The sequence below is a fragment of the Patella vulgata genome, chromosome 3 (genome assembly GCF_932274485.2).
Source record: "Patella vulgata chromosome 3, xgPatVulg1.2, whole genome shotgun sequence".
NCBI classification, from domain to species: domain Eukaryota; kingdom Metazoa; phylum Mollusca; class Gastropoda; family Patellidae; genus Patella; species Patella vulgata.
In genome coordinates this window covers 46,476,091-46,764,448 of record NC_065881.2, presented here as the reverse complement: position 1 = coordinate 46,764,448, position 288,358 = coordinate 46,476,091, and the positions used below count along the sequence as shown (strand labels likewise).

Sequence of the window (288,358 nt, the reverse complement as noted above, 5' to 3'; positions counted from 1 at the left end):
GGTAGTCCGGTTTCCCCCTGCAGCGAATTTACTCCCCGCGCATTAGGCAAATCATCTCCGATAGCACATAGATTGGCGCAAATTGACCAGATTATTACGGTGTCGACGTGCCATAAAACACCATTCATTCATTTGAACAGTTTTGAGCCCTATAGAAACCCTTTTTGAAGTGCAAAAAAAATTAAATGTTCTAAAAATAGTCTTTATTGACGTCACGACATTCCCCCCCCACCCCACCTGGATATCTCGCCCGCCGGACATCTGCCCCCGGATACCCCCCCCCCCACACACACACACACTTTTAGGACTTTTACCCCCAGGACATTTCCTCCTGAAGACATCTTCCCTCCTAGGACATCTACCCCCGGACTTTTACTAAGCGGACATTTGCCCCCCTGGGACATCTACCCCCACCTTCCTAAGGACATCTACCCCAGAGTTCCCCCCTCCCCCTCCCCCCGGACATTATTTCTCTGGAACATTTGCCCCCTAGGACATCTCTGCCATCCCCCCCACCCTTTAGAACCCTGGACGTTACGAGGTACTTCAAGAAACAATGTAAAATAAATATAATTTTTTTACAGTGCATTATTTTACAGGTCAATAGTACAGAGTTAGATAGTAGAATGTGTCCATCGGATCGCCCCATTCCTCGCGTGTCCTAGAAGGCGACTCTTGGGGAGAGGGTCGGGTGGGCGATAGGCTACGCCTTGGTCTGCCATCAATGGTGTCGAGGGTTCGAGTCCCATACTCTGCTATCTTAGTGACAAGGTGTGGGGGCATCCTATCCGATCACTTAGGGGTACTCCCAAAACATAAGCAGATTATCGGCGATAACACGTAGATTGACATGATTTACGGTGTCGACGTGCTATAAACAACATTCACTCATTCATTTATTTAGGTCAATACTGCCAGTTTATGAACAGAAGACATTTTTTTTTTTTTTTATCAGAGCTGAGTATTAACGCAATACTCTTTCGCCCTCTATTAATTCTACGGAAGCGTAATATGGCCATTAATTTATTCTTTTCTAAATTTTAAAGCCTGTAAGTCAATAACTTGAAAATTCCGGGTAGTAAAAGGTCATACAAAAAAGATAATACGCCCACACAGCAGCCTTGAAACAAATATAGGCTACCAGAAAATTCAAGTTAGTATCTTGAAAATTCAAGTTAGTAACTTGAAAATTCAAGTTAGTATCTTGAAAATTCAAGTTAGTATCTTGAAAATTCAAGTTAGTAACTTGGAAATTCAAATTTGCTAACTTGAAAATTCAAGTTAGTAACTTGAAAATTCAATTTAGTAACTTGAAAATTCAATTTAGTAACTTGAAACTTGAAAATAGAATAATAAAAAAATATGTGGCCCTATTACGCTTCCGTATAATTCAGTAAATTTCCAAAATAATAAATCCTATGGCAAAATAATGTCAACTTTGATGCCATAGAATGGAAATAATTTTCAAATTGACGAATCTTTATTAATTTACTATTACTATCGGCAATCTGCGGACACAATATAAAAGAATGAATGAAATGCGAGTTTCTATGCCACTTTTTTGTTCCAACTGGGAAAAAAAAGGTGAGAGATACAACATGCGGTGTGCTATGAGCAAAATTTGGCCTGGACTGCAATTGAATTCCAACTGTCATGGGTTCTTTTTCGTCAACACCAAGGTATACACTGGACCTCGTTTTTTGTCCCATCCAAACTATTAGACATTGACCTTGTCAGGCCATCCGACACGCAACACTGACAACCGGAAATCACGCTGAAAAAAGACAAAACAGGGAACTTTCAGGACCAACACCAGAATCAAACCCTGGGCTCTCTGGTTAGTGAGCCAGTATACCAGTTATACACTGAGCCACCATGGCTTCCATAAAATCAGACCATACACAATCAAAGGTAGGCTTTTGATTCCACATGCAGGACTATATCGCTATCATCTTAGATAAATAGGCCTAAAGCTGGGAGGGATCCAGGATTTTCAGCAGTGACAATTTTCTGATTTCTAAATGAAATTTCATCATTACCGGTACATTAAAATACAATTATTATATGACTATATATATGAGAAATGTAGTGATTTGTAAAACCATGGACCTGTAAAACCATGGACATACAAACTTGGCTTTCCAAAATGATCTAGGGGTAAAATATGTGTTGTAGACCGGGCTCCCGGACTAAAATGTTAACTTTAGTATACAAATGCCGAAATACGACAACAAGTGAAGAAATAATAATTAAGCACGATGAATATAGGACACTGAATAAAGAGCTTGTTGGTTTTCCATAAATATTAATGTGTATTGCCAATTTTCGTTCCGTTTTATCATGTCAGATTCATATTTTGCAGTACCGGTAACCGCTTTGATGAGAGTTATTCCCCCTGATTTTGATTTGGATACAATTTTTTATTAATTTACGTTTTGGGCTTATTACTCTTTTAAACAAAATGACGGGTAATGTGAAACAGATATTAGAAGACAGCCAATTTCAACCAGAATTAACTTCTGCTGGTCCTAAACTAGTCGTTGTTGATTTCTTTGCCACATGGTAAGAAAATGCAAGACAAAAACAACCTACCCTATCATCAATATCACAGCATCAGAGCATGTCATTCGCCTTTTACATGTAGTTTTATGCTTCATCATCATGGAAATTCTTGTCTTAAGTCTTGTCTTATCTAGTCATAATCCTACAGAAGCATTCCTGACTTGGATAACCTCGCCATCTAGTTCCTTTAGGAATGGTCTCTGATCGGACGCTGTCTGCTGACAATTCCTATCCGTCCCTATAATTATAATATTATATAGCTGAAAATATCGCTCTCCTTGCCTTATATTTTTCACCGCGATTCTTTATTTTTCGCGAAAAAGAACCATTTTTCACACCATATCTGACACAAATTTATAATAATTCAGCACTATTTTCAATTTAGCGATTAAAAAAACATGCGCTATGCACATGTTTGAGTAGTCTTAATATTTTGTGTATGTTTTTTAATCGCAAAATTCTACTTGATAATAGTGTTGAATTATTATAAATTTATGTCAGATGATTCCTTTTGGTGAACAAGAAAGAATCACGGTGAAAAATAGTCAGTAAGGATTCCAAAATAGCTATGAATGCTGTAACGTTATCGTGGCTAATTTTCATTGATGACGTCAAAAATCAGGACACGCATTACAATACACTAATTTGTAAACAGATGTCTGTACTTAAAATTATAATGATTTATATGTTATGAATCAGCATTGAATTAGCCTTTCAATGGTGTTACCGGTATTTAGATTTTGGTACATTAATTATATGCCGAGAAATTATCAGTTGAACAGTGCATACAACATATCAATGGATTTTCTCACCTTAAAATTTCATGGCACACAGTTTTTTTTCCACTTTCTAGTTTTGTATGCTATATTTAGTCCTTCGGTAGCTAATGGTGACAGACGGGAGATCCAGAATTCTTGTCCAATCAAAAAGAGGGAATGCTAAATTTTAATATATCACTTGCACTGGATTTCTAACTCAATTAGAAACCAAGATATGCCAAATTGATGAAATAATTAGCTTTTTAATATTATTTATAAAATGAAATTTTCACACGCGCACATGGATTTGTGAAGAAGAATATGTTTTCAACAAACTGCAAAAAAAATTATTCTAAAATATTAATAAATAAATAGCCACGACTTTAATATGTGAGTGAGGGGTAGGGGTCAATTCCGTTTATATATATTAGAATTTCCGTTTATTACTTCTAGAGTTCTGGCCCTTGTTTCACTTTGTTGAACCTTGTGAACTCTATTACGCCAAAAGTTATCTTCCGATCTTTGTGAAATTTATATTCATGATCTAAATTAGTGAAACGAAGAAGCCTATTGAATTTCAGCAATTTCCGTCAATTATTTCTAGAGTTATGGCCCTTGTTTCACTTTGTTGCACCTTGGGAACGCTCTAACAGTAACATCAAAAGTTATCGACCGATTTGTATGAAATTTACATGCATCATTTAAATTAGTAAAGAGAAGAATGCTATTGAATTTCAGCAATTTCCGTTTATTACTTCTAAAGTTATGGCCCTTGTTTCTCTTTGTTGCACTTTGTGAACACTCTAACCTCAAACAAAGTTATCTGCCGGTCTGTATGAAATTTATATGTGCCATTTCAGTTAGTAAAAAGAACAATCCTATTGAACCTCTTGAATGACAAAATTGATCATCTGATCTGTATGAAATTTATATGCATTATTTAAATTAGTAAAACAAAAAAGCCTGTCCAATTTCAACAATTTCTGTAGATGACCTCCAGAGCTGAGACCCTTGTTTCAGTTTGTAGAACCTTGTGAATATAAATGACATTATTATTATTATTATTATTATCCCTCAAATGACAAAAATTATAATCTGATCTGTATGGAACTGTCTTGTAAAGGTCCCCTATTACCACAAAGGAATAAATATGCGACAACCCTTGTCGACCACTTGGACTATTTAGCTGCTGTGGGCGTATGTTTCGTTGCCTGGCAACCTATCTTCTTTTTAATTAAGGTGTGGACCTTGTCAAAGAATAGCTCCATTTTTTGAAGAATTGAGTACTAAATATCCCAGAGCTGTGTTTTTGAAAGTTGATGTTGACAAATGTCCTGTAAGTAGCCTACACAGGTAATTTTATTATATGACAGCTAATAGACAATGTAGGATAACTACCAGTAATCTTACACAACAAAACAGGGACAGAACAAAAGCTGTACAATTAGAACATACCCAAAGTAGGTTTTACCAGTTCAGAAACAAGATGCCATAGTTATTATTTCACTAAGCATAATAGTCTTATTTCAGAAATAGAAACTATGTTATGCAATAATACATGCAAATCTGTCTGATCTTAATTTAGAAATAATTAACTAATTTAGAAATAAGGCCTAATATAGGAGACTTTGCCCATACTCATAGCTTTTCAGCAGTAATTTTATAGTGGTAGCATATGTATGGTAAAATTTATAGAGTGCTGGTATGAAAATTTTATGGGGTAAATGTCAGTTTAACGATAATTTTCATCTCAGAGAAAGGTCAACACATATTATTGTCCCCCGCCTTTCGAAGAAAGCAGGGTACTATTAAAGTGGGTCCGTCCGTTAGTTTCATTACATCAATACCTTGCCTAAGTTCAATAATGAGCATTTTCTGCTCAGGGTAATCAGAGCATTAAGCAATTTGATTGGTCGAGACTTTGGAACACAATAACTCTCCTTGTGTAGACGTGCATTTTCTACTTAGGGTAACCAGAGATAATTAATTTGATTGGCTGATGCTTTGGGACACAATTGGTTCCGGGTTCTAATTTAGTTAGAGTGATGAAACTTGGTGTATAGTTTCATTACATCAATACCTTGACTAAGTTCGATAATGAGCATTTTCTGCTTAGGCTAAGTAGCAATAAGCAATTTGATGGGTTATGACTTTGAGACATAACATATCTGCTTTTAATTGAGGTAGAATCATTAAACTTGGTGTAGATGTTGATTAGATGAATGTCTTGACTGAGTTCAGTAATTTACATTTCCCGCTAAAGATAAGCAGAGTTAAGCAATTTCAGTGGTCAATGCTTTGGTACAAGATAACTTTGATTTTAACTGATGGAGAGTGATGAAACTTAGTGTATAGTTTCACTACCAGTTTGATTGTGAATATTATATGCTTAGACTAAATATAGATATTCAGGACAGTTTGATTGCTCAATACTTTTGGAAAAGATAAATGTGCAATTAATGTATAAGTGTCATCTATTTATTTTGGGATTTCGGTGGGGGACATCAGCCTCACTGTTGGCTTGTTGATTTTGCTTTAACACCAAGTAGATAAATGTTTCATCGTTTCATGCTCATTTCCATTTAATGAATCTTATGTTTTAGGGAAATGTCTTTCAGTTTCCTTCAGTTTAAGCTATTTTGATTGGTTACCTTTTAAAGCACAAAGGTAATCTAAATGGTTACAGAAATCACTTAGTAACAGGAAGACATTATTTCAGTGCTAGGAATATCTTGCTCAGACACTTTAAATCGTATAGCAAATAATGTTCATTTTAGGAAGCAGCATCATCACAGGGGGTGTCTGCAATGCCAACATTTGTTTTTTATCGAAATAAAGTGAAAATAGACACATCAAGAGGGTCAGATTCAGCCGCTCTAGAAGAAAAGGTGAAAGCATGGTATGGTGATGAAGATGGAGATGATGACGCTACACCAGTTAAGGGACATGTATGTAGACAATAACTAAGTCACAGTGTATGTAAATGTTCATAAAAAAGGAGAGATGATTTATATTTTCTACGGTAATTGAACATAATGTTAGGACAAATCTAATCATTTTCAAGTAGCTTTTTGCATTTGATACTGTTGAGTTGTTCAGATGGGACGACAAGCCATGGTCCGGTGGACACATTGATGTGCACGTAAAGGAGCCCTTGGCAGTGGGAATTCAAAAGAGTAAGCCGTAGCGCCACTGTCTGGGCAAAATTTCCCTCACAGCACACTGTATGGCGTATGCCCGTCTTCATTAGCCTAGTCAGAGCAGAACAGTAGGACGTTAAACCCCATTTCATTTTATTTTCATTACTACAGTTGCTTCATAATAAAGTCTCGATTATCCATTTTATGGTAACCACATCAACCACAAAACATATTTAAATCTAATTATATCGCAGCCATCCGATGGCATCGAGAGTTGATTATGGTCTTGGTAAGTTAATTAATGTCTAATTAATAATTTATTTAACATTTCAGGCCTAAAAAAAGACCTGCGATAGGCAGATTTAGCTCTTGCATAATGCCTGTTTGACTAGACTGTTCATAAAGCTATTCTAATACACAAAATTGTTATTTATTTTCAAATAATTACTTTTTCAGATGGATCTTTCATCCTTTCTTCTCAAATCAGAATGTGAATGCTTGAACGAATCTGATGACCACCCGTATACACATGCTTTGACTTCAAAAGGAGGCTATCTTGAATCAGATTGCGATGAGCAGGTTAGCCTAAATATAGACATAAATATATAATTATGCCATACTTTAGAAATAAGACACTAAATTAAATAAATTATAAGCAGTGGGTATATTTTTTTGCCTAAATTTTGAATTTTCTAATTATGCTCAAGGCAAATTGAAAATAATTATTTTATCAATGATTGTGAAAGTGTCACTTTAAATTTACTTTTAAATTTGTATTTTGTTGGGGTTTTTTTTTCATTTTATAGCTTATAATTCAACTATCATTTAATCAAGCTGTGAAGATTCATTCTATGAAAATAAATGGACCAGCTGGTAGGAATACACATTATTATTTTAGAAATATATTTATAAATTTTATTGATGACCACCACATTTATATCAATTTGAACCCAAATGTTTACAAAAAGATCAGAAAAAACAAGAAAACATCAGAAGCATAGTTAGTATTAATATATTTTGTGCTGCCATGAAAACGATAGTTCATACCCATATACAGGGGGTGTGGTTACAAAGGAAGGTATGGTATTACGAGAACTGTAAAGGTGGCTAAATAAATGAAGAAAGGGACTATTGCAAATTTGTACAGAATTGATATATAAATTGATGAGGGGCCACACCAATTTTATTTTCTGTTCTTCGGTAAACCTGTAAGTAAAGTGTTTCTTCTTATTTCTTCAGAAAAACATCTTATTTAAAATCCCAAAGTAATTGGTTGCGATGTATAAAAGCTTTTAGTTCGTGTGACTACTTATATATCAGGACCCCGACGGACAGAAAATCAAACTGGTGTGGTCTGAGGACATTATTTTCAAATTTGGTGTGAAGCATTAGGTCATAAGAGGATTTTTTTTTTTTAAACAATATTTATTCAGAAATTGAGGGGATTGGGGAACAGGCAAGGCCTATATTAACCCCTCTCCCGGTTACAAATAAATTACATAATATACAATATATTGAAAAAACAAATAAGAAAAAAAAAGGAATAGATAAAAAGGAAATTATATATAAGAGGATGATTCATATTGCTGTAAACGTTGGCATTGGGAGGATGATCACTGTAGATTTTCAGCATTGTAAAATATGTGGACCACAAACAGTTTTTAGCATTTTCCAAGCAATGCAATTTAATGTTTACACAGATTTGTTTATTTTACAGACTAACTATAATTCTTTGATTAAATTTCAGATAAAGGACCAAAAGGTATTAAACTTTTTATAAATCAGCCAAGGACATTAGATTTTGACCAGGCCGAGTCCATGGCACCAGTTCAAATTATTGAGTAAGTATACCATAAATAAAAGTGTTACATAGTTCGAAGACTAATTCTTGGATTGTTATCACAAGTTGGAAATACAATAAAATTGACTGATTGGGACTGGCTTCATCTTTCGTAATCCGTACTAGTAATTATAAGGAATATAGAAAAAAATTGGTTCTTTTAAAATATGGTCGTATACAAGAGTTGTTGTTAAGATTTTACTGTACTTGGAATATTAAAATAAATAAAATAAACAATATCTTTATTAACATCGCCCTTGATCATTTAAACTCCATGTACGTGGTTATTTTCAAGTGGTTATTTGTTATGAGTTTTATCTATGACGTTTGTTGAGAACTTTCTCAAAATGTTTGAATGAGCAATAGACAATTCTTATCTTCAAAATAAACATATATTTTAATGGTTTGTTTTATATCCAGGCTTACACCAACTGACTTAGCTGACGGAATTGTACCACTAAGATTTGTAAAATTTCAGAATGTACAAACATTAACAGTAAGTTTTATTTCATTTCTATTGTATCTTCTTTTTATATAGATGGGAGCTGCAGTGGCTCAGTGTGTAATGGCACTGTCTCGCTAACCTGATCCCAGTGCTGGCTGCGAAGTTCCTCATGATGTCGATGATGCAGGACGGAGGGCCTGGCAAGGATAGTGTCCAATCATTCAGATGGAACAAAAAACCAATTGCTTTCTGGGCAAAATTTCCCTCATAGCACAGGTTATAGCTTATGCCTGTCTCCATTAGCACGTGGGGGGTTGGATGGCCGAATGGTTAGCACGCGCGCGCTGTATCATACAGTCTGTCAGTGAGTCAACTGGCGGGGTTGCGATTCCCCGGTTGTACGTGACAAGGAGTAGGGTCGCCTGTCCAACCTTGTGGGTTTTCTTCGGGTCCTCCGGTTTCCTCCCACTGCTAAAGAACCCTACGCGCAAGCGAATTATTAAAATAAAATTGAACCATGTGTTAGTCCCGAAATGACCTAGTTTGTGTTGAGTGGAGGTTAAACCCTATTTCTCCCTCTCCCATTAGCCTGTTAGGTGCAGAAAAGTAGGATGTTAAACCCCATTTCATTCGTTAATTCGTGGATAGATAAAAGTAAAATGCAAACTTCTACAATTTTGTTACCATATTCTGTGTCCATATAAAGAAAGAGTCAACTGTTCGGATATATTGATGTTGGTTGAAATTCAGTTCTAGAAAATTGCTGAAAGAAATTTGAATTCAATTGATAACAGTGCCGCAAACTGATCATTAATTTGGCAATCATTCATGTTATACTCGGCTTCAACTAACTTGTCTAAGTATGGGTGGAAGTCAGAAAAATCATAAAATATAACTCAATTCCACATCACATCATCTTCTAACCTGAAAAATAGAGTAAAAACATTAATAACAATTTTCATGATATATTTTATCAATGGTGTTTTGTATTTTTCAGTTATTTATAAAAGATAACCAAGAAGGTGGAGTGGTAACACAAGTAGATTATATTGGTTTTATAGGTACTCCTGTTAGTTCTACAAATATGTCTGATTTTAAGAGGGTAAGTATATTTTAATTACTGAAAAGAATGACAGAAATGAACAAAAACTCATTGTGTATACAAAGGTGGACCAAAGCTTTAGATATCACCTGTTACAAGTGTCTTGCTTCATCTGATACACTGTACAAGAGCCATATTGTTTTTTTCATTTTGATTAAAGCCTGGATCCATTCACTTGATTTGATATTTGTTGTTTGTTTATTGCATTGTCTATGTAGTTTGTCTTGTCTGCAGGTTTGTCTTGTCAGTTTTGTTTTGCATGTAGTGTGGTTCTCCTGCACTGGGAGAGGCAGTGACTGTTCGGCATGTTGTTAGGGATATGGATATGGTACCTTTTAATGGGCTGAGTAGATCTGTCAGGATTTCAAAACTGTTCATTTGTCAGGAATGTGTGGCAAATTATTCAAATGCCACTGTGAGGAAATGAAAGTGAAGTACTGTTTCAATCAAATTCATCTCTCACATTATTGTAAAAAAAGACACCATAGGAAAAGAATATGACCCATTAAAATTCTTGGGGAAATAATCTTAAACACTTTTCCCTTTTGATTGGAAAATTCATGTATTATTAATCAATCGAAGAGTTCATTTCAGTTTTATTATCTCTAGAATTTAATAAAATAAAAAAAATTGTTTTTTTCTTTTATTTTCAGGTGGCAGGGAAAAAGGGAGAAAGTCATTAAGTTAAAAAAAAAACCCACAACATTAACTTATAATCCATGTACCATACTTTCAGTTTTGCAGAATCAAGAATAGCAGAAATAAATCCCATTTTTGTTTATGTTTATTATCACCTCTCAATGATTTGTCATCTTATTTTCAGAAAAACTATAAATACCAATATCATAACTTGAGATATTGATAGAATTATTTTATTTGTGAAATTATTCATGCCTATTGTACAAATTGGAAATAAATTGTTTAAATTCTTTAAAATTGATCATTTTGTGTTTAGGTAATTTGTATGGATTTTAGTTATATGCATTGTATATAGCTGTGCAATTGTCTGGGAAATGTTCCATAATTGATAACTTTATTCTTCATTAAAATGAAAGTATCCAAATAGAAGTAAATAACAAATATATATATATATATATATATCCTGTTTTAGATACCCTGCGTATTAAATCGGGGAAAGGGGGGTGGTTGAGTCAAGTAGCATGGTTTCTGCATAAAGCTTGTACATGAAACTGCTAAAGATCCCTGAAATAAAATAGTACCATCTGTTAGTCCCAGAATGACCTGGTTTGTGTCAAGTGGATGTTAAAACCCGATTTCTCTTTCTGTTTCTTGCTTATTACATCAATATTTTTTAAGAAAATAATATTTTTTCGTTTCAAAACACACCTTTATTCTTACATTCCCAAATTTTGTATTGACTTTCAAGAAACATATATAACATAAATAATAGATAGTTGTCAGCTGTATAAACCCAAACTTACAGACAGCAGGATATAAATATTGCTAAGTTAAGAAGTTTCTGTTAAATGCCTATTTACCTACACAATTTTATGTAATGATTATTTTCATTAGAATGAATTTTGAGTAAATTATCTGAGCATTAAGGAAAATATATACACTAAACAATAAAAAAAAACCAGTACGAATTCAAGATCAGAGAGGCACCTCAATCAAATCATTCTAGAAAACGACTTACTAAATGGATCAAAGCAGTTTTTTGTGAACAGTATGTTGACACATTAGTGATTAATTCATCACAATTCGAAGACATTACGAGAAGGTTTAGAGTCTGTACACAGTCTATACATCAGTATCCGGTGTGTCCACCGTGTGTGTCAATAACAACAGTGCAGCGTCTGTAGATGGAGTGGACCAGACGATTGATGAACACCATTGGCACCTGGAACCACACTCTCAGAAAAGCCTGGCGCAATCCATCGGTTGTGTTATTACATCGGTACGATGTTATTAAGTCTCCTCTGAATTTCATCCCAAAGATGTTCAATCGGGTTTAAGTCTGGACTAAGGGCTAGCCAGTGCGTAACGTTGACACCGTTCTGCTGAAGAAAGTCCCGAGTAACTCGGCGGTGTGGGCACGGCATTGTCATGCTGGAAAAGATTGTTTCGATGACGTGCGAAATGTGGTATGACATGGACCAAGATTTTGGAACACCACAGGACCCACTCTCTGGTTCAAGCCGATTCCACCCCAAACCATTGTGCTTGGACCTCCCCATAGCCTCGTTCCATGACACACTGGTCAGAATAACGCTGGCCATGTTCTGGTTCTGTAGTTGATATGCAATATCGACTCCCATCTGTGAACAGATCAGTTCTCCATTGCCTGTGTCACCAGTTCTGGTGTTTTTGGGCAAATTGTAGACGTTCACGTTGACGGCGAGGGTTGAGGATCGGTCTACAGCAATGGATGTTCTCTCTGGTGAGACGTCAGCGACCTGTATCAATACTGATGGGTCTTCCGTGTGTTCCCACTGTCTGACGTGCTGTCTCAGATGCCTGTGTGAAGGGATTCTGCACGTGCTGCGCACAACATGGTGATCTTAGTTTACCAAATCGGGGGCGATCATCAGTGGTGTAGTAATGTGTCCCGAAAGCGTTGCTGAAGCCTGTAGATGGTCCGAACATTGACTTGGAAGTGATTGGCAACAGCTTGGGAAATGTGGCCAGTGTCGAGTCTTCCAAGCCACTGGTTCCTCTGAGCTGTCATGATTCGTGGCATGCTATTGACGTTGTAGTGTGAATGATTCAACCAGGTATAGGATGCATTTTATAGGGCTGGTCCGGGTGAACAGCACGTGCAGCATAAGATACATGAAAATCATGGAGAACACAGTACCATCTCAAAAGTCAGGTTGCGTTTTTGAGAACATTTCCTGGGTTCAATTCTGTGTTTGGGAAGGAGCCTGATTGCTCAGGTAAAGTTGGAGATTTGGTCACAAATATACAATAAAAACATTTGGCAAGTTTTATGCAATGCTCTATTCAGAGTAACATACCAACCTGACCTTTCTTTTGCTGCTTAGTATATTATATGGCTACTCACACTTCACTTAAAGATACATTATGGGAGATTAGATAAAGAGCTGGCAGTTTTCACTATAATAGTTAAAAACTAGATAATGTAAAGGGAATTTGCTGAAAATTTCAGTCAAAGTGATCCACTCTGAACTAAGGTTTTAGCGATTGAATTTTGAGTCTAGCCTCGATCATCATTACTAAAATCTGTAAGATAAAAAACATAGTCTCGATTATCCATTTTTTGATTTAATTATCAATGAACGTTAATCAGCAGATAGGATTTCAATCCAGAAAATATCGCAGGCTAGTGATGACATAGAGTTGATTATGGTTTGGATAAGTTAATTAATGTCTAATTAATAATTTAGATAACATTTCAGGCCTAAAGAAAGACGTGCAATTGGCAGATTTAGCTCTTGCATCATGTATGTTTAAAATTAAGTATGTATTCATTATTAGATCTGAGGTCTTTAGGCATAAAATAGGTACCAATTACAGAACAAAGCAATTTTCATAGCCCACATTAACGACAATCAAATATATATTTCTAATCCTTTTAACTTTTTTTAAACATCCACGTATTTTATTTGGCTGTTATTCCTGTTTGTCCATCTTTCTATGGTCTGTCCTTCACACTTTTTGGGACACAATAACTCTCCTAATTGGGCTTGAATGTCAATTTCAATTTCGGGACAGTGTGACACCTGCATTACTGAAATACCTAAATGTAAATTTAACGAAGATCTGCAAAAACAATTTTTGCGAGACCTTCAAACTGGACGATTTGAAACAGAAACTGAATGTAAAATGTGCTTAAAATCTTCTGAAATAACGTAAGATCTACACATAAGCCTACATCTAGATTATCTCTTTCGTTAATTACATTAACAATTTCTAATATTCCCGATTCTCTTCTGTAATCACTCTTTGTCGATGTTCAAGTACGGTACTTCTGTAGTGCGGCGCTAAGTCACAAATTACAACACACCGGACCCATTCTCGATCCTTTCATTAGTCACTTATTTTATTTTTTAGATCATGCATTTCTGTTGCTTATGGTGAAAAGGCTGATTTAACTGATCATCTTAAATCAGCCAAGCGTAAACGGGCAGCATCTTATGTTAACACAACTGCATCTTTATTTACCTCCTTTGCTAGTTATGCCCCTGAAGCTAGACGAATATTAGCAGCAGAGGATACGATGGCGTTCCACATGTTCAAGCATTATCAAAGTTAAAATCAATGGACTGTACTTCCAATCTCATATCTAAATTATTTAAGGAGTCCGATACAGCAAAGAAATTTACGTCAGCAAGAATGAAAACTGGGGCCATGATAAATAATGTAATAGCACCCCACTCAGTTTCAGAAATATTAGACGCATTACATGACGGGCCCTCTTTTGCACATCAACAGACGCGCCCAATCATGGCTACACAAAGATATTGCTTTGATCGTTCAATATTTTTCTCGTACTAATGGATACCAATCCAAACTTCTAAATCTGGAGGACATCAGATACCGTTAGCCAATACATAATTTCTTCTTTAAAACATTACAACATAACTTCAAAATGTATAGCCTTCGGATGGGACAATACAAACATTAATTTTGGAGGGCTTCCTCGAAAATCAGGAAATATGTTCTCAAACTTAAACTGGAATTAGAAGTTGGTGAAAATTTAGTTGGAGTTGGTTGTCCTGCACACATTTTACACAATACTATACGCACAGCCTCGCATTCACTCATACCAGAATTTGCTTTCCCACAGTAAGACCAGGTGGCTATCTTTGTTCTCAGTCATAGAGCGTTTTTTGGGGGTTCACCTAAAATGCTAGTCTGTCTGTCTGACCGTCACACTTTTTTGGACACAATAACTCTCCCCCTGTACGTGTTTATTAGGTGGATCATGGTGGATGCCTTGACGGAGTTCGAAGATGAGCATTTCTGCTTCGGGTAAGTAGATATAAGCAATTTGATTTGTTGATGTTTTTGGACACGATAACTTTAGTTCTAATTATATGAGAGTGATGAAACTTGCTGTATAGTTTCATCACATCAATACCTTGACTAAGTTCGATAATGTACATTTTCTACTCAGGGTAAGCAGAGCGACAAGAGCAATTTGATTGGCCAAGACTTTAAACCAATAGGTTATTTTTCGGTTAGCAATGTTTTTTGTGTTTGTTTGTTTTTTTGTTTTTTTTCACAAAATACTACTTTAGAACTACATTCAAATCGTGTTTGAAAAGTTGACGTTGACATAAACTATACAGATTAGTTCTACATTACATAATAATCTGTGTTAGATAAATAATGACTATGTATTATTTATTATCGTAACAGGTCGTGTTTTCGGGTAAGATTTGAGTTAAAATGTATGTCTTGTTGGAGAAAATGATCATATCTATTTATGTTTGGGGAAATCTGTATTTCTGTTTTATAATAGCCTGGCGTGATGATATTGACAGTTTTATAAAAAGAGCGTGATCCCAAATTTGAATTTGTTCTTAAACGTTCTCGTATTCAAACTATCAATATCTCCTATTTTGAACATTTTCGTTCCAGCATCACGTTGAAGTTCTGAATCTGTTATCAGTTGATGATAAGTGTTACATTTTGTTAACGCATTGAATGGTATTGGTCCTGTTTTATCTTGGTTCAAGAGGATATATTTCATATCTGTGCCTGGTATAAATGCGTCGACTATTTGTAGAATTATAAAAGCTGTAATAAAACACTTTATATACATCTCGGATTATTATCTATTGTTCTGTATTATACGTTATTGAAACTGTTAATACAGTTAATACCCGTAGCATAAATGAGCACATAATTTGCAATAAGGCGCAATTTGTTCCCGAGATGTTGCAGTGACAAGTGTAGTTTGTGATTTATGACTATATATTCTTCTCTGTGTCTTCTATAAATAACAGGTCTGATCTCACGCCATATAGGATATATTCTTCTCCGTGTCTTGTCTAATAAAATAACAGATCTGATCCCACACAATACATACACGTATATGATATATTCTTCTCTGTGTCTTGTATAAACAACTGATATAAAAACGGTAATGTGTGATGTGTAACTATAGATACATGCTGATCAATTCGATCTTAGGTTTCGGCTATAAGTCAGCCCCCACTCCACCCCAACATTACTATGCTTGATACATTGGAACTGTAACCGAGGTAAAAGGAATGTCGGCAGAAAAATGATGGCCTTCGGTGAAAGCTCGTCACAAGCATTGTTTAAAAAAAAAAAAAGTTAATAATAACCTTGTTTGGTTCACCAATACACTCCCCCCCCCCCCTCTTCCAAGAAAAGTGTCAATGAGACATTGAACAGCTCCCCCCACCCCCACCCAACCCCCACCCCACCCAAACACACACACCTTACTCCACTTGATCCAACACAGACACGCCTTGTGGTTTTCAATGATTGTATTTTATACAGTCTGAGTTGATGAAGAAATTCCATCATGAAGAAATAACAACTTTAAACAGAAATTCAACATGATGCAAATTAGTAGGACTTTGAATTATTGTTATGTCCCAACAATAAAACATGTTTTGTTATGCCCCAAAAATACAATATATTTTGTTATGTCCCAGCAATACAATATATTTTGTTATCCCGACAATACAATATGTTTTCTTATGTCCCAACAATAAAGTATGTTTTTTTATGTCTCTACAAATAAATAAAAAATCCTTCATGAACTATTGGCTGGCTTGTACGAAAACTGACATCATAATTGTTATTACTTTAGGTACTTAGCTAAAAATAAAAATGGCGGCGCGAAATGAATAGAAACCAAATAAATTCATGCATATTACGTGGTCAAGATCCACTTTATTTCTAATGTATCCAGACAACTCAGACCAATTAATGGACCGCTCGGACCAAAACAGAAGACTACGCGGACAAAGACCAGCCGGACCAATTAATAGACCACTCGGACCAAAACAGAAAACCAAATCTGACCAATTAATAGACTATTCAGAGCAAAACAGAAGATTTTTCGGACCAAGACCATTCGGACCAATATTTTGCTTGACTTTTTGGTTTCATTATGTAAGATTTAGTTAAAGAGCTGGCTTTCCGTACTGTGATAGTTTAAAAATCGATAATGAGATTTGAATATATTGAAAATTACTTTATTCTATTTGAAATTATAAATTTCACCGAACATACTTGATTTGAAATTACAATATTCTTTTTTAAAAATTGAATATAAATCACTTTACATACATTCATATAACATTAATATCTGCTATTAGGCCCATTTAAGGTTTCAGAGAATAGAGTCTTACCACTTTAAAATGTTTTATGTACGACAGTTTACGAAGTTTTGAGTTTACTCTAATGTTTAAAATTGTTTATATGTAGGACAGTTTACATTGTTATAAATGGTTTATGTAGGGCAGTTTACGTAGTTTTAAGTGTTTAAAATGGCTTATGTAGGACAGTTTACGTTGTCATAAGTTTACCCTAATGTTTTTAAACATGGTTTATGTAGTAAGATAGTTTACGGTGTATTGCGTGTACTATGGTGTTTAAAATGGTATGTAGGAAATAAAAAATTGAAGTGAATTGAAATGGAATTTAACGTCCGATTGTTTTGATCCGACCGGGCTAGTCCCCTGCTTTCTTCGAAAGGCGGGGGCCGATTACCATGGGTGTTAATTTAAATACTGACCAAATTTTGATCTTCAAGAAGAGTCACAAATCAAACTACACTGTGATTAGTTCATTGCTTGTCAATCAATTAACTCAATATCATCTACAGTCTTCGACATTGCAAACATGACTACTCCCCCCCCCCCCCCGCCCCAGCAAATTCGCGACTTCGGCGCTCAATATTTTTTGGTTTTCGGGCGTTCTGTGCTCAATTTTGCGTTTGTCTTATCATAATAAAAATTGTCCCCGTTTCTTCAATGGAATCTCGTAACCCTGGACCCGTCTTCATTAGTCCAGTCGGAGCAGAACAATAGTTTTTGTTGTTGTTGTTCTTAGGGTTTAACGTCCACCGAAGGTGATATCGAAGACAAGTCTTATTTTTTTTTTTTATTATCTTAGCGCACGCGCAGGGGTCTTTCCTGTGGGAATTCAGAAACCGGAGTACCCGGAGGTTGAGAAGGCGCTCCCATCTCCAAGCCACATACGCTCACCAGACCCGTAGTTAGGAAAAAATGTTTTGCCCCCCCCCCCCCCCCCCGAAAAAAAATTTGCCGACCATAGCTGTACAGTGTAAAATACCTACTGTAGACTGTGCCGGGTGTGCCCCCCCCCCCCTAAACTTCACTGCCCCTCCGAAGCTAGCAAGCTGGCTAAAGGGCTGACGCTCACACCAGGGATCGAAAGCCAGCCGCAAGCCAGAGGTGACCGGCCACCTAGAGGTCGAAGCGCGGCACTCTAGACCACAAGGCCATCCCAGGGCGTTAAATTTCATTTATATTCCGGACAAGTGAAGAAATAAATTGTGGTCTGATCCCAGTAATTTTATTTGGAGTTGTGTCCCAGCAACCCTATTTATGAAATTAAACTAACCCGTTATTTATATGGATTTATTCACTATTGACAGTTAACTTAAACTAGTGTAGTTGATTGCATCACTTTATTACTTCTGATCCGGACATAACGTAACTTTCCTATATGATGTTAATCTGCTCATGTGGTTTTGATAGATAATTTGTTATCGACTAAAGGTCATGTCAACCGGAAGTGACCTATGCGCCATGGAATCCGTCAACAGGGAAAAGATTTGCAAAGTTCTTTCAAGTCAGACAAACTAAACGTAGGACATATTCAGTCACTATTTTGGTGAAGACCTAACAACTAAAATACAGCCACCAAGTCTCTGTTATTATGCGCCCATGCTAATTGCACAAGAACTCAACAGTAAACGAGAAGGTTCCAAATCCTTGGTGGAAACGCACCCACCTGGGCCGGGTTGAGTAAACTGTGAACTGTCACTTAATTCACACAGCTGTCCGTCATCAAATTGATCAAAGCAGGGCTATAGCCACTGTCAAAGAAAGTGGCTGGTCTTCCAGTGGCTGTCACTGAATTGTATGTCACAAATTATTATTACATATAAAATATAGAGTTAGATACCAGAATCTACCCACCAGTCTGAATGTGTTCGGCTAGGGGGCCTATCCTATAGGCTATTAATTACCATGCGGTCCATGGTCATGGCATGGGCATGGTCCCTATAATAATAGCCTATCCATCATGTGTTACATTCCACTGTCACTGGTAATGAATGGTTCTGAGCTAGTTCCTATCCCTTTCTATATAGCTATAATTATATTAATATGAAAAAAAAAACCCCACTCATCTTCACCTCCTGTTTAACTAGTCTAAGGCTATTTTGGAATCCTTATCAACTATTTTTCACCGTGATTCTTCTTTGTTTGCCAAAGGAATCATTTCTTGCCACAGCTGACACACATTTATGAGAAATCAACTCTATTTTCAAGTAGAATTTTGCGATTAAAAACATACACAAAATACGTTTGAACTGATCAGCGATTACAAGACTTGAACATGCGCATACCGCATGTTTATTTAATTGCTAAATTCTACTTGAAAATAGTATTGAATTTTTATAAATTTGTCTCAGTTATGTTGAGAAATGATTTCTTTTGTCAAAAATAAAAAATCATAGTGAAAAATAGAAGGTAAGTCTTCCAAAATAGCCTGAGAACAGAGGTGGGGAAGAGCGGTATTTTACCATATTTTCATATTGCAGGCTGCAGCTATATCGGAAGGAAAAGGAACTGTCAGCGAACATCGTCCAATCAGAGACAGTTCCTAAGGAAACTAGTTCTGAGCCATCTGTCAGGAGATTTCAATTCAATAAACAATTTTAAACCCTCACCACTAAACTTTGAGTTATCTTTAGTTTCTTAAAGTCAATTTCCATAATTTTCTTCACAAATTTAAGTATCACAGCATCAAAAATTCAGAATGCATCTCTTATTCACGGTAGATGGTGAAAGCTGAGTTTTGATGATCAAACATACAAAATTAAAGAAGCTCTCATGAGAGCAAGGAAATAAAGAAAACTTTGGATCCTTCAAACTCAATTTCTGGAGGGTCTGTGGAGCTTATCAGTGGTAGGTGGGTACCATGTGTTCCAAAAAGCATGGACCTGGAGGAGAGAAACAAAATAGATAAGCTTACACCTTTGCCAACTGCCTTTGATTAAGGCTGACATTCTGCCAAATCAAATTTATATAGATAGGCTAATACAAGTAAAAAAAACTTGAGAATTATAGAGTATCCCGATTATTTAGCCCTCAGTCATGGTTATACAGTAAATCCGTGGACATTCTACACTCATTCTTGCTGGATGATTCCAACTACGTAAGCAAATCTATCGGCAAAATCAATTGAAACATATTGTGATGAATGTAGAAACATATCTTCAGTGTCTATCCTCTACTGTTGTTCAGCCAGTCGTGCAGAATATGAAGCATATAAAATTATGTTGTACTTGACTTTGAAAATAGTTAATCAATGAACCATTTTCCTAATTGTTTCTATACTTTTTACCTTTTACTTTTTCAGGTTCTGTTGCAATGGCTTCAGAGGTAACTCTGGACGCTACTTTTGATGGTGTGGTTGGATCCCCATCAAGATCAAATAATGGTGGAAAAAAAACATGGGAAGAGCTGCGAAGATGTGTTAGAGAGTCTAGAAAAATTCTGACGACTCTTGTGAGCACCGTTCCGTCATCATTTACATTTCGGAACATAGAAACATCGACTGGACATAAAACTAGAATTTATTTCCTTGGTGTTCCTAGTAAAGGAAGGGAAAATACACTGTTGTATGTAGATGTACCAAGTGTGGAAGAAACTAATAATGCTAATTTTACTCCAACAGTTTTGGACTGGAATCATTTGTTAGACGCATTTCAGTCTTCTTCAGGGATTGGACAATTGTCTCGTGAAGAGCAGTTAATGAGAGAAAGAAAACGATTGGTGATTTATGGTATAACATCGTATGAAGTAGACGAGACTGTTGGAAAATTTCTTTTTCCAACCAATAATAATCTATACGTTTGTCATGATAGAGATCCAATGGTAGGTATCATGTTCATCAATATTGGTGATTAGGCCTTGGTAAAAATTTTGGTATAAATCAATTGGACAGCCCAAGAAAAGCACTATCGAGAACGGTGGGTGGCTGTCAATTATTGCTCCAATTTACGAAACATTTATTTTAACTAGACTATTCAAAAAAAGTAGGGGATATTTGATTTTGGGGGCATAATACTAAAATATGCAAATGACTACGAAAAAAGTCACTATAGAACCTAACAGAAGAAACATTTCCAGTTACATGTGACGCCCAAACGCACCAATAGCTACCGCATGGAATGCAGGTGATGCTTGGGATCATCATGGGGGTCCAACCCAAGATTTGCACGACTCTGACTTTGAATGTTACAGTCATTGTGGCATTGAATTCCAGGGTGGAAACATCAGTTTAATTGTTTTAGTGACCAGAAAACAAATTTTGATATGCGTCGGCTTACCCAAAATGAAAGGTTACGTGCCCTTGGCATGCTACAGATCGGCACAACACAGGCGGTTGTGGCGCGGACGATGAATGTTTCTCAGTCTGTCATAAGCAGGCTATGGTCCAGATACCGTGATACACAATCTGTACAGGACAGACCACGCTCAGGTCGACCAAGGGCGACAACTCAAGCCCAGGATCGATTTATCCGTACCTTGGCCTTGAGAAATCGTGTCATCACAGCAAATCAGATCAGCGCTCGTCTTCAAACAGACACTGGTGTGAGAGTGAGTGGCCAGACAATTCGGAATCGACTGCATAGGGGTCACCTTCGCGCCCAATGTCCTCACGTGATCCCTTGTTTGAGAGATCATCACATTCAGGCAAGATGTCGTTGGTGTAGGGATCGTCAACACTGGGATAATCGACGCTGGAGCAATGTGATGTTTTCAGATGAGTCATAGTTCACTGTTGATTTTTTGGACAGACGTAGGAGGGTGTGGCGTCGTCGAAACGAGCGCTTCCAAGACGTTAACGTCATCAGACATGATCGATTTGGGGGTGGTTCTGTTATGGTGTGGGGAGGCATCACTGTTGCTGGAAGAACGGCTTTACATGTTGTTGCAGGGCGTGTTACAGGCCAGTACTACCGGGACAACATCTTGGCAGTCCATGTTGTGCCGTTCGCACGACGTCATGGCCGCCGTTTCATCTTCCAGGATGACAACGCAAGATGTCACAGGGCCAGGATCGTTACAGGTTACCTCCAACAACAGAACATCACCACATTACCTTGGCCAGCACTGAGTCCCGACCTCTCCCCCATCGAGCATGTCTGGGACATGCTTGGACAGAGGTTACGTCAACGTCAACAACGTCCTGCCAATGTCCAAGAACTTGCTGCTGCGTTGCAACAGGAATGGGACAATCTGGACCAAAATGACCTTAGACGTCTCATTAGGAGTATGCCACGTCGGATCAATGCTTGTTTGGCAAACAGAGGAGGATTTACCCGTTACTGACTTGGTTGTGATGCTGTGGTAACTTTGCTGTTTGACCCCAGGTATCATTTTACCCTTATAATGGTCAGTCTGTGCCTTACTTAGTCTAACGATCATTTGGAATAAATCGATGAATGTGAACTTCATTTCATTTTGTCATTTGTTTCTTCGTCAGTTTCATTAGGTGACTTTAATAACACTTAAAAATCAAATATCCCCTACTGTTTTTGAATAGTATATTTTCATTATATGAACATTATGAATTTAGATATGGCTACTTTAAGATTTCAATGTTTAGTTTTTACAGAGCAATTACATGATTGAATTAATAATATAAAATCTATAGTAATTCTTATATTTTATTGTTAGTCATAAACATGTAGCTGTGTAATACTATATACACTGTAGAGGTTATTTCAGTACTCTAAATTTCAGTAATTTCAGTTTTCTGTAATAATTTGAAATGGTTAAATGATATCCTCTTACGTTAATGATGTCCCTGCCACCATTTATCTCGAGGTGTTAAATGTACATTACGATAAGACATCGGATCGGAGGTCTCTGAGTACAAATTAGCTCATCTTTTATAAACATAGGGTTAATGAAACACTTATCCAAATATGGAATCCCACGGTTTAGAAAAGTGGTCACCTGTCGTCCACTCTTCCTCCTTAGTGCCCATATTAGATCACTGTGTTCAAATCCAGGGTAGCTTCTGTGCAACTGTCCAATCAGACAAAGAAAGCACCTGGCCAATTTCCGGGGGGACATACATGACTCATGCACATATCCTCTTTATAAGGAACTTGGAGGGTTTAAGTTTTGAGATATCATTCAGAGTTCCTAGGGGAACATCATAGCTCCTCAGCTTAGAGTCCGAGATAGAGACAACATGTAGTGTTTCAGCCGTTAGGTCTGAGTTCTTAGTAGGCTTGCCAAACTGAGATGGTAGATATTATAACTTCTAATGTACTATCCTAGATGTTGTATTTTATATATAAACTTAGTTATAAAAAAACAGAATATTCCAGAGGTATTTGATCATTGATCGCAGCATAAAGTCCTACCCAGACCCAGTATATTGTAACAGCTGCACCATTATTTACTTCATCTCATTATTTCTACACTCGCATAACCAATTATTGAAGTTGATTTAATGTATCTTAGATGTTTTAAGAGACAATTTTTTTTATCCATGGTTGCAAAAACAATCTTCACCTCATACCTGTCTACAGTGTACACACAACAAAAATTGTTCAAATCGAGCACCTAATTTTGGTGATTTATGAAGTAAGACAGCGATGAATTTAATATGAAAAAGGTGTAGAGAAGCTAGTGTCCTTTCTTCTGTGAATGGTTTCCTTAGGTTTCCTCCCACTTCTAAAGACCCCTATGCGCAAGCAAATGAATTAAGTAAAATTGAACCATATGTTAGTCTCGAAATGACCTAGTTTGTATCAAGTGGACATTAAACCCATTTCTCTCTCTTTATCTTCGTTGGTGTTGTTTAAAATTCAAAATCTGGTCACAAGTAACTTGCTAATATGTTTCTCATGTTTTAATTTGGTAGACAAGTTGTGTGGTGCCTACATCGATCAACAGTTATTGTCGTGGTGCTAGATTAGATCCTAAATTATGTCCAGCTAATACAGACTTAGTGGCATTCATACATGACAATGATATATGGGTAACCCATCTCACCAGTGGCTCAGAAAAAAGATTGACATTTGCACACAAGGGTAAGAATGAGAATGTACAGTAAGGTCATATTCTACATGTCTGATGTTTTGTTTGTCAAAAAAAAAGAGAAAGTAAAACCCCTTTCTTTGTTTAACGCAAACAATCATGTTTAAACTATAGAAATTTAGCTTGCATGTTTATATTTCTGAAGTAATCTTTGATGACAATTTGTAGCGGATAGTGCTGTCATGCACAAAAGAGGAGGTATATAGAATATTGTAATGTACTATAAGTGAACAATTAGGAATGTATATGGCTAAAAGTAAGTACAAAAGCATGCTTAGCAATAAATTCTGATGAAAGGATGTTAATGTCAGTTCATTTAGAAAAGAAATGTTTGTTTTTTTGATCCAGATTAATGATATTATTTGATCAACGTAGTAATTTTGATTTAAAAATATCATTATATTTAATTTCTGCAATAAACATGTATGTATTTCAATAAAGAGTTCTATTCATTATTTATATCAATTAGGAACTGGACAGTTATCAACAGATCCTTTAAGTGCTGGTGTACCATCCTTTGTGATACAGGAAGAATTTGACAGACATACAGGTTACTGGTGGAGGCCATCCAAACTACCCTCTACTTCAGGTAATTAGTAGATTTGTATCCGATTTTGATGAAACTTAAAGTATATATCTATCACCCAAAGATCTTGATTCCTTTCGAAATTGGCATGTATCTGACAGTAACTTCATCGATTATGGCACCTGATTGTACAAAAAAATCAGGTTTTTAGCTGGTCACAATTTTCATGTGATTTAGATGAAACTAGAAATGTATGTTTATAACCCAAAGATCTTAGTTCCTTTCGATATTGTACGAAAAATCACATTTTTAGTTTATGGTACCTCTAGAGAGAGGTCACAATTGTTATCCAATTTAAAAAAGAAAACGTTTGAATATATCACCGTTACACCATAATGACAGTTGAGTTCGAATTTCATGAAAATCGGACCAAACTTGCCGGACAAAATGGCCACTCCTCGTTCCCAAATAGTGTTAAAGTATGTAATACCAAGGTTGTGGACCCTCTAGAAGTCACAATTTTTATTAGATTTTGATGAAACTTCCTATGAATATTCAGGCATATCGCACCTTAACTTCCCCTTTTATGGCCCCTGATTGTACAAAAAATCGTGTTTTTTAGCTTGTGGAACCTCTAGAAGTCACAATTTTTATCCGATTCAAAATTTCGTGAAAATTGGACCGAAACTGTCTGACAAAATGGTTGTTACTTGTATGCAAGTAGTGTAAAAATATGTAATACCAAGGTTGTGGACCCGGTAGAAGTCACAATTTTTATCCGATCTTGATGAAACTTAAAATATATGTTTATATCCAAAATATCTCTGTTCCTTTCGATATTCGTGCATATCGGAGCGTAACTTACTGGATTATGGCCCCTGATTGTACAAAAAATCACATTTTTTTTTTAGCTTGTTCTCTTTCCATCTCTTGCAAAATGTGGGCATATCTTCAATAGAATTTTCAATCATGAATTATGAATATATCACTTGTAACACTTAAAATATGCTTTTGTTGGGGAAATGCATTTGTGGGAATGATGCAGTGATTGAATTTCCTTATTTAATATTTCCAATTAATTCATTTAAATTAATTAAATGTTGCTTACAAGAGGTGCTTAAATTAATCGATCAGTGTACTGCTTACACAGAACATAAATTATGTGACCATTGTCACCATAGCATTGTTATTGTTCCCCGCCTTTCGAAGAAAGCAGGGGACTATTAAAATGGGTTTGTCTGTCCCTCCGTCTGTCTGTCCGTCACACATTTTGGGACACAATAACTCTCTAATTGAGCTATATAAAAATTATTATTCATTTTGGCGGAAAAAATTTGAAAGCCATTGTGAGCCCTGGTTGAGACTTTGGAACACAACTCTCCTTCTAATTGAGCTAGAATGTTCAAACTTGGTGTAGGTGTTTATTAGGTCAATGCCTTGATGGAGTTTGAAGATGAGCATTATGAGCATTTTCTGCTTAGGGTAAGCAGAGATAAGTAATTTGATTGGTTGATGCTTTGGGGCACGATAACTGAGGTTATAATGAAGTGAGAGCGATGAAACTCTGAATATAGATTCATTATATCATTACCTTGACTAAGTTCGATGGTCAGAATTTTCTGCTTAGGCTAAGGAGCGATAAGCAATTTGATTGGTCAAGACTTTGGAACATAACAACGTTGCTTTTAATTGAGGTAGAATATTTAAACTTGATGTAGATGTTCATTAGGTGAATGTCTTGACTGAGTTCAATGATTAACATTTCGAGCTGAAACTAAACAGAGCTAATCAATTTCATTGGTCGATACTTTGGGACAAGATAATCTTGATTCTATCTGATAGAGAGTGATGAAACTTAGTGTATAGTTTGATTGCTTGATACTTTTGAAAAAAATAAATGTGCGATTAATTAACATGTGTCATCTATTTATTTTGGGACATCAGCCTCACTGATGGCTTGTTTACAATAAGTACAGAAAAACAATTACTGAATTATTTGGGTGACATTTTCATATTTAGTAATTGTTCACCAGTAAGTATGTGTTATGGTGTATTGCTCTGTCCTGTTACTAAATGCCTCTAAAGTATCATTCTCCATCTTCTTTGATGGTGCAGAGGGAGCAGGACTGACATAGAAAACATTAAAAATAATAAAATTAGTTACTGTGAAAATTCCTGAAAACCTTGTTTGTGTCTTACATAAGTTCTAACTTAGGCCAAGATTTGTTTCCTGGACTCAAATCCTAAATTAGTGTAAGAGAGTCCCATTATTCATTGTATTGAAAAGATGTAAGAAATGTCATTATGTGGTTTAATCAAAAGGGTATTTGTTTTCCTCTATGTTATTTAGATGATATTAGTACATATCAGATATTATATGAAGAAGTTGATGAATCAGATGTGGATGTATTAAATCTATTTGCTCCATCAACAGATGATCACGGAATAGATGAATATAGATATCCTAGAGCAGGTAAAATTTATTTTTATAATCCAATATTTTATGTAGGAGTATTGTTGTCACCCATTCCAATCTATCTATTCACAGTTCACAGTTAGGAGGATCTCTATCAAAACATAATCATGCAGCAATTCTATACAAAGTTGTTGGCCTTGCCACCAAAACCTTCTATATGCTCTGCAGTGCAGAGTTTTTAAGATTCTTTTTACCGTAACAAAATTAAGACATGCATATCAATTTTATGCAGATTTATTGCCTTGCTGGGATTTTCAAACTAGTCGTATCAAAATTCAGAATTTTGCATCAGTATTATGCAGAGTTATTGCTCAAGTCATCAAAACATGCTGAACTGTTTTGCGCTTATTTTAACATGAGAACATACTGTGTTCTCAATATTTTATCAATAATATCACAATTAGATCTTTTGAGGTCAGTGGTATACAAAAATTGCACATTGTTTACAAATATTTTGAAATATTATACAAATTATTTTCTTCAGGAACCGCAAATGCTAAAAGTAGTCTGAAAATAGTAGAATTTGAGGTGGATAAAGATGGCATAGTGAGTTCAGATTTTATTTTGTCAGTCTCATTGTTCCAATTGTGATAATTCTTGTTACTATTAATCAATTTTAACATGGAAGTGATTCTGAAATATCATTGTCTGTTGTAATTTATCAGATAAAATAAAAGCAAATATGAAATGAGGCACTGTATTCTATGGTAAATTATATTATGAATAGAATTCAACAGAAGTTATAAATGATATCAAAAATAGATTAGTTCATTTCATCCCGAAATGATCCAATTCATGCATGATAATTTTAGTGACATTTTTTGTTTTAAAGAATAAGTATTACATGTGTGTTTTTGTTTTGTTCAGATACTTGATACTGTGATAGAGAATCAACTTATAGAACCATTAAGTATAGTTTTACCATGGTCCGAGTACTTAGTTAGAGCTGGCTGGACACCATCAAGTAATTTGTAAGTTAAACGAAAGCACACAGTGATTGTATGTTCAGATTCCTTGTACATGTACTTGTTTCATATTTGATATCAAGAAATCTGTTTCGAAACAATGAGAAGACTATATTTAATGAAATAAGTAAATCAATTGTTTACTTTTACTAAATTTCAGGCGCAATAGAGTCCCGCGTCATCATTTATGCGCATGTATACAATATATTTGTGCTGTATTCAGATTATTCAATAATTCATCATGATTTGAGAAATTTTGCAAACTTCAATATGGTGAAAGTTTAATCTCTAAAAGGAATATCAGTCGAAAAATGGTACACTCCAGTATTTGCACGTTATGATAAATTGAATCCATACCGGGAGATTATATATCGTTGATATTTTGGTTTTGTTCTTTTAATTAAATGATAAATAATCAATTGGACTACATTTTAGCCTGTATTAAAGCATGAAAAATTAGATATTGTCTGAAAAAGGCAAATGGCGATCAGTCTCACATAATAACTTTTGGTCTTCACTCGTCACTTCAGTCAGTTATATAGAAGGATAACTTGTGTTTTCCTTTCGTCTCTTCCGTTTCTTGAAACCTTCATTACGCATCTATGGTCACAAGGATCTCTGTGTTAAAATTGTAATTGGAACGTGTTTAACCAGTTCTATCACATATGTGATAATAACTGACACCAAGTTAAAAATATTTATGTATATATTTCAGTGTTCATGCACAGTTATTAGATAGGCAGCAACAAAGATTATCATTAATTTTAATACCTTTACAACATTTTACACCGGTTTTATCAGATGCTGAAATGTCTAATGGTACCTCCAACTTACCTCCAATACAAATACTATACAATGAAACTTCAGATATTTGGATTAATGTAAGGGCTTTTTATTTATTCTAGTTTTGATCAAGAAGAGTGCAATATAATATTGAATTTTTAATTTGTCCCCTGCCTTTCAAAAATGGTTGAGACTACTCTTTTGCTTTGAGTGAGGTTGGGGTATTTGATAATTTATAAACACATTTATGGTTAGAATAAACCACTGGCATCTGTTTCTTAGTTTGGAAGGTTCACCCATCGAATAATTTCTGTTGTAGTATATGTATAGATAAGAATGAAAATATAGTTGTTAGATTAATGACGACTTGTGGAATAATAGTAAGGATAAAGTATACATAATTCTTTTTCAGACACATGATATTCTTCATTTTCTTCCACAAACTGACAATAATTCAATAAGTTTTATATGGGCTAGTGAGAAAACTAGTTTTAGACATTTATATTTAATAACATCACAAGTATTACATAGATTACCATCTACACTATCAGATGTTATTATGGAATTGGAGGAAAACACAGGTATAGTAATTAGAGATATCATTTATAGGATTACACTTGGGGTTACCAAATTTTCTTTGCATCACCAAAAATGAACAGCTTTGGCACTACACTATTCTTTAATCTATGTCAACCATTAAACAGTCGTTTCCTGATACATTTGCTTTATTATTTCAAATTAAAAGTTACTTTTTCATAAACCCTTTTTTGTTCAGACTTGGTGTTTCATCACAATCTTATAACTGCTTGCTCAGCTTTGTGTAAGATACTGTGTATCGCGCAAATAAACCAATACATAATGTACACTACCAGGCCACGAAATTTCAAATTTTGGCGTAACCAGAAAAATGGTTGCGGGTTTATGCTCTGCGTAACCATTTTCTTTGGTTACGCCAGATGATCATTGCGTAACCAATTGGTTACATAAAATGGTTGCACTGTTTTCATGTTTTATCCAGATATAAATGGTGCTATTATTCATTTCCACTTGCAGTGAATGTATTTTTTAAAGAAATAACTTGACTAACTTTATTCTTTTATATTTAATATTATATTAGGTTAAGTGTTAATGACTTTAATCCCACGGTGTCCCCATCAAACAATATAACATTAGAAAAAAATGTTCCACTTCACTAAATCCCTACATTTTAATAATGAGGGGAATCGGTTCCAAAAATTACTAATGGATTTTCGTTTTTGTATTATATCTGACCTTCAAAAACCAGGAATGGTAGCTACCACATTGTTTTCGGTCACTGAAGACTACATGCGTACTTCATATTACACTTGTCACTTGCAATCATTCATCCAAGCACGTAGCATGCGATAGCCTCACTCATAGGTATAGCGACTGATTGACAAACAGTATTTATTATAAACCTTGGCACTCTATACACAAAGTCTCAAAAGGAAACAGAATAGTTTGATGTCATGAAATAATATTAAAATAGACAGGAGAGTAAAATCGTTTACATTATCACTCGAGCGATGCCGGGGAGGGGGTCAAAGTTGACGACATTCATACGGGTCATTAGTACTACAGCATGGCTATAGTAAAAACTGAAAGGAACATGTGTAGTAAATTCTTTGGAAATATAGCCGACATGTTAAATAGTCAAACTCATTTCTCATTTTGTGTTTGAAAATCCAAAGGTACGCTTTCAAAATTTATGGCATAACTAATCATTTAAAGAATTAGGAGTGAGGGGCATTTTTAAATCAACGTGCTTGCAACTGGTCAGTAGCCTACGTGGTGTCAAAATACGTGATCTGTCAAAGTACCGGTAAAATGGAGAAATGAAATGCCAAGAATGAATGAATGGAGTTTGTGCTATAATACTAATAATTTAGACCCGTGCAAAATTGATCAAATGTGAATAAATCTGTTAATGAAATTTGTTAACGTAACCGATATTTCAATTTGCGTAACCAGGAAATCGGTCGCGTGTTTTTGAGCTAGCGCGACCGCACGTAACCGATTGGTATCGGTCCCGTCAAATTTCGTGGCCTGACTACAGTCTATGCACCTACATAATGAGCGATATCACAGTGCTGTTTGGTAAATTCAACATTTTGTATTTACAGTTACAGTCTTTAATACTCAAGGTTTTATACCTGCAATCAAAATTTCAAAACATCCATCATTTGCACACCACCCACCCAAGAGTTGAAATTGCCTAATCGAGAAACTTTTTTTATTAAAATTTGCATTAATCATTTGAAGAAACGAACGCTTCATACATCTATATTGCTCACTACAAAGTGTTATAATATCTGTATTGGATTTTGAGGGAAATTATTACACTATGCTGGTATTCTTAAACCTGCCTATATGTAACAGTTATTTATCAAATCATCATAGTTCTATATTCAGATCTACATTTTCAGAATTAATTGAGGGACAATTAAATTCTTCATCAGATTACCAGAATAATATGCTTTCACAATATACTATGAGTTTCTGAGAATGTATACTATAAGAATTAGTTTTATTTTGAAGGAGAATCAGAGTTTTCTTAAATAAATCAGAATCTGTATTTAATATCTTATCATACTGTGCTAAAAATAATCTTTAATTTCTTTTCTTCTAAAATTAAAATAGTAACATATCACTGTCCATGAATGGATTTAACTGCATACTATACAAATTTATAGCTAATACAGTTATCAAATCATATGATAGGGTGCCCCGTGCAGCTAAAAACAAAAAGGATTTTTTGTACAATCAGAGGCCATAATCCAGAAAGTTATGGTCTGAAATGCGCAAATATCAAAAGGGACTGAGATTTTTGGAATATAAAGATATGTTTTAAGTTTCATCAAAATTGGATAGAAATTGTGACCTCTAGAGGGTCCATAACCTTTGTATTTACATACTTGTACACAATTTGCGTACAAAGAGTGGCCATTTTGTCAGGCAGTTTCATTTCGATTTTCCCGAAATTCCAATTCAACCTTCATTATGGTGGAATGGTGATATATCTAAACAGTTTTTAAAATCGGAAAAAAATTGTGACCTCTAGAGAATCCACAAGCTAAAAATGCAATTTTTCGACCAATCCGGGGCCATAATCCAGGAAGTTACGTTTGGATATGTGTGATTATCAAAAGGAACCAAGATCTTTATGATAAATGGCCATCGCACGTGAAATTCTCTACGCATCTATCAACTATTACAGCCTTAAAAAATCTATTATTGACGATTCTGAATAGCAGTAATATTTAACTATTTGGTTATTAGAGCAGCTTAAGAAATTACGTTCGTTTTATTTTTTAACATGCTTTATCATTAACCATACCGTTAGGAGCGGAATCTTTTGGTTTAGTACAAATAATATCTCTGAAACACTCAAGTTAGGCAAGAACTTAATACTAGCAGTAGTTTCATTTTACTTTTGCAAGGTTCTTAAAACAATTGTTGAGTTGCCGAACGTGCGTGTTTCAAAATTCAATTTCTTGTTCCAGCTTTCTGTTATGCCTGTCAATCAAACGGAGAATGGTCGGTAGACTGGTTAAGCGAGACTAATTTCAAAACAAGAGCACATAACCTATTTTTTACTCAAAAGTGCCCAGATGTTATGGCATGCTTCAGTGGCTTGTCTCGAAGTGACCATTTTTATACGCCACATTGAAATGTGGTCGTATATTATTGTCGCCCCCGTCCGCGCGTCCGTCCGTCCATCCATCCGTCGGTCCGGCGTCCACAATTGTTTGTGGACGCTCTATAGGTTAAAGTTAATATCTGATTGACTTAAAAATTTTCACAGTGTTTAAGGTCATGAGACGAAGAAGCCTATTGATTTTCAGCGATTTCCGATAATTTTTTCCAGAGTTATGGCCCTTGATCACTTTAAAAAACTTGTGGACGTTCTAGAGTCTAAAGTTAATATCCGATTGACTCTAAATTTATACACAGTGTTTAAGGTCATGAGACGAAGAAGCCTATTGATTTTCAGCGATTACCGATAATTACTGCCAGAGTTATGACCCTTGATCACTTTGAAAAAGCTTGTGGACGCTCTAGAGGCTAAAGTTAATATCCGATTGACTTTAAATTTATACACAATGTTTAAGGTCATGAGACAAAGAAGCCTATTGATTTTCAGCGATTTCCGATAATTACTGCCAGAGTTATGGCCCTTGATCACTTTGAAAAATCTTGTGGACTCTATAGAGGCTAAAGTTAATATCCGATTGACTTTAAATTGATACACAGTGTTTAAGGTCATGAGACGAAGAATCGTATTGATTTTCAGCGATTTCCGATAATTTTTGCCAGAGTTATGGCCCTTGATCACTTTGAAAAATCCTGTGATTTCCAATAACTACTGCCAAAGTGTGACACTCTAGAGGCTAAAGTTATCATCCGATTGTCTTCAGATTGATACATAGAGTTTAAGGTCTTGAGACGAACAAGTATATTGATTTTCAATGAATCTTTATGACTTGAACAGCTAAATCCATAATGTTAAAAGTTTCGTATAGTAAACGTTAGCTTGGAGCAGAACTTTATAAAAACCAAACAAATTCTTATGGTTTTCTGATAATTACTTAATTCTAAAGAATATCGCAATATTTTCATTTTTAATCACAATTCACGTTACATCCGTTCAAAATACTCCAAAAATGAAGAAGAATTCAAATTGTAACAAGTGCCGATTTTCCAAATTCCACAACAGACTTTGAGACAGACGTTTTTAACGCAAAGGACCAACTGACTGACATTAGTCTCATGTATCAAATACATTTCACTGAATGATATTAATCATTATCATACACGTGTTGGCTACTCGTTGATATAGTCTGGTCCCAAACCCCCACGAAGAAAGCATCCACTTTATTTATAATTATGATTGATATTATAAGGATATCGCGATATTTTTTTTCTGTATCGGTGCAACTAAATGTTCGAAACTGATTTAAGGCTTGGTATATATATAAATATTGTGGTGTAATTGTCAAGATATTTGGAGAAAATATTTAAATTCTAGAAACTAGCAGAATTGAAAGAGAGTTAATTATAGCAATTAATTAATTACATGTATCATTTTTGCTGGTTTTAGTTTCAGAATGTCCACAGTGCCAAATTTTAAAGGAGGTAACTCTTACCAGTGGGTCATGGGAAGTTTTATCATTACCTGTAAGTAGTCTTATGATAACACATGACACAATTATATGTAATACAAGTTACTTAGAAGTTTATTTCTGGCCACATTTCATCTTTTGTTCTCTTGTCTTTATCAGTTACTAAATGCCACTTATTTTGAAAAAAATTGAATAAAAATATAAAGATTTTTAGGCCGTCAGATATTTTAGGAATATTATAATTAATATATATTGAATTTTTCAGGTATGGGTAGATAGTTATAGAAAATTAGTATATTTTACTGGTCTTAAAGATACACCATTAGAAACACATCTGTAAGTCATATTTAAAGATTTGTCCATAATATTTGGACAAAAAAAACCCACAGTCCTGTGTATACATTGGTGTGCATGTAAAAGATCCCTTGGCAGTTGGAATTCGACATAAGAGTAGACCATTGTGCCGCTGCCCGGGCAAAATTTCCCTCATAGCACACTGTCTTCATTAGCCCAGTATAGGAGCAGAACAGTAGTACGTTAAACCTCATTTCATTTCATTTGTATCTAGACAGGAATTATTGTACAATTATCACATTGCTAAATTCTCCTATTGCACTGAATCTCACCCCACAAATAAAAAATTCCATTACACCATCATAAATATTAAATATGTATTTATTATTTGAATATTATCTATACATATATATATATATATATATATATATTTTGTATATATTTTCAGATATTGTGTGTCATATGAATCCCCGCGTGAACCTGTTAGAATAACACATTTAGGTTTTAGTCATTCTGTAGCTATGAACATAGTAAGTCTGATTAAATTACTTTTACAAGGAGAGAAAAATATTAAAATAATGTGCTATAGTGTTATTTACTGATAATATAATATTAGATTTGACATTAAACGACACCGTTAAATAGGTGTATAAAGTCTGTACAGTAATTTTGTATTTGTTATCTGTTTCTGTTTTTAACATGTAACATAGTTTGTGTCAGGATTCAAAACCTCGACCTTCAGTGTTGAAAACATACATGCACCATGAAGACATAGGCAATGCCTCAGTACAATGTATTCAGTATCACGATTAAAATATTTATGTATGTAAAGGATTTGATATATTTGTTTTTAAATCTATTTTCTGTGATATTTGTTTTTTATACGCTCACATGGAAATGTCGTATGTTGCTTTCTCCCCCGTCAGTCCGCCGTACACAATTTCTTGTGAAGACTCTACAGACTACATTTATCATCTGATTGTTTTGAAATTGCGATATGTTGTTTGCATTAGTCAGATGAATATTCCTATTTAATTTCAATAATTTCTGTTAATTTCTTCTGGAGTTATGGCCCTTATTTCACATTGTTGCACCTTGTGAACGCTCTAACAACAAAAGTTTTCATCCGATCTGTATGAAATTTATATGCATCAATTTATATGCATCATTTAAATTAGTAAAGCGAAGAAGCCTATTGAATTTCAGCAATTTCCGTTAATTAATCTAGAGTTATAGCTGAAGTTATTGTTGAACCTTGCGATCATTCAAACGACAAAAGTTATCATCCGATCTGTATGAAATTTATATGCATTATTTGAATTAGTAAAACAAAAAAGCCTGTCGAATTTCAACAATTCTTGTAGATTACTTCCAGAGTTAATGCCCTTGTTTTAGTTTTTAGAACCTTGTGAACCCTCAAACGACGAAAATTATAATTTCATCTGTATGGAATTGTCTATTAAATGCCCCGAATTACCTATAAAAGAATAAATATGCGACAACCCTTGGCTTGTCGATTGCTCGGACGATTTAACTGCTGTGGGCGTATGTTTCATAGCCTGGCAACCTATCTTATTTACATATATATATACATTTCTGTGATATTGTTTTATTTTGTCTCGTTACAATAACATGTTTGGCACAATATAGTCTGGTTGAAGCTGACCTGCCATGTAACTCCATTTCATTCATTCATTCATTAGGGTATAAGAAAGAATCCTATTGACCTTTAAATTTTCAAATGTTTAGGCTTTTAAAGCTTGGGATAGAGTCTGTGGTGTTTTGTTGTCAATTGTTTTGAAGCTAGTACAGTAACTTTCCCGGTGGTGGTTATATTGAGGGGCCTAGCAATCCCTTGTCAATGTTTTTTACAATTGTAAGGCTAAGTAATAGACTATATTATAATTTATATTATATTATTTACAGGATTGTACAATGTATATAAGTGTATATAGTAGTATACAACAAACACCAAGAGCTACTGTAAATAGAATACAACATACAAATAAAGATATTAATGCACGGTGTATAGGTATACTAATGGAACATACAGGTATATATTATTATACACAATTATTCTATATTAACTGACAAAGATTCTAAGACTATGGACAAGTTAGCTTATCAAACAGAATAAGTACACATTGAACATAAGTTATCAGTTAACATGACCTAACATGGATAGAACATAATGGCTATAACCTACATGCTACACAAATGTCACAGAATAACAGATTCCTTATTTACATTGCCATGAACTTTAATTTTATGTTTAACCAAAGACAAAATTCATACAAAGAAGAAAAGAGTTTATTTTGCTAGTAGTGAAACATCTAATATTTGCAAATTGTTAATAAGAATATTCTGAGGTATACATGTACATTGGCACTTGGCAGACTTGTTATCTTCACCGATAATCTTGATTATTATCATTTAATGTAAATATATATTTTAAATTAATTTCTGCCAATGTGAAAACAGTCAACTAAAATATTTTATGGCAAGATAGTGTAGGTCTATCTATTTTACCATTAATCGGCATTTGCCATGATCTGTGGTTGCGAGAATGGAAAATTGTCTTGGGATCTATAGCTTGCACAGACAGCCTATACAAAAACAGCTTATAAAGACCATCACAGAGCCAAGGTAGTCTAAGTAATAGTCTTGTTTCAGGTCACAGGAAAAATAAACTGATTTTGTTTAATCATTTTACTTTTGGAGTTCTGCTTCTATGTTCATGTGTAAAATTTCAATAGGCCAACTGAACATGTATATAAATATAATTTAAGCTCTGACACTGCATTACAATGTAATCAATCAAACTACTGTCAAATATTTATTTTAGTTTGTCCAGAGTTTAAAGCTCCCGAAATTTTTGATTTTGATGCTACTTCCGGTAATAAGGTGTATGGAATGTATTATAAACCACATAATTATGAAGTGGGTAAAAAATATCCTACAGTCTTATATGTTTATGGTGGACCACAGGTGCAGTTAGTTACTAATTCTTTTAAAGGTGTAAAGTAAGTGATTTTTAATGTTAATGGTAATTACAAATAACAGTTTAACTGAATATGTAAAATACCTTGATAAAATGAACATTAATGGCTTAAATAAACATTAACCTGTCCGGTTATAAAATTACCATATTAAAATAAAGATACTATTCGTTTCTGAAAAAATATTCAGAAGAACATTAATGATTTGTTATTTATGATTTTGTAGATTTTTACGTCTTCATACATTGGCTTCCGAAGGTTATGCTGTGATAGTGCTAGACTGTAGAGGTTCATCACACAGAGGAATTATGTTTGAAAGTATTTTAAAGCATAGTCTGGTAAGGTGCTACCTGCCATGAACTAGAATCTCCCATTTCAACTGTTGGCAATATGTGAATTCATTATTTAAAGGCACAACAAGTCAGACTGTACACATACATTTCTACAGTCAAAACTATGTACTAAATTAATGTAAAGACTTGTTATTATTATGTTATAAAGTACATTTAAGTATAAAACTTCATGAAGAAAGTGTTACTACTGTGAAGGATAAAATAGTTGGTACTGTTTGTGTGAAGCTTTACAGACAGTCAATTATAACAAATCAGATCATTATTATCATGAAATGGAATGTTCCTTTTAAATCCTCTCACTAGTAATATGTTTTATATTTTTATAGGGAACAGTTGAAATAGATGAACAAGTAGAAGGATTATTATGGATTAATTCAAATGTAGATTTTATAGATATAACAAGAGTAGCAATACATGGTTGGTCTTATGGTAAGAATTACTTTTCTTTATTATTAAAGACAGTAGTTTTCGTGGCATTGTCTGTATTGTTAAGCTTTTAGCTTTTAAGAAAAAAGGAGAAATATTCAATGCAGAAGAGAATTGAACACATCAATAAAAGTAATTTATTCTATAGAGAATTCATTTTGTTGAAGCAACCAATGCCTCAAAGGCCCATTCAGAAATTTATGTCATATGTGGCAAAATTTGGCTTTAAAACATAAATACAACCTATGTCATATCCCATTCATATAGATGTATTCTAATTACAGGTGGATATCTGTCTTTAATGGGTTTATCACAAAGACCAGAAATATTTAAGGTAAATGGTTTAGTAGTTCAGGAGAATTTGTATTTCATTACTAAATAAAATATAATTATTAAAGGAGCATTAGGTAAGATTAGATAAAGGGCTGACAGTTCTCGCTATAATAGTTAAAAAATAGGTATTGAAAAGAGAATATGCTGAAAATGCAGATAGATCAAGCATAAAATTAGAATCTCTCAATGTATTAAGAGTTTAATATAATATTTTTTAATTGATGTATAATTGTTATATTATAGTTAGCAATAGCAGGAGCACCAGTAGTTAGTTGGTCACTCTATGATACTGGTTATACAGAAAGATACATGGGTTTACCTTCTACAAATGTACAAGCTTATAAAACTGGCTGTGTTTTAGATTATATTGAGTCATTCCCTGATGAGTAAGTTATATTGTGTTTACACACACATGTATATAAGTTAATTAGAATTAAACAGGACAATACCTTGGTTTGAATTTTAGGTATTGATTATCGTTTGTTTGAGAGTATCATTATCGTGGAAACATTGCATGTTAATAAACTAGTAATTGTTATTCTATAAATTGTTGATTTATATTTGAGATAAAATTTATGCACATTGATAAAAATGGCTGATATTATCTGTTTTCTGTTCAATGGTAATATTTGTCTTCATTTGCAAGATTTGAACTCAAGAGAAAATAGTTAGATAAATAACATGTTTGTATTTTGGTGTGTTGCTATGATTTAGGCATGGTTGTGATTTGGAATAGGGGATGGGGGTGCTTGAGACATAAACTTAATCTTTCTTTTCCCAAATTTCCCCATAGATAATGTAGAAGTATAAATAAATTGTGTTTTTTTTAATAATCTCATTTTTTAATGTGGACGTATATTGCCGTCGCCCCTATCTTTGTGTGTGTATGTATGTATGTGTGTGAGTGTGGGTGTGTGTCTGTGTGTCGCCTACAGACCACAATTCTTAAGTGATCATCTTGAACCTTTTATTAGTTATTCCTTATAACCTAAGGATGATCCCTGTTGTTTGTGGTGCATGCCCGACCCCCAGGGACAGAGCCACGCCCATTTCTTGTATTTGTTTGTCGTCGACAGGCAGCATTTCTTAACGTATCATCTTGAAACTTTGCATACTTATTTCTTCTATCCTAAGGAACATCCCTATTGTTTTTGGTGAATGCCCAACCCCCAGGGGCAGAGCCAAGCCCATTTTCTTTTTGTGTGTCTGTGTGTCTCTTACAGCCCGCAATTCTTAATCGATCGTCTTGAAAACCTTTTAATACTTATTCCTTATACCATAAGGCTGACTTCTATTATTATTTTTTGTGAACGCCCAATGTTTGTGTCTTGTGTTTCGCCTACAGGCCTCAATTCTTATTAGATCCTATTGAAACTTTGCATACCTATTCCTTATACCCTAAGGATGACCCTTATTGTTTTTTGGTGATTGCCCAACCCCTAGGGACAGAGCCACACCCATTTTTTCTTGGTGTCTCTGTGTGTTGCCTACAGGTCACGATTCTTAATGAATCGTCTTTGAACTTGGGGATATGTATTCCTTATAGCCTAAGGACGACAACTGCATGTCCCGACCCCATGGGGCAGAGCCACACCCAATTTTTGTGTTTATCATTTACAGGCTGCAATTCTGAATTGATCAACTTGGTACTTGGCATATGTATTCCTTATAGCCTAAGGGTGTCAACTATTGATTTTGGTGAATGCCTGACCCCAAGGGGCAGAGCTATGCCCAATTTTTGCCTTTAGCGCCTGAAGGCTACAATCCTGAATGGATTATCTTGCAACTTGGTATACTTATTCCTTATACCCGAAGGACGGCAACTATTGATGTTGGTACACGACCCCCTCAAAAAGTGCCACACCCACTTTTTGCTGATATTTTGTCTATAAATGATATACAGGTTGCAATTATTAACAGATTTGGATCTAATTTGGAATGAACCAGCATAGGGTTGTACCTATATACATATACTGGTCCAACCCACAGAGTCCTGCCCAATTTTTGTGTTTTTTGTCTACAGACTGGAATTCTAAATGGATCATTTTGGAACTTGGCATATTTATACCATATACTGTAAGGATAGCAACTATTTATTTTGGTGCATGTCCCGACCCCGGGGGTTGTGGTACCACACCCACTTTTTGTTAATTTTTATAGGTAAATACTCTACACGTTGCAAAAATTAACAGATTTTGTTCAAATTCGGCATATCAATCATTTCAATAACACTAACAGGGTGGTACCTATTTATATTGTTCTATATCTAGCCCCCAGGGGCAGAGCCAAGCCCAATTTTTGTATTTATCATCTACAGGCTGCAATTCTGAATGGATCATCTTGGAAATTTGCATATTTATTTCTTATACCGTAAAGACAGCAACTATTTATTTTGGTGCATGCTGTGACCCCCTGCGGCAGTGACACACCCACTTTCTGGTTAATATTTTGTCTGTAAATTTGGCAAAACAAACGCCTAGCCTTATTTGCCTCTTGTCATATTACAGCCATTTCATATTTCAGTCTCTTCATTTTAAAAAGTACCATATCAATCAAAGCAGGAATGTGGACGTATAATGCAGCGTTAGCGATGCTCTCGGTTTTTTTTAGAGATCCTTACAACTTTGCTAAGCATTTGATACAATTTAGTTTTAACATATTTTCCAAATAGGAAAGTAAATGTAATGTTGTTTATTACTCCATTTAATACTAAATGGTCCAGTGAGAAATTTATTTTTTTGAATACTCAGCTGGAATCTACAATAAAGATAATTTAGCTTGAACAATATGAAGTAATTATTTATAGAAGTTATGGCCATAAAGTGTTGTTTTTTTTATTGTCTATTGTGTTGTTTCAGAGAGAATCGATTGTTAATAGTTCATGGTTTAATAGATGAAAATGTTCACTTCCACCACAGTAACTATTTAATTAATACATTAGTTAGATATTGTAAACCTTATAGACTACAGGTAGGTTATATTTCTAGTATCTGTTTTTTTTAGGGAGCTGGGGTATATATGTGGTTAGTACATTAGAGTAGGCTGCCCAATTTTCATTCCTTGAGAAGAATTTTTGGGATGTTATATAGGCCTGTAGGAAAAGTGCTTCTAGTTACTTCAATGAACCAGTTGCTGTGTACACTGTGCTCATAACAGAACTCAGGCCAGGCAAAATTTAAAATCCCTTTTGATACTCTTTACTACACTTCTTCTACTAGTTATGAAGAATCAACCACCTCTCATTTCTACTTAAAATCTGTTTGTACTACTGTTGAGCAGGGATTTTTATATATCTATTTATGTCTACTCTCTCTGCTGGAATCATCATTTAATCCAGCAGCTACACAGATCTACACCGGCCTGTCCAGCCCCTGCTACTGTAAGGGAGTGTTGCCGTACCCCCTTCCCTTTTCTTCTTATACTAATTATACCCTGGAAGAAAATTCCTCAGGATTTTCTAGTCTGGTTCCCCTTGTCAGTGGTGGAGGTCTTGTTATACTAATTATACTCCAGGAAAAAAAGTTCCTCAGGATTTTCTAGTCCGGTTCCCCTTGTCAGGGGTGGAGGGCATGGCAAGGAAAAGTGGCTAGCCTTTCAGATGGGATGAAAAACAAATCGCTTCATTGGCAGTATTTTGAAGATCCTTTGTATATGGACCACTCTATGTTACTGGTGGTTATACATCATGAAGAATCAGTCTTACTCAACCTGTGAAGCTTACCCTGTCTGTCATACTAACTAACATGTTATATATCAATGTTATCTAATACATATCGGGTTTATCTACTAAAACCAGAAATTGAATAAAACTTCATTTTTGTTGTCGTTTAAGGTATATCCAAATGAAAGACATGGTATTCGTAGTCATGAAGCAAGTGAACATTATAAAACTATGGTGCTAAGCTTTTTACAGAATAATCTGTGATAATCTACTATTAAAACTATAATAAGTGTAGCTCAATTAACTGGTGCTCTGCCTATATTAATAACATTTTACTTTTTATGTTTTACACATGTACTTGATTTCAATATTTGAGAAACTTTTAGATATTTTCTGTGATGAAGTATGAACAGGTTCTTAAATATATTTTAAAATTGTGATTGCCACTAGAATTCCACTTCTGAATTGAACATTTAAAAGAAATAATCTTGATTTTTGGTGCATATCTTGATCGAATATAGCATTCAATTTCATCAAGTACATCACCCCAAACAACAACAAGCTCAGATTTACATGTTTCTTAGAAACAGAATAATAAGTGAATTTTTGATACTGGATCGGCCACTGTTTTCAGTTTAGAACAAAGTTTTTAGTTTAGAACAAGATACTTCAGTGGGAACTCAACTTGTTCAACATTTCAGCAATAAAGCTGCTTTAATCTGCTGGGTTTGTTTACAATTATTACTATGATTAATATGCTTTACTGAGATGGAAGTGCATTAAAATAAAGCTTAACTTTGTTTTGTTTATGTTAAAATGTTGTGAGCCAGTATGTCTGTGTCATGCTTTATACATATGCATGTTAATATCCTGTTAGTGTTGTCTTATCCATCAACAACCAATAATAATTCCATCTTCTATATTTTTGCCTATTATATGTGTATATATCTCGTATTTTACTGTATAAAGCCTTGTTTTAAACTGATAATACAACACCTGTGATGATGGTATTCTTAACTTAATTAAAATCTGACAAAAATGGTTTCAGTTTTGTTTATGTGTTACTGAATCAAATTTAAAACTCTTTTGTTATGCATTGTGATGTTTAAATCTACTGCCCCAAGTGTTCTCTTATAATCTTATACTCTTGCAAGACAGACTTTTCCCTACTCAGCCCTGATAGGGTTGAATGGATCTGCTACTGGAATAAAGAATTCTCCAGATATTGTAGTTTTAAGTTAGATCAATACTTAACACTTATTTGTTTAAGAAGTCATTCAATTGGAGACTAAATAAAAATCATCTGTAAGAATTAAGTGTAACTTAATGTATTTGGATCAAAATGACTCTCAGTCATCCAACTCTACTTCTGTATACCTTTGTGCTTACTATCTTGGTTGTCAGCTTATCATTATCTGTAATAGAGGAAAGGATGAAACGAAGGGTGGTAGAAGCACTAAATGTCCGTCAAAGATATCAACAATTTTTTGACAGCTAGTCAGTCGACAGCTCTGCACTGATGAATAAGTATAATACTGATTTATATATAGAGTTGCCGATGAAGACGTATTTAGTGAATATCTGACGTTCATCTTTGTTCCGTCGTTGGTAAAAGTGTGTTTTTATCTGACACTAGAGTCACACCAGGCATGTTTAGATTATATTGTATCAAAGATCTAAGACAAACGCAATACAAGTTTTAAATTGGCATACAATTCTTTTTATGGGTACAAGAATTAAAAATGTAAGAAATGGCATTGTCTGTCTAGTTTGTAATAATGATCAAAATAGATGTTCAGCAGTATAAAAATGACGAATAAGTGTCGGGCTCGATTCAAAATAGCTTAGGTGTATAGAGTAAGCTTTTGTGTCAAATACCGCTGAAGTGGGATTTTTGGTTGAAAAATTTACCCTAGTGGATCAAATGAGAAACGATTTCTCGTGAGAAGAGAAACAAATCTGTTACACTTATGCCTGTATTTCAGCGTGGAATATTTGACGTCATTCAGCTTCCTGATTACTGCGTCTACCAGACGAATAGCTTGTAGTCTTTATATACCGCGGTGGCTCGGTGAGTAAGACGTTGGTTTGCTAACCTGGGGTTCCCATGTTCGATCCCGACGTTGACCGAGAAAGTTCATCAGGGTTTCATATCTAAACAGAAAAATATATTGGCCTACCTGTATCAGAGTTAATGGTTGTATAAAATGATTGAAAATATGAACATAAAAATTTGTAGAATAATTTATTCGATTATATTAGACTATTCTCAAGGTCATAAACCTGGCGGTGGAGAGCATTGGGTACGTGAGTTCAGACTGGGGTGTCAAACGACTGGAATCTTCAACCAGAGTAATTCGTGGGTGTCAAGGAATCGATAGTTGGTATCCACTGGAGTCAAGCGGCTGGAATTTTTAACTTAAGAGTACCGCGAACTGAGTCAAATGAGCGAAACCGTTAACTGCAGTAACCCAAGAGTTGTTAGGCGGCGGGAATCTGTTCCTGGATTACGGGGTGTCCAGTTGTCTAACAGTGTCAAGCTATCGGAATCTTGAACTAGAGTAGTCCATGCAGGGTATGTCAAGCGGTCGGAATCAGAGTTCTCCGTATGGTGTCGAGTCAGCACTAATTGTCATCTCCTGCCAGAATATATTTTGGTGTATCAAGTGGGCGCAATCTGTAACTAAGGATCTTTTGGCTCAGTAATATGTTCTAAATTATCCCAGATTACACACCATTTTAACGGACATTGTCTCAACCTTTCGATCCCCGTCGTCAGTTCGAGAAAATTGAAGAAGAAATGCCGAATTGGCAGAAGAGAACGTGGGCTGTTTAGCTGTAATAATATAGAATTCCCGTTAGGCTTCACATCAAGTCACAATTTATATAATATAAGGGATAACTGAAAGGTTTCGTTTACCACAAATTGGTATTCAAATGAGAAAAGTAAGGTAATTTTTCAGCTATGGTGTTAACGGAACTTTGCACCTTAGTTGCCAGACACTCTTCTACTTTAACTGCCCTTGGTTACTTACGTTTAGGGTTTACAGTTTTAATCGAATACGAGACACAAACTAGGTCATATTTCGGGACTAACATATATGGTACTATTATATTTCAGTAATTCGTTTGCGCGTAGAGGTAATCGAAACTACACCACTTGACTCAATTACAGACCTTATGGGCCAACGCGCAGGCGTTAACCCCCACCCCCAAATTGATTACGGAACCTGAATGTAATACATACAGGCCAGTAGCTTGTATATTATCCTTCTAAATACACATAGATCAGTAGCAAGGGCGGACCCACAGACCATAAATAATGTACGATTGGCATGTCACATCTGTATTTTAAATACTCGTAATAAACATCTATCAGTAGCTTGTAATAAACATAGACCAATGGATTGTACGGTGTATGGATAAGTATTGCAGGTGTAATACACACTAACCAATATTGCACGTTAAATTCACATAAATCAGAGCAGTGTACAGTCACATAAAAATGAAATGAAATGAAATGAAATGGGGTTTAACGTCCTACTGTTTTGCTCCGAACTAGGCTAATGAAGACGGGCATACGCCACACAGTGTGCTATGAGGGAAATTTTTCCCGGACAGCGGCACTACGGCCTTCTCTTATATCGACTTCCAACTGTCAAGGGATCTTTTACGTGCACGCCAATGTGTACACGGGACCTCGGTTTTTCGTTTCATCTGAATGACTAGACAGCTGTCCTTGTCAGGCCGTCCGGTCACATAAAAGACGCGGTTTTAGATATCCTATCTCGAAGGGGGGGGGGGGGCTAGCTGGCCGGTCACCTCTGGCTTGCAGTTGTGGTTTCGATCCCAGGTGTGAGCGAGGGAGTTAGCGCGAGCGCGCTGCATCATAAGGTCTATCATTGAGTCAACTGGCGTGGTTTCGATTCCCCGTTTGTACGTGACAAGGACTAAGGTCACCTGTTCAACCTCGTGGGTTTTTTCTGGGCATCCGATTTCCTCCCACTGCTAAAGGCCCCTACGCGCAAGAGAATTATTGAAATAAAATTGAACCATATGTTAGTTCGGAAATGACCTAGTTTGTGTCGAGTGGACGTTAAATCCCATCTCTCTCTCTGGTGTGAGCGTATGTGACTTGGAGATCGGGGCGCCTTCTCAACCTCGTGGGTTTACTTCAGGTATACTCTGGTTTCCTTCCTCCCATGGGAAAGACCCCTGCGCGTGCGCTAAGATAATAAAAATGAAAATCAGACAACTTGTCTGCGATATCACCTTCGGTGGAAGCGGACGTTAAAAACTAAGAACAGTATATCCTATCCTTCGTATCCAAACTTTATACCCATAGAAGGGGTATGCCACCGATGACATGTGGCCAGTTTAATAGAAAAGAATATCTGGCAACTATGACATTCTGATCCTTGTTTATTGGTGAAAAGAAGACGGTTTGTTGGAGCATGCATGGACTCTTACAACCCCATATATCTTCCTCTGTTTTCATTCAACTGAAGTTTTGATATTAGTTCTATGACAGATCTATCTATAACACATCTATTCTTGGGTTTTATAAAGCGTTTATATCTAACGTAAGCTATACTTCCTCCTTATCGGTATTTGTCGCTTTGTCAAAACTTCTTATCCATACTTGTGTTATTTATTTTTAAAAATCAGGATGATGTGTATAGGGTATGCATATCTACAACTTATATTTCACTGTTGGTCATTTTTTGCTATCCTTTGGACGCTATTGACAAAAAACGCTGTAGTCGGTTTTTAATATTTTTATCGGCGATTGCTAAGACCGCCGCTATATAGATATACTATTTACTTATGTTATATATACAGATTAAGATTAAAAGCTGTCATGAGTGGCCAAACCCTATAACTATCCAGAGTCACCCCACCTTTTCTGAAACCTTGTCAATGCAATAGTTATTGGTGCGAAGCACTAGGGCTGCGAAATGATTAACTCTGTTGACTTTAATTTTTAGGGGGAATGGGGTCATGAGAGGACGAACTCTGTCGATTTTCAGTATTCTGTGAGCTTCCATTCCGAAGTTACACCCAGGGCCGTATGTAGGATCTTAAAAGTGGGTTTTGCAGCAGAGTGGTGGGGCGCCATAGCCTCCACGTATGTGATATAAGAAAGTTTGGATCAGGGCAAACGAACCGATTGGGGTGTGGGCGCCCTTAAAACCGATCGACTGATCAGTGCCTTAAGAGCTTCACTGTGTGATCACAATCAAGTGTATTATTTTATAATTGAAAGATTGTCAAATAAGTTTTGTTTTTTTGGATGGAGTGGGGGCGCAATTTTACGGGGCGCCTTATTTTTCTGGGGGTGCAATGTATCCCCTTCACCCCCGCTAGATACGGCCCTGGTTACACCCCACCCCTTTTTCCAAACACCATGTTGCCTATTGTCGGCACTGCCAGTTTGTACCCAAAAACAACCCAAACATTGAACATTCTAGCATCATTCAAGTTTAATAACATCCATGAACGTGCCATGCTTTGATACATCTTATAATATGAATGCATTAAAATGTTATCACAGTGTTGCAGTTAAGCTTGGGACGGATTTGATTATCGTGTCACTATATAAAAATAATAAATACAAACAAACAAATAACACAGTCTATAATAATAATACGTGTGTAAAGTAAACGCAACGGACATAGAATGAAACCAATTAATTAATATTAAATACCCTTTTCTAACGGAATTCCATCCCCTGTAATGTATAGGGACACATTTTTTTACCGATAACTAAATGGACAAATACGATTTACTTAATCAAATGTCAGAACAATATTACAGAGTTCACTTTGATTTTATAACTATTTTGAAAAGAAGAAATGCAACAATATATTATTATTCGAAAGTCAACTATGAAAAAATTTAGTTTGATGAACCAAATAGACGTCAATGCAGTGATTATATTATATTGAAAGTATGGATAACCTAATTTTCTTCTGTTCGCTGTCTGCGATTTCTACGCTGTCGTAATTTTTCTTGCAGGCCCTGTTCCATTCTTGCTTTGTTTATTTCTTGAGCTTTCTCAAATTCTTTCAATTCTTGTTCGTGTTGTTTCTTCAACTGTTCAATGTTTCCTGGCATAACAATTAAAGTATTAAAACCATGGCTATAATGTTTCTTGTATTTATCTCCTCGTATTTTTAAAATATTTTTTTAAATTTTTTTAACAATAATATATGCCCGATAACAAACTACCATGGCAACAAAGACTTAACAAAGACTTACCAAAGAGTTCATCAGTAGATGGCGCTGGAGCCAGTTCATCCAGGGGAAGAGGTGTTGGTGCACCAGTTGAGCCACTCTCTTCGGTTGACAGACTAGGGGGCTGGAGAATACATGATTGTATATTTTACAGTCACATTATATAGTTATAGGATGCTGAATGTTCATAAATTTTTAGTTCATCATTTTGTAAACTCTTAACGGAACAGAACCATGTTGTTCTGAATTTCTTTTGGAGATTAAACTTCCACAATATTATATAGTTTGCAAGGGATTTTTTGTGTTCAAAAGACTTTTAAATTCGGTCCCATTTTTATTTTTAAAAAGCCACTACCTATAACAATATTTTTAAAAGGTCCCATTTTATTTACCTGTCCATCATCACCTTTAACCTCTTCTGGTTTTGCAAAAGCCGTTTCGTCAGCTTTAAAACCTGCTTGTTTTGTATCATCTCGTTGACCTTAAATTAAAAGCGATGGATTTTAGAACACGTTATTAGGCTTACAAAACACTATACATGTAAATATATCACTATTGTTAAATATATATCGTTAAAGAAGAAGTCTTGGTATTGGTGACTTTTGTTATTTTTTATTTATTTCTTATACATCTACTTTATTATATATTTATCATGTCAGTGTGCTTTTTTATTTTACTATAAAGAGGTGGAAAATGGCTACTAAAATGAGCACCTATGCTAGGAACTATGCAAGACCAACAACTGTGTATTGTGCAACTGTCAACAGATACAAACGAAGAGTGAACACAGGACGCCAAGGGGATTTTTATGGGCCCGCTTATTTACTACCTTGTGTAATGGTGCAAAAAACAATTAAGTGAACGAGGGTGCTTGAAACTCAAGATTACTTAGAGGGTTATATAATGGGGTCCTGTAACATTTTTGTGCAACTGATACATACCAAAAACTTTATCCAGATCTTAGTAAAGAAAATGAGAAAAAAGGCAACTTATAATAAGTAATCAAGTAATGCATCGCATTATCAATTTTATAAGCATTATGCACATACATATAATAATTATATTTACATACTACATGTATATTTAAATCTGATATAGATTGTTAAAGTAGATAATCTATTCCATATATGGAGAAATTCACAGTACACACAGTTCTACAGGACTAGACTGAGACGAGGGAGATGTCATTCTGCTTTATGTCAATAAGGGAGGTACATACCTAACCCATTTAAACCAATATGAAGTTTGAGGTAATGGGAAATAGTTTTATGGGAAGTCTCAGCAAGGTGAACAGTTTCGCTGGCCAGAAAGCCCCCTTATACACAGTCTTGTAATTCACAGTCACCCATTGTATTCGAAATTAATTCCGTCACACACATATACTTCTTCAAAAGAATAGGCCCAATAACTTCTGATTATCATAAGTAATCCAACTATATTAATGCAACTATTATATGAATACTCAATATTTCTAACTAAAAATATGGTTTTTAAAATATTGCTATTATGAACGTATTCACAATTATAGACGAAATGTCTAAAAATATAGAATAACAAAAGCGGCATCGCTTTAAAACATATATGAGATTTCTGAAATGTATACATATTTTGCAATTGAACTTGATAATGATTGATCTATATATTCAAGTAAAGAATCACCCTTATCTGTTGTTAGCATTTTAAATAAATTTTTAATAGAAATATTAACAGTATTTTGTCATTCAAAGTTAACATTTTGTAATCAAAATAATTTATCTTTCTTTGGTTTGCATAATTTCTAAACTCTATAATTCAATATTTACATATTTGCCATCTATATTCAAGAATGGTTTATTATTTTCAAAATAGAGTTCTGTGGCCTTCTCCCTATTACAACCAATAACCTATTGGCTATATAGAGCACATGGATCTACTACATAACCAGGGGGGTTGGGATGGCCTAGTGGTCTAGAGTGTCACGCTTCGACCTCTAGCTGGCCGGTCACCTCTGGCTTGCGGTTGTGGTTTCGATCCCTGGTGTGAGCGTATGTGGCTTGGAGATAGGGGCGCCTTCTCAACCTCGTGGGTTTACTCCGGGTACTCCGGTTTCCTCCCACAGAAAAGACCCCTGCGCGTGCGCTAAGATAATGAAAATAAAAAAAAAAGACAACTTGTCTGCGATATCACCTTCGGTGGGAGCGGACGTTAAACACTAACAACAACAACAACAACAACAACAACTACATAACCATCAGCTGTCTTATTCCGCGTACTTTTATCCGCATTATACGTCTAATTAGTAACACTATAATGGTCACACTTATCACGTACATGAAACAAACCCATTATATTCTATAATGCGACGATTTATAAAAGTACAAAAAACAAAATGACGAGTTAAACTCACCTCCGTCAGTTATACCCAAATCACTGACATTACCACCCATTTTTTCTTTTATTAATCTCAATCGTTCTTGTCGAAGCGCACTAGCTTTTGTACTATAAGATTCTTGTACTTGTTTTAGATCTTTATTTATCGTTCCTTCAATAACCTGTTAATATCATAAATAATCAACATATAATTTAATAAACCTAATTAAAGTTAGATTATTTTTATTTGGATACTGTGTTGGTCTACTCTACATAAGATCTAACTACTTCTTTACCAGTTAACTGCTAACTATTATTCCAAAAGAAAAGAAGCTTTTCATTGGCACTATGCTCTACTCTTATATCGAATTCCAACCGTCAAGGGATCTCTTACGTGCGTGCCTATGTATACACGGGAACTAGACAGCTGTTCTTGTCAGATCAATTATTGAACGCCATAAAGTGAACCGAGAGCAATGGCATGCACGTTGTTGAATTGTTGCGACCCTTCTCAATTGGAAAACATGGCGTGGTTTAATGCGGGTTTCAACGCTGTTGACACGTAATTGCCATACATTACTACAGATGATGTACTAAATTACTTCATATGCAATAGAGTAGGGTTAGAGTAGTCTATTAGGGTACATGGACTTTGTTAAAAATCAATTAAATTGTTTTCAAATCAGGATTTTTATTCCACAGCGTAAATAAAATGCCCGATAGATTCCATTCCGGTTATCGAACCATTAAATATATTAGACGCAGTTTTAAATTATTAGTTACATAGTCCATATTTGGGCAATTCCTTGCATTATTGGGAATTTTCAACCAATCAATTAATTACATGTTACACCTTTTTGCCGGCGATATAAAAGACCCAAACTCGTTCCGACAGGGCAGAACATCGATTAAATTCATAGAGCTAAATCTTATTCTCGAGAGCGGGGGATATTGTGATTATCAATGTTACCTTGTTTAAAAGAATTAAAGTTAATCATCGAATCTGAACTGTAGTAACTTAATTGGTCAAGGGGAAAATCACAACCAACGAAGTCCAAGCCGAAAACACATAATCATTGCTCAACCAATGAAATGAAATGGGGTTTAACGTTCTACTATTTTCAGCTGGCTAATGGTTAGTGAGTCAGCGCCTAAATCAGTGTCAAACATATACCGTGATCAAGATACGCTAACATCGACTCAGATATGCTAAATAGCACATCATGCATTCGTATAGGGATTGTGAGCTAAAGAATACAATTTACACAAATCTACAATATATATATATATACTTACATTATTAAACCATTGTAATAAAGCCGCGGCACGTTTATGTGTTACACTGTAACACTGAAATGCATGCTGGTGCCTATCTGTAGATTGCATGTCGATATAAATATTATTGCAAGCCTTGTTTAAAGTGTCTAATTCAGATTGTTCACAATAAGGAAACTTGATGTTTTGAAGGTATCTATGAGCACTACTGATATTCTGACTAGCAGCAATAACATTATTTCTGCATTCGGTAGCCATGTGGTATTTCGCCTGTACGTTGCTGTAATAGAAAACAATATATTTAGATTTATTATCATTTATACAAGTATAAAAGCAGATTGGATGTATCATAAATTGGTATACTAAACTTTGAAATAACGTTATTGCTGTAAGCATGGCCAAGAGTAAATCACCATACACTTGGAAATCGCGTATTACACTGTCGCAGTTCACCAACGAATATTTTAATTAATAGGTATGCATAGAAAAGTAAACGTCTAATATTATGATCTTAACGCTGATCTCTTTGTACGTGAACTGCGAAAGCCAATCAATGTATAGTAAAAAAAAACCCAACAACAATTACCATTGGCAAATCATATATATGCAAACATAGCCCGAACAAGTCCCCAAAGAAAATATCATAGCAATGCATTTCAAATAGTAGTACTAAAAAGTTAAAAAAAAAAAACCCAAAACCCCAAAATGCGGAAAATATAAACATTTGTAACGTGTACTGATGAACAAAATTAATCAAGCCGTAGTGCTCATACCAATAAACATCTTTAAGGTTAATGAAGTCAGAGTATTCTATCTGGGGTTATTCAATGACCATGGCAAATCATTATCCTCATGTTAACTACATATTTAGTGACAAATAATTTATAGAGTTATTACTTTGCTTGCACTTTTGGGATTTCCAGCCATCTTCGAACAGTGAAAGCTAACTGAGTACAGGCGTGTTGTAATAAGACTTTACTGTTGTCCCATTTATACTTGGCTACTGCAACGCGTTCCTTTCTGTTTCGAAGCTGATCCACCTCCACTTCGAGTTTATTCTCCAAGTCACTGCCGTATTCGCCACTAAATATTTTATCTGAATCAAAGAATTGGTTGTGCGTTAATGTCGTTAAAACACAGATGCAACAGATCTTAATACATCTTAAGATTTGTAAGTTATCTGTCGGATATAGCGTAAAATAATTCAATCATTGAGTCCACTAAAATAGAATGTAATTTGACCACCCCCACAGATTTCTAATACTCATTTAGTTCTAAAGCACATTTCTAATGCAGGTTCAATCAGTTGTCGTGGTTTAAAGTTATTATGCAAGAGCGCGGTTAAATTATTAATGATAGCGCAATATAACATATCAAATCACAATACCATGAGATGCATTCGTAAACATTCTCCAACATAATTGTTATGTCTTCCCACAATAATTGAACCATAATAAATGTACATGCATCTGTCAAGTGACATATTATTGTGTCTACTACGCCACATGCCAACATAACCAGATTTGATGTTTTTCAGGTACAATGAGAGTTTCAAATAATCTTCCCGGAGAAGTAATGGTGGCAGACTGGCAGGTGTCGTGCTGTGGACAGGAAACGATTACTCTAGAACACCTGATGTGACCCCTTATTTGAAAAGTACACATGCTAACAAGTTCGGGTGTATTTTTGTTATCAAATCGTGATAAATGAAATGAAATGGTGTTTAACGTCCTTATTTTTTATACTGTTCTGCTCCTACTGGACCAATGAAGACGGGCATACGTCATCCTGCAGTGTGTAATGAGGGAAATTTTGCCCGAAAAGCGGCGCTACGGCCTACTCTTATTTCGAGTTCCAACTGTCAAGTTTTCTTTTACGTACACGCCAATGTGTACATGGGACCTCGGTTTTTCTTCCCATCTGAACGACTATAAGCAGTGATCGAACACGGGACCTCCAGGTTAACGAGTCAACGTCCAATTCACTGAAAACCGTGATAAAATTCCAGGACTGCATGCTGTCAACATCTTATGGACGAGGCCCTTCAAGGTGGCAAGACGTGCGTGTGTCATTTGAAAGCAGGTAAATGTGATCAGAAATGGGTAACAAAACCAAACCTGTGACTCAAGCGAGGCATGCAAATTGTTGAACAGACGACTGCTTTCATACCCGAATAAGAGTAACAATTACAAACAGATTTGCTGACAAGTAGGCTACAGACTTAACGAATTTCCGGGAAACGTGATTCATGCTTTATCCACAGTGTGCATTATTTACAGTAAAATTTAATACCAGACATCAAAAGGATTTCTGTAGGAACGCAGAAAATTGTGAATACACATTATAAATATTATATTATATACGTCGAAGAATTGAATTACCATGCCATCAGACACTTATTGCTACCGGCAGGTCTATATACGGACACAAAAAAAAGAAAACGACTTTTCCAATATGTCTGCGCAGTTAAGTAAAATTAACAGATAACGTTTGTCGAACTGGGCAACTGCTCTTGGTTCCTGATGATGGTCATAGAATTTACACATAAAAGAAAATATCCAAAGTAACTGAATCAAATTGCTAGTCCGCATGTTGGGTGTAACATGCTATTATGGTGGTCTGGTTATTCCAAACAATTACATTATATGAAGAAAAACTAAAGAAAGAAATCCCCAATGACCGAATCATTAGAACCAACGCTGTGATAAGCACGACATGAATTCTATCGAAAGTATACACAGAAGACGGGTTTTGTCTAAACGATTGTATTGTCCATCAAATTTAAATTGTCATTTGCAAGAAGCATCTCTACACACCAATTAAAGATGCATTATGTAACATTTCAATAAAAAGTTCTCGCTATAATAATTTAAAAAATAGACAGTAAAAAAAGGATATTTGAGAATTTCAGTCAATTCATCTGAGCGAAGTTATGGCCGTTTTAAGAATAGTGTAGCCTCGAATGTCATTTTTACCGTTGTTATGTTAATAAACATTTTTTAAAATTAAAGTATCAACTGGCGATCGTGTTTAAGTCTGTTGAAAATTACAACCATCCGATGTTCTAGATAGTTAAATATGGGCTTGGCATGTAAATAGTGAAAAAATGTCTAATTAATGATTTATTTAACATTTGCGGCCAAACGAAAGATATTGCAATAGGCAGATTTAGCTCTTGCTAATGCATCTTTACCACATTTTTAAATGTTAACTTGGTTTTCATGAAATCAGAAAATAAATGCAATATATTAAATTTGTTTAAATGTAATTAATTTTGAATAATATCATATTTTAAATAGACTTACGTACATTTCTATCTCAGTGATGGCTAGGCAGATTCTGAAAATTTGCAGAGGGCTTATAGCCCTAAATGTTACATGTCCGGATAATAGCTATATTCCTCAAAGAAATTGTCTGGTGCTAATGATAAAACGCTGTTTAGTAAAACTCACCCAATAAATCGTCTTGTTCTTCGTAGTATTTATTCAGCTCATCCACTTCTTTAGACAAGCTGTCAATTTCCTTTTGAATTGCTGCCTTCTGAGATTTCATTGAATCAAGTTGATTCTTGACAACTTCTTGTTCATTGACAGCCTCTAGATATTCTTCCTGTTAGAAGAATAAAAAAAACCTGTCATTTCAAACAATTGTGTCTGGTGAAATGCCTATAACTAATTCCGAACATTCTTCATTTTTCAATGAAAGGCCATGATTATAGAAAAAAAACCCACTTTGCTATGTACTTTTATGTTCAAGATAACCTATACTGTATTTACCCTATTGCGGGGTGTCTAGACGAATTATTTATTAGTCCATATTTATGATTTGTCACCATATAGAATTGTCTTTGTTTCAGATTATGGTCCATAGTGTTTTCTGTGTAGGATAAAGCACGAGACTGAGGTTATGCTGGGAAAAGAGCGACTGAAAAAAATAACCCAAGAAAAAGAAAAACTGAGGCCGGTAGGACGAGGTTTTTCGATCGATGTTTTTTTCTGAAATCTTTCTTCCCCAGTATAACCGAAGTCGAGGACTTTATCTTGCTTATAAACCGTATATTATTATGTTTACATGTACGTAAAATGAGAATATCCCAGTATTCCAGTAAGAAAAACCTTATATTATCATGTTTTCTTATGGGGAAAAAAACCTACCCTGGAAGAATAACCAGATACAGGTTTAAGAAAAACTTCCAGAAGAATAACCTAAAATTACTCTCTATGTATTCAGACCGCAAGTTATTAAGTTATTCCGGGCATAGAATATACCCCAAAGATCAAAGAGATTTACCATTATAGGTTTATAAGTTAGGTTAATCGATAGATCATATGCAATTTATAATTTATTATCGATGATACCAAATGTTCTGGAAGAAAATAAGTTTTGGTAATTTCATTCTAAAATGCCAGTATTGGATATTGATTAAACATGCAGACAGCTGACATGTATGCTTGATTTCGTGCTGTTCATGTTATAATAACTTTAACTATACGTTCAGCTGTTCTTCTATTATGTGATATAACAATAGGTCATTTTGAATTCAGATGGATGTATACATCTTTACTAAGATATGCATCTACTTTTATTAGGAAGATCTTGGTTATCAATATCCTCGAATGGAAAATATTTTACCTGTTCTTTTGACAGTTTGGCATCAAAGGAGGTCTGGTCCTTGAAGAAAGCTTTAGTACTTGGTGCTTGCATATTATCCACATCAGCCTTTTCTTTGGCACTGTAGCAAAGATTATTAATTGGCGTGAGGAGAGTCACTGAGTTCATGAAAACTTACGGCATGCAATTTTATATTTCGCGGAGCAATCAGAATTCAATTACTGCCAATTAATATAAATAGCAGAGTGTAATGAGTAGATTATAAACATTAGATGAATAAAGATATGCTCAAACCATGAATTAGTTGTCGCCGACATTCCGATTTCTCGTCGGTGGCAATCTGGCGGGCCAAACACACAGTGCGCACCACACCGAGTATTTCATCAACCTCATGTTGGTGTTAATTTAAGCGTTCGACCATACCATGAGCTATTTAAACGAATCTACATAGCGGTAATTCAAAGACTAAAAAAGGAGTGCATTTGAAAATATATTTAGCTACAAAGGTTGCCTGCATTATCAGGTGAAATGAAATGGGGTTTAACGGCATACTTTTTTGGAACATTGGAGCTAATAAAGACGGACATTCGCCACACAGTGGGCTATGAGGGAAATTTTGACGGGACCACGGCGTTACGACCTACTCTTATTTCGAATTCCAACTGATGATAATTTTTTTTTTACGTGAATGTCAACATGTACACAGGGCCCCGACATTTGTCCATCCAAACGACGAAAAGGAAAATCACGATGAAATGTATCGGTCAATAACGGGATCGAACCCTGGACCTCAGGTTAGCTAGCCAGTACCTTACTCACTAAGTCAGGTCGGATCCTATATCAGGGGATAATAATAGACCAGTGGTTATTCGTTGGTGTACAAAATGTGTTAATATCTTCATTAAACTTACACTTTATCACAGGCAGCTTTATAATGTCCTTCAATTTGTGTTAATGATTTGTCAATATCAGACACACCTTCTTTCTTAATAGCAAACGTACCAATAACATTTTTACTTTCTAATGGTCGTATGGTGCCTTCTAATTCTATATATCTCTTCAACATATTTAACGTTGCTTCCGGTGAATGTTTCTGTAAGTTAAGGAATAAAAGACATAAAATATCCACTGAGTAGGTTAATTTAGGACATAACATTGGTCCCAATCTACATAGGACAAGGAAGGCATTAATGATTTCAAATCATCGGAAACCCCTCACATCGGAAAAAAAATCTGAAAAAGCACGACACCCCTAATTGCCAATGATAAGAAACAGTCTAATTAAAATCCTACTAATATTTCGTTTCGTTATATTTGTTGTTGGCTGTGTATGTGAAGATTATAATTGGTAGACTTCAATTTATCCCACCATTCAATACGGCACGTAATGCAGAATATACCACGTAAACATTTGAAAGGCTTGGATTATCCAGACATCTGACTGGTTGTCTTATACCATGGTCAAAGATATTATTTTGCTGCAGCCAGTAACAAACCCAAGGGTTGTACATCCGTTATATCAATCATCAGTGTTTCTAGAACATGAGAAAGTGGTATTTCATGCAGTGGAAACCATTACCTCATGTAGACTACTGTACTTACCTCCATATTTGGATCTTGTTGTGGTCGACTTTGTGCGTTTTGGCCTTCAGGTGGTGTTCTTTCTTCTAATGGCGGTGCTGTTGGCTGTGTTCTTTGGTTAACCTTCAAGATATTAACAGTATTTTATCATAATATGCCAGACATCTTGCATTTTAAAAAATAATACACCATGACTGTTGAAACAGCACAGCTTATTAAATAAAATGCAGTGCAACATAATTGGAAGCAAAGCAAAAATGATTTTTAAAAATAGCACACTCAACATCACACTGTTAGATTGGTTTAAGTATCCAAATCAAAACTTTAAAAAACGCATAAAAGATTTGCAGTTAGGATATTATTTTTTTTTTTTTTTAAAAAATGGACCGTACGATCACATATTCAAGAAAGGTGATCGAAAAGTAAGGTTATTAGTAAATATATTATTCAAAACCTGTGATTGATTATGAGTGGTATGCTGTTGGTGCTGTGGTTGCGGCTGTGGCTGTGGTTGTGGTGGGTGCTGTGGTTGTGTCTGCTGCTGTGGATAGGTTGCTTTGGGGTACGCCTGGCCATACTTTGGTGACGTAGCAGTGCTTTGTTGAGAAGCACAGACACCCATACCAATCTGCTATCTGTAAAGCACGTGTAAACCAGCAAAAAATTGAAAGATGGTTTGAAGTGACGAGACCTCTCTTTGATTGGGTCAAATTTTAAAATATGAGCTTCATGGAAATTAAATTGATTAGTTCTGTGGGACAAAAATCTCTTTATTCAAACTTTTGTGTCAATAATAGGTAAAGCTAGTGTTAATACATAATCGATTTTGTGTTCCACTGATATTAAGAAAGACAAAGAAGGTGGAACTTTTTGAAAACAGGACGACGTCTGCTTAATCTTTCAAAACAAAACATTATTGGGCTTGTCTCATCACAAACTGAAATAGCACATCAGATCGAAATCCAACACAATACTTTCTTTTCAACCTGAATCCAAGAGGTTTAGCTCCTGCATGGTGATGATAAAAAGCAAAGCGTGAAATAAATAAACATATCAATCTATAAAAGAGCCATGGCAAGTTGAATACTGTTATAGGGTATTTATATGTTACAGAAAAGAAAGAAAAGAAAGTGTTAGGCAATTACCATTAGACAAATTTTATATTTGACTTTTGACATTTCGTTTTGTCACTAGATGCATTTTTAATTTAACATCATTGATATTAATATGTTTAGTTTATTTCTTACATTTAGTCACAAGGAAAGATATTTTAACATAGCATTTAATTTTGACAGGCAAACCTGGAACCAAACCAAAAAATGGCACTTAGCGTTATACTTGAGTTACATTCCTGGTTGAATCCAAGACTAGTTATACTACAAAACCAAATGACGATAATACCACCATCAAACATTTCCTTTTTTCATGATAAAATAATCTCCATGACGAGACGTTAATATACTCGTACATCTAGTGAATTTAGATATATTTTTATAAACTGTGTTATGACAACAAATTGTTCCCGTGCTTATTCAAATGGTATTGCGAAATACTATGACAATTACATTTAACAAAGCTGAATTTTTACAACACTTTATCACAGAATATATTAACTTCTAGTGTTATTGCGAAATGCTGGATCAATAGACCTACATAATATATACATGTTGCCCTTGGCTTTTTTTGTTTGAAAACAAAACTTTATAAAATTGATTAGTACAAGTCACCGAACATCTGATTCCACTTATACTTATTCTTGTCGGTCGCACGTTAGGATATGTCTGCACGTGCAGTGAATAATGATTAAAGTTCATGACCTCGTTACACAAAGCACCCGTAAGACACATGTACTTAGACTATACAACTCTTGAAATTACGTGTAAGGTAAGACTTCAGGAAAGGTGCATACCTAAAATAGACCCATGGTTGATTGCTTATGAATACCGTTGTCCTGGAGTCACGCGGGTCGGATTAGTGAGGTTATAGGACACCAACAAATTTAAAAATAGTCTATATTATTGGCTAACATTGTAACATATAAATTATAGCCTACAAAGTGGAAATCAAGGCCAAGGGATTAAAAATTGTGCAGAAGGCCACTAACAAGCACGCCATTATAAAACAGGAAAATGACATAAAACTATAGATCTATATATACACAGATAAATAAAAAAAATCACTTAATTAATTATAATCAGACCTGGTAGAATCGATGAACGACTAGTAGAAGTAGATTATAAGCTATATTTGGATGGATCAAATTAGAAAACAATTAAAAAATAAACAAACCTCTCTTGAAACACACGGTCCGCACCGTTTATATTGTACAATTATTAGAATAGTTTTACTGTATCTATATGTATATATATATATATCTGTCAACGAATTACCACTATTAATTATGGTCTATCCATAAAATTATCTCGCATTTGCTGTTGTGTCTTCACTAATCCATTTGCTGACGTCATCACCATAGCGATTACCAAAACATTGTCAGCCATAACTATGAACGCTCATTAGCACAGGTAAATATATAGGCCACTGTATTATTATCATAGTAGAGTTAGATTAACGCGAAAATTGTTCATGGATTATGGTCACGGTCGTGTATCAGTAATAAATATACCGATATGAGATAACCCCTTACATAGTAGATGTGATTAGACTACCGGTATTACTATTTAGACTATTTGTTGTGGGTGAGGGTGTGGGCTGTGTTAAGCAGGCAACATTCGAAAAGGTGGCCATAAAAATATTGATTTGCGTAACCAAAACAATACAGGACAATAAAGACAGAACGCCTTTTAAAATGATCAGTGACAGTTGAAAAAGATATCCCACAATAATTGTGCCTATGTTTATAATTTTTAAAAACATATAATTAACTTTATATTACCACTTTCCTTACATTTTTATACGCACACTATTGTCACCTCTGGCCGTCTGGACGTCCACAATTTGTTTGTGGCCACCCTACAGGTCACAATTTTTATCCGATTTTGCCGAATCTTGAAATATAGGTCTATATCCCAAAGATCCCGGTTCCTGTCGATACAGGCGCATATCGGACAGTAACTCCTTTAGTGAATTACGCTAACTGTCCAAATTGAACGACAGTCGTTTGCGACTGCTTAGTGCAGTGGTTCTCAACCTTTTTTTGCCAACGGCATACCTTGTAACACATGAAAAAAATAGCGGCACACCTGGCTAACTATATGAAAAATATTTGAATTTTGCAAAATAAAAACATGGCATACAACCGTCAGACTTGTCATAGACACATAGAATGACTCAAACTAAATAATAAAAAACACAGCTATGAACTTAATTTATTGCAGTCATTCGAATTTCATCAGTTAAATAGCTTCTTTAGTGAGGAATTTTCTAAGTGTGTCATCCAAAATTTCGCGGCACACTTAGGAAGATATCGCGGCAGACTGGTTGAGAATCATTGGCTTAGTGGCTTAGTCCAGACGTTTTTTTTTAATATTATTATTTTGTCGTGTTTGAATCTGCCGTTTTTAATTGCTTCTGCATTCTCTTCTGGAATAGGGTTTTCTTTATTTATTACAGATGGCGCTCGAAACTATTATGTCCATAGAGTACACGAGTCGTGTACCGATTTTTAAATGGTCACTGTGTCTTAACTATTGTAGGATCACACATTTTCACGGTGTTATAACTACACTGATATTGATGAAAATGGACCAATATTGAATTCGTGTTTTTAATTTCGAATATTATATATAGTATTGAATAGAATGTTTAGCTGCTTTAACACCTTTCTCTTCTCCTCTAAAATCATTTATACTTTTAGAGGTTTTATTTATATCATAATTTGTAGTTGGACTACCGTTTGAGGTGGATTCAGTACAACTAGTGATACTGAAGTCACCAGGGGCGTACATAACGATTTTGTTTGGGGGGGGGGGGGTGTTTAGCCAAAATGCGACCGACTGATGCCCATACCCCTAGTACGAGTGACGCAGTCAGGGGCAGAGCACCACAGGTGCGAGTTTTGTATGGGCCATGTGCAGTAGCGGATCTAGATAGGGGTCGGGGGGGGGGGGGTCCAAATCTAGGGCGCCACCCCAGCCACAATCCCACCCCACAATGAATGTCAACATAATACTGGCTATAACATTAAGCGTTCCGGTAGAACATAGATGGTATTGTATAATTATATAGTTGATTGCCGATCGTTGTCTCGCTGGAAAGCAGTTTTTAAGTTAACATAAAGTTTATGTCATATATGATTGTGCCTATAACACTGAGCAACCTGAGAAAATTTTGAAATATTGAGTAAATATCTTGGCATTTGAGGTCATTGCTTGGAGAAATTCTTGTGGACGAGATGACCAGAAATGTGAGTCAATTAGACAAAATCTCGAGATCTGCCCCTATCAATTCCGCCTGTTTTGCAAGAATTGACAGAACTTTTGTATAGCCTGACGCCCAACGACCCACACACCAGTGCCAGTGGTACTACTAACATAACTAGGCAGATCAGTATAACCGTGAATATGATAGTGCTGAGACAGGATAAGAGAACAGAGAAGTGGACGAATGATGTTATAATGGAATCGAGCGCCGCAGGCGCGAAAAAAATTCAGATGTGTAACCGACTTTTTAATTTTTGGGACTGGGCCTGACAATTTTATTCAATGTCATGGCAAATGGATCCAAATTCTCGTTAACGAGAGGATAAGAAATGGGACAGAATCTTGAGGCCTATCTGTCAATGTCGCCTGTTTTGTGAGAGTAGAACTAACAATTCTGCAGTCTTTTGAACCACGACTCACTCACTAGTGGTACTACTAACTGTAACTGTGAATATGATAGTGATGAGATAGTATAAGACAGAGAAGAAGTTGAAGAATGGTGGCATAATGGAATTGAGCGCCGATATGTAACTGAGCTTTTAATTTTTGAGGACTGGGCCTGAGGGCACTTTACCTCAATGGGGCGCTTACTTGGTCTTTGAAATGCCCTGGACTTTGGGGAGAGATTTTGCAGAATTCTAATGGTCAGAAAACACCCCATTAATTCATTTAGTCTGAGACCGACTGCGGTGAGCATTTTTTTTTGAGACCGACTATTTTTTTGCCATGGGGTGAAAAACATTTTAGAATTTAATTTGTCGCAGGAAAAAAGTTAATATTTCTAGCTCATTAAGCCGCATCAATGTCATCCTTATCAGTGATTGTCGCGGCCAAGCAAATATTCACTGCGGATCAGTGTGCCTAAACTGGGCTAACGGAGACGGGCATGCACCATACAGTGTGCTATGAGGGAAATTTTGCCCCGGCAGTGGCACTACGGCCTACTCTTATATCGAATTCCAACTGCCAAGGGATCTTTTACATGCACGTCAATATGTACACGGGACCTCGTTTTTTTTTGTCCCATCCGAACGACTAGACAGATGTCCTTGTCAGGCCCGCCGTCCTGCATCACCGACAATGGGAAACAGCGCTGGAAAATCTGGATGAACTTTCTCGGCCAATGTAGGGATCGAACGCCCGACCTCCAGTATAGGGGCAGAACAGTAGGACGTTAAACCCCATTTCATTTCATTTCATTTTTGAACGCAATTGAGGCTATTATAGTGTTTAACGGATTCTTTTCAAATTTGGTGTGAAGCATTGTGGTCAAGACACGGGAGTTATTTCCTCTTTGCCAAACACCTTATGAACGCGATAGGGGCTACAATTGATAACATATTCTATTCAAATGTGATGTGAAGCATTGCCACCATGAAAGGACAGACACTATTGATATTCGGCATTATGTGGCTTTCACTCCAGAGTTATCCCAGCTTTTGATTTGATCAAAATCCAAGTTTTTCTTTCAGAAAAGCTGCTGTCAAGACATTGCTGATGTGTGGGCGTATATATCCAAGCTCCTTTAAACTTCATTATTTTATTCCATTTATTGTGTTATGTTTAATTTCAGAATTGGGGATAACATTATGTACGTGGTAATTATGAAACTGGACCAGGTAACTAGAATGGCATCGATCACCGGAACAGTTTAAAGAGATCTTTAAGTCAGTTTGACGGGACAGGCTAATCTACTACCCAACCAGAATTGAACAGAATTCAAGGGTACATCAAAATCTGCATTTTAAATACCAAAACTAACTAAAGTATTCAGTTGATGAACTCAGTTGCCTGTGTACCATGAGGGTTTAGTGTAAACTTTCAATGAATCAAATCCACTTTTATAAATAATAACAATTACACAACGTTGAGGTCAATAACGTGGGCATCTACAACTAGCGAAGTCCCGGCAAAGATATATTTTTTTTAAAATTCCAATCCACATGCCTCACTTGTAATAAACACGCATCGTTCAATTCTATAGTACTGATTACTGGTACGTAATTATGTTTAATAGTAATAATCACATAGTTATGGTCTTACTAGAGATGAACTAGAGTCTGTGAAACTATCCACATGTATCAGTTGTAATAAACATTACATCTTTCAATTCCTAAGTTGTTGAATGGTCAGCACACATGTAATAATCATGGAGTATTATTATTTTTCCAGACTTCTTTTCCTTCAGCCATGACGTCCTGTCAAAAGGTCACAGTGGCGTCCTGGGAAAAATATTTTTTTCACAGTCCACATGCATCAGTTGTAATAAACACGCATCGTTCAACTCTAGCATGCATTCATGTAATTATGTAATAATCACATAGGCGCATAGATTTGAATTTGTCAACAGTCTTGATACCCCGGAAGATATATTGCCTGTATGTCCTGTCTATACAAGGTTTATTTTTCGTTTCTTTTGTTTTTGAGGGGTTTTTTTGTTAAAAAAAAAATTATTATAATATCTAATTTTAATGTGCCAAATAAAAGAAACTATATCCATCTGCTTACACTCACATCGTTTAAGCATTATTATGAAGCAAAATGTAAACGTTGCTTTTCGCTTACGGGTTAGCAGGACTTTCAATACATTCTACATGCACCAGTAATAAATATTATATATACTCCTTTTTTAAAAAAAATGTAATATTATAAAATTAGTTTTATTAATTTTTTTCCTCGAACAAATGCGGTTTTTCATTCATTTCAGTTCACTTTATATTTGTCATTTCATTTCCGAGTGTTATGAAAAACATTGCAAGGTTCACCTGGACGCCAAGTTTCAGATCGTCCAGCATGATGCGAAATATTCTCTCCACATGTATCAGTTGTAGGGGGGTTGGATGGCCGAATGGTTAGCGCTGCGCGCTGTATAGTGAGGTCTGTCATTGAGTCAACCGGTGTGGTTTCGATTCCCCAGTTGTACGTGACAAGGAGTAGGGTCGCCTGTCCAACCCCGTGGGTTTTCTCCGGGTCATCCGGTTCCCTCCCACGCAAGCGAATTATTGGAATAAAATTGAACCATATGTTAGTCCCAAAATGACCTAGTTTGTATGGAGTGGACTCAACACCCCCTCTCTCTCTCTCGTATCAGTTGTAATATATCGTTCAGCTTGATAATGATGAAACTATCCACATGTATCAGTTGTAATAAACATTACAGCGTTTAACTTTATAATGATGAAACTATCCACTTGTATCAGTAATAATCATTACATCGTTCAACTTGATGATGATGAAACTATCCACACGCATCAGTTGTAATAAACATTACATCGTTTAACTTTATAATAATGAAACTATCCACGTGTATCAGTTGTAATAAACATTACATCGTTTAATTTGATAATGATGAAACTATCCACGTGCATCAGTTACAATTATCATAACAACGTTCAGCTTGATAATGATGAAACTATCTAATTGTAATAATCATTACATCGTTCAGCTTGATAATGATGGAACTATCCACATGCATCATATTGAAATAAACACCACATCGCACAGCATTCAACTTAATGAATTGTTGTAATCAGTTGTAATAAAACGCATCTTTCAACTCTAATAATAATCACATATATTTGGTATACATGTACTAAGAGACACACTTGAACCTGTGTTTTATAATTTATAAAAATTATAATTTGTCAAGATAACAATCTGTATAACACATGTCTTTCAACTTATAAGTAGAACAAAAAGCATGATATACTAAGCACCAAAAGAAACGTCAGGTTGGTATGTTACTCTGAATAGACGCATTGCTTAAAACTTGCCAAATGTTTTTATTGTATATTTGGTAATAAGGCTCCTTCCCAAACACAGAATTGAGATGGTAATGTGTTCTCCATGATTTTCATGTAACTCATGTTGCACGTGCTGTTCACCGGGGCCAGCCCTATAAAATGCACCGCCATACCTGGTTGAATCATTCACACTACAACGTCAGCAGCATGCCACGACTCACGACAGCTCAGAAGAACCAGGCGAGTGGAAGACTCGACGCAGGCCACAGTGCCCAGGCCATTGCTAATCACTTCCAAGTCAATGTTCGGACTATCTACAGGCTCCAGCAACGCTTTCGGGCCACCAACACCACGGATGATCGCCCCGAACTGGTAGACAAAGGGTTACCTCAAGGCGACAAGACCGCCATGTTGTGCGACAGCAGGTGCAGAATCCCTTCACACAGGCATCTGAGACAGCACGTCAGACAGTACCGATACAGTGCGCCGACCTCTCACGAAAACATCCATTGCAGTAGACCTTACCGTGGACCGATCCTCACCCCTCGCCATCGACATGAACGTCTACAGTTTGCCAAACAACACCAGAACTGGCGACACGGGCAATGGAGAACTGTTCTGTTCACAGATGAGAGTCGGTATTGCGTATCAACTGCAGATGGCAGGACCAGAATATGGCGTCGACGTGGCCAGTGTTATTCTGACCAATGTGTCATGGAAAGAGACTCATGGGGAGGTCCAAGTATAATGGTTTGGGTTGGAATCGGTCTGAACCTGCAGGGAGTGGGTCCTGTGGTGTTACAAAATCTTGGTCCGGGAGAGGAGGCGGCATCACAGCAGTGCGCTACATCGATCAAGCTTCGCACGTCATCGAAACAACGTTTTCCAGCATGACAACGCCCGTGTCCACACCGCCAGAGTTACTCGGGACTTTCTAAATTTCTACAGCAGAACCGTAGAACGGTTCAACGTTATGCACTGGCCAGCCCTTTGTCCGGTTAAACCCGATTGAAGATCTTTGGGATGAAATTCAGAGGAGACTTAATAACGTCGTACCGAGACAGCCGTTGGATTGTGCCAGTCTTTTCCGAGAGTGTGGTTCCAGGTGCCAATTGCATTCATCAATCGTCTGGTCCACACCATGTACAGACGCTGCGCTGCTGTTATTGACACTCGCCTCGCGGTGGACACACCAGATAGTGATGTATAGACTGTACAGACTCTTAACCTCTCGTAATGTCTAGGAATTGTGATGAATTAATCACTAATGTGTCAACATACTGTTCACAAAAAGTCATTTTCTAGAATGATTTAATTAAAGTGCCTGTCTTGAGTTTGAAATCGTACTGACGTTTTTTTTTGTTGTTTAGTATATAATGCAATATCCGACGGGGAAATATTTAAAAAATATATATATATATATGTCTTTCAACTTATATAAGTAAAACAACAATCATACTATAATGTAATATCCGACGGGGAAGTATTTAAAAATATATATATATATATATAACCTTAAGTACCACTGCCAATGATTACTTACCACCTGAAACAATGGATAGCGAACATTATCTACTAATAAATGGCCCGATAATGCTCGTAAACATTGCTTCACGCTTCTTGAATGATATTGGTCAAGATTCTAGTTGATTTTTTTTTTTTTTTTTTGTCTTTTTCAAACAATATAACGGCTGTGCCTGTCTGCTTCTGTTATATTATAACACGTTTATATATTAATTAACGTGACATTTTTTTAATTGAAAAAAAAAGGAAAGAATAATTTACTGGTTTACTGCAAAACTAAAATAGGTATATGTCACAAACGTCGGTCACAGCATTAAAGAAATCTGCATGATGGTTGTGAAAAAACAAACCTTGTACAGGATCTGCTTGTCTCTAATATTTTCTTTTACAAAATCACATCACGTATATCATGACGTATCCTCGGTATTGCCAGTAGTTCCGTTCTACTCCACTAACCCCTGGGGTCTTTCACGGGATTATCACGAATTCAAATTCTGCCCTTGATCGTAGGTAGATTCTACGAACGCATCAAAAAACAGGTTACATGCCAGTCTTAGCGTCATTGTTTACGTTCACCACAATAAAGCATCTGTACGCTAGATTATGAGAAGTGTTTTCGAGAAATTTAATGTCAGAGAAATGACATGCACATAAAACGATGACCTAAAATATTTTGACTATCTTAGCACACTGATCAGCAGTGAATATTCACTAGGTCGCTAATATCACTGAGAGGGAAGACATCGGTACGGGTTAATGAGCTCACAATATTAACTTTTTTTCTTATGAAAATTTAATTCTAGAACATTTTCTTGAAGTAACAGAAAAATAAATAAAGGTGTTTGAAGTATATCTGGATAGGAGATATGTCCTATTTAGTGTAACTGAGTATATAAAATGATTAAAAGGCACCCTTCTGCCCGAACCACTTCTCGTTGTATAAACAGTGCACTAGCTGTCAAGCCAATAAATCGACTCCATGTGATGTGACGTCACAAGAAGAATGCATATTATTATGCACTTTATAAAAGTCAATAAAAATAGCACAATAGTATCAAGGGCGGATAATTTGACTATGTGTCTTCCCCCATGAATGGACCCAGGCCTAAGTTGAGTAGAACGGAACAATACCACTGGGGATACAGATGATGATACAGTAGTCTTTAGAACACGACAACTTTTAATTAAATTGGTTGCCTGTGATGAAACTTTGCGCATAGTTTTATTCCATCAGTGCTTTGACTGTTTTAAAGTTCAATGATGACTCTTTTCTACTCTCAATTTGAAATAAGGAACATTTTCTGCACCTGTTATGCAGAGTGATAAGTAATTTGATTGTTCATGTTTTGTAAACAGATAAATGTTTAAGTTATTAATCAGTGTTATGTGTTGATTTTAGGGTTAAGTAAGGCGTTAGTTGTCCTACGTTTGACTTGTTATCATGTTGTATTATTTTGCAATGAAATGCCATGGTTGTTTATATAAAGCATAGTCTATGTGCACAAATTTGTTATTTTGTATAATATACACTTCGGTTATTAGGATAACGAAACATAAAGATTATTTGTTAAAGATACATTATAAAAGATTTAGATAAAGAGCTGACCGGTTTTGTTATAACAGTTCAAAGATAGATAAGAAAAATGTATATTAAAAAAAACTTCAAATTATTTTATGCTGTTCGAAGTTATGAGTGGTTGAAGTTTTGACAAAATGTAGCGTAGATTGTTTATTATCGTAGGAACGGCATCTGACAATCGAGACTTTTGAAGACCCCCCCCCCCCCCGCAAAAAAGGACCTGCAGATTTAGCTCTTACATAATGCATCTTTAATGATTACAATATTCATCCACATAGCCTTAAATTATCGCTGTGGTTCCGTATATCTGTGAGGCAGCATTTATTGTTTGTCTGATCAGATACAACCGGGTTATCTCGACTTCAGTATCGGTAGACTAATGCATTGTCCGAGAAAGTTCATCTGTATTTTCTGGCGAGGTTTCCCTTTGTCAGTGGTTCAGGACGGAGGGCCATAGTTCCGCTGCCTGGGCAAAATTTCCCTCATAGTACATTGTATGGCGTATGTCCGTCTTCATTAGCCCAGTCGGAGCAGGTTAAACCCCATTTCATTTAATTTCCGTATAACACCCAGGCGTTTAATGGATAACAAATAAATAATGCCAGGGTTTTAACTATTGACAATGAATGAATAGACCTGGTCATATTATATAGTAATAGTATTATGTTTGTTCTATGTACAAAACATTTGTAAAAATCCAGAAGATGTATAAGACCTCTTTTATCCTTTTCTTTTATGTCTGATCATAAAAAAAATATTTGTCCTACAAACCCCAAAGAACATGACATGTGTTGTACACAGATATATAAAAAAATTCTTATAAATATTATTACTTTGATTTAACAAAACCTTTTTTGTAAAAAAATATTAATTGTTCAATTCGACATTCATCATACATCAGTAATAACAGTATACATGCTTCAATTCTGGATCATTACAAGAGATCATAATTATGTATTGAGAGTTAAAAATATATAATTATTATGAATTATTGACGTATTCTATCTTTATGTGATGTTTAATTTTCCAAGTTGTTTGTAATTATAGGGCTTCTTTCAGCGTCATGCTGATAACATTACAAAAAAAATGACTTATAAATGATGCAGTATTGCCATGCATCCTTATTTTTTTGTCATGCAATATTGCCATGCTTCCTTATTTTTTGTCATACAATATTGCCATGCTTCCTTTTTTTGTGTCATGCAATATTGTCATGCTTCCTTATTTTTTGCCAGGCAATATTGTCATGCTTCCTACGTTTTTGACATGCAATATTATCATGATTCCTACGTTTTTGTGATGTTATATTGCCATCCACATCGTTGCAATCAACACGCATCCGTTGAAAGCAAACATCACGTCGATGCCTATATAAGGGAAGTAATCCGCGACTTCATGGTAATAAAACCATGAACAGGGTTGGAATAGAAAAAAATATTGACAAATGCGTTTACTCAAAGGCTGTTTGAGGTCGGGGGTTTGGACTGGGCTAATTCATTGTTAATTGCGTTTAATTTCGAGCGCATTTGCAAGATGTTGTCAAATTGAATCAAAATCGAACTCCCATGAAATCTTAGTTAACATGATTTTTATCTTTCTCCAAAATTATAATTACCATTTAATATAGTATGATGTAGCCTATTATTATTATTGTATGACTTTATATTGTTAATGAGATTTCTTTATAGTCTTTGATATTCCGAAGTACCATGTTATCTTTTTTTTACCTGGGTGTAATAATACCCCAATAATAATCATCAGATTCTGTGTTCTTCCTCTGTCCTTTCATATGAATAAAGAAAAGACTTTGTTTAATAATATACACAAATTGTTGATTGTTTTTACGAACGATAAATAAGGCCATAATTAGTTTTTTCACTTTAATTTTTAACGAACTACGGAATTTACACAGGGGCATGTTATTTTATTTTATTTTTTAACAATAATTTGAACTTGGCAACTTGGAATTTGAACTTAAAAACTTGAAATTTCAGCAAGTTACTAATACGAACGAATATAGTAAAAAAAAAAAAAAATCACAATGCCCTATTTAGATTCCGTATAGTTGGTATAAATCTGAAATCACACGCTATAGGAAGATTGGAAGCATATATTGTACCGTAAAGCACCTCGAGATATATATATATATAATTGCGATTTGCCGTGATATATCCATAGATATCCTATAAAGTCTTTATATAGGATATATGGATATATCATTCCGTCAGGCCATCATTCATTGCGCATTATGCCACATTTGAAACATTCTGTCATTGCATAGATGTTTGAAGGACGCATATATTTTCCAAAAAAGAATAAGACTGTATGCAAACAATTTCAGACAAATCGGTGAATCCATCAGTGACAAATGTGTCTTATATCAGTCTTTATATTATTATATCCCGGCTATGGATGAGGTTATTTTGTATCTAATATTATAATGTGTTCTTTGGCGTCATTGACGTTTCCGAGGGATGATATCTAAATATAGATCATGGTCACATGACCACCCTCATTCCCGTTTCACTTACAAATTTAGCAGACGATGCAGTGATGACAGCCAGCATCACCAGGTGGGACATATCCATTCATGTATTCTGCTCAAGCCTAGATGAATTATTGAGAGGTAACAGCAAGCCACAGTTACAATTCTAAAATCACAGATAATATACATGTAAATAATATATTAAGGTGAGTTGACATGACAGCAGAATGGGAGACATTACCAGTTCAGCTAGCTCCCTGACATCATGATGTCAAGTGAAAAGTCTACTATAGTACAAGTATGTAGGTCAGTAGGCCTAACTATCAGGGCCACCAGGAAATGACATGAAATGGAATAGGGTGTAACATTCTATTTTTCTGCACAAACCTGGCTAATGAAGATGGTCATACGCTATGCAGTCTACGTGCTATGATGAAGGGATCTTTTACAATAATTTAAATGCATGCGAACATGTACCAGGATTTTTTTGTCCCATCCGAAAGACTAGATCAACTTAGGCATTTAACCTGGTAGCCAACCTTTTAGTCTTCAAGTGCTAAAATTAATCATTATGTTTTGATTTAATTACTTTCATTTTAACATGATGAAATAGGTGAATGACATTGTGAGGTGGGCACAGCTAGAGATCATATTCCCAATTAGTATCAAGTCCAAACTAGCTATGCTAATTCATAAAAAAAAGCATTACCAATATTTTGTGGTTTAATGCTGTTGCTAAACTGGCAAATCAATGAGAAATATAATTGCTACCCACAGTCGTACACTGCCAGTCCATGACTGAAGTGTAAATAAATGAGAATTTTTTTTCGAAACTGTAGAAAATGTCTTGAACTTAACGTATGGTAAGAAAAATGAACATTTATAATTAATTATTATAGGCACTCATCTGAACCCAGAGGAAATGAATAGGGAGGGTACATGGGACATAACCAGGGCTCTTGTTCCAGTTATATTTGCCACTCTCGACTGACTGGCATTCTAATTAGTTGGCTGCAGAACTTACCTTTTTAGTCAATTTATATACCATATATATATATAGAAATTAAAACACAATACAATTAAATTTTAAACAGCTGTGGGTCATTTTTGATGAGTAGGACCTGTGTAGGCTATTGCTATACATTTTTTTCATCTTTTCTTCAAATTCCTCGTATCAAATCAAGCCTAGGTTCATTTATGAGCAGGCCATGTATAGCCTACACTGGTTGTAGACCTACACCCTGTTTGTCAGCCCTACAGATTCTACCCTTGAAACCAGACTAAGAAGTATGTCTCCTCCCTCAACACACAACTTTTGGATGAAAAATATGTTGTAAATGAATTAGTAATAATAAAAAAAAAGTTGTCGAATTTCAATGACTAGAATTCTTTACCTCAATGATATGGATAGAAAATAAAATTATTGATTTAATTCGATTTTATTTATTGATTTGTTTTGTGGGATGATCATTTATTTTCCTTGAAACATCATATCTATAGATAAAGCCAGTGTTGAGATAATTTTAACTGATATTGTTTTTCACTGATGCCATAAGAAAGCTAAAGATTAAACTAAAATCAGTCGAACAAGCCAACTTCCACTTTATCTTTTGAAACTACTATACCTCTCAATAATTCAAGAAAATATTTAATCAAATAAAGCTTGTCTCCTAAGAAGTGGGGATTACTGTTCAGTTGACACAAACTAAATCATTTCGGGCATAATGTGGTCAATTTTATTTCAATAATTTGCTTGCACAGGGGTCTTTGGCAGTGGAAAGAATCCAGAGGACCTGGAGAAAATTGACGAGGTTAGGCAGGCAACCCTACTCCTTGTCAGTACAAGTGTGGGATCAAGCTCCTTTAATACTATTCAGTTGACTAAATATGTTAGTAACATGAAATGTATAATTACCAGTCATTTCTGTATCCTGGCATTTATAATCTAGTCATTGTTGACAGATAAATAAATATGTATATGGACATCAGAATCATTATAAGACTAATTTACAGCTATTCACTAAGCATGACATGATGTCCTTATCAACATTAAGTAGCATGGTTATATCAAAAATCAATACATTGGATACATTAACACAAGTAAATTAATTATTTTAGGCCAAGAATTAATAGCTTTGGCATAGTTCCCAGCTGAAGAAAAACAATGCTTCCTGTAAAAGAAGAAACATTAACATTATTTGTTGACATTTATTTCGACCCCAGCCACATTACTTTATCTTTATGAGCTTTATGGAAAGTGAATGGTAACTAAATGTTCTCTCATCAGTTTCATTTAATGAAGCAATTTTATAACAATCAAGACCAGATTCTCTTCAAATTTTGTTCATCTAGTTCCTTATTTCCAGTTAGAATAATAAACATACATTTTTGGAGTCATAAAAATAAATTGAAGTACCTGAAAGGATTTGAATCATTATTAAGTTGTAGTTATTATTCTTTCATATGCTTTGCGTGATTTTGAATAAATTAATATTTCTAGAAGAGCAAAACCATAAAAGGTCCCTCCCTGAGTATTAGTTGTTGCTTACAGACCAAATTTCTGATCAATGATAATATGTCAAAGATTCATTGCACACCATACAATGATAGTTCATCATTGCCGTCTCATCACTAACATTTCATTTTAAACTGGGTGGCCTCCCATACAACAAAATATGTGCCTGAAAAAAACAAGCTCTGTTTTGTAAGTGTGAAGTCTGAAATAGTTTTATCTTTCCCAATGATTTGTTAGTGCTGGGTTGTCTGGTTACTTTAAATTTCACATAGAAATTTATGATAGAACCTGTAATTAATTTTCAATAAATTATCCATATTGCTGGCTATTAATTAGCAAAGCTTAGTTAGTAATAATAAAATATCATGTACAAAACAAGTTTTATAAGGTAATTCATTAGAGAAACAACCATTTAGTGTTAAAATCAATAAATCTAAAAGAAATATAAGCCTATAGATTGTATAGGGTAGCTGATTAAAGATCAGTCAGTATGGATTGTATCAAGCGTGTCTAGTTTAAATACATGTAGCAGCAAGCTATATGTAACAGTCTTGTCAGCTGATTCTTTCATCCTGTTTTAACATGTTGGCTACCGGCACTGCAACACACCAAATATATACAGTAAGATTACAGACTCTTTAGATGGTTGCTGTCCAGAGAAAAACTTTAAGATCAAGATAAATTACATTTAAAAGTCTGAACTACATTTGTTTCACAAGTTGAAGATTGATTTTATTGATTCATCTCAAGAGTTAGAATTCCAGTAAATCAAGGCAAGTCCTAATTATTTTATGTAATATACTCAGACTTCATAATTATAAAATGCTGATTTTGAGTTCCAATCCCAACCCCTATAGTAGACATTTAAAATAATGGCTTGGCTTTTACACATGATGATACCCACTACTTCTTACTCGTTTACTGTTGGTGGTGCAGACCAGAAGGCTGCCCTGGTAAGGTACAGTGTCTGGTCATTCGGATGGGATGAAAAATCAAGATCCCTAGTACATGCTGGCGTGCACTCAAAAGAACACTTGACAGTTGAGAATTCAATGTAGATTAGGCAGAAATGCCACTGCCTACACTGAAAGCACGCTGCATGGTGTATGCCTGTCTTTATAAGCCTGGTTGATACCCAACACTTGATATATGTTTACATGTTGGTAGGGTTGGTTTGGTATGCATATATTGATTCAAATAACTATACAAGTTGTATTCCACATCTAATTAGTATAAATCTAAGGACATCATGCAACTGTTTTTTCACAATTTATAACAAGTGTTACTGTACTTGTTCTATTCAATTTATAGGATCTATATACATTGTTATTTGCTGTACAGGCTATATTCTCTTCCAAAGCATAGCATATGTAGCCAAAGTAAATGATGTTAGTCTCAAAATGATCGAGGTTGTTTTTTTATTGATGGGACTTTAAACTCCATTTCTTGCAGCAGTGCACTCAATCTGTCGAAAACGGCAGTCTGCTGATAGTTGATTAGATGTGATATCTTCACTGGTTCTATTTAATTAGCCTATATAGTTATTCTGGAAGCATTCATGGTTATTGCATGTAAAATTTGAGACTTCTCTGTGAATAGATAGGAGTCATTAACATTATAGCCTTTTGTGGTTTTCAAAGAGCCCTGCAGGTAGCAGACCATGGACCCTATTACAGTTGTCCATGAACAGAGGCTTGTGCTAATAAGTCGATCAGTGTTAGCATTTTTGATAATAAGATGGGTCTAGGCTTATTATGAATAAGGTATTATTAATTATATAAAAAAAAAACATTTATTTTCTTGTTGAAAGTGATAATATCTTTCTACATACAAATACATATTTATACCTCTTCAGTATTTTATCAATGACTACAGGTAGCTAATATAAGCCTACAAGTAATATTCCGAATTCAGTTAAAGGATAATGTTAGTATCCACCAATTTTACATTTGACAGAACTGGTTAAACACATTTCAAATATAATTTTAAAATAGAGATATATCTTTGCTATGTTGATCTGTAACAAAGATTTGAAGACTCACAAATTGACACAAATGAGGGAAAGCTGTTTTTGTTTCTCACTGAAGTAGAGAGCAATAACAGGTAAGATTTCAATTTGCTGATAATTCCTGTGAAGACTAAGCATTGTTATATAAGATAATGACAAGATTCCAGTTCGAAACCAACTATTTATTAAACGTATTGACAAGATCAGAGAAAAACAAGAAAAATAGAAAAAAAAACAGTGCATTATGTTGATTAATTCTCTACTTACTTTTTATACGCCCACATTTTCATGTGAACGTATTATGCCGTCCGTCCGTCCACAATTGTTTATGGACTCTCTACAGGTCACAATTCTTATTCGATTTCGACGAAACTTGAAATATAGGTGTATCCCCAAAAGATCTCGGCTGCTTTCGATATTGGCATGTATCGGATCGAAACTTCATGGATTATGGCCCTGTTTGTACGAAAAATCACGTTTTTAGCTTGTGGACCCTATAGAGGTCACAATTTTGATCCGATTTTGTTGAAACTTGAAATGTAAGTTTATAACCCAAAGATCTCAGTTCCTTTCGATATTCGCGCATATCGGACAGTAACTTCCTGAATTATGGCCCCTGATTGTACGAAAAATCACGTTTTTAGCTTGTGGACCCTATAGAAGTCATAATTTTTATCCGATTTAAAAAAACGTTCTATTATATCACCGTTACACCCTAAGTATGACTGACTTCGAATTTCGTGAAAATCGGCCCAAAATTGACAGACAAAATGGCCGCCGTTCGTTCCCAAATGGCGTAATTTGAATATGGTATATCAAGGTTGTGGACCCTATAGGGTTGTTGAAACTTGAAATGTAAGTTTATAACCCAAAGATCTCGGTTCCTTTCGATATTCGTGCTGCATATCGGACCGTAACTTCCTGAATTATGGCCCCTGATTGTACGAAAAATCACGTTTTTAGCTTGTGGACCCTATAGAAGTCATAATTTTTATCCGATTTAAAAAAACGTTCTATTATGTCACCGTTACACCCTAAGGATTACTGAGCTTGAATTTCGTGAAAATCGGCCCAAAATTGACAGACAAATTGGCTGCCGTTCATTCAGTTCCTTTCGATATTTGCGCATATCGAATTGTAATTTCCTGAATTATGGCCCTTGATTGTAGGAAAAATCACTTTCTTGTTAGCTTGTTCTCTATCCATCTCTCGAAAATGTGGGCGTATCCTGCCTGGCAGCCGCTGGTAAATGATAGTTATAGTTTAATGACCTAAAGTCATATTATTATTATTTTTTGCAAGTTTCGTCAGTCTCAGCCACATGGATTACAAATCACAGTTAGGTTATTTTGTTATATCGGACCGTAACTTCCTGAATTATGGCCCCTGATTGTACGAAAAATCACGTTTTTAGCTTGTGGACCCTATAGAAGTCATAATTTTTATCCGATTTAAAAAAACGTTCTATTATGTCACCGTTACACCCTAAGGATTACTGAGCATGAATTTCGTGAAAATCGGCCCAAAATTGACAGACAAAATGGTCGCCGTTCGTTCACAAATAGCGTAAGAATATGGTATATCAAGGTTGTGGACCCTATAGAGGTCACAATTTTTATCCGATTTTGTTGGAACTTGAAATGTAAGTTTAAAACCCAAAGATCTCGGTTCCTTTCGATATTCACGCTTATCGGACCGTAATTTCCTGAATTATGGCCCATGAATGTACGAAAAATTGCGTTTTTAGCTTGTGGACCCTTTAGAGGTCATAATTTTTATCTGATTTAAAAAAACGTATTATTATATCACCGTTACACCCTAAGGACGACTGAGTTTGAATTTCGTGAAAATCGGCCCAAAATTGACAGACAAATTGGCTGCCGTTCATTCAGTTCCTTTCGATATTTGCGCATATCGAATTGTAATTTCCTGAATTATGGCCCTTGATTGTAGGAAAAATCACTTTCTTGTTAGCTTGTTCTCTATCCATCTCTCGAAAATGTGGGCGTATCCTGCCTGGCAGCCGCTGGTAAATGATAGTTATAGTTTAATGACCTAAAGTCATATTATTATTATTTTTTGCAAGTTTCGTCAGTCTCAGCCACATGGATTACAAATCACAGTTAGGTTATTTTGTTTTATCAAATACTGCATTCTTATTCATTTCCCATCCGACATATTAAAAGTTCTTGCAAATTGTGTACAATTTTCATTGAAAAATTGGTCTCTTTGGATTTTTATGTACTTCGGGTCAGATTTGCTCAAAATCAGAATTTTGCTTGTATTCAGGCCCGTAACTAGAGGGGTGCAGGGGGGGCTTTGCCCCCCCCTTGCAAAAAGTTTCGCCCCCCCCCCCCCCCTGTGAAAAAATTTTCAACCATAAAAAAAATAGATATACATTGTCCGTCAATATTACAGCACCCCCGAAGACACTTCCCGCCCCCCTCGTTGCTCTGAGCTAGTTAAGGCCCTGCTTGTATTTGACAACTGCAAACCAGTCTTTTTGTATATCAAAAAGTTAAACAAAAACTGGTTAGATATGTGAACTCCTGACATGGGAAATGGTATGAGGTATTTGAGAAAGAGTTCACAACAACGATCACTACTTAGAAGTCAAAGCTACTAAGTACATGGTGTACATTTGAATGTGATTGTGTATTGCCATCACACCCATCTGTCTATGCTCCTTAGTTATAAAGTGGATGTCAGTTGGTCTGTCATCTTGTCTGCGATATCACCTCGGTGGAAGCGGATGTAAAATACAACTAACTAACAACAACATGGTCTGTCATTCACATTTCTTATAACCAAAATAGAGGCCACAATAATCTATATACCTTTTTGAAATCAAAAAGAAGAATCCTATTAATTTTCGATGATATTCGATAATAACTTCCAGAATTATTCCACTTTGTTATGAAGTCTTTTTTTGCTATGCTGTTGAAAGGAAAAAATATATTGATTTCATACAATGTTCATACAATATTTGATCTGAAGTATTAACACCCTGTTGATTTTTAAATTTGATGTGAAGCATTAGAATCGGAAAGGATAAACCCAGTTGATTATCAGCCATCTAGGACTTTCTGTTGCAGAGATATATTACATGTCTGGAAAAGCTTGTGAGCACGACAGAGATTAGATTTCTTTGAAGGATCCCAAATTCCTATTAAATTTGGTCAAAATCCAAGTTTTCCTGTGTGGGCATATCTCCACGCTCTATACGGCTATCTTTTCAGTTGGAAGTGATAATGCCCCTCTAAAGTGTAACGACACTATAATAGTTTTAGTCAATAGTGATCGGTAATTTTTTTATCACCAAGTGTCTGACAGCATAGATTATAGTTAAACATACTGTCACACATTAAGCTAATGGCTGCTTTATAAATATAGCTTCAATAAGTTATAAGATCCGGTATTTACACGTATTTCTATACCAATAAAGACCTCCGTACAAGCTGTGCTTTACAAATTCTCTCAATGTTTTCCTAGGATTTAAATAGTCAGTTTACAGAAGCAATTGATTTCTTATTTCATTTCAAATAAATATTGACAGAATCTTAAAAACCAGGTAGCTCCTTATTCAGGAATGGATTAAACTTATTGGATTAATATAGTAAGTCTGGGTACATACTAGTGCATGATAACGATAAGTGAACAGTTGTCGAAACGTTGTGCTAATGTATACAAACCAGCGATTGTTTTCCTTATTTATTGTGATGTGTTTTATATTGTGCTGAAGCTCAATCGCTAAATGCCACTCAGGGATTAGTTGTCTTAAGCCCAACATACAGTATTGTATTTAAAATAATATAGACTGAATTCTTGGGGTTTCTATTTTAGATGGCTGAAAATTGTAACAAAGATAAAAGGAGTGGAAATGTTTGTAATCAACATCAGACCCGTTTAGAACATATTTGTGATCTGAATATCGACAAGAGTCCATCAGATATAAAGAAAACTGGTATTATCTGCACAATAGGTAAGACAATTGAAGATACCAGTCCTAAGTAACAATGTTGCATTTTAACTGTTTACTTTCAGGTGTAATTAGGAAACATGGCTCACTCTAACTTAAGTAACAAATCCTAAGATTACTGTATGAATTTGTAAGATTGTATCATACTGACACATGGAAGATGACACATTATCACAAATCTGTAGCCAGACATTTTAAGACCCTCCTGTATGGAATGCATATTTTCAAGTCTTGCACAAGCTTAATTTTTAAGCCTGGGTAATCATGACAAATTATATTTTTTTAATTTTAGGGCCGGCATGTGATTCTATAGAAATGATAGACAAGCTTATACAGAAAGGAATGAGAATATGTCGACTTAACATGGTTCATTCGTCTGAAGAGGTGATATTTCTATTGATTAAAACTGCTAGTAATAATTATTACTTTATATTAAACCATACAAAAATCATGACTGACATCTTATTGTAATCATGTGTTACTTGTACTTAGTAAACACACTACATTCAAATTAATTCTACATAAATATAGGTTAATTGGACAAGTTTTTACACATACAAACACTAATTATGTAGGATTTAGATAAAGAGCAGGACATTATTGCAAAAATAGTTCAAAAATAGATAATGAAAAATGAATATTGAAAATTTCAGTCAAATAACTTTATTCTGACTGAAGTTATGAGTGTTTGAACTTTTGACAAGATATTCTCAATTGTCAAGTACCATTGCTACGATAATTAACAAAGTCTCAGTGGTCCATTTTAACTTTAAATTATTAAATGCCGCAGGTGTTCTAATCCATTCAATATCACAGAGTTCAGTATAGGTTTGACCTGTGAATAAATACCTAATTAATTATTTTTATAACATTTGAAGCCTAAAAAGACCTGCTATAGGCAGATTTAGCTCTTACATAATGCATCTTAATGATGACTTTAAAATAATAGAATCTGAAAAGATTCCAGCTAATAACTTCGAAGAGATTTCTTTTTATTCATGATGATTTACATTAATACAGTATGATTTTTTTTCTTAATTTAGTATTATGTAAAAGTTATAGAGAACATTAGAAATGTGGTGGCAAAATCCTATGAGCAGAATCAAGTTGCTATAGCAATAGATATCACTGGACCAGGTGCCAGAATTGGTAAATTTAAATCAGTAAGTTACAGTTACCAACCATAGTTTATTCACCTATCTTAAATGTCATATCTATAAATGCCATGATATTCTTCTTGAAAATAACCTGAATAGCCAAAGATAAACATAAATGTAATAGGAAATGAAATGGGGTTTAATGTCTTACTGTTTTGTAACAACAAGATTAATGAAGACAGGATATGTAATGGATTAAAGCCACTATTAGAGCCACTGTCCCCATCCCCCTAATTATCACTTATTTTAAACTGTTTCAATATGAAGAATGCACTGTTTTTCACTGTTTTTTTCTTAGTGAACATTTTTGCAATTTATTGAATAAGTTAAGTGTTTTTGGACTAGGTAGTATTGTTATATTCATAAAGAGTTTATATCAATATGCATTGTTATTTATGCTATGGCATTTGGTGTTTTTTGCAATAGCATTTTACAATGTAATACCAGCTACTCCAATACTGATAACGGCTGATTAATAAAAAACAAAGATGGCGCCGGACGGACAGGGGTGACAATAAAATACGCCCACATTGGAATGTGGTAGTATAAAACATTACTGCTACAAAATTACAGTATTTTGAACTGGTCAAAATTGTCTGATATGGGAAGTCAGTTATAAAAAACTTGAGATTCTGCATTGTGTTTTATGAACCAGTTTTTATATATTTAAATGTTGAGTCACCATCATCATTAATTTCAGGATATAGGTAATTGTATAACATTGAAAACAGGAAATAAAATGTTATTCACATGTGATAAAAAGTATGAAGTTAACTGTGATCGTAAACGTGTTTATGTTGATCAACCAGAATTTTTCAACATAGCAGAAGTTGGAGATCTGATATTTATAGAAGATGGACCATTATCATTGAAAGTCTTAGAAAAACGTAAGTCATCAATATTATTATATGAATATAATTATATTGACTGTCTTGTCCAGCTGGCAGTCAAAATGTCCACTACTGTACAAAGATAGCCCGATCAATCAATGTCCACACCAGGCCAATTACAACATGAAATTGTATTTTGTTTCTCGAGAATAGATCTCAAAGTCTCAAACACAGACTGTATTACTTTATTGTTTTGGCGTGTCTGTATGGCCTTTACTACAAAGTTTACCCAAGAATTTTGTACCTAATTTATCGAAAGGTCAGACCATTTCCTTTCAAGAAGAAAATCAGGGTAATAATTTAAAGGATTATGGAATATGCAACTAGAATTTTGGAAATGATCAAATGGGCAAAATCTAAAGACCTCTAGAGTGTTAACAAGGTTTTGTGAAATTGTTATCAGGTTGTTAATTCTTAAAGTTATTGATGGAAATAAATAAAACCTGATAGTCCGTCTATCTATGAATTGGAAAAAAAGATTCACTTGAATAATTGTGACCACCAAAGTGTCCGGAGTTTTATATAAGAACTAAAACTACATGGACAAATATTAGTAATTATTCTCTGTATCTCAATCACCTTAAAACCTTTTTGATTCCCTTCAATTAATTTGTACAGATGATAGTACTACATTAATTTGCCAAGTAGATAATGGTGGAGACATGGCTAATTTTCATCAATGTCATATACCTAAAAAATTACCTGGTAAACCAGTCTTAACACAGAGAGATAAAGATGCTATTGCTTTTGCTCTAGATAATGAAGTAAGTCATCAATAAATCTCTTCACTCAACATTTATAAAATAAATGTAAATATAATGATCTATGTGTAAGTTTATATAGTTGGGTGTTACGCATGTATTCATTCAATGATCTTATTCAATTAAATTGATACATATAATACATTTGTTTATAGAGAAAATAAAACTTTCACCAAAAAACTAAATTTTAGACACACCCTTATTATCAACAAATCCAAGCACTGACCTACTAAACCATTAAAATATTTGTTTGATTTATAACTTAAATTGTGTATATCTGGCTTGACTGATTTGTTTCTAAATATACAAACAACTACCATAATTTGAACATACCTGATTTAACTGTATGGTATAATCATTATACTATAATCACTTCAATTATTTTTAAAATAAAACTGACAAAGACCTCCAAAGCACCAAAACACCAAACCATATATTTTAATTAATAACAATTAAAGAGAGAAATATATTCACATCTTCGATCAAATATGAAACAGTGCAAATGTTACCCACTCTCATTTACTGTACAAAACATTTTTATACGTCCATATTTTCATGTGGATGTATATTGTCCCTGTTTGTCATTCACATTTTGTTTGTGGACTCTTTACTGGTCACAATTTTTATTTGATTTTGATGAAACTTGAAATATAGGTATATATCCCAAAGATCTTGGTTCCTTTCAATATTAGCATGTATTGGACAATAACTTCATGGATTATGGCCCCTGATTGTATGCAAGATCATGTTTTTAGCTTGTGGACACACTAGGTCATAATTTTTGTCTGATTTTGATGAAACGTAAACTATATGTTTATAACCCAAAGATCTTGATTCCTTTTGATATTGGCGTATATTGGACCATAACTTCCTTGTTGTAAAGACTGTGCATGAACAATTGTCCTAACTGGGCTTGACCGCCTACACCTGCTTAGAGCCGTACAGTGCTTCAAAGATCTTCATCTGCTTTACATGCAACCTTCCAACCTACAATTGTTTGGTTTGGCACCCTACTGGTGCATCATTACAAAATATCCCGCCCCTTTTTGCTGAAACTGTCCTACCAAGCTACTTGGTCCTAACCATATCAATACATGAGAAAGAGAATAAAAAGATGTTGTCACTGCTGTGCAAAAATAATGTCGACCATGGCAATATTATGAGACTATACAAATATTCTTATTATTATCTGTGAAAAACTGGCTTTTTTCCCTGTAGGTAGATATGATATTAGCGTCATGGGTGTGGTGCTCCAGTATTATACAATCTATAAGACTAGAATTAGGAACAAAAGCTGATGCTGTTCATGTTATAGCCAAAATACAAAATCACGAAGGAGTACTTAAGTAAGTAGAGCTTTTGCAAGTTTGGAAAAAATCTCAAGGTTAAAAGGTTACAAAAAAGTGACAAACACTCATGTACACATATTTTCCAAACAAAAATCTCCAAAATCCTGCATTTTGATTACACGGGCAATATCTCATATGAAAAATTTAGGTTAGGTTCAAAAGTTGTCTAACAGTCTCATTAAGTTTTAAAAATGTCTCTAAATAACTGACAGAAGATCAATTTCAAGATCTATCAAGATAAACATTTAGCCCATTTTCCAGTAGTGCTAATTGAGTCTATTATAAGGGTGTCACAGCAACTATGAGACATATTCTTTACCCATTCTGATTTTGTCACTTGCTATTCTAAAATAAATCTGATACTGCTCCTTTAAGAACTGCTACCTGCAGGTACATTAGTGATTATTTATATGTTTTTCTAGGTGGGATAACAAGCTAACTGACCTATAACTGCTACATATGTACTTTAGACTTTCACTTTTCTCCATTAATTATGTCTAGTATAAAGTATATCCACTAAGAATATTATCTTATCTTGATGAAGATTAACAACTTCAAAATTTGTTATCTTATTTGCACAAAATTTAAAGATACAGATCCTTAAAATGAATAAAAAAATGATCCAAGCTTTGTAAGTTGTATAATACTCCATAATGTGGATTTGATGTGGAGGTATATTGTTATCATCACCTTCTATTGTCCTTCAGTTCACATTTCCTTGTACTGTTCGCACCCTATTATTCTTATTTCTCAACAGACTCTAAACAGAAATCTAAAGATATTGTTTATATGATCAACACACTATCAAGTCCATAATTTTTCTATTGCAACACATAAAACTTTATATGAGAATCAGCTGAGATTTAATAATATTAAAATTAATTAGAGTAAAAAGCATTGCACAGATGCTTGAAAAACAAAATTACATCTTTTGATCACTTCCCAATCAAGAAATTGTATGACTTAGAATTTATTTCAGTATTTTATCTTATATGTAGTTTTGATGAGATATTGAAAGTTAGTGATGGTATATTAGTAGGAAGGGGTGATCTTGGTATAGATATACCCGGTGAAAAAGTTTTTCTAGCACAGAAGATGATGATAGGTAAAGCTAATAGTGCAGGGAAACCAGTTATATGTGCAGCACAGGTAATTACTATATATACTCAGCCAAATTAAAAACTTGACACTGATGAATTTCAACAAATTTTTTTTTCTGGTAAGTCAAATAAATTTTAAAGTGTTTCTAACGATAGTAAGTAGTAAGAAGCCTTTAATTTCATAAAATTGTAAAGTCACGTGGATCACATGACTTTTGAGCATATAAAGATGAAAAACCTGAAAAACATGTGTGTTTCAATCGATGCAAGTTTGCTTAAACTGAACACACACACGTAACTTGAACTGGAAAAACAAATTAAAATTGTTATTTTCATCTTTGTTAGAAAATGCCGCACCTTTCAAATGTAGAACGTCTACGTGCTATAGGTAGGCTCTATGCTGGTCAGTCTGTGGTCACTGTTGCAAGAGCCTTTAATTGTTCACGCCAGACAATAATTAATCTTAGAATGAGAGTGCTTCAAACGTGTGACGTTACTCCAGGAAGATCAAGCAATACGATTACGTCATCTTAGAAACAGATTTGTCACGGCAACCTCCACAAGTAGAGAGATGTTTGGTGGAAGGGTAACTGCACAAACTGTTCGAAATCGCTTGCAGGCTGCTGGTCTTTGAGATTTGCCGATGGCAGGGCCGAGTGTACCGCAGACGAGGTGAACGTTACGCTCAAGTATGCGTCAGAGAAGTTGACCGATTTGGTGGCAGCAGCGTCATGGTTTTGGGTTCTTTTTGTACACATGGACGTTCTCCTCTTGTTGTTGTCCAAGGGAACTTAAATGCTGTCCAGTACAGGGATCAGATTTTGCAACCTGTTCTTCTTCCGTTTATGCAGAGACATGGGCCTGGACTAACGTTTCAACAAGACAATGCTCGACCCCATACAGCAATTGCTACCCAGAATTTTTAAAGAAATGCCAGTGTCCAAGTCCTGGATTGGCCGTCGCTTAGCCCCGACCTTAATCCTATTGAACACATCTGTGACGAACTGGGTCGACGTGTTCGTCAGCAAGTGAATCCCCCACTGACGTTGCAGGACCTTCAACATGCTCTTGCTGAGCAGTGGCGACGTCTTCCTCGGGTAGTGTTTACTAATGTTTTGAGATCCATGAGAAGACGTTGTGTGGCAGTACGAGACGCTAGAGGAGGCCACAACTGTTACTAAATACTTTATTCCGATTGTTCTCCAAGTCTGTGAATTTCATTTTGGGGGGTACTGTGACATCACGAACGTAATCAATGGCAAGGACTTTCGGCGAGACGTATTCTTGCTTTCTGTTGATGTCAAGGTCGTCTGTGCACAACATAACACTAAAATAGTTGCCTTAAACCAAATATTAAAAATCTAGTCCCAAAAATCCCGAGTGTCAAGTTTTTAATTTGGCTGAGTATATTTTACCTATACCTATTTAATCTAATTTTAAAAAAAGTCTTTATAATATTTTGACTGTTTTAATTCAAATTATATTCCTCACAGTATAATCAGGTCATCTAAATCTTATTTTTAATAAATATAAATGTCTTACAAACTAGAATAATAAAATAATAGTCAGAAAGTGATTAATTATAACAGAGGAATCCTATCTTGTCAATGACACATTAGTCAAGTAGGGATGTGGGACTACAGTGGTAGGTTAAGCGACACATTTGTTGTCAGTCATGTTAGGTGTAATGGGTTTATTTTTAAGATTTCAAATATAAAAAGTATCGCCAAAATTCTCATAAAGGTGTTTTATTTGGGCAACAAATATATGGTAACATAGATATATCCTTTCAATTGCATAATTGAAACCTTGGAAATCAAATATATTTTCTATGGTAATAAGAATTTATCCTGCAAGTAACAAAAGTTACTTTAAAATTTGGATGTCATACAAAGAAATATACTCAGAGGAAGTAAGACATAATATTTTCACAAATTTATCACTCTTGATATCTCCCTTGGCAGTTCATATTTAACGAAGAGTATTCAAAAACACTGCTGCCTGGCCAGAATATCCCTCAAAGCAAACTGCATGGCGTATGCCTGTCTTCAGTATAGCTTGTTTGGAAATGAAAAGTAGGACATTAAACCCGATATCTTCATTTCTCTTGAGATCTTACAAGTTGACAATATTATTGATTTATATTGATTGGAACATTTATGTCATGAAGTATGATGTATTATTATTTTCTATATAAGATGTTAGATAGTATGGTAAACAATCCCAGACCAACCAGAGCTGAAGCTAGTGATGTAGCTAATGCTGTATTAGATGGTATAGACTGTATTATGTTATCTAGAGAAACGGCCATAGGAACAAATCCTGTTAAAGTTGTAGAAACATTATCAGCTGTAAGTTCTATATCGATATAAACCTCTGACGTCAGTCTTCTTTCATCTTGCGAGTCAATTCTGTTTGTGGAATAAACTTTCATCTTGAGATTCCGTATTTTACACTTGGTTTATAGGAAGCTATTCTAAACTTCATAATCATGGTTTGTCTAAGATCTAAACTTTATAATGAATTGTAAATAAACAGTAATACTGGTTATACTGGGGAAAGAAGCACACCAGTTGAGAAACCCTTGACCTTTTTCCTAAAACTAGTGGCAGCGCATGCAGCATACATTTTATTAAAAAATGAAAATAGTGCAATAGAATAGAACAAAAAAAAAGCACCTTTGATGTATAGTAAAAGAGAAATACATGAAAACAATTTACCATTTCAAATACATCTATCTACATCATTTACATTATGTGCTTTATTAGGATGCAATAGACAAGAATAACATGGTAAATTATATATGCTTTTGTTTTATACACACTTCTATGGCTATTAAATTATAACATGAGGCAGATCAAGCATAGATAGGCCTACAAGGGAAAATGGAATGTCAGGGTGAGAAAGGAAACTGAATAGGCCTACAGATAATCTAACTGTTTCATTATTCACAAAGTGTAAAGAAAATATTCCCCAGTTTCAATTTCATTTCATGATTGAAGGGGACTTGACTTGTCTCCACCTCCTTTAAACATAGAATAATGATATGAAATGAATACTATATAATGCCATTTTCTAAGAAAACTTTGTTCATAATATCATATCTTTACCAAATTGTGACAGTCAGATTGTAAAATATATTTATCAATGTTGTTTTATATTTTACAGATATGTCGAGAAGCTGAATCAGTAGCATTTACTGATTCTGTATTTAGAGAATTACAATTACAAACACCTAAACCTGTAGGTAAAACACATACTACAGCTATAGCCGCTGTTGAGGCAGCTAGTAAATCTAAAGCATCAGCTATATTAGTAGTTACAACATCTGGCAGGTAATTACAATAACTTTTATATTACATGTCACTAGTTTCTGACTAAACAAAATAATTACTCTTACCAGCTTGAAGCCATTTAAAAGTAATTATTATAATATATAACCTTACACATATTTGGATAATATAAACTTAGGCACACAAAAAAATATTCTGGTTCTCAGACAATATCCTTGGTAAAAAATCTGATGAGTGAGGGAGGTTTTTATTTTTGTGTTTTATTTTGCCAAAGGATTACTACTGGGCTAAATGACTTCTCATAAACATCAAGGCACCACATTTATCTCATCATGTTGTTGAATGTATGATGATCCAGTATCACTTACGATTATCAATAACATTTATCAAAGTTGTTTACATTTCCGAATTCATTCCTGTGACCATGGGAAAAAATTTACATTCAGTAATTAATAAAACTGTTTTTATTTTTTGAAATAAAAACAGATCCAGCAGTTCTTTTTAAGTGATGCAGGAGTATTTGAGAGCCAAAATATTTTTTTATATGGCCTTAACTTAATTTTAACATGTTGGTTGATTTGATTTACACAACACATGGGACAATAATAGGTTGATTTATTATATTACCTATTTATTTAAACATAGGTTGCCAGGCAATAGAACATACACACACAAGCTATAAGTTGTCTGAGCTGTCCAAAAAGTTTGTCACATGTTTATTCTTTTGTAGATACAGGCGGCCAACCTATGAAGTATTTATCAGAAATAATTCAAATAACTTCTAATTCTTCCTAGTGCTAAGGTTTATTACCGGTGGCTGTTCGAGTTATCAAAAATTGCTAAAAATCGATAGCTTTCTTCGTCTCATGAACATACACACTGTTTAAATTTGAAGGCAATCAGCAGATAACTTTAGCATCTACAGAGCAATAACCCTGAAAGTATTTAATGGGAATATTGAAAATCAATAGCCTTCCATGTTTGATGATAGTTAAAACTGTCCGTGTTATCAGGAATTGTAGAAAATTGATAGACTTCACAAGTAACTCTGGATGACGAAATGACTACAGGGGTGACGACAATATATAACCACATTTCAATGTGGGACTATAAAAATGGGATATATCCGCTTCAATTTATTGTTATATGCATTTGATTTGTGAACACCATAGATAATGGAGCTACCTTTTTCTTGTACATGTACTTGTGTCTAACATATCTCTGGCATTAAGGCCAAACCAATTTGATATTAGTTGACCAAGAAATAAGAGGTAAAATGTTAATAGGACTTTCATGATGAGGAAAGTTATATTTGCAAAACATGTAAGTTATATCTGATGCTTTATGATAAACTGATATTCTGAATCATAATAGACAAGTTTAATTAAACTAAACTTGCATATTTATTATTTGTGTAGGTCAGCTGCTATGATAGCTAAATACCGTCCTTCCTGTATTATTATTGCTATTACACGTGTACCTGAAACAGCAAGATATTTACATTTATTTCGAGGAGTTTATCCAATGTTATATTCAGGTAAAATTTATTATTATTCTGCTTTTGTATCATATGCAGATTTTTATACGCCCACATTTTCATGTGGATGTATATTGTCTTCGCCCCTGTCCATCCGTCAGGACATCCACAATTTGTTTGTGGACACTCTACAGGTCACAATTTTTATCTGATTTTGATGAAACTTGAAATATAGGTTTTTCTTTCAAAGCTCTCGTTTTCTTTAAATATTGGCATGTATCGGACCATAACTTCATGGATTATGGCCCCTGATTGTACGAAAAATCATGTTTTTAGCTTGTAGACACTCTAAAAGTCACAATATTCGCGCATATCAAATTGTAACTTCCTTTATTATGGCCCCTGATTGTACGAAAAATCGTGTTTTTAGCTTGTGGTCCCTCTACAGGTCAAAATTTTTATCCGATTTAAAAAAACGTATTAGTATATTACCGTTTGAATTTCGTGAAAATTGGACCAAAACTGCCGGACAAAATGGCCACCCCTTGTTCTTGTATAGTGTAAAAATATGGTATATCAAGGTTTTGATGAAACTTGGAATGCATGTTTCAATATTCGCGCATATCGGATCGTAACTTTCTGAATTATAGCACCTGATTGTACGAAAAATCGTGATTTTAGCTTGTGATCCGATTTAAAAAATTCATTGTAGTATATCACCATTACATCCTAATGATGGTTGAGTTCGAATTTTGTGAAAATCAGACCAAAACTGCCGGACAAAATGGCCTCCCCTTGTACGATTTTGATGAAATTTGGAATGCATGTTTATGTCCCAAAGATCTCGGTTCCTTTCGATATTCACGCATATCCGAACGTAACTTCCTGAATTTTTATCCGATTTAAAAATCCTGTTTAAGTATATCACTGTTACACCCTATTGATGGTTGAGTTCGAATTTCGTGAAAATCAGACAAAAACTGACGGAAATAATGGCCGCCCCTTGTATGCAAATAGTGTAAAAATATGGTATATTAAGGCTGTTGACCCTCTAGATGCCACATTTTTTTTCCAATTTGGATGAAACTTTAAATATCTAAGTTTATATCATAAAGATCTTGGTTCATTTTGATAATCACACATATTATCCGAACGTAACTTCCTGGATTCTGGACCCTGATTGGTTGAAAAATCGTATTTTTAGCTTGTGGATTCTCTAGAGGTCACAATTTTTTTTTCTGATTTTAAAAACCGTTTAGATATATCACCATTCCACCATAATGAAGGTTGAATTTGACTTTTGGGAAAATCAAAATGAAACTGCCCGACAAAATGGCCGCTCTTTGTATGCAAATTGTATATATGTATTACAAAGGTTATGGACCCTCTAGAGGTCACAATTTTTATCTGATTTTGATGAAACTTAAAACATATCTTTATGTTCCAAATATCTCAGTCCCTTTTGTTGATATTTGCACATTTCAGACCATAACTTTCTGGATTATGGCCCCTGATTGTACAAAAAATCGTTTTTGTTTTAGCTTGTTCTCAATCCATTTCTTGCAAAATGTGGGCGTATCCTGCCTGGCAGCCGCTGGTTGGTTATTAAAGTGACATTCCATATTACATTAATTGGAATCTTGTACTGAATGAAAAGATGCTTTATTCACAATATGATGTGTTCAATATCATTCTTTTATTTTGCCCCGACAGTGGCACTTAGTCCTACTCTTATTTCGAATTCTCAGGCCCTTGTCATGCACCACTCACAATGGAAAACACACTGGAAAATCCTGAGGAACTTTCTTAGACAAAACTGGAGCAAACCTGAGAACTGGCCAGCATCTTACTCACTGAGCCACAGCGGCTCCCTAAAGTCAAGGGAGCTCACTGTAACAAATGTTTAGTCATTTGATCCCAACATTAGCTTTATTATGAAGCCTGAGTGGGTTACCAAAACTTGTCATGTTTGTATTTTACAGAACCATGTTGTGCTGAATGGATAGATGATATAGATAAACGGATACATACCGCTTTACTTATGGCACAAAGTAAAGGTTTTGTTGCTGTCAATGATTCGGTTGTCTTGGTTACGGGCTGGTCAGCAGGAAGTGGTCATACAAATACATTACGATTAATAACAGTACCAATATTAACTAATAACATGGAATCAAGACCTAGTCTTGTTAAACTGGTTGATGTCAAATCTAATCCAGATATCTGAATCTTGCGTCATGCCAGAACATACCATCAAAGGCTAGGGGTACCAATCATCTTTGATCAAAATCAACCAACAGTTGCAGAATTTCTTATTTTTGTTCAAGCTACATTTCACTATGCTGATTTCATAATTTTATGGTAAAAATAATCATAGAAACTAAGATAGTAAAATTTAAAATGGCATATTCAACAATAATTCTCTGTGGGTAATATAACCAAGATTAAAGATTTCCTTTTAGTTAAGGGAATTACTGATGGAGATGGTTGGGTCCCTTGATTTTAAATCTGAACAAAGTGCAATATATAGTTGTAAATATATTTCAGACTCCAAACTTATATATCGCTCTTTCTCAGTTTTTGCACTTCATGATTGTAAAGATCAATATTTTAGAAATTATTTCATAAGGCACGTCTTGAGTTCAATCTGTTTTTAAAGTTGATACCTTGAGCTGACTTTTAATACATCAATCAAGGATGACACTGAATATTGTGCATACATCCCATGGTTATTTCATCAAATCAGCTAGAAATAATTTAATGTTTTTGTCATGGTTACAATTAAACTGAAATATTCCTATGCACCTTTTATATCAAGATCAGTTTACGTAGCTGAATTCTTTATTATACCATATCTTAATTGTTAGGTCATATAAAAAAATATCTTCTGTTTCTCAGATACTCTCATGTCACTTGAAAAGGACTGCATAACCCATTTTTATTTCAAAAAATAAAAACTGTCTCATTAATTACAGGAAGTAATTTCAAAATAATAAACATTACCAGAGTTTCAATTATCCAGTAAATAACCTGATAAATATTATTGACAATGATAAATGATACTAGATAATCATACTTTCCTATAAAAAGCATGATGAGATAAATGTAGTGCCTTGAAATGTGATGATTATAGAAGTCAATTAGCCCAGTAGTGCGGCTTTGACAAAATCCAAACACAAATTTTTTGGCAAGGGTTGTCTGAGAACCAGAATACTTTTTTCTATGGGCTTACTTTGAAAAAGTTGCTTTTGATTTTAATCAAGCGAAAACAATTTAAATATTTATTGTGTTTTCTCGGAGTCTTGAGATGAAAATAATGGTCTAATGATAAAATAGTAATAATGTTTTGTTTTTTAAAAATATACATGTACTTGAACCACATTGTTAATCTAAGTCTGTGTGCCTTTTCACCAAAAATGTCATTTGTTTTTTATATTATTATTAGTGTTGTTGTGTTTGTTTATTTATTATAATATTTATAATTTTATCAAGGACCAGAAGAACTGTTATGAATGTTTTTATACACCCACATTTTCATGTGGAGGTATATTGTCGTCGCCTCTGTCCATCCCTCCACAATTTATTAGTGAACACTTGTTTGTGAACACTCTATGGGTCACAATTTTTATCCAATTTTGACGAAACTTGAAATATTGGTTTATCTCCAAAAGATTTTGGTTCCTTTTGATATTGGCATGTATTGGACTGTAACTTCATGGATTATGGCCTCTGATTGTACGAAAAATTACGTTTTTAGCTTGTGGACCCTCTAGAGGTCACAATTTTTATCCGATTTTAAAAATTGTTTACATATATCACCCTTACACCCTAATGATGGTTGAATTCCGTGAAAATCGAACCGAGACTGCCCGACAAAATGGTCGCTCCATGTACACAAATAGCATAAAACTATGTAATACCAAGGTTGTGGACCCTTTGGAGGTCACAATATTTATCAGATTTTGATGAAACTTAAAATATATGTTTATATCCCAAAGACTCATTTCCTTTCTATATTTGCGCATATCAGAGCGTAACTTCTTGGATTATGGCCCTTGATTGTATGAAAAATCGTGTTTTGTTTTTTTTAGCTTATTCGATCAGTGTCCATCTCTTGCAAATTGTGGGCGTATCTTGCGTGGCAATCACTTATTGTTATTATTAAGAATGTTGTTTTAAGAGAGAAATCTTGCCATATTAACCATTATAAACAGACGTATATATATATGTTATCAACATAATAAATGTTCACAGACTGAAAATGATCTGAATAAAAACAATGCTTTTAATTTAAAAATATCCTTTATTTTCAGTTGAGTATGGTGATGCTTTCTCACAAATTTAAACTCTTGTGAGTATCTACACTTGATTTGTCCTGACAAGTTGAAGGTAAAGGATACAATTGAGTGACAATTTCATATCCTATTTTAATTTGCATCTCAAATTGTACCTAAAACCTTAATTTAGAGGTCGTCTATAGGAGAATAATCCATTTAGGCCATACAAAGAAATATTCTGGTTCTCAGATAATCCTTGGTAAAAATCTGATGAGTGAAGGTTTTTATTTTTGTGTTTTATTTTACCAAAGGATTATTACTGACCACTGGGCTAAATGACTTCTCATAAATGAAATGAAATGGGGTTTAACGTCCTACTGTTCTGGACTTCTCATAAACATCAGGTTTCAAGTCACTAGATTTATCTCATCATGTTGTTAAATCTATGATTATCCAGTATGATTTATGAGTGTCAATAACACTTATAAGGGTTGCATAATTGATAATTGAGTCTAGGGTACATATCGTAGGTGAAGTGTTAATGGAGTGTATCTAAGAATTTCTAAATTTTTCAGGAGACACAAATAACTATCTCATAATTTTACTATTGTGTCCACAATAGTGTGTCTAAGATACTTACCCCCCTTGATGGTTATCTTTTGTTTGTCAACTATGTTTTCATTAAATATTTTTTGTATTTGAATTAATTCGAGATACAACCTTTTGACACAGTAAAACTGATATCTATATAGGCCATTATAACACTTTTTAAATTGTGTAAAAACTTTAATTAGAGAACAATAAAACAAAACAAGTAGCTGATCTATCTGACAGAAAAGAAAAACAAACTTATTGTTATTTTGAGGTCTTCTGGTTTGATCACTATACCATATCTCCTCCGCCAAAACAGAAGCTTTCAAAATGATTTTTTATGTCATGAATAAACACAAACAAATGTAATTCCTCCAAGAAGGCACTTAAAGGGGGTTTTAATGTAAAAAAAAAAGAGAGAAATAGAGTTTAATGTCCATGGGGAATCGAATTGACCCCAGTTGACTCAACAACGGACCTTATGAGTTTTAATGTAAAAGGTTATCATAAAATATATGATATGGTCTAGGGATAACTTGTTTGAGTTCTTGTAAATGGTGCCATTTAGATTGTTTGATTTTTAAGGAATTTTGATAAAGTCTTGGTACAGGTTCACCAGAAGGAGTATGGGTAAATGCGCGCCTTGGAAGTTGTTGCCAGATGTCATTAAAGTCTAATTTGTACTGGATTTTAGAATCTTTTCTTGGTGGGTATTTGTATGCTCTTACATCTGTTACCGTGGGATCTACAGTTTTAGTTCCTGGTCTGATTGAAGTATAATTGTTTAACTTGCTGTAATGTTTGAAAAACTCATGATTTACGTTATGAACTTCATAAGGCGGTGGAATGTTTCTGGCTATGGCTATTTACTCAACATACTAGTAAGGCCAATATATAGGTTTGTTTCGAAGCTTTCGCTCAATGATAGCATGGACACTATCGGCTTCCATTTGAATATTTATGGACTATAAGAAGGTCATCCTCAACGGTCAGTTTATACAAGGCATTTGACAGGACACTGTTTCTTTTGGTAGCAACGTCCAATGCTGTATATAATTAATGTTTTATATTTTTCCCAAATGTTTGACGTAGTTACTGAGAAATGATAAAAATGTGTTTGCAGAGAGATCACCCTCTCCCTCATGCCAGATGTAACATTTTACATCATTGGTTGAGAGGTTATAAATGGTGAAGTTATGCATGGCAAGTTTAGTTTTATAATACAAAGCACTAGTTTTTAGAATAGGACACAAAAGCACGGCCTGGACATCCAGTTATGACTGCCAATGTTTCATCTTTGAGTGCTTCTTCTTTATCTTTATTTTTTTCCTCTCTAGCAATGTTTTTCTGTTCAATGTGTTTAGCAAATTCATCATCAGTTATATTACCAACATCATGGGCACAGCAAATGTCGCACTGATCTTTTTTCGGCTTCAAAAGAGCTATATTTTTGTCATCAAATATCACCTTAAAAGAAGTTCTGTTCATGATCGGCTTGCTGGTAGTTCGACAGTAGTCTTGATAAACATTGTAGAGACTCATAAAGGTTGTAAATAAAATTTTTCAGTTGATTTCCTGCAATAATGAGATGGTATTTTGGGGAGACTGTCTAGAAATTCAACAACTTGTTTATAAATATCACTGGTTTCATCCACTCGACTTCTTCATTTAAGTCTAGTTTCTCTGTGAACAACATTAGCTTGATCCACCCATTTATAAACAGCTCTCTGGCCCAAATTTCATGTTGTCAGAACCATGTTTTTACATACAGAGACTCTAGACCCATCTTTATGTAGGTAATAACTGTAACCTTTTTCTTATCTACAAGTCCATTTACAAAAACTTTTTTCTCATCCCAGCTCATCGACCACAACATATCAAAGTTATGTTTCCTATCAGCTTCTGTAAGAACAGTACATTTCTTTGTTCTAACACTACAGAAATTGGTACACTTTGCTGGTTTCATGCAATAAATAATCAATTTCATACACAGGGTAAATGTTGGAAAAACTGAAACTGCCACAGCGTGTATCTCATGAAATATTGAGGTGATGGTACATTTAAGGGTGAAATTGTACAAAATTAGTGTAAAATAATTATCACTTGTACAAAATTAGTGTAAAATAATTATCACTATTTGTCCCAAGGGGCTATCCTGAATAAATTAAACTCCAAACCTTGTCAGATTACAAGAAACAACTTTGCGATTTGAGACCCAAAAACTTTATGAAAAAGCATTTAAGAACTAAAACTTACCAGATAAATTTAATATGTAAAGCAGATCAAAATTATGTAAAAATATTCATTAACTGTGTTTCCATGTGTTCTTTGGAAAAAAAAGAGTAAGAGATAGAACCTTTTGCATTTCAAAATTTCCACAAATCAAGATCCAACATTTGGACACATGATACCCAGAACAGTTCTAATTGACGTAGAAATACACAGCTTAGACAGAAATGTGCATATTAATTGGGAGATTTTAAAAATGCAAAAAAGTGTATTTGACTAATTTCCCGAGATATACTAAAGTTACTTCCTGTAACACAGGAAAACATTTATGTGTGTTAATTAATAAGATCATTTTTATTTTTGAAATAAAAAAGGGTCATACGGCTCTTTTTAAGTGACATGGGAGTATCTGAAAACCAAAATATTTTTTTTATTTGGAATTATATGGTTATATGGATCAACATACCCCATAATCAGCTTATGGAGTGTTTGTTTCTCAGATTATTCATATGCCAGAGCATATAATAACTTGTATGTCTTATATAGTTCTATCCAGTTACAAAACCCTCTGAAGGCTTACAAGTACCAGTACAAACCAGTGAAGATGCATCATTGTTACTTAACTGATTCTAACACTACGTGAATCAATACTTGCGACAAGGGATTTGGTTACAGATTTAGTGTGTGGTGAAGGGGAGATAATTCGCTCTTCAGATTTTATAAGAAAACTTTTTCTTTTTCATGAACGGTTTTCTTTATTCTAGATTTCATTGTTCGAAAAAATAAAATCACACAGTAAAGAAATAAATAAAACAATTTTTAATGTCAACGATACGTAACAAGATTGATGCATGATAAATAATTTGCACAAATGTGCCCTGAGAAAAAAATAAAATCATGACTACAACAGCTCAACTACAGGATGGGTTTGGTTGATAATCATCACAAGGGTCCTCAGCAAAAGATGTTATAAAAAGGTCTTCCATCCTTAGTAAATGTTATAAATTTGCATTTTGGTACCAAAAAAGTTCTATCATACCTAAGTCTCCCGGAGCATTTCCTTGTGCTACTGCATGGCTTATTCAATGCAATATATTTATTAAATAAAGAACCTTAAAACAATAAACAAACAAGAACTTTGAAGAACAAATCCATGACAGACTGGGAAATTATTTTGTATACTGGTTTGCCAATTTAAAGAATGTTCTGTCAAATCATCAATGAGACATTTTGACATTGTGAATTTCGTAATTTACTTGTGTTCATTGAAGAATTATCAATATTAAGCAATTAAATACTAACCCTATATATTTATCTATAAAATTAATTTCACATCAAGAGACGCTAACTTTTTCACTTTTAATAGCAATAACCTGATGGACCAGACATACAAGTTTTAGGCATTTAGACAACCAAAAATTTCCCAGTCTGCATTTATACAATATGACAAATAAGTTTCATACATGTCTATTAGATAAATGTGGCAAAAAATGTTTGATATGAATTTCAATAAAGATCATTATAAAAACGATGGTCCCATTATATACATAGTTTTGGCTAATGCTGATGTAACATTTCCCATAAACTGTACAGTAGAAAAGGACATAAAAACATTTTTTTTCTTTTTGACTAAGCTACATGTTAATCATAACCAAATTATATACTACAGAGCCAACAAATCATGCTGCTTTTCACTAATGGAAATAAATCTTTTCTGTATAAAACACAATCAATCTTACAATATTTAATTATACAACTGCAATTAAATCCATGTAATTATAAAATTACAACTAAATCCATGTATGATATTCAACCACTTGTGTACTCTAGAATTTTAGGAAAATGCTGCATTGAATGAAATAAGATCAAATTGTGTCACACATCAGGCTTTTTCCACTTGTAACAGCTATCTATGCGCATGTATGAGATACAACTGTCCACAGTAATATTGTGGGCTTTAAGAAAGAATTCAATAAGAATATTTACGATTCCTTTTATTATGATTTCTTATACATGAATCAAGCAATTAGAACATGATTAACAAAATAATAGAGGTATTTGAAACATATCACTGAAATTCTTTGTATAAACTACATTGTTAGACAAATAGTTTTGTAGGAAAATCATATGATCTGTAATATCTGCTAACATATTAGAAGACTTCTATGGGGTAAGGCTTATTATTAATATAGGCAATAGCTTGTGTACACTATGTAATGTTTATCAAGCTAATTCCTAAACATGAGACAGATAGACCAGTCATTTAAATTTCAAAACTGTATGAACATATTAAACCTGCTGACTGTCATTTGAGGATTTTGAATCCCGTACAAATAACAATCTCTAAAAGGAATATCAGGCCAACAATTAAACCTCTATAAGGAATACCAGTCCAATAATGGTTCAATTCTCATCAGTATTTTCAAAGATATGATGAATTGAAAATATTGCATTAGCCATTCTCTGCAGATGATATTAGCAAGCCAGCATAAAACCTTTTAATAGGCCTCTTAGATATTGTCTGAAAAATGAAAATGATCATCAGGGCCTTTAATTATACATCAAAAGTCTGCAGGAATAGTAATCCTCCATTTAATTCAAAGCAAATCTGAGCCATGAAACTTCTTAAATTGAAAAAGACTCAATAAATAATATTAACCAGCGGTTGCCAGGCAAGATACGCCCACATTTTGCAAGAGATGGATAGAAAGTCCACAACCTATAACAGTGATACATTTAAATGCTTTTTAAAATCGGATACAAATTGTGATCTCTAGAGGATCCACAGGCTAAAAATGTGATTTTTTTTGTACAATCAGGGGCCATAATTCAGGAAGTTACTGTCCGATATGCTCAAATATCCAAAGGAACCAAGCTCTTTGGATTATAATCATACATTTCAAGTTTCATCAAAATCAGATAAAAATTGTGTCCACAACATTGGTATTACATACTTTTACAGTATTTGCGTACAAGGAGTGGCCATTTTGTCCAGCACTTTGGGTCAGATTTTTACGAAATGTGAACTCAACCTTCATTGATGTGTTAACGGTGATATATTTAAACATTTTTTAAAATTGAATACAAATTGCAACTTCTAGCAGGTCCATGAGCTAAAAATGCAATTTCTCAAACAATTAGGGGCCATAATCCAGGACGTTACGTTCAGATATGCACGATTTTCGAAAGGAACCAAGATCTTTGTGATATAAACATTAATTTAAACTTTCATCAAAATCGGATCAAAATTGTGGCCTCTAGAGGGTACACAACCTTGATATACCATATATTTACACTATCTGCGTACGAGGGATGGCCATTTTGTCCGGCAGTTTTGGTCCAATTTTCACGAAAGTTAAAGAAGGTTATTCTTTATTGTGTAATGGTGATATCAAACATTTTTTTAAATCGGATAGTAATTGTGACCTCTAGAGGGACCACAAGCTAAAAACGCGATGTTCTGTACAATCAGGGGCCATAATTTGGAAGTTACAATCTAATATGTGCAAATATCAAAAGGAACCAAGATCTTTGGGTTATAAACATGCATTTCAAGTTTCATCAAAACCAGATGAAAATTGTGTCCTCTAGAGTGTCCACAAGCTAAAAACATGATTTTTCGTACAATCAGGGGCCATAATCCATGTGACCTCTAGAGGAACCACAAGCTAAAAACGCGATTTTCTGTACAATCAGGGGCCATAATTTCGGAAGTTACAATCTGATATATGCAAATATCGAAAGGAACCAAGATCTTTGGGTTATAAACATACATTTCAAGTTTCATCAAAACCAGATGAAAATTGTGTCCTCTAGAGTGTCCACAAGCTAAAAACATGATTTTTCGTACAATCAGGGGCCATAATCCATGAAGTTTCGATTCGATACATGCCAATGAACCAAGATCTTTTGAGATTAACCTATATTTGAAGTTTCGTCAAAATCAAATAAGAATTGTGACTTAAAGAGTGTCCACAACCAAATTGGGGAAGGACAGATAGGGGTGACAACAATATACGTCCATCATAGTTAATGGTTTTTTCTTATTTTAGAGTTTGATTAAATTAATTTACATGGCACATATAATCATGTTTTAGCACTTGTTAAATTGAAATATATTTATGCATTTTAAATATTCAAAGATGCATTATGTAAGATTTATGCCCATTGAAAAAGAGCTGGCAGTTCTCGCTATAATAGTTAACAAGTAGATAATGAAGAATAGTGTAGTCTCGATTGTCATTGCTACTGTTGTTATGATAATAAAGAAAGTCTCGATAATCCATTTTTAAAGTAAATTATTAACTAGCAATCGTGTTTAAACCCGTTGAAAATCAAAAGCATTCGATGGTTTAGAGCGTTTATTATGGACTTGGTAAGTGAATAAATGTCTAATTAAACATGCATTATGCAAGAGCTAAATCTGCCTATTGCAGGTCTTTCTTTAGGCCTGAAATGTTTTCTAAAGTATTAATTAGACATTAATTAACTGATCCAGGCCTTAATCAACTCTCGATGGCATCAGATTTCTCCGATATTAAATAGATTAGAATGGTTCAGCAAACTTTGATTTAATCAAATATGGAGGACCGAGACTTAGCTTCGATCAACCAGTACGGTGGTTGAAATTATTGCACACGTCTGTCAAACCTTCAAAGGTTAATATCTTCGCTTGCAATAGAGTAATTTGAATGAAATTTTCAAATTATACATTTTACATCATCTACTTTCGAACTATTATAGCAAGAATGGCTAGTTCTTTATCTAAATCTTACATAATGTATCTTTAATGATTTATATAATATTTCAGGTCAAACGCAAGATCTGTATTAAACAGATTTAGCTCCTACATAATGCATCTTTAAACAAAAATATTTTAAAAAAACTTACTACTTTCATGTTTATTGTTTAAATATACACTATACCTTTATTTATTACCTACATTAAAAAGTCTGAGCAGAGTGGTGGAATGGAAGTAAAATGTAATTCTATGTTATTTAAGACGTAGAAACGATAACAAACTATAGTATATAATTTACTAAAATAATAACTTATATTAGCATGATTACATTATTATTATCTGAACTTAAAAAACGTAAATCTAAGAAGTAGAAATAAACTATGGTATTTAATTTATTTATGACTACCAAAAAACAAACTATCCCATCATTCCTTTTAACTTGACTACATTATTATAATCTGAACTTAAAAATTAAATATACATACATACAAATAAGGTCCCAAAATAAAATAATCTGTTTCTGAGACTGCCTACTGCTCTTTGTATTTTTTTGTAAATAACATGTAGACTGAGGATTTAGTACGTTTTTTGTATCTAATTTATTCATAGAGAATCTCCTAATGGTCTTTTGATATCCAAAAAGACGAGTAGGAGATTTTATTTATCACCCAACCCTTTCTTGTGCGCACAAATAAGTTGATATAATTTTTTGGTATAGATCTAATTTTACTGAGCCTGATTACTTTATGGTGTAGTAATACATGTACATCATTTTTTGACAAGTCACATGATGCAAAGTCCTATATATTGGCGAGTATTGTAATTGTTTATGGTAATGAGAACTTTTCTCCAACAATATTACTGGATCCAAAACGTAGGTCCTTTTTTAATAAAAAAAAAGTAGTTCCTTTTTAATTAACCAATCAAATTCATGAAAAGCGATATCTCGCTCAGTAGATTATGAAAGTTATCACAGCGATATGTACTGTAGAATGTGTTATTGGGTGATAAATAACGGTAATATAGATCCAATTTCAAATTTTGTAGTCATATTTTCAAAACAGATGGTTTCATTTTTTGGGCCAAACAAATTTTTTAACGAAAATTGCTTTATAAACAATTATTTACAATTTTATACATTTCATAAAATTTACTATTAATAGATTATTCAACAAAGCATGTAAGACTGACCAGTTTAAAAATATATATTATATAAGCTATATAATACTACTGTCTTAAATCATTTAAATATTTCACCACTAAAGGCATGTACCGGTGTGACAGTTTGAATTGACTCTTGGTGTGTTTGCTCTTGGGTACTTGCACATGTCCGAAACTGTTAAGAATTATTTTTAAGTATTTGGTTAGAGTTTTGTCACTAATAAACATACTTGTTATCGTGATTAGCTAATCAGTAGTTACACGATCAACGGATCTAAGTTGATTGCCTTGAAATTGATACTTCTATGGTTTGTGGCTTGTTGCCTTGGTTTTTTTAGTGATGTAGTCATTACACTTTTTGATGTTTTAACTATGTTTTAATTATTAACTATTTTGCAGATTGCATATTGGCCTTTACATGATTGGGATTTCTCTATATCATTGTTATTTTAATTTTGTACTTCTTAGTAAAATTCACAATATAGCCTGTGTGTTTTATTACTCAAATGCCAATTCTTTGTCATGCAAACCATGGGATCTAAATCTGAAACTAAATCTAAAAACACCCATTTCTTGAACATGAATATATATTTATCACCCCATTCCATACAAAGAAAAGAAAGCGGTAATAAATACTTGTTGTAAATTTGGGTTCAAACATGCATGCAAATTGCACAAGGGACAATCATTTTGAATTAAATTTTTGCATTGTGGTCGGGAATATACTGAATAATAATACAGATTGTCAATTTGTATTTCTACTTTTTATCGAATTAAACAAAAAATAGAAACTCGACACCCTCTCCTGATAGTAATACTGTAAATATTGGTAGATAATAGTGTAGAAACCGACCCTAAAAAAATCTTAGGGGAAATCCTATCACGGGGAGTCAATGCATACCGTGTCCATAACGGTGTGAGTTCACTCCTACAACTGCGCATGTGCTGAACAGTAATCACACACCAGGAACCATCTGACACTGTCACACTGGTAAGCATCAAAATTTGTGAATTAATTAACAAAATATTTACTAAATATATCTTTGCCTCAGTTCAATAAGAAAGTTATTTTTAGAAAAAGTACTAGTATGTACATTAAATGAGCTTAAATAAACAATGAATCTGAAGTATATATGGTTTTGGAATAAGTGGAGATGATTTTATGGCTTTATAAGCTGTATAAATTACATTTTGTCATTCTGTAGTAAAATAATATATTCATTTCTCAATATTCTAGAAGAAAATGTAGTACAATTATAATGTATTAAGAGTTTTCTATATCTAATACACTGGCCTTTCATTCAAACCATTGACTATGTCAGGCTGCAGATGTTTGCTCTAAAGGTTTAGAGGAACACTTAAAGGAAACGAAAAAAAATGAAATGGGGTTTAACGTCCTACTGACCACTTAAAGGACCTTTTACTAACTAATTGATTTTGATTACTTCTGCATTGTGTTCAATAAATTTTTTACTAAGTAACACTTGTCTTCACAATCATTGATTGAACTACTTTTCATTGATTAACACCTTGAAATCGAGTCAACCTTTTCTGTACCTTTGCTCCTATAAACTTATTGATGAAAGAAAAATCCTCAGATAATGTGGAATTCAAGCTGAGAAATTTTCAAAGACAAAAGACAGTTTATGAAACCAGCGGCTGCCAGGCAGGATACGCCCACATTTTCGAGAGATGGATAGAGAACAAGCTAACAAGAAAGTGATTTTTCCTACAATCAAGGGCCATAATTCAGGAAATTACAATTCGATATGCGCATATATAGAAAGGAACCGAGATCTTTGGGTTATAAACTTATATTTCAAGTTTCAACAAAATCGGATAAAAATTGTGACCTCTATAGGGTCCACAACCTTGATATACCATATTTTTACGCTATTTGTGAAACAACGGCGGCCATTTTGTCTGTCAATTTTGGGCCGATTTTCATGAAATTCAAACTCAGTCGTCCTTAGGGTGTAACAGTGATATAATAATACGTTTTTTTAAATCGGATAAAAATTATGACCTCTATAGGGTCCACAAGCTAAAAACGCGATTTTTCGTACAATCAGGGGCCATAATTCAGGAAATTACGGTCCGATATGTGCGAATATCGAAAGGAACCAAGATCTTTGGGTTATAAACTTATATTTCAAGTTTCAACAAAATCGGATAAAAATTGTGACCTCTATAGGGTCCACAACCTTGATATAACATATTCTTATGCTATTCCAGAACGAACGGCGGCCATTTTGTCTGTCAATTTTGGGCCGATTTTCACGAAATTCCAACTCAGTCGTCCTTAGGGTGTAACGGTGATATAATAATACGTTTTTTTAAATCAGATAAAAATTATGACCTCTATAGGGTCCACAAGCTAAAAACGTGATTTTTCGTACAATCAGGGGCCATAATTCAGGAAGTTACTGTCTGATATGTGCCAATATCGAAAGCAGCCGAGATCTTTTGGGGATAAACCTATATTTCAAGTTTCGTCGAAATCGGATAAGAATTGTGACCTGTAGAGAGTCCACAAACAATTGTGGACGGATGGACATCCGGACGGACAGGGGCGACAGCATAATACGTTCACATGAAAATGTGGGCGTATAAAAATAAATCATACCTATATTATCTACCATTTATCAGATAATTTGTCCTACATTTAGCAACTAATTAATTTCAGTCAATTAATAAAATGGACCTTACTACATCAACATTATGTACATAACACCCATTATTACACTGACTGGAGTGAATGATGATTCTTTTTGACATGGCCCACAGTCAGAAAAATGGGAAATTAATCAATTTGACTTAAATCATAAACTTCTATCTGTAAGACACAGTAGCTGAACTGAGACTTAGATGACTTATCAGTAGTATAAATTATTATATGTAAGGCCATTTTTAAAGAAAACAAGCCAACAGTGAGGCTGATGTCCCCCATTGAAATCCCAAAATAAATAGATGACACATATTAATTAATCACATATTTATTTTTTTCAAAACTACACTCTAAGTTTCATCACTCTCTATCAGATAGAATCAAGATTATCTTGTCCCAAAGCATCGACCAATGAAATTGATTAGCTCTGCTTAGCTTTAGCTTGAAATGTTAATCATTGAAATCAGTCAAGACATTCACTTAGGGAACATCTACATCAGGTTTAAACATTCTACCTCAATTAAAAGCAGAGTTTTTATGTTCCAAAGGCTTGACCAATCAAATTGCTTATCGCTCCTTAGCCCAGGCAGAAAATTCGCACAATCGAACTTAGTTAAGGTAATGATATAATGAATCTATATTTAGAGTTTCATCGCTCTCACTTCATTATAACCGAAGTTATTGTGCCCCTAAAGCATCAACCAATCAGATTGCTTATCTCTGACTAACGTAATCAGACAATGTTCATCATAGAACTCCATCAAGGGATTCACCTAATGAATGCCAACAAAAGGTTTGAACATTCTACCTCAATTAGAAGGAGAGTTAATGTGTTCCAAAGTCTTGACCAAACAAATTGCTTATCGCTCTGCTTACCCTCAGCAGAAAATGTTCATTATCGAACTTAGTCAAGGTATTGATGTAATAAAGCTATACACCAAGTGTCCTCACTCTCACTTGATTAGAACTAAAGTTATCGTGTCCCAAAGCATCAACCAATCAAATTGCGTATCTATTTACCCTTAGCAGAAAATGCTCATCTTCGAACTTCATCATTAAGGCATTGACCCAATAAACACCTACACCAAGTTTGAACATTCTAGCTCAATTAGAAGGAGAGTTATTGTGTCCCAAAAAGTGTGAAAGACAGACAGACAGACGGACGGACAAACCCATTTCAATAGTCCCCTGCTTTCTTTGAAAGGCGGGGGACAAAAAAAAATATTCTGGTACTTAGATACTGCCACTCACTTAAAAAGGGAAGCTAGATCCATTTTTATTTTTTTAAAAATTAAAAACATTCCCATTGACTACCACCCATTTGTATTTCCACTCGAAAGCTTATGTACAAGATAGCAATTCATTACTGCTTGTAAACGATCTTGTATTTATTACTATTAGTAATTATGTGATGCTTGTTAAAAGTCATCGGACAAACTAAAAACAAAAAATAAAATAAAAACCTCCCTTTTTGGAAGTATTGTCTGAGTACCAGAATATTTTTTGTATGATCTAATTGTGGTATTGATTACTGTAAATATATACACTCAACCATACTTACACTTAAGTAACAAAATATATAAATTTACATCTTTACTATACCCATTCATACTTTAACAACCACTACCCAAAAATACTCGCTGATTGAAAATCACGGATTATTTCTAGTAGCTGAGTATGTCAGCTCCATGTTGGATCATAAGCTTTCCAGGTTTGTGGTGGTGCCAGATAAATTCTCCTACCACGAAAAACAAAACTAACTACTCCTCTGTATGCACTTCGTGGAACACCAGCCTGAAACATTACATCAATTATATGTATATCATCTATTTTACTAACAAAATCATCCATGGTTAAAGTCACAATTTCTATTTTATATACATTGCATACCATAGTTTAATTAACATTTCAATTTTGGAAATATCTTACCTTATAATCATCCATTATTCCTAATTTTTTTGCAGCTGCTTTAAAATCATTTTTATTATTGTACTGTACTCTAGCAGCAGGTAGTTCAGGTTTAGCTGCCAATACAACTTCTGTTACTGTCATTAAAGGCGCATCATACACTTTCTTTACAAAATTTTTATCATAAGTTTCCTGAAAATATAGATCCACATGTATTTAACTTGAAATAAGAAAGACATTTGAAGAGTTTAAATAAATACAACACACATTACAGTATATGTATTTCAGTCATTTTGAGTAGGAGGTATTTCAGAGTAATCTAAATATGGATTCTATTGGAACGAAACTAACAGCAGTAAATTCTTATATTGATCTAAGTTATCTTAATATGTATAAGAAATAAACTTTGACAAATTTGAAGAGTTATTGCCCTTAGCATCTTCATTGACGTGACTTCTATCCAGGCAATAATGGAATTGAGACCAGATGGCTGTTACTAAGTTTGACCATTTTAACAACCTTTAGGTAAGTTGTTTTAGGTTTTTATTTTTTTTATTTTATAGAATACTATTTACATGAATATAATATAAACTTACCTTCTTTAAATATGAAAGATCGATTTTTGTAAAAGGCACTGACTTCTCATTAAGTTTTATGTATTTGAGATGTTTTTCATAAAATAAACCACTAAAAAAAATAAAAAATTGTTAGACAAAGATTTGGTACAAAATATGCTGACTACCTGTGGCCAATAACATAACTTAAACACATTTAATGTCGAAAAACACTGGTCACAATTCTATGGAATGATTTCGAAAGTCAGAAATTTATAACTACGACATCCAACAAACATTGTTTAAACATATATTATGCAAGAGCTAAATCTGCCTATTGCAGACCTTTCTTTAGGCCTGAAATGGTATCTAAATTATTAATGTAATTAGATATTAATTAACTTATTCAGACCATAAACAACTCTCGATGTCATCACTAGCCTGTGATATTTACTGGATTAGGATCCGATTTGCTGCTAAACTTTCATTCAGGATTTAATCATGAAATGAATAATCGACACTATGTTTTTTATCGTACTGACTTTAGTAATGATGATCGAGACTAGGCCAAAAATTCAATCACTAAATTCTCTGTTCCGATTGGATCAATTTTCAGCAAACTCTCTTTACATTTTCTAGTTTTTAACTATTATAGTGAGAACTGCCAGCTCTTTATCTAATCTCCCATAATGTATCTTTAATTAAATGAAATCTGTATGAATTAGGTGCACTAACATACATTTAGTAATTATAAACTTACTTGCTTACTCCTTTTTTACCAAATGTACTTGTTCTACATATTTCAGGTCTTATACATTCTCTTCCCTGTCTTTGTCCAGGATGTCTCATCCAATCATCCCAAAACCTGATAAATATACATATAACAAATAGTGTGCTTGAAGGCATATTGCCCAACATTACAGCTGTGTTTCACAGTGTAATCTGCCATAAAGACAAAGGCTGATATTGGGAGCTGAAATGTCCAAATGGTAGCATATCAAAATATTGCAATTGTATCTTTCTCACCCTTATTCCAATCTTACAAAAACTTTCTAATCGAATATGATTGTTAGCCTTATATCATGTTTGAGTTTTTGTTTTTAAAGGCCACAATAAGAAATGAAATGAAATGAAATGGGGTTTAACGTCCTACTGTTCTGCTCCTATACTGGTAGGGATGTACGATATTTCAAAAAGGGACGATATCGATATTGGCATTTTTATCAACGATATAGTTCAATATCGAGATATTTAATAATAATGTCACTTTGCTATTAAATAAATTAAATATAAATGCATTAAAGCTGACTACACTGTGAGTAAGATTTAAGAATTGTGGGTAAGAATTGCTTTATTCATACACTTTAAACTTTGCTTTTTTTATAATATAAATTTATTAAAATGAACTAAACAACACCCTTTTTGGATGAATATTAAATACAACCGCTGATGTTTAAAAAGCGTATGCTTGTGACCATGTGTAAGAAAATTCTCAAATATCACGTGCAGCGGAAGTAAGTAGATGCGGTCTTCAAATCTTGTATCGTACATTTAAGTTCAAACAGTTTAACAAATACTAAATGATCCGGACTATCTTCCATTCAAGCATTCGATTGGCTGCGGTATTCCTGGCCTAACAGTGACAGTAATATATTTATAGATCGTTTTATTCTTGCTTTCAGAAATTAAGTTTTGTAGAGTTTTCTAAAAATATTCGTTTTTCAAAAATATGACAACCTATTTATAGCCTGGTAATTAGCTGCGGCAGTGGGAAATTTCAGGCGTTTGGTAGGCCTAAGCGTACATGTAGTAACAACTGACAATTTATTGTCGACTAAAAACAAAGTAAAAGTAACGATGCAGTAAAAAACGGCTGCGGACACTGCGCAAGTGTTTTCAACATTTAACGATTCTCAAAACATTAGTTTTACTATAGTTTATTGCCGTCAGCTAATTTCCACTGCTGTATAGTGTATTTATTATCTATTTTTACGAAATTTTTTTTCAATATTTGAAGTTTTGGGCGATATTCGATAAACCACTATATTATATCGACGATATTTGGCCACATGATATCGTAGTTGGGTCTGAAAATACCATATCGCAATAAATGACTATATCGAGAATATCATACAGCCCTATATACTGGGCTAATGAAGATGGGCATACGCCATACAGTGTGCTATGAGGGAAATTTTGCCTGGGCAGCCGCACTATCGCCTACTCTTATATCGAATTCCAACTGCCAGAGGGATCTTTTATGTGCATTCCAATATATACACGGGACCTCGGTTTTTCATATCATCTGAAGGACTAGACAGCTGTCCTTGTCAGGCCCTCCGTTCTCCACCACTGACAAGGGGAAACCACGTCAGAAAATCCGGATGAACTTGCCACAATAAGAAGAATTCTTACGTTTCTGGCCATTTTGGTCCCAATTCTAACCATAAAGATCTTTCTATCATCCAGCCTAAACCAGGAAAAAAGTCACTTCTATATAATAACTCTGAAATTATAATGATAATGAATATAATAAATATGTTCTATGATTAATTGGATAATATAAATATAATAGATATGCTGTACGATTAATCTGAAAATTTAAATATAATAAATATGTTATACGATTAATCTGATATATACATAATATGATAAAGTTTGATAAATACATAATATTTTATATGATTAATCTGATAATATAAATATAATCAATATGATAATATAAATATAATCAATATGATAATATAAAAATAATCACAGTGAGAGAAATGGGATTTAACGTCCACTCAACACAGACTGAATGGCCGAATGGTTAGCACATGCCCGCTGTATCATAAAGCCTGTCATTGAGTCAACTGGCGTGGTTTCGAATCCCTGGTTGTACATGACAAGGAGTAGGGTCGCCTGTCCAACCTCGTGGGTTTTCTCCAGGTCCTCCGGTTTCCTCCCACTGCTAAAGACCCCTACGCGCAAGCGAATTATTGAAATAAAATTAAACCATATGTTAGTCCCGAAATGACCTATTTTGTGTCGAGTGGATGTTAAACCCCATTTCTCTCTCTGTCTCTCTCATTTTGGGATTAACATATGGTTTAATTTTATGTCAATAATTCGCTTGCACGTTCAATAATTCGCTTGCACGTAGGTGTCTTTAGCAGTGGGAGGAAACCGGAGGACCCGGAGAAAACCCACGAGGCTGGATAAAAATAATCAATGATAATTTAAATATAATCAAAATGAATAGTACCTGGTTCATCGGACACTAGATTAGCTTTACCATTATCATTCCATGCTGACACACACCACAAATGGGGGTCTTCTTTTAATAAAGGATATGTTGCAGAAAAATATTCATAGAAATCTGGTGATATGTCTAAATCATCTGTAACAAATGAAAATATATTTTGTTTCATAAATCTTATACATCTGTGACATTTTATTTTGTTAATTTTTTATTCTCTTGTCATCGCATTTTATTTTTGTTGTAATAGTTTTTAATACTTTTCGGAACTAAATTACTTAATAGCAACTTTTGCGGGCGGTTATTTCTCACATTCCTAACCTTCAAGAGAACAACTAACATCATTCTTGATTCTTACCTTCAACAATAATAACAGCTGAATAATTATACACGAGAAAGACTTGGTTAAGAGCCCACTTATAATGGCGAGCTATTTTATAATATCCCACAAACTTTCTCTGTGGCCATGGTAAACTTATTTCTCTTAAATCTGGTTGCTGTAAAAGAATTTTTCAAAAACTTCAGTTAAGCAAATATGTGCCAATCTGCTCAAAATTATGCTCCTATTTCGAGAACTGTCAACAACATACTTATAAAGTGAGTCATTTTATATCAGAGATTTCAGCTGTGTAATCTTCAATCTTTTTTTTTATACCAAATGATTTTAAACTGACTCTGTGTCACAAGCTGCTCCTATTGAGATCAGGCCCCGAGTTCACAAAGCATTCTCAGACTTAAGTTAAGAATTAACTCAAAATTATTTGCCTTATTTTAACTAAAATATAGCCCTTTATAAAACTTTTGTTGTTTTAACGTATTAAATACATCAATAAGAAAGCATGTGCAAGGTTTTGTGTTTCTAGATCAAAGATATTTCTCATAAACAGTGATTGAAAGTTGAGTAAATTCTTAACTTAAATCTGAGAATGCTTTGTGAACTCGGGGCCTGATCATTTGTCAGAATTGAGAAATATATTAGACATCCAGAATATAAGGAACAAGTTTTCCAAAGCTGACTTAAAACAAATTGATTTTCTAGACCTAGAAAAACGGTTCGATTTTAAACATACAAGGCAGATGTTAGAGAACAATGTATATAACTGTAAATATAGCATGTTTACCTACCTGTATATGTTTAACACCATGTTTTTCTACATATTGTTTTATTACAGTTGCTGTAGGTTGATGACCACAATCTTGTGTGACTATGATTGGAAATTTTTCACCCGATGGACGATATCTAAAATAAGTCAATAAAGAAAGCATGTAATTCATTAGCAAGAGATAATACAGATATTCTTTTTTATGTTTCATATGCACAAACATTTATAATTTAATTTAAAAGGTACATAAGGTGAGCGAGAAAACTTTTCGGTACTATATCCACTTTACGGCAAGTTCACACCAATCTGGGGGGTTGGATAGTCGAATGGTTAGCATGCGCGCGCTGTATCATACGGTCTGTCATTGAGTCAACTGGAGGGGTTTCGATTCCCCGGTTGTACGTGACAAGGAGTAGGGTGGGTCGCCTGTCCAACCTCGTGGGTTTTCTCCGGGTCCTCTGGTTTTCTCCCACAGCTAAAGACCCTTACGCGCAAGCGAATGATTGAAATAAAATTGAACCATGTGTTAGTCCCGAAATGACCTAGTTTGTGTCGAGTGGACGTTAAACCCCATTTCTCTCTCTCTCACATTAATCTGATTAAAATTAATTCAGCTATTAATGTTTAAGTATCTGACACCCCAAAATGCATTTCAATTACAACCTTAATCCGGTTGATTGGCTGGTGATGTCACAGGGACTACACATAGTATATACATTATCTATACAATATATCACTGTCTGTACAATATGTCACTGTCTATACACACCATTTTGACGGTCCAATCAACTATGAGTGGCCTAATCATAATCACCGAATTATTGTCTGGCATTGTTATAGATTAGACACTCACTTGTGAGTGGAATATTTTAGAGTGAATTAAAAAAAAAAGTTTCATGCTGTTGATCCATTTAAGCTGACTCTGTTTAAATAGGCCATGTGGCAAATGAAGACGATCCAAGCAATTAGTGCATTTACCATTAATTTGGATAACCCCATAATACTTGATATCCCAAACAATTTTCTATAAGTACAGTAATACAAATGGTGCCAGTCACTTATCCATATGTTCATTATTTATTAGCGATATATAATAATAATAATCATTTCTATACACAAAGAAAAACTTTTATGATAACTCCATTTGAAACTCACAGTGAATAAGGAATTTTCCGTCCGATGACTATGCATAACAATAGAGCGCCCTCATTTCTCAGCCAATCAAGGCTGGGAATCTTATTACCATGTACGGTTCCATGCATACTATGGGCGTAGTAACTGACGTTAAATTTTGACGCCAAAATTGCATGGACATGAATATCAAATACACCTGATCACACATGGAGTTCCTGATGCCGTTTGGTGAGTGATGAAACTGTCAATGTAATTGTAAAATACCTTTTTTATAAGTAAGTTAAACGATGTTAGACATTATAACCTAATCTTATCCATCATGTGAAGTCAATTAAATATTGTCTAAACGCCAATCAACAAATTATACGAGGCTACTTTATTACAAAAACATCGGTGAACAAATCTAATTGATTATTGGGTAAATAATAATTATGAATAACTGATCAGTAAAACTTAATAATTCTTTACAATTAATGTGTGTAAGATTCAACGATTAGTTGTGGTGTTGAGAAATGTCTGTAGAAAAGTTCCCCCGTAACTTTTTTGGTTCGTTTGTGGGGTATTACGCACACATTCCACCTAGATTGATATCTTTGATCTGGCCACCGTAAAAGATAATTCCCTATTCAGCATTCTTAATCCCACATCGAGGTGTAAATTAATTTATGACCCCATGTCTGTGCAACTTTAGTCAGATTGATTAATGCCAGATATTAACAACACTACACTTGCCATATTATTAATACACAAAGATAGTTACGGTCTATTTCAGAGTAATGATGTCAAATCCACACGCAGAAAGAAAGTCGCCGTACGATGGCTACAGGAAAACGAGATACAGATGGCTACATTTACAAATAGCGTTTCAATCATGTTTGACTTTTATGATACATTTTGCATGACCACATCTTTTTTACTCCTGTACTCTTTTACTTGGGGAAATTAGAACTACAATCCTCTTCTGACGGAAATGTATCTCAAATCATTTGGACTGCACACGATGGTAGAGGGACTATCAAAAAGTCACTTTAAAGCTCAGTTTTAAAATCGCTGTCATGAGAAGAGAGAGAGCAGGGCATTATAAAACAAATTCTAAATTGGATCTTAAATTTAAAAAATAAATTACATAGTCAATTGTTTTATTTAATTAGGGGATTAAGGAATCAGTCAGGCGTTAATGAATGCACGCCGGCTGTATAGGTAATCAAGGAATAAAGATTCCAAATATGCATTCGATCACTGTCACGTCCCTGGCATCTGAGGGGATTAAGTATGTTTTCGATAATTGGCAAAGTTGTTTTTAAGGGAGGTTGCTTTTTGCGCCTTTGTGTGAAAATAGCTAAATTAATTTTAATCAGATTGGTGAGAAGTTGCTGTAAAGTGGATATAGTAACCATTGGCTATACGTACCAAAAAGTTTTCTCGCCCATCTTATATGCATATGTTACAATTGTTATCAATTTACAAAGATACTTCTTGCCAAGATGCGAAACATAGCTCACAGCCGCTAAGTGGTCTACAAAGGTTGTTGCATGGTTATTCTTTTGTAGGTAATAGGAGGATTTAAAGAAACCAAAAACTCTGACAGTAATCATCGGAAATCGTTGAAAAACAGGACTTCTTTGTCTCATAGACATAAACATGGTGTATTAATTTTAACACGATGAGATGAAAACTTTAGCCTCTTATTTCTCCTTTGAAGTGGCAATGAGTCAATTTAAGTGAGAATAAATTTGTCGTCATTAACTTGTTTTAAATTACACTAACCGTTGAATATACATATTAATTTGGAAATTCGATTACAGTAAGTGATGTTATAGACAAATAAAGATTGGACATTATTCAAGAATAATATTGCAAATACCGAAGCTTAAAGTCCAATCTTTATTTGTCTATAATTTCACTTACTGTAACAGAATTAGAGTTCTCAAAAGTTTTATTTGAAAAATGTGGACGTTTTAAAGATTCAATAAGCTTGTAGATGACATAATATAGTATGTTTTAAGTACATGCAAAGACTGGATGTGGTGAGTTTTTATACGCTAACATTGAAATGTTGTCTGTCCAGTCGTCTGTCTGCCAGACGCTATTCCTTGTGGATGCAGCTAGGCAAATTGAAAAATTAGTTAAGAGGATTAGTTGTTTCCATCACATTCCGTTCTTAAAAATAAACCAGAAAATCAGAAATTTGCGAAATAGCAGATTTGTTCTTATCCTCAATGTAGACTTAGGAAAAATGTCAAGATGAGTTCCGTATAGTACCAGTACATTTAATTTTTTAAACCACAGTCATAAGAATTGGAAGTCTATGCAAATAAGCTATATATATAAAGGCAAGCCTGAAGCTGGCTTTTCATTCAAACGTTCACAGAATGACGTCAGTCACGACTATATAAAGGAAATATCTGCACATTCTCACTTAAGCCTGTGAAGAGTTTGCAAAAGACTGACAAGAGTGTGAGAAGAATCTGTGACAGCTACTCTACTCGACACCATATAGATTTCAAATTCTGAAGTGCAGAGGCATATCTAAGTAACAAACAAGCCAACAGTGAGGCTAATGTCCCCCGCCGAAATCCCAAAATAAATAGATGACAAATATTAATTAATCGCACATTTATTTTTTTCGAAAGTATCAAGCAATCAAACTATACACTAAGTTTCATCACTCTCTATCAGATAGAATCAAGATTATCGCTCCTTAGCCTAAGCAGAAAATTCGCACCATCGAACTTAGACAAGGTAATGATATAATAAATCTATCTTCGGAGTTTCATTGCTCTCACTTCATTATAACCAAAGTTATCATGCCCCAAAGCATCAACCAATCAAACTGCTTATCTCTGCTTACCCTAAGCAGAAAATGCCCATCTGCAACTCCATCAAGGCACTGACCTAATAAACACCTACATCAGGTTTGAACATTCTAGCTCCATTAGAAGGAGAGTTATTGTGTTCCAAAGTCTCGGCCAATCAAATTGCTTATCACTCTGCTTACCCTGAGCAGATAATGCTCATTATAGAACTTAGTCAAGGTATTGATGTAATAAAACTATACACCAAGTTCCATCACTCTCACTTAATTAGAATTAAAGTTATCGTGTCCCAAAGCATCAACCAATCAAATTGCTTATCTCTGCTTACCCTAAGAAGAAAATGCTCATCTTCGAACTCCATCAAGGCATTGACCTAATAAACACCTACACTAAGTTTGAACATTCTAGCACAATTAGAAAGAGAGTTACTGTGTCCTAAAAAGTGTAACGGACGGACAGACAGACGGACGAACCCATTTTAATAGTCCCCTGCTTTCTTCGAAAGGCGGGGGACAATTATGTATATTAAAATGGATAAAAACTTTTATAGAACGTGTGCATTGAGAGAGATTCAAATTTTATAGCATCATTGAATAAATTTAAATACATGATATAAAAAGGAAATCAGCAGATGTCCTGAAATATTTCAGCAAACCTCTGATGCATGTAATAAACTAGCATGATAAGGTAATAACTCTAGTGCATTTATATGCATGTATTCAGATTCTCTTATAATCAATTTACACCTTATAATGGGAAATATTTTTACTTCATCTTGATATTTAACTTGTGTTTAGATATGCAACTGGCATGGTGTTTATTTATTGATTGCTATTAACAGCATTGATATAAATGATTCAATCCAACTAAATGTACACCACAATAAAAGAACTGATTATGATTTAACCATGATAATACATTCGATTCTGACATTTCTACACTTAGATCATGGTGAATGGATCTAGGTCCATAAAGGCTTCTTGTAACGAAATGCTGAGTAGAGATATTTAAATATCAAAGCAATCATATAATATTTTTCATGATAGGCTGTGAGAAGCAAAATCCTTTATGAGTTCCTGTTCTCACATTTATAAAATGATAGACTAAATGCTGATTATCTGAATTTTCTTAATACACTATAACACATGCTTTTAGAAAACAGCTACAAATATATTTTCCATAAGTATGTGTTAAATGTCAGTAATATTATTGCATTTTCTTACTTGAGTAATTGATCAAGACTTCTACTAACAGTTACTCTATTACAAGCAAACATCAATATAGGTAATACATCAGCTTTAGGTATATCTTCATGTAATTCTGGTGGAGGAGATGTGGCAGTTGATACTAAAATAAAGACAAGATAAAAATTCATAAAAATACAGAAATAATGAAAGCTAACAGTGACGCTGATATCCTCCACCCCAATCCCCAAATAATGCATGAAACAATCAAATTATTCATCCCTCTGCATAACCCAAGTAGAAAATGCTCCTTATCGAACTTAGTCAAAGTACTGATGTAATAAAACTAAAGCCATTTTAATAGACGATGCAAGTCCAGTAGCCCCAATCAATGTTCACATTTGGGGGGGGGGGGGTAATAATAATAAAAAAATTCACAATCTCACCGACACTGAAGCCTTGCAACAGTTGGCACAAATTAATTAATTGCACACTTTTATTTTTGTAAAGCACTGGGCAATCAAATTTCTCATCTAAATTAAGCCTGTGGAAACAGAAAATGCTTATGAATGAACTAAGTAAAGGTAGTTATGTAGTGAAACTACACACCAATTTTCATTACTTTCACTTAATTAGAATCAAAGCATCAGCCGATGAAATTGCTAACCTCTGCTTATCTCAGATTAAGCAGACAATGTTCATTCATCATTGAACTTGGTCAAGGCATTCACCTAATAAACACTTAGGTTAGACCATGTTTGAACATTCTAGTTCAATTAGTAGCAGAGTTATTTACAAATGGTTCCACTACTGATAGCTTTTGTCTTTGACTACAACCACAGTAGTGGATCGTTCTAAGGACTTCCTTTAAGCAGGTTTTGTAATCCTTTGATTACAAAAAAGTTACAAGCTTGTAACTCCCTTAATTTCCAATTTATGGGTCCAAAGAGGTACTACACATAGCTTAAGATATAATCCATGTTGAAATAAAAGTGAAACTTTACCGCATAATTCTTTGATTTTGAAAAAAAACAAAACAATGGCTACTCAAGATTTTGGGTGGGTCAAGTCACGGCCACTTGTGTACATATAAAAACATTGCTTTGAAAATGTAAGTAAAACACATTACGACAAAGAGAAACTGCTCGGTGTCTATATTAAACATACACTATGCAAGAGCTAAACCTGCTTATTGCAGGTTTTTCTTTAGGCCTGAAATGTTATCTAAATTATTAATTAGACATTAATTAACTTATCCAAACCATAATCAACTCTCGATGTCATCGCTAGATGTGATATTTACTGGATTGGATAGTCGAGACTGTTTTTTATCATACCGACTTTAGTAATGGTGATCGAGGCTAGGCCTAAATTTCAATCACTAAATTCTCGGTTCAGAGTGGATCAATTTGACTGAAATTTTCAGCAAATTCCCTTTACATTATCTAGTTTTTAACTATGAGAACTGTGAGAACTGCCAGCTCTTTATCTAATCTCCCATAATGTATGTTTAATGGTTTAATATTCATCACTGTTTGTGATAAAAGCATTCGTTTCAATACAAATTATGATGATATGTGTTGAAAATTGTTGATTTGTGGCTATTTTTACTTGCGCAAAGCATCAATGATGGCGGAAGTTAATTACCATTTGATGAAGAAATAATCAGCGGGGTAGTCAATGATTGTATGGGAAACTATATATCTCTGTTAAATGTTTTCTTGATATTTAGCTGATAATTTGACCTTATTTCATTAATTGGCACTAATGAGAACAATGAATAACTAATAATAACCCTGTTCTATTAGTTAACAAGTTGTCAAAACACTTATCTTTAATAGCTTCATCAAAGTCAAACATCTTTTTACCTTATTACCACTTCAGATAAATACATTAAAATTATTGGCTTTGGAATTATTCAAGATTATTGGACAGATGTATATCTGTGACTAAAAACTGGTGTGAATGTGGATAAATCGAGGTGTTCAATTGTCAGTCCAGGACATTCCGAATTGACGAAATTGCTATTGAGTTACAATGAACTGGAATTGAGTTCTGTATAACATTTCTACCAGTCTCCAAAAAAGGTGTGGTCAGTGTTCGAGACCGACTGATTTATCGGAGGACTATTGCTTGCCTATTTCACTCGGGTCCGCCAGGCCTTTGCCTTGTTATCTCGCATAGTTAGTGTCCACATACGACAATTCTGGAAAGGGTAGAAATGTCATAGAAACGCAACCTCCGAGTCTCCGATAGTTGACGGTTATTGTTTACTTGTCATCGACATGACAGAAGCTGCTGTTTTTCCAAACAGCCTGATTTGTAGCTGGTTTTTTGTCGGCTTTAGCCGCTTGAACTCCAATCAAGCTGATTGGTAAAACAACAAACCGGCCACTATGGTTTCGGCTAAATTTAACGGGTTAATTATTATTTGTTGATTAAGTAGTCAATCAACTTGCTTGTTGGCTACAATAACAGTGATACCTCGGCACAGATTGTGCATCTCGCTCGGGAATCGTGCGTCTTTGACGCTCCGTATGAATTTCAGGTACCGGTAGATACTAAAATAATAATTGGGTCATACATTTAATGGTTTCGTTGACCAGCTTTTAGTTAAATTTGAATCTCAGTTGAATATAATCCTCGGGTAAAACACCGAGAAACAGTCATTAATAATATATTTTTCCAACAAAATCTCCACTGCTGAATCCTATGATGACATGTGACATCGGTTCAAATTAGGTCGATAAAACGGGGATGCTAGTTTTAGTTTTAAGTAGCGTTTACCGTTATGATTTTTTATTTTATACATATGCTGACATAGGCTCAATTTTAAAATATTGTCGTTATTATTATTGAAAACTATATAGCATAGTCGTACTGAATTTTATTCTAAAGCAATTTCAATTATGGTTGTCACATGATCACTGTGCCGTGTGTCTATCATAGACGAATAAATAAAAATATATTTACAAGTTACGTGATAGACAAAAAACTACAAATTGTATTATGAAGAAATACCATGGTGCTGTATCAGTTTATATCCATCCCAAAAAACGAAGACAGTAATTTATTCAGGAAAATTACTGAAATGAATTTCAAGCCGGAACGTGAATTAAATATAGAAAATTTTCCTAAGGGTGTAGCTGTAGGCCTACCTATTTGTCGTTATTTTTGTGGTAATTACATACAATAGAATATGATATTCATCATAAATTACCAAGAATTATTTTTGTTATATTAAAGGTAATGGAAACTTATAATTTTAAAACCATTTCCTACGTGACCTCATTTGACCCAATTCTGGACTATTGTGCTAACAATCTAGTGCGGGACAAGCCAGTTTATGCCAACGCCATCGCGGCAATCGTCAACGTTATCGCCATACGTCAAGTTTTTTTGTTGTAACTGTTTGAAGTTTACGTAGTTTAATAAGAAAAACCCTAAATTATGTAGCCATGAATAGATTTGTTTCCATTAAATTGAATGACACACGAATTTGATTGTCTTTTTTTTTCTTTTTTCTTTCGCAAGTTACTAAACCCGTAGTCCTTCTGTGATGTACTGGCATGTCAATCGATGATGACAATTTAATACTTAGGCATGTGCAGCCGCTTTATATGTACTTCCTTTCCTCTGATCTTCTGCGCTTCGCTTGGAAACTATAAATATTATTATTGGTTGGGCCTGCGTGTCACCTGAAGGACCCACATGATCATGTGTCACACAGGTCCTGCAGGCCTGTGTTTGGAAAATGTTTGTTTCGGCCACTGGGTGTGATATGAGCGGAATGATGACATAATTAAACAGCTATAGTGACTGATCAATATAGTATCTGAGATTTCTGACATGAGAGAACCAGGTTCTTCAGGGCCCACTCTGGGATTCCATGTACATGAGAGGCATGCATACTCTGTTTTAATTTGTACTTACTATCTTTTTTTAGATGTAGTAAATCTTTTAATAAATCTTTATTATCCTTCAGTTGATTAGTAATTTCCCTTTCCAGTCGAGATAATTTTGTCTCAATTTGTTGTTGGTCTTTACCAGTTTGCTTTGAAAAAATAAATAATGAAATTTTTAATATATATATTATTTTTAAATAATCCATTTTTAAATTTTTAGTATTAAAGCCAGAACGGCCTGCTCTTTATCCCGATCTTACTAAATACATCTTTAATTTGCTACTGAATGTATGCTGATCAAGTAACTCTAAAACAACAGATTTTATTATAGAGAAATCATGAAAATAAGGTTGTCTCATTTATAACAAGACACAGAGATTCAGATTTGGCAAGAGGATGAAAAGAAAGGCGGTCAAAAATTAGTTCAAGGGCGTATAGTTCTTTTCTTCACAACATTAATATAAGACGAAAATATTTAATGTATCATATTTCATATAAAATGATCTACATTCAATTCTTTATTAAATTGTTATTGATACATGTATAAGCATTTCAAATTGAAGCTGTTTATTCTAGTTTAATTGTTTATCTTTTTGTCGATCAGCTATTTTTAATTACTTCCCCATTGACTTGCTTTGATCATTACAAATTTCTCTAGAGATCATAGCGAACCCGACATCAGGATCTGATTGCAAAGTGGTCATTGTGTAAATTAGGTAAAAATTAGATAACAACATCAATATTGATTGAAATATGAGCAATGTCAAATTTCAGTTTGTGTTTATATCACAAAGATTATGGATAATATTGAGTTAAGAGGTTTAGCGCCTTTAAATTTCCATCAAAATTGAAAGCAGAAATATAAAGAATTTGATATTTTGTGTACATTTCTGAACAAACTGATTTTCGACAGCATCCCACCCCTATTATAGCTATATAAGTAATGTTAACTGAACAACCAAGATTATGAGAATTAAAAGCTATTAGTCATCTTGTTGTCTATTATATTTTATACATTAACTTCCATCAAAGACGCTATATAAACAAGAGATTTATAAATTCTATGAAAGATGTATCAAGCTTGGCGCCTCACAGTGAACATTTGATATCAAGAACCATATATACAATATGATAATGACCTAAATTTTGTTATCTAATTTTAAACAAGCCAACAGTGAGGTTGATGTCCCCCTCCGAATTCCCAAAATAGATGACACATATTAATTAATAGCACATTAATTTTTTTCAAAAGTATCAAGCAATCAAACTGATTATCAACTATATACTAAGTTTCATCACTCTCTATTAGATAGAATCAAAGTTATCTTGTCCCAAAGCATCGACCAATGAAATTGCTTAGCTTTAGCTCGAAATGTTAAAGATACATTATGGGAAATTAGATAAAGAGCTGGTATTTCTCACTATAATATACTAAACAGCAAAAGAAACGTCAGTACGATTTCAAAATCAGAAAGGCAGTTTAATCAAATAATTCTAGAAAACGACTTACTAAATGGATCAAAGCAATTTTTTGTGAACAGTATGTTGACACATTAGTGATTAATTCATCAGAATTCCAAGACATTATGAGAAGGTTTAGAGTCTGTACACAGTCTATACATCAGTATCTGGTGTGTCCACCGCAAGTGTCAATAATAGATTTTGGAACACCACAGGACCCACTCTCTGTTCAGCAGCGGTGCACAATTCCCATCACCCGACGCCCGGGACAGGTTAATTTTTTGGTTGGACAGCTGAAATTTTGCATTCCGTCCGCCCGCGAACAGGACGATTTTCAATGACAGAAATTCTTTGAAATTGGACAATACTTTGTGATAGAACAAATAATTATTTAAAGCATTTTAGTTCCAGTCTGCGCAATAATAATAGCCGAATAGACTAACTTCAGTCAGAATAACTTACTAAGCGCACGATAGTTCTACCAGTAATAGGTTCCGGTACTAAAAATAACTTTACTAAAAATAACGAGTATTGTCGAATGACAACATTCCTTACCGAAGATACCGCAATTTTTTTTCTCTATGTATTTTGTGAAAATATGTCTTCCTTTTATTGTCATTCACGGCTGGTACTGTTAGAATTATCCCTGTTTCATGAATTATGAATACCCACACTTTGATTTTCCAAAGGAATCATTGATTTTCTGATTAAAATATACTTTATATAGGCAGAAATGTGAAAAATGCTAACCCGTTGAGAGGTACCGGTAGATTGAATGACATTGTGTCATAGTGGTTTGTAAATCGCATGATCCGAAAAACAGCTATTTATTTGACTTAGTTAATGGGCATATTTTGAGACAGCACTCATGTCTCATATTGTATAGTTTAATTTAGTATTCTTGTATTGTAATCAGTGGCGGCACGGGGGCGGGGGGGGGGGGGGATTTGCCCCCCTATTTATCTGGACTGCCCTGTTTGCCCCCCCCCAATAATTTTAGAAAATAAAAAAACGTATTTGTGATACGTTTCGGTAATCAATACCTTCTCTGGTGAATAAATCCCACATCCCCACGCATATCTGACAGTCTATTTTTCAAAATTTTCTTGGCGAGGTCCTAAATGGACTCGATACTTTGGCGTTCACAAGTGGAATTCGTTGAGGTTCGCAAGTCCGTTCGTTGACATTTTGTTCTCTAGTCGGATAAACTAGTGATCAGGCGACGGACGGTATATGGTCAGATCTATTTATCTCGACGATCGGTGCCTGACAGAATACTGTAAGACAGCATTTCCGGCAGTATGTTTTTCAAAATTTTCTGGGGGAGGACTCCCTACTTTGACGCTCTTGAGTGGGCTTCGTCGTGATTCGCAAGTCCGTTCGTTTGAGACTTTACCTCATCGATCAGTGCCTGAAATACTGCCAGGCTGCATTTCCGGCAACCTGTTGTTCAAAAATTTCTGGGGGAGGCCCCCTACCCCTAGTTAAAGCTCTTGCCTTTGCCCCCTTAACCTTGGACTTTGCCCCAGCTTTGCCCCTCCAATCACTGACGGCTGGCGTCGCCACTGATTGTAATACGGCATTTTCAATACGGCATACGCTTGAATGAGAAAAAACGAGTTTGCAAGGGTAAATTGAACCCGTAGCTATAAAAACAACCGATAGAACAACACAAACTTTTTCTGATATTTTTTTCCTTTTTATCTCTCCGTTTATGGTTGTTGCTGTCTATTACAATTATAACATCCAATACATTATTGATGATAATATGGATATCCGTGTCTACATATAAGCGAGTATCCAAAATAATTGTTTAAATCCCCCAATTTATAATTACTTCTTGTTTATCTAGTTTATATATATGTTCTATTTCTCTTTTGTTACTTGTACTTATAAGTTATAGAGATAATATACTTTACCAACGATTAAAACAACTGTCTTCTTGTCATTTAAGTTAATTAAGAAACCCCAATATCAATGAGTATGGTTTTGTAAAATGGCCCTTTTCCTATAAAACTCCCAAAGTCAATATTTTCACAAGCGCTGATAGATTTCAGTGTTTAGTATAACAGTGTTTTTATTAAGTGGATGATCAAACATTTTTCTACTTACCGGTTCTTTTATTTGTTGTTTAGTTGTGAGCATGTAATATGTAAGCAAATTCCATGACACAAAACAGCCCACAACCACAGTTATTAAATATCTGCGTTTAAGTCGCATTGTTAGTCTTTGTAACTCACAATATCATACTGCAGTCTTTGAAACACATCTAAAATATAGTCAATTAACATGATTTGTAAATTTTTGATGATATTATAAGTATTCAAAAATGATAAAATTAACAGCCGAACATATATCTCCCACTCACATGTATCAGCTTGCTGAAATAAAATATGTATAGCTAGAATTAAAATGATCACATACTACTATGTGTGGACACCTGTCAATAAAACAAATATCTTATTTCTGTGTGAATAAGTAGTAAAAATGTTTTCTATATATATGTACTATTTACACAAATAGTCCGGTGGCGGAAGGGGGGGAATCGCCACCCGAGCTGTGAATTTATGAGACCAAGCTTTTCTAGACCAGTTTTTTGAGTAGATTCCGAATCTGGGTGGTGATCAGGCGTTTGAGGAGGGTTTTTTCGAGATATGGGGGGTCCAATGTGATTATATTGACATAAATGATGATCATTTTATATACTTATTAATAAAACATAAATTTATAGGACTGCCCATCGTGGCAAGGTGGGGTGGGTGGTTGCACCTGTGCATATGTGGGTGGGGGGGTAAAATTGGCAGGAAATGAGTTCACTTCGATTTAAATGATGATCCCCCCTTCAGCCACCGGACAAAAATAATAAACATTTAGTGCTGTGGAAAATGTGATTTTAAAAGGAAAGAGAGAGATGGGGTTTAACGTCCACTCGACACCAACCAAGTCATTTTGGTTCTAACACATGGTTCAATTTTATTTCAATAATTCACTTCTGCATAGGGGTCTTTAGTAGTGGGAAGAAACCGTAGCACCCGGAGAAAACCCACAAGGTTGGACAGGCATCCCTATTCCTTGTCATGTACAACCGGCGATTTGAAACCATGCCAGTTGACTCAATGACAGACCTAATGATACTGCGCCCATGAGCTAACCATTCGGCCATCCAATCCCCCTTAAAAGTAGTAAAAAGATAGTTGTAGATTGCTGAAAATCAGCAGGGTTCATCTTTCAGATTCCAATGTTTCATGCCAAATTGGAAATACAATATTTAATGGGGTTAATCTTCTCAAAGTCCTAAAGTCAAGTCAAACCAAAATCTGTTAAAAACTGTAGCCTTTAGTTACCAAGATTTTCAGAAGGAGGGGAATCTACTTTGACGTAATATTTTCTACTGAGAAGAAAAAAATAAATACAAATCAGTTTTTTGTGCATTACAGAAATAAAATTTGGTTTATAAGACCTTACTTTTCTATACCATCTTGGCTAATGAAGACGGACATATCTCATGCAATGTGATAAGGGTGAAATTTCCACCTCTCTGTCGAATTCCAATTGCCAAGGGTTATTTTACCTGCATGTCAACATGTACACAGGACCTTGCTATTTTGTACAATCCGAACGACTAGAACTTAAAAGCTATTCCTTGCGAGGCACTCTTAGTTTTCCCTACACCATTGGAAAATCCTGGTTAGTGAGCCAGTTTCTTAATCACTGAGCCACAGTAGCTGGCAACAAATTTATGTCAGACAGAAAGAGTCTCTATTATTACTAATTGTAAATCCATGCAATATCATGTAAACTAAACAACAATAAAATCACAAAATTTCGATCTGGTTATCTATGTATTTATCATAACATCTGGTGTAAATACATGTAATGTACATGTACATGTTTAAAGATATGTTCCCTTTGAATACTTTGATATAAATATAATAAATAGTGTCTTCTGTATGACTATCTAAACTTATATTTCAATCTAAAAGTGTGACCCAAGAAAAATCAAATTTCCAGATAAGCCAGAAAAAAAGGGACCCGAGAAAAATCAAATTTCCAGATAAGCCAGAAAAAAGCGAATTGGCTGATAAGCCCAAAAACAACCATTACATAGTGACAACTCAAACCTTGCCATCATTGCATGGCATTTATCACATTTTACACGGTATTGTCACACATATATATAGAAAACATGTTACCTACACAGTTCTCTCGTCTTTATCAAACTAAGAATGACAACCATCATAAGTACACAGAAACCAATATATACATGTACCATGAGGGATAATTAGAAACCACCAATGTATAATTGCTAGTGCTCGCCCATTCATAATCTTGCAAGTGTAATTTACAATGGCAGCTTGTAGACTGGCAAAACAAGTTTCTCTTAAAGAATAGTTTTGCTAACAAATCTATAATAGTGATAGTAATTGGATTGAGTTACAATCAATAGTTAATTCTAACTAAAGGCACAAAAAGCCAGATTGTTTTAAAAATTTCAAAAATAAGTACTATTACTATGTAATTAAAATAAAAGCACATTTGAGTATAAATAGACCTTCATGAAGAATTGGCTGCTTATGACAAAGATAACATAATTACTATTACAATGCAGTGTGTTGTCAGGTTATAAATAGTCAATCTATACTATTCCAAAAAAGTAGGGGATATTTGATTTTTGGGGCATAATACTAAAATATGCAAATGACTATGAAAAAAGTCACTATAGAACCTAACAGAAGAAACATTTCCAGTTACATGTGACGCCCAAACGCACCAATAGCTACCGCATGGAATGCAGGTGATGCTTGGGATCATCATGGGGGTCCAACCCAAGATTTGCACGACTCTGACTTTGAATGTTAGTCATTGTGGCATTGAATTCCAGGGTGGAAACATCAGTTTAATTGTTTTAGTGACCAGAAAACAAATTTTGATATGCGTCGGCTTACCCAAAATGAAAGGTTACGTGCCCTTGGCATGCTACAGATCGGCACAACACAGGCGGTTGTGGCGCGGACGATAAATGTTTCTCAGTCTGTCATAAGCAGGCTATGGTCCAGATACCGTGATACACAATCTGTACAGGACAGACCACGCTCAGGTCGACCAAGGGCGACAACTCAAGCCCAGGATCGATTTATCCGTGCCTTGGCCTTGAGAAATCGTGTCATCACAGCAAATCAGATCAGCGCTCGTCTTCAAACAGACACTGGTGTGAGAGTGAGTGGCCAGACGATTCGGAATCGACTGCATAGGGGTCACCTTCGCGCCCGACGTCCTCGCGTGATCCCTTGTTTGAGAGATCATCACATTCAGGCAAGACGTCGTTGGTGTAGGGATCGTCAACACTGGGATAATCGACGCTGGAGCAATGTGATGTTTTCAGATGAGTCAAGGTTCACTGTTGATTTTTTGGACAGACGTAGGAGGGTGTGGCGTCGTCGAAACGAGCGCTTCCAAGACGTTAACGTCATCAGACATGATCGATTTGGGGGTGGTTCTGTTATGGTGTGGGGAGGCATCACTGTTGCTGGAAGAACGGCTTTACATGTTGTTGCAGGGCGTGTTACAGGCCAGTACTACCGAGACAACATCTTGGCAGTCCATGTTGTGCCGTTCGCACGACGTCATGGCCGCCGTTTCATCTTCCAGGATGACAACGCAAGATGTCACAGGGCCAGGATCGTTACAGGTTACCTCCAACAACAGAACATTACCTTGGCCAGCACTGAGTCCCGACCTCTCCCCCATCGAGCATGTCTGGGACATGCTTGGACAGAGGTTACGTCAACGTCAACAACGTCCTGCCAATGTCCAAGAACTTGCTGCTGCGTTGCAACAGGAATGGGACAATCTGGACCAAAATGACCTTAGACGTCTCATTAGGAGTATGCCACGTCGGATCAATGCTTGTTTGGCAAACAGAGGAGGATTTACCCGTTACTGACTTGGTTGTGATGCTGTGGTAACTTTGCTGTTTGACCCCGGGTATCATTTTACCCTTATAATGGTCAGTCTGTGCCTTACTTAGTCTAACGATCATTTGGAATAAATCGATGAATGTGAACTTCATTTCATTTTGTCATTTGTTTCTTCGTCAGTTTCATTAGGTGACTTTAATAACACTTAAAAATCAAATATCCCCTACTTTTTTTGAATAGTATACATTGAACTTCGAATGAAGGACATTTGATGACATTTTCATGTACTTTAAATTAAAACTTTTACATGGCTAAAATTGCTTATTGTCTTTTCAATGCCATCTCGGTCTCCCACTTCAAAGAAACAATTAGGTCATCTGTTTGATTAACAAAACTTTTATATCTTATTTTTAATGAACAACAGCCTACAATTTCAGACACTAAATGCATATACTAAATAAGCTCTCACAATCACAATGAACAGAACAACTTAAATGTTATTCCATTACTTCCCAAATTGGCAGAAACCGTCTTTCATTCAAATACAAAAATTTCACAGCTTTGAAATATGAATACTCAAACCATTTCTCAAATTTCATATTAGCCATATGAAGCCACATACCAATAAGCTTCCTCAAAATCAAATGAAAACTGTCCACAGCGGTACAATCAGAAAGCTATTTCATCAAATTTAAACAGAAATAACTTGTGGGAGAAGACTGAAGATTTCCAGCTACCAAACAAATTAGTAGCCATTCATATTGATTTACCGTCATATTACTGATTGTCATCATATAGAAATACAAATACAATTTCCATTTAAAGCTTTATATACTTACACCCCATCATTATAGTCTGAGGTACAGAGTGAGAATTCTAATAAAATATGAATGATTTCATCTACATGTATTATGTTGCTACATGACATATAAACTTAAATTTCAAATATTATAACTGTTGTTTATTTTTTCTAACCATTTAAAATGACTACAACAATACTGATTTAAATTTAATTATATTTGAGGATTTGATTGGCTGTTGTTGATCTAATATGTTCTTTTGTTATGTAATGGGACACAATCTAAACAATTCACGCATTCATCTCAACTAAATTAGACTACCACAATGGTTTACTACAGTACATGGCTTAATAGAATATCAAATTAACAAATTACAACATCTTCAAAATTCCTCACTAAAACCAGAGAACATTAACACATTTCCCATGTATTACAATCATGTATTGCAATCCCTACATAGGGTCCCAATTCACCAAAGAATTAAGTTCAAGTTACTCCTCTTTGTCCTCGAAGCGTTAAATGGCCAAGCTCAATCTTATATAAAAATCTTGTAGATTGTAGAACCTTATACTACCAGCAGAAATCTCCATTCTCAGAAAAAACATCTTCTAAAATCTCCAACTATTAACTCACAAATTGAAAAATGTGCCTGTTCCTATGCTGGACCTTTTCTATGGAATAAACTACCAAAGTCAATAAAACAATTAATGCCTGTGGGCTGTTTTAAATCTCAACTCAAAACATTCTTGTTTCAAAACCCTGATCTGTAAATAATCAATGAATATAACAATCAACAGCGCCTTAGAAACTGTATTAACGCACTTTATATATGACAATATTAAATATTATATTATTATTAACAGATTTTAGTTTAAGCTGTCTAAAGTGGAGCACAAAATCACTTAAGCAGTATATCTTAAGTGGTATATCTGTGGATCTAAAATACTCACTTGACAAACCCAATTCAACACATTTTAAATGAATAAATAATAAGTAAGTAGTTAATAGGTAGGTAAAATATCACAACTTTCGTTCTACTTCACCTCAAGTCTTCAACATTTCATGAAGTCGTAAAAATATATTCTGTCTGACTTGGTAATATTGATTACTGTGAAGAACCCAATTGATTTCCGACATTCAAGATAAATAAAAGTTGGGACTCGCCAACTGTACAATTTTAAATAGCTATCTCATCACTTTCAAATGTTACTCTTTTGTAAGAGGTCCAGGGACCGTGTCATGCACTGTTTAAATACACATTAAAATCTCTGATCCTCATTTGAGGGGATTTTTAATCCCTTGCAAACTACAAGTTTGTGAAAGTTGAAAAGGAACAGACAAAAAATGGATCAATTCCTGTCAGTATTACAAAGATATGATAAACTGAAAATTAGTCAACATTGGTATCCTCTGAGGCCAATATAAACAGTTCAGGATCTGACCAAAAGAAGCCAGCACCACCTATATTCGTTGCTAAAATATTAGGATTATAATTAACATTACAGTACTACAAGAAATCCAAGAACCATTAATCGCCCATTGGTTTAAAGGACTACTTCTATTAGTGTTTAATGTCCGCTTCCACCAAAGGTAATATCACAGACAAGTTGTCTTATTTTATTATGCTTTGCGCAAGCGCAGGGGTCTTTCCTCTTTCCTGTGGGAGGAAACTGTGTTGAGAAGGCACCCAAATCTCCAAAGCACATATGCTCACATGAGTGCTGGCATGATATATCGTTGAATCGCGATTCACATGTTACCATTCGTGTATTGAATCGCAAGATGCTGAATTGATTTTTTTTTCATGTTTTTCTTATGCTTCAGTAAGTAACCTGTCACTCTTAATTATCCAAATCACAAATTATCCATAGGTACACAAACACTCTTATTTTGATCCACATCAATATTGAGATATAAAACAGTTTTGTTTCTTCTACATCGGCTGGACTAAAAATATCAATTATTCATTTGTCCTGTTGTTTTCTTGGTAAATACTGACCTGATTATGAATCGTGATACGAATCGTATCACCCAAAATGCAATACATATCGTATCGTGACTGCAGTGACAATACCCAGCACTAGCTCACACTAGGGATAGAAACCACGACCGTTAGCCAGAGGTGTCTGGCCAGCTAGAGTTTGAAGCGCGGCACTCTAGACCACTACCCCATCCTAACCCCCTTAGGAAGAATGCCTACAATAATGAAATCAATACTACATCCATTAAATAGGGGGGTTGGTAAGTACCCTTATCTCAAAGACATGTACATACCTTAACATTAAATGAATATGATCTATACTGCTCAAGTGGTTTAATAAAGACATTGATAATAATCATGTGAACAACGTTAAGGTGGACAATCAACATGGATGATGGAAAATGTCCTTTAGCCTGAGGGTCTAATAAAACAAAAAACACCAACCAGACACTATAAATATGACATAGAGTGTTATTTTGGTATTCACTAAGATCAAAAATCTCTGATCTCTTTCTGTATAATCGTGACTGCTGTTATTTCAATATCCATTTCAAGTTTAGTTTGAACTTTGACAGAAATTAAACAAAATTAATGGTATTATTTGAATATGAACAATGAATTGAGTATTGTTTAAAACATGGATCGATTTGATGTTTATTAAATAATGAATAATTAAGATAGAATATTTAGCCCATGTTAATTTCCAGTGGAAGTAAATAACAAGGGGATTTATAAACAATACAGGGTTCACTTATCTACCGGTCATACACACTATTATTCATACACTTGTTTTAATCCATTTATGAAAAGAAAAAAGATGTTCAAATACAATATTTACGCCACTGTCTATTTGCATGCATCGTATTGTAAACAATAATCAACCATATCAACAACCTTCTGTCATAATGGGAGATTAAAATGCACATCATATAAAGCCGTATACAGAAATACCACCAGCTCTCCAATGACATGGATATGGTATTCATGACTATGATCAATTGTTCAAATGAGGTGTATTCAGTAATGTAATTCAGAATGCAAGGTTCAGCACCAGGAACCACCGCGCAAGCAAATTATGGAAATAAAATTGAACCATATGTTAGTCCCCAAATGACCTAGTTTGTGTCGAGTGGACGTTAAACCCCATTTCTCTCTCTCTCTCTCCAGGGACCACACACAAGTGTCTCCCATAAATTTTCTGTTTTTTGTGTACATCTACTTCTTATGATGTACGTTTTTATTCAGTTAGCTTTAATATCATTGTTATCACCGTGTAGCCTTGAGTACCTCAGGCAGGTGAACTGACAGGAGCAGAACATGAAATAGTTTCCTGATATTTTCGGCATTTAAAAACCCAACTCCATTCTCAAATGGGTAATGAGTAGTTATGAATGTGGTTCCAAAACAATACCGTGTACATCCAGCAACTATTTTGCTGCCTTAAAATCAGTGCTTTAGACTTTCGGGATTTAAAGCTTTAACCTCAACCAGAAATGCACTGATCAAAATTAAACAATGGGTGTAGAAGGAAGTTCTCCTGACTCCTTTCTATAATAAATTATGACCTATCTAATGATCTGGACCCTAAGAATGACAATTACAGTTGAGTATTTGTTTTATCCTAAAAAATTTAATAGAAAATATTTGTGCTCTTTAATCTCCCAGTAAACTCTCTTACATTTTGTAATGGTAATAAATGGCTAACAACATAGTGAGGTCAACAGTTTGAAGCTCCAATCAACCAGACAGAAAACAGTGTAAATTGATCAGAATCTTGCTCCCTTGACAATGAACATGATATTGTACATTAATCAATGTGATTTGTAACTTTAACTTCCTTTATGTCAACACTTGATGAGCTGTTTAATTAAATGCCTGATACAACCATCAATAAAATAAGTCAGCCATGATGATTTTACACTACCACAAACCACAAACTAATTCATTCAATTTGTAATACATAAATCAGTTGGTGGAGAATACCCTAAAACTGCTCTCAAGGTCATAGCCAGGAGACTAGACTTATAATCCTGGTCTATCCTTAACTTGAATGCTGTTTTACTTTTAGTCAACTCTAGTATTCCCTATAGACACATATTCACCAGAGGGAAACAGCATTCATTACAAGTGTGAAGTCGTATTTCCTGCTCAAGATCTTAGGTATCGTTTAAGCATCATGTCACAAGTAAAGAAAGATGGCAGTGAATTATGAAATATTAATTTTAAACCTATTGTCAAATGAGAAAAGAGAGCAACCTGTGGTTAAAATATTTAACAGATTAACTCTAAAATGTCTCTATTCAAAAAAGCAAAAACTAAGGTTTCTGAATATAGTTTTAACCATGGGCACTGAAACATTCCAATGTTGCAAAAACAATTTCTTCAGGTAACAAATACAGCATATTGGTAATCCCAAAGTTTGTCAGACTCGGAGGACACTGAGAGGTAGAGATATTTCAAACCAACCCTGCACATATGGCTGTATTCAAACATAATTAGCAGTTCCGTGATGAGCAAAATGAAAACCAGCGGCTGCCAGGCGGGATACGCCCACATTTTCGAGAGATGGATAGAGAACAAGCTTACAAGAAAGTGATTTTTCCTACTATCAAGGGCCATAATTCAGGAAATTACAATTCGATATGCGCATATATCGAAAGGAACTGAACGAACGGCAGCCATTTTGTCTGTCAATTTTGGGCCGATTTTCACGAAATTCAAACTCAGTCGTCCTCAGGGTGTAACGGTGATATAATAATACGTTTTTTTAATCGGATAAAAATTATGACCTCTATAGGATCCACAAGCTAAAAACGCAATTTTTCGTACAATCAGGGGCCATAATTCAGGAAGTTACGGTCCAATATGTGCGAATATCGAAAGGAACCGAGATCTTTGGGTTATAAACTTACATTTCAAGTTTCAACAAAATCGGATAAAAATTGTGACCTCTATAGGGTCCACAACCTTGATATAACATATTCTTATGCTATTCCAGAACGAACGGCGGCCATTTTGTCTGTCAATTTTGGGTTGATTGTCACGAAATTCAACCTCAGTCGTCCCTAGGGTGTAACGGTGATATAATAATACGGTTTTTTAAATCGGATAAAAATTATGACCTCTATAGGGTCCACAAGCTAAAAACGCGATTTTTCGTACAATCAGGGGCCATAATTCAGGAAATTACGGTCCGATATGCGCGAATATAGAAAGGAACCGAGATCTTTGGGTTATAGACTTACATTTCAAGTTTCAACAAAATCGGATAAAAATTGTGACCTCTATAGGGTCCACAACCTTGATATACCATTTTCTTACGCTATTTGAGAACGAACGACGGCCATTTTGTCTGTCAATTTTGGGCCGATTTTCACGAAATTCGAATTCAGTCGTCCCTAGGGTGTAACGATGATATAATAATACGTTTTTTTAAATCGGGTAAAAATTATGACTTCTATAGGGTCCACAAGCTAAAAACGTGATTTTTCGTACAATCAGGGGTCATAATTCAGGAAGTTACGGTCCGATATGCACGAATATCGAAAGGAACCGAGATCTTTGGGTTATAAACTTACATTTCAAGTCTCAAGAAAATCGGATAAAAATTGTGACCCCTATGGGGTCCACAACCTTGATATACCATATTCTTACGCTATTTGGGAACGAACGGCGGCCATTTTGTCTGTCAATTTTGGGCTGATTTTCACGAAATTCGAACTCAGTCATACTTAGGGTGTAACGCTGATATAATAGAACGGTTTTTTAAATCGGATAAAAATTATGACTTCTATAGGGTCCACAAGCTAAAATTGTGATTTCGTACAATCAGGGGCCATAATTCAGGAAGTTACGCTCCGATATGCACGAATATCGAAAGGAACCGAGATCTTTGGGTTATAAACTTACATTTCAAGTTTCAAGAAAATCGGATAAAAATTGTGACCCCTATAGGATCCACAACCTTGATATACCATATTCTTACGCTATTTGGGAACGAACGGCGGCCATTTTGTCTGTCAATTTTGGGCTGATTTTCACGAAATTCGAACTCAGTCATACTTAGGGTGTAACGCTGATATAATAGAACGTTTTTTTAAATCGGATAAAAATTATGACTTTTATAGGGTCCACAAGCTAAAAACGTGATTTTTCGTACAATCAGGGGCCATAATTCAGGAAGTTACTGTCCGATATGCGCAAATATCGAAAGGAACTGAGATCTTTGGGTTATAAACTTACATTTCAAGTTTCAACAAAATTGGATAAAAATTGTGACCTCTAAAGGGTCCACAAGCTAAAAACGTGATTTTTCGTACAAACAGGGGCCATAATCCATGAAGTTTCGATCCGATACATGCCAATATCGAAAGCAGCCGAGATCTTTTGGGGATAAACCTATATTTCGGATAAGAATTGTGACCTGTAGCGAGTCCACAAACAATTGTGGACGGATGGACGTCCGGACGGACAGGGGCGACGGCATAATACGTCCACATGAAAATGTGGGCGTATAAAAATAACTAATGTTATTTTCATATTGGTGGGTTTTTTTTACCATTCATTTAAAATTTAAGTTATGTATTGGTACAGTGAAGCAAATAATCGATCCTGGTCTTTATATTCCACTATAATAACACACAATAACAAAGTGTTCAATGATTCAAAGGATAAAATACCTTTTTCTCAGTATTGCCATGAATATTTCATATATAAAGTGTTCAAGCCAATTCTAGAAAAGTTTGAAGACTTGTTTCAGATTTTCTTATAGAAACATTTAGTCAAGCGATAAGAAGTCATAAAACCATTGATTTTTTTCCCCAAACTCCTCTTGCTTCTTCTCTTCTGCCTAATTTTGACATGTAATTTTTACTCCGAAATCCCACTGAGGATATGATTTCACATCAGAGATTATTTGAATTTATCAAATTACATCCTAAACCATAGGTCAACAGACTGATAGGTCATTATGTCTGTTGTGTAGTCATCTTAAATTATCATCAATATTTTCATAGTGGAATAAAACTTGGAAATAGGAATCATGTTCAAGTATTTGAAAGTAGGTTGTTAGCCAAGACACATTACTCTTTCAGATGGTACCCCTAACAAGTGGAAACCAAGCTTGAAATATACTGAAAGGTTTTCTCCACCTCTAAAGGGATTTGAACTAGAATGAAGTAGACAATATTGAAAATATTTTGACTGCAATAATTCAATATTTTGTGATATATGGAAATAACAGAATACTTCAGCAGTGAAAATTTTTTACTTTAAAATGAAATGAAATGGGGTTTAACGTCCTACTGTTCTGCTCCTAACCTGGGTTAATTAAGACGGGCATACGTCATACAGTGTGCTATGAGGGGAATTTTGCCCGGGGCAGCGGCGCTACGGCCTACTCTTATATCGAATTCCAACTGCCAAGGGATCTTTTACATGCACACCAATGTGTACACAGGACCTCGCTTTTTCGTCCCATCCGAACGACTAGACAGCTGTCCTTGTCAGGCCCTCTGTTCTGTATCACTGACAAGGGGAAACCACGCCGGAAAATCTGGATGAACTTTAAAAGAATTTAGAAATGAACAAAAGGCATGTCAAGTAACATTTGGTTATCAAATATTACACAAATGAAGTGAGTGGGTTACTGTTCATAAAGATCTATTGAGCAATAACAATTTTATCAAATTATGCCTGTTCTGTCATATGCAAAGTTTCATCAAAATCAGAGGAAAATTTTGACCTCTAGAGGGTCCACAACCCTGATACACAATATTGCGAAAGAGGGGCGTCCATTTTGTCCATCAGTTTCGGTACGATGTTTACGAAATTCGAACTCAACCATCCTTAGGGTGTAACGGTGATATATTTAATTGTTTTTTTAAATCGGATAAACATTGTGACCTCTATGGGGTCCACACGCCAAAACGCGATTTTTCGTACTATCAGGGGCCATAATTCAGGAAGTTATGGTCCGATAAGCGCGAATATCAAAAGAAACCAAGATCTGTGGGTTATAAACACACATTTCATGTTTAAACCAAATTGGATAAAAATTGTGACCTCTACAGTGTTCACAAACTAAAAACGTGATTAATCAGGGGCCATAATCCATGAAGTTACAGTCTGATACATGCCAATATCGAAAGGAACCGAGATCTTAGGGTGATAAACCTATATTTCAAGTTTCATTTAAATCGGATAAAAATTGTGACCTGTAGAGTGTTCACAAACAATTGTGGACAAACGGATGGATGGACAGGGGTGACGACAATATACGTCCACATGAAAATGTGGGCATAAAATAAATTTTTTTTCACAGTAAATGAAAAGAATCATTGATTAAAACATTGTGTCAATGCTATTCACAAGGCGAAAAATATCATATTATATTACTACTGGTATACCATTACAGGATATCTATTTAACAATAACAGAATAGACTGAATCCAAATAATCAAATTATTTAGGAATATATACCGGTATTGATGTGTATTAGTCATTACTGAATGTTGACACCATCAAAATAATAACAGATTTCAATGAAATAAAGTCAATATTTCAGATATTAAAATAAATGTACATTCAACGGAATCAATATATGCATGCAGTGTACCTTATGTTACTTGAATATATAGCCATTTTATAATGAATAAAGATTTGAATAAAATAGAACTATTAAAATATAAAGCATTATCAATATAATGGATGAAATAAAGACTAGAGTTATGGAGTATGTTGAGATGTTGTTAGTCAGATGAACAGTACCTTGATTTCAAAAACTCTGGATTTAGAGCTAAAGTATTTATAGTATAGAGATCAAATGACAGTGGCACAAACTCTAAATAATCCACCAGTCACAGACACCTTGTGTGATAATTGTGTCTGATAATGTTAATCAAATAATTTTACATTTATCAATCAACACATTGTCTAATTTCAACATTATAACAACAATCAAATCAGGTATTTTGTTTCTGTTATATTTGCCTATCTTAAACATACATTATGTAAGAGCTAAATCTGCCTATTGCAGATCTTTCTTTAGGCCTGAAATGTTATCTAAATTATTAATTAGACATTAATTAACTTATCAAAACTCTTGATGTCATCACTAGCCTGAGATATTTACTGGATTAGGGTCCGATTTGCTGCTCAACTTTCATTCATGATTTAATCATGAAATGGATAATCGAGAACATGTTTTTTTTTTTATCGTACCGACTTTAGTAAGTATAGTCAAGCCTAGGTCGAAAATTCAATCGCTAAATTCTTGGTTCAGAGGGGATCAATTTGACTGAAATTTTCAGCAAATTGCCTTTACATTATCTAGTTTTTAACTATTATAGTGAGAACTGCCAGCGCTTTATCTAATCTCCCATAATGTATCTTTAACTGCCTGGAAGTGAAATTGACCTGCTGGAGAACTTACTTGTCAGTTAAATACATGCCATGCCATTAAATTAGTATTTCCAAGAATTTAACCATAAAACACAATAAATCAGTTTAATTTATACTTTTTATGTGTAAAACCTAATAACAATATATAAAATTAAAGATAATTATGCAAAATATTGTCACATTGCCTGAAAATTGAATGGTTGGCAACGTTTTGAAGTGAAATCACTAGATTAATAATAATCATTGAGTTATTTTTTCTAGCCCCTATTAGAATTAACACCATTTAGTCTCATAATTATCTCAAGTGGACCACAAAATTTGATTAAACTGATGACATTATAATAGAATGAAAGTAGTATTATCAGAGTGTCAATCTAGCTCACTTCATTCAGTAATAATCAGACATCACTCCAATCCAATTAATATCATTTAATCTAAATTAGATCTTCAGTAATCTTGCATTGAATAATAAATTATTGACAAAATCTGGTCTTAACTCTTTAAAAGTTGAAAGGTGAGCACCATAAGATATTACATAGCAATGTCAGCAAATTAAATGATTCTCAAGAAATAACTCAAAATTTCTAGGTCGTAAAAATATTTAATGACAAGAAATTAATCATTTTATCACATAAAACATTTTAAGAAGTAAAGTAAGTATTTAAAACTATAAACACACAGTGAAAGGTTACTAACATACTGATTCAAACAGTAAAATGTAATTTTAGCAGATGGCTTACCAGGGCGATATATCCAATGCTTTATCAGTCTAAGCTATTATCCAAAAGTAATGTAAAGCCTGACTTTCTACTTCCTATTATTGCACGCCAACTCTGTTCAATATTCTAGTGTGTTCAATCTCTACTTCCTATTCTCACATAATACAGTCAACCCCAATTACCTAGTAGCACGCACCAAGATTTCAGATTTCATTGACTAAATGGTATTTTCTGATTCCATTTTTCATTTCTAGTACTATATATGTTTGTTTTTGTTTTTGCATCAAAGCCGAAAACATGTTATCCATATTCATAAGGCTATTTTGTAAGCAATATAAAACCGTTAATAACATGATTTTGGTAAAAGCTAGGACTACAAATTCATTTTCCAAATTATCTGGGTTCATATTTCAATATCATTTAGATAAAATCTATTAATACATGTATATTGTATAACAAAATATGTGCTGTCCACTTTCCTAATAGAGCCAACACTGGAGGTAATCAGAGTAAACATTTTTATTGGAAAAGGCACAAAATGTATACTGATCTTGATACAAAAACATTTCGGGTTATTAAATTTCATCCAAATATGGGTACATCTGCTTGTTAGTCTAAAAATATTTGTGATATTCTATTGATCAAAATTAATAATAAAAAAAAATAATACTAAAAAAATAAATCTGGGATCAGTTCAGTAATACAGTAATCCAGTTGAAATTCATAACCAATGTTATGGTAGTCTAAGTGCAGGAGGACCACACGACATGCAAACAAAACAGAAAAAGACAAATCTGTGGACAAGACACAAACCACACAGACAAGCTCCATAACAACAAATAAAACTATCCAATCAAGAGACTTTACTCATAATGTAAAACAAAACAATGATCGACAAGAAAGACACAATAACAAGACCAGTCCTGACGGCGACAGTCTCCCAAACGGCCTCCCCCAACGACGCCAAGAGCCAAAATGCCAAAAAATCGACAACAAGGGCAACAATCCGGATAGAAACTAAAAATAGCAAAAATTAATAAACAAAGTGTAGTGAACAAACAGGAGCAAAGTTATTAATATTATTCAAATGGTAAATTTTGGGGCTATATATTTGGTGCTTTATGCAGTACGCTTACTTAAGACTTTCTGACAAAAGGTTTGTTTCGTCCTTTATTATAGCTATTATTCTATTATGAATGTAAAGTAATGTTGTGTGCAGCTATCTGGATCTCTTTTGAATTTTAATATGTAAAATAAAAAGTGCCCAGTAAGGTAAAAAACATTGTTAGCTTATGCATTACTATCTAATTACATTTTGAACATCCAATTATAGACAGGATAACTGTTTTAAAGACAAATCAATCCAGCCCTCAAAACATATGTTTGATCCTTTACAGCCCAGACCCAGAATCTAATATTATTATAATTTATAAGAAATGTTACAATGAGTGAGGACTTTGCAGAAAAATGTCAGATTATCAGATTAACTTATACTTGATGTGAAGTAAATGGTGTGCCAAGCGTAGTGAGATAAACAATTTTTATGTATGCTAAAATACCCAATTTGATCAACCAAACAGTTTCATTTGTGATGTACTGCTTGATTAATGTCCAGCATTTGTACAGATGATTAGATGTTTTCAATCCTGACTACGCTTTACAAATAAAATTTTAATCTTGCTGAAATGTAATAATTACATGGGTAAAATGATATTTCTCACACACTCTCATTTTAATGAAGTTTGTCCAGTATTGAGAATGTGTACAATTCAGTGGCTTCCCTCAGACTTTACAAACACAATTCATTTCCACCTTATTTCTTATGGATTCTTTCAGACAGAAAATAGAATTCTCTTCCTATGATTTATAGAATTAGTTTACCCATATAAATCATAAAAGCAAAATGAATATCACCAGATTTTTCTGTCTCCATTGATGATAAATATGCAGTGGCAGCATACCCACTAGGCCAAGTAATGTTTTTTAATAATAATAAGTTTAATAAAGTTAAATCAAATTTTAATTTATCCTTTAAGTGCCTCACTTTGGTCAAATATTCAAACTTAAAAACTACTTATTAGTTATATACTATTCAAAAAAAGTAGGGGATATTTGATTTTAGGGGCATAATACTAAAATATGCAAATGACTACGAAAAAAGTCACTATAGAACCTAACAGAAGAAACATTTCCAGTTACATGTGACGCCCAAACGCACCAATAGCTACCGCATGGAATGCAGGTGATGCTTGGGATCATCATGGGGGTCCAACCCAAGATTTGCACGACTCTGACTTTGAATGTTACAGTCATTGTGGCATTGAATTCCAGGGTGGAAACATCAGTTTAATTGTTTTAGTGACCAGAAAACAAATTTTGATATGCGTTGGCTTACCCAAAATGAAAGGTTACGTGCCCTTGGCATGCTACAGATCGGCACAACACAGGCGGTTGTGGCGCAGACGATGAATGTTTCTCAGTCTGTCATAAGCAGGCTATGGTCCAGATACCGTGATACACAATCTGTACAGGACAGACCACGCTCAGGTCGACCAAGGGCGACAACTCAAGTCCAGGATCGATTTATCCGTACCTTGGCCTTGAGAAATCGTGTCATCACAGCAAATCAGATCAGCGCTCGTCTTCAAACAGACACTGGTGTGAGAGTGAGTGGCCAGACAATTCGGAATCGACTGCATAGGGGTCACCTTCGCGCTCGACGTCCTCGCGTGATCCCTTGTTTGAGAGATCATCACATTCAGGCAAGACGTCGTTGGTGTAGGGATCGTCAACACTGGGATAATCGACGCTGGAGCAATGTGATGTTTTCAGATGAGTCAAGGTTCACTGTTGATTTTTTGGACAGACGTAGGAGGGTGTGGCGTCGTCGAAACGAGCGCTTCCAAGACGTTAACGTCATCAGACATGATCAATTTGGGGGTGGTTCTGTTATGGTGTGGGGAGGCATCACTGTTGCTGGAAGAACGGCTTTACATGTTGTTGCAGGGCGTGTTACAGGCCAGTACTACCGGGACAACATCTTGGCAGTCCATGTTGTGCCGTTCGCACGACGTCATGGCCGCCGTTTCATCTTCCAGGATGACAACGCAAGATGTCACAGGGCCAGGATCGTTACAGGTTACCTCCAACAACAGAACATCACCACATTACCTTGGCCAGCACTGAGTCCTGACCTCTCCCCCATCGAGCATGTCTGGGACATGCTTGGACAGAGGTTACGTCAACAACATCCTGCCAATGTCCAAGAACTTGCTGCTGCGTTGCAACAGGAATGGGACAATCTGGACCAAAATGACCTTAGACATCTCATTAGGAGTATGCCACGTCGGATCAATGCTTGTTTGGCAAACAGAGGAGGATTTACCCGTTACTGACTTGGTTGTGATGCTGTGGTAACTTTGCTGTTTGACCCCGGGTATCATTTTACCCTTATAATGGTCAGTCTGTGCCTTACTTAGTCTAACGATCATTTGGAATAAATCGATGAATGTGAACTTCATTTCATTTTGTCATTTGTTTCTTCGTCAGTTTCATTAGGTGACTTTAATAACACTTAAAAATCAAATATCCCCTACTTTTTTTGAATAGTATATATTAAAGATACATTATGGGAGATAATGTAAAGAGAATTTGCTGAAAATTTCAGTCAAATTGATCTATCCTGAACCAGGTATTTAGCGATTGAATTTTGGGCTTAGCCTCGATCATTACTAAAGTCGATACGATAAAAAACAGGCTTGATTATCCATTTTTTTTATTTAATCAGAAGCAGCTGACCAGGTTTTAATCTAGTAAATATAGCAGGCTAGCGATGCCATCAAGAGTTGATGAAATGAAATGAAATGGGGTTCATTCGGTTTAACGTCCTACTGTTCTGCTCCTATGCTGGGCTAATGAAGATGGGCATACGCCATACAGTGTGCTATGAGGGAAATTTTGCCCAGGCAGCGGCACTATCGCCTACTCTTATATCGAATTCCAACTGCCAAGGGATCTTTTACGTGCATTCCAATGTATACACGGGACCTCGGTTTTTCGTGTCATCCGAAGGACTAGACAGCTGTCCTTGTCAGGCCCTCCATCCTGCATCACTGACAAGGGGGAACCATGCCGGAAAATCTGGATGAACTTTCTCGGCCAATGCAGGGATCGAACACCCGACCTCCAGGCTAGCGAGCCAGTGTCTCACCCACTTAGCCATGTGATCCCCTCAAGAGTTGAGTATGGTCTTGATAAGTTAAACATACATTATGCAAGAGCTAAATCTGATTATTGCAAGTCTTTATTTAGGCTTCAGATGTCATAGAAATTATAAATTAGATCTTTATTTACATAACAAGCATAAAATCAACTCTGTAGTCACTGTAGACCCCAGGATGGCTTGGATTCGGCTTGGATTTAAACAGGATTTCATTGATTGATTAAATTTTTAAATGGAGTTGTAAGCGGAGATTAACCGTTACATTGACGACATACTCCCGGAAATTTTAGATCGATGGCTAAATGATGTTAAAATAAGAGTTTGGATGTCGGTATTCTACGCTCTTTTGTCACTTAAGTTTACAGAAAAATTATGGAAATTGATAAACATCGCAGCTAACATCACCCCAGTTGAATTGCAGCCCCACTGGATCACTGTTTCCTATTTGTCTGCTTCAGAAGTTACGTAGGCCTACCCAAGTTACTACGGTACAAAAGTACACGCAGGCTAACAAGAAGTCGGCTATAATTATTATGCCTCACTGATTTGGTTCATTCCTTTCAAACTTTCGCTTCTTATCTATATATTAAAAGTCTTATTTTTAATTTGTAGTAAAAATAAATGTGATACGAATTGCAACCCCGTCTCAAACCGAATAGGCTAACGGTACCACAGCCATTGAAAACGTTACTTGAAAATCTAGATTATGTAGATGGAGTTAACGCCTGTCAATCAAACGATCGGCCATTCTCGGAGACGGTGAAGAGAAAGTTGACTCCTATTTCTAGTCAAAAATTACAGTGGTGATAACTATGTTCAGAATAAAGTAATTTGACTGAAATTTTCAATATATTCTAATTTCATCATCTGTTTTTGAACTGTTGTAGCAAGAATGGACAACTCTCTATTAAAATCTCCCATAATGTATCTTTAATTAATGTCTAATTAATAATTTAGATAACATTTCAGGCCTAAAGAAAGACCTGCAAATGGCAGATTTAGCTCTTGCATAGTATGTTTAAATCGTTATCAATCATGTTTTTAGGTCTGACTTTCCTCAACAATATACATGTACATGTATATCCCATGTCAACTCTCTTTAGTTTCCTCAATAACTCATTTTTGAGGTTCATTTCTGAGTAAATTTACTGGTAACTGGCCATCTTAATTCACTCCTATATAAATGCACCCACATCTACCTTTATTTTTCAACATTATGTAATAGCAACAAGCCGTTCCTATATCAGAAAATCAGAATCACCCATTTAAGTTACAGAAATAACAGAATAGCTACACCTGTGAAAGGAACCGTTTGAGTAACAAAAATTGGTAAAATCAACAGTCTTTCTTTTCAACAAGAAATTAGGATACCAAATCAATATCACATGATAACAAGAAGTGTTTTTACTGGTAATTATATCATAACACAAATGTTAAATGAATTTACAAACACAATATTTATTCAATTTGAGTGTCTAGTTGGTTACACAAAAATACATCACAATCCCAGTTCTGGTCTTAATACATTCACTGTAGTGTCATGACCCCAAAATACAATTATCGAAGTCTACTTTCAGGTACCATACTTTGTTTATCATCTTTATTCATTCTTTTACTGAATGGTCAAGAGCTGGTCTATTTTACACTGCAGTTGTTGTTGTTTGTATTTTAGAGGAGAGCCAAAAAAAGCTCCCCTTAATCAACAAATTGAAAAAATTGCTCCCCTAAAAGAAGCTCTTCCAGTTTCAATAAGAAGAGTGATTTAGAAACTGAGCAGAGTAATCTAATATCAAGGAGAGTGATTAGTTGTGTGTATGGGAAATGGTTCTGAAGATCAATAACTGCATGTTAGAGGGTCATTCCTGGATTCATAAATGATAACAAACCCCCACTGTTTTTGTAAAGGAGAGCGATTTTCAATTTTAAGGAGAGGGAGAAAAAGCTCCCCTCAGTCGACATTGATTCGTACTGGTTGGAGACTAGATAACAAACCTTAATCTCTCAACCCTCCGTTTTCGAGATAAGACATGAGCCCATTACCTATAACGTTGCAGCTGCGGGAGCGATTCACACCCGGATTTTTAAACAAAATTGACAATAGTTTTAATCAAAACAACGATTGATTATTGTTATTTATAATATTTCTACAACACCCAACTACAATTAAGCATATAATCCTACCTGAAAGGGGTACAAATCGTCGTTTTTAAAATCGAGGCGTTAAGCCGTTACTAAGACCGCCATCTTTTTAAACGATACGCTGTCATCATGAAGGCGGGGCTAAATATAAGGCTTTTATAACAGCCAATCAAAAGGACAATCGAAAGCACAGTAACTATGAATGGATTTTGATGGGGGTGAAATGTCAGACAAAAACAACGCTTCATTAATTTAAACGCGAATATTTGGAGTTAGACGACAGTTGTGCCACTACATTGGCCTCTGTAATAAAGAAATTGAATTTGCCACTTGGAACTAAAGGCATCCAATCGTAGCTAAAAACAAACACATCAGTATATCTCAACGTGTTTAGCTACGTTCTCGTAGCTAGTTGGAGACAGACACGTACCTACACACAGAGTGTTACTAAACACAACACCCTCCTGTATATTGTAATAATGACATGTAAACAACACTCTGTCAATTTACAATTGCATTATCGTAATTTAGATATCTACAAGCACCAGACAAGATAATCTATCTGCACACTGGCTACCCACATATCATCTCGTGAAAAAACAATACAAAATTGATTGAACAGTCAAACCACCCATACCCTATCGCTCAAGTTTCTTTCTCAAAACTTCACCACATAGATATTATAGAAAATTCTTACCTTGTTAAATCGAATCTGAATACTTTAATCAAAACACACGCTCGTGTTAATCTATTCCTGTAAACAAATTCGGCCTCATGAACTGGTGTTGTGAACACGATCGTCATCACTTGCAGAAGGCAGCCATCATAGAAATGTGGCAAAAGGTCAAAGATCATTTCCGGTCGTATCTTAACCCTTTAACTACAGACAAGGGTGTGTAGCAAATTCTTATTATATTTTGAACATACAGTTGGGCCTACATTTCGCTAGAGTTTATTTTGACCAAATCTAAAATCCTTATTTCTTTACAATGCAAACAGCAAAAATTATCTACGCTGCAAATGTTTAGGCAATCCAAAATTAACAAATTAAACAAAAAAAAACAAAAAACAAATCAAATGAATAGACCATAGATCTCAAGTGAAAAAGGGTTGTTTTAATGCTGGACATCTTTTTTTTTTGGTCCCATATCCTGCATCACTAAAAATGGGGTTTAACATTCACTCGACCCAAACGCCAGGTCATTTTGCGACTAACATATGGTTCAAGTTTATTTCAATAATTCGCTTGCGCGTAGGGGTCTTAAGCAGTGGGAGAAAACCGAAGGACCCGGAGAAAACCCACATTGTTGGACAGGCGACCCCAAATAGCCTAGGCCTACTCCTGTACAATCGAACCCACGCTAATTAGACTCAGTATTGACAGACCTTATGATACAAAGCGCACATGGTAACCATTCGACCATCCAACCCCCCCACTAACAAGAGAAAACCACTCTAGAAAATCCCAGGAAACTTTCTCAACCCTCATCAGAATCAAACCCCTGGACGTGTACGTTAATTAGCCAGCACCTTACTCTGCACTAAAGCCACCGCAAATCCGAATCTGGAACTATAAATATACAAAAATATTACACTTTTAAAAATTGGATTACTAGTTTGAAACAAATGGCAATTTTTAAATTAATAAAAAAATCGAAATAGCTTTAATCTATAATTTGAATTTCCACAAACTTCCCGATAAAATCAAAGAGTTCAGAACAAAGTGGATAACGGGGGAAAAATAGTGTGAAAACCAAGTATATGCATGTAATTGTCTACAAACAGAATTTGATACCCAACAAAATGCTTTTCCTGGAAGGTACTAATCGCTGATTTAGCCATGTTCACATGTATAATCTTGACAAAAGTCATATTTTGTAGAATTGAGAGACAGTAGTAGTAGCTGCTGGTCCAACTTCTGCTTCTACAGTAGTAATTACAGCCAATGAATTGTAAAGAATCTATATTCCTCATTCTCTAAGCACTTTTTATACGCCCACATTTTCATGTGATCGTATTTTGTTTGTCATTGCCCCATGCGTCCGTTCACATTTTGTTTGTGGACGGACACTGTACGGGTCACAATTTTTATCTGACTTTGACGAAACTTGAAATATAGGTTTATCTCTCAAAGAAAAATTGCGTTTTTAGCTTGTAGTCTCTATCTAGAGGCCACAATTTTTATTCGATTTAAAATAAATATATAGTTCGGCAGAACTATGGCTGAACCTGGAAATTGTAAACGAAATGTTTTTATGATTGATTTTAGTAGCCTAGGGTGTCCTCTTTCAGAATCTACTGGGTGAACCTTGGTCACCCATGAGCGTTTTGAGAAATTCAAGAAGGCGTCTAAGACGACCGCCATTTCAAATATCGGTAATCCCCTATAAATCCCATAGTATTTAGTCTAGAATGACAACCGTATGTTTTTGGGACCAAGGAATACACTGAAATCATTCATTATGTTTTGGGGTGATTAGATGATAGTAAATCAAACATGCCAGACAATATGGCCCTTTAACCCGTTAGCGGCGATTGGGGCCGATTATTTCACAAACAAACTATATCTAGAGACAAACTATATATTTCTGGACATAGGAGCTTGGAAGTGATAACACCACATATATACCTATCAGGGGTTCCAGTGCCACATTTAAGAAACCAAATTCTACCTGCAAAAGAGGAACATAACCTCCACAAAACTAGGTAATATCCAGTTTAATCCTTTAGTCGTGTCTCTGGCTTCAACCTGTGACAGCACAAGCACACAATACTGTGTATTCTAAACCATCCCTAGTGCAGTTACAAGCACACATACTACATGAGCTGTCACTCTTGCATCCACATTTGATGAGCCACATGGCAGACTCCGGAGCAACTTGCCTGGTTGTAAGGTTTTCAATTTAGTGTCCTTCTCCCAGCAATACAGTTTCGGATCAAGTTCCGACTATTACCTAGTTTTGTGGAGATTATGTTCCTGTTTTGCGGGTAGGATTTTTTTTTTAAATGTTCAACAAACTGCTTGTGCCTCCCTTTTCATGTGGCTCTGGAGCCCCTGATAGGCATATATGTTGTGTTATAGTATCGCTCTCAAGCTCCTATGTCCAGAAATATACTAAGCAGTAAAAGAAACGTCAGGTTGGTATGTTACTCTGAATAGACGCATTGCATAAAACTTGCCAAATGGTTTTATTGTATATTTGTGACCACATCCCCAACTCTACCTGAGCAATTAAGGCTCCTTCCCAAACACAGGATTGAACCCAGGAAATGTTCTCAAAAACGCAACCTGACTTCTGAGATGGTAATGTGTTCTCCATGATTTTCATGTAACTCATGCTGCACGCGATGTTCACCGGTACCAGCCCTATAAAATTCACCCCCATACCTGGTTGAATCATTCACACTACAACGTCAGCAGCATGCCACGACTCACGACAGCTCAGAGGAACCGGGCGCTTGGAAGACTCGGCGCTGGCCACACTGCCCAAGTCGTTGCCAATCACTTTCAGGTCAATGTTCGGACCATCTACAGACTTCAGCAACGCTTTCGGGCCACCAACACTATGAACTGGCAGACCAAGGATTACCACAAGGCGACAAGACCGCCATGTTGTGTGACAGCACATGCAGAATCCCTTCACACAGGCATCTGAGACAGCACGTCAGACAGTGGGAACACACGGAAGACCCATCAGTACCGATACAGTGCGCCGATGTCTCACCAGAGAGAACATCCATTGCCGTAGACCTTACCGTGGACCAATCCGCAGCCCTCGCCATCGACGTTAACGTCTACAGTTTGCCCAACAACACCAGAACTGGCCACACAGGCAATGGAGAATTGTTCTGTTCACAGAATGGTGAGAGTCGGTATTATGGATCAACTGCAGATGGAAGGACCAGAATATGGCGTCGACGTGGCCAGCGTTATTCTGACCAATGTGTCATGGAACGAGACTCATGGGGAGGTCCAAGCATAATGGTTAAGGGTGGAATCGGCCTGAACTTGCAGGGAGTGGGTCCTGTCCTGTGGTGTTCCAAAATCTTGGTCCAGGGAGAGGAGGCAGAATCGCAGCAGTGCTCTCAGACCCCACGTCATACCACATTTTGCACGCATCGAAACAACGTTTTCCAGCATGACAACGCCCGTGCCCACACCGCCAGAGTTACTCGAGACTTTCTACAGCAGAACGATGTCAACGTTATGCACTGGCCAGACCTTAATCAGGAGTTAAACCTGATTGAACATCTTTGGGGTGAAATTCAGAGGAGACTTAATAACGTTGTGCCGAAACCAAACACAACCGATTGATTGCGCCAGGCTTTTCTGAGAGTGTGGTTCCAGGTGCCAATGGCGTTCATCAATCGTCTAATCCACTCCATGTACAGAAGCTTCCCTGCTGTTATTGACACTCGCGGTGGACACACCAGATACTGATGTATAGACTGTTTAATCACTAATGTGTCTACATACTGTTTACAAAATATTGCTTTGATCCATTTATAAATAAGTCGTTTTCTAGAATGATTTGATTAAAGTGCCTCTTTGATTTTGAAATCGTACTGATTTATTTTTTGCTGTTTAGTATATATAGTTTGTCTCTAGTCTCTTAGATATAATTTGTTCGGTGAAATAATCGCCCCAAACCCCCGCTTACAAGGGCCATATTTTCTAGTGTGTTTGATTTTACTATCATCTAATCACCCCACAACATAATGAACGATTTCAGTGTATTTCTTGACCCCAAAAACATACTGTTGGACACCAAAATTATCATTCTAGACTGTCTAGTATATATAGTGTGTCTCTAGTCTCTAGATATAATTTGTTCGGTGAAATAATCGCCCCCAAACCTCCGCTAACAAGGGCCATATTTTCTAGTGTGTTTGATTTTACTATCATCTAATCACCCCACAACATAATGAACGATTTCAGTGTATTCCTTGACCCCAAAAACATACGGTTAGACACCCAAATTATCATTCTAGACTAAATACTATGGGAGTTATGGGGGATTATTTGATGTGGCGGCCGCTTGGACGCCATCTTGAATTTCTCAAAACGCTCAAGGGTGACCTAGGTTCACCCGGCAGATTATGAAAGAGGACACCCTAGACTACTAAAATCAATCATGAAAATAAACTTTGTATACAATTTCCAGGTTCACTCGAAATATTGGGTTTGGCGACCGGACTATAACAGTTACACCACTATGGCTGGGTTCGAATTTCGTGAAAACCGAACTGAAACTGCCAGACAAAATGGCCGCTCCTTGAACGCAAATAGTGTAAAAGTATGTCATATCAAGGTTGTGGATCCTCTAGGAGGTCACAATTTTGATGAAACTTTATATGTATGTTTATATCACAATTTTAAAGGTCTTGGTTCCTCTCGATAATCACGCATATTGGAATGTAACTTTAGCTTGTGGATGGTCTAGCTGAAGTCACAATTCAGTTTTAAAAAAACATTTTAATATATCACCGTTACTCCTCAGTGTTCAAATTTCGTAAAAATCTGACCGAAACTGCCGGACAAAATGGTCGCTCATTCCATGCAAATAGTCTAAACTCTAAAAGTATGCAATGCAAAGGTGGTGGACACTCTAGAATCACAATCTTTATTTGATTTTGATGTAAGTGAACTAAACTGTGTGTTTATAACCCAAAGATATCAGTTCTTTTTGATATTCGTGCATATTGGACCGTGACTGCCTCGATTACATGGCCCGATTGTACAAAAAATTGCGTTTTTTGCTTGTTGTGCCTCTAGAGGTCAATTTTTATCCGATTTAAAAACATTTAAATTCATCACCGTTACATCTAATGATAGTTGAGTTCAAATCTCGTGAAAATCGGACCGGAACTGCTTGACAAAATGGCTGCTACTGTAAATAGTTTAAAAGTATGTAATACCAAGATTGTGGACCCTCTAGAAGTTTACAGTTTTTATCTGATCTTGGTGAAACTTAAAACTTATCAATTCCTCTCGATATTCATGCATATCGGACCGTAACTTGATTATGGCTCCTGATTGTACAAACATCTTATTTTTGTTTAGCGTGTTCTCCAGGCGCGGATCCAGGATTCTTTGCAGGGGGGGGGGGGGGTCTAGGTTGGATAATTGCTTAAAGCGAGAATTTCAAATTTTCTAAGGAAGTCAAAACATAATTATTTCTGTCTTTTGCTCAATAGGTTATCACATCACTATTATACGATCATGGGCATTATTTCCCACCCTTAAAAATCTATGACACAGGAAATAACACAATTACCTCCCATGTTTTGCTATTGACAAAATGGGGCAGCCATTTTCCAACGTTGGAATTTGAAGTTAAGAAAGATATTTTTGCCAATTTCTCACATTTTAAAAATATAACTTGAAAATTTGCAATTGCAACTTTAACTAATTGCGGTGGGCAACGTTGTAACGGGGGGTCTGGAGGCCCTCCCCCTGAAAAATTTGGTAAATTAGATTCAATTTGGTGCATTCTGACGTATTTCCGGAAGGTAAATTCCAAAATTACAGGTCTAAAAATCGCCAATAAAATCGCATTAAATGTCCATAAAATGTTGATGGGGGATGCTCCCTTCACAGGTGAGGAACAAAATATCTTCAGATACCATATTATGGTTGTTCTTAACAAGCTTTATTAGCAGTATCAATTTACTATTAGAGTAACCAGTCCATTTAAGTATAGGACAGTTGGTCGGGGTTTTCCAGAGCATAAACTTTCACAGACGAAAAGTCTATAGACTTGGTTTACTGTTTTTACTTTCAGCGCATAAAAATAAATAATATAGCTTGCAATAGTTGCACAGGCTTAATCATAAATGTAGAGGTTTACAGGAAATTTTCACACATAAATGACCAGGGGTTTTTTCTTATCAACGCTGCCGATAAAATTAAAAAGCAAACAGAACAATATTCAACGTTAACAGGCGATCAGCGTTAATAAAACTCTTTAAATTTCAATAAACTTATATTTTCATACAGTACGGTTTTAAAAAATTGCCGTCGTCAATAGGCGATTTGCCGTGGGGTCAATAATTGGTCCCGACGGCAATTTATGCTGTCGACGTTTTTGGCTAATTGTCAGAGCTGTATGTGACTATTGTTTTTGCCCACAATGGAATGAAAGTCATGACTCAACTCACTGGGTCAATTCAAGTCCTGGGTTAAGGTGGTGTAGTGTTTAACACCAGTTAAATCAGTGTAGCACTAGTGTAACGCTGTGCTAACTCAACCTCAGACCCCCTCTATATTTGAAATCAATCCGAGTTAAGGTCTGTGGTGTTGAGGTTGTGTTAAACATGGATATATTTACACAACAGGAACTTCAGTGTCGTATCTGTGTTGCCCAAACACTAAATATTTTCAAAATCAGTTTCCCGATTTAAGAAACAAATTTACATGAAAAAAAAAATATAAAGACAAGGAGCTTTGTGCAATATTATTTCTAATTACACAAAGAAATGTTAAATAATAATAACTTGATAAAAGTTATTATCTTGTTAAAAATAACTCTAACACTAACCTCTAGGGGTTAAAAATATCTCAGTTCAAGTCATTTATTACAACACTGGTGCGAAACAACAGACGACAAGAAGAGAATTTCTTTTAAGACTTTTAGATTTAGTTTTAAGGCTTAAAATGATATTTTTACCCACATATACCCAAAACTTAAGACAAAGAAATGTTGATCGCAAGCCTGTTGATTTACGAGAAATTTCAGTTAGGAAATTTCGACTGAATAATGATCAAATGGGACTACAAAAATTCTACATAGATCCTAGTTACTTAATTTCATGGAAGCGGTTATTTTTCCTCAATTGCCTTTCTTTTGCTGTTTTTTTTATAATCCCACATTTTCATGTGGATGTATTATGCCATTGCCCCTGGACGTCCGTTCGTCCACAATTTGTTTGTTGAAACTCAACAGGTCACATTTTTTATCCGATTTTAATTTTGACGAAACTTGGGATATAGGTCTGTCTCCCTAAGCTCTCGGTTCCTTTCGATATTGGCATATCGGACCATAACTTCCTGGATCATGGCTCCTGATTGTACGCAAAATCGCGTTTTTAGCTTGTGGACTCTCTAGAGGTCACAAGTTTTGTCCAATATTTTAAAAAACGTATAAATTGATCACCGTTACACCGTTTCGTGTAAATCGGACCAAAACTGTCGGATAAAATCGACGCCCCTCGTATGCAAATAATGTAAGAAATATAGCATATCAAGGTTGTGGACCTTCTACGGGCCACAATGTTTATGCGATTTTGATGAAACTTTAAATTTATGTTTTTATCACAAAGATCTTTGTTCCTGTTGATAATCGCGCATATCCGAATATAACTTTCTAGAATATGGCCACTGATTGTTCGTAAAATCGCACGTTTAGCTTGTGGACCCCCTCGAAGTCACAATTTGTATTCAATTTTAAAAACCGTTTACATGTATCCCCGTTACAAATCAATGAGGTTGAGTTCGAATTTTGTAAAGATCTGACCGAAACTGACAGACATATTGGCCGCTCCTTGTACACAGGGTTGTGGACACTCTAGAAGTTACAATTTTTATCCGATTTTGATGAAATTTGAAATGTATGTTTTTAATCTAAAGATCGTGGTCCTTTATGATATTTTCGCATATCGGACGGTAACTGGATTATGGCTCCTGTTTGTATGAAAAAACACTTTTTTTTAGCTTGTGGACTCTCTAGAGGTCACAATTTTTTTTATCCAATTTTAAAAAAAACCTTATAAATTGATCACCGTTACACTCTCATGACGGTTGAGTTCCAATTTCGTGAAAATCGGATCAAAACTGCCTGACAAAATGGCCGCTCTTTGTACGCAAATTGTGTAAAAGTATGTAATATGAAGGTTGTGGACACTCTAGCGGTCACAATTTTTATCCAGTTTTGATGAAACTTAAAATAAATGTTTATGTTCTCAGTCCCTGTCGATATTTGCGCATTTCAGACCATAACTCTCTGGATTATGACCCCTGATTGAACGAAAAGTGACTTGTTTTTAGCTTGTTCTCTATCCATCTCGTGCAAAAGTTGGGTGGGCGTATCTTGCCTGGCAACCGCTGTTTTATTTTAGTTGGGCAGCTCATCCAAATAACGGAAGACAAAAACACAGTGCAACATTTAAAGATAACACTAGTGTTATAGGTCCTTTTTATTTTCCACCAGTGTTAACACTGGTAATAACCTAGTTTAGACACTGGTGTAAACACTAGTGCTAAATCGAGGGGCTCAGGTTAAGGCACTAAAAAGAACACCAGTTATACACCACTACAACACAACCTTAACACGAGTGTAACTCGGGACCTGAATTGACCCAATGTATACAAACTCGAAATTGGGTCAGATTCAGGCTTTTAGATTTAAGTTTCTCGGACCCTTCAAATTTTCAAGCCTGAGCGGGGGTCCGGACCCCCTGCCCCCCCCCCCCCCACTGGATCCGCGCCTGTAATCTGTCCATCTCTTGCAAAATGTGGGCGTATCTTGCCTGGTAACCGCTGGTTATTGATTAAGTCAAAAGTTACATCTATCTGATATTACACTACATGTTATAATCTATGAGGAATGTAGGAATTATGGCCTTGTAATTATCCCAGACATCAACTTTACGTACACGTGTCAATACACCCTATGACATGTCGAGGTACATGTAAAATTGTCTCATTGTTTAGTATCTTTTTGTAGAGATTGGAAATTAATTTTCATATTCAAAATCATATTTTATACGCCACACGAGGATTAAGGGGATAATATTTTGATTTAATTTTGTTATAATCAATAACCGGTACTAATGAATTTTAAAATTCAGTTGCACAAGATGCAGAGCTCTTTATCTGGCCCCAGCCTATAATATCCCTTGCTTTCAGATTAAGGAACAGATGCCTCAGACAGCCAATCTGAGGACTAGAACAAGAAGGGAGGATATCTGGGCCCTTCACCAATAAAACTTTGATAATTACATGGTGTCGATGAGATTTAGAGTGATTTCAACTCCATATATAAGAAAGAAAAGAAAAGAAATTGGTACTTTGATCACAACTTTTGCCTTTATGGCACTGATGATTTATGGGATGGCACAAGAATCATACAGTCTTAGTCTTTTTCCCCATGATAATAATTTTTTATTTCAGAGAAATATTTGAGTTTGACTTCAGTGCATTAATAAGCTACATGTATTATTTTTAATATATATTAACATACTAGATATAGCATATATATCAAGTTTTATCAAAATTGGATACAAAATTCTGCATTTATTGTATTACCAAGCTGTTTTTGAGTACAGTAATTCTACAAATTACTGGTACAAAAAAACTGTGTTCAAATTCAAACTCCTCCAGGACCTATAATGCATATTGCATACTCTAGTAGTGAATCGGAGATATACAAGTAGGGGATTAGAAAACCTATAAAGGTAAGCTTATAATTTATTTTTAAGGAAGAAAATATTCATATAATTTTTAATTTATGTATTACATTTATTTCAAATACATTTGTGTACTTTTCTTGTTACGTAAAAATGGAATGACATTGTAATTTATCACATTCTAACAATTAAGTGTTTTCTTAAATGCTATAGCCTCCATAAAAATACATTATTTAACAATATACATCTACATACACATATATTACAATTAAAAGTAATTATGTTTAAATTAAATAAATAAATTATATCACAGAAAAACATTTGTTTAAATCTCACCAATTTAATCAGACATGAGTTGCCAGGCAACAACTCTCTTGTCCAGATCTAATAAAAACTTTGTTACAATTTCAATGTTATGCAATGCCTTTATTTAGCTCACATTCAGGTATTTTAAAGGTATTATGACACAATAAAGAACCAATACATATTCTCAGGCAAAATTAACAGGCATTAATTAGATATGTTTCAGACAAAAGTTCTATTGTTGTACATTTTTCATCAATAAATTTGGTCAGCAATTGTACAGCAATCCTTATCTTAAAGGTTCCTACATGTCTATGATGAAAGGCATATAACCATACCTTTTTGATAGATGTTAATAATCTAATTAAATTTGGTACGTTAAATTTTGTTTTGTTTATTTATATGATTCAAGTCTGATCTACTTTCCACCACAAATGAGTTCAGTAAGTAAGTATTGTTTGTATCGCTAAACCGACCACCATATATAGACACATCTTACCATAATTTCTCACAAAATTTGATTAGTCGAGTCAGTTCACGTGATCTTCTGAATTCCCGCTTCAAAGAAAATATGTCAGATTATCAAACGTTACCCGAGTACCACATTAAATGAAATTAAACAAATTGCAATTGACATCTGATATTTACAATGTCAATGTACTTACGTTTTAGCTTTATCTATATGTACACTACTGGACAATTTGTAATAATTTAAATTTGTTTCAAAATATAAAAAACAACATTTGATTCACTGTGGTTTAAAACCTATAGGTTGATTTGTGTTAACTACACTGTTAAATCTAGGTCTTTTCTGTAATTCATCAGCTTTGTCTAATACAAATTTTGATGACATACCAGGACTCCTAAAATAAGCAAAATATTCTATTTGAGTTTATTACATTATAAGCAATAAAATGTAAATCATTTGTAGTACAAATAAATATAAGCCCACTTTCATTTATTTTTCTTGTTATTATAATAGTACTGATAGTGTTATATCAGGTCTGGAAAGATAGCCACGCAAAGCATGGATATTGAGCAAATTTGGTAAGGATTCAGAATCCTTGAAGAAATCTAATATGTTAAAAACCTGACCTCTATGGTGATCACACTTTTTTGGCAAAAAGGGATAGCACAGGAATAAAAGGCAGCGGATTATGAATATCAATTTGGATCGATGACCCCAATACTTAAATCAAATTTTTTGAAAGAGGACATAACTCCAGAACAGAAAGGCACGGAAAGCTGAATATAGATAGGGTACATCCTCTCACGTTCAAAAGAATCCGTCGAAAACTATAGCTTTTATCGCGTTTACAAGGTTTTCAGAAAAGGAGGTATAACTCTGAAACGAAAAGTTACGCAACACTGAAAGTCAAAAAGGTTTATTCTCTCATGACCTCAATGCTTCTCGCCAAATTTGAAAACAATCTGTTAAAAACTATAGCCCCTATTGCATTCACAAGGTTTTCAGCAAAGGAGGATAACTCCAGAACAGAAAGTCACAGATGGCTGAAAATTGATACGGTTCATTCTCTCATGACCTCAATACTTCCCACCACATTTGAAAACAATCTGTTAAAAACTATAGAATCTATTGTGTTAACAAGGTTTTTGGCAATAGGGGAATAACTCTGGAACGGAAAGTTTCACAACACTGAAAATCATCTAGCATGTTTTACTTTAGTGAAAGAAGAAATACGGTGTTATCACAGTTATAATTATCGATGTACACAAATATACGTATACAGAATATTTAGTATAATTTTCAGAAAATAATATGAGTTTCTTGGCAATTTGAAATACTTACGACATCAGTATTTCCATTGTTTTTAGAGATTCTTTCGTCTTTTTATGATTTTTTCCTAACACCAAAGTTTCAATACCATAACACTGTAATCAAATAGGAAAGTTATTCAACTCAATAAAGAAATTTGAAATATAGACGGGGCACTTGTCCACCAGCAACAAAGTCGTCTGTCAATCTAAAATCATTGTCAACAAATACCACAGAGCAAGTTTTAAAAACTCTATAATCAACTAGCTGTTCTAAAATATATAAGTCAAAATATGAACTGTAAATAACTTGGCCATTATACATTTGAAAATTTACAATATAAAATTTGTTTAATTCAATAGGATTCTTCCTTATACTCTAGAGAGAGAGAGAGAGAAAGAGAGAGAGAGAGAGAGGGATGGGGTTTATTGTCCACTCGACACAAACGAGGCTATTTCAGGACTAACATATGGTTCAATTTTATTTCAATAATTCACTAATGCTTATGGGTCTTAAGCAGTGGGAGGAAACCAGACATAGTTGACAGTATAATATGTCCACAGTGGATGTGGATGTATAATGATAAACTAATGTCATCATAGGTCTCAAGATTATCAGGGACAAATTATGTGTAAATCAAATTTCTAGTATAGAAGACACAAGGTATTTTCAAGGGTTTTCAAAGTTATTGATTTCTTAATGTTTATCCCAAAATAGAGACCCATTTGTGTAATTTTAATTCTCACATAATGACTATATAAATCTTAATCTCAACCAGACTTGAGAAAAACTTATAAATCGAATTTACACAGTTGGCCAGTGAGGTCTCTAATGTTGCTTTGTGTACTGTATTAAATGGATAGGACTTTATCTACTGTGACAGATATCTTTGTTTGCCCTATTCTTAGAATAAGTAATTGGTAACATATTGACATTAATACATTCATCTCAGGCTCTTCTCACCCAAGGGAATTTACTCAGACGAAATACATTTGTACATTGCTTTTGAAATCTCTGGAGAAAGTAAATGATTAGAATTAAATTAGTCCACAATAAATACATACAATGGTTCTTTAATAGATATCAGCTCCTAAATGTACATTAAATATAAACTGACCTTTTTGTAAGCCTTAAGAGCTTTCTCTAAATTGCCCTGAGATAAGTGGACTGATGCCATTAGTTTATATGTGTCAGACACAGACTCCGAGTAATCTCCAAACACTTCACTTTTGGGATTTATACTGGATTTCAGTATACTCATTGCCTCCTGAAAAAGATTATTTAAGAAATAAAAACAAATTCCAATTATCCTAATAAAATCTAAAATATCAACAGAATGTATTAAAATGGTCAATTTCAACAAATGATTCATTGTACTGAATCCAATTATTAAATTAGATTTATATCTGAGTTACCTCTTGATTGTCTGTCCTAATCAGTAGACGGGCAAGCTCATCTTGAACTTCTAATGTTTTTGCATGATGTGGTCCATACACTATAGTACAGTTGGCAACACATTCATTTAGATAACTTTTAGCAGAATCTATAAGAAATAAACAAATTTTATATGTAATTGACCAAATACAGCCATATTAATCAACTTATTAAGAGGGATGTTTGTTATATATATGCATCGCTGTTCATCCATCCATCTGTTCATGATTCTTGTCAACACTCTCTATAGATTTGATTTTGGGAAAATTGAAACAAAACTGCCTGGCAAAATGGCCACTCTTTGTACGCAAATTGTGTGAAAGTATGTAATACGAAGGTTGAAGACTCTCTAGAGGTCAAATTTTTTATCTGATTTAGATAAAACTTAAAATATATCTTTATATCCCAATGATCTCAGTCCCTTTCGAATATTTGTGCATGTAAGACCATAACTTTCTGGATTATGGCCCCGCATTGTACGAAAAATCGCTTTTGTTTGAAGCTTGTTCTCTATCCATCTCTTGCAAAATGTTGGCGTATCTTGATGGTTGGTAATTGTCAAAGTCTACGGCTATTTTTAGTATATTATATGAAATTAATTACATTTATTTTCTTGTTATCATTCCAGGAATCATAATAAACTGTACTAACTAGATGCAAAAAAAAAAAGAAGTGAATTGCAAGTAGTAGTTTTACCTTCTGCCTCATCTTGGCCAGTATTAGCATAAGCTTGAGCTAGAGATAAAGCAGTATCAACAGACTGCATACTTCCATCTTTATAACTAGAATTAACAAAATATTACTTAAATATAACAGAAATATGTTTTCACATAAATACAGTTTAAGCTAAAGAACAGTGGCGTTCATCAGATTGTATTGTGTTATGAATGAGAAATGGTCAAATATGAACAGAACAAATAATATAACATTCCCATTGCTTCAAGAACATACCCTAAATGGTTTTATTTGTTTGGAATCTGGTAAACTTAAAACCGATCAGGTGTTATTTTCTGTGATTACAATAATAATATAAGTTAAAACATAGATATGACATCACCCTTTGATGTTTTTAACCATTATATAGGAGAATGTACGCTTTTCTTAAACAATCGTCTATTATTTATAAAACTGTCCATTATTTTCAATAAATAATGGACAGTTTTATAAATAATAGATAATAGACGATTGTTTAAGAAAATACCAATAGTAGACACGTATCTGAAAAATGAACATGTATTTTGGGATAATTTATTCTCTGAACAAATTAAATTACAAAAAATCAAATTACTTTAAAACCTCATAGTTACTGAAATGTCACATGGCCGAATGTTGATTTCACGTGTTTGTCTACATAAAGAATTCCACTTAAATCCGTCCGTTATATGTCACTTCTCCGTTTAATAGTACGTTTGGCACTAGATCGATGATACGTTTCTATACGCCCACATTTTCACACCTTCTTTGTGGACACTCTACAGGTCATAACTTGAAATATAGGTTTATATCCCAAACATCTCGTTTTCTTTCAATATTGGCTTGTATGAGATCGTAACTTCATGGATTATAACCCCTGAATGTACACTCTAGAGGTCACAATTATTAGCCCATTTTGATGAAACTGAACCCAAAGATCTCGATTCCTTGCAATATTGGCGCATATCGGACCGTAACTTCCTGGATTATGGCCCCGGATTGAACACAAAAACGTGTTTTGAGCCTGTGGAACTATGCAGGTCACAATTTCTATCCGATTATAAAAAAAACGTTCAAATATATCACCGTTACACCATAATGACAGTTGAGTTTGAATTTCGTGAATTGGTTTGTCCCTTTGATACTGTGTCACTGTCACTTATATCAGAGTATATATTAAATTTTAAATCAAAATTGGGACGGCCAGTACCCTCCATATTAACCACAGTATTAAGAAAATTATCAATATCTAAATCATTCTCGTGAGCAGCCTTTCCATCACAACTTTTGACGGCTATTATCCCCCATATCAAGAACATCACAATTTTTACGGCTATTCTCTTCCATATCGAGTACATTACCAATGTAACAAGCCAACAGTGAGGCTGATGTCCCCCGCCGAAATAGGAAAATAATTAGAGGACACATATAAATTTATCACAAATTATCTTTTACAAAGTATTGAACAATCAAACAGTATATCTTTACTTATAGTCTAACAATCAAAGTAGGAGAGTTATTGTTTTCCAAAGTCTCGACCAATCAAATTGCGTATCGCTCTGCTTACCCTGAGCAGAAAATGCTCATTATCAAACTTAGTCAAGGTATTACTGTAATGAAACTATACACCAAGTTTCATCAATCTCACTTAATTAGAACTAAAGTTATCGTGTCCCAAAGCATCAACCAATCAAATTGCTTATCTCTGCTTACCCTAAGCGGAAAATGCTCATCTTCGAACTCCATCAAGGCATTGACCTAATCAACACATACACCAAGTTTGAACATTCTAGCTCAATTAGGAAGAGAGTTATCGTGCCCCAAAGTATCAACCAATCAAATTGCTTATCTCTGCTTACCCTAAGCGGAAAATGCTCATCTTCGAACTCCATCAAGGCATTGACCTAATAAACACATACACCAAGTTTGAACATTCTAGCTCAATTAAAAGTTATCGTGTCCCAAAGCATCAACCAATCAAATTGCTTATCTCTGCTTACCCTAAGCGGAAAATGCTCATCTTCGAACTCCATCAAGGCATTGACCTAATCAACACATACACCAAGTTTGAACATTCTAGCCCAATTAGGAAGAGAGTTATCATGTCCCAAAGCATCAACCAATCAAATTGCTTATCTCTGCTTACCCTAAGCGGAAAATGCTCATCTTCGAACTCCATCAAGGCATTGACCTAATAAACACATACACCAAGTTTGAACATTCTAGCTCAATTAGGAAGAGAGTTATTGTGTCCCAAAAAGTGTGACGGACAGACAGACGGACGGACAGACGGACAGACAGACGGACAGACAGACGGACAGACAGACGGACGAACCCATTTTAATAGTCCCCTGCTTTCTTCGAAAGGCGGGGGACAATCAGTAGCCAAATGCTTATCACATATATTCTCATTATTAATATTTGTTTTCGACTGTGTTGTAAACATGTCGTCTTCATGTAGAATATTTTGGACTGTCTGTGTATGCTTGCATTGTATGACTAGAGTGTTTTGTCACATGCATTCATGAGCATGTGCATGTTGTTTTAAGAATATATCCATTATTTTATGGCTTGTTGTTTTAGAAAAATATCCATTATTTGTATCTCTATGGTGCTATGTTTTAAGTTTGATAATAGCCTCAGACTGTCCATTATGTAAATACAAAGAAAAACTTCGGGGCTAATGCCCCTCAGTTGTTCTTTCAATTTACATAATGGACAGTCTTCAGCCATTATCCATCACGGATAATAGTAGTTTTAAAATTTTTTGAAGACTAGTAGTTTTAAATGTTAACTTTCTCAAGATATTAGAAATATTTTTTTATCATTATTCACTCTTACATTTAATTGATACTTACTGACTTGATGCTATAGAATGTGCTTGTAGAAACTGTTCTATAGCCTTATCATGATTGGCATGTCGACCTTTACTTTGTTCTAAGTCCTGGGTGGTCAAGGAAATTAAAAGCAACAGCAATAAGTTGACCTTCCATAAACAAGTAAAATATATGCATTTTCTGACAAAAATGGACACATTAAACTAGTGGAACATGTCTAAACAGACAAAAAGTACAACTTAACCCTCTCCAACCATATGAATCTCTAAAAGTATATTTTGGAGTAACTTTTGGTATTTCTATCGAAAGGATGGGGTAAATTTGACTTTTCAAATCAGATAAATTTGGTACCTTTCCAAATCTACCCTTAATTGTGGTACTGTTAACAAGACAATAGGACGACATTTAATAAACATACAAATATAGTTTCACAGTTTACAAATTTTCAAAATAAAGGATATTCTTCCATATTCCTGATAAACAGGTATTAACTGTAAGGCATCTTCACCATATCTTATTTTCATAAGTTCTAATGTTTTATCATAATCAGCACTAGCTAGAGCATACTTCTTCTGTTTACCATGTAACCTGTCCAAAATGAAACAAAAAATCAAAATCAATTTCCTTCCAAAAATAGGGCCACAGTGGTTGTGTGGTTAAGACCCTGGTCACATAAATAGAACGTTCCAGAATCGAATCCCATCATGAACTGCAAGAACCTTCAATTTTGAAGCCTGGTCTTCATTTGTCAGAAGAGGCTCTAGCTTGCCAAGCTGACAAGGAAAGTGTGTCTAGTTATTTGATTGTGAAAAAAATCTGAAGTCTTCTAGACAAATAAAAGAACACTTAAAAGATGCCATGGCATGTGTGAATTGGGAAAAGTAACTAGTGATGGTCCAATAATCAGTTTCAACATCGGTAATTGACAGATAAGTGGCCCATCGGGAGAAATCGGTATCAGTCGATACACGGCCATTTTGCTGATACTGTTCAAAACGACTTGGTATACCTTTAAAATATTATCCGAGTTGAGAACAAATCATTATTTTGCTTGACACACGGTACATCTAAATAGCCACCCGCACGGCAACCGAAATAAATTTTTTATATATCGGTTGCCGTGTGCATTGCTATTTAGACGTACCGGTAATATAAGACTCTCATAGGGGCCGTAAAAAGGAGGGAATAAACAGTACAAAATCCTTACCGGCCTCCATTATTTTTCAAATCCTTATTCACACACTGTTTGAATGTGATTTTTTTAGAATACCATTAACGTACAACAGTCCACCCGATAAAACTTTTGATTGGAATAGGTAATAAGCCAATTGCATGATGATCAAAATCATAGAATTGGAGAACACAGTCAGTACGTCGCGGATCTGATCTGTTTTCAATGCATGCTGATATTACAAGATCACAAACTAGAACAATACCTAATAAGGCTATTGAATTTTTTATTTAAATTGTTTCTGATAAGTAATAACAAATTTATTAACCATGAAATAAACAAAAGTCCTCACAATAGTTATTTGTCTATCATGATTCACGATAATAAAACTAAAGCTGTCAACAATGGCTTATCATTGCATAATGTACTGGTATATGAAGTGTTGCAAGTCTTACATTCAGCCTTACTTTTGCTTGACACACGGTACATCTAAATAGCCACCCGCACGGCAACCGAAATAAATTTTTTATATATCGGTTGCCGTGTGCATTGCTATTTAGACGTACCGGTAATATAAGACTCTCATAGGGGCCGTAAAAAGGAGGGAATAAACAGTACAAAATCCTTACCGGCCTCCATTATTTTTCAAATCCTTATTCACACACTGTTTGAATGTGATTTTTTTAGAATACCATTAACGTACAACAGTCCACCCGATAAAACTTTTGATTGGAATAGGTAATAAGCCAATTGCATGATGATCAAAATCATAGAATTGGAGAACACAGTCAGTACGTCGCGGATCTGATCTGTTTTCAATGCATGCTGATATTACAAGATCACAAACTAGAACAATACCTAATAAGGCTATTGAATTTTTTATTTAAATTGTTTCTGATAAGTAATAACAAATTTATTAACCATGAAATAAACAAAAGTCCTCACAATAGTTATTTGTCTATCATGATTCACGATAATAAAACTAAAGCTGTCAACAATGGTTTATCATTGCATAACGTACTGGTATATGAAGTGTTGCAAGTCTTACATTCAGCCTTACTTTGATCCCTGCACTTATCGGGAAATTGTTCCAAATCTTACTACTTCGTGACATTTTTTCCTTCGTTTTACCTAGTTCACTGCTGTTATTGTCTGCACACTATCATAATGAGTATAACTTTTGGATAAGGTGGGAAAATATCACATGGTTTACGCCTGATTGGAATGAAGGATGAAAGGGGGGGGGGGGATATTCTTTTGATGACACGTGATAATTGTCAGACATTCCGACTTTTAGATGCCGATAAAAATTAAAAATTAATTTAGTGATTTGTATTGTTATGCTAGGTTACTTTAAATTTTTTTACATAATTTGTATCAACAAATAATAAATCATAATATTGATCATACTTTATTAATTAATAAAATTACCTACAAATTAATTCCCATTAGATGTTTTATTTTTAATTATAGTTCTAGAAATGGCAGGAGAATGTCACTTGATTGCCCCTGTTGACAGACAGGTCAGGAAGCTATCACTTTGATGTATCATTCATTACAGCATGAACCATTCTGACATCTATTATAGACATACAGGTGCTGATCACTTTTGGGAATTAAATCGTAATCAACACTTAAAATATGATAATCGCGACTTTATTAATTAATGATACAGAAAATAATTAAGTTCATAAAAGATGGGGTGTATTTTGGATTGTGTAAGAAGCCTGACACAGCGTTCGTGTTTGAATCCACGGTAAAATAGTACCATACGTTTCCCGACTAACAATCACATAGATTATCATGCCATTCGAGATATTTTAATGGGTAATAGTTTTATATCCACCACTGTCGGTAATTGTATCTGTATCACCCGATATATTTCGCTGTCAATATCTGATATTGGTAAAACCGATAGGTGCCATATCAGACCATCACTACATGTAACCAAAACAAATTACCGTGTGAATAGTGTGATAGTCTCAAAAAAAGTTAAAGTGTAAACAAGTCATTAAACTCCACTTCTTATATTTAATTCCAAAAGTCATCAATATTAATACAGAGACATGGTCATCTTGGAACTAACATGGTAATATCATTCGTTTATTAAACTGCATGCTCTTTAACAATAGAGGTAACAGGGGAGAAAACCCAAGAAGTTGGACAAGTGTTTCTACTCCTTCTCACATTCGGCCAACCAACCCTTCAGATATTATTTACACGGGCATAGTTCAAAAGTAAGTTTACCTTGCACTGGCTAGTGATAAATTTTGATTAATTTCATCCATTTGATCAACAGTTACACAACTTAATATACTTCTTTCTTCAGCTATTCTGTTAGACTTAGTTAATGCCTGTTCAGCTTCATTATATGTAAATACCGTTATGGATGCATAATTAGATACATAGATAGACTATAAATTTTTATATAAACAAGTCTTCTTGACACATAAATTCATCAGAGAGCTTCTAGCTGACAGAATATGTAAATTCCCTCCTCCACCCCCCCCCCCCCCACACAAAAAAACAACCCCAAAACAACATAATACAACAACTACACTGATAGTATGTATGTACATAGACATCAAAACAAACTCTTTACCGGTCTATTGAATTTCTTGTGTGTTTTATAAAGGATATTTTTTCATACTTGTATAGGTTTTTCCAAGTGTATAGTAAATTCTTGTCAGAACATGATAAATGTCTGCTTTTTCCTCCTGGGTACTAGTTGTGTGAATTCCATGTAACATCACATTCTTAGCATTTTCAGAATGATATTCTGCTTGAGCTGTGTAATCTGAAATTACATTAAACAAATGAATAGTGTGGCCTCAGCATTAATCCCAAAATAAATAGATGATCATCATAAATCGCTGGTCTAGAAGTAGTACATTTATGATTTTTGTAAAGCATCAAGCAATCAAATTACTTATCACTATGTTTAACCTGAGCAGAAAATGCCCTTTAGTCAAGGTATGGATCTAATGAAACTACACGTATACACCAAGTTTCACCACTCTCACTCAATTAGATTCAAAATTATTGTGTTTCCAAAAAGAACCCCCAAAACATAGTCTAATTTTAATTACCGATGAAATGTAATTAATGAACTTACCCTTCAATTCAAGATAGGCTTCTGCTAAATTAACATGACTCTCAGCATATTTCCAGTGATTATTACCATAAACTATTCTTGATAAAGCCAAACATTTTGTATACTCATGTATTGCTTTATCAGCCTGTAAGACATCAAGATTAAAGATAAATAAACTACAAATATTAACCACAAAAGAGAGATTAGTTGCCAAGAAACTAAACATACACCTACAGCAGCTAAGACGTCCGAGAGGTCCACAAAAGATGTTACATATTTATTTTTTTGTAGGTAATTTGAGCATTTATATAATACTAAAAACTGATCACTAGTAAAAACCTAATTGATTGTATCTTAAACTGTTTGAGTTATTGGAATTCATGTTATAATTTCAAATCAATCAGATAACTTTAGGCTCTAGAATGTCCACAAGTTCAAATTGATAAAGAGCCAGTATACTGAAAATCATCTCATGAACATGAACACTTTGTATAAAGTTAAAGTTAATCTGTGGATAAATTGAGCAATGAAGTAATTATGAATGAGTGACAGATTGACTAACAAAAGGATTGATGGATGGAGGCAACGACAAATTTCAATGTAGGCATATAAGAAAACTGAAGAATTTCATCTATTTAATGGGTCAAAATAACAATTTGACAGAAGAAGGTCAATTCTATTTGGCTTAAGAGCACACTGTGTTCAGATGTTGCTACTTTATTTGAACAGTTCAGATCTGAAGAAGGCTTTTTAATATTACTTAAAGATACATTATGGGAGATTTTTATAGAGAGTTGGCCATTCTTGCTATAACAGTTCAAAAGTAGATGATGAAAAAAGAATATATTGAAAATTTCAGTCAAATTACTTTATTCTGAACATAGTTATCATCGTTGTAATATTTGACTAGAAATGGTAGTGAAATGTGCCTTAACCTTGGCCGATCGTTTGATTGACAGGCGTTAACTCCACCTACATATCTCGATTATCAAGTAAAGTTTTCAATGGCATGCGGAAACGCTCTACAGCGGCCTCGCTAAGTACACTCTATCATTTAGCCTCGATCTAACTGACGTATTCTCATCAGGGTGCGCCATATTTGATTTAATCAATAAGTGAAATCCTATTTAAATCCGAGCTATAGCCGAGCCATCCGTGGGTCTACAGAGTTGATTTTGGGCTTGTTGTTTAACCCCTTAACTGCGTAGTTTTTAAAACATTAACTACCCCCTATTGCGTAATTAATTTGACGAAAAACGTCCTACACACGGTGAGTGGCAGTTGTCCAGGACGTTATATAACGCCCTACGCATTTAACGGGTTAAATAAAGATCTAATTTATTATTTCTATAACATCTGAAGCCTAAATTAAGACTTGCAACAATCAGATTTAGCTCTTGCATAATGTATGTTTAAATTTGCCCCTGCTCATTTGAGCCAATGTGAAAAAACACCACCTTGACAACATACCTACCAAATTTTGTCAAAATCCATTGAGCTGTTTTGTAGAAGTCAAAAATGTTAATTGTCTAAGTCAGACCGAGGAATGCTTGACCGAAGAGATAGCTGATTGCCCAATAATGTGGTAGAAATAGGAGACAACATCTTAATAATAAAATACTAACCAGGATAATGATATTTAGAATGTATTGTTGAAGGAGATGGCATTGTATTATTGTGGTCCTTTAAACATACATTATGCAAGAGCAAAATCTGATTATTGCAAGTCTTAATTTAGGCTTCAGATGTTATAGAAATTATACATTAGATCTTTATTTAAACAACAAGCCCAAAATCAATTCTGTAGACCCACGGATGGCTCGGCTACAGCTCGGATTTAAATAGGATTTCACTTATTGATTAATCCAAATATGGCGCACCCTGATGAGAATACGTCAGTTAGATCGAGGCTAAATGATAGAGTGTACTTAGCGAGGCCGCTGTAGAGCGTTTCCGCATGCCATTGAAAACTTTACTTGATAATCGAGATATGTAGGTGGAGTTAACGCCTGTCAATCAAACGATCGGCCAAGGTGAAGGCACATTTCACTACCATTTCTAGTCAAATATTACAACGATGATAACTATGTTCAGAATAAAGTAATTTGACTGAAATTTTCAATATATTCTTCTTTCATCATCTACTTTTGAACTGTTATAGCAAGAATGGCCAACTCTCTATAAAAATCTCCCATAATGTATCTTTAATGTAATTGGAAACTATTCTTTCAATAGTTTTATTATAGTGTTTAGTATTCTACAAAACAAAATAATTAGCTATTATTTGTCACTATGATATTTACATATGGAAACAAACCTTTTTATTAGCTGCTAGTTTTTTAGCTTTCAATATACAATTATGTAATTTTTGATCTGGTGGGGTCATATCAATGCTGATCTTTTTACCATTGACTGTCTTAACTTTTCGTCGGGGAGTATTTGTTCTATTTCTAGTTGGAGATGTAGGACTAGATCTATTTCTATTATCTTCATCAATATCTTCTTCATCTAATTCTGAACTGAAATTTAACGGGTTAATAATAATGAATCAATTGTTGTTGACCACTTTCATAAGAAATAAACTAAATATCTAGTAATAAGCTATCTTTTCATGATGGATATGATCTACACTTTATCAAGTAACAGTTTTAACCTGATGGAAATTTGAAAGATATTAAATGACCATGTGAAAAGCAACTAACATGAATAAAGTTTAGCATGTTAATATGCCCTACTTGTTTTTGGTTATCAGTAGCAGTAGCAGCCATATATAATTCATATTGAGGCATGTCAGTACAGTATTTGAGAAAGGGTAGAGCAGGATTATATGCCCTGTGAAGAATAATGGCACAGATGTAATACTATTTGGTAATGTAGATAAAGATGGGCGATTTGGTCAGTTATCCCTTTTAGCAGTGACTATAGTTTCGTTCTAATCGAACTCTTCAGACTGATTTATCTCACTTGGTGGGGTTCTATATATACTGTATGGAAAGCCCGGTGAGATTTCCCCGGGGTTTGAGTTTAGGCGGGGTTTAACGGGGTTTAACAGGGTTTGGGATTATACCGGGTAGTGAAGGTAGGAGTAGGGCCTAAGAAGTCCGGGTGGAGTTTAAGGCAGGGTAATATAGTTGACCAAAACTAGAAGGGGTGTGTATAGGAGAGTTAGCAGAAGGGAAGGGTCTAAGTGAGACCAAGGATAAAGGATTGAAAAGAGAAAAGGCATAGCGATAAAAAATAAGTTTATGAGGGTTTATTAATCATAACCCAAGCCCGAAATGATAGATGAATTAAACAGATCAGTGTCCGATAACTGGGATCTGAGAAAGGGGTCCTATCTATTAAGGTTGTTTCCAGCGGGACTTGGAAGAGTTGATCCAAGTGCGGATCTTTGTTTTTCCAAATGTCGCTCCTGCAATGAGGTTCGGGGAAGTTTCAAAATCCCAATTATTGAGGGAAGGAAATGGCTGCGACTGTGGCAGTCGAGCAGGTGGTGGTTGGGGTATCTTGTTCTAATTCTCCAATGGTGTTGTCTATGGCTATTTGGAGGGGGTCAGCTACCATGGCTGAGTTCTCGGCTTCTTCCAAAGGTCTGTTGCCTTTGCACCGGTGCTTCTGCAGATATTCTTTTCGTCTAAACTGGTTACCGCAGTCTCCACACCCGTAGAATGTTGGATGATGCCTTTCCCTGGCATGTCTCAGAAGGTGACTGAATCTTTTGGAATAAACTTTTCCACATTCGTGGCAGGCTTCTATCTTGTTTTGAAATGCGGTTGCTATGACGTCAAGTAGGCCATTGTGATGTAATGTTCGGGTAACATATACGTACAGGAGTAGGCCCTATATTAGAAATAGGGGATTAGTGCAGCCCCTGTGAGAGGGTTAGTAGGCTAAAAAATCCAAAGTTGGAGCACCCAGTGGAGGGTAAACAAAGGAAAAATGAGGGGGGTGCCCAAGTTCAGATTTTGTCATTGATACCGTATGGTTGAAAAGATTTCAATCTAATGATCCAATGAAGTTCTATGGTGCGTCTATTGGTTGTAGATTTCTGGAGGTCTGGATTGGTACCCAATTGTTTAATTATTTGGTATTCAAAGTTTCGACTAGAGTGGCTCGGTAGGTGGAAGTGGGAGGCAACTGGGGTGTCTCTTTTGTGGGTAATATCAGCATAATGTTCCTTCAGTCTAATTCGAACCAGTCTTTTTGTTTCACCAACGTATTGTTTTTGGCATAGGTTGCAAGTTAGTAAGTAGATAACATTTTGATGTGGCAAGTGTAATTGCTGTGGCAAGTGTAATTGCTATGGCAATTATAGGATTTGCCTGTTTTGCTAGAATAAAATGTTTTCTTTCCTTTTAACGTATTGCAATAATTGCATTGGTGATAGTTACAGGTGGATTCTAAATAATTGTAACTTTTCCTACTTACTTGAGGTAAGGGTGTGGGGTCTTTAATAGTTGCTGAAGTTAAAAGATCTTTTAGAGACGGGTTGCGTCTATAAGCTGTAAGGCAGAGTTGTGGAAAAACAGTCCGGCAATCTTTCGAACTATGGGGGATGTGCCAGTTACTCCTGATGATCTTGCTGATGTGGACCGAAGTTGGATTATAGTCCGTTATGAAAACTGGACGTTTGTTATCCTTCGGTGTGGTTTTTGTGTTTAGGAGGGTTTTCCTCTGAATATTATCGCATTTGTTTCGGTTTGATTGGATAGTATCTCTTGGGTAGCCCCGTTTGAGATAATACCAGGATGTCTGCATGTTTTTGGTAATCCGCTGGTTTAGAGCAGATATGTTTAAGTCTAAGAAATTGACTATACGGTCCCTTGTGTTTTATATGTGGTGGGTGACACGAAGTGTAGGATAAGTAAGAGTGTGTGTCTGTCGGTTTGCAGAATAGGTCAAATGTGAGTTTTTTTGTGTGGTGATCAAAGCTTACCATGGCGTCTCAACAGGACACATTATTCGTAGAGTGTTTGGCTGTGAATTTAATTGTTTTATGAAAACTGTTCATCAGCTGTAGGAAATCTTGTAGTTAAGAATATCCATGTGTCCAGATAAGGAAGATGTCATCTATAAACTGGACGAAGACTAGAGGTTTAAAACAAGCGAAGCTTGGGGCAACTTTAGTCCCCATGCTGGTGCCTCCTATATGGAGGTAATGTTTGTTGTTAAAAACAAAGTTGTTTTTGGTAAGTACTAGTTTGAGTAGTGCGATTAAGTATGTGAGTTGGATTCTTCAGTCTGGTTTGTTAGTAATGATACTTTTGGCTATGGCTCTAAGGCCTTCGTTGGTGGGGATGTTAGTATGCGAAATCGCATTAGGCAAATATTAAGTCCACCAGAGGACATGATTTATAATCTGATAAATACATGTTTTATTTTTCTCCATTGTCAAAATATTAGCTATGGTGTAAGTTTTTTTAAAAGTCAAATTAAATTGTTTATGAAATATTGTGAAATAACAGGACATGGGGTCTAAGGCCAAGGATAAATTCTATTGTCTAGAACACTTGTGTGATTGTGAGGACTATTCCATTGTCTATTTAAGGATAGTACCCACGTAATTAAGCCAATCATTATAATTAATTACGTCATATTTGGCCAATTAAATAACAGATAGTCGAAACCCAAGCATATACAACGCTAGATCTGTGCAACATAATTTCAGACATCAGGCAGATTCTTAGAAGAGAAGATGTAGCAAGTTCTCTCAGCAGACTCGCTATAGTGAGATTTCAGCGTGAAATTTAAAGAAAAGTTTTAATGGCTGAGATAAAATATATATATACACAACGTCAGTTCTAAGGAGAAAATAAGAAATGATCACAAGGCTAATAAAAATGGAGCAGAGGAGAGAGTGTATGTGTCACACGTTGGATGTGTGGGGAGTTTTGGGGTAAATTGTCTTTCCACATCTATCCAGCGACTCATAGAACTGCATCATATCATTTGATTTAGTTGCTGTACTGCATAGTGATACACAGATAGTGACAGTCTGTACTTACTTCGATTCAAATTCAGAATCATAATCTTCATCATCGTTATCACGGATCCCATTTCTAGAATTATTACGATTATTACTGATATCAACAACAGGTAATATTGGGTCTATTTCTCCATCAGACATATTGAAAACTAATCTGAAAAGTGAAATGGAAACTATTAAATCTGTATATTATATTAGTAAATCTTTGGCATACCACTTTATTTGATCTGCATATTAAACATACATTATGCAAGAGCTAAATCTGCCTATTAGTTAGACATTTATTAACAAAACAAGACCATAATCGACTCTCGATGGCATCGGATACTCAAGATTTTAACTAGATTAAACGGTTCGCCATTTAAAAATTTAATTTAAAAATGGGAAAGGGAGGCTAAGTCCTGATTATACCAGTGCCCTGGTTACCACTGTGCACACATTTTGTCAAAACTACAAACAATGATAACTTAGCTCAGAATGAAGTAATTTGAATGAAATTTGTCCTTTTCATGTTACCATATCTAGTTTGTCTAATTAGCCTAAATATGATAATTCTTTTATCGGACAACAATTCAAGGTATTATTATTAATCAAGCAGGAGCCTAAATGTATCAGTTATTATGTATAGGGCACATCAGTTCAGGAAATAAGGCACAGTAAAAGTAATGTCTCCTGAAAAAAAGTAATTTGATTTGTGAGACTTGATAACTTGATTGGAATTTTTTCCACAGAAAGGAGCAGATTATTCTGTTAAAAACAGTCAACAGTGTATTTGGATAGGCAAGTCGAAAGATAATTTAATTTAAAGGATGTGCTCTAGCTTAACAATCCGACCGAGTCGAATAGTAGTGTGAATGAATCTGAATATCATTATTATCTCATTTCTTCTAGAAAGTCAAGGCTTGAATTGAAAAGGAAAATCTCAAAATCCAATAAATTATTCTGATTCATGAGATTGACTTCATGAATCCATCAGCTGATTTTCAATCAGCGAATGAATTACTTATTTCATCATCCGTATTATAGTCAGTGATATTTTGGATAAGGTGTCAAGTCCTTACATATTGTAAGATTATTGTGATCCAAAAATACCCAGCAATTTTGTCAGAATCTTTGTTTACATCGGCAACCACCATAACACAACAGCGCCACCTGAGTTCGGAGTTTCGTATTTTATCTATATATTGTTCTTTACATATCTTTTATTATGGAAGAAAGTGGTTAAAGTACATAGGAAACATGTTTTATTAACGCAAAACTAAATATCTACGGGGTATTAACACAAAATAAAACAATATTTATAGAAATCTATTTAAAAAATAGTTTAGAGTGACCTCCCCTGATCTAGGTGACGCGTTTCGTTTTCCAAAACAGAAACAAGCACATGCCGGTGAAAGATGAGCGTTGTAAGTAATGCCTTTTGCAATGTATAATTTCATGTTGTCAAATATATTGTGGGCAGCTCATCCGTGAAGCTCATGTACTATCGATTTTTAACCATGTTTATTAATTCCCCTGAGAGGATTTTACAATACCAGAAATAGATTGTTGTGTATTTTTATCTCTACTTTCACTTTCACCCACATCGAGCTAGTCCAGCAAATAATATATTATGCAACCAAAACCACTGATAACTTTTTACATAATTCACTAGATTTCTTTTGAAGTAGTGATATCGAAGAGTTCCTGATATGGTACTGTATGGTTTTAGTGCTAAACAGTGAAATCATCTATTCTGTCTGTCACGGAGTCAGAAGCATGGGGCATAGTATTAGTACCAGTAGTAGTAGGCCTAGTTCAGCGCTGAACGTAGGTCTCATTACACTCGCCCCATAGGTTCAGAAACCGCCGTATTGAATCCTTGTTGAAAAAGGTTCGAACCCCAGTCAATTTTACTGGGCATCTTTTTACAGCTAAACGGTTGTGTGTCAATCCCTGTGAACGCCTGCACAATGTAAAGGAATATTTTAGTGAGAAAATAAGACCTTGCTTACCTCGCTAGACTTAGTGTGTGCGACACAACATGCTGTTAAAAATAGGTCCCCTTCTGCTAAACGGCTTGGCAGAAGTCATTGAAATCTAAATATAGGGTAACATACAAATTTACATGCACAAAATTATATAAAACCAAACAATATTTAGATATTTGATAAATGGTTATTGTACCATTTAATATATCGTCACTGTCATTCCAAAACCTCGTAGGTCAGCATTTGTTTCGAAAATCACTTTTTTTGCATAACTTAATTTATTAACATAAAATACATAAAAAAATCAGAGTTCTGCGATAAATAGTTTTCATTTTATTAGCGTGTGACCAAACCTTGTATCATATCCCTTAAGTAAATTACCCCTTAAACATAAATGTATTTACCTAGCTGTATACAATATCCCTCAATTAACTTAGCCTCCTGAACATCTAGACCTTTAATATTCCTCAAGATATTGTGCTTCTACTCTAGATCTACATGTACGTTGCATCTACACCTATCTGTTGCTGAAATTCGCACGTAACTTGCCGTTCCTACATACAACACTATATGTAGGAACGGCAAGTTAATGGTATAATACAATACTTATGATTTCCCTTCATTTTTATACTCAATTTATTTCTAGCAATGCGAATACAAAATCTCGTAAATCACACAGTTCTAATACAAAAATGTTCAGAAACCTCGTATCTCATAAGAAAAACACAGATTTGGGGGTGAAAACCTTGAAAATACTATTTGGTATAGCTTACTGTACTACCATTCACACATTTCTTTGTTTAATATTTCAGCATTCCCTTATATTCAAGCAAGAACAAGGCAAGTTTTGACATTTTTAAACGGGCAATTATTACACTCATAACTTCTAAATACAGGTACCACAACTAACTATAGATCTGATTAATTATTAAATCTATTTATCTAGTCAAGTCACCCAATTGTCACTAGTTGAAACCTCAGTCTTACTACAAGTACACGTGACAAGGAGTAGGGTCGCCTGTCCAACCTCGTGGGTTTTCTCCGGGTCCTCTGGTTTCCCCCCACTGCTAAAGACCCCTATGCGCAAGCGAATTATTGAAATGAAATTAAACCGTATGTTAGTCCCGAAATGACCTAGTTTGTGTTGAGTGGACGTTAAACCCCATTTCTCTCTCTCTCTCTCTCTCTCTCTACTACAAGTACACAGTTTGTATCGTTTTGAACGTTGTTAATGATTGGTTGATAAATTTTAATCTTTTTATTTCAGCCCACAAAGACAGCATATGGACATGTGCTTGGGGTAAAAATGAAAAGGATGGGATAGAAAATATAGTAACTGGTTCTATAGATGATACAGTCAAAGTGTGGAAATGGTAAATGATCATTTAATTTTATTGGTACACATTTTACATCTACAAAAGAGATTGAAATATATATTAATATGTGAATGGAACTGGGTTTATTGTCTCAAAGACATTTTACCTAGGTTAATTAAGACTAAGTAACAATTATTTTTATGCAATGTATGCCTTTAATACTACTCTACTTTTATAGGCACAATATAAAAGAAACTTTTTGTTTGAATTTTAGGGGAGATGAGAGGTTAGATTTGAGGTTCATTTTAGAAGGACATCAGTTAGGAGTTATATCAGTGGATATCAACCCAACAGGAACCTGTATCCTTTTATGAATTACATTCATTTAATTCGAGTTACTTTGACATTGATAATTTCTAAAGATTGATGTTCATAAAATATTGTTTAATCCTTAATACCTGATTTAGTGGCAGCAACAAGTAGTTTAGACAGTCATGTCAAAGTTTGGGATTTGGAGACAGGAAAGTTGGCTAAAAGTATTGATGCTGGTCCAGGTGATTATGTTCATTGCAAATTATTCAAAAGTTAAAGAAACTACACCTTTTTGACTTTGTCCAAAATGATGTTGGGATGATCTTAGTAATGTAGCAAGCTCTATGTGATTAAATTTTTGTTTGGAAATGTTAAGTTGTAATCAGCTTGTGTACTAATTTTAGTCTTAATCATGCTTACTGTGTGGATAGTGGAACACAAATTCAGTTACATTTCAACAACGGCTTTATCTGTAAAGGCAGATTGTTGTTTCACGAAACATATAAAATGATATAAACATTTTATTTTTGACTCACATCAAATTTTACGGTAAAAGAGAAACTATGTATATTACCTATGTACAAAAGATTGAAATTTACTTTGTAACATCTTATTTAGTTATATTTCCATTATTTTTAGTGGATGCCTGGACAGTTGCCTTCTCTCCAGATTCAAGATTTTTAGCATCAGGTAGTCATACAGGAAAAGTCAACCTGTTTGGTGTTGATAGTGGAAGGAAAGAAACTTCCATGGATACAAGGGGAAAATTTACAATGAGTATAGCATATGTATGTTACATCTTTCATGTCTACAAAATGATTAAATGAAACTTCTACCAATATTATGTATAAAAATCTTCTGTGATAATGTAGATTTGTAGAAGGAATTGTTGGTTAACAATATAATAGAGAAATGTGTTTATGTGCAGTCAAATTTTAAGTTTTCTTGTACTGAAGGTTCTTTTAGCCCAGTTTGGACTGACAAATCTACTCATGATTATTTATAAGGTCTAATTTGCATCATATTTTCCCCATAGAGATCAGCTAATACCAGGTAAAGGGATGATTTGGAATTACATAGAACAAGAAGTATTGCATTTATTTTAATTTTTCACTATCATTGGTATTGGTGTTTTTTCTACAGAGTCCAAATGGAAAATTTATTGCTTCTGGTGCCTTAGATGGAATTGTAAATGTTTTCGACATGACTACTGGAAAATTAATACATACGCTAGAAGGTGAGAGAAATTTCTCTGTGTAACAATTAGATTATCACACATGTACATTTCTATGTGACTGCCATCTTCTAAATATAATGTACGCTTGACAAAGTGCATGTACCTCCTTATTTGGAATAATGATACACCCACGTCAACAGTATGGCAGAGATAACATTAAACATCTCCATGTCAATTAATCAACCTGATATAAAATCTACATCCCTCTCTAACAGGAGGTGAGCCTAGTGGTAAGTGGCATCAGGATTAAGCTTGTATGGGGCCCCCCCCCTCGCTGAAAATGTCACTGGGGCCCCTGCATTGACAGTGAAAAGGGGGCATATTCTGATCATTGAACTTCACACTCGCATGGTAGATAGATTTATTTGGCACAAACATATACAACATAATAAATGTTTATAGCGAAAATTTCAGGGTCCCTATACTACTAGACCCCCTGGCTGTAGCCCAGTCAGCACCCTGTCCCACCTTTAAACTGACATTGATGGCTTTGAGGCAAAAGACAAAGAAATTTAGACGGCATTGTTACATGAAGTTGTTAACAAGTTGTAGAAAGTGTGTAAATACTGTTATGTTTATTTTTCAGGTCATGCTATGCCTATAAGATCTATCTGTTTTTCACCCGATTCTCAATTATTAGTGACTGGTTCTGACGATGGCCAGATAAAAATATATGATGTGTAAGTCAATAACTTTATGTTTTTATCATTAGTTAAACAAATTATGAAGAGATTGGATCGTAATTCTTCCATTATAATTAGTATGTAATAAATTCTTTTTATGTGTATACTGCATGGTCCGTTTCTGTAAGCAGTCTGTATCAAAAGCCATCCACACATTGTTATGTTGTATACTGCATCTTCAAATAAATTCCTCTCTAAAAATTATTAGAAATTCATTTCAGTACCAAGCAAAAAGTAAAATGTGTTAGTTTTTAGAACATTTAGATTCATCTACTATTTTTGGTGTATTTTTCTTTTTACAGACAACATGCCAACTTAGCTGGAACAGTATCAGGTCATGGATCATGGGTTTTAAGTACAGCATTTAGTCCAGATAATACACATTTTATCTCAGGGTAATTATCCATAATGTATAGTTCAGAAACATTGTGTTTTTTGTCCCCCGCCTTTCGATGAAAGCCGGGGACAATAAAATGGGTTCGATGAAAGCCGGGGACTATTAAAATGGGTTCGTCCATCTGTCTGTCAAACTGATCATTTTCTGCTCAGGGTAAGCAGAGCGATAAGCAAATTGATTGATTAAGACTTTGGAACACAATAACTCTCACTCTAATTGAGTTAGAATGTTCACACTTGGCGTAGGTGTCTATTGGGTGAATGAATTGATGGAGTTCGAAGATGAGAATTTTCTGCTTATGTTGGTCATTCTTGCTATAATAATTCAAAAATAGATGATGAAAAAAGAAAATATTGAAAATTTCATTAAATTACTTCATTCTCAGCCAAGTTATCATTGTTTGTAGTTTTGACAAGATGCGTGCACAGTGGTAACCAGTGCACTGGTATAATCAGGACTTAGCCTCAATTTCCCATTTTTAAATTAAATTTTTAAATGGCAAACCGTTTTAATCTCGAGTATCCGATGCCATCAAGAGTCGATTATGGTCTTGTTTTGTTAATAAATGTCTAATTAATAGTTTATATAACATTTCAGGCCTAAAGAAAGACCTGCAATAGGCTGATTTAGCTCTTGCATAGTGTATGTTTAATATGTGATCTTATGTATAAAACTATGTTTACACAAGGTTGTTACAAATGTAACATTCTTGGAACTGATCCAGGCCCCAAAAGAGATTTGCCTGATTTACACTACTGTGCATTAACTGAATTTTTCCTGATACACCATGAAAACAATATGGCAGGCAATTTGATTGACTGGTTTTTTTTAATTTTTATTAATGCTATTGAAAATAGGAAAAATGTTTGACGCTAAGGTAGGAAGCGGTTATCAGAATGAAATGCTGTACACTAATTTCTGTTCTGAGATCACATGACTTTAGCGGTCCATATTGGAATGTTCTCAGAACAGACCACTAAGTACTTACATTTTACTTAGTTCCTGTGGTAAACGGGTTAATAAATGATATAAGAATTATTTGAAACTGTATGTATATATTTCAGGTCATCAGATAAAACAGTTAAAGTATGGAATGCTGGTACAAGACAATGTGTACATACATTTTATGAACATACAGATCAGGTAAACTTTGTTCAAATTATTGTTTTTATAGAGAATATAGATAGCACTTTGTATTTTTCTAATTTAATACATTATGAAGAATAAATTTCTAAAGAGAGTTGAAATCATGAGTAATAGCCACAACTTTATCAAATAGAACATATAGTTTTAATGTTTGAGAGATGATAAAATTTTGGTAATATGAAAGTGTCGGATTGTTTAATTTATGGCAGACTAATTTAATAACACAATAACAATAATTTGTAAATATTTACACAGCAATTGATGAAAAGAATCTATTTTATTGTATGTTGGATTGTAATATTTTGTTTGGTATTTTGTTAACAGGTGTGGTGTGCCAAATATAATGGATCAGGTACAAGAGTAGTATCAGTATCAGATGACAAAGCTGTACATGTATATGATTGTCCTACACCAGTATCTGCTTAGCTATAAATTTTATATATATGTATATATGTATGTCATTGTAGATATTCTCATTCTTCACTTGTTGAACAAATCAATTGTATATTATTACATATAATAAATGCCATAAAATGTGAGATTGCTAATCAATTCCTGTTTATAATGTACTCTTGGCTCTCAGAATGTATGAAGGTGGAAGGGTTATTCCAGGAAGTTCAACAATGCTGTTCATATTTACTAAAACTTCCATCTTCATTAGCCCAGTCAGGAGCAGAATAGTAGAACGTTAAACCCATTTCATTTCATTTACTAAAACTTAAATAGTAGCTGAGGGATGGACTTTCATAGCAAATTTGGGACCAGAGTATGATCAAAGTAGTGCCTTCATGATTTTACAACTCCGGAACCCACTTTTCAGGAGTTCAGCCTCTATGGCGGAAAGGGTGCCCACCCTACTGTTCGAATGTATGAAAAATGGGATGCCAAGCAATGAAAATTTGCCACACAGCAGGTAAGTCATCCAGTGATCTTTACATAAATAAATAGAACAATCTTTATACTTTATTATATGACATAAAGCTTGAGCAACAAGTCTATAAATGATGATCAGAAATTGTTACAAGGGCCATAACTTCTAAAGAGTGTTAATAATATTCAACAAAGTGAAACAAGAACCTTAAAAGGAAATTGTTGAAATTCATCAGTATTATTAGTGTATATAACTGTCATACATGTAAGATGATTACTTTTGTTGTTAGAGCATCACAAGATTCTACAGAGGGAAACAAGGGCCATAACTTGAGAAGTAATTAACATAATTTGCCAAAATTCAAAGGGCTTCCTTGTTCCATTAATTTGAACTAGGATTATAAATTTCAAACTTCTTGTTAGGATTTTACAAAGGACCATATCTCTAGCTGCAATTGACGTACATTATTGAAATTCAGTACGATTTTTTGTTTCAATAATTTAAACAATGCAGGTAAGTTTCTGATGGATGATATCTTATGGAGTTAGAGAATTCACAAGATTTTACAAAAAAGTAAAATAAAGGTCATAACCTTAGAAGTAATTAATGGAAAATGTTGACATTCGGTAGGCTCCTTTGTCTCACTAATTTCTACCAACATAAGATTGGATGATAAATGCAGTCTATTCACAAAAAATTAACTGTGGGCGGACAGGGCAAAGACAATGTACAACCATGTGGGCGTATCAAAATGACATCAATCTGTGTACTCAGTGAAAATATAAGTTTTCTTGCTTCTCGATGAAATAAAATATGTTATTCACTCTAAAACGACAAATATCCTCTATATAATTTTTGACAAATCAATTACAACTCCTAATAAGTTCTTATTGGTAGTGATTTTAACCTTAAAATGTTAAAAACCACTGACAAGTTGTAAATAACATTCAATAGCACTAAAACACAACTTGTATGTATTATATTTATATTTGTGTCCGAGTGTTAGCTGATAATAATGAATACCATACCGGTATTACTATTACCTTGATATAAGGAAATAACACACACACTATCGATAATAAAATAGACACTTTATTTAACACATTTATTACTTGCCATATAAAATATAAACCTTGAGTATAAATACCCATTCACTTTTCATGATTTAAATAATATGCTTTTCTTAGCAAATTTTACATTTCATTAATTTTCATGTACCAGTGTTTATCACAGATTAATTATGTATTAAAATGGAGTTACAGTTGTTATGACTTGGTCTTCAAACAACTGCAAGATAGGTTGCCAGGCAATGAAACATACACCCTCAGCAGCAAAGTCTTCTGGGCAGTCAACAAGGGTTATCACATATTTTTACTTTGTCAGTGATGAAAACATTAACAACACACTAAAATCTGATTACAAGTAACAACCCATTAAGTATCATCAAAAACCATTAGACATTGTTTTGATTGTTTGTCTCAAAACCTTAAACACTGTGTATAAATCTATGTTAACGTTAACCTCTAGCGCGTAACAAGATTTCTCAAGTGATCAAGGACCATATCTCTGGCAGTAATAATCGGAAATCGTTGAAAGCAATAGGTTTCGTCTCATAACCTTAAACACTGTATAAATTTAAAGTCAAGCAGATATTCACTTTAACCTTTAGTGCATGCACAAGATTTTCCCAATAGACGGACGTGGGCGGCAGCAATATACGACCATATTTCAATGCAGGAGTATAAAAATGATTTTTTGGACAACATATAGCAGCCTACTCTCTAACATCTGCAATTGTTATACTTTCAAACAGCTACGAGAAAAGGATTTCAATCAAATGTAACCGCTTAATAAATGAAGCACATAATATTGAAATGCTTTGATAAAATAGAAAATTTATCTTGTAGTCAATTATAGCTCAATTACATTACATTTAATCAAAAAGCAAAAGAAACTAAAATATATTGGCACCCCACTTGGTATGTGTTAAGATTTATGTTTTAAACTTTTAGATTTTTTTATAAACATTTGCACATCTGTGTCCAAATTGAAATAAATTAACATGCATACAAACATAATTTTTTATAATATCTTATTTTAATTAAATTATACTTTGTTTAGACTTTAAAAATAATATCAGACTGACTCGATATTCTTCGACTAGTTCTTACTATAATTTTATATGTTTCAGATTAGACTTGATAGGTATTAATATTTATCTAAATTTGTTTAATCCACGGAGTCATGGTAGCTCAGTGAGAAGAACCTTGGCTCGCTAACGTGGAGGTCCTGTGTTCGATGCCTGCATTGGCCGAGAAAGTTCATCAGGATTTTCCGACGTGGTTCCCCCTTTTTAGTGTGAAGGATGGAAGGCCTGGCAAGGGACAATGTATAGTTCGGATGGGACGAAAAAACCAACGTCCTGTGTACACATTGGCGTGCACGTAAAAGAACCCTTGACAGTTTTAATTTGAAATAAGAGTATACCATGTAGTGCCACTGTCCGGGCAATATTTTTCTCATAGTACACTACATGGCATATGCCTGTCTGCATTAGCCCAGTAGTAGCAGAACAGTAGAGTGTTAAACCTCATTTCATTTCATTTTTGTTTAATCCACTATTATAGATCTTTATGTACACATACAATATTCATTACAAAAACAACATAAAGTTCTTTTTTTTTTTACTTTTTTACACAACTTAGAGAAGGCTTTTTTTAATGATCATTCAAAAAATTGCAAACATAATGAAAAAAAAAAGTTAGGGTATCTGACTTGCACAAATTAACATGATAAGCATAGCTGCTAACTCTTTACTATAGCCCACATTCAGCTTTATGAACTACAACTTTCAACATCTTGAATTGGCAAATTTTTCTATTAATAGCATGGCTGCTTAATCTTTACTATAGCCAACATTCAGCTTTATGAACTATCAGTTTCTACATATTATTATTACAATCATGGAGATTATATCACAGTACATTGCAAATGAGGATGGATGATTTAAGTATATAAAATTTGTTACATGTAACAAAATACTGTGATGATTTATTAGGATTTAAGTATATAAAAATTTGTTAAATAGTGATGATTTATGAATAATAAATTATTGGTGGAAGACAACATAACAATGATAATGTGCCCACTGAATAAACAATAAAAATACCCTGTTTTATTTCAGAATAAAAACACAATGTCCAGGACATTGACCAACCAATGCAATTTCTTGCCACTTTTATAGCCCATTGTTAGATTTGTTTTGCATATTTATGCATTTTAATAGGATGTACCCAGCAATCTATATAATGCTAGGTTCCCAATGTCGTGTGATGTGTTACAATAGGTTTCTCCCTATTGAGTCCACGATCTGGTGACAAGACAAGGATGTTTAGAACGGGCACACTGGGAGATACAGAATATTTTGTTAAGCAAAAAGTTAGTTTAAAAGCGACCATTATGTTCTATTTATTCAGAACTTTTATTTGATGCTCAATTAAACTTAGATTCCTATTTTGCCTTTTCAGCATATGAAAGAATAAAGATACAGTTCTATACAACTATTGTAATCATTATTTCTCCCCAAAAAATGTATTTTAATGGTTTCGATTTCAGGGCACATATATATTCCAGATACTGGGAGTGGGAAGCTGGTGTGCATAACAAAACTGATAAATGAAAAATTTCATATTTTCTTCAATTTTTCAATTAATTTTTGTGAAAATGTCAGATTTTCATGATTATGACCACCATGTTCATCGACCATATGAAAACTATCTTCAACTGTCTTCTTACAATAAGTAAAAAATAATCTTTCTGATAAACACAAGATGTTGTCTAAATCCATTTTTAAACTGAAAAAAAAACCCAACCAAAAGAGGTAAATAAAAAGACAGACAGACAAAACTTGTTTTATAGTAAAACAGCAAATGTTAATTTAAGAAAAATTTACTAGCTTTATAAATACATAATACATAAAATAAGTTGTATTTTGTCAAGTTGTTCAATATATCATCTAATCCACAGGTAACTTTATTCAAAGAGAAGTGTCAAAGAAAGACTGTAATATTAGTCAAAATATACTTCTCAGTAATCTACAGAAAGGATCTCAATTATATGGACTGGTCATTGAATAAGAGCTAAATCTGCTTATTGCGGGACTTTATTTTGGTTTCAAATGTTATATAAACTATTATCTAGACATTAATTCACATGACAAGCCTAAAATCAACCCTTTAGATCATTGGATATCATTGGATAGCCGAGATATAATTGATTAGAACACCTATGAGATTAAAAAATTTATCGATAAAATGGATAATTGAGTACTGTTGCTACTATAATAAACAATCTACGCTACATCTTGCCAAAACTTCAATTCAAACACAGTTCCATCGCTCAGAATCAAGAAGCATTATAGAGTTTCATTTACCATGCCAAATATTACTGAATCAATATAATAAAAAAGCTAAAGAACTAACTTACTTATTGATACAAGTAAACACCATACCAATGTCATTACATTTAAATAATTCTTCTCTACATTCTATTAATAATGCCACGCACATAAATACTTCAAATGTATATTCTTTGGGTTGTAAAGGAATAGTCCTTGTATCTCCTCCTGGAAAGATATAAGTAATAAAAAGGGAATAGCAACCAGTACTTTTATTGTCCAATAACTATAGGAAATATTTCAATTTTTTTATTTTTGGAATGAAAGACAGACAGACCTTACATATAATGATGCAACAAAAAGAAGAAATGAACTCTTTAAAATTTACCTGAGCTGGCAAATTCCTTCATTTCTTCCCTTCTAACAGCTGTTTCAGCTTCTATAGATGACAGTTCTAGATGATGACTACTTAAAATTTCAAAACATCTCAGAGAATCTTGAAAACTAAATTCTCTTTTAAATCCCAATAAGAGCCACCTAAAATAAAAGAAAAAATTAAATGAAAAAAAACAAACAATCCAAAACAACTAATTCCATTAAGTTAAATGCGTGATTTGCATTTTTCGGAAAATATCAAATTTCTCAGCACTTATTCCACACTAATATGTACTTAGATTGATTATCAAAATACCAATGCTTAGAGTCGATAGGATTTAAAACTGGCCCCATCAATTTGGTTCACAGCAAATAAAGATGGCAGCCATCTTGTTACATAGGGAGCAGCATAAATCAATGGAATTTTCAATTCGTCATAGTTTTATAATTACTGAACAGAATCAAGACATTTTTGGACTGATATTCCTATTAGAAATTCAACTTTCACAATATTATAGTTTGCAAGGGATTCGATGGCGCTAACATTAGAGTCTTTAATAAACCACAGCATGCCTTACAGGACCTTACTTTCTACATTTTACTAGCCAAATAAAATAATTAAATTAATACCTATGACAGAAAAATAAATTTCCTAATTCATGGACCTCAAAATGTTTTAACAAATAAGGGTCTATCTCACCAAGTAACATTTTAACTAAATCTGAAAAACAAAATTATGAAAAAGGAATTTTTAGTGATTTTCAAAATTAAAACATGCTTGTCCAGACGCCAGTTTTACAAAGCATTTTCAGACTTAAGTTAAGAATTTACTCAACTTTCAATCACTGTTTATGAGAATATCTTTGATCCAGAAACACAAAAATTTGCACATAGTTTCTTATTGATGTATTTGATACATCATAGCAACAAAAGTTTTATAAAGGGCTATATTTTAGTTAAAATAAGGCAAACAGTGTTGAGTGAATCCTTAACTTAAGTCTGAGAATGTTTTTGAAAACCGGGCCTGGTAGTGGTAAGTATAACTAGTGGCTGCTAGGCAGGATACGCCCACATTTTGCAAGAGATAGAGAACAAGCAAAACAAAAAGCGATTTTTCGGAAAATCAAGGGCCATAATTTATGAAGTTACGATCCGATATGCACGAATACCGACAGCAACCAAGATCATTGCGTTATAAAGCTATTATTTCAAGTTTCATCAAAATCGGATCAACGTTGTGACTTCTAGAGGGTCCAAAACCTTGATATACCATATATTTACACTATTTGCGTACGAGGGGCCGCCATCATTAGGGTGTAACGGTGATATATTCAAATGCTTTTTTAAATCGGATAAAAATTGTTACCTCTAGAGTGACCACAAGCTAAATACATGATTTTACGTAAAATCAAGGGCCATAATTCAAGAAGTTACGATTCGATATGCACAAATTTTTAAAGGAACCAAGATCCTTGGGTTATAAACATGTATTTCAAGTTTCATCAAAATCGGATCAAAATTATGACCTCTAGAGGATCCACAATCTTGATATACCATTTTTTTTACACTATTTGCGTACGAAGGGCGGCCATTTTGTCCGCATCATTATAGTGTAACAGTGATATATTCAAATGTTTTTTTTAAATCGGATAATAATTGTGACCTCTAGAGGGACGACAAGCTAGAAACGCGATTTTTAGTACAATCAGGGGCCATAAAACAGGAAGTTACGATCCGATATGCGCAAATATCGCAAGGAACCAAGATCTTTCGGTTATAAACATGCATTTCAAGTTTCATCGAAATCAGATGAAAATTGTGACCTCTAGCGTTTCCACAAGCTAAAAACATGTTTTTCATTCAATCAGGGGCCATAATCCATGAAGTTATCATCCTATATATGCCAATATCGAAAGGAACCAGTATTTTGGGGAGATAGACCTATATTTTAAGTTTCGTCGAAATCAGATAAAAATTGTGACCTGTAGAGTGTCCACAAACAAATTGTGGACGGACAGACAAACAGGGGCGACGGCATAATACGTTCACATGAAAATGTGGGTGTATAAAAAAAATTAATATGAAATTATTTAGTTATAGTTTTCTCACCAAATAGGAACAATGCTTCAATAATCATGGTACGAATACCTTGTACCAGTACTTACCAATTTTTTTAACCATGCCCTCCTCCATAAAATCATCTTTGATTTTCTCCATATATGATTTAAAACACCAGAATGATTCTACCTAGAAGTATACATTACATGCATTAAAAATTCAGAATCTTAAAGCTATACACAAATCTCTTTCCCAGGCTTTAACGAAGTATGAACACATAGGCGTACGAGCTGGAGGGGGGGGGGGGGCTGGGGGGGTGGCTGCCCCCCCATTTTGGGCACCAAATGCTGGGAAAATTGTAAAAGTTGTATAAAAAAATATTGTGTTCTTGAATGCGTCCAATTTAACAGCGAATTTAAATTCAGAGTGTCTATATTTAGGCAATTAAATAGAAATCTTAAGACTTGAACCCTCTATTGTTTGGAGTACAGTAAGCCACGGATTACAGTTACATAAACAACTGTTTTTAGTTGTGTATATTACAAGTAAATAAAATTTAGTTCTCTTTTATTGATGATTTAGAAATTAAGAACTTATTCATCGCAAAAGAGATATTATGATTATTATGTAACATACTAAGAACCTAACTACATTTTTGGGGCACCAACCACCACCGCCCCCCCCCAGTAAAAAATTTCCCTGTACGCCTATGTATGAACATAAAGGTTACTCAGCAAAATACGTTGAAAGTTTTATAAAATTCCATTGAGATCTTTGTCCAGACTTTAAAAGACAAAATATAACCGGAAAGGTAACTCTGTAGATTGCTTAAAAATTTACTATCGAAAAAATTGACAAGGTTTATCCTTGTACCTTATTGAACAATCGTATTGAGTTTCAAAAATTCTATCAAATCTCTGACCTGTATTGTATGCATAAAATTTCACATATTCCTAATTCTTACTTACTTCTGATCCCATAATGTATAAAAACCTGGATAGAATATCATTCATGCCCTGAGCATAACCCAATTCTGTATTATAGGCACAAAATGTAATAAGTACTTCTCTTAATTCTGTTAAACGGGGATTGCCTGAACCTCTGAAATCAATGAAAAAGGAGTTTAACTCAGTGTGACAGATTGCAAATTTCCTAATCATTTTACAGACAAATAATATTCATTTGAATTCCCCAATTGCTGTTCATCAATTTAAACAAATTATCCATTAATTGTGCTTACTTACTTGAAATATATCTCATCTCTATCTGTTCTAGGTACATCTTTATCTATAACTCTGATATGAGATCGCAATTCCTGCACATCTATCTTCTGTCTTTGCACAAATACCTTTAAATATGTAAAGATTCAGTAAAGTTTACCACTGATTATACAGAAGCCTATTTCTTGGGTGTGGGGTGGGGGTCACTTTGTGGTCAAAGGGGGATAACATTGCATTTGGAGGCAGACCACCATTGACTTCCCAACTGACTTTAAATGTTAATTCTTAACTGTTTACCTGGCTAAAACCTTTTCCCAAATTTTCGTTGGGCTCAAAGCTCTCTACTGCAGACAGAGAAACATTTGGCTGTATCTTGTTACAAGGCTTGTATGATATTTTGAGCATTAGTAAGTGTGTGTGAAATAGGTTAGCCTGTTCGATCCCTGCATTGGTCGTGAAAGTTCATCCAGATTTTCCAGTGTGGTTCCATCTTGTCAGTGATGCAAGACGGAGGGCCTGACAAGGACAGCTGTCTAGTCGTTCGCATGGAACGAAATACCGAGGTCCGGTGTACACATTGGTGTGCACGTAAAAGATCCCTTGACAGTTGGAATTCAATTTAAGAGTAAGCCATAGTGCCGGTGTCCGGGCAAAATTTCCCTCATAGCACACTGTATGGCGTATGCCGTCTTCATTAGCCCAGTTCGGAACAGAACAGTAGGACGTTAAACCCCATTTCATTTCATTTTACTGTGAAATAGCTTTATTTAACGTCCGCTTCCACCGAAGTGATATCGCGGACAACATTAATATGTGAGTCCTGCAGTAACTTATACAATCTGTGTATGATATGAAGTGTCTAGGTCATCATATTATAATCATACATGATTTGAGCAGCATCAGATACAACAATACACACCAATCTCAATCTGTGTACCGGTATTATAGATGATTACACCTCACATTTTAAAAAACACAAGTTTATATGGAATACAATCACTGGATTATACACATATAGCACAATGTTTCGACAAGTATTCTGTTATTGTTATCAAGTACTTGATATCATTTGTACTTGATAACGATAAGAGATTGTATTTCATATAAATTTGTGTTGTGTTTTTTAATGCCACTCAAGGATTATATACCTCATATTTTACTGATTATATAATGTACTGGATTTCACCAATATACACCAATTTCAATATGTATATTACAGATGAATAAACTTTTCACTTTACTGATTACTGTGTATTGGAGTTCACACTTAATTGATCTAGTATCTGTTATGTATATCAACAATATACATACACCAATCTTGATATGTATATTACAAATGAATAAACTTATCACTTTACTGATTACTGTGTATTGGAGTTCACACTTAACTGATCTAGTATCTCTTATGTATATCACCAATATACACCAATCTCATTATGTATATTACAAATGAATAAACTTATCACTGTACTGATTACTGTGTATTGGAGTTCACTGATCTAGTATCTCCTGTATCATGTATGTTTGAAGAGTATACATATATGTATACTCTTCAAAAAAAGTTGGGGATATTCAGAAACAATACAAAACTGCGGAAATGCACTGCTGTTTTTATTAGAGGTAACCAGTGTATGTTAATAACAGGCCAATTGCCTACACATAAACATAAACAGTTCATATGGGCGACTTATCTGACGGCCCCATTTCACTCGCAAAGAGATACACTGTCAAAAGTGAAAATGGATGCTTTTGATTTTTGTTTTAATAATGAGTAATTGGTCCACCAATCCTCAGACATTCAGCAATTCGTCATGGCATGCTCCTGATCAACCGTCCATTCACGATTTAGGGCAATCTGACCCACTCCTCAGTGTTGTCGGTTGATGTTGACATCGACGAACACGTCTCCCTATCAAATTAAACGTAACACACTAAAGCAAAGATACACTAAACAGTAAATCTTATGCAAGAACCGATAGGAAAGCAAACATGTATAGGATAAACCAGCAAGCCGCAGTTTTCATTAACCCTTCCTTGAAGTGTCAAATTTGACAATGAACCCCTCCCAAGTGTATGGCGCTATTGCATGTCGCACATGCAGATCAGTGGTTCTGTTGGTGCGATAAGTTATTCACCTGTGAACATACTCTCAAAGCATATCAAGTGTCCATGAATATTTATCATATTACAACCTCCATAGGTATTTGCATTTCAATATCCCCCACTTTTTTGGAAGAGTATATATTACATATCAGTACACATTACTAATTATTAATTACTATGTATTGGAGTCAAGATTCAAGAACCCACTTATACATTATTTAATGGTGTTTTTGGAATTACCGTAGAGCAACCAATATATGAGGATCTATTTAAGAGTAGATGTAAAATTAATAGATAAATCAAACCTGTGCTTGTAATTTCATAAATTCTACTTTTTGTTCCATATCTGGAGTATGAATCTTTTCTACTACATCAATTTGATCTAAGAGAGATAGATCTAATGGTCTAGGAGCAAACTTTGATGATGTCTCCTCAATATCAGCGGCTGACGGATTATGTTTCATATTATCTTCTGTATCCTTATCTGGATTAACTTGTGATTTCTCAACTATCTGATATCTAGCAAATAATCCCTGATCTAATAATGTAGCTGTAAAGATGAGAAGAAAACAGAATAAAATTAGGAGATATACACTGTATGATGTTTGATTTTTTTTCCATATCAATATGAAATAATCTTCAAGATCTGATCTGATTTATATCCCCAGTAATTTACCAGTGGCTGTCAGGCAGGATATGCCAACATTTTACAAGAGATGGATAGAGATCAAGCTAAAAACAAACACGATTTTTTGTACAATCAGGGGCAATAATCCAGAAAGTTATGGCCTGAAATGTGCAAATATCAAAAGGAACTGAGATCTTTGGGATATAAAGATATGTTTTAAGTTTCATCAAAATCAGATAAAAATTGTGACCTCTAGAGGGTCCACAACCTTCGTATTTACACACTTCTACATAATTTGCATACAAAGAGCGGCCATTTTGTCGGGCAGTTTCATTTCGATTTTCCCAAAATTTGAATTCAACATTCATTATGGTGGAAAGGTGATGTATTTAAACGGTTTTTAGAATCGGAAAAAAATTGTGACCTCTAGAGAATCTGCAAGCTAAAACTGCGATTTTTTTAACAATCAGGGGCCATAATCCAGGAAGTTAAGTTTGGGTATCTGCGATTATCAAAAGGAACCAAGATCTTAGTGTGTAACGGTGATATATTCACACGTTTTTTTTTAAATCTGATAAAAATTGTGATCTCTACACGGACCACAAGTTAAAAACGTGATTTTTTGTTCAATCAAGTGCCATAATTCAGGAAGTTATGATGTGACATGTGCGAATATCGACAGGAACTAATATCTTTAGGTTATAAACATGTATTTCAAGTTTCATCGAAATCGGATCAAAATTGTGACCCCTAGAGGTTCCATAACATTGATTTACCAGATGTTTACACTATTTGCATACGAGGGACGGCCATTTTGTCCGGCAGTTTTGGCCCGATTTTCACGAAATTCGAACTCAACAAACAATACGGTGTAACGTTGATATATTCAAACGTTTTTTTTTTAAATCGGATAATAATTGTGACCTCTAGAGGGACCACAAACTAAAAACATGATTTTTCGTACAATCAGAGGCCATAATTCAGGAAGTTACGATCCGATATGCGCGAATATTGTAAGGAAACGAGATCTGTGGGTTATAAACATACATTTCAAGTTTAAACCAAATCGGATAAACATTGTGACCTCTACAGTGTTCACAAGCTAAAAACGTGATTTTTCGTACAATCAGGGGTCATAATCCATGAAGTTCCAGTCCATGAAGATACATGCCAATATCGAAAGGAACCGAGATCTTAGGGTGATAAATCTATATTTCAAGTTTAAACCAAATCGGATAAACATTGTGACCTCTACAGTGTTCACAAGCTAAAAACGTGGTTTTTCGTACAATCAGGGGTATTAATCCATGAAGTTCCAGTCCATGAAGTTACATGCCAATATCGAAAGGAACCGAGATCTTAGGGTGATAAATCTATATTTCAAGTTTCATTGAAATCAGATAAAAAATGTGACCTGTAGAGTGTTCACAAACAATTGTGGACAGACGGACGGACAGGGGCAACGACAATATACGTCCACATGAAAATGTGGGCGTATAAAAAGAATGTTATTGTAGGATTTATATTATTTCAATGAATGTCACTGTCAAAGTACAGGACTTAGTCAGTCAATTGTCAGGCTTTGTCACTTGGTCTTTGCGGTTCTGTATCTTTGTTAGTCAGTAAGTGTTGCAACGTCTACTTTATATTTGGTTTGTCAGTTTGGTTATTTTGTTGGAAATTGCCATGTCTATTATCCCACAGTTAGATAGTGTTTACATGTATCCAGTAAAATACTACTACCTTGAAAATAGGTAAAGTAACAACAAAACTGTACATGACAAAACAACATTACATATTGCTCTGTCTGTCTTGATCAACCATGCAAAACCCTGCAAAAGTGATAAGGTGGGGGTTGGCCAAATTCATTCTTACTCAGGTCATAAAGTCACCCCATCCCAACATGCAAAAAGCCAAAATGGCCGACCCCAAATATTAACCCCCTCTTAGATATGGCCCTATGTCGATTTTTAGCCATTTTTGGCGAATTTTCAGTGAAAATTTGTCATATTTCAGCTATCAAATTCTACTAAAAGCATCAGGTTAGTGATTATGTCCGATTGTGGATGGATAGTGGGGGTCGGCCCCTAAAAACACAACATGAAAGACCGACCCAATATCACAGTCTTAAGCCGCTGGGGGGCATTTTCTGGTTACCACTTTTCGCATAGTGAAATGTACCCAATCGTTCAGGGGCTATATCTCGTCTGCTGCAGGGGGTGGGTCGAAATTGGGGTTATGTATTTTGAGGCGAGTATATGTCCTAACAATATCAACAATAAAATCCACCGGCGCTAGTCTACAACATAGCGAATCTTTGATGAGAAGCTTGCCGATTTCTGGATTTCTGACAATAAACTGATATTCACTGAAAGGATTCTAGGAGGCCTCAACACTTATAAAGTGCTCTAAATGCCCTATATATCACGGCATTTCGGATGAAAAATATTTCGAATGTACCGCCACCCGCTCTAGCAAAACAGACACGGTTGATTTTAGCTTGGTGTCCAACCTCAAATCCAAGATGGCTGCCATGGAGGAGAAAGGATATTGAATTTTTATTTCCGTTTACGGTAAATTTTGTCGCAATTTTGCCTCACGTTTCCTCACTATTAATCTGCTCTCTAGTTATGTGCTCTGTGGATTAAAGGAAGCCGTCGCTCAGATGATGCTGGAGACAATCGGCTTTTTTTGATCTGGGTCATATCAGGTGGCGGCGATAACGGTTCTGACAAGAAGTGTTCATCATTCATATAATATACTGTGGATATGATGACTGATGGGATACTCGCTTTCGTGTCTTATTATTGTATTTGTTACTTTTGTATTGAATTCTATTCTAAATCTCTCACGATTAGATGAACATACTAATTTGAACGATAAATTATAGCATAATAGTATCGAGTGAGGGGATTGTTCTCGGGCATAGGAATCAAATCCTCAAAATACGGTATTTCGCTATACTACTCATGTTAGTAAATTCATACTCTATACTTACTAAATCCTATTTCTAGATCTAAAAACTTTTTAAAAATATTTTGTTATTAGTGATTGTCGTGTAAAAAATAAAATCCCTTTCTTTGTTTGCAAATAAAAGTTCTGAATTGGAGCTTACCAGATGAGTCGCATCATTTCATTATTCATAAATACCTATCAAAATCCTTTATATCAAAATTGACAAAAATGTCGGGAATCCTAGCCTCACAGGATACTATTATTGATGACCAATCAATCCTGCGCCCCATGTAAAGGTGAAGGGGTGATGAATTGCCTCGATTAGGACTCTTAACCTCATCTCTCGGTTCCAATTCATCTATTTAAATGACTCAATATACTGATTTTTCTCATTTTTTGCTCACCACGAGACTGAGTGACTGATTTTTGTCAAAGTTTTTCTCAATGTTGTAGCCTAGCGGCCGTGGATTTTATTGTTGATATTGTTAGGACATATAGTCGACTCAATATACTTACCCCCGATTTCGACCCACCCCCTGCTGCAGACGAGATATAGCACCTCAAAGATTGGGTACATTTCACTATGCGAAAAGTGGTATACAGAAAACGCCCCCCAGCGGCTAAAGACTGTAACTTTGGGACGGTCTTTCATGTTGGGATTTAAGGGGCCGACCCCCACTATCCACCCACAATCGGACATAATCACTAACCTGATGCTTTTAGTAGAATTTCATAGCTGAAATATGACAAATTTTCACCGAAAATTCGCCCAAAATGTTTCAGAGCCCAACCGGCTTTTACTTTTCTATTTGATATATGCTCGCCAGATAATCTTTGATATCTTTCCTACAGTCTTTTACCCGCTTGTGATCTTTCTCTGCAGGATACGCATCATAAATGCCACATTTTGACTCAAAATATTGAGAAAAATCGCATTTCTCCTCCATGGCAGCCATCTTGGATTTGAGGTTTGGACACCAAGCTAAAATCAACCGTGTCTGTTTTGCTAGAGCGGGTGGCGGTACGTTCGAAATATTTTTCATCCGAAATGCCGTGATATATAGGGCATTTAGAGCACTTTATAAGTGTTGAGGCCTCCTAGAATCCTTTCAGTGAATATCAGTTTATTGTCAGAAATCCAGAAATCGGCAATCTTCTCATCAAAGATTCGCTATGTTGTAGACTAGCGCCGGTGGATTTTATTGTTGATATTGTTAGGACATATGCTCGCCTCAAAATACATACCCCCGATTTCGACCCACCCCCTGCTGCAGACGAGATATAGCCCCTGAACGATTGGGTACATTTCACTATGCGAAAAGTGGTATCCAGAAAACGCCCCCCAGCGGCTAAAGACTGTGATATTGGGTTGGTCTTTCATGTTGGGTTTTTAGGGGCCGACCCCCACTATCCATCCACAATCGGACATAATCACTAACCTGATGCTTTTAGTAGAATTTGATAGCTGAAAAATGACAAATTTTCACCGAAAATTCGCCAAAAATGGCTAAAAATCGACATAAGGCCATATCTAAGAGGGGGTTAATATTTGGGGTCGGCCATTTTGGCTTTTTGCATGTTGGGATGGGGTGATTTTATGACCTGAGTGAGAATGAATTTGGCCGACCCCCACCTTATCACTTTCTGCATGGTTTTCTCGCGGACCGACACTTAACTAAATCTCTTTTGTATATCAGCAATGGGTTTCGGCTTGCTCAACATGAAATATACTTTGTGTCACCTACCTCCAGGTCTAGAATCTAATACAAGTATTGTTTTCCATCTATTTTTTAATTCATGATATTTAATCATATAGTCTATAAGTAATTCTTCTCTTTCTCTGTAATATACATAATGTCAGAGTATAATTTACATAGACATTTTTAACAAATGGTTGTATTTATTTAAAAAACAAATCTCTATTAGATTATAGTATATTTGCAGTGTCATAAATATCTGAAGTATAAAACACATAATTGTTACAAATATTTCATAGCGACAAGGTACTGGGCTAAGATCTCGCAACTGGGCGAAAGATCCCCAACCTTTGTCAGTCTACAAAATACAAGATATACTATTCAAAAAAAGTAGGGGATATTTGATTTTTAAGTGTTATTAAAGTCACCTAATGAAACTGACGAAGAAACAAATGACAAAATGAAATGAAGTTCACATTCATCGATTTATTCCAAATGATCGTTAGACTAAGTAAGGCACAGACTGACCATTATAAGGGTAAAATGATACCCGGGGTCAAACAGCAAAGTTACCACAGCATCACAACCAAGTCAGTAACGGGTAAATCCTCCTCTGTTTGCCAAACAAGCATTGATCCGACGTGGCATACTCCTAATGAGACGTCTAAGGTCATTTTGGTCCAGATTGTCCCATTCCTGTTGCAACGCAGCAGCAAGTTCTTGGACATTGGCAGGACGTTGTTGACGTTGACGTAACCTCTGTCCAAGCATGTCCCAGACATGCTCGATAGGGGAGAGGTCGGGACTCAGTGCTGGCCAAGGTAATGTGGAGATGTTCTGTTGTTGGATGTAACCTGTAACGATCCTGGCCCTGTGACATCTTGCGTTGTCATCCTGGAAGATGAAACGGCGGCCATGACGTCGTGCCAACGGCACAACATGGACTGCCAAGATGTTGTCCCGGTAGTACTGGCCTGTAACACGCCCTGCAACAACATGTAAAGCCGTTCTTCCAGCAACAGTGATGCCTCCCCACACCATAACAGAACCACCCCCAAATCGATCATGTCTGATGACGTTAACGTCTTGGAAGCGCTCGTTTCGACGCCGCCGCACCCTCCTACGTCTGTCCAAAAAATCAACAGTGAACCTTGACTCATCTGAAAACATCACATTGCTCCAGCGTCGATTATCCCAGTGTTGACGATCCCTACACCAACGACGTCTTGCCTGAATGTGATGATCTCTCAAACAAGGGATCACGCGAGGACGTCGGGCGCGAAGGTGACCCCTATGCAGTCGATTCCGAATCGTCTGACCACTCACTCTCACACCAGTGTCTGTTTGAAGACGAGCGCTGATCTGATTTGCTGTGATGACACGATTTCTCAAGGCCAAGGTACGGATAAATCGATCCTGGGCTTGAGTTGTCGCCCTTGGTCGACCTGAGCGTGGTCTGTCCTGTACAGATTGTGTATCACGGTATCTGGACCATAGCCTGCTTATGACAGACTGAGAAACATTCATCGTCCGCGCCACAACCGCCTGTGTTGTGCCGATCTGTATCATGCCAAGGGCACGTAACCTTTCATTTTGGGTAAGCCGACGCATATCAAAATTTGTTTTCTGGTCACTAAAACAATTAAACTAATGTTTCCACCCTGGAATTCAATGCCACAATGACTGTAACATTCAAAGTCAGAGTCGTGCAAATCTTGGGTTGGACCCCCATGATTATCCCAAGCATCACCTGCATTCCATGCGGTAGCTATTGGTGCGTTTGGGCGTCACATGTAACTGGAAATGTTTCTTCTGTTAGGTTCTATAGTGACTTTTTTCGTAGTCATTTGCATATTTTAGTATTATGCCCCCAAAATCAAATATCCCCTACTTTTTTTGAATAGTATATGTGAGAGATCCTAGAAAGAAAATCTTCGGTCAGGGTATCAGGGAAACAATCAAGGAACTGCGACTGGGGGAGCTCGTGATAAATGAACACGACCCCCCAGCGATCGCCCCTTGGACGCTCCATATACCGCCGGTTAATCTAGATCTACTACAGAAAACCGACAAGAAAAACAACCCCACTGCTGCACGTGCTTTCTCTCTAGAACACCTGGAAGACAACTGACCGTCTGATGACTGGGACCATGTGTACACGGATGGCTTACGCAATCCTGAAAGGGGCACCAGCTCGTTTGGAATACACCTGCCAAATGGGGAACAGGGAATAAGCAGGAAACTGCCCAATAACTGTTCGGTGTACACTGCAGAGCTTGTGGCTATTCGTGACGCTATATCATGGATTTCCCATCAAAAGACTAATAAGTTCGTCATTCCAAGTGACTCTCTGAGCAGTCTAATTTCAATCCAAAATGACAACTCAGACTCAAGACCAGAAGTCATTCTGGAAATCAGGCAGCTGTACCAGAGGGTTTTAGAGAAGGGAAGCAAAGTAGAACTTGTGTGGATTCCATCACATGTCAATATTAGAGGAAACGAGGAGGCAGATCGACTCGCCAATGAAGGTCTCAAGGACACAGCACCACTCCGCACCATAGACTACAGCACCACGGAAATCTACAGTATGGTCAAATGACAGGTCAATTCAATCTGGGAATTAAATCTCGTTGAACTTGACACATACAGATTCCGGCTGGATGACAAGATCTACACAAAGACAACACTCAATCACCCTAGAAGAGATATTTGTAGACTTATATCGAAGCTAAGGGTAAAAGAGCGGTTGCGAGACGACAAACACCAAGTCATCATCTGTGAGTGCGGAGAAGAATGTACCACCAACCATGTCCTGGTAGACTGCGAGGTATACGAGGAGGAGAGAAGGGAACTAGTGAGAACAATGGAGACCAACAACATACCATTCAACACTAAGAACCTACTCTTCCCGAGACCAGATCTGAAACTGCAAATCTTCGAACAAATCGACGCCCTAATGGACACAGTTGGACTAAGTAGAATAGTGAAGTAAGAGGGGGTCACATAGGGGATATATACCAAACTGGCTGGATAGTGGAGTAAGGGGGAGCCACGATCAGACGGACTCGGCATCTAAACACTATTCCACCAAAAACAGACACCAAACCTACAGAGTGGGATAGTGGAGTAAGGGGGGGTCACGATAAGACGGGCCTGGCACCTAAACACAAACCCCACAAAGATGACATCTACCAAACTAGCAGGTTAGTGGAGTAAGGGGGAGTTACGGTCAGACGAACTCGGCACCTAAACACTATTCCGCAAATAAAACTGATACCAAACCCAGAGAGTTGGATAGTGGAGTAAGGGGAGGCCAAGATAAGACGGGCCTGGCACCTAAACACTAACCCCAAACGATCACATCTACCAATCCAGAAGCAGACGAGATCATCTACCAAACGATATGTTTTATATTAAATAAAGGGAAGAACTTCCCACTAAACCAAATCCATGGCCTAAGGCCAAATGGAAAGATTGCAAAATCATATTCTAAAAAACAGGAAAGCTTTGAGAGAAATTTTGCCCGGACAGCGGCACTACGGCCTACTCTTATATCAAATTCCAACTGCCAAGGGATCTTTTACGTGCATGCCAATGTGTACACGGGACCTCGGTTTTTCGTCCCATCCGAACAACTAGACAGCTTTCCTTGTCAGCCCCTCCAATGTCTAGACAGTTTACCTTTTAGTTGATGTATATGGATAAAGTCCAAACAGAAATTGCCATACTTCTTTTCTAATACTTGGATCTACGCCACCTGATAAGATGTTTAGAAAACATATTCAAAAACATTTAATGATATACAGTAACAGTCTGTAACCTTTTTCATAAATCATTATTGCTTAAAATTTATGATAAAACATACCAAGAGATTACCGATAATGTAATCTAAAGATTCAATATGGCTGTCCAATAAGCATTTTCCTTTTTTAATTTAAATCTGATAAAAATAAGGGATAAAATGTGTCCTTTAGATAGCAATTCATTAACTGGAATAGACACCATCTTTGCCTTGATGGTCATGAACAGAAAAAAATGATAGCAGTGTGATATCCATTGAAAAAAGCAAATCTTAAATTTTAATCAATTTTGGACCAATATGATTTTTAGTCATTGGTAAGGCTACTTTTTGTTGTGATTTAGAAAAGTGTTAACATATTTGTGCTGCAATAAAATTGTGAAACTCACTTTATCCAATATATATAGTACACACATTGAAAATGTAAACAGATTTATAATAATTCTACAAACAAAATACCCAGAAAAATAGCTTTGCGTAAACCATTTTCATTTACTAATCTCCCATCTTCATCTAAAAAACTTTTAAATTGTTCATGTGTCAGCTGACTTGTTCTATTACTAACAGGTGTTGATTGAGTGGTGTCCAATTTAGGTGGTGTTGGTTCTACAGGAATAATATCAATAGTTTCATATGATGCATCCTCACTGCATGGTCTGAAATTTTGTTAAATATCTTATAATTTATAATCAATCATTAAAGATAAAATTATGGGAGATTAGATTAAGAGCTGGAAGTTCTCACTATAATAGTTATAAACTAGATACTGTAAAGGGAATTTGCTGAAAATTTCAGTCAAATTGATCCACTATGAACCGAGATTTTAGCGATTGAATTTTCCGCCTAGCCTCGATCATCATTACTAAAGTCGGTGGGATATAAAACATAATCTTGATTATCCATTTAATAATTAAATTATGAATGAAAGTCGAACAGCAAATCGGCACCTAATCCAATAAACATCGTAGGCTAGCGATGTCATCGATAGTTAATTATTTTGTCTGGATAAGTTATTTAATGTCTAATTAATAATTGAAATAACATTTCAGGCCTAAAGAAAGACCTGCATAATGTTAAATAGATCATCACTCGGATAGATAAAAAAAATGTGATATGGGTAGGGGGAGTGGGAAAGGCTTTATTGTAGAGGGAAGGTGTAAGAGAGAGAGAGAAATGAGGTTTAACGTCCAACTGACACAAACTAGGTCATTTCGGGACTAACACATGTTCAATTTTATTTCAAATAATTTGCTTGCATGTAGGGGCTTTTAGCAGTGGAAGGACCTGGAGAAAACCCACGAGGTTGGACAGGCAACCCTACTCCTTGTCACCTACAACCGGGGAATCGAAGCCATGCGACAGTTGACTCAATGACAGACCTTATGATACAGGGGCACATCCTAACCATTTGGTCATCCATCCCCCCTTAGAGGGATGGTATTAAAGAGAACAGAACCGCCTAAGTTTCGAAAATCACAGTTGGTGACTCGTTCTATTACATTTTAGGTCCATTTTTATAATATAAATATTAATATACCCCCTCATTTTAATGTAAGAAACTTTCCATCAATAAAAACAGGAAACACAAACTAATTACAAAAGGTTTGATGTGACAAAGTCAAAATGATGCATTTTTATTTTATTTGGGACACAATAATAGACAAAGTCTAAGGGGATAAAAATATGTTGTTTTTTTTATATCATAACAGGTATACATTGACATCACCCTGTCTGCCTGTTGGTCTGTCATTCCCATTAAGTCAATAGCTAATTCCCTATTGTTAAGAAATTGTGTCAGCAACTTCAAGGCTTTAACTACAATCTGATTTTTTTAAAATTTTAATGAGTTGTGTAGCTCACTACTGTTTGAACGACGTAGACGTAGCTGGTGGTACGCATACTCCTTGCAGTGTTTCGTTTGATTATACCTACCAGGCGCGGATCCAGAGGGGGGAGGGGCCAGGGGGTCACGCGCCCCCCCCCCCCCCGCTCAGGCTTGAAAATTTGAAGGGTCCGAGAAACTTAAATCTAAAAGCCTGAATCTGACCCAAAAATTGCGAGTTTGTATACATTGAGTTGAGTCATGACTTTCATTCCACTGTGGGCAAAAACAAATAGTCACATACAGCTCTGGCAATCAGCCAAAAACGTTGACAGCATAAATTGCCGTCGGGACTAATTGACCCCATGGCAAATCGCCTATTGACGACAGCAATTTTTTAATACCGTACTGTATGAAAATATAAGTTTATTGAAATTTAAAGAGTTTTATTAACGCTGTTCGCCTGTTGACGTTGAATATTGTTGTGTTTGCTTTTTAATTTTATCGGCAGCGTTGATAAGAAAAAAAACCCTGGTCATTTATTTTATCAAATTTTTAAAAAAAATATAACCAGCGGCTGCCAGGCAGGATACGCCCACATTTTCGAGAGATGGATAGAGAACAAGCTAACAAGAAAGTGATTTTTCCTACAATCAAGGGCCATAATTCAGGAAATTACAATTCGATATGCGGATATATCGAAAGGAACTGAGATCTTTGTGTTATAAACTTACATTTCAAGTTTCAACAAAATCGAATAAAAATTGTGACCTCTATAGGGTCCACAACCTTGATATACCATATTTTTACGCTATTTGAGAACGAACGGCGGCCATTTTGTCTGTCAATTTTGGGGCGATTTTCACAAAATTCAAACTCAACTGTCCTTAGGGTGGAACGGTAATATAATAATACGTTTTTTTAAATCGGATAAAAATTATGACCTCTAATGGGTCCACAAGCTAAAAACATGATTTTTCGTACAATCAGGGGCCATAATTCAGGAAGTTACGGTCCGATATGGGCAAATATTGAAAGGAACCGAGATCTTTGGGTTATAAACTTATATTTCAAGTTTCAACAAAATCGGATAAAAATTGTGACCTATAGGGCCCACAACCTTGATATACCATATTTTTACGCTATTTGAGAATGAACGGCGGCCCTTTTGTCTGTCAATTTTGGGCCGATTTTCATAAAATTCAAACTCAGTCGTCCTTAGGGTTATAAACTTATATTTCAAGTTTCAACAAAATCAGATAAAAATTGTGACCTATAGGGCCCACAACCTTGATATACCATATTTTTACGCTATTTGAGAATGAACGACGGCCATTTTGTCTGTCAATTTTGGGCCGATTTTCATAAAATTCAAACTCAGTCGTCCTTAGGGTGTAACGGTGATATAATAATACGTTTTTTTTAATCGGATAAAAATTATGACTTCTATAGGGTCCACAAGCTAAAAACGCGATTTTTCGTACAATCAGGGGCCATAATTCAGGAAATTACGGTCCGATATGCGCGAATATCGAAAGGAACCGAGATCTTTGGGTTATAGACTTACATTTCAAGTTTCAACAAAATCGGATAAAAATTGTGACCTCTATAGGGTCCACAACCTTTATATACCATTTTCTTACGCTATTTGAGAACGAACGGCTGCCATTTTGTCTGTCAATTTTAGGCTGATTTTCACGAAATTCGAATTCAGTCGTCCCTAGGGTGTAACGGTGATATAATAATACGTTTTTTTAAATCGGGTAAAAATTATGACTTCTATAGGGTCCAGAAGCTAAAAACGTGATTTTTCGTACAATCAGGGGTCATAAGTCATGAAGTTACGGTCCGATATGCGCGAATATCGAAAGGAACCGAGATCTTTGGGTTATAGACTTACATTTCAAGTTTCAACAAAATCGGATAAAAATTGTGACCTCTATAGGGTCCACAACCTTTATATACCATTTTCTTACGCTATTTGAGAACGAACGGCTGCCATTTTGTCTGTCAATTTTAGGCTGATTTTCACGAAATTCGAATTCAGTCGTCCCTAGGGTGTAACGGTGATATAATAGAACGTTTTTTTAAATCGGATAAAAATTATGACTTCTATAGGGTCCACAAGCTAAAAACGTGATTTTTCGTACAATCAGGGGCCATAATTCAGGAAGTTACGGTCTGATATGCACGAATATCGAAAAGAACCGAGATCTTTGGGTTATAAACTTTCATTTCAAGTTTCAACAAAATCGGATAAAAATTGTGACCCCTATAGGGTCCACAACCTTGATATACCATATTCTTACGCTATTTGGGAACGAACGGCGGCCATTTTGTCTGTCAATTTTGGGCCGATTTTCACGAAATTCGAACTCAGTCATCCTTAGGGTGTAACGGTGATATAATAGAACGGTTTTTTAAATCGGATAAAAATTATGACTTCTATAGGGTCCACAAGCTAAAAACGTGATTTTTCGTACAATCAGGGGCCATAATTCAGGAAGATACGGTCCGATATGCACGAATATCGAAAAGAACCGAGATCTTTGGGTTATAAACTTTCATTTCAAGTTTCAACAAAATCGGATAAAAATTGTGACCCCTATAGGGTCAACAACCTTGATATACCATATTCTTACGCTATTTGGGAACGAACGGCGGCCATTTTGTCTGTCAATTTTGGGCCGATTTTCACGAAATTCGGACTCAGTCATCCTTAGGGTGTAACGGTGATATAATAGAACGGTTTTTTAAATCGGATAAAAATTATGACTTCTATAGGGTCCACAAGCTAAAAACGTGATTTTTCGTACAATCAGGGGCCATAATTCAGGAAGTTTCTGTCCGGTATGCGCAAATATCGAAAGGAACTGAGATCTTTGGGTTATAAACTTACATTTCAAGTTTCAACAAAATCGGATAAAAATTGTGACCTCTATAGGGTCCACAAGCTACAAATGTGATTTTTCGTACAAACAGGGGCCATAATCCATGAAGTTTCGATCCGTTACATGCCAATATCGAAAGCAGCCGAGATCTTTTGGGGATAAACCTATATTTCAAGTTTCGTCGAAATCGGATAAGAATTGTGACCTGTAGAGAATCCACAAACAATTGTGGACGGATGGACGGACGGACGTCCGGACGGACAGGGGCGACGGCATAATACGTCCACCTGAAAATGTGGGCGAATAAAAATATGCTAGCGGAATTTATAAGATTTTTTAAAAAATTTGATACATAACATATTCACCGCTTATGTTTTATTATTATTATTATTATAATTATTATACTTGAAGAGAATGTCTTATTAGGTGAACTTGGAACATGCCCTTACCGCGAAACAGTGGAAGGTAGGCCTACTACAGCGATCGAGAGTGCAGGTAAAATACTTCCGACAGGTCGTCATTCGTAAGACTTTTTTATACACGCATTTAAAACAATTGCTGCGTGAGACGTAACCCCACGTGTGTTTAAAATCGAGTAATTAGAGATTAACAATAAACTAAATTCATCATCAATCGATTTATTTAATTAGCCTAATTGTCAAGGAGCCTAACCGTCGAATTCCCTTTCTTTCGTTTCTCCTTTCGTTTTCTCCTTTTTCTCGTACACCAAGCAACTATTGCAAGCTATATTATTTATTTTTATGCGCTGAAAGTAAAAACAGTAAACCAAGTCTATAGACTTTTCATCTGTGAAAGTTTGTGCTCTGGAAAACCCCGACCAACTTTCCTATACTTAAATGGACTGGTTACTCTAATACTAATAGTAAATTGATACTGCTAATAAAGCTTGTTAAGAACAACCATAATATGGTATCTGAAGATATTTTGTTCGTCACCTGTGAAGAGAGCATTCCCCATCAACATTTTAAGGACATTTTATGCGATTTTATTGGCGATTTTTAGACCTGTAATTTTGGAATTTACGTTCCGGAAATACGTCAGAATGCACCAAATTGAATCTAATTTACCAAATTTATCTGGGGGAGGGCCCCCCCCCCCCCGACACAACGTTTAGCGCCTTCGGCGCTACCGCAATTAGTTAAGCAATTCTCCAACCTAGACCCCCCCCTGCAAAAAATCCTGGATCTGCGCCTTCCTAATCCCACAAAACACTGCTTTAACGAAGGCACATTTCTGTTTCAAATTATGACTGGTCAATGGTCCGATTAACAACCAATAGCTAACTTCGTTACAAAAGCATTACGCTTAAAACAGAGCTCCAAATTGGACCAAATATGTTTACATTATAACGTTACGTCATCACTCACGATTTTATTATGCCCAATCAACCAGTGCATAGCAGAATATTGCAGACAAAAACTAATTGTGTGACAAACGAGGCTATCAAATCAAAAACAATGTAAACAATGCTGTTTGGAGACGAACATACTTTCACCGTTTTCAATACCTTAAATTTCTGTCCAAAGTTTTAGGGATTAAACGAAGGGCTTTCATGTTGCTGTACTTGGGATAGATTTGATTGAACAGGAAGAATAGACAAACTCCCTCAAAAGCTTAAGTATCAGAAGCCAATCCAGCAATGGCCAGAGAGGGATTTCTCGGGCTATTGCTTCAGGAATATGGTGGTATGTGGCAACCCGAGTTTAATGAAAAGTGGCTGTTAGCACTGCATATGTATGACAGTGTTCTGTTTGGCAACACATGTAGGTTAAGGCATCCCCCTGTGAAATTTGAAACTTTCATTGTTTCACATTTTGACTTCATGAGTTTTTTAAGTTGTTCTGGTTTCTTATAATATATATAGACTCGATGTTAACTTTCACTAGAAGTAGAAGACCTATATGCTATCATGAGAAAGTTATATTTTTGCAATCTTATGCTAACTGTGATGTGAAGAGATAAGATAGTTGTTGCAGTGCTGTTGTCATCCACCACCATGCCTTTTTAATATATTTTTTCACCCAGCAAAGCGGAATTTATTTGCTACCATAGCTCTAAAGACACTAAATAAAGTGAATTTATTCAAACTCAGAGTCAGAGTATATCAAAATACTCTTATTTTATTTACTTCTCTGTAATTTTACAACTACAAAATATATAGGCCTGCTACATCATACAAGAAACATAAAATACTATGGGTAGGTCTATATAAAACTGATCATCAGAACAATGTTATGATGATGATGTCATGTAATTGTAATCCAATAAGCTTTTAAAATGTTTAACTGAGTTTGAGATAGATTGAGTAATATGTAGGTCTAAATAAATAGTAACAACATGATCATAACATGGATAGCAAAAGCAAATTCATCCTTGAAATGGTCACTTTATAGTCTTCCAACAACAAAATGTCCAGAGATGTCAAACTACTATAGGTTATAAATATTATAAAATAAAATATACCTCTGAACAATAAACGACATAGCTCGCTGTCTGCTTCCGTATTGGAGTTACCGTTCCCTGCTGTGAACCGAATGCAGAAATAGGATATCAGCATCAGTGATTACGACCACTCATCCACCACTGATGTTACAACCGCGATGCGATAGCTTTCCTTCAACCATAGAAATAGTATTCTATGCTTCGATTATAGAACTAGAAATACTATTAGTTTTCTAGTTCTATGCTTCAACACTGTAAAAGGTTGGCATGACATAACTTTGAGGTCACGTCTAATTTTGTTTTATATATTGAAACATCACTGTGAAACAATCGATAAAATGCAACTAGACTATACATTAAAGCAAGTTTCATTAGCACTCGGTGTTGATTAAGATACAAGTAAAAACAAAGCCAATCCATAACAATCCAAATGGGTTATTTACATAGTCGTATCAATAACTTTCAGCAGGAAAAAAGTTAATTTCGAGGGTTAATTAACTCATCCCTAGGAGTGAAGTGGGCGGCCAAGCGGATATTTACTGCTGATTAGTTTGACAAATCGAGCGGAATCTCTCATTCCAGCCATCCGTATTCGAAATGAAGTTAGCACACATATTCCTAGCGCCAATAAAAACCTGAAATGAAATGAGAGAGAGAGAGAGAGAGAAATGGGGTTTAACGTCCAATCGACACAAACTAGGTCATTTCGGGACTAACATATGGTTTAATTTTATTTCAATAATTCGCTTGCGCGTAGGGGTCTTTAGCAGTGGGAGGAAACCGGAGAAATGAAATGAAATGGGGTTTAACGAACGTCCTACTGTTCTGCTCCTAACCTGGGCTAATGAAGACGGGCATACGCCATAAAGTGTGCTATGAGGGAATTTTGCCCTGGCAGCGGCGCTACGGCCTACTCTTATATCGAATTCCAACTGCCAAGGGATCTTTTACGTGCACGCCAATGTGTACAATTAAGGGACCTCGGGTTTCCGTCCCATCCGAACGACTAGACAGCTGTCCTTGTCAGGCCCTCCGTCCTGTATCATTGACCAATAAAAACTTAGATATAATTATCACGAAAATAATTGTTACCTTTATATTAGAAAATAACATTTAAGACATATTAATGCAAAGTTTTTATGTAGGCCTAATAGACAAAAAAAACAAAAAAAAAACACACCCAAAATATTACCGTAAACATACTAAAATATCGCACACTAGGCTAACTGAGCACGCAGAAAAGGGGTACGCCCACGCTGCATCAAAACGCACCGAACCCAGCTTTGGTGTCAAAATGTTTTATTTTATTTCACAGAATCAAGGGATTAATAAACTATAACTAGACTGCAAAATTCGAGAAGCCTCCTTACGGTAAACATACTAAAATATTGGGGAATCGGGTTAGGCTAGGCTCACTGCGCACTGCGCACAAAATAACTTCCAGACTAAGCTTTGGTGGCTCCAAGATCTTTATTTCACCAAATATACACAACAAAATACTTGTTTTGTTTTTTTTTAACTTCGTTGGTTTGGAAACCAACTGCAAAGCTAGGGTCTAAAATCTATTTATCGATTGTAAAGGTAGATAACTGGGTAGGTACACATTTCAATTTTCTGCAAAATATCGAATAATCGTTGTAGTAATAACACTAATGTGCTGTTATTTGACAATATTAAGTTGTTATTGGACCATATTTGGTAGTATTTGATGAGAATTTAGTAGAATTGGGTTATTATTTGCTTGTTTTGGGTGATATAGGGAGGCAAATGGAACAGCCAGACATCGGTATCACATTTGAAGTACATTTCCCGCAATATAACACTCTATTTTTGAAAAAAAAATCAACTGATATGTCCATTATGCATCATTATGTTGTAATATTGGGTAATATGTGGTGATATAGAGGTGGTATTGGGTAGTACTGGGTAAATCGTCCCGCCGAAATTAAACAGCAGTGAAGTGAAGTTTTAATTCGTTGGTAGGGAGTCAAAAGGTCGTATCTCGCATATTTTGCGAAATTCACTTTTCTGCTTCTTCAGAATGAGAATTTTCGTGCGCATCTTTTCATCTGGTAGTCGTATTTCTAAGCCAATAAAAAGAGATTTTATAGACATTGTTTCAAAATGTCGTATATGGGGTGTTCCAAAAAAAAAAAAAAAAAAAAAATTATTAAGAGTGAAAACGTCGTATTTTCTTGAAAAAATCAACTTTGTGTCTAATATAACCAAAGCATTACAATCAAACGAAATATAGCCAGTATTGTTTTATGGTTAAATACGTATTACTGAAATTATAGTTGAGCCTCTACAGTGTGAAATCTATGAAATTGAAGTAGGTAAAGGTGAATATTTTCCTGAGATACGTCTTTGCTGTATAAAATTACAAATAACCAGCTTTCACTCCTTATTTCTGCACTTTGAGCTTGATATGTTCGGATCGTTACATACTGTTTAAATGGCTACACATACATTTTATAAATAAATATTTTTGAGAAAAGCTTCAGAAATACGACATTTTACATACGACATTTTGACGTGACGGTTTTATAAGACATTTTGATTCTTAACCTCTTGGCTAGTTTTGGCTCTCCTGGAAAATTTGGCAAAATCCAGATACGACCTTTTGACTCCCCACCGACGAATTCCTTTTTAAATTCCTTACCATGAAAGCACTGCAGTCGATGGTACTTTTCTGTGATGCTGAACTGGACAAATACATGTATATGCATAATAATACCAAGGTTGTAGATACTCTAGATGTCACAATTTTGATCCGATTTTAATGAAACTTCCTTTCGATAGTGGCGCATATCGGACCGTAACTTCTGGGATTGTGGCCCCTGATTGTACGAAAAATCATATTTTTTAGCTTGGGGCCCTCTAGTGGTCACAATTTTTAATGATTGTAAAAACCGTCCAAAGATATAAGCGTTACACCATAATTGTGGTTGAGTCAGAATTTCGTGAAAATCGGACCGAAACTTGTCGTCAAATGGCCTCTACCCTTTACGCGTAAAGGTATGATACAAAGGTTGTGGACCTTCTAGATTTTTAGATTTTTAAATATCACTATAGTTCATGCATGAGCTCGTTTGGTGTGCACCCGTTCTTGAATTATGCCCATGCCTTTCACACAAAATGTGAAATATGAATGAAGTTTGCGAATCTTCCAGAGGCGACAATCTTTGTCCGATTCATTAGATGAAAATTAAACAATGTGTTAAGGATCAAAAGTTCTTGGATGAGTTTCCCTTTGGTACGCATCAGACCTTCCATTTTAGAGCAATAGCCCCTGCTATAGAATGTGAAAAAAAAACTCTACCCCGTCGTGTTTTAATTACCTAATCTGTCATAGTTATAATGGAAGTCAGATGTCCCAGAATGAAATATTTAAGATCGACACTCGTAACCGAGGGACTCTTAACCCACGGATTAGTATAGTGCATAGCAGGGGTTTTCTTCTGAAAGCCTACGTTCTACTTTTAGAAGTCTCACTTCTATGTTAAAATCAACGTATCTAAATAATTTGAATAAAGGAGTACTTGCAATCAAGTTATTGGTGGGGGGGGGGGGGGCTACCTCCCTACTCCGCCGGGCCTGTTACCAGGTTTTAAGGACGGTGGATTGTAGATGATCCAGTGACATTGAGCCATAATCATATGATCAGTAAGATGACAACACAAGCCAAAATTGGTTACCATTATATCTTTCAAATTAACAATGGATAGAATGTTAGAATGTACACTATATAGAGATGTTAAGCATGGCATTGTTCGACGGGTGGGTCTATTCACTGTCGACTATCTTTAAATGACCGCGGATTATCACCCTTTTCTTCCTTGGTTGGTTACTTGAACATTCCTCGTGGCAAATTGGTTATTTTAGTCAAAAATATTTTAGGAATCAGGCCGCGCTTATTCCCACCTGTATTTAGGAGCCGATCAATGTATGTAAACATTTGGAAGTTGTAATGGAAGATTACATATATTGTAGGCCAAAAATGGGGTCCCAAAACTAAGAACATATAGGAAGACAGCAAGTGAACATTTCTGCTCGAACGTATATAGGCATATGTCGGTGGTTGGCATGTGCAGTCAGAATTATCCTGGATTGTCTGGAGTGCCATAATCCTGTTGTAATCTATGCCATCTTCCCCTTCAGGGATTTCATTATGGAAAGCATGACGGTCCCCTGAACAAGGACACCGCCAGACATTAAAGTCTTCTCCATAAAACTTCTAAATATTTCTTCTTGTGGTTCTTTTACATGATAATAATATGGATAATAGATATACCAAGTTTATGGTAATCATGGTAGCCCACAAATCTATACGATGATCTGCTCCTAAATACAGATCTTAATAACCGTGGTCTGATAACTGCAAAATTATAGGCCTACACGACTTATGACCCTTCCCTTCGGCTATGCGGCGAGGGTGAAAATCCGATTTTGTCACAAAAACATTATGAATTTTGACCAAAAATACCCCTTTTGACAGGTATGTTCAAATAATGAAACATATAGTAGTAATGGTGATGATCAGTGATCATTTGAAAATAATCGTTAATCATTGGTGAAAAAATGCTGCTTTGGTTAGACTGATATAATAGCTTGCCATGCCAGCCCATACATTTATACACTTCTCGGCTACTAACTCCTGAAGTCAAAATAATTGTTGTCAGATTCTGTAAAATTATGCATAAGTTTTCGCCTCTTCCCTACGATTTTGTCACAAAAACGTTATGATTTTAACCATGTGACACGAAGAACGCTCAAATAAAAAAATATAGTACTAATGTTGATAGTCGATGGTGATTAAAACTCTTGAATATAGTCGTTGGTCATCAGTAAAAGAAGAAATGAAATGAAATGAAATGAAATGTTGTTTTATGGCACGTCAGCTCCAACCGGGCTATATTGCGCCAAACATATGGTGTAATGACTGACAACGGTAAAAATTCGATCTAATATTCTTGAAATGCTTGCACTCAATCAAAATGTGCTTAACTGTCAAAGGAACATGACAGTGTTCACATTCTGGTTGAGGCTCTCGCTTTAAAATGAAAATATGAGTTAAAAAAGTATGACCAATGCGAGAGCGACACAATACAACTTCATCCCTCCTGTTGGTTCTGAAGGAGCTTGGCCACACTCCTAAGAGAGGCTTAATGTGATGAAGTTTATTTGTGTCTGCAAGATCCCAAGACCATTGCCAGCGGTCATATATAAACAAGTTAATGGACGATCTGAAATCGGTGAAAGGTAAAAGAAATTGTGACATGGGAAGATCTAAAGCAGACTTAGCAGCTAAGTCTGCTTGATCATTCCCTTTAATATCAACATGACTGGGGAGCCAGCAAAGGACGGTGTCCTTGCCGTTAAACTCGTGTGATAGTAGCAGACGATAAATGTCTGCTACTAAAGGGTGTACAAGCTGCTTATTATTTATTGCCTGTAAAGAGGACAAAGAATCAGTAAATATAATGTGTTTTAAAGATGAAGAGGATTTAATGAACTCCAAAGCCTGAAAGATGGCCTGGAGTTCCGCAGTAAATATGGAAGCAGCAGGAGGAAGACGAACAGAAATGGTCTCAGATGGCGTGACAGTAGCCGAAGCTACTCGATCGCCATCTTTGGAACCATCTGTATAAATTGGAGCATAATCACCATATTTAGACCTTAACTCTCTGAAGAGAGACTGAAACACTCTGGAACTAGTATCTTTCTTTTTGTTTTTTGTAAGATCGAGATCGATCTTGGGAGGAGATAAAGACCATGGTGGTGTCTCAAAGAAAGGGGTATTCGCAATACTGTCTTGACTGATACCAGCCCGAGACAATAGGGGTTGAATGCAAATACCGAATGGTGAGTAAAAGAAGAACCGCATGGAAAATACTGATTCTTACATATTTTCAGAATATTGTAGCACACTAATGGGTTTAGTGCCGGTTTGATTTTTTTCTTCTGACAAATATACTTGAACGAATGCCCTTAACCACACCAAGCAATTCAATACCAGTCCCGCCAAGAAGCAGCTACACACGTTTTATAAGAATGACATAGTTTTCAACATATGTAAAATCACCACTTTAAGATAACTCACAGAGAATTTCACACGATTCATTCATTCCCAAACGACGGCAGGATTTTAAGTGGACCACCTGGCCAATCATACCTGATCAATATCAAAATTTTAGGGTCACAACATTTCGAGTAGGAGCATTTTGAAATCGGGGTAAAAAATTGGTCGAAATATGGCAAATTTTGACCAAAAACAACAATTTCCAGTTATACCGGAAGCTGTCATTTCAATTTTTTTTTCACTGCATCATGTGACTTCAATCACCCAGGAGTCCCCATAGACCAAGTAAGATTGAAAATTGCTGACCCCAAGGGTTATGTTTTTTTTTTTCAATTATTGCATGGTCCAATTTTGACTTACAAAGTTATAACGGAAGTTGTTATTTCCAGATTTTTTCACTGCATCGTGTGACTTCAATCACTTAGGAGCCCCGATTATAGACCAGTGGTTCTCAATCTTTTGCCAACGGCACACCTTGGAACACATGAAAAAAATATATATGAAAAATATTTGAATTTTGCAAAATAAAAACATGGCAAGTCAGACGGCATACACCCATTGAAAGAGACTTATCATAGACACATAGAATGACTCAAAATAAATAAAGAAAAATACAGCTATGAACTTATAAGTTGACACGGTCAAGTGAATACTCGGTTGGGATCATGTGGTTTTTCGCATTTTCTTAGTGTACCGTTCAAAATTCCGCGGCACACTTATAGGAAGATCTCGCAGCACACCTGTGTCCCGCGGCACACGGTTGAGAATCACTGCCATAGACCGAGTAAGACTGAAAATTGCAGATCCCAAGGGTTATCGTTTTTTTTTTCAATTTTTGCATGTTCCTCTCGTGGACTTGGGGGGGGGGGGGGCGAATGATTAGCATGTGCGCTGTATCATAAGGTCTGTCATTAGGTCAACTGGCGTGGATTTAAAAATATTTTCGAACCCTCTGGACAAGTAAAATAGGATGTAATGGATAAATATTCTAAGTATTATATGTTTAAAAACATATAATACTTAGAATAAGGCTATTATTTAAAAACATATAATACTTAGAATAAGGCTATTATTTAAAAACATATAATACTTAGAATAAGGCTATTATTTAAAAACATATAATACTTAGAATAAGGCTATTATTTAAAAACATATAATACTTAGAATAAGGCTATTATTTATTTTCTGGAGCCGTCAAGCCAGCAAGAGTGTTATTGTCCCTTTAACGTTACTAAAACTAGAATAAAATAACAAAGTTTGATTGGTTAATTTAACTGAAAACTAAAGTAGAAATCTTGCGAGACGTGTAAAATTACGAGAGATAGAAACGTGAAAATTTTGACTATGTAGAGTAATTTCAAAGAAAAGATTCTATTTTGATGGCATATTTTCGGGTTTATGATTATATTTTGAATGGGGGTTCCCGTCGTACATACGAGCAAAGAAAATTTGACAAATTTCTTTGACGGTCTCTTCGAATTTTCTTTGACCGTGTACGAAGCCAGAAATTTATTTGACGGCCTATCGTACACGAGCATAAGTTCCAAATCTTTGACACATTTATTTGACGAAAAGCTATGCATGCCAGCTTTTGTCAAATCCCATATGGCAAATTTCCTCTAAATTTGCCCGTGTACGACGGGCTTATGTTTTCAAATAAAGAAGTAAACAAGCTAAAAAATAACAAGCTAAGAAATGTCGACAGATATTTCGATTGGAATAGTGTAAGTAGTTTTGTTTTAGACGATAGGGTGTGCGTGTCGATTTCTATTTATTTAGCAGACGATGTCACTCGGCATCGTGAGGCGACGGTTATTTACCTTCACCCGTATATAAGTCGAAGCGAAGTAGAAGACGAAAGTCGGACTTCAGCGGAAAAAATGAAATGAAATGAAATGAAATGGGGTTTAACGTCCTACTGTTCTGCTCCTAAACTGAGCTAACGAAGACGGTCATACGCCATACAGTGTGCTATCGAATTCCAACTGCCAAGGGATCTTTTACGCACACGCCAATATGTACACGGGACCTCGGTTTTTCGTCCCATCCGAACGACTAGACAGCTGTCCTTGTCAGGCCCCCCGTCCTGCATCACTGACAAGGGGAAACCACGCCGGAAAATCTGTATGAACTTTCTCGGCCAATGCAGGGATCGAACACCCGACCTCCAGGCTAGCGAGCCAGCGTCTTATCCGCGGAAAATAGTATCGATCCGCATATAAGTCGAAGAGTCGAAGCGGAGTAGAAGACGAAGTATCGACTTAAACCCCTAAAATACAATAACCTTAGCTTTTGTCATCAGAATTTTGGCGTAAAATAATTTGGGCGCCCATACGTTTTCCTCAACCAAATTGGCCCTAGACCCCCCACCCCACACACCTCAGTGACATAATTATGCTACATTAATCTCATTTTTATACGCCCACATGTCGTCACCCTGTTCGTCGGTCCTTCGGCCAGTCAACAATTAGCACGTTATCGCGATACAGGGGGGCAGTCTATAGTTTTTAACAGGATTTTTACAAATTTTGTGTGGAAGTTTAGGGTCATAACAGAGTGAACCATAACGATTTTCAGCGCAGACCTGTAGTTCCTGAGTTATCGGCCTTTTCAGAAATCCATGTAAAGGTGATAGAGGCTACAGTTTTTAACATATTGTTTTCAAATTTGGTGTGAAGCACTGGGGTCATGATAGGACAAATGCTATCTATATTCAGCGTTCCACGACATTCTGTTTCAAATTTGGTGTGAAGCATTTGAATCTGACTGGATGAACCCTGTTGATTTTCCACAATCTAGGACGTTCTGTTCCACAGGTATATTATGTGACCGGGTATTTTTTGAAGGACTCTAGATCCTTATTAAATTTGACCAACATCCAAGTACTCCTTCCGGATAAGCTGTACTGTTGAATTCTGTGATGATGTAGTTTATGCTGTGGGTTGTTGCTGTGTCCCTTTAATGTCCAGGGGCCGGTTGCTCAAAGCTCTGTTATCTTTTAACGATCCGTTAACATGGAGTTAACGGATCATTAACTTTAACGGAGAGAAAGGTTGTTGCTGGAAGCCCCGTTAACTTTAACGTGTAGTTAACTTGGCGTTATATTTAACGGAGGTGTTGGTCTCCGTTATCTGTTTAATGATGGCATTAGTTGGCTGTAGCAAAAAGTCATAGATTACCTATGTAATTTTCTATAGAACATTCTAGAGGGTTGGGCGATGCAGGCCTATTCCATTTTCTATAGGATGAAATTCTATACTATTTTACAGAATTTTGGTGGCCTGTAGGAAATAATGGCCCCATAATTCTGTAGTGCAAATCCCATAATTTTTCCTACAGATTTATGCTAAAATTTCTAAAGGAAAAAATAAAGTATTCTATGGTGTTTTCTGTAGTAAATTCTAGTTATCTTTTTGTCTTTAATCAAGTTTTGTGAACAGACTGCACAGTTAGTTGTCTCACTGTCTTCAGTTTCTTGTTAATACTAACTTCTATGAAGTTGTTATACATGTACATTGAATTCAAAAATTTAAAATTCAGCCAATGAACAAACAGTATTCTCTTGGATTAACTTTAATGAATCCGTTAGCTAACGGATAATGAAATTGACTTTCCAGCAACAGAAATTTAACGGACCGTTAACAAACGACAAGTTACCAAGATAACGATCCGTTAGAGTTTAACGGATCGTTAAAATAACTTAGTTTTGAGCAACCGGCCCCAGGTGTAATGGCTGGCACTGTATAGGTAGGGACTAGGGTCCATGGAGCGATCTTGGGTGTTCCGTGTTTATAATCATGAGATCACCCAGTTTCAGTTGATGGACCGTTTCCTTGATGTCACTGTCGAAACTTATCTTTGGGTCATTAGCGAATCTACTTTCCTGTATGCTTATAAAGGTAGGGGGTCTGTGGTCTATAGTTATGAAATCTTGGCCCGCTACCTGGTTGCAAATTCTTTCCTTCATAGTGACAGTCTGAACTCTCCAGTCTCCTGTAAAAGTGCTTCTCGCTTGATTCCCAAACCGATACAGTCGCAATACGAAGATCTTTATTATAACAATATTGGAGGGCGTCGAGTTTGCTTTGTCGCGCTACAGATTGTATTAGAGCACGACACACCACCATTATTGTCACATTGTCTCCTTACGAATCAAACTAAATCAACGGCCTTGATCAGGTCTACCAAGCCCGGCACATAAAAAGATCCTGTTATAATGCGGCGTGTCTGCAGTGACATGCGCGGCAGTCTGACCAAGTTGTCCACTGTCGACCGTCCTTTCCTGAGCCCGCTTTGATTTTCGTCGACTATAGTCGGTTGCTTTCCAGATGGAGTCATAGTCTGTTTCGTCGATTGGTCGGTTGTTTTCTGTATAAGCTTGTGCACAGTGTGGATAAAAAAAAAACTCCTGCAGAAACGCTGGCGATTGTTTTTTCATTCCTGCTTGCGTCTGCAGATGATCAATACTAGCTAGCATGTTTGTATCTGTGTATTCGTCTCAGTTGTTGTAATTTCTACACTTTCCGTTCAAAGCACTGAACTTCTTGCGTACGCCACCTTGGCGCGTTACAGAATGTCGCCCAGTATCTAGTTCATGCTGTTCGGTGGTATTCCTTGCAACATATACTTCATTTTCAGGTATTGTTTGTGGTTCTCTTCGATTTGGTGACGCTTGCACAGTCCGGTTTATTTCTTTTTGTCACGCACCGCCTTTTGACACGTTGGCGACCTCAATCATAATTATAGTTTTGGGTTCCTTGGTTTTCTTCGTGGTGTCTTTGATATATACTAATACCCATCGTGGCTGCCATATAATTGCGTTGGTGATATCGCTCATTCTGGCATCGATGCTTTCGTCTTCCCCCCACCGAGACATGGAAAATAAGCATAACATAGGTCCACATATTTATATTTACATTCTCTCCCTGTACATTGAAACCAGTAGGGTACCAATGTTAAATCTAACTGCGGCAGCTTAACAGTATGACAGAAAAACCACTATAAGTTAACGTCAATTGATATTCTCGGTAGCAAATAAATTTAATAATTGGGTAGTTTGAAATTTTAAAACTGGAAAATTATTATTTGCCGTGTAAATGAACCATTCGGCCATCCAACCCCCCGGGGCGCACATAATGCATAATACCGATTGAGATTGGTTGGGCGCACACGACCGCAAAAAAACCGACTCCGAAGAAATCTATCATAAGAAAGCCAACTGGAGATTGTAGGAAATTTTCAAGGTCAAATTCACGATGGGGATGAGATTGATTTAAGCCCGCACCAGGCGTGATAATTTTCAAAATTCATACAAGTCGCACTCTAACCCTATTCCGAACTTTCGTTTTTCTCATAAATTATTGTAGGTACGCTAAAGTCGTATTCCTTCCTTCAAATTTTTATATCAAAATATCATAATTCGCCAATATCAAAAATTCAGCCTCAAAATTGAAATTTTCCGTCATTTTCACAGTTCCTCTCCTCGGGTGCAAACCTTATTTTCCAAAATGTTTGGGGGGAGGGGCACCCTAAACCCTTCTCCGAAGGAAGGCGCGCTCCACGGTGCCGTTCGCCCCCACCCCGTTTATTTTTGGGCTATATCCACGGGGCTGCTAATACGAGTGATTGGGGCCGGTAACCGGCCCGGGCTCCCGTGTCGGAGCGGCCCCTTTTACTGACCGCGGAGCCCGGCTCTCCCCCGGAAAAATTTTGAAAAATGAACCCCAAATATGCGATTTGGTGGCATAGCTGATTATAATCTCTGTCAAAAAATATATATCATAAATCGATTAATTTAGGCCAAAACCCCTAATTAATTTACAAAAATCAACCTGTGAAATTATCATATCGTCATATTATTAATTAACGTATTATCAATGTATCGTCAAGAGTCAAGAGAATTTAACTGGTTAAAAAATGGGACTAGTTGAGAAAATTTTGACCATTTGATTAACCAGTTGATGGAGTGGGAGCGGACATGCATAGGCGTACGGGACACAATTCATTTTTGAATTTTTGCAAATGGGAGGCCATTTCCCGCAATTTGAGACCATTCCCGACATCCCAATTCTGTAATTTCATCTCTGAAAATAACGAATTAAAAGACAATATTGGTGTCAGTCATTATAAAATATGTGATAGAGCTCGTTAAATACATCCCAAATATAATTTTAACACAGAGATCATTGCTACGGGAGATGTGTAACAAGCACGTGAAGAAACGGGAAGTTACGTCAAACATGACAAACATGAGTTGTACATAACTGACTGAAGTAACGGGCGGTAACAGATAAACGATCGAATTTCATTTCACTGATAATTACGTTGAAGATGAAAAGTTGTTATATGAGACGATGAGAGGATATCTGACAATTCAAAAAAAAAAGAATTGGCTGTCAGTAGATAAAAGATAACGAACAAATTAGAAAAAATCCGTGCATTACCATGTTTTTATTAAGAACAGAATGAATAAAAACGGGGGAATGCACGGGATTTTTCTACTTTTTCTCGTGTCCCTTATCTGGTGACAGCCAATTCTATTTTTGAATTGTGAGATACCCTCTCACCGTCCCATATAATAACTTTTCAACTTCAACGGAATTATCAGTGAAATGAAATTCGATCGTTTGTCTGTTACCGCTCGTTACTTCAGTCTGTTATATAGAAGGACAACTCGTGTTTGTCATGTTTGGCGTCACTTCCCGTTTCTTCGCGTGCTTGTTACAAGTCTCCCGTAGCAATGATCTCTGTGTTAAAATTATATTTGGAATGTATTTAACCAGTTCTATCACATATGTAATAATGACTGACACCAATATTGTCCTTTAATAAAAATGTCAAGGAATCGTACCGTCTTAAACCTGCACATATTGAAACTACGTGAACCTATGGCACGTACGTAAAGACCCCTACGCGCAAGCGAATTATTGAAATAAAATTAAACCACATGTTAGTCCCGAAATGACCTAGTTTGTGTCGAGTGGACGTTAAACCCCATCTCTCTCTCTCTCTCTCTGGCGCGTATTGTGATAATCAAAGCAATCATATTCATACATATATTAAAGATACATTATGGGAGATCAGATAAAGAGCTGGTATTTCTCTCACTATTATAGTTAAAAACTAGATAATGTAAAGGGAATTTGCTGAAAATTTAAGTCAAATTGACCACCCTGAACCGAGTATTTAGCGATTGAATTTTGGGCCAAGCCTCGATCATCATTACTAAAGTCGGTATGATAAAAAACATAATCTCGATTATCCAGTTTTTGGTTTAATCAGAAGCAGCAGACCGGGTTCTAATCCAGTAAATATCGCAGGCTATCAATGCCATCGAGGGATGTTTATGGTCTGGATAAGTTAATTAATGTCTAATTAATAATTTAGATAAAATTTCAGGCCTAAAGAAAGACCCGCAATTGGCAGATTTAGCTCTTGCATAATGTAGGCCTATGTTTAAGTATTCGGGATATTTCCTTTGGCATGTAATATTTCAATATTTGTTTGTTTACCTCATCATAGATTATCTATGACCTCATTAATTCATTTAATGATTTAGTCGCCGATACATAATTTTGAGACCGACTGCAGTGACTGTACTTATTTTGAGAAGGACTATTTTCTTTTCCTTAGTGGGACCCCCACATTCCTCACATTTAGGCGTCTGTTAGTTCCACCATTCCAGTATCATGACAGATCTGGCCATAATCGTATCGCTATTGTTTTTTTACCTGTAAATTAAAGTTGTCTCCCTTGAAGAAATATCGCGAGACGGGTGGGCGGAAATAGTACACTTGTCGAAAAATGGCCGCGTTGAGTTTAAGAAAGTGAGTGACAGAGGATACTAAGGAATATTAATGTCACTATGAATTTTTGAAGCAATAACCGAACAGAAATACCCAAACGAGCTAATATATTTGTTCCCAAAATTGTGTAAAAGGTGTCGCCATGTCTACCAAGGAGTTATACACAAAGGTAAGCTTTCACGAAGTGGGTTTGTTTTGTTTTACTTTACGGACACTGCCACTACTGGCTTAAGCTTGCTTGAGTTTGTTCCTGACTCACTTCAATAATTAAATATGATTAACCAGTATGATTCTCTTTAGTTATTATTGGAAATAGATAAATTAAATCCCTTCACTGATATGATTATAGTTATCATGTATGTTAGTTTATTGTGTTATTTTAATTTAATAACTGAGTGAGAGCCCAGTTGAGTGAGTGAGTCTGAGTGTGACACTAAATTGAATTGGCTATGATTGGTTTGCTGAGTTTTGGCAAATGTTTTTTTCTCTGTTTTTTTATTTACAATTAATGACTTAGATAGGCCAAGATTGATATACAGACTATTATTATCTAGGAAGGACCACTTTCATTCATGACAATATTATAATATATATATAAATGGATCCCTATATAAATAAGTGTGTTAACAAAAATAGTGTTGATAATTTGTGTTTCAGTTACTCTTCTTTAAATATTTAAATATCAAACCATGCGTACATACTAAATTCATGCATATTCAGATGTTTCGAGTACTGGTAACATTAGTTATTGAATAAAGTTTAGTCACTATATTGTATCATCGAATTTAGCAAGAAAAATCAAAGGCAGCTAGTAAAATTGAACTTAAGATTATATAAGTATGGCACATCGGTGGCATACATTACTTATTGAGTTCTGCAATTAGATATTTGGATAAAAATTTCTTTGAATAATTATGAAATCACAAAACAATCAGGTTGAGGTTTTAAAAACTTTCAATATAACTATGGGTGTTCTTTGAATATTTGACATTTCTAATACAGATATTTTGCCATCTTGTAAGTTTACCATCATGTATGATAGATGAAGATGTGTCAGGTATTCTCTACTTCTAGCTGTTGATCAGCCTATTTGATGTGTAAAGATACTCAAGGTAACAGAATAAATATCAAACAAAACATACTGTGTGATTCGTTTCAATACATGATCATGCTGCTTCATTTTATATCAGATACGATCTGGCAATTTTAAGACAGTTCTAATAATTTGGTCGTGCTATTTTTTGCTTTTAAAATTATGTGTACCAGGTATGTGTATAGTATAAGCTTGAAACACATTTACATACATGTGTGCTAATTTCATAATCCACTTATATTTGTCTCGTAATCATTTAATTTTGTCTTGAGATATCCCCCTAGGAGGAAGCGCATGTATATCCCTAGTAGTAGTACAGGTAGTGGCAATCATTTGTTTTTAGATTGTCATAGAATTGATACAATATGTCTTACTGTTCATCATCCTTACCCAATACAACATATAATATACTTAGTATTAGTCATTCATATTATTTGCTTAATTTGTGTCGTTATATTACACATTCAATTTTAGAAATGTAAAACTACAGTCAAATACAGGCTTAATTTTCAATTTTATTAATAAATTTAAGTTTGATTCTAGCATGATTAATCATTTTATTTAAATACTGAAAGAAGCAGGTCACTTAGACATGTTTATGAATTTGTGTTTCAATTTACCAATACTATAAATGAATTGGCTGTGAATTTAAGTTGATATCTTGATAGACAATTGGTCCCATTTCTTTTAGAAAATTCTAGGTAAAAGAGTAAACCATATAATTTGTTGTAAATAGCCCCATTTAGGCCAAGTGTAATAGGATTAAATGAGTACAGTACTATGTTATTATACAATTTAATTATATATAAACTTATAAGTCACTGACATTGTGTCAATAAAGTTCATATAAACTCTTTGAATAACTTATAAGTCACTGACATTGTGTCAATAAAGTTCATATAAACTCTTTAAATAACAGTTTAACACACAATATCTGACTAGTGTACCTTACACTATATAATATGATACTGATTAGTGATACATGTATATTAGTACTGGTATAACATAAGATACAATAATATTTAAATAATAGTGATAAGAGTGAAAAAGATAACATAGTAAATATATTAATTAAAACATTGACCATACAACACATATTGATAAATTCAGTTTTGTATTATGAATTTTAAAAATTGGCCATTGTAACACAAGGAAATATAATATTAAAAATGAGTATTTGTATATTGGTTTGAAAGACACTTGAAGTATTTTATTACAACAAATACCTAAGTATTACCAGTACTACTCTTTTATGATCAATTAATGAATTATTAATTATAATGGAAAGGGTTAATCAGCTAAATTTACCTGTAAGATAAGGAAGTACATGTACTTAATGATTTGTTTGTCATTAATGCTCCCACTAGTTATTACTCATTCAGATTATAATTAGTTGTAACCTGTAAGTTACTAAGTTAATTACACTTAATAATTTTTCGTCAATCAAATTATTTTCCACAACATTCTCAGTCCATGTGCAATATGGGTAACTAGCATGCTTGTTTTGGATATTGTGTATTCATAAGGTATCATTTGTACCTTTAATACATTACACTACTGATAATCAAATATTGTTTCAAATGTTGAGAAATAATGATACTTGCTAAGGGGGTGTGGTTGGCCTTGATACAAATGTTATGGTTTTGATTGTCACAATATATGTGGCTATTGCCTAACCTTGTTTTTTTTTTCTGGTTCCTCCAGATCAATTCTCAGTTTATGATTACAATTTTCCATAGAGTGTAATGAACAAATTGGGACTAAGTACAGTAGTCTACCTAGAGTCAATCTATATGGACAAGTCTGTATGAAGTAAAAAATCAATAGGGTCCATGTAGTTTACTATATCTCACGTTTTTCTATTATCACCTTAAATTGTTCTCATGTCAGTCAAACCTATTGGTCTTTGATGTAAAGTAATTTACGTTTTGTCAGTACTGAGGTAAAAACTAAGGTGTGATTCTTTCCCATTTCTTGTCACACCTGTTTATACATAGACTGTCATAGGCTTTTGACTCGTGCATACATGTAAGTATAAGTGTATGCTAGGCTTTGTGGATGAAATACCCGAATGAAATATTTTTTAAAAAAAAAACAAGTAGTTGTGTTTTAATATTCATGGCTAAATTAAGTCTTACTCTTAGACATGCAGAAACATTCACCTCATCATGCAGAACCAAACTTTGAGAGAATTAGGTTTTGAATTATTAAGAGAATCTGATCAGTTTTCAACTTCGCCCTTATTTATATCTCAGGTCTTGATTTGGCGTGGAAACTTGCTGTCGGCCATCAGCATATATATTGAAAACAAGTTTTTTAGGCAAGCCTTTTCTGTGCTTGACGCCCAGTTTGCGTATGTACACATTGCTCACAACAATTAAAGGAGAAAGATAAATATATACAATCTTTTTACAAATGTTTCTACACTGGTGTAACTTGGTTGATTTAAGAGTTGTATGAATAGTGTTGAATAGAGAGTAAAGTGCATAGAGTAGAAAGGTTAAACGTTGAATTCACAAATTCAGTATAACTCAGTAAGCTGATTCTATTTTACCATATGAAATGGTCCTGGCAGGATATCGAAATTTGTTATCTTTTATTATAAATCCATAGAATTTTATGTATTAAATTTGGAAGTACTAAATTCAAAACCCTTTTTCAACTATATTCTAATTATACAACAGAAATTACATAATCTATTAAATTATCATTCATGCATGCGATTTAAAATTTTGTAAACTAACATACCTTATTAATGTTATATCAATTAATATTATATCTAATTCTTAAAAGCATGAAGTTGTAAACTTACCTCAGAATTAGATAGTGAATTAGAAATGAAGTCTGAATATCACTTGTCTGCCCTGCCATATATAACTGTTACGAACCTAAGCGATTGTGTTTTATTAAATAGATTCACGGTGAAGCTGGCATGTTGAGCTGAAGTTATGTAAATTCATATAATTTCTACCGTTTGTCTATGCAGTGTAAGGAGCAATTAACTAGAGAAATGGTCTATATATATTCTAAATTAATGAGATAATAATAACACCAAATTGGTGCAATTTAGTCATAAAACAAACCCAGAAATTTATTCTGTTAAATATCACGTCTAACATTAAGAATAATTGGAGGAATATGGCCGTTGTTGATATTGTTTGAGAATATTTTCAATATGGATAAGATTTGGAAGTTTTGGGGTGGTGCCTCTCCCCAGCATCAGTCCTTGTCTGAAAGGGTGATAGAGAAAAGTAAACCTTCCCTGGATAAGGACAGTCCTTACAACAGATTTCAGCTTCAATATGTTTTAAGGAATATTGAGACAGTAGATCGTTATGTGAAGGTGATATTTTGGCTCTAATTTTATTATGTTTCTAGGAGTTTGTATTAATTGTGTAGCCATTGTTCATTGTTATATTATATACTTGCTGTAGCTATAATACAGGATATTATTATACAGCTATTATCTTATACAGGATGCCAACTACTTCTGTACTTCAAATAGTCAAGCATGTATTAACCGGTATTGTAGCATGTTGAAATGATTTACATTAAACTGTCAAAATCTTGAGACACAGTATTCAGTGGTTTTAACATATATAATGAAAATATCTAATTTTAGGTTTATATATACCGGGATATGTACCGTACTTGAGCTTTGTTGTCAGTTCATTTATTTTTATCAGAATATCATCATTTTCAACATTCAGAATAATTTCCATACTTTAGACTTGAAGATGCTTTAAAGGTGAAAAAGCTCCACATTATTTTCACTGGATAAAAAGAATTTATTTAGTTTTCAGACAGAATTTGATCTGTTCTCTAATTGTTTGATGTTCTTTGTACATTCCAGTCATTGCTCTAGTATACTTGACATCAAACAAAGTAAATAGAGTAGTAATATCAGTCCAGATGCCACTTAGTGGTTATATGATGAAGATGAGGAGCATGGCATGGATAATCCAGTATTGGAAATCAATGACGGATGTTCCTAACGAACAACTTTGTTTCCCAGTCATATTATAAATAGAATAACACTGATCATTCCTGATTTCTAAATTAATTACACTAATGGAATAATATAAAAAGATTGTTACTTGTATATACAGTTTAACTAAAACTATTGCATTACTTCACATGAAGGCCATAGAGCTTCACAAACCTGTTAGTGCCCACAGATTAAAGCACAACAGTATTGCAAGACCTTTTGGGGAGTTGGCAGTAGAAATGCTTCAGTATTGAAGCTGGCCTGCAATGCAGTCATGTTATAAACCAGATTGTGTCTTATACATGTAAATAGTAAGTTCAGTGACCTCCCAAAAAATCAAACCACAAGTGGATCTGGAAATTTTATTTATCATGAGAATCTCATTTTACAAGATTTGTTGGAAGAGGAAACAGATTCAGTTGTTACACAAAATAATGGAAACTTCAAAGAGGTTCTGTCCCTTTAAAATAGCCAGTAAAAAAAATAAATACCCTTTATAGATTGCACCATTGAAAACTACATGTTGCTGAAAAGCTGGTGTGACGTAACATTTCAGGACATCCAAGCGCCTCAAAGGTACAATTGATATATAAAGAAAATGATGTATAGAAATGTCTACATCATGTCTTAAAGAGTACTCAGTACAGCAATCTGATTAATACACAGATCCTATTTCATTTTGTTTTTTATAGTTCAAAATTTCGTTTTACTTGTGTTCACTACACTAGGATCTGGAAGAGTTGTTATATAACATGTGTTCTTGTTGATGTGACGAATTAGCCAATAAAACGGTCTGTTACATCGAGTTCTTGGCACGCTCTGCACAGAACTGTGGGTAAACCCCTAGAAATGTCAACACTGATTGATTAATCAATGTCTGACGTCTTAGGGTGAAAAGCCGCTCGCCTGACCCCAAAAGCAACCTCCCAGTACAACTGGTCAGATCTTCATGTAGTGAAGGCCATTGAAAGTATAAAAAAAAGAAACGAAATATAGATCTGTATTTTAATCAGATTGTCAGTACTGCAGACCTATGATGTTAGTTGCCAGAGTTGACGCAGCTGATTTGGTCACGGTGTAAATTCTGTACAGTATTACTACACCAGTAGCACAGCTTACAAGTTCTATTATTCATCAGATTTTAACAACCTTTTATGTTTTGGATATTCTAAACAACTCATTTATATATTTTCAGGGGGCACGGATATGGATTCCTGACAATGATATTGTATGGAGAGCTGCTGAATTAAAGGAGAATTATTCTGGACAGGATGCTGTAGCAATACAGTATGAAGATGGAGAGGTAAAAACAATTTAAATGTCATAAATATTTTCATTAAAGACTTAAAGATGGGTTCCCGCGTACAAACTGGGTGATTTAATTGTATATATGGACCAAAAACATATTCAAACTAATTAATTTGTCATAATTATGCTTCAAATCCTTCTCAAACATTGTAATTGCGAAGGAATGCCCTGCTATTAAAATTCGATCAAACCAGGTCATGTTTACGTCGCGTCTTGGGAGTCAGAGGAGAATTCATTGCATACATAAGACGATGTTGTCCCTAATCGCTTACTATTTATTACAAATATCGAATCCTAATTAAATTCTCGGATTATCCACTAACCGCGTCTTTTTCCGTCATTTTTATCCCAGAAAGTATTGTACGTCGAACTCTTCATAAAGTTTATCAACTTGTACATCAAGCGCTCAATGTTCGCTTGTGACCTTTGACATCAAACGTGCAGAAGTTCTTAATCGTCGGGCTGTTGATTAGTGGAACCCTTACATTTTTGTCCTGTATACGCTCCATGAGTGTTTTTCGGGGAATCCAGTATTTTTCTAGTAAGATTGGATATCTCTACTTTCCATATATACCAAAATTGCCATACTTTTATTGGAAATAACCACCCGATAAATACTTTTCTGGGAACCCATCTTATAAGTTAAGCACAAGAATAAAAATAAATGTGTCAGTAGTTGAATTAAGATGAGATCTTTGGTGAAAATTTTGGAATAGACTGAAGAATATTCAAAATGAAGTGTTGGCATTTTTGTTTGTAGGGACAAATTATGACGCATTTTTCAATCGAGGTCAGCTCGTCAGTTAAAGAATAAATATCTCCTATATTCAAAAGAAGTAGATGTAAATGCTTGACAACAATGCACAATTTGCTTTCTAACTTGTAAAATATTGAACTTAAAGACAAACCAAACAATCAGTATCGGTTTAGCTTTCAATAAGTTTATATAGCTAAGAGTGTCAAATTTTCAGACTTATCCTACATGTAATTAAGGATATTGTTTGTCCAAGCTAATTCTTATAAAATGCTGCATTGTTTTCAGGAAACTTGGAGAGTAAGTAACTATAAGGATGTACGCATGGTATTTTATTGTAGATTGATGAAATATAGATACCATGAATGCAATACCATTATTTTAGTGCTGAGAAATAGATATTTCCAACGCATCATGTATAGAACAGATTATAATATGATTATTGTACTGTTCATCATTTAGTTTTCATTCATATCATTAGTACTAATATTTGTCATTTTTACAATATTGCTATTATTAGTAACAATACTAATCAAATTTCCTATTGATCATTTCTTATATATATCTCCATTTGATGGCTATGACTTAGCAGTGCCAGTTATAAGGGAATTGAACTTCTTCCAAATTTCTAGAAAAAGAAATTGTGTGCTTAAATTTTCAAAGTATTTTGTTGAAATTCTTTTGTGATGATATGTTATTTGAGCGACACCCCATAAGCTGTAGAACCATAAAGGATAATATTCCTTTGTTGTTTTATCTATCATGTCATGAGCTGATTGATTACTTTAAAATTTCCATCTATATTTTATTTTTTCTGGATTAGATTGCAACATGTAGATGAAGTAATTTATTTTATAATGGGGAACACGTATCTTTAAGTTTGAGTTGAAGTAGCTTCAGGGTGAAACATTCACAAATCAGTGCAGATGTAGAGCAAGGACTACCTAGTCAATAGTTCATCTACTAGTACTGAAATATAAAAGGTGACACTCAGACATTTCCCACTACTGACAGGCTGACAAAATACCTGCAAGTCAATGTACACTTTGAAACCAAAAACATTTAGTATTTAGGATTTCTTAGTACATCAGTGATATATATTATTAGCACTGTGAACATTGTTGAAAAAAATCTGAGAGTTGAAATTTGAAGTTGCACTTGTTTGAGGTGAAGTTATTGCCGATCCAAGGATTTTTATATGCTCATATTTAATATTGAAACATGACACTTCAGTTACTGTCACTGTCACCTTGCAAATGCTCTTACACTTACAGGTCCAAGTTTTTATTCCTCAAACTTGCTAGAATTGTTTTGATAAATCAAAAATGTGACTGATGGACAAACCCATTTTAAAAAGCCATGGGGACAAAGATGGAAAGCAATATCTAGACGTTGCTACACTGGTCTGCTATTCCCGAACTTATAGCTTTAATGCAGACACGTGAACGACAGCGTCCAATCAGAGGTTGTGACACAAACACACCCAAATCAAATATGCCGACCTCCACAGAAACCTTGAACTTTGCGACTTGATTATCACAGGTAGACATTTAAGCTGGAAAAAGCGAGACTTGGTATTCGTGATGATCGAGGAATCTGAAAGGAAAGGCTCCCCAGTTGGGTCAATAGCCAATCGAAATTAGTTACAAAATATGCAGGATATTACGTGAAGGGCTTGATAAAATGTGCAGGGTTAAAACTTAAAGTGAGATCAAGCCTTCTATTGAAGATGAAGTATACACTGAAATGAATTGTCTTTTTAAATATAAAAGAGCCATTTTTTGCTGAAAAGACATTAAGATCATTCATCATGTCCATTGATCCGTTTTGATTGAGCATGCTTATTGTTATTGTATTGTTCATAATATTGTTATTTTTTGTCTTGAACCAGTGTAGCCCCAAATATAGACGTCTGCTTCCATTTTTAAATGGTAGTTCTAGAACAGTATGTATGTTCACTGTTAAATGATGATCGTTTGTTAAAATACAACAATTTGATTTAGTTTTCTTTTCCAGAAATTTGCATGAGTTATATTCTTAAATGTGGTTAAACCTTTTAATTGTTCATATTAACAATAAAACTACTGCATGTAATTTAAAGTTCAGATTTAATTACGATATATTCGTTGATTAAGTATTTTTCATTTGAAGGTTTTTTTAAACTTTCAGTGTGTAGGGTTTGAAAGGGGGATGATCCTACATATAAGTTTATTTTTTATTGTCACAATTGGTTCATATGGCACCTTACTGAATACAACATTTTCATTAAAGATAATGTGACAAAATATTTCTATTTATCAAATGGCCTCACAGGAATTTGTCGAACTCCAAGGCTATTATGTGGTAAACCGACTCACTGGGATACTGTCATGGTCTTTTATTGTCTTAAGACCTTTACCTTTATTTGATTCCTTTGACTTCATTGCCCTCTTTTGGGTGGTTTCTTTTACAAATTTTGCCAGTAAAAGTTTTAGATACCATGGGTGCAAAATGTTTTTGTTTGGAGCTACAATAAGTAGTTTATTATAATTGATCAAAGCCTATGGTAGAAAAATCCCACGAGGATGCAAATACTGGTACATGTACCTTACAAAATAATGTGATGAGAAAATAAATCATTCTTTATCCAGATTGACTAATGAGTTACATGTATAAAATTTATTGGACCGGTTCATATCTTAAATGTGACAAATCATATATATAGACATGTTAAACATGAGGATAAGATTCACTATTATAGTTGCTAGTGATTGTTATCAATAAAGTTATATTATTATTATTAATTCATTGTTTTCCTCTCACTTAAACAAGGTTAGATACCGTGTTGACATAATGAATCATAATGATAATATACTTGATTTGTAGCTATCAGCTTATATATTATTATAGATAATCTGTCTGTGGGGAAAATTTCCTATTTTCTATTCACATAGGAGTAAGAAATTTCAATAAATCTACCAAACATGTACAAATCTGGTTTATTATAATGCCTACCATACTCATTTAATCAGTAAGATATTCTAACAGGCTCAAATATGAGTCCATGCAAGTCTTGAACTGACAGAATCTAGCATGTTTAAATATAATAGTTTTGAGTTTTAAAGTCTATTTCTCAAATTATTGTCATAAGTTGATTATTTAATTATAAGGATGAAATAAATCATAAATCATAAAAAAGGGAAATGAATGTTGTTTTTTTTATTTTTTTTTTTATTATAGATATATATAGTGTACATGTACACATGTATGATATGTGTAGCTATTTTCTGATCGTCTATAATTGCAAACCTATATTTTGTAGATTCAGATTGTTGCTCTTTTTATACCATCACTGGTTAAACTTAAATGAATGATTTATTATACTTTAACAGGATTCTAAACTGAAAATCGATAAGGAAAATTTACCACATCTACGAAATCCTGATATTTTGATAGGAGAAAATGATCTGACATCTCTAAGTTACCTCAATGAACCAGAAGGTAAGTTGTATTCTGTAATTCAATAGTCTTCATACCCTACTGCCCATGGTTCGGACAGATTGAAGCATTTTCAGTCTTTGTGACATATGTTGTTATGCATGAAACAGGGTATGCTTATTCTGTCGAGAACATCAGATGCCATTTCGATGTATTTTGATGTATTTGGAAGATCCAAATCTTTGCTAACAATGAATATTATATAACTTTTGTACTCTCACGAAAGTATGATTTTTAAGGATTATCATTTTTAGGATTAAGTTAGTTAGCTTTTTATTAATAACGCTTCGTAATTTAGCTGCAATTATATTCATTTATGGCTGTAAGTGTAAGAGCCTCACAAATTATATAAGGAATATGAACCAACAAGTTTTAAAAGGAGTTACAATGATTTTATTTGTAGAATAATGATAAAATGAGTTCAATCTATGCAATTTCTTTCAGTTCTGTATAATTTAAAACTGAGGTTTTTGGATTCAAATTTGATCTACACATATTGTGGTAAGTTTTTTGTGGTATATATTTTATGATCTTTGACTGCAATTCATCTACATGTACATATCTAATCTATATACAAATTCATTATTTTTGATCCATGATGCATAATAATTTTAAATCATACATAATTGGTTCTTTTATGTCTTTGCATTATATTGTTGCTATTCCAGGTATTGTGTTAGTGGCCATTAACCCGTATGAACAACTGGATATTTACAGCAATGACATCATTCAAGCTTATAGTGGTCAAGATATGGGGGCTATGGACCCTCATATTTTTGCAGTGGCTGAAGAAGCATATAAGCAAATGTCACGGTGTGTTACATTTTTAAAACTAACCAAAGTATTGATTTGCAAATAATCTGTGAAACTTAGTTGTCTTATCATAACTCAAAATGGTATTCCCAAATACAAGTTGAGGTTAATCAGTCTTTTCACTTGGCATCCAAAAAAACACCAACCCATGTTTAAGTATCCAATTCAATCTCAATTTTTTTTAAGGTACAGCCTATTTCAACATTTGAGCCATTTGGAAATGATCACCAAATCTGTTTATGAGGGTTGCGTAACTCATTAAAGCGTTTGCCTCCATTTTTTCATTGAGTAACCTGATAAATGCACAACAATAACCTATAGAATTTTATTACATGCTATAGAACAAACAATTCAGTATGATGGTATTTTACTAAGTTGGTAGTTACTGAATTAACCAGTTTTATTTACTCGAGTTTATTTTAGGACTTCTCCTTCAAATGTTTTTTTTAATTTATTAACAGTAAAGCTCTGTTTAGTCATTGCTCAAGCATATCATTTTGCAATTGTAGACTCCTAAATTATTTAGATGTGGTTTAAGGGTTGAGAGCGAGACATGAAATATGATATTGATACCAAACAAAATTTCAGTGAACAATAATTCCTGGATGTCTTTTTGTGGCAACTTACATACTATAAATATAAGAGGTTAAGAATTTACTTTGCTATACATATTAAAGTAATTTCATTATCATCAGGCATAGATTTTTATCATAGTAATAAATTTCATACTCTTTGAAATTATATAAGAATTCTGTCTTTAACTTCAGTTTTGAAAAGAACCAGTCTATTATTGTATCCGGTGAAAGTGGTGCTGGTAAAACTGTGTCTGCTAAATACGCTATGCGATTTTTCGCTACAGTGGGTGGGTCCCAAACAGAAACACTGGTTGAAAGAAAAGTATTGGCATCAAATCCTATCATGGAGGTTTGTAGTATTTCGATGATATTTTGATGTGTCCACTATTTGCTTTTCAGATAACCTCTACTCAAATATTTGAAGAAAGACTTTAAAGTCATCCTTCATTCAATATATGCCATGTGTGCATAATCTCTTTTAAGATAAAGCAGAACATCATAGAAGAATGTTTATTTACCACTTTGTGTGATCAATATTGAACAGTAGATAGTTTAAAACATATTATGCTTAGGAACATGCTGAAGTGACAATATTTACCTGAAATTGCATTAACATTTGTTTCAAAATATGTTTAAAATTGAATGTACATAAACTTAAAGTGCCTTGCATATGCCGTGTGAACACTGTATGTGATGTAATTAAATCATAAATATTAATTTGTGTGTTAAAAAAGGTGCAGGTAAGGGTAGTGTCGATAGTTTAAGATGACAAAAACTAAGTTATTAAATTATGAATATTGACATAAATATGTGTGTTGGGAAAGGTGTAAAAATAACGTGGATAGTTTAAGATGACAAAAACTAAGTTTTTAAACCATAAATATTCACAAACTTTTAATGTATGTGTTGGAAAAGGTGTGGGTAAGAATAGTGTTGATAAAGTTATTGATATCATCTACATAATGATAGGTGTTCAGATGGATAGAGGAGTGCTTGTCAAATTGTCATTTGTTTGGACGTGCTATTGTTAACAATTACCTACTAATGATCTCTGCTAGATGATAAGAACTCTCTGATTCATGTTTGCTTGGTGTCTATGACATTTTATTTTTACACTAGGAAATTGATTTTCTACTTGGCACATCTACAACATCAATAACAATAATCTTATTTTACTCCACAACAAAATTGACATTTTCATTCTTCACTTGACATTCTGTTTTAGTGCCTTAATCTTATGAAAAATAATTTATTTCTGATTTTTTGCATGAGCTATCAGCTAACACTCACTGCCATATTGTACATGCAACAGTCTCAAAATCAAAACCACATGAATGACATAATATAAATTCAAAATTGCATCTTTTGGGGAATATGCTGTTATTAGATATGCACCTTCTACAATATTTGAAAAAACATAATGGGAACATCTGCTAGAAAACACATTATTACTTGATTAACATATATCTAATGCATTTCTCACATATAATTCCAATATTTATTTTGTTTAGGCTATTGGTAATGCAAAGACCACCAGAAATGACAACAGCAGTAGATTTGGAAAATATATTGAACTGGGCTTCAATCGTGCAAATTCCATTATTGGTGCTCATATGAGGACATATTTATTAGAAAAATCAAGGTACACATATCAGAGTATATATATGTAAATTTTATGGCATAAAGCAAGAACCCCAAAACAAAAAATCTGAGTTGTGACCATCTGTCGTATTTTATTCTTATTGATAGGTTCTTTGTTTATACAGCTCAACTCATACATTAATGAACTTGATTAAAATTCTGTTTGAAGTCATTAATTTCGTGTCTTAGTTAGGTTTCCACTGGGTCAGTTGCATTAATTTTTCAAAGTTTTCTTGGTTTATTGTATTTTATGCCCAGTTAGATACCGGTATTTCCTATATTTGAAAATGTATTTTGAAAAGTCTAGTAGTATGCCAGTAATTACACTATTGAAAAGATAAATTGGGACACATTTTCTCCATCAACATGCATCAGTATTATACAATGATCACCTATTTTGACATTTTTCCAGGGTTGTATTTCAAGCCCAAGATGAAAGAAATTATCACATTTTTTATCAGATGTGTGCTTCAGCAAAATTACCTGAGTTTAAGAAAATGGGACTGAGTAAGTTAAATATTTGTGTTTGGAAATTAGTTAAAAATATTTCTTTTGTTTCAGTACATATCCTGATACAAGAGTAAGGATATGATATGCAGAAAATTGGAGAATCATTTGGACAATGAAAATATATTATGAACGTTGTAATTAAGGACGGATTGTCAAAAGGTTTAATGAAATGTTTGTTTATCAAGCATTGACTTGAACTTTTACAAAAATAGTAATATTGATAATAAAACTGTATAATTATATCCTACTACTGTGGGGTCATACTACCAGCATATTCCAGGCATGCAAAATGTTTGTTTTTATACTTTTAATTCTGATTTATAATTTTTATACCTTCAACAGAAAATGCAGATGACTTTTTCTACACTGCTCAGGGTGGTGCTCCAGAAATAAATGATGTCAACGATGCAGAGGATTTAATCAGTACTAGGGAAGCAATGACCACACTAGGTAAAAATCTTAGTTTTGAAAAAATCTGTAAAGCTTAAAAAATTAGTAATTTTTCTTTAACCGAAATTACAAAAAAGTTGGACTTTGATTATAAATAACTAAGAAATAGGTTCAGATATGATGAAATTGTTATATTTAGTTTTTAATATTTTTCCTCAGGTCTCAAGCAATATTAGGTCATCTGAAAGTGTGATGTCTAATGGCCTGGAAAATGACTATCAAGAAATATACCTTTAATATACATACTTTTCTGGTTTTAGGTTTAAGTGAACAACAACAAATGGTTATATTTCAAATTTTGGCAGCTGTTCTACATTTTGGTAATGTTTCTATACAGGAATGTGAAGGAGAAACATGTGAGATACCTGTAAGTTAATGTATTAAATATAAATCACAGATAACAAGATTGTTCTTAATTTGCATTTTAGTATTGCTTTGAGTTCCATATTGTATTTTGTTTTGGCTTAAATTAAACTATTTTCACTTTATAATAATACTGGATAATGTTACATGATTTCAGGATAATGATATACCGTTAAAGTATATGTGTAAATTACTGGCTATAGAAGAATCCCAGATGAAGATGTGGTTATGTAATAGAAAGATTCAAACAGTTAATGAAACACTCAATAAACCACTTACAGAGAGTCAGGTATATTTGTTACACATAAATGATGAATTATGTATAATACTTTATCATAATGAACCATATTTATTTTCATTTAAATTTCTGGCTTTAAACATTTTACAGTCAATATCCAATGTAGATGGGTTTTACAGCCAAGATCTGCCTTATTGATAGTGTCATTTGGGATTTGTTCCACTACAGATTGAATTGATCAGGAAATATTCTCGGCAATACAAACTATAAGAATAATTTGCATAGTTACAACATTTTACTATGGGCTATAGTTAACTAGGTCTATTAACTATAATCTTTTGACTGGAGCCCGTTTGGGTCAGACCAACCAAGCTTATCGATGATGCTGTCAATATTTAAACTTGTATTTTGTGTGCAGACAGGTTACTCTTTTCTTAATAGCATGCTTAAATCAAATACATGTATCAAAACTCCAGAAGATTTCGAATAACAGAAACCCATAATCCACCCAAGTAAGACATGTTGATATTACTGTCTTTTAATCTTAAATCTTGACTTGTTTTCAAGGGGACAAGTCTGTAACTCAGTATCATCCACAGTCTTCAACATTTCAAACACAACTTATTGGTCAATTTAAATCAACATTGATGTTGTTATCTTACCGTGAAAAGATGGTCTTCTAAAATCCAGAATTTAAGACAAAATGAAAATTTTAAATTGTGTGCCAGAATGCTTTTGAGTGCCATTTGTAATGAAGCGACTCTATGAACTAGGCTAAACATATCCCACAGGAGAATACTACAGGGGGTAGACTGGAATAAACAGCCGCAGAAGACTACCATTCAATTTGGACTCTTCTATAGCCAAACATAACTGATTAGAAATTAGAGTAAAACCTGAAATTCTTATTACATTATTATATGCGTTGCAACCCATTTGTGTCGATTTCTAGGTGCCAAAGAATAGAGATTAGCTCCTTTAAAGTGCAATCCTTTGATCGATGTTAAAATTGTCCACAATTGGCATCCAAACCTCATGCTCATTGATTTTCAAACCCAAATTTATGTGACACATTCCTTGTCTGTCTGAATTTTTCTGTGAAATCAATGATGGGTGTCCGGATGGAGAATATGAATTAACTAATACATGTTAATGTCTAGTGTTAAAAAACATATTTAACAAATGTTATAAATAACTCGTCCTCGTCTTCTGCTTTTTCTCCAACAGGCGCGAGATGCAAGAGATGCCCTAGCTAAACATATTTATTCAAATTTATTTAACTGGATTGTAACACAAGTCAACAGAGCTTTACATAGTGCATCTAAACAACATAGATTTATCGGAGTTTTAGATATATATGGGTATGTATGTAACTTAACAATCCACGTATTTAAGACAGAAACAAACTAAAAGCTGTTGTATATTTGTTTGATGGTCTTAATCAAGAGACATAAATCACTTTCAGTGCTGAGAAAGCCAAAACAAACAGCAAGCGTCTTGATATCTCTTTACTTCAGTTGTATATTTATTGTAGGCTTAGGGTTGGTTATTGTTGTGCTTTTGACTATAAACCTGATACTGAAGAATTCATAGGTTTGATACAGTGATTGTTTATGACATGACATGTAGTAGGACTACCTGGCTAAACTTTCTTTGGTTTGCTCACACTGATATAAGATCCATGTTGCCACATTAATTATTGAAATAAAGAATAACTGTATTGCAAAAGTCTTCGTGAACATAAGTACAGTAGACATGCCATACATGGTATACTGCCTTAATTTACTTTATTAAAAGGAGTAATGTCTTAATTTGTTTGAATATAAAAAAGAAAACAATTGTGGCTTGAAATGCAATTTCTGTAGATAATGTTTTGTGTTTGTTGTAAAACTTCCCTTAAACTTAAAATGATATGTTAGCCTAATATGTTATTCCCATTATAACCTGGTTGTGATCAGTAGATGATGTTAAACCCCATTTCCTTATTTACAAACATAAATATATCATTAATGCATATATAATATTAATGTCCCCCCAAAAACTATGTTTTCAGATTTGAGACATTTGAAATAAATAGTTTTGAACAGTTTTGTATTAATTATGCTAATGAAAAACTGCAACAGATATTTAACATGGTAAGTGCTTCTTTCAGTGTTTCAGAATTTACTGACATATAGTTAATCAATGAAAAATGAAACTCTTAAATGTCTTAAGTCTTAAATATGAACTGACAGTGTAGGTAGGAATACTGCACAAATAACAATGAATGAACAAACAATACAGCACAGATATCACAATTGTACTTTACAGAAAAGATATAAAACTGTGATATTTACTAAAACAGATGCTTTTTTTATTTCCTATGACTTTACATAAGTGAAATTATAGAATACTCAAATTTGAGTTGTCTCCCCTTAGACCACGACACCCACCAAGGCCCAGTATATTATGTAGTACATGTTATTTATTATTACAGCATGTATTTAAACTAGAACAAGAAGAATATGTTAAAGAAGCGATAGAATGGAGTTTTATAGATTTCTATGATAATCAACCATGTATAGATCTGATAGAAAGTAAACTGGGAATATTAGATTTATTAGATGAAGAATGTAGAGTAAGTTTGAGTTTTCATATAGGAATATCATATGGTAAAAAAACTTGCTGAAAACTTGACTCATTATCATATGTATTCTTTACTGGGCTATAATGGATTGCTTACATAAATATAGGCCTACAACTTATGAACTACTATATTTGTTTGTTTTTGAATAGTTTTTATTTGATTTTAAGATAGAAATTTCTTAATTGTGTTTAAATTCTTTTTACTGTTCTTATTTCAGATGCCTAAAGGTTCTGATTCCAACTGGTGCCAAAAATTATATGACAAACATCTGGGAAAATCGAGACATTTTAACAAACCTAGAATGTCTAGAACAGCATTTGTCATCATTCATTTTGCTGATCAGGTCACTTACACAGCTGATGGCTTTCTAGAGAAAAATCGAGACACTGTTTTAGCAGAACAAATTAACATACTCAAAGCTAGTGAGGTAAGTAGTTTTGTTGTTGTTGTACTATATTTCTAAGCACATTTTTCTAACCAGTTCAGGTTTTCTTGCTCTGTTAATTGACTTCCTATATCAATGTGACATTTACAAATCAAAATCCAATACTAAATTAAGTTTTAAGGACAATTCTCAAGGATGCACCATGAAATATATATATTTATTTATATTTTTTAATGAAGTGTATAGAATTAATTCCCACCAATAACACTACTTTCACTTTAAGGAGTATATTTTATTCATTTGGTTTTGTTGTATTATGTTTCTGTTAACCGACAAATATACGTATAACCGTGTATGTTATTATAGATTTTTGATTCATTCACTGAACATAAATGCTGACATCTAAGTCATGCTTTAGTTAGAAAATGCATTGTTCTATATTTTATAATTAGTTAATTGTTAGTCAAGAGAAATAATTTTATGTTTTTAGATTGAATTAGTTGGAGAGCTGTTTTCAGAAGCAGTTGATAATAAGAAAGGAAGAGGTGTTAATGTTGCACCTATAAAGCAGCAGCCTAAAGCTGGTAGTAAACAGCATAAGCAAACAGTTGGCACACAATTCAGAGAGTCTTTATCATTATTGATGGGGACACTTAATGCTACAACACCACACTATATCCGATGTATCAAACCCAATGATGAGAAATGTGCTTTTTCGTGAGTTATTCTCAAATATATTCCCAAAATTGTTGATCCTTAAATGTTTGATATTTTACAATGAAAAATTTGGGAATTCATCTTCAGTCGTAACACCTTTTTCCATTAAAACAAGGGTCTCCAAGCTTTTAGCCCAAGGGCCACAAAGATCAACACAGGAGGGCCCAGAAGTCATAACCTCAAAAGGACAGACCCCCCCCCCCCTTCCCTTTCCCGCAGCTAAAAACAGAAGGTAACAATCATAAATTGTGAATGAGACACCTGAAGGTAACAATCATAAATTGTGAATGAGACACCTGATGTTTTTTGCAATCCCAAAAAGTTGTCATATCGGGGTTAAATGAATAGGCTAACAGAAGGAGCACATCAATATTATTGACTAAATAAGAACAGACTCAAAACTGGTTGTATGTGACCTGCAGGTTGCGACCCCTGCATTAAAACATGTAAGAGAGATTTATATCCTTTAGGTTACTGACCATCAGTTTCGAGAATTGAACTATATTTGGATGCCACCATAGTATATCTTCTGATTAGAAATAAAAGAAAGACACTTGTTAAAATAGTCTTCAATATTAAAGTTTTTAATTTTGGTTTATTATAGATTTGATCCTAAGAGAGCTGTGGAACAACTAAGAGCCTGTGGTGTTTTAGAAACTATTAGAATCAGTGCAGCAGGTTATCCATCAAGGTAAACACATATAAAACAAGTTTATCTAATAATGCTATTTCATGCAACAATGCTATTCGGAGTACTTAATTGAAAGTTCCAATCTTGAATTCTCAGAATTCAAGAGATAGTGACCAGAATATTGAGTGTAAAGGGATGTGCTAATATTCTCCACTAATCACTAAAGCTGAAACACATTTATTGTGTTTGATTACATATGTCACTCTGACAACTTTACTTAATGCCACTGGATTACAGTTCTTTCGATTTGTAACATCCAATTTGTATATCCAATTTCAGACACCCCTAATTTATAATAGAAATGGATTAGAAATGTAATTGTATGTTTTCAGATGGACCTATCCAGAATATTTCCAGAGATATAGAGTATTAGCTAAAGCTAAACAGATTATTAAAGGAAATATGAGAAAAACTTGTGAATCTATTATGCCAGATCTTATTGATGTAAGCATATTTGTAATTTTATGTGAGATAAAAATAAGATACTACAAATTTACTATATAAATGACCAAGGTATAAATGGTGAAAGACATTCTAGATAAGCCAGGGTGTACTTATTCTACATAGTACACCATTTTGTACGTTTATTTTCTGTATTTTAATGATACATTATTTTGTGATCTATTTGTGTAAGTAATAACATAATGGTATATATTATGACATTTTCTTTCAAAACAATATCAAGACATTATTGATTGATAGTTATTTTTTTTTTCAAATTCTTTAGGATCCTGATAAATACAGATTTGGCAAAACTAAAATTTTCTTCCGTGCTGGTCAAGTAGCTTATTTAGAAAAGCTGCGTTCCGAGAAGCTGCGAGCTTGTGGTGTAATGATCCAAAAACATATCCGTGGTTGGTTGTCCCGTATCAAATACCAAAAAATACGAAAATCTGCTCTTCTTGTTCAATGTTTTGGTCGTGGATTATTGGCAAGAAGGTAAGTAATGTTTTTAAAAAATTATACTGTATAAGTTGTTTGGTTGACTAACTGGTTCAACATGTCATCTTGAATTTTCTCTTACTACTAATGAGCCCTGCACATACACAAACGAATAATTCAGATAGATAATTACCATATGTTAGTCTCAAAATAGCTTAGTTGTGTTGAGTGGATGTATGGAATGTAAATATTCAAGTATGATCTTGAGGAATAGCATATCTCTGTATAGACATTTGGTATGTGAAATCGTTAATAATAATAATCATACTTGTGCATCACATAGTAGTCCCATTAATTAAAATGAGCAAGTTTTGGTGCATTGTTAAATTTCGGTAAACTATAGATATTCAAAATCAGTATGTTTTCTTAATATAGTTGTTTACTTTTTTTATATTACTGGATTTCATTGTATTAATATTAGAAAATATTCATAATAGACAGGAAATAGATTAAATTCTTTTAATGGTATTGAATAACAATTACTATGAATATTTATTAATATTACTATTAGAATATATGTGTGAAATGGTAATATGTTAATTATGTGTGTTTATTTAATTTATCTAGACATGCTACATTCCTACGACAGACACATGCTGCTACTACTATACAGAAACACTGGAGGGGTTACAAGGATCGTAGTAAATTTGATATTTTACGGAACACTATCTGTCTGTTACAGGTAGTTATATTATTCCATCTTATTTTCACATTAATTTAAATTGATAATGAGAAACAATTTTGGATCTATGGTTATTAAAATAATGTATTTAGGCATCTATAGTCTTAGATTGTTCTGTTTTTAACTTAAAGATCTGATTCCATGTTTAAATTGTCAATGGTCCAGGTAGGATCTCAGTCAAGGAAGCTTTTCTCATTGAAAAATCATTTTTATTTTCAGTACAATATTTACACGATGAATGGGAAGCAATAAGATTTATTGTTGGTGATTTATTAATCAATTGCAATTCCTTTATTTTCAGGCCCATATTCGAGGTTTGTTTGCAAGAAGAAATTACTCATCCCTCCTCAAAAACCACAAAGCCTCCATTATACAGAGACATGTGCGGACATTTCTGGCTAAAAAACGCTACAAACATGTTATACGAGGTATTATACTACTACAGAGTCATTACAGACGACGTAAAGCCAGAACGAAACTCAAGATATTAAAGGTAAGACAAGATAACCATGGAATATAGAATTAGTGCTAGATTATATAAATAAACATCTTTTCATGAAGTCATTATATAGTAAAGAAACTTTAAACATAGTACTAGTAGTCAAAGAAACTAAAGAATACCAATGGTAAATTAATTTAGGGTTTAGATGAAGACAGTGAAGGTAAAAGATCCTGATTTACTTTTGACAAGTTATCTTAGATTAACACTGACCAGTGCAAGTAGGAGCAATGTACTATGTTTGATTTAGTATTAAAAGACTTGTAAAGTTAACTTTTAGTTCTGGTATTCTGACTTGTGTGTGTTTTCTATCTGTCAGGTTGAGGCTAAATCAGTTGACCACGTGAAGAAGGTGAACAAAGGTTTAGAGAATAAAATTATTGAACTTCAACAGAAATTAGATATAAAGGTGAGCTACTGAATGTTTAATTTTATGAAATTTGTGGATATGATGATTATTGGTCAAATTTTCCAGGTGACATCAAATATTTGTGACTTTAATTTCATTACTTTATCTGGAATGGACTTTTTGTTAATATTATTGAATTATGGAGACTATGTATAAATAAACTGCACATATAAAAAGATTAATTTGATGATTTATTAATCTTTTAGTTATTGTTGATATAGTGTTTTATTTCTTAATCCATTTTGAAACAATCCAGCCAGAATTGGGTCAAATGAGGTCCCGGTAGGAACTGGGTTTTAAAATTTTAAGCTTCCATTCCCTTTAATATAACCAGACGTCAACAAAAATAATTCTTGGTAATTTGTTATGGAGAATGGCATATTCTAATGAATGTGATTACCACAAAAATAACGACAAATAGATACACCTTTTGAAAATTTTCCGTATTTAATTCACGTACCAACTTAAAGTTCACATTGGCATGGACCTTTTAATACAAGGTATTATGACATCAGTAATATTCCTGAATAAATTACTGTCTTCGTTTATTCAATGCAATTTTCTTGTTACATCTAAAATATTAGCATTTTTCTACTATTGCCAGTATCAGAAAATACCATAGCCAAAATAAGCACCATGGTATTTCTTCATAACACAATCTGTAGTTTTTTGTCTATCAGTACTATCACATATCTTGAAAAAGTTTTTATTCATCCTTCGATGATGGACAAACGGCACAATGATCACATGAAAACCATTCTTTAAAATAAAATTCAATACGACTATGCTATCCTTCTTAACGACAATATTTTAAAAATAAAGCATCTATCAGCATGTGTATAAAATAAGAAATCATAATGGTAAACACTACTTAAAACTGGTTTATTGACCCAATTCCAACCGATGTCACATGTCATTGGAATTCAGCATTGGGGATTGTGTTGGAAAAATATGTTATTCATGATTGCTTAATTTTACTGAACCTGTATATGAATAAACAGCAAGCTGTTTTTTTACTGGATTATCAAAATTACCTTTAAATGTGCTACTTAATTACTCAATCTGATTAAAATACAGATCTGTTTTTCGTTTCGTTTTTTTATACTTTCGAGGGCCTACACTACATGAAGATCTGACCAGTTGTACTGGGAGGTCACGTTAGGGATAATACGAGCAGCTTTTGACCCTGTGACGCCAGACATTGATTAATCATTCAGCGTTGACGTTTCTAGGAGTTAACCCACAGTTCTGTGCAGAGCATGCCAAGAACTCACTGTCAGAGACCGATTTAATGGCTAATTCCTCAACTAGAACGCCTGTTATATAACAACTTTTCTAGATCCTAGTGTTGTGAAGACAAGTAAAACCAAATTTTGAACTATAAAAACGAAACGAAATAGCATCTGTGTTTTAATCAGATTGCTAATTACTCGGATTATGATCCAAATGGCTGATGTAGCCCACAAGCAATTTGATTGACTTCTTAATTAACATGTAATTTAGCCGAAAGTAGATTGATTTATGATACCATAGTGGCTGATTCATTGTTTTACCAATCGGCTAGAATAAACATCAATCAGCTAAAGTCGACAAAAAACAGCCAGTTAAGAATAGTGCTCAAAACTCAAAGATATGTATTAATGGAAAGACTTATATTATTAAGTAGTTAAGTACAAACAAGAACAAAATAGCTTAATGAATAATAGGATGTCTTGTATGAAAACATCAGCAGATTCAGCAGAATTATTATAGCAATGTGAAAAGATGTTTAGAAATGGTCATGTGAAATTAATAGAAACCAATGTAAACTTTAAATGACTATAACTTAAGTTAGAATTGATTGAATTGAATAAAGTGTTAGCCACACAAAAAAATATTCTTGTTCTCAGACAAAACTTCCTAAAAAATTGATGCGTGAGGGTTGTTTTTGGTTTTATCAAAATCTGGCTATTTGTTCATTTGTAAGAAACACACATAATGATTATAAATTTAATATTTTTTGATCTCTTGATAAGCAAAAAATAAATAAGATTTTGAAATAACGACCGAATAATTCTGTAATTTTGTCTAGACTAACTCTTGGGAAAATGTTTACGAATCCCTGGGTTTTTGTTTTGGTGACCATTACGTGGTATCGATAGTTTACTCATTCTCAAAGCATTGATATTCGGGTGATTTAACTCTCCCAACAAAGATTACTTTCAGTCATAGTTCTTGGGAAAGATAAAATGGATCACTAGAGAAGGTATTTTCATCATAAAAAAGACATATTGACAGCAAAATTGTCACTATCATTGCAGAATAACAATTAACAATCAATTATCCAGTGCCGTTCTTAATTGTCAGTAGTTTTTCTCATGGTTGCATACTTGATAGCGGAGTCTTAGTGTTCAGTTCCTCTCTTCAAGAAACATTTAATAGTTACTTCCCTTGATCGCAGGAAATATGAATATGCGGAAATTATTAACTTTGTTTTCATTTTTATTTTTTGATATAAATAAAAATGGGTGGCGCGGCTCATTTCTGAAAACGCAACAATATCTGAGAACCAGAATTTTGTGCTGCCATATCAATGGTGTACTTTTGATTGTATAAGGTTTAAACTCTATATTTAACATAATACAAATCAACTTACGTAACAAACAACATAGTTATATACTTGATGATACATCATCAAACAAATTAATCAGCAAACATCTTTTCCATGTTCAGAGCAAAGAAATTATTGAAGTTAAACAAGAAGAGAAAAAGATATCTGAGCTGAAAACTGAAATACATCGGTTGAAGGAAAATAAGGAAGTTGCTAAAGAATCATCTAATAAAGTAGCAGAATTGTTAGCAGAAATAGAAAAATTAAGAACAGCACTAGCTAAAGAACAAACAGAAAAACAGGATCTAATTACAGAAAAGGAACTAATGAAACAAGAACACAATAAGGTGACTTATTTATTTGTTTGTTTGTGTTCTTAGAATAAAATTAAATTTTAAATGTAAACAAAAAATAGTAATTGTGACTTGATGAATAAGGATCGTTTATATTTCTAAGAACCTTGTATTATGTTTTATTAACAGATAGTTGATGGTGTGTTGGAAGAAAAAGAACAAATGAAAAATCAATTAAATAAAGCTAAAGAGAAACTTAAGGAAGCAGAAACCAGTACTGCAGGTATTTTAGAGATTTTGAATTTTTTAATGCGATTAATCATCAATACAACAGATGTGTTTTCTAACCTTGTGTCTAATATCGTGGGTTATCTCCAAGTTCTTCCTTTTCCTCTCATTTCGAAAAAAAATACTGCTCTTAAGCGAATTATAGAAATATGCAATGTGTTAGTCCCAAAATGACCTGGTTAACATCGAGTGAACAATAAACTCTCTATCTCTTATGATATTAAACATAGAAGATATAAATTTCTTGAATTTCTTATAGATATAGTGAAAGAAAAGTTGGAGGCAGCAAATAAATTATTGTTAGCAGAATTTGCATCTGAGCGTAGTCATCATCAAAAACTTGTTAAAGAACATGGCCGCCTTCAACAAAGACTGGAGAATCTACAAGGTGAATTGCAAATTGTGACGAGTCCTACAGGTCATCAGCGGTCATCATCAGACATAAGCGCTGTTAGTATAGAATCTTACAGTAGTTCTGCAGAAGCTGAGAGAAATAATGAAGAAAAGGAAGAGGTATAGCTGTTAATTATTATTCAAATTCAAATAATACTTTTACATGTTTACTCCATGTTTTATTGTAGTTAGTATTGTGACCTAATAGGTAAAAGCTTTTTGGAGTAGAAACTGGTCCCAAAGCTCTACTCATCTGTTTGTTGTTGTTCTTGGCGGGGGAGGGGGGTGGCCATACATGTAAAACTGACATAAAATTTGCCATCTTTGTTCCTTTGACAATTGTGCATCAATTTTGATATGACGACGCAATTCCAAGGTGACAGCGGTATGTAGTCCATATAATACCCTTGTACTTGTTTTTTTTTTTGGCTTCGAATGAAATATAGCTGTGTTTGTTTGCTAGAATAGGATGATGGTTCTGTAGGGTTGAACAATACGTTATAAGAAAATGATCTAAAGCCTTTGTTTATTTTGAGCAGGTTTTTTTCACACATTATCCAATTTGCTTACTTGTTTTGCTTTTTTTAAAAAAAGGATCAAGGTTATGATACAGTCAAACGAAAGTCCGAAGCACAGCGACCAAATATTCTAGACAAGGTGATGAATGAAGTTACTGGTCGAAAGGTAGATAATAATAAAAAATATAAATTATTTAAATAGTAAAATAAATGTTTAGATCATATAGCTGAGTTTGATGTACTGAGTAAGTAGACTGTTGCAAAAACTTGTAATAAGAATGATTATAATGGAGGTTGTACCTCCCGGTATTATATATTCTACATGTAGATCAGAATATCCAGAATATATTTTTTTAAATTAGCTCATTGAAGATGTAGTTAATATATTCTGTGGTTAATTCTCCAAGCTGTCTTTATATTCGAACATGCTTGGTTATCGATACACTGATGGTGTAGATATAGGATTAGTATGGTCTAATTTATAGCCATTTTCAAATGAACTGCTGTGCTATTTTCACAGAGTTGCAAAACACTTTTCTGTTATGAAATATTTTCACTTTATTTGAATTTTCTGAAATTTGACTAATATTAAATATGTTTGTAAATACCCAGATAAAATTCTGTGGCTTGTTTAAAGTGTTGTGCTTGCTCCAACATTATAGATACCAGTCATGATAAATTCTGATAATTTCAATAATTGTTGGTTTTCAGGAAGCTGATGTTGATGTAGGACTTTTACTCAAACTTCAAAACAAAGTGAAAGACTTAGAAAAACAGAAATCAAAATTAACAACAAGAATTGAAAGTTTTGAAGACGGTAGCATGTCGCCATCATCTGTAATGAATGATTCAGCATTTAACGCTCTTAAGGTCAGTATTTATATGGAATAATTTACACCAAATATGAAATTCTTGATAAAATATTTGGGAATAAACTAAAATTATTTCAATTTTGGACAGAATGTTCAAGGTGTTTAAGAAGCAAACAAATTAAATCTGTAATATATGGGAAGATCTTGGCAGACGATCCAAAAGAGTTGAGACAACTAAAATTGATTGTAGCAGAATTTTTATTTATGGATAGTTTGCATATTTGCTGGAATCATTGTTGACAGTATTTGTTTTTGTATGTCGGTCTTGTTTGAATTTTTTTTTGTATACAATTCAATAATTGGCTCAACAGGACCAAATGGTCAATGCTGAAGATGTGGCTCTAGTCATCAAGTTACAAAAACGTGTCAAGGATCTTGATATCCTAAACACAAAATTAACTAATAAATTAGAAGAAAGAGATGAACATGATGATGAAACACCAATATTAAGTGGTAATATGGCTTACCATAGCCTTAAGGTATCAACTGGACTCCAATTAGCTACAATATATCTAAATAATCAATCTTACAATATATAATATAAATTAAACAATATAATTATCATCTACCATTTCACTCTATTTAGAGGCTTAGAAATTTTGTTATTATCATGCAATGATACAATTCTCTTAAATTAAATATTTTGGTATAACCAGGTCATTATCCAAAGTTTATCATTACATGGTTCACCAGTGATATGGTGGATCATAATGTAGTTTTGGTGTTATATTGTGTAATTTATGAATCTGATTTTATAGGGTGAAGGTGCATGTTACGATAATACTATTGTAGATTATATTTATCGTAATATTATTTATGTAATTTACAAGTATATGCTTACAAATGATGGAGCTCAATTAAGTGTATTGGTGACAAATATATATTTATAATACATAATGATCTAACACAATAGCTCTGAACTTCTACAGTAACAAAAGTATAAATAATGTTACATCTACAGTAGAATCTGTATGAGCAGCCACTCCTATTCAGCGCCATCTCCTTGTAAGCGGTCACAATAAATTCCCCCCCCCGTAAAATTCTGTTGTTTCATCTCTTTATTCAATGGTCACTCCTCTAACGCAGCCAGCGGTCACTATTTTACTAATAAATTCAACAAAACATCGCCCATTCAATCGCCATTGTTGAATGATACAACCCCGCTAATCCCGTGAGTAGTAGTTAATTAACTGGACCCCCACTGATCAGGTAAAAAGAAATGTAAAAATAACAATCAACCCGGGATTATCTGTTAATTAATCTTTTGTTTTATTAAACGACTAACCTGATCATTGTTTTGATGCGTAACGACACATTATTTTACACTGAATAAAATAAAAGTACCGAGTTTTGTCACGATCATCTAGTATCTTTTTTCCATTGCCACTTTGTTGTTAAACAGATGTTTTAGCGCCTCCTATAATATTACATACAGAGTTACACCCCCTATGAATATGTGATAAAATCATCGATGGTTTTTTGTTCAAGTGCTTTTTTGATAAAATAAAATTTATTCATCGATTTTCTTCACAAAAATGGATAAATATTATCGAATGCATCACAATGGTAGACAGTAGTATCGAAGGTTGTTACAAAATGACAAGTTTACAGAAGTTATGTCCAAGATTTGAGTAAAGAATTTTCGTTCGGCGCAAGATTCAGCGATGGTAAAATTTACCGATGCAAGTATTGATGTTCGCTTCCAATGCATCCAAGCGTAATATTTAATTTATGTCAGCACAAAAAGCACCAAGATTTTATTAAGAGGCCACTCCCGTTAAGTGGTCAGTTGTAAAAATTCCCTTGGGTGGCTGCTTAATGCAGATTCTACTGTATTTACATATATTCTCTACACTAATAAATATATAATATACTAGAATCCATTCACAAAATCAAAAAATGATGTTCAATCAAATGTATTTGTTTTTAAAACCAATTAAATTATCATCATAAGATTGTTCCATTTAAAATTACTGGTACCAGGATGATTTGGAACGTCATGTTTTGTAGACCTACCAACAAAATATGTGTTATCCACTCGACCAGTAGTTTTTTTTGTCTACAAATTTCATGTAAAACAAGCAGCACATTTTTAAAACCCCTGCTACCAATAGAATTCAATTGCCCTTAATAAGTGACCTTCCTAACCACTCAGGTAATTTAACTGGAATAGTAATATACATATGAAATATTATGGATTTACGGGTCACACAGCTTTACAGAAACACATACTACATTGATGCATATTCATTAAATTTTTACATTTAATGTGATTATTCAAAAACATATTTACTGTTGAACCATTTGGAGTAAAATATTTGTTGAGTTCTATTAACACTTAAATTTTATTGATGATTTATTTCTACATTGTTTTATTTTTAACAAATTTGAACAGATGCAAGAATTAGAAAATGAGAATGATAAATTAAAGAGAGAAGTCAAACGTTTAATGGGTGCTCTAGCTGATAGTAGTGATCTGGATGACAGAAGTGGTGAAACTTCTCCTTCTGGTAAAAAGTTCATGGGTGAGTCTTTAAATGTAGATGTCAAATTGAATTTATTTAGTTTAGTTTTGGGTACTAATATATTAATGTTTTAGTTGAGGTGCTAGAGGATTAATGTCTTACAAAATGATTGCTGGATATTCTTTAATCACATACTAAAACAAAAAAAGGTTTTATTTCAAAAATCTTTTTTTTTTTTAATTTAAATAAAACCAACAAAAATACCGACAATACCTAATGGAGTAAATATAGAAAGTCCAGAAATCATGTATTCTGTAGTTTGTAATACATATTCAGCCTGAATAGATGTTATGTAATATTTTTGTCTATATATGTAATACTTCTTTGTTACATGTTCATACTACTTTTCTATCAAACTCACCTGCCAAAGTATTGGTATTATTTGTCTATATTGACCATCAAGATTTGGGTTATTTTCATTACACAGTATTTGATTAAAATCATTTATTATAGTTGACATTTCATTGTATTAAACATAAGATAGGATAAAAATAAGATTTGACCATTTATTTTTTTATAGAACTCAAATATACACATTTCACATATTTTGCGGTCTTAAGATATTTTCACAGTGAATTACCTTATGAAATACAACATAGAATGACAGATAGAGTTGAATGTTTCATTGTTATGTCATGTTCAATATATATAGCACATTTCATGATACTTAGTGAATAGACCGGATTAAAATTTAACAAAGTTTTCAAAAGATTTTTATGACATTTAAAAGTCTTACTTTGTCCAAATACAAGAAGGCCATCAAAGTTGACAGTAATATTATACTCTTAGATTAGATCTTGTGACAGTCCCTCTCTGATTAAATTGTCTAGATTTTTTGGATTTAGTTCAAAAATAAAATGATGGATTTCTTTGAATTATTTGGTTGATTTGTTTTGTAGAATGACAATCTGTCTTCCTTAAATATTTTATGTCTTTCGATAAAGCCAGTGTTAAAATATATCCGGTTTTGTGTTCTACAGAAAGCAAAAAAATTGAGTAACACTAGTAAATTTTCTCATAATCTTTCTAAACAAACATTTAATCACTTTAACTGTTACTACCTGTAATCAAAATAACACATCAGATCAACTCAATTCAATACTTTATTTTAACCTAAATCTCCCCGTCTTCATTAGCCGGGTTAGGAGCAGAACAGTAGGACGTTAAACCCCATTTCATTTCATTTCACCTAAATCAAAGACGTTTGGCTACTGTAAAATTTATCTTGATAATCTTAAATTACTTCTCAAAAAAATAATTTGAAATAAACAAAAAAAAAATGTGTGCAGGTAAATCTGAATAGAAATAGAGAGTTCTCTTAGGAAAGGTATGGTACACTATGAAACTTAAAATAGACATACCATACAGATCTAATAGCATTAAGTCATAAGTGTGAAATGTGTATGCACACATTACATTTTCATCCATATTCTGAAAAGAAAGCTTACTGCCAGGGTAGTTATTAGAATAGTTTTTCTGTTTTATTTTAATTTGTCCTTGTCTTCTTTCTACTATTGCATGTGGTATTGGGTATTTTATTCATCGCTTATATCTGATTGGCTGCTTTATGGCATGGTCTTTGATCGTATTTTCTTTGCTTCATCTTTAGACAAATTCAAGAAAAAAGGAGCATCCAAGGGTAAGAGGTGATCTTAACTAATAGTACAAAAACATTGCAAGAAAAACATAAATTTAGTGCATGCAGGTCTTCAAAAGATTTATAATTTTTCATGTTAGAATGTTCAAAATCCAAATCCTATTTTGTTGATAATGATGCATGTGTTAGAATTTACTAGATTATTCCCATGAAATATGACTGCATGATTTAAGGAGATTCTAATGATGGACTCACTCCATAATAGTATTAATATTAATATAGAAGGTATAATATCACTAACTTTATACTAAGGTATTAATATCACAAATTTTATCAAGCACTAACAAATGTTTCTTGCAATATTTTTAAGAAATGGTGTTAATGCTAGTATCTTGCACTTGTTATAGCCATTGTATTTGATAACTTTTAGTTTTTATATTTTTATTCTTTTACATTTTAAAGAAAAAGTCTTTATCTGCTCAAACTTTTGCATGTACTATGATTTCATGTACTCTGATGTATTATAGTTATTTAGATAAGAAAAAAAAAACAACATACAAATATTTAATGTTTTACGATTCATAACAATATTTTAGAGGGTTTATATTTGTGTATAGAAATGATAATAATTGTTGTATATTGTATATTATAGAAAAGTTTGATGCTATGTGTGATGAGTTAGATAGACGTAGAGAAGAATGTCTACAATTACGTGCCCTGTTAGCTGATCGTACTATCTCAACACATACTATAGCTAAAGAATCATATAGTGGACAAGATAATCTGGTTAATGAAGATGATGAATTGTCTATGGCATATAAAACACAGAAAGATTCCAACCGGTATGTTAAATCATTATTTAGACACCAACAGGTCACTACTAAATATTATCAACTCCCAATAGTCAGTGCCTTGATCCTTGAGTCAGTGGATGAGAGAGAAAAATGCAATTGTATCTGGAATTCTCCAACACAAAAATGCAAATGTATCAAATTCAGAGAGCGCTAAATTTTCTTGAATAGCACTACAATTCTAACAGAATAACTTTTGACCACTATCAATGCTAAAAGATTGTAGTGATTTTCATTCTCTTTCTTAAATTGAATTTGGATCAGGTAAAAGGAATTGGATAGTAATTAAATATGTCTATTTTTATTTCATTGACCTCCACAATGTTATTATGTACACTGAGACCCCTTTATAAGACAGTTGTCATCATGGCTACCAACAATGTTATAATGAAGCCCTTCATTCAAATAAAAAGCACAGTGCTAATTGTAAAACACAGAAATGTTGGAAATTAATTTAGTTAATGGAAAAAAGGCCATTTGACAAAAATTGTATACCACCCTGCTTCTTGCGTGACACTTTTTCAACTTCCATTAGGAGGTCAGAATAGATGGAGGTAACAATGCGCCAAAATAATTTATAACAATGTAAAAGCAAGGTAAGTGTATAGATAGATAGTAGTATATCAAATGCAGGATAGTCTGTCTATATGATATTCTGCTCACAAAAAACTATTTACTTTTTTAGAATAGATCTCTGCTCTGAATGGCCGCCTTATTGAAATATTAGTATTCTATTTTGTAATGAGGTTCTTATCCGTTTTACATCTTTCATGCACAAAAATACTAAAGAAATATTTTCATTTTTATTAAATTGAAGTGAAATAAATACATCTCAAATTTCTCGAAGGATACTTTTGACTAAAACCATCGATTACGAGATTTAAGATGTTCGTCATCCAGCTTTATGTCTGTTCTCAGGTTGAGGTAATTGTAGACAGAGTAACTTTTGTACCTCAACAGCAGCATTAAAATGAACACAAGTGTATGAGCTTTTACGTGATAAGCAAACAATAGTTTTAGCTTTCGATTTTATTCTTTCATTCCTCTGCATGTAAGCTATGTGGTTTTCCTTGAAAATAAAAAAAATAACAAAACAAAAAATAAATAAATATCAACATTTTTGTTGAAGAGATATTTTGTGTTACTGTGAAAAATAAACAAAGTTTTGGAAGAAACATTGAAGTAGTGTTAAAGAGAATTTAATTTCAAATCTCATCTTCTTTATTGATATCCTACTCTTGACATTATTTGGATCTAAATGGGTGGAAGACAAAATTGTCACAAAAACATATTGACACTTAATACAACTATTTAAATAAAAGGCATGAAAAATCAACACCAACTTTCCTTGTCTCTTCTTTTAACAATACAAAAACAAAGAAGAAAAATCCTTTGATTTAGAACTCCTGAAATTTCAATGTCTTAAAAAGTTTAAGCCCTAACTTGCAGAATAAAAGTTATCTATAGAATTTAAGACGATACACAATCAAAATTATTTTTGGTACAAAAATTATTCAGGATAATCAGTTCTAACTTAAAGGTGTGATGTGTCCTTTAGCGCTATAGGAATCACTTGCAAACTACAATATTCTGAAAGTGGAATCTCTAATAGGAATATCAGTCCAAAATGGTTCAATTTCATTCAGTATTTCCAAAGATATGATAAATTGAAATTTCATTGATCTCTGCTTCTCACTATTATTAATAAGCCATCTTTTCTTGGTAACGGAGAAATCTGATGGGCCTAGTTTAAATCTGATTGAATTGAAGCTGAGTGATTAGCTTTGGTATTTTGATTTTTTTCCCTAAATTAAATGTTAATTAATCAATCCGAGTACATATTTAGCGTTCTACATATTTGATTGGTTTATGTTATTTTCTAAAACAAGCTAGCCCTACCTTTAAGTAGGTTTTTTTAATTCCGTACTGAATGAAGTTAAGATGAAAAATTGAAATGGGCTCTATTTGTCTATTTGGTTTCTGAAACATATATCTAGATATATTTTTGAAACTTTGGATACACATTAAACCGTTATAGTAGTGTTGCTAATTAGACATTTCATGGAATAAATTTGACTGTTTTAGAAGCTTACATGTAGAGATGTATCTAAAGAAAATATGAAATAATCATTAAGATACTGCATATAATATTATGTAATATGAAATTCCTCTTTTTTTTCTAGAATAAATAGGATCATGGCTTTTAACAAACACAAACACATTTTTTACTGAAATCAAAAGATAAGCTTAGAATGAATATAATTGTATTTTATATATTTATAGCCCAGTTTGGCTAGTTGACAGTATTTACTTGATACAAGGAAAGAGACATTTATTCTGTAAATAATACGGCCATGTCAAGAGAGAATTTATCCTCTACTTAATGTTGAAGTGTTAAATTTTATACATGTTTGTCAATCCTATTGACTTGATGCTTAATTACTCAAAGCAATTGTTTTAATTTGTGTCAAATTGACATTAGCATACAGAGTTCAATCAAGTTAATTAAAAAGGCATTAGCACTTTGGGTTCTTAAAAAGATTATTTCCTATTTGACAGGATTTGACTATACAGTTACACCAGGGATGTTAAAATTAGGTTGCATTCAAAATTTGAGACACATCTGCTAAGGCATTGCTGATATTTAGACATTTCAGTCTTCAATTTATGAGTGGTTTTCAAGGAGTAGATCAGGTCTTGTATTTTCGAGTATTAGGTCAGGCCAGGGCTTTTTTTATGATTTAATATTTGCATTGATTTTCTTGGTGAGATAGATAATACATCTAAAAGTACATGACTTCGATTTGGAATGAAAGGGAAAGTGTTGATACATTATTTAATTTTGTGAGTTTTTCTACATGAAAATATTTTATATTAATCCAATACTGAAATAAATCTAATTTTTGGTATATAGGAACTTATCCTCTCATATTCAAAATTACCAACAAGAATTATATTTTTGAAAATTGGCCAGTTTCAATCTATATTGATGCTGTTATCTTACTATTAAAAAAATATGGGATCCTAATAAGTATTTGACTTTGAGACACCATGAACATTTTGTAATTAGCACACATCGTGGTGTACCCTATGGTTTCGGATGCCATTTGTAATAAATAAAGACAAACATATTCCACATGACAATGCAGAAGTAATTAAATATTTCTGATTCACAAATGTCAAAATAATATTTTAAAAAACTTGTATGGGTTTAGAATGGAATAAGCAGGTGCAATCGGATGTTGAATTTCACCCAACATAATTGATAAGAAATTTACAATAATGTTTTGAAAAATATGCCCTTTAATTATAATACCATGTGCAGTTACTTGAAACTGTAAATAAATTGATTTCCATTTACCTCGAAAATTTATCTGTACAAGATTTGATCTACCACTAATTGAAATATCACATCTGATTAATTCCATGAGAATCAGATGTTATATCGGGTGTTTTGCAAATTATTTTGTTGGCAAAATTTGAGAAAGATCTGTCAATCTATATTCTATAACTGATTGTATGAGCTATATGTACTACACATGTAACTATCGGTAATGCATTTCAAAATTTTAACTGATCCTTATCAACAATGTAGACCAGTTGTTAAATTTTTTGCTGTCTAGGGTCATTTATTTTTCTGTTAAAAAGCTTTAATGCGTTTTTAAAGAAAATGTTTTCTGTAATCGAGTTAGTTTTAGTTAGTGTGATTGTCTAGGTGTCAATTATATTATGGTTTTCCTTGTATAGTGTACACAGTATAAATATCTGCTCGGATATAGAGTTACTTATTGTAGATATACAGTTTATTATCAATTATACTATAGTAAGAGGTATGAATTGACTATATAATAAAGATATAAGTACTCATCATTCACAAGCTATTTATTCCCACAGATTTACTTTACCCCTCTCAGGTTAATAAAGATATGGGTGTGTTCTTATCTAATGTTCTGCATAGATAAGTTGATGTGTTTACCTGGATAGCCCTCTTTTAGTTGGACTCTTCCTCTAAAACTGTCCCTGAGCTAAGATATTTCTGTGACAGCTCAAGTGTGACACTACACAAGGGATATGCCCCAGCGATTGTTTCCTCAAAATACAGTAATTGGGCCATGTGACCAACTGGGTGTTTGAAGCATGCCAAGCTTTCAACTTAAATTCTTGTAGTGTTGGGCCTGTGTATAGATTATTAACACAAACGGAAGTCACAACAGACGGCCAAATTGTAGAGGAGAGGTCGGACTTGGTGCTTTATTTTGACCGGACACAGAGATAAAGTACACAGGATTTCTTGTATACACTGGACTTTGAGGATGGGATTGACTTCTTTGATTTATTGTTAGTTGATAAGGTCTTAAGAAAAAATGTAGTGGAGTGACAGAGGAGTTTGTAAATTGTCAATTTTAAGTATTTGGTTTGTTTATAGAAAAATCTGAAGTTTGTTACCTTACGTGCATTTGTGTGGGGCACAACTTAAGTTAAATTTATTGAATACAAACTTTCTGTAAGAATGAATCTGGCAATGTAAAAATACATTTCATTCATTTAAACAACCAGCAGTTACATTGGTTTTTTTTCTGAGGGAGAAGTACAGTGTTTGGCTGAAGTCGGCGAGTAAAGTATCTTCAGCCCGTTAAATTGACATACCTTGAGAGTAAATTTGTTCTGTTTGTTACCTGAGAAAATAGAGTTATAGATAATTTGTACAGAAACCTGTGACAATAACTGCACCCTTAAGAGATATTCTATTTATTAGACGTGAATAAATGTTTATAATGTTGGGAGAGCAGTGGAGAGTATTGAAGTAAACGAGTGTGCCATTATACAACATACCTGTGGACAGTAACGTACGCCTGATTGTTTAATATTGCCGTTGTACATGAGGTTAAATTTACTATTATTTGTGGTTAATATAAGAAGAGTAAATATGTACCTGCTTTCATCCATTGACCCAAGAGGTGATATGGTAGGGTAAATATGTAGCATTCTTCTACAGAGCTTTGTTTTGATTTAATTGATAGACTTGGGGTATAGCCTGCAGACGTGTAAAAAGTGAGAGATTTTTCTCTTTTGTATGAAAAGATGTTTAATCAAGCGTATTGTTTTATTGAACAAAAATGGATAAAATAGAAATAATGAGCACTTTGTATTCTTGATTCATTTAAAATTTTATCACATTATGGAGTCCATTGATGCAGAGCAGACGGAAATCTGCAATGAACAGAAAACATCTGAAAGTTCACAAATTAAAAGTGAGTTTGATTCAGATATTCAAAATGTTGAACACCAGCATTTACCATTAGATGTCAAAGTTCATGTTATTAACAACAGTGTTTCTTTAAATCATGATAATGTTGAGCATTTAAGTTCTGAAGATCTGTCGTCCGCAATCAGTGTGTCTTCAGTTGTGATGAACAACCATGTTGATGTAGAGACAAACATGATAGGCAGTGGTAAACTTTGGGTTGTGGATGAACGTGAAGAATTAGTGATGGATGAAGTTAAACCCAAACTGTTTGTAGATCAGTGTAATAATATTGACAATTCATTAACGACACAAAATGGTGAACAAACTCCAATTACAAATCAAAATTTTTTGTTTAACTCTAATTGTCAAAATGATGTCTGCCTGCAAATGACCGACCAGTTGAAATTGTCTGAATCAGACGATTTTCCCATGGTTAGTGATTATTCATCAGGAATTGTATCAATTAATAAAGATATGTATAATATATCTGGTTGTTCCTTGGATTTCGAGGATACCCCACCAAATACTCCAAATGCTCTCATTTGCGAAGATGGATCAAACTTACAATGTGAAGAATATCAGGAAACTGAAAACCCAACCCTTGTCAGTGAATCAATGGAGGATTTCGATAAAAAACTAGAGAAGAATTCCAGTAGTGTTAATTTATTTGAACCAGAAAAGGTTCATGTAGAAAATGAAAACTCCACGTCTGTGTTCAGATCAGAAAGCAAACGTATTATAAACAGACATATTGTTCATCCGTATCATTGGAAACATTTAGATTCAGCTTCCAAGTCCAGTGTTTTTGACAGTAGTATAGACCTCTCATTCTCACAGGATACAGATCATGAAGATTTATTAAGTGATATTGTTCCAGCACCAGGAAATATTGATAAACAATGGTTAAAATCTAAACGCTCAAATTCTTCAGCAAGTTTAGACCCCCCAGAATATTTTGATGGTTTTGGACCACGATCTTGGGGTTGTGCATGTGCATGTCAAGATTGTACTGGTGGAAAACATTCGGATAGTGGAATTGAGACATTACCATCTGCAAATGGGAATGTCGGGTAAGCGTTTAATTTCTGTTTTATTGTACTGAAAGTATAAAGTAACTATAATGTTGGTAATCAACAGGATGAAATAAGTAGAACGATGCAACATATTGTTAAATAAGTCCATGGATGTGCTAAAATGATTGTAAAAATAAAACATTTTTAAAGGACGAGAAGACCTTGTTGACATAATTTCTCTAAAACGGACATTTAAACATAAGAGTGAATTGCTTTTCATCAAGGCATGTTGAATAGGGGAACTCTTTAAAATCCAGTTCCAATGACATAATGATGAGAAACGATAAAATAATGTCTCCATGCATGTATAGTAGTTAGTACATGTTTATGTTTATTTCATTCCAGTTAGTTATCTACTTGTATATTATAATTATTAATTCTAGATATATCTGACTATAATTTCACATTGTTAAACTGACATTGATTGATAATAATTATGACCATGAACAGATTATTTGCTGTCCTATGTTATGATACAAGGTTGGTACACAAGTAGTGTAATTGTAGCTTATCATTAAACAAGTAGTTGATACATAATGTTGAGACATATTTTGACTGGTGAATATTTTGACTGACCTACATAGTGAATAGGTACTTATAAAGACCTTAGAAATAGAATTATCGATAATACAGGTACATACATAACTGTCTTAAAATGCATTATGTAAGATTTAGATAAAGAGTTGGCCATTCTTGCTATAATAGTTTAAAAAAAGGTAATACAAACTGAATATATTGAAAATGTCTGTCAAATTACTTTAATCTGAGTGAAGTTATGATAAGATTAAATCTAAACAGTCTCAATTGTCAAGTATCATTGCTACGATAATAATCAGAGATAAGCAATTTGATTGGTTGATGCTTTGGGATCCGATAACTTAGTTCTAATTAAGTGAGAGTGATGAAACTTGGTGTATAGTTTCATTACATCAATACCTTGACTAAGTTTGATAATGAGCATTTTCTGCTCAGGGTAAGCAGAGCGATAAGCAATTTGATTGGCCGAGACTTTGGAACACAATAACTCTCCTTCTAATTTAGGTAGAATGTTCAAACTTGGTGTAGGTGTCTTGTTTATTAGGTCAATGCCATGATGGTGTTCGAAGATGAGCGCTTTCTGCGTAGGGTAAGCAGAGATAAGCAATTTGATTGGTTGATGCTTTGGGACACGTTAACTTTGTTCTAATTAATTGAAAGTGATGAAATTTAGTTCTAATTAATTGAAAGTGATGAAATTTAGTTCTAATTAATTGAAAGTGATGAAATTTAGTTCTAATTAAGTGAAAGTGATGAAATTTGGTGAATAGTTTTATTACATCAATACCTTGATTAAGTTCGATAATGAGCATTTTCTGCCGAGGGTAAACAGAGCGATAAGCAATTTGATTGGTCGAGACTTTGGAACACAATAACTCTCATTCTAATTGAGCTAAAATGTATACAGTTGGCATAGGTGTTTATTAGGTGAATGCCTTGATGGAGTTCGAAGATAAGAATTTTCTGCTTAGGGTAAGCAGAGATAAGCAATTTGATTGGTTGATGCTTTGGGACACGATAACTTTAGTTCTAATTTAGTGAGAGTGAGGACACTTGGTGTATAGTTTTATCACATCAATACCTTGACTAAGTTCGATAATGAACATTGTCTGCTCAGGGTAAGCAGAGCAATAAGCAATTTTATTGGCCGAGACTTTGGAACATAACAACACTGCTTTTAATTGAGGTAGAATGTTTCAACTTGATGTAGATGAGTGATTAACATTTCGAGGTAAAGCTAAGCAGAGCTAAGCAATTTCATTGGTCAATGCTTTAGGCTAGGACAAGATAAATTTGATTCTATCTGATAGAGAGTGATGAAACTTAGAGTGTATAGTTGATAATCAGTTTGATTGCTTGATACTTTTGAAAAAAATAAATGTGCGATAAATTAAAATGTGTAATCTATTTATTTTGGAATTTCGGTGGGGGACATCAGCCTCACTGTTGGCTTGTTCCACCACAAATAGATTTGTTACTAAAAACATATCTTTCGTGATACTCAAAAATCACAAGAGAAGCTTTTTTGGCAATCTACAAACTTAAATGTTACCACCATACCAAATAATATTTATTACTATAGTTGATCGATTGTTAATCCTTTCTAATAATTAACTTGTTTATTTTGTTTTCTGCTCATGATAGGCTATTTGAGTGTGTAATTTTATTTTTTCTTGGTTATTAAAAATATCACACTTTCAGATAAAAATAGTGAGTCAAACAGGTGACCTAATTATGCCTTTAAAATAAAGATGTCAAGTCTAATCTTAAAAAGTTGCCTTACATTCTTCAGTGACTGAGGTCTTCACAAAAAGTGACAAATTTTGTGAATAATTTTTTATATCCAAGAAATATATGAGATGAACATCACAGCTGTATGGGAAAATTTATTAAACACATTCCATTTTTATCCATTGAGATTCTTCCTTTCATGCAGGATAACAAGAAATACATTTACTTTACGATTTAAAATATTTCACCAATCTTTGTCATATTTGTTTTATTGTTACGAAGGGTGATATGTACCAGTATTTAAAGGATTTTATTGTGTGATTGAACAATAAGAATATGATCAGTAGTCTAGTATAGTAGATTTATATACTGAAGTTAATACGAGTTATAGTCAGGATCTATACACCCTGTCTATTGTTAAATATCTCACTACGAGCAGACAACAAGAATGGGCTGCTGTCACCTAGGTGTTCATGAAACTTTATTTACCATTATCTTATATCTAATTGAGTCAGGGTGACATTTTGTTGATCCTGTAAACTGTAGGTCTTGTGTAAGTTGATGTGGTCTAGTTTTCATGGCTCATTAAATATTGATTAGAATTCTGATAGTTTTGTCTGGTCGGTTGTCGGACATAGGATTAGGATTTACCGGCATATCTTTCAGGGTCAATTTGTAGTTAACTGACAACACTCTTATACCTTGTTTCAATCCCTAAAAGTTGTACCCCAACAAAAGAAATTCGAAATCGACAGTTGTTTTATTTTACTGTGGTAACCTAAAATATCTCTCTGTTACTGACGTCACTTCGATAAACTATCCCTCAGATAAAAAAAAAGATGGGGTGTCAGTTTTTTTCTGATGTATTTATAGCCTTAACATTTATGTTGAAGATTTCACTATATTTACAACTATGAACAACTTTTCTGCTATTGATACTGTTTAAATTGGGCTAATCAGATTTTATTATTACTACCTTGACAAATTATGTTATTTTTCTCACTTTAAATAGTGTAACCCCAGGGATTAATTTTGCAATAGAGGTGAATTCTTGCTTTGTGACAGACTGTTAAAGATAACATCATATATGATTTATTGAGTTTCTGATTTTTATTTTTTATCTTTTAAGATTGAGTTGATTTGATGAAATAAAGTTAGAAATATGTTTTACATCAGACTCGATCAATCTGAACATATGTATAATAACTCTACGCTCGTCCCCCAGGCTAAATAACTTCAATACAATGAAAGCAGAGAAATTTTAAATTTAGTATTAGTAGACACCATTTATTTCACCTCATAAACTTTAATGGATTTAAGACTGGATTGTAACATAATTTGACTATATTGTCATCTTCAATGTTGAAAGCATACTAGGATAGAAAGCATAACTTTGGATACAGGTTTAGTGAAATATTTTTCAAATGGTTGCCAAGAATATGACATGGTAGGATTTGTATTGTTTAAATTTTGATTGGTAATGATCTGTTTCAAATATTGTGTTATTATAAAACCTTTTTGTGGTGACTCTGTATTATATCTGGGAATGAAAATTTTAAAACTTCGAGATGTTTTATTTACATTTTTATTGACAGTTCTTGAATATGACTTCCGTATTCCATCCTTGTTTTGTCAACCAATATTGATGTCTCCGCCTAGCTGTCACCACTGAACACATTCTATTCTTGGATCTGTAACTTGGCCCCAGTTTCTACTCTTGACTAGTATTACATATATACCAGTACCGTATTATAATTTAATTAAAAGGACTATAATGTGTGGGTGCATTATCAATGGCCAACCTAATTCTTATATGTACATTAGAATAGTGTCATTTTGTTCCTTTAAACAGACATAGGATAGTGTAACTTTACTGTTAGATTTTCGCACTACCTATATAAACCTTGGTACTATTCAACATGTCATCCTGAACAAACTTAACCTTATTGATCTTATAGATTGGCGTCAATCTTCACATCTTTTTGTTAAATCCACCTTTTTATTGGCTATCTGATATTTTGACCAGACAAATATTTTTTTTTGTTAGTCTCCTTGTGGGTCAGTTGACAACATTATTTTGGATATTCCTGATAGTCAATCTAGCTACAGAATATTTATGCTTTATTTATTTTATCATGCACTATTCTACTGGTACTCATTGGAATATGTGGATAAAATGTCATATTCAATTTCAGGACACCATGTGATAAGTCACATTTACACTACAAAAAAAATAAAATAACTGTCTGAAACTGGAACTGTTCCACAAAATTTTCAGTTGTATAAATGACTCGAACCATTCTCAGTCTTGACCAGAACTGAGACCACAAAGTAAGATGGTACTGGGATTGTGTACAGTTTAGTTTTAAGTTTTGGTAGGGTTAATGGAAATTTAGCTTGGCTCCGTTATTTCAGTACTTATCTTCGTGCTTTAACTATTCTGTGAAGAGCTCTGCGCATAACTCTGAGAATGGCCCTAGTACTGATAGTTTATATGGGTACAAATTACAACTGTTTGAATTTCATCACAGCCAGATACAGACCTTGTAGTTCATACTTTATAGAGATAAATAAGGCTATGTAGTATAGAGGTAAATAGGGCTATGTAGTAAGGATCAAACATGCAACCTTCTAGTCTGAAGGGATGTCATATCCATTTTAGATTAGAATAACTTACAATATGTAAAGTGCAATTCAAAATTCAAAATAAATCATTGATGTCAAGAAGAGCTGATGTTGAGAAACAAATGTTATTTGTGTTACGAGTAATTGTACACAGATCAATGTTCAAACATTCTTTCTCTGCAGAAATATACTTTTTTATGTTAACTTGGTTAGACATTTATATAAGTCAAACTTTTAGAAACTGACATTACTTGTGCCAGGGGTCAAACTTTCCGTGTCGCAAACTTAAGACATGTTAAAAATTTAAATCCCGACTGTCATATCAGTCTGTGGTTTTACGAACAGACTAGCTGACAGACAGCTTATGTTTGAATTGAACATCTTTCCTTCTAGTTTTAACGTGAAATGAGAAGGTTAAAGCCCCTAGCTAATGAGCAGAAACAAATATTGTATTGATATTGATCTTATCCGTCTTTAGTTATGCACGGAATGCACAACTTAAACACAGCTCTAATTCTTATTTAATACCCTTCTTTTTGCCATTGTTGACTAATCCGTTTGATTTCGGATAACAGATAATCTGGGTAGATAACTCTCATCTCTTTATCCTTCCTTCTCAAAGGCCTTTTCTTTCTCCAGCCGGTAGTAGAAAATAGCTGTGAGTTCTTGTTATTTATCACTCAAATATCTTATCAAGCATCACAACCAATTCAATAAGACTCTTCTGGGTAATAGTTTAGGGTGTCAACAGCTTTTGTTTTTATCAATATCTGACATCCCATTTGATCACTGTGAGTGTTACAGAAATAACAAGCTATAAGTTAGACCATGTCTCCACCTCAATCCCAAAATAAATAGATGACACATATTAATAACTGGTACATTTGTCTTTTGATAAACCATCAAGCTTGCTTATCTTTGCTTAACCTGATAGAAAATGTTCAAATGAATTATTCATTGTTAATGTTTGTTTATCCTGAACATCTACACTAAGTTTGAATGTTCTACCTCAGTTAGACTTGGTGTGTTTGAAAAAGTATTACCGATAGACGGATAGACAGACAGACGGACAGAAGAACAGATCAATTTTTATAGCGTGGGGGGTGGAAACTATTAAAATAACACATTGAGATAACTTGAAAGTTAAACATACATTATGCAAGAGCTAAATCTGTCTATTGCAGGTCTTTCTTTAGGCCTTAAATGTTATCTAAATTATTAATTAGAAATTAATTAACTTATCCAGACCATAATCAACTCTAGATGACATCGCTAGCATGCGATCTTAAGTGGATTGTGAGCCGATTTACTGCATAACTTTCCTTCTCGATTAAACGATTAAATGGATAATTGAGACTATGCTGTTTATCGTACTGACTTCTGTAATGATGACGGAGGCTAGGCAGAAATTTCATTCGCTTCGTTCTCGGTTCATAGTGGATCAATTTGAATGAAATTTTCAGCAAATTGCCTTTACTTTATCTAGTTTTTAATTATTATAATGAGAACTGCCAACTCGTTATCGAATCTCCCATAATGTATCTTTAATTAAAAGCTTGTATAAAATTTATTCCTTACAATGTTTAGTTAAATGGCTACGCTACTGTCAAGATAAATAGGCTAAATGTACATTTCTTAATATGAAAATAATATGTATGAGAAGAAATAGACCAAGATATAAAACATTATTCGACTACTTTATGTGACAGTTATATAGTACATGTAGGCCTGTATGATTAATAATACGTGTACAGTCAGTATTTACACTGATGAGCTACCCCAAATACAAGTGACATTTATAAATGTATAATGGTGATGTCTGTTATGATTGTAAAACTGCTAGGTAAGATGTCATGTTATTTACTATAAACATAGTACTAATACTAGCTTATACAACCTATTATGTAGAGACATTATGCTATGCACTGTCTGCCGAGAAGAATATTTCAAGCCCAGTTCTAGCATGTCAGGGTTAGTGTCCGTAGGGCTCACATTGAAATTTTGTCTAGTCATTTAGATTGTACAAAAAACCAATGTCCTGCATACAAAGATCTCTTTATCAGTTGGAATGGGGAGGGGAGAGAGAGACGGGAGAGAGAGAGACGTCAACTTGACACAAACTAGGTCATTTTGGTACTAACATATGGTTCCATTTTATTTCAATAATTTGCTTGTGCGTATGGGTCTTTAGCAGTGGGAGGAAACCGAAGGACCCGAAGAAAACCCACAAGGTTGGACAGGCACCCCTACTCCTTGTCACGTACAACCAGGGAATCGAAACAACTCCAGTTGAGTCAGTGACAGACCTTATGATATAATGTGCACACGCTAACCATTCGGCTTTCCAACCCCCTGGAACACAAAGAAGAGTATGCAGTAAAATCGTCCCCATTACATTGCACATGCAAACATAGAAATAAAGCTGTCTGAGATCAATTTTTTCTAGAATTTTTTGTTCTGTGTTTTTTACTATATTATTGTAAAGGAATTAGTTGCTTTTAAACAAGCCTGCATATTAAGTTTAGTTTGAACTTTTAACTAATAAATATTGTTATATTGTCATTGTGGATTGTTTGTAAACTTGACATTGTATGTATTTTAGTTAGGAGATATATTTACAGTTCGGAAGTGACATGGGATCACATGTACAATTAGAATATCTTCAAACTATCACATCCTTTCATCATTATAGCATTTATTTATAAAGAGAACTTCACACAGTCTATACTAATTGAAGATAAACAATCTGAGAACTAATGATCCATTTTATGTTTAAACCCTTCCTTTCACTTTTCGTTTGAAGGGATTTTAGCGTTGAAATATTGTTGTAGGATATGTTAGACAGGTCTACTTTGACCATTTAGATTTTGACCATTAAACCTCTAGAAAGTTTCATCACATTGAACTTCTAGAAAGTTGAAAAGTGCAACACAGGTAATATACAGTACCTTGTTAAATCCTGTTTTATATATATATATATATATATATATATATATATATATATATATATCAGAAAAAAAAGTATTTAGTATTGAGATTGCACTAACTGAAAGATATAAATACACGGCCTGTAGTATATTATTTTTTTGTTGAATGGCCTGGGGGTAGATTTTATTTGTTTATTATCCAAGCAAGAAGTAAAAAAACCTGTTGTAAAGTATTATATTCTAGTAGTAGTACTGTTCTACATCATTCTACTCTCTATAATCTTGACCTGAGGCAATAACCTAATACTTCATTTCTCATAACTCTTATATTTGTCTAGTTCAAAAAATGTCTTTTTACAAAGTTATTGTCAATACAACTCCTACAGTTCTGTGGAAGACTCAACGATATGTGTAGCTTTGCATCTGAACACTTGAAAACACACTTTTCATTAGACAATAAGTACCTGAGCTGTAAAGTACTGTTGTTACGGTCTCTATGGGTTGTTGTTGTATCTGTAAATCACATATCAATCTTGCCAACAAAACCTATCAAATCAGTGGTGCATTTCCTTTGCATCTCAGTATAATACACTTCAGACTGAAGACAGAGTTTCCCACACTGATCAGCAGGGAATATTTGCTAGGCCGCTACAATCACTGATCAGGATGACATCAATGCGACTTAATGAGTCTTAAATATTAACTTTTTTCCACCGACAAATTAAATTCTAAAACATTTTTTTTATGTATTAGAAAAATAAATAAAGACATTTGACGTATTTGTAGGTAAAAATCATTTCCTATTTAGTGTAAATGAGTATTAAAATGACTAAAAGGCAGCATTCTGCCCGAAACAGTAACGTCTTATATAAACAATGCATGCACCATTCAGCCAATGATTGATGCCACGTGCTGTGACGGCACATGTTAAAGGCAGTCGTCTTTTACAGAGAAATTAGAGAAGACTCGGAATTCTCTGTGAAACAGATTGAGAGTTTCCTACTCCCCCGCTGTAAAGAGTGCAGACAGAATAAAGATGCTAGATTATGTTTGAGATGAAAACAATAACAGGTGTGTCTATTCAGGTGTCAAATCTACAGACAAATAAGGATAGAATTATGTCTTCAATTTAAAGAATGTTTACTATGGCCACACTAAGTGTACCAGTTTGTTTATTTTGTTTAAATCGAAAATATTTTGGCATCAAAATATCTTTTTGCTCTATATATTCATGTGTTGCACTATATAAGGAGTTTTACGTCTGCCAGTATATGGAACAAACCACATGTATTGTTTAACAGTGTGACTGGGCTTTATTGTTTCATCAAAATTTGTCTTCAAATTTGTAGTTTAATTAAGGAGAGATAATTTGGATTGTGCAGATCAAGACTCATCCTCGGTTACCTAGTGTACTCATTCCGTTCTACTCCACTATACCCTGGGTTAATCTATGGGGGAGACATGTTTTCAAGTTATCCGCCCTTGATGATTGGGCTGTTTTTATTGACCAATCCCATAAATTGTTATTTGAAAAGGAAGTTTGCAAAGGGAAGTAACTCTCATTGGACAATCTTAGGAGTTGGCTTATTGTAAATGCGTAATTATTAACAATGTTAATGAAGACCATTCGTTCATATTATAATGTATTGTCATTAGTTTTATTTAGAATCGTTCCGGGAATTTTATGTCCACGTGATATCGTGATATCGTAGACAAGTTATTGTGAATCAAATTGCCAAGTATAAGCTCAATAATAATAAACATAACAGAATGACATATTTCAGACAAAGAACGAATAGTAATAATAATAACAAAAGTCAAACATATAGATGTTATACATACTTGAAATCAACAACACATACTACAGATTTTGATAATACAATTAGATATAAATAAATTATAAATATATACATTATTTACATAAATCATTCAGTAAATGTACATGAATATGGTTATCTACCCTTATAAAAACGAAGGCGAAACGATTGGTTTGTAAACTGTTTTCTGATTGGTTCGTAGACTGTAGCTACATTCTAGGCCAGGGCAGATAATTTGAAATCATGGAAACCCTATGGATTAACCCAGGGTATAGTGGAGTAGAACAGAATGAGTACACTGGGTAACCGAGGATGATCGAGACTATCGCTAGATACAAAATGAAGAACTTTAGACACACCATCTAGCATATTCCTGTAAGGGTTCATATTCTGTTCTCATGATGTAAATCAGTTAGAGGTATACTTGATGCCCAGAGATTAAGAAATGTCTGTAAAGAGTAAGCATACACCTATCAGGCATGGCACTCTACTCACCACTACTACAATACAAGTCGCACGTTTTATTAAAAGTATGTTGTCTTTTTCTAATGTAGCCAAGTTTATTTTAAACCAACTTGATGCAATAAGACTACAATCCTTGCTTTACTCACCGGTAAAACACTACTACTGGTTGAAAGTGTTTGTATTAAATAAATGTGTGATTAAAACAATAAGATTATTAGTTTGAGGTACTAGTAGGAGTGGGGGATGAATCTTGTCACATTGGCAAATATTATTTTTTGAAGGAAATAGGTAAAGTAAATGTATTTAATGATGATTGATGTATGTGTGCGATAAAAACATTTTCACGTATAAATTAAAACAATGCTAAAATGTCTTTGAAAAAAAGACTATGACATAATCACTGATATAGGCTAGTTCACATCCTGAAACTCTGTTTCATATAATTATAAGCTAATGCTTATAATATATCTGTTGGTCAGCCATGAGACAACCAAAATTTCAGGAGTTTTCTGCTAGGAGTTGTCATAGATTTTCAGTTTGGTAATCAAATTGTTCAACAGATATTTTTTCTTTTTGGACGGTTTAGTTATAGGGCTTCATTGTAACAGCTTCTGGAACCATCTTGACCCCCACCTCTTACAGTTAGATTTCAGTGTAGTAACATTTTCCAGTCTAAGTATAATAGTTTATCATTGAGATTCTTTATTTGTATTTGATTTCAGGTTACTTCAGTCACAATTAGAAAAAACTGAAAAAGAGGCGAAAAAAATCCAAGAAGAATTAAAAGCAGAAATAAAGGAACTTAGAAAAGATAATGAACGTCAACAGAAACTTATTGGACAGGTAAGGGTGAAATTATTTTATACCTACATTATAATATACTGGTACAACCCATTTGTCTGCTGCCTGAAATATTACATTCAACAAAATCTAATGAGTCTGGCTTTCAACCATAATATGCATACACTGCATACCGTGCTTGTAATTTGTACTCTAAATAATTGGAGAAAATAAAGAATATATTTGGTCTTTAATTTAGTGTTATTTAAGACCAAAAAAGTATATTTTCACACAGTATGCCAACACAAAGATTTGTGGTGAACAAACATTAAAATTTAAAGTATAACTGTAAGCACAAATTGCAAAGTTCTGAGGTAGCATGCATGCACAAATAATAGAGTTGTAGAGTTGAATATTCAATTTACAGTATGTAAGTCCTACTTGTGCTATGTGAAACAGGGTCACTCAGGGCATTTGATAAACTTTGCATGCTGATTGCAGCCTGCTTGAAATTAAAATTATTTCAAGCATGACATATTGCATTTATCTAGTAAAGATGTTCTTTGCCCCTGAGTCTGTATAAATTCTGAGAGAGAAGTTTTTATACGCCCACATTTTCATGTGGACGTATATTGTTTTCGCCCCTGTCCGTCCGTCCACAATTGTTTGTGGACACTCTACAGGTCACAATTTTTATCCGATTTCAACGAAACTTGAAATATAAGTTTATCTCCCTAAGATCCCTTTTCCTTTCGTTATTGGCATGTATCGGGCCGTAAATTCTTGGATTATGGCCCCTGATTGTATGAAAATTCGTGTTTTTATACGCCCACATTGAAATGTGGTCGTATATTGTCGCCGCCCCCGTCTGGCGGTCCGGCGTCCACAATTGCTTGTGGACGCTCTAGAGGCTAAAGTTAATATCCGATTGACTTTAAATTTATACACAGTGTTTAAGGTCATGAGACGAAGAGGCCTATCTTGTGGACACTCTTGAGTCTATTTAAAGTTAATAACCCATTGACTTTGAATTTATACACAGTGTTTAAGGTCATGAGACAAAGAAGTTTATTCATTTTCAGCGATTTTCGATAATTACTGCCAGAGTTATGGCCCTTGATCACTTCAAAAATTCTTATAAATGCTCTAGAGGCTAAAGTTAATATCCGATTGACTTTAAATTGATACAGAATGTTTGAAATCATGAGACGAAGAATCATTGATTTTCAACGATTTCCGATAATTACTGCCAAAGTTATGGCCCTTGATCACTTTGAAAAATCTTGTGACCCTCTAGAAGCTAAAGTTATCATCCGATTGACTTCAGATTCATACACAGAGTTTAAGGTCTTGAGACGAACAAGTATAATGATTTTCAATGAATTTTTATGACTTGAACAGCTAAATCCATGATGTTAAAAGTTTCCTATACTAAACGTTAGCATGGGGCAAAACTTTATAAAAACCAAACAAATTCTAATGGTTTTCTGATAATTACTTAATGAGTTGTTACTCTTAATCAGATTTTAATGTATTATAAATGTTTCATTACCGAAAAAAGTAAAAATATGTGACAACTCTTGTTGACTGCCCGGACGATTTAGCTGCTGTGGGCGTATGTTTCGTTGCCTGGCAACCTATCTTTAGCTTATGGACCCTATAGAGGTCACAATTTTTATCTGATTTTGTTGAAATTTGAAATGTAAGTTTATAACCCAAAGATCTTGGTTCCTTTTGATATTTGCGCATATCGGACCGTAACTTCCTGAATTATGGCCCCTGATTGTACGAAAAATCCCATTCTTTTTAGCTTGTGGATCCTATAGAGGTCACAATTTTATTCCGATTTAAAAAAAACTTTTGAATATATCACATTACACCTTAATGACAGTTGAGTTTGAATTTCGAACCAAAACTGCCTGACAAAATGGCCGCCCCTCATTTGCAAACAGTGTAAAAGGTATATCAAGGTTGTGGACCCTCTAGAGCTCACAATTTTGATGAAACTTGAAATACCTGTTTATAACCCAAAGATCTTGCTTCCTTTCGATATTTGCGCATTTGTATGAAAAATCGCGTTTTTAGCTTGTGGTCCCTCTAGAGGTCACAATTATTATCGGATATAAAATTATTATCTGATTTACAAAAACGTTCCAATATATCACCGTTACACCGTAATGTTGATTGAGTTCTAATTTCGTGAAAATCGGACCAAAACTGTCCCACAAAATGGCTGCCCCTCGTTTGCAAATAGTGTAAACATCTAGTATACAAACGTTGTGGACCCTCTAGAGGTCACAATTTTGATCCGATTTTGATGAGACTTAAATTACATGTTTATAACCCACAGATCTTGGTTCATTTTGATATTTGTGCATATCAGATCGTAACTTCCTGAATTATGGCCATTGATTGTACAAAATTTAGAGGTCACAATTTTTATCTGATTTAAAAAAAAATAATGTGTGAATATATCACCATTACACACTAAGATCTTGGTTCCTTTTGATAATCGTGCATATCTGAATGTAACTTCCTGGACTATGGCCCCAGATTGTTCGTAAAATCGCATTTTTAGCTTGCAGATTCTCTAGAGGTCACAATTTTTTTTCCGATTTTAAAACCGTTTAAATATATCACCATTCCACCATAATGAAGGCTGAATTCGAATTTCAGGAAAATTGAAATGAAACTTCCCTGCAAAATGGCCTATCTTTGTACGCAAAATGTGTAAAAGTATGTAATACGAAGGTTGTGGACCCTCTAGAGGTCACAATTTTTATATGATTTTGATGAAAACTTGAAATGTATGTTCATAACCCAAAGATCTCGGTTCCTTTCGATTATGGCCCCAGATTGTACAAAAAATCACATTATTTTTTTAGCTCGTTCTCTGTCAATCTCTTGCAAAATGTGGATATATCTTGCATGGCAATCGCTTGTTTACTTTATATAATATTATAGAATTACATAGTATTTTCATCTTTGTTTCTGGCAGCTAAATGATGTGACAGTAGTACGTAGTTATAGCATGCTACATTTCTCTCTCTTTCGTTTTGGGATTGGACATTCTTCAACAATTTGCATGTTGTCTACATTTCTAAAATTTAAATTAAAAATTAATTCTAATTGTGTTTTGCTAGTAACCGTGTTAACAGGAACATGGATTTGGAGGGGACGGTAATAAAATAATGATTTGATTTGTATAATTTGTAAATGAAATTGAGTATTTAATTTGCATGTTTTTTTTCTGGATTTTTCTATAATTAACAAGTCACATGAATGTTGCATTGATACATTTTAAATTGAAGAACTTGTGGCGAAGTTGTTAATAAAACATGTCCTAAAAAATATATAAATATGGTTGGCATGTTAATTAAAGATGGGTGTGGGACAATTCGTCTCCTGACAACTTGTCCCCTGACAACTCTCCTAGGACTATTCATCCCCTAATTGTGATCAACAACTAATCCTAAAGAAATTGAAGAAGTTGAAACTAACTGATGTCTGGTCTACATTGTTTTATCATACACAATAATGCATATTGATTTTAGTCAAGTGCAGTATTGACAATGGACAATACCCATAGTGAAGGGATAAATAGATTCTCTAACTCACAAAAGGTGTCACTGACCATAGCTGATTAATACATGCTTATCAATTAGCCCGAAAAAAATTCAGGAACCATTAAGTTAAGGCCTAGATTTAATACTAAATCTAAAACGAAGTAAAACTAGCATCAAAACTGAGATTTAGAATAAAAAGTAAAGATTAATTCAATTTTTGATAATGGAACTACCAGTATTGTTGTTCAGGGACAAACTGTCCTAGGGGATGAATTGTCTGGGGACAATTGGCCCTAGGGGACGAATAGTCCTGATGCGAATTGTTCGGGGACGAATTGTCCTCAGGGACGAGTTGTCTGGGGACCAGGGACGAATTGTCCTAGAGCCATTAAAGATACATTATGGGAGATTAGATAAAGAGCTGGCAGTTCTCACTATAATAGTTAAAAACTAGATAATGTAAAGGGAATTTGCTGAAAATATCAGTCAGTTTGATCCACTCTGAACCAAGATTTTAGCGATTGTCTTTTGGCGCTTAGCCTCGATCATCATTATTAAAGTCAGTACGATAAAAATACAGTCTCGATTATCCATTTCATGATTAAATCATGAATGAAAGTTGAGCAGCAAATTGAATCCTAATCCAGTAAATATAGCAGGCTAGCGTTGACATCGAGAGTTGATTATGGACTGGATAAGTTAATTAATGTCTAATTAATAATTTAGATAACATTTCAGGCCTAAAGAAAGACCTGCAATAGGCATATTTAGCTCTTGCCTAATGTGTGTTTAAACTATTTATAATCTATAATTATGAATGTTAACCTAAGGTTAATGCATTGAAAATAGATTATTTGCTTGTTTAGGTTGACTACTGATAATTTGAAATTTGTATCTTTCAGAATCTGTCTTTGGGTCCAGAAGCTAAGATTGAAGCAACTATGCAACATGAAATCACCAGATTGACTTCAGAAAACTTGGTAAGATTTTAAAATAATTACTTGATCATAAGAACTAGGTACCATTAAATTGTTGGATGAACTTATTAGTCAGTGTACGAAAGGTAAATTTCAGTGTTTCAAATTGCTAATTTGACTGAAAACTCTGTGTTAAAAATCTGATATTCTGTAAATGCATTGATTATCATAAAGAGTCATTACTGACAAAATGTGGAGGGAGATGCTTACTTGTGTCAATCTTCTTTCTACAATAGAAATTAGAAACTTGATTATTGTGACAGTAAACTAATTTTTAATCCAGATTAGTGAAGAATGAAAATTTCTTTTTATTTTTAGGATCTTAGGGAAGAAATAGATAAACATACCACTCAGATACGTATGCTGAAGAAGATGGTGAAAGTTTATTCTAAAAAATTACAAGCTGGTGAAGGTAAGAACATATAGCAAACTGTTTTTTTCACATATTAACAATGTTAAAACCATTAACATACTGACAGAGAACATTGATCATATTTCACATCTTAGGAATAAATCGATAACTATATACATACAGTGAAAATGAGTTCAAAATTATCTTCTGAAATTATAGAAATTTGGTTTAACATAAAATACCAAATATTAGGTACCCAGTTATAACTATTCAACAATCTTAAATAGTCCTACATGTATATTAACTTCATAAGAAACCTACTGCAGGCGACATATAATATATTTCCCTCTTTATCATGTGCTATTATCCAGGACCTTTACAACGTTCATTTACATTTGACTCAACCTGTTCATTGAGTCCTACTACGGGTAAGATAGTGTTATTCTTTACACCAGATATTATGCTATGTTTTAAATATCAAATTAACTTTATACAAATAGATAGATGGGTAATAGAATTATGAAACAATTGTAAGAATAGAGCAATAACTTCTGGGTGTTTAGAATAACTTATGCACTGCAAGTTCTGATTTCTAAGATTGAGTTAATAATTTGTATGATTAAAGCATGTCTTGTTATCAGTAACTTCCATCAACGTGTAGCTAATTTTTGTAATGTAGAATTGTTATAACCCTTGTGAAAAAAACAAATAGTACACCTTCAAAACAAAGTATGTGTGCGAAATGTGACACTTCTTATAAAAAAATTATGTATTCCTTAAATTGATAGTTCACTTCTTTTCTTTTCTATGTCCCCCCCCCCCCCTAAAAATGTCCACTTAAAATTAAATATTTATGTCTTTCATATTTAAATTGATTTGTGAATGATAGTAATAGTATTATTGTTTTATTTAGATAGGTATATGTTATTTAGTTATGTAGATAAACTTTACTTTAAGCATCCTCTTCTTAAGACTCTTTGTTTCAGTTTACAATTTCACAAGCAATCAAATACATAAAACTCCTGACTGGACAAGATTTTATGAATTTTAGAAATGAAATAAAGACTCACAAGGTTTCAGATACTGGTTGTGACAAATGAATAATTTGTTAATCTTTAATTTATGAGAATATGTCCTTAGTAATGCTGATTATATTGTAGTACCAGTTGGAGGTATTATTGGATACAGTTAGCCTTGTGTTCTAATGATTTTAACAGGTTGAATGGAGAAAATATTAAATCACACCTATAAATTCAAAGATGGAACAATTTGTAACCCAAATAAGTCTCAACATTTATTTGAATATGTATACATTATTTTACAGCTGCTGAAATACAAGCTGAATTAGAAAGAGCTGAAAGTATAGATAGTAATGGTTCCCTAGCAACAGTCAAACAAAAAGAAAGAGCATTTATGGGAATGTTAGAGTTGAAGAAAGAAGATGAAGGCACTCTCGTCAAAAATCTTATTTTAGGTATATTTTTATATTACATCAAACTATAGATTTCAAAGCTTTTTGATGTTTCATCTAAATATATGTATGTTTCTAAATAAGTTTAGAAAGATTCCTTTTTTATACGCCCACATTGAAATGTGGTCGTATATTGTCGTCGCCCCCGTCCGTCCGTCCGTCCAACGGTCTGGCGTCCACAATTGCTTGTGGACGCTCTAGAGGCTAAAGTTAATATCCGATTGACTTTAAATTTATATACAGTGTTTAAGGCCATGAGATGAAGAATCCTATTGATTTTCAGCAATTTACGATAATTACTGCCAGAGTTATGGCCCTTGATCACTTCAAAAAATCTTGTGGACGCTCTAGAGTCTAAAGTTAATATCTGATTGACTTAAAATTTATACACAGTGTTTAAGGTCATGAGACGAAGAAGTCTATTCATTTTCAGTGATTTTCGATAATTACTGCCAGAGTTATGGCCCTTGATCACTTCAAAAAACCTTGTGGATGCTCTAAAGGCTAAAGTTAATATCTGATTGACTTTAAATTTATACACTGTTTGAGGTCACGAGGCGAAGAATCCTATTGATTTTCAAAGATTTCTGATAATTAATGCCAAAGTTATGGCCCTTGATCACTTTGAAAAATCTTGTGGACGCTCTAGAGGCCAAAGTTAATATCCGATTGACTGCAGATTAATACACAGAGTTGAAGATCTTTAGACGAACAAGTATATTGATTTTCAATGAATTTTTATGACTTGGAACAGCTAAATTCATGATACTGTATTAAAAGTTTTGTATACAAAACGTTAGCATGGGGCAGAACTTTATAAAAACCAAACAAATTCTAATGGTTTTCTGAGTTGTTGCTCTTAATCAGATTTTAGTGTATTATAAATGTTTCATTACCAAAAAAAGTAAAAATATGCGACAACTCTTATTGACTGCCCGGACGATTTAGCTGCTGTGGGCGTATGTTTCGTTGCCTGGCAACCTATCTTTTTTGTATGTCTCGCAAAAATATCATGACTGATTATGTATGAACTCTATTTATTTACAGATTTGAAACCTAAAGTTGCTGCTGGGTTAATACCTGGTCTTCCTGCTTATGTATTATTTATGATAGTTCGACAGACTGATTTTACAAATGATGATGAGAAAGTTCGAGGACTTCTCACTAACACTATCAATGGTATAAAAAAAGTTGTCAAGGTATGAAATATTTGATACCTCTCTGTCTAGTATTCACTGACTATTTACTTGTAAACACCTGATCCTCATTTGATAGTACAATCATTCATTGGCTATTTACTTATAATCACCGGATCCTCATTTGATAGTACAATTATTCACTAACTATTTACTTATAATCACCTGATGATTAAAGTTACTGATCATCTTTTGAGGGATTTTGAATCCCTTGTAGTTGTAAATTGCAATACTTTGAAATTTGAACTCTAAAAGGGATATCTCCAAAAGTACTTAAATTTGGTTTAGGATTTACAAAGATATGATGAATTTAAATTTGTCAACATTTAGTATGGTCTGCAGACGATATAAGGCAGTCAAAACACACCTGTGCCACCTATATTTTAGAATAATTTAATGACTCATCGGAACGAAGACAATGTAATATTTTCGACCAGTCATGCCCAAATTTTCATCGATGGTTAGATTCAAATCAACTGTTTCCAATTCATGTTAGTTCAAACACAAACAGAAATTTTAATTTAATATTTGAATAAAATAAATCAAGAATTTTATTGGATATTTTAAATAGACTGTGATAATAAATGACATCATGAGGGTCTAAACGGTGGTTGTTCATTTTATACACTATCTCTTCGCACAGTTAAACAGGTAGTCAGGAATGACTCTTTGAGAAGATGCATGTAATGATGTTTATCACCCAATAATACATTCTACAGTAGATATCGCTTGTGTGATAAATTTCATAATCTACTGCGATATCTCCTTAGATATCATTTCACATGAATTTGATTGGTCAGTTAAAAAGGAACTACTTTTTATTTTCAAAGAACAGTTCATTTTTTATTAAAATTAACTTCTTTTTTTATTAAAAATCAACTATTTTTATTTCATTGACCTTGATGGAAACACTGGGTCAATATAAAGGACTTTGCAATGGTTGATTTGCTGTCAAAAAATGATGTATCACTATAATGTAATCAGGTTCAGTAAAAGTGAAATCTATAGCAAAGAATTATATTTATTTTTTGTGCATGTAAGAAAGAATTGGGTGATAAATAAAATCTCCTACTCGTCTTTTTAGATATCCAAAAATATCAACACTCATCAATAAAGTAAAAAAAAAAAAATCTTGGAAGAGCCTTGTGTTTTTTACTTTATCGACTTGTGTTGATATTTTTTGATATCAAAAATACACGAGTAGGAGATTCTCTATATAATTATTGTTTGATTGTTATTACAGAGACACAATGATGATTTAGAAAGGATAACTCTATGGTTAGCTAATACATGTCGTCTGCTTCATACATTAAAACAATATAGTGGAGAAAAGGTAAGACGTTCAATATATTCTCTCATGCCAGAAGCCATATATTCCTCAAGCTGTGATAATGAGCAATATCATTAGCTTAAATGTATATACCATTGCTATATTATTTCAATATTGTTCATTTGGACTGTAAGAAACTTTTTGAATTTTTCAATTGCAAAATGCAGAGTTAACCTCCCATGATACACAACAATTTTTGAAAATTTGATTATCTTTCTCATTGTGGCACAAGATTTTAAAAGATGGAGTGCATGATTGTGCTGCTGATTGGTATGTTTATTGATAATTTGTTCTTCTCTAATGTATCTTCTTTATTTTTAACAGGCATTCCAAACAGAAAATACCCCCAAACAGAATGAACAATGTCTACGTAATTTTGATCTGTCAGAATATCGGCAAGTTTTCAGTGATTTAGCTGTTTGGATATATCAAGGTTTATTAAAACGAATGGAAGAACTTATACAACCGAGTATAGGTCAGTTTAATTCTTAACAGATGATAGTGACACGAAAGAAGTTTGTGTAACACTTCATAGTTGTATGAAATAAATTTATATCTAACAAAATCTGAATTGCTCTTAATCAATTCTTTCTTAAAAATCATATTTTTAAGAAAATTAATTTAAAGAGGTAATTAATACTGGATTAATTTTTAGCAATCCTAAGTTAAACTTGTAACGTATACATATTTCAAGTTTAAATTGATTTTTAAGAATCCTAATTTTTTAGTTGTAACTAATACTGATTTTAAATTAGAATTGATTTTAAGAGATAAAGTGTTCAAGAATGAAGCAGGTTACAATTATTATTAAATGCCTTCTGAAATTCTACACAAAAAACGATGTGTTGTTTGGCTGACGTACATATCTGGGTCTCTGAAGCTTGAACTGTCGTGGAGGCACTTTACAACCAGCATCATGGCCTGACACAAGAAAAAACAAAATTAATACAAAACCATACACTAGTCCAAATCTGGAACTAATTGCATAGGTTGAGATTCTACCTGTGATATGACAAGGACACCCATATTTGATTACTAACAGTTCCTACACTAAATTTGTTTCTTAGGACCTGAAGTTAAAGCTTCATTAGTTTTGTAGTAAGTCTGTCCAGGCCTGTGGTATTGTTGATAAAATGTGTTTATACAAAATGTGGAAAACTATGTTCAAATAGATCAGTATAATGACATCTTCATTCATGCAAATTGCTAGTGTGGTGTATACATTTGTTATTGTTGTTATTTATAGTACCAGCTATATTAGAACATGAAGCTATATCAGGTTTAAATGCTAGTAAACCATCAGGTTTAAGAGGTCGAGCATCAAGTAATGCAAGAGAATTGGATGGAAATGATTATACCTTAGATTCATTAATGAAAGCGGTAAATATTATTATCATAATTTATTATTACAAGAGTTATATATACCCCCTTCCACTTAATAGTAAGTGTTCAATGATGCTTTACAATTGTTAAATAAAACCATGGATCAGATCACAAGAGAAGAAGAATATTGTAACAAAATATTATATTATTACAGCAAAATCAGAAATATATCCTCAATGAAAATAATACAAATGTAGACAACAAATCATAAATGTGAAAATTAAGGATCAGTGGTAGTCGAGGAAATGGACTTGAGAATGTCTCAGATTGGAATCCTGGCATGAACCCAGGAAAGCTTTGGGACTAAACTCTCCTGCCTTGCATTGTAAAAGTAGACATAGAAATAAAACGGACCATATGACAAGACCTTAAAACCCCATTCCATTCTATTTCAAAATTTATGTATATGATTACTAATGATTTATTGCATACCTTTGAATACATTGATATCACAAACTGTATCATTGACATATTGTGTTTTATATATTGTAGTTAAATAATTATATGAGAATAGTAACACAACATGCAGTAGATCCAGAACTAGCTAAACAAATATTTAGACAGGTACGACATTATTCTTTAAAATTCATAGTATCCATAATATATCCCTTTAGCCATGGTGGCTCAGTTAACAAAGAGCTGGCTCAATAACCAGGAGGTAATAGGTTCGATCCCAATGATGGCGGAGAAAGCCCCTCTGGATTGATTTAACTGTGAAAAACTTGCACCCCAAACTAGTCCTTGTCATTTGTAAAACTGAATGTTAAGATAATATGCATTTATTTTTCAGGTGTTTTATTATATTTGTGCTGGATCATTAAATAATTTATTATTAAGAAAAGATATGTGTAACTGGTCTAAAGGCATGCAAATTCGGTAAGTCTTCTTGAAGATATTATTTATTTTGATGAGGTATATATTTAATTAATTGAATTTGAGGGGTACTGTAGTTCTTATATAAAATCAATCTTAATAGGCTTTTAAACCGTTATTTCAGATATGGCATTTTTACCAATTTTGAGGACTTTTTTTTTAAATTCCTCCAATACTCAAAAGTGATAATTTATCAGAAGTGCACAAAATTTGCTTGGATTGGTTGGAGTGCAGGTTTCACTTCGTTTGTGTCCGGAATTTTAATTACTATTTCTTGAAAATTCTTGTTCCAGATTGCTTGAATACATAATTTAGTTTTATGCAGAGTTGCATTTTTTTTACCATTTTCCAAACGATTCATTTAGTCAGAGCTGATCATAATTAATCAAATCTTAAACTTGTTTTTACATTTTGCCCTTGTTTATGTACATATTTGATAATATATTTTGTATATTTTAGGTATAATTTAAGTCATCTAGAACAATGGTTACGTGATAATAAACTACATGAATCTGGAGCTATAATAGCTTTAGACCCCATTATTCAGGCATCCCAGTTATTACAAGCTCGTAAAACAGATTCGGATGTAGAAAGTATCAGTGATATGTGTTCAAAACTAACTAACGCTCAGGTAATTCATCTGATTGCTTACATTTTTTGTTTATTTTCATAATGAAGTTATCTTTAATATTTATACTCTTGGTAATTCTTATTATATATATGTGCTATGTATTGCAATTCAGGTGCCATGATACGATTCATATCACGATTCAGAACCAGGTCAATATTTATCAAGAAAACAACAGGATAAATGAATAATTGATATTTTTAGTCCTGCCAATGTCAAAGAAATAAAACTGTTTTATATCATGATATTGATATGGATCAAAATAGGGACCAAAACAATTTAGCTGTGTGTAGCTATGGATAATGTGTGACATGTATAATGAAGAGTGACAAAAAACAACAAACATAAAAAAAAGCATTGCGATACATTCATTCAGTGTCTTGCGAAACATCGATTCAACAATATATATTATGCCAGCACTAGTATATATAATTATTGTCGTCGCCCCCGTCCGTCCGGCGTCCACAAATGCTCGAGTTATGGCCCTTGATCACTTCAAAAATTCTTGTGGGCACTCTATAGGCTAAAGTTAATATCCAATTGACTTTAAATTTATACACAGTGTTTAAGGTCATGTGACGAAGAAGCCTTTTGATTTTCAACGATATCCGATAACTAGGGTCAGAGTTATGACCCTTGATCACTTTGAAATATCTTGTGATGCTCTCTAGAGGCTTATGTTATCATCCGATTGACTTCAGATTGATACATAGAGTTGAAACGAACAAGTATATTGATTTTCAATGAATTTTGATAACTTGAACAGCTAAATCCATGATATTCAATGTTTCGTATGCTAAACGTAAGCATGGGGCAGAACTTTATAAAAACCAAACAAATTCTAATGATTTTCTGATAATTACTTAATGAGTTGTTACTCTTTATCAGATTTTAGTGTATTATAAATGTTTCATTACTGAAAAAAGTAAAAATATGCGACGACTCTTGTTGACTGTCCGGACGATTTAGCTGCTGTGGACGCTGCTGTGGACGTATGTTTCGTTGCCTGGCAACCTATCTTTTTATCATAACTTTGAAATACTATAACTTTGAAATGCTTCTTTTGTAGATTGTAAAAATATTAAACCTGTATACACCTGTAGATGAGTTTGAAGAGCGAGTACCAATATCATTTATACGTAAAATACAAGAAAAACTGAAAAGTCGTGATGATACTAATAATACTTTATTAATGGACACAAAATATTCCTACCCTGTGACCTTTCCATTTAATCCTTCAAATATTCAACTGGAATCCATTGAAGTTCCTGATGTTCTACATCTATCTATGTTAAAGAAAGTTTAATCATAGTTTATTTTACATCTAGCTACCAGATGTCAATACAGGAGTATTTACTTAAAATTCGATGAAGCTAAACCTCTTTGAGTTATGTCAAACTATGGTATTAAATTGGGTTGATCTTGTGTGATATATTGATTAGTGATTGTGCAAGCTGTGTACTGTGTATTTTTGGCTTGTATGATAGCAGCAAACAAAATCAGTTACATCTTAACACTAAATTTTCAACAAAGACACATAACTTATCAACATATAAGATCTTATGAAACTGAAAATTTTCTTTTGGACTTGTTTGACCCAAATCAAAGAGGGCTATTCATTTTAAGGCATTCATGTAAATTAGTAGAAAATGCTCACTATGCTTCTATTAATGTGTAGTAATCATAAGCAATGATTTCATTAATTAAATTAGATTAACACTACATGAAGTCTCTACTGAATTCACCTGTACACAAATATAATATATTAAGTTGGTTAAAAGAATGAATGAAAAGCAATGTTCATATATTTATTAGTCAACAGAGAATGTGTAGTTATTGGATTAACTAATGGTTGTAGATAGTATATTATATAGATTGTTATTGTATAGATCTATTTGTTAAAATAGATATAAAATAAACTGTCCGTTATCTCCTTAATTAATCTAATATTAATAAACAACGACACCTTGTCATGATTTATACTTGTTACTGTTAATTTTAAAACATTGTTATATGATTACAAATACTATATACAGACAGTCCATAAGGTTACTGATCAAATATCACCTGTATTTACTTATGGCCCGTTTCATACTTGTTTCTTTAGCAGTAAATTTTAGTTTCTGTTGCTAATTAAATGGTGCAAATACAGGAAAAATGAAAGATAAAGCATTTTTAAGTTAATGCCAAAAAAGGTATTTTCACTCAGGTATTGATAGCGTGAACATACAACTTGTCTCTTTTTAATGTTAGTCAATCAAAAACCACATTAAAGATTTGTTGAACTACATTTTATATACTTTATCCATTTGTCTTTTACTATTTTTAAACATTTCCACAGTTGGCATCATCATTCCCACCAATTATTTTATTCACCTACTGGTATTACCATAGAGGCAAGCTCTCTCTTTAATCTATAATAACAATGTGTCTCAATTTAATGATCATGACTTAATATCCATTGAAGCTTCATCACTTATTACTTGTAACAGTATATTTCATATAATCATATTTAATTATTATATATAATTATTGCTTTTTCACCTAAATTAGTCAATTTAAGTTATGTCTTTGAGTTTGTGTAAAAGAATCTGTGATACAAAGATAAATTTATTAAATATATGATATACCACACTGGTTTCAACTTTTTATATACTATTTTTGAATTTATACAGATTTCTCATTTTCTGTCATATGCAATGTCAACAAATTTGAAATAAGCCATTCTTTAATTACTTGAATTAAGCAGAATTGTAGTGGAATGACCTTGAGAATTGTTGTTCAAAAAATAGTTTTCAATTGGACAAAACAGAAATGTTGAATTATATTGCAAAATTTGAAAGAAAATGGTCAATTCATTACTAACATACAGAGATTTTAAATTCAATTTACAACTAACACAAATTTTGCAGTAATTTTCAAGCATATTGGCAAAGGTTCATGCAAAATACTTAGCTCTGTGTGGAAAACATAGATTACAAAAATTGGTAAGTCTCAGATTACTGTGAATGTGACATTATGCAAGATTAATTACATGTACCTGGGTTCTTGGCAAAAGAGATAATTCCCTTAAGAAATGTTTAGAAACTTATATTTTCTTCCTATGCTGTGCATTCCATGTTTCATGTTGGTGTATTACAATTCGGTTGTGATATTCAATGTTATGTATGTTGTCATTCCTGTGTAAAGTGCTATGTTAGAGCTTGCCCTGTGATTACAATCAAAATGTTTTTATTTACAGTACTACTCTGTACCTATTCCATATTATTATATTTATAAATAAACTTATTTCTTCAATTATAGAGAGATTTTTATATATTGCTATATATACATGGAAACTACTTAATCTCTTGCCATCCCCAGAGATGGACAGCCACATACCTAATTAACAAAAATTAAATTTGGATGAAAAAAAAGGTAGATCTAGTCTCATGGGAAACAAGTATATTTATGTACTGGTTTTGCTGTAAATTGACGTGCTAACTATCTTAAACTTCTATTATTGAGTGGACAATTCAGCTATTATAAAACCACATAAAATGAAACTAGTTATATCATGTTTCCATCCATCTCCCGCCTTTTGTTTATTTATAAGTTTTCTGTGACAAAAGATTATCTGTTATTTTTTTTGTTTCTTTGATAATTTATTGATTAACTATAACTATACTGACATTTTTCCTAACATTCTTTGAAAAGAAACTAACCAAGAAATATTTATGCAAGATTATTTCGGTGGCGTTTTGTGAATATAAAAGATGATAGCTTTAAAATAATATCCTATTTTTAAAGAAATGTTATTTATTTGTTAATATTTCCTTTGTAAGTGTATTATTATATATAAGAATTTTATTTATGAAACTTTATTTTTTACAAGGTACAAATTGTTTTTGTAAAAAATTTATTTCAATTGTATACTTCTTTCAAGAATAATGTTTTCAATAAATGTTCCTATTACTAAATGATGATTATTATGAATTATACATACTGAATGTATTTATTTAGAAAATAAATCATGTTTGAAAAGAGTGAAAGTTAATCAAAAATATTTGATTAAAATATTTTAAATCGATGTCATTCCTTTAATGGAAAACAGTGTTAAATTGTTATTATTATTATTTGTTTAGTAATCAGCACGTCCTTATATATATATATTTAGATATAATATTGTTGATATTCGGCAATTGATGGTAAATGTTGCAATTTCTATTGTAGCAGTTTATATATGGCTATAAATATAAATTGAAACTTATATGAGTTGTGTTTTATTTTTATTTAACAGAAATATCATGTAATATTGAGTTATATAAAACCTTGACAAAGGGCAGTGTATGCTTCTAATTCCTGGAACAAATGATACCGCCTTTTATTTTTTAGCAACAGACACTAGTCTGCCCGTCTAGTTGTCTATTGTGTCCCCTTGACAACATTGCAGTAAACTTGAAAACTGTCATTTTACACAATATTCAAGATTGTCTTGAGCAATTGAATTCGCAAAGCTTTTGTAGTTTATTCTTTATTGTATTGCTGTCAGGACAAAGCAAAAGCTCCAAATTTCAAAAATACTTATTTTGAGGAATTATGAGGTGATAACTCCTGAACATGTAATGAGAAGATACAGCAAACCAAATCTAATTATCTTCAATCCTCTTATTCTGATTGGGTTCATTTTTTATGAAAGTCATACATTTCTTTTTTTTGGTGAAATTACAAGATAATTATCAAAAAATACGATACAATCCTCTCCTGCCTATATGCGCAATGTATTTCAGGATACTGACTTCACAATCTTGGCAAGTACCGTAGCCTATTTCTTGATGCATTCC

The 288,358-nt window shown here is 34.3% G+C and overlaps 9 protein-coding genes and 1 long non-coding RNA gene across 17 annotated transcripts; 6 read left to right on the top strand and 4 right to left on the bottom strand.

Moving 5' to 3' along the window:
• The first annotated feature begins 2,377 nt into the window (after positions 1-2,377).
• LOC126815725 (thioredoxin-like protein 1) lies at positions 2,378-10,783 on the top strand. Its single transcript, XM_050541619.2, has 9 exons — positions 2,378-2,562; positions 4,560-4,656; positions 6,098-6,268; positions 6,917-7,039; positions 7,267-7,333; positions 8,208-8,301; positions 8,721-8,796; positions 9,743-9,847; positions 10,501-10,783. Exons 1-9 carry the CDS (start codon positions 2,462-2,464, stop codon positions 10,528-10,530), a joined length of 864 nt encoding a protein of 287 aa, XP_050397576.2. The 5' UTR covers positions 2,378-2,461; the 3' UTR covers positions 10,531-10,783.
• Positions 10,784-18,541: 7,758 nt separating this feature from the next.
• Positions 18,542-43,852, top strand: LOC126816349 (dipeptidyl peptidase 9). Of its 2 annotated transcripts, none has more exons than XM_050542785.1 (20): positions 18,542-18,650; positions 20,432-20,949; positions 23,960-24,128; positions 24,605-24,724; positions 27,012-27,134; positions 27,622-27,683; positions 28,005-28,108; positions 28,818-28,983; positions 29,298-29,466; positions 34,008-34,084; positions 34,295-34,365; positions 34,772-34,853; positions 36,250-36,376; positions 37,169-37,346; positions 37,549-37,660; positions 38,002-38,104; positions 38,386-38,435; positions 38,678-38,820; positions 41,293-41,404; positions 42,267-43,852. In XM_050542785.1, exons 2-20 carry the CDS (start codon positions 20,443-20,445, stop codon positions 42,357-42,359), a joined length of 2,568 nt encoding a protein of 855 aa, XP_050398742.1. In that variant the 5' UTR covers positions 18,542-18,650; positions 20,432-20,442; the 3' UTR covers positions 42,360-43,852. The 2 variants fall into 2 exon arrangements, with proteins under 2 accessions (XP_050398742.1, XP_050398743.1); XM_050542786.1 differs by having other exon boundaries at positions 18,572-18,925.
• A 3,708-nt stretch (positions 43,853-47,560) lies between these two features.
• Positions 47,561-60,685, bottom strand: LOC126816350 (uncharacterized). 3 transcript variants are annotated; one of them, XM_050542787.2, is made up of 13 exons: positions 60,438-60,684; positions 58,603-58,783; positions 58,170-58,271; positions 57,479-57,660; positions 56,589-56,688; positions 55,409-55,565; positions 52,854-53,052; positions 51,978-52,236; positions 50,719-50,863; positions 49,274-49,291; positions 48,725-48,813; positions 48,357-48,456; positions 47,561-48,205 (listed from the first exon to the last, which is right to left on the bottom strand). In XM_050542787.2, the coding sequence occupies exons 2-13, from the start codon at positions 58,768-58,770 to the stop codon at positions 48,057-48,059; spliced, it is 1,668 nt and encodes a 555-aa protein (XP_050398744.1). In that variant the 5' UTR covers positions 58,771-58,783; positions 60,438-60,684; the 3' UTR covers positions 47,561-48,056. The 3 variants fall into 3 exon arrangements, with proteins under 3 accessions (XP_050398744.1, XP_050398746.1, XP_050398745.1); XM_050542789.2 differs by lacking the exon at positions 58,603-58,783 and having other exon boundaries at positions 60,438-60,685; XM_050542788.2 differs by lacking the exon at positions 49,274-49,291 and having other exon boundaries at positions 60,438-60,672.
• On the top strand, positions 60,631-64,640 carry LOC126816358 (uncharacterized). Its single transcript, XR_007678320.1, has 2 exons — positions 60,631-60,673; positions 64,104-64,640. It is a non-coding gene; the product is annotated as an uncharacterized LOC126816358 (long non-coding RNA).
• Positions 64,641-71,922: 7,282 nt separating this feature from the next.
• LOC126816351 (pyruvate kinase) lies at positions 71,923-94,688 on the top strand. Of its 2 annotated transcripts, none has more exons than XM_050542791.1 (12): positions 71,923-72,067; positions 80,228-80,366; positions 80,656-80,747; positions 81,407-81,526; positions 82,221-82,407; positions 83,029-83,174; positions 84,390-84,517; positions 85,519-85,669; positions 87,819-87,971; positions 88,789-88,955; positions 90,332-90,450; positions 92,373-94,688. In XM_050542791.1, the coding sequence occupies exons 2-12, from the start codon at positions 80,228-80,230 to the stop codon at positions 92,612-92,614; spliced, it is 1,644 nt and encodes a 547-aa protein (XP_050398748.1). In that variant the 5' UTR covers positions 71,923-72,067; the 3' UTR covers positions 92,615-94,688. The 2 variants fall into 2 exon arrangements, with proteins under 2 accessions (XP_050398748.1, XP_050398747.1); XM_050542790.2 differs by lacking the exon at positions 71,923-72,067 and adding an exon at positions 79,848-80,000.
• A 3,596-nt stretch (positions 94,689-98,284) lies between these two features.
• LOC126816355 (alpha-1,3-mannosyl-glycoprotein 2-beta-N-acetylglucosaminyltransferase) lies at positions 98,285-147,368 on the bottom strand. 2 transcript variants are annotated; one of them, XM_050542797.2, is made up of 12 exons: positions 147,238-147,368; positions 125,473-125,629; positions 121,928-122,048; positions 118,034-118,157; positions 112,883-112,997; positions 112,116-112,254; positions 111,764-111,898; positions 110,932-111,022; positions 109,277-109,381; positions 108,559-108,649; positions 107,984-108,154; positions 98,285-107,848 (listed from the first exon to the last, which is right to left on the bottom strand). In XM_050542797.2, exons 2-12 carry the CDS (start codon positions 125,578-125,580, stop codon positions 107,735-107,737), a joined length of 1,314 nt encoding a protein of 437 aa, XP_050398754.1. In that variant the 5' UTR covers positions 125,581-125,629; positions 147,238-147,368; the 3' UTR covers positions 98,285-107,734. The 2 variants fall into 2 exon arrangements, with proteins under 2 accessions (XP_050398754.1, XP_050398755.1); XM_050542798.2 differs by lacking the exon at positions 147,238-147,368 and adding an exon at positions 140,201-140,234.
• Positions 147,369-156,996: 9,628 nt separating this feature from the next.
• LOC126816354 (tetratricopeptide repeat protein 23) lies at positions 156,997-175,438 on the bottom strand. The gene is made up of 13 exons (XM_056100023.1): positions 175,304-175,438; positions 174,262-174,396; positions 170,574-170,775; positions 168,278-168,401; positions 167,803-167,959; positions 167,410-167,535; positions 164,453-164,579; positions 164,013-164,095; positions 161,158-161,243; positions 160,443-160,570; positions 160,145-160,294; positions 159,061-159,143; positions 156,997-158,113 (listed from the first exon to the last, which is right to left on the bottom strand). The coding sequence occupies exons 2-13, from the start codon at positions 174,381-174,383 to the stop codon at positions 157,999-158,001; spliced, it is 1,503 nt and encodes a 500-aa protein (XP_055955998.1). The 5' UTR covers positions 174,384-174,396; positions 175,304-175,438; the 3' UTR covers positions 156,997-157,998.
• Positions 175,439-175,555: 117 nt separating this feature from the next.
• On the top strand, positions 175,556-181,842 carry LOC126816356 (SKI8 subunit of superkiller complex protein). The gene is made up of 11 exons (XM_050542799.1): positions 175,556-175,648; positions 177,025-177,052; positions 177,480-177,585; positions 177,803-177,888; positions 177,996-178,082; positions 178,480-178,628; positions 178,984-179,077; positions 179,664-179,757; positions 180,063-180,155; positions 181,222-181,300; positions 181,628-181,842. The coding sequence occupies exons 1-11, from the start codon at positions 175,640-175,642 to the stop codon at positions 181,727-181,729; spliced, it is 927 nt and encodes a 308-aa protein (XP_050398756.1). The 5' UTR covers positions 175,556-175,639; the 3' UTR covers positions 181,730-181,842.
• Positions 181,843-183,248: 1,406 nt separating this feature from the next.
• On the bottom strand, positions 183,249-226,482 carry LOC126816353 (uncharacterized). Of its 2 annotated transcripts, none has more exons than XM_050542792.1 (12): positions 226,374-226,482; positions 201,865-202,061; positions 201,288-201,363; positions 197,655-197,749; positions 192,632-192,876; positions 190,248-190,351; positions 189,972-190,104; positions 189,111-189,192; positions 187,576-187,666; positions 186,959-187,107; positions 186,660-186,798; positions 183,249-186,028 (listed from the first exon to the last, which is right to left on the bottom strand). In XM_050542792.1, the coding sequence occupies exons 1-12, from the start codon at positions 226,430-226,432 to the stop codon at positions 185,860-185,862; spliced, it is 1,539 nt and encodes a 512-aa protein (XP_050398749.1). In that variant the 5' UTR covers positions 226,433-226,482; the 3' UTR covers positions 183,249-185,859. The 2 variants fall into 2 exon arrangements, with proteins under 2 accessions (XP_050398749.1, XP_050398750.1); XM_050542793.1 differs by lacking the exon at positions 226,374-226,482 and adding an exon at positions 208,603-208,730.
• Positions 222,452-287,784, top strand: LOC126816348 (unconventional myosin-Va). 2 transcript variants are annotated; one of them, XM_050542783.1, is made up of 42 exons: positions 222,452-222,637; positions 228,745-228,852; positions 232,983-233,091; positions 233,533-233,589; positions 233,757-233,901; positions 234,669-234,825; positions 235,988-236,118; positions 236,530-236,624; positions 236,970-237,077; positions 237,338-237,444; positions 237,598-237,729; positions 238,906-239,039; positions 239,732-239,813; positions 240,155-240,295; positions 240,522-240,731; positions 241,180-241,406; positions 242,011-242,097; positions 242,430-242,541; positions 242,825-243,036; positions 243,607-243,721; positions 244,023-244,214; positions 244,540-244,629; positions 247,342-247,566; positions 247,702-247,795; positions 248,060-248,313; positions 248,788-248,877; positions 249,423-249,581; positions 251,979-252,108; positions 253,718-253,747; positions 254,358-254,547; positions 271,702-271,822; positions 276,228-276,305; positions 276,621-276,714; positions 277,979-278,128; positions 279,173-279,324; positions 280,565-280,654; positions 280,976-281,126; positions 281,898-282,031; positions 282,527-282,598; positions 282,825-282,910; positions 283,367-283,538; positions 284,605-287,784. In XM_050542783.1, exons 1-42 carry the CDS (start codon positions 222,611-222,613, stop codon positions 284,839-284,841), a joined length of 5,487 nt encoding a protein of 1,828 aa, XP_050398740.1. In that variant the 5' UTR covers positions 222,452-222,610; the 3' UTR covers positions 284,842-287,784. The 2 variants fall into 2 exon arrangements, with proteins under 2 accessions (XP_050398740.1, XP_050398741.1); XM_050542784.1 differs by lacking the exon at positions 253,718-253,747.
• Positions 287,785-288,358: the final 574 nt, after the last annotated feature.

Coding starts and splice junctions, on each gene's coding strand:
- LOC126815725 (XM_050541619.2), top strand. CDS start 2,462: ATGACGGGTAATGTGAAACAGATATTAGAAGACAGCCAATTTCAACCA. Junction 2,563..4,559: donor GTTGATTTCTTTGCCACATG/GTAAGAAAATGC, acceptor TTTTTAATTAAG/GTGTGGACCTTGTCAAAGAA. Junction 6,269..6,916: donor CTACACCAGTTAAGGGACAT/GTATGTAGACAA, acceptor TTACTTTTTCAG/ATGGATCTTTCATCCTTTCT.
- LOC126816349 (XM_050542785.1), top strand. CDS start 20,443: ATGGCTTCAGAGGTAACTCTGGACGCTACTTTTGATGGTGTGGTTGGA. Junction 20,950..23,959: donor GTCATGATAGAGATCCAATG/GTAGGTATCATG, acceptor TTAATTTGGTAG/ACAAGTTGTGTGGTGCCTAC. Junction 28,984..29,297: donor CTTCAGATATTTGGATTAAT/GTAAGGGCTTTT, acceptor ATTCTTTTTCAG/ACACATGATATTCTTCATTT.
- LOC126816350 (XM_050542787.2), bottom strand. CDS start 58,770: ATGGGTGTCTGTGCTTCTCAACAAAGCACTGCTACGTCACCAAAGTAT. Junction 48,457..48,724: donor TTAAAGGTGATGATGGACAG/GTAAATAAAATG, acceptor TGTATTCTCCAG/CCCCCTAGTCTGTCAACCGA. Junction 48,206..48,356: donor ATCTACTGATGAACTCTTTG/GTAAGTCTTTGT, acceptor TTGTTATGCCAG/GAAACATTGAACAGTTGAAG.
- LOC126816351 (XM_050542791.1), top strand. CDS start 80,228: ATGGCTGAAAATTGTAACAAAGATAAAAGGAGTGGAAATGTTTGTAAT. Junction 82,408..83,028: donor ATTGAAAGTCTTAGAAAAAC/GTAAGTCATCAA, acceptor TAATTTGTACAG/ATGATAGTACTACATTAATT. Junction 88,956..90,331: donor GTAGTTACAACATCTGGCAG/GTAATTACAATA, acceptor TTATTTGTGTAG/GTCAGCTGCTATGATAGCTA.
- LOC126816355 (XM_050542797.2), bottom strand. CDS start 125,580: ATGCGACTTAAACGCAGATATTTAATAACTGTGGTTGTGGGCTGTTTT. Junction 122,049..125,472: donor AACAACAAATAAAAGAACCG/GTAAGTAGAAAA, acceptor ATTTTTTCAAAG/CAAACTGGTAAAGACCAACA. Junction 112,255..112,882: donor ATGGTGTTAAACATATACAG/GTAGGTAAACAT, acceptor ATTCTTTTACAG/CAACCAGATTTAAGAGAAAT.
- LOC126816354 (XM_056100023.1), bottom strand. CDS start 174,383: ATGTCTGATGGAGAAATAGACCCAATATTACCTGTTGTTGATATCAGT. Junction 168,402..170,573: donor AACTAGCAGCTAATAAAAAG/GTTTGTTTCCAT, acceptor GATGTCTTACAG/GCTGATAAAGCAATACATGA. Junction 167,960..168,277: donor AGCCTATCTTGAATTGAAGG/GTAAGTTCATTA, acceptor ATGTAATTTCAG/ATTACACAGCTCAAGCAGAA.
- LOC126816356 (XM_050542799.1), top strand. Junction 178,629..178,983: donor TTACAATGAGTATAGCATAT/GTATGTTACATC, acceptor TTTTTTCTACAG/AGTCCAAATGGAAAATTTAT. Junction 179,758..180,062: donor CAGATAAAAATATATGATGT/GTAAGTCAATAA, acceptor TTCTTTTTACAG/ACAACATGCCAACTTAGCTG.
- LOC126816348 (XM_050542783.1), top strand. CDS start 222,611: ATGTCTACCAAGGAGTTATACACAAAG. Junction 237,078..237,337: donor GGAAGCAATGACCACACTAG/GTAAAAATCTTA, acceptor TTCTGGTTTTAG/GTTTAAGTGAACAACAACAA. Junction 237,730..238,905: donor AACCACTTACAGAGAGTCAG/GTATATTTGTTA, acceptor TTTCTCCAACAG/GCGCGAGATGCAAGAGATGC.
- LOC126816353 (XM_050542792.1), bottom strand. CDS start 226,432: ATGGCAGGGCAGACAAGTGATATTCAGACTTCATTTCTAATTCACTAT. Junction 190,105..190,247: donor AGAGATGAGATATATTTCAA/GTAAGTAAGCAC, acceptor CATTGATTTCAG/AGGTTCAGGCAATCCCCGTT. Junction 189,193..189,971: donor TATACATTATGGGATCAGAA/GTAAGTAAGAAT, acceptor GTATACTTCTAG/GTAGAATCATTCTGGTGTTT.